Source organism: Fringilla coelebs (assembly GCF_963513975.1).
Source record: "Fringilla coelebs genome assembly, chromosome: 8".
Taxonomy (NCBI): domain Eukaryota; kingdom Metazoa; phylum Chordata; class Aves; order Passeriformes; family Fringillidae; genus Fringilla; species Fringilla coelebs.
This window is the reverse complement of record NC_140066.1, coordinates 4,673,011-4,905,677: the sequence shown is the minus strand read 5'-3', so window position 1 is coordinate 4,905,677 and position 232,667 is coordinate 4,673,011. Positions and strand designations below refer to the sequence as shown.

Below are 232,667 nucleotides of genomic sequence, written 5' to 3'. Positions count from 1 at the left end.
TCTGTGACTTCTAACACAAAAATGGTTTTTTTCCATGCCAAAGGGTCAAAATTATTTCCCACAGAGGGGTCCCTGCATGTGCTGAGCCTGGTTCCCTGCAGGGCTGTTCCCCAGCGTGGGAAGATCTGCAAGGTCTGATTAAAACTTTTCCCGTCTTTCAGGCATTTTTCCAGCCAGGAGATTGTGAGATAGCACAGCCACACATCCAGCTCCCCCTGTCCCAGGCATGGGAGGATGACAACACACATGGGAGGGACTGGATGTACCGGTGTGTTTCAGTAACACTGAGCAAGAGACATGTTTTGCTGATCTTGGCACGTAAACAAAACAAAATATTAAAAAAAAACCTCATTACTTTTCCCAATCAACAAGTGATTGCAGACATTACCCAAGCAAAATTCATAATTAAGCTTGAATAAGTAGTAATTTATGCACTGGGACAGGTGAAACACAATGGTGTCCCGGGCTTCTGTAAAGAGCTGTCAGATCCTGCACTTTCTAAAAATGGAGTTGAGCCATTCTGAGAGAAAATCCTCTGTGTAATAAAATGCAAATTTAGAGTCAGCTTGGAAGTTATTTACAGTCTGCTGTGACCTGCAGCTCCTCACAGATTTTCATCAGTGCCAGTGAAGAGTGGACAAGTTTTGTTTGACCTCAGGATGCAGGCAACAGCTTTCACCCTGTACAAACTGTTTGGTAGTTAGGAGGGGAAATGCAGATGGAAAAGAATGGCTTTGGAGAAAGGTTCTGGAAAAGTCCAGGAGAGTGGTGCTGGGGACACCAGATGCCAACAGCTTTGATTCTCTTATCCCTGAGGAGGGATTTATTTGTGAGTAGATCTAATACTGGCAGCTCTGTTCTGTTTTTTCCCAGGCTGATCAGGCTGGCTTGCATGAGGAAGAGGAAACCAGGAAGAGTTGAGGAATAGGGAAGGTGCTGCTTCACCTCCCTTGGGACGGTGGAGCCTTTGAAGGGCTTGGCAATCCCAATTCCAATTTATCTTTCCATTTGCTCCCCTTGTGTTATGCCATCAAAGCAGGGAGGGGGTTAAAGGGATTCCTGCTTTTCAGCAGGGGCTGTTTCCTTCCTGACTATGCTTCTTGCCATCCCATCTCACAATGCTCTAATAGGATTAATGTTGTTGACACTTCCCTGTACAATAAATCCCCCCCTTTCCGGGGTTGTTCCCCCAGGATGGGCGTTTTCCGGCAGATAATAGGAACCTGAAGCCTGTGCAAATTGGTTCCCTGGGAGCCTGACCTCCCCGTTGGGAATGACAAAGGGCCATCCAAGGGGTTTAGGAATGGCTGTCCTGAGCTGCTGCCTGGGCTTAATCCTGCTGAGCCACTGAAAACAGCATTTCCTGCCTGGCTACAGCCAACCCCCAAGTGTGGGGGATGTTCCACCCAAGGCCAGGTTGGATGGGGCTTGGAGCTCTGGAAGGTGTCCCTACCCATGGATCAGCTCAGCTGGGGGTTTCTTCTGCTGGAGCTTTGAAGAAATTGATTAGTCAGAATCAATGTGAATGGATCAACAGTGAAATGCTAATAGGTCACAATCATTAGGCACTGATCAGTAATCCATAAATTGATGATGTTCCAATGGAAGAGATATTTTTATTTAGAAAGGAATGTTGATTATTAGCATGCTGACACTTTATTAATGAAATAATATTAAACTAACTTAAGTAACATTTCAATTACCTTCATCTTACCTCACTCACCATGGGTCCTTCTTTGAGGGCAGCAACAACCCCATACCCATCATTTATGCCACCACTTGATGAGATAATTTCCCCATTGATGGTATTTATGACATCATTTCTGCGGGTTGCATCATTCATTTAGTGCCTTTATCCATGACACCATTTACACCAAACAGCACCATCAGCTCAGTGTCTTTGAGATGTCATTTTGGGATCATTTTGACCCCATATGATATCATTAATTCAGTGTCTTCACACCAAATCCTGATGTTTGATGGGGTTGTACTGACTGTGATGGTTTTAAAAGCCTTAGAAATAGAAACAGCCAGAGAGGTCGTTGCTCCAAATGGGCAGAGTCCCACAAGGCTTTGTCCCTGTCCCCCGATGGTAGCAAGGGCTGTTCAGAATAAGGCAGCAGAGCAAAAAATCAGAATTAAATACGTGGTGAATGGAGTCGAGCAAAGAGCACAGTGAATCCACATGCTGTGGCTTTAAGGAACTGCAGGGCAGGGCTGTTAGCTGCAGTATAAATGGCAAAAGAGACCAAAATCCCTGTGTTCCAAAGGATGCAGGAGATTCCGATTCTGCTACTTTGTTATTCAAGCAGTGATTAATGGTGAGGTGGCGTCATCCTCTCTGATCAGGGATATTAAGCAGTGATGGGTTGCAGACAAACAGCATTATAAATGCAAGATTGTTTCAGATCATTAGGAAAATACGTAAACTCATTTCTTTAATTAATCTGGCTTTAATGGCTGATTGCTTCTGATTAAAATAGCGCACGTCTGGGGGAAATGCGTCAAAATTGGAAATCAAAGGAGAAAGTCTTAACAGAGAGAGGGCAAAAACATTTCCCCAGTTCAACAGAAGAAGAGAGAAAAACAGAGTGTGGAAGATGGTAAAAGAAGGAAGACAAGACAATTCCAAGGGGAAAGCAAGCCAGCAGTTCACCAGATGGGAGAACTTGGGGACATTTGGGATGGGCTCTGCTCGGTAGGGCACAGCTGCATCATGGGAAGCCCCAGCCAGAGGCTGAAAACAATTCTTATTCTTACAAGAAAGAAAACAATTCTTATTCCTACAAATTCACTGTTAGCCCCTTGCCTCAAGAAATCTGCCTCTTCCCAGCCTCTGCTGTGATGTAAGCTCAGCCTTGAGTGCTGGCAGAGCTATTCCCTCCTTTTTTCCCGGGATTTCAGCATGTTGCTTGCAGAATGAACCTCCTGGCAAAGTGAATACAGGGAGCATGCACAAGGTTATCTCTCTTGGTGGGTTTTCCAGAGGCACAGGCTGTCATTGCCTTGCCAGAACATCCCTTGGAAGCAGAATGTCTCGGCTGGGCTGGGCACTGCTCTCCTCAGGGTCCTGGGGAACTGGATGTGTCCCTGGGCTTCAGGACTAGAAACAGGAGCACCATTACGTGCCTTCGGAGGACCCATACAGCATTTCCTTTAGTGTCATGCCAGGCATTTCCCGTGGGATAATGAAAGGGTGACAGAGAATCTCAAAAAAGGGCTCTGGGATAAAAGCTGCAGCTCCCACTGGGCTGGAGACGATGAGGAGCCGTGGGGCTGGGAGCGGGACGGAGCTGACGATTCCAGGTGTCCCGCTGCAGATATCCCCTCTCCCAGCCCCTTCAGCGAGCGAGCTTCTCCAGCATCCCGGGAAGTTATTCTGCTCACTCTTCCCCTTGCTGCTAACGGGGTTTGCTTCTCCTCTTAGGGAAAAAAAGGCAGTTTCCACAAAGTGCTGTATTTCCAGAGAATGGTGGCTCTCAGGCTGATCAAATCGCTCACCCCCTTTCCTCCCCCGTCCCTTGCTCCGGCGCTGCCTCCTCTCCCAAGGAGCGAGCGCCTGCTCCCGACCAGGCTTGTCAAAACCCGCCAGGCGTTCCCGGGCTGGCAAAGCAGCTCCCCAGCACCCGTTCGTGGAGCAGGGTGTTTATTACAACCCCCTTCTACACCAGCATGTGCTTTGCAGCCCTCTTGCCGAGGCAGCAAGGAGGGCACGGTGCCACCGTCTCCGCGTCGGAGGGTCACAGGCGGTGCGAGGTGACAGGGACAGCAGCAGCTCCACGGGGGCTTATCTCTGTGCTCCTGCTGTGGCAGGAGTTTGGATCTGATTTGCTGTGAAATTCCTACCGAAACAATTCCTCACGTGCTGCAGCCCTTTGGTTTTCCCCACGATGCCAGCGCTGGTCGTCCCAAAAGCTTTTTTTCCTCCCCCCTTAACATGAACTGTGAATAAATAAACGTTGAAGTGGATGTGGATCGTTGCTGTGCTGCATGTCTCGGCGTGCCTGTTTCCTTGGGAAAGCTGTGCTTATCCCCAAAAGGGTTTTCCAGACGCACCAGCAGGGCTCAGCTGAGCCTGGACCGGAGCCGGCACTGCTGCATCCTCCTCCCTGCAGACGGAGCCTGCGTGCTCGGGCAGGTCCGGCAGCCCAAAAGGCATTAATTATGGAGTCATTAAAACTCAGTTAGGTCTCCAGGCAGGAGCTGGGAGAAGAAAGCCTTGCTCTGGGAAATCAGCAGCGCCAAGGTGGGGTTTTAGCAGTGCTGTGGCTCTGCAGTGACTCAGGGAAGCCTGATTAGCTCCAGGCTTTCAAGAGAGATTACCTTGCGGATGCTCTCTGTATTCACTTTGCCAGGAGGTTCATTCTGCAAGCAACATGCTGAAATCCCGGGAAAACAGGAGGGAATGGCTCTGCCGGTGCTCAGGGCTGAGCTTACAGCACAGCAGAGGCTGGGGAGAGGCAGATTTCTTGAGGCAAGGGGCTAACAGTGAATTTGTAAGAATAAGAATTGTTTTCAGCCCCTGGCTGGGGCTTCCCATGATGCAGCTGTGCCATTGCATCCCCCTTTGCCTCCTTCTCCTCTCTGGCTGTGGAAACCTAGCTCCCACAGCCTCTCCTTGCTTCCCCTGGCTGCCACCCACCCCTGCCAGGGTGTCCCCAGGCTCACTTTGCTTTGGAGATGCCTTGGAGCCCCAAACTGGTCCCAGTGCCCAGCCATGGCCTCCCCAGTGCAGAACAGGAGGAAATGTCCCCCCTTAACCTGATATCAAGCTGACAAACAGGATGATGCCTCCAGATCATCTCAAAGACACCTCCTTTGGAGACCCAGGAAAACCTGGCTGTCCCCCTGGCCACTGAGCTTCAGACCGTGTCACCTCCATGGTGCTCAAGGGACAGGAGCCAAAGGGTACCTGGAGGCTCCCAGTGAAGCTCTGTGCGGTTTTCTGCTGAGCCCAGAGATGCTGCAGTCACCGGTGGCAGGTCTCTTTCCTGCTCAATCCCAGGATCCCATCCTGGAGGCTTTTTCATATCATACCCTCTATTTGTCCTTCACCTCATGTGATTTTGGGAGCTGCCATTGCCAAAAAAAGGTTTGGGGATTCTGTGCCTCTGTTGTGCTGGCACCCAGGGAGGGCTCGAGTCTCATTCCCAAGCTGGATTTTCTCGGTTTTCCCTGTAGGGGCAGCAGTTGCCTTTGAAGCCAGCCCAAAGGAAGAAAAAGATCTGTATTTTAAAAACAAACTCCTGTTCCCAGTGACTGCAGCTCTGACAACAGGACTAAGGTCAGAATGAGCCTCTGCTAAGTGGGTTCAGCAGTTATCATGTTGAACTCAGTGCCTAAAGCTGCCTAGTGATTTGTGCCATGTCCCCAAGCCAGCTCCATTCCTCAAATTAGCATAAGGTCTATAAATCAAGCTTCTTTTGATAATGATGATAACAACAATAACAATAATAATAATAAAATATCTCTTCATTGTCCTCATTGATTGCAGGCAGTAGTCTTGCCCTGGAGTGGAGATTTCCAGAGCTCCCTTCCCAAGACTGCTGCAGTCATGCCTCAGTTGAGGGAAATTAAGGATATGTTATTGGGGAAAGGTTCTTTCCCCAGAGGGTGCTGGGGCACTGACCAGGCTCCCCAGGGAATGGGTATGGCCTCAAGGCTGCCCAAGCTCCAGAAGTGTTTGGACAGCCCTCCTAGGCAGCAGTGAGACTATTTTGGGGTGTCTGTGCAGGGTTAGAAGCTAGCCTTGATCATCCCTGTGGTTCCCGTACAACTCTGGGTATTCTACGATTCTCTCCTTAAAACAGATGACATCTCTGTCTGGATCCTCTCATCCTTTCAAGGAAACATCAGATAAACACATGGATATCCTCTTACCAGCTTGATAAACATATAGACTCAAATAAACCTTGAGGGCATCAGGTTCTCCATGAGAGGACAAGCATCAAACACTTTCCCAGATTCAGGGCTTCTACAGTTTACCCTGCAACAGCCTCTGGATACAATAATCTGGTGCTGCTTAGGAAACAAAACTCACCAGTCCAGGTTCCTGGTGTCAGTTGCAGGAGACATTTGGCACTGTCAAAGCAGCCCAAGTTGGCAGTGGTGGCAGCTTGGGATGCATCCTTTTGTGTTCCCCTTGGGATGTCTTTTGCAGCTGCAGTGTGCCTGGAGCTCTGGGCTTTGTGATTTCCAGAACCCTAACCCTAGGCATAACCCTAACCCTAGGTAGAGCAGTAAAAGCAGACTTGGGCTAAGACTGGTTCAAGTGAGAAAGCTGTAGAGGAAGCCATGTTGTGGCAGTTCTGTGTTCCCCTTGGAAAGCCTTTGGCACCTGCAGAGTGCCAGGAGCTCTGGGCTTTGTGGATTTCAAAACCCTAGCCAGCAGTCACCCACTCCGGGCCACAGGCCCCTGAACAACACTTCAGGCCGTTTCCTTGGGAAACAAAACTCAGCAGCCCAGGTTCCTGGTGTCACTTTGCAGGAGGCACTTGGCACTGTCAAAGCAGCCCAGGTTGGCAGTTGTGGCAGCTTGGGTCTGGGAGTCATCCTGCGCCGTATGGAATTTCAGCAGAGGGCCAGCCACTCAGGGAAGAAAGGAAACAAGAGGAGAAGCTGGTGATAAGGTTCTTATTTTGATGGCAAATGTTGGCAATTTGAAGATTTAACACCCAAGTCCAAGTGGAGCTAGAGTACAGTACTTGAGTGGGATTGCAAAGCAGTATGAGCCATAGAAAGCTCAGAATGATACAACCTCCTCACTCCTGCTGAGCCTGGACCCCTTCAATGTGGACACACGATTTATAACTGTAAAAAAATGTCATTTCCACCTCTGCTAAAGCAAGAAAAGGCAGCTCAAAGCAACTAGGTGGCTCAGGCCATTGCTGGGGCTCAGCCCTCCCTCTTTCAGAGGAGAGGATGGCAGAGGGTGTGTGGGAAGGAGGCGGGAGGTGGAGCGGCTCCCATCGAATCCAGCGGGAGTTTTGTTCGGAGCACAATCCCATTAGCGCTGTTATTCACGGGTCACGGCCCCAGGGCTGAGGGTTGAATGTGTTTGTTCTGCAAATGGGGCTAATATTGTGAGGAGCATAAAAGAGGATGTGTAACTGTGTTTGGCCTCTGTTTGGAGATCACAGCAGAGAATGTTTCCTTGAAATTGTGTTAGCTCAGATCCAATCTTAGGGTAACTTACAGCTAGGGAAGGCTTCCATGGCATTAATAACAACCACCATCTTTTTAATGTTTAATAGATCAGAAATAAGAGGAAACAAAGGTTTGCTCTGATTTCTGCTTTTCTCCTCAGTTCTCAACTTATAAAATTATTCAATAATTGAGAGTCATGCTGAACACATAATTGCTTAGCAGTATTGCAAATTGCAAATAGATTTTACCTTAACTTTAGCTTACCTGGGCTGAAAACTTCTGTTGTTCTGCTCTTTCCCTGGAACTCATCTCATCACATACTTTTGAAGCAAGTTCAGGAGCTGTATTAAAAAAATAAATTTTGATCTAAGAATAACTGCAAAAAATACTATATTATGTGTTTATTGATGCCTTTAGAGCTTCCCCATGTTTGTCTTATTAACTTAATCTCTTCTGCTTTGGGAAACCATCAGTGGGAGCCCAGAAGGATCTAATGTGTTCTATTTGCAGGATCCACTTCTTTGGCTCTAAGTACTTCTAGATGGAAGAAAAGAATACTAATTTGTACTCAGCTGTTCCTGGAATTTTACTCTTGCATGAGAATGGTAACCATTATTGTATTATCCACTGAAATCCTATTTGCACTTTCTTCTTCTTCCAGATCATAATGTGATTTTACTTTCATGCCAAGGAATGATTGTTAACTGGTATTTTGCTGGGTTTTTTAGAGATTGGTTTTGTCTTTTATGCTTTGTCTCCCCATATTCTAATGAGAGAACCATACAAAATCAAGTTGATTTCAATTGGGTACCTGAAGTTATACAAGAGGAACAGTGGAACAGGGGCCTGAATAATGAAGCTCCAGAACAACCTAGGGGCATGAACAAGGTGTAACATTCATGTCACCAAACCCTGTTATTTGCACTAAGTAGATGTCAATATGTTCACAACATAAATTTGTCAATCTTTTGATTGATAATAATTCTAAATATTAGTTTTGCTCTTGGTTTGGAATGAGACAGCTGGAACGAAATGAAATCTGAAGCCCCTTGAGTCAGCCAAGGCTTGGGCTTTGTCCTGGAGGGTGCTGTGACACCCAGGTGACCTGGCAGCCAGCAAAGGGAGAGGCTGCCCTGAGTTTTTGGATAAAAATGCAGATTGTGGAGATGGCATCGTGAGAGGTCACCCAAAGCTCAGGTTAACCCAGCAGCCTTGTCACTGTGATATTTTCTGAAAAATTCCTTTGCCAGGATTTCCTCTCCTGGGAAGATGAGAAGCCTCACCTTCTCCATGTTTTGCTGCTCTGGAATGTGGTCTGGAGATTGTTTATCCAAACATGTGAATTGTTTTTAATTAATGACCAATCATCATCAGCTGTGTCGGACTCTGAGGAGTCAGTCATGAGCTTTCATTATTCATTCCTTTCTAACCTTCTGATGTATCCTTTCTCTTTCTTTAGTATGGTTTTAGTATATCACTTTTTTTTAATATAACATAATATCATAAAATAATAAATCAGCTTTCTGAGAACTTGGAGTCAAATTCTCATCTCTCACCTCATCCTGGGGACCTCACAACACCACACAGCCTCACCCTAAAACAAGCTGTAGGTGGCTGAAACACCTCTTGTTAGATGGGCTGTGCTGGAGTCCAGATTTGGAGCCGGGGATTGTCACAGGGCTGTATCAAATGCCACTGCCAGTGTGGTGGCTTCACTGTCAGACCTCCTGGCCATCATTCCCTTTGTTGCTCTTGCTTTTCTGGTAGCACTGCCATTGTCTGTTGCCTCTGTCCTGGCTGGAAACAATTCTTTCTGCAGCAGCAATTTGATTTCCAGGCCTAACCATCACTGCATGTGATTATCACCACTGTAGGAGCACCCTTAGTGCAAGGAGGATTTATTAGAAATTATTTAATAAGCACAAATAATTAATCTGGTGTCACCCAGTATCCCATGTCCCTCAGAAATCAGCCTTGTGCACCAAGAGTTGCAAATGTCTTTCAATGCCTGTTTAAATACACAGCAGCAATAACCCAGGGCTGATAATAATAGTCCTGAACCAAGCACTAAACCAGGAGAAAGCTGGTTCCAGCTGAGTGTGGTGCGGTATTTTTGATGCAGGAAGGGAGAATAATTCCTGTTGGGTACGTACATGAATGCAGATGTGATTTGGATGGCATGAACAGGACGTTTAGAAATGGAAAAATGGAAATCTCATTATCCTGACAGTAATTCAGGACTATTACGGGGAAGCTCAGGAGCTTTAATCAGTAACACTGTATTAGCATGACAGAGTTAATGGTGATAAAGTAAAAGATACTGATTAAAGAACATTTTTCTCCACCTAAGATCTGCCACCTATCCAAACACATCAGTGAGCCAAATCCTGCCTGTGATTTGCTGAACCCTTCTACCCCGGCCAAGGGGAGCATAAGTGGGTTTGCCTCCTGCCCTGATCTGCTTGGCAGCAGCAAAGAAAATCCCATATATATATGTAAACATATGATGTCTGTTACTTTTGTTACTTTACAAAGGTTCTTCTCTGGCCTTTTTCAAACCCCACTTTATTATCTCCATGCCATGGGGGCTGTTGTGCAGGTGTAGTCCCCATAGGAATGGGCATGGGGAGTCAAATGTGGAGGCCCATATGGAACACAGAGCTGCTGCAGCAGGACTCTCCTGGTGCCACAGGGCTTCTAGCAGCTTCTCTGGGTGTTTAACAGCCCATGGTTATCTCCAGATAAAAATAAGGCCTGGGAAGAATTAGCTGGCTTCCCTGAGCAGGGAGAAGTGCTGACTTTCTGTGTCAGTTCAAAGTTATTCCTGGGGATGAATTAGCCCTTGTTCTGAGCACATGTGCTGGAATGGGTCCCCTGACTCTGCTGCTGCCTCAGCAGCCAAATGCCAACGTGTATCAGGAGTCAGAGCCTTCAGGAGGAGATCTCTGACCCTGGCTGGTGGGATCAAGTGTGCAAACTTGCACACTTTGCAAAGTGTGTTTTCCTTGTGCAAAATACCTGGGGGCTTAAAATCATAATGGTGAGATAGTGTCAAATGCAACCAGCATTTCTCCTGGTTAAATAAACTCGGAGGAACAGCCTTGTTCATTAACAGGAAGACTTATAATGACAACAGAAGCTGCAAAAGAATATTCAGGCTGCCATCAGGAGCTTTGGTAGGACCAGAAAAGGCAGGGCAGGATCTTTAAACACACAGTCCATTAAACACACAGACCACAAGTGTTTTGTTCTGTGTCTATTTAAATCAGAGTAAAAATACACCAACAGAGGGAACAGATTGGCTTTTAAAATATTCCATGAGATAAACAACAGCTTTGGCTATGTCCAACCGAATGAATTTTACCTTATGAGAAGTTTAAGTAGTCTCAGAGGTCAGGGAAAATGTTAAGGCACAAGCTGAGCTGCTTTGTAAACTTGTTCTGCAAAAATAAGCAACATTGGTTACATAGAATCACAGAAGGGTTTGGTTGGAAGGGAACATCAAGCTCATCCCATCCCAATGCCTGCCATGGGCAGGGACACCTTCCACTGTCCCAGGATGCTCCAAGCCCCAAAGTCCAGCCTGTCCTTGGGCACTGCCAGGGATCCAGGGGCAGCCACAGCTGCTCTGGGCACCCTGTGCCAGGGCCTGCCCACCCTGCCAGGGAAGGATTTGTTCCTAATAGCTGATCTGCACCCACTCCCCATTGTCCTGTCACTCCATGGTTTGCAGTCAGAGGGTCTGCTTCAGCCCCAAAGTTCTTCTCAGGCTGAAATTATAGAGAGGCTAAACCAGAGGCTTTATGAAGGGAACAAGCTGCAACCTCTTAGTGGAAAAGGGAGTATTTTACAGTTAGTTAGAAGAGCCAAGTGTCACCTCTTTTTTATTTTAATCTTATTCCAACCCCGTGATTTCCCAAAAATAGACTCACTCACCAAGAACGTCACATTCATCTTGGTTCAGCTAATGATATTTATACTTTTTTATTGGATGGGATTAATTTTCCTATCCTGTTAATGCAGCATGTGATCATTAACTACCTTTACTGCACGCATAGACATATATTTTCTGTGTCAGAAAGGAAAGCAACTGGCATTTTAAATTACTGAGTGATAATTGTAGGTGGCTGTTTTCCATAGTGCTTAAGGAATTCCTTTCATTGTGATAAATGAGTACAAGGCTCCCTTTTTACACAGAATCAGTTCACGAGTGAATTTATTCGACAGTCATGGATTGTGGGTCTACTGAAGAGCATTTTCCACAAAGGTGCCTGTGTTCATGTGGTGAACCTGTGTAACAGCACCTTATGGAGGAGAGGCACTGAAACTTCCCAAATGATGGGTTTGGGTACTACCACCTCGTACAACTAATGCTGCAGCTCACATCCTGCCAAATTTCACTGAGGCTTATTTCACATCCACAGCTCAAGAAGTGCAGGGAGTGCCTAAGCAAAAAGAGATCTAATGACAAGCAGAGTAAATTACTATCCTGGCATTTTAAGTAAAATGTTTTACAAAATCGATTTGCAGCCATGCACCATTAACGTATCAACTGCAAAAGTGAATTCCAGCACGAGGAATCTGCCAAAAAGAAGAGATTTTATCCTGACAGGAGTGAAACAAACAGACATTCAATCAGGGTAGATGTCAGAAAAGCCAAGAGAAATAAGAACTCCATTCTACACTGTTTCCCAAGACATAAAAACAGTGATTAAAAAAGAGACCCTGCTGCTTGTGAAGATCTGAAGCTTGAATCCATGGCTCCTGAATGGAGCAGTGCCTTCCACAAAACCACCACAGCCCCTGTAACCTCCCACACAAAGCAAGAAGAAAACTACCAGGGTTTGACCATGTTATCAGGCAGCACCTCCCACGTGGAGCTTGTTTCTGAGCACAGAGGTTTGTTTCCTCAGCCACAGGAACACAGAAAACTTGAAAAAGAAAAACACTATTTTTCCTCTCAAATAGGCATTTGAGTTTACCTGTCAAACATGAATTTGAGTTACCTTCAAAGGAAGCTTTCCCATCTCTTCCATTCAGTGTTGCACTGGTCTCTCATTCATGGGCTGTTTCAGGAAGGTTCCTGAACCCTCCCCCAGGTGTCTCTCCTGGTGCTGCTGGCTTAGTGGGCATGGTGATGTGCCATCAAAGGCTGGAGACCTTGGAGGCCTTTTCCAACCACAATGGTTGTGTGACTGTGTGATTCCATGGAAGGTGTGCTAGCCCACTCCCACCCTGAACCCCCCACCTGCAGTCTGGGGTCAGGGGCCACCGGTCCCTCCCTGTTGCTACCAGGAAAGGTCTGGCTTTGACCACACTGTAACCAAAGACCTGCAAACACCAAGGATCCTGAGGAGGGGTAAAACATCCCATTCATTGTTTAATTTTGAGTTTGAGCAGATTCTCCATGCACACATAAAGAAAAGAAGATGTTTTTCATAGCTTTCTGCTTTCAGGACTCAAAGTCATTCCCAAAGCAGGACATGGCAGCACCATTCCTCCACCCCTGCTGTGTCCAGATCCATGTCCCAAGCACTGTTGCAATGGGCAGCCCTTTTCAAGCCTGTGTAAAGAAGAGTAAATGACTTTACCTTAATAAATGGTAAAGCCCAGCCCACAACTCCCTTTTCCTTTATCCACGCTCACAGTGTTACTGACACACGCTGATTCAGAGGGGCAAGCACACAAAAGTTTTTAATTTGTTACTCCAGTCCTCAATGGGGATGTTAAGGATTTTCCAGACAAAAGACTAAGACTCAGCTAGCCCCAGCTGAATGCCTCTTTCTGTTCATTTGCCTTTTGTGGTGTAACTGCTAACAGTGCTAAAAGAAAGAGCCTGATGACTGATGTGCTGCTCCATTCCCGTTATTGGAATCTGTGCTCTGAAACACAGGATCAGCTGAGCCCTGGGCAGAGCTGGGAGCACAACAACACATTTCCTCTGCAAAGCTCTGTTTGCCACCAGCCTCAGCCTGGCTTTGGGTGGGGCAAAACCTTTCCAAAACTATAAATGGATGATATGTTTTGTTTGCAACCCACACTGCCTGGCAGCATAAAAACTGCACAATATGTAAGAGCCAACACCAGAGTGTGAGTGCAGAGAACAGATTTGAGTGTGAGAGTTACCGAGGGTGCCCTCAGTAACTTCACAGACAGCACCAGGCAGGTGGGAGGGTGGCTGTGCTGGAGGGCAGGAAGCTCTGCAGAGGGGTCAGGACAGGCTGGATCCATGGGCTGAGGCTCAGCAAGGCCAAGTGCCGAGTCCTGCCCTGGGGTCAGCCCAGGCCCTGAAGCTCCAGGCTGGGCAGAGGGGCTGCAAAGGTCCCGTGGGGAAAGGCCCTGGGGGCTGTGCCAGGGCTGGACAGGAGCCCAGGGGTGCCCAGGGGGCACGAGGCCAATGGCCCCTGGGCTGTGCCAGCCATGGCGTGGCCACAGGCCCAGGGCAGGGCCTGTCCCCTGGGCTGGCCCTGCTGAGGGACCCCGAGGGCTGCGTCCAGTTCTGGGCCCTCCTGGCCAGAGAGCCCTGGAGGGCTGGAGCGTGTCCAGGGCAGGGTCGGGCTGTGCTGCCAGGGAACAGGGACAGGACAAGGGGAAAGGGGCTCCAGCTGGGCCAGGGGAGGCTCAGCTTGGATAGCAGCAGGAATTTCTGCATGGAAAGGGTGCTCAGGCCTTGGCAGGGGCTGCCCAGGGAGCTTTGCAGTGCCCATCCCTGCAGGTGTCCCAGGAAGGGCTGGAGGTGGCACTCAGTGCTCTGGGCTGGGGACAGGGTGGGCACTGGGCACATCTGGGACTCCGTGGGCTGGCAGGGATTCTCCAGCCTCAGGGATCCTGGGGTTCTGTGATTCTATGATTGTATGACAGCTGTATGGACTGCCCTTGCTTCCATAACCATGAGGTAGCTTTGGCACAGCTGCAGATATTGGGGAGGACTGAACAAGCACCTGTCTTCACTCTAACACTGAAGAGACTGGGAGTTCACTCTCAATATTTGCTTCTCATCTTGTAAGAGTGTATTGGCAAGTACAGTAATTTCCTTGGCTTCCTAATACCTAATTTTCTCTCAAGTCTAGAGGAGATGAAAGCTAAACTTCATAAAACAGGGCAGTGAAGAGCAGGCAGAGAAGCAAAGTGAGCAGCAGTGAGTTGTTACATCCTGCAGAAAAAATAGTGACAAAAGTTAACTCGTTCAGATCAGAAAAAATTTGAACTGTACTTAAATTGCCTCCAAACTTCTTGAAATAATTCCCTAGAAACCAGCCTTTTACAACAAGGCAGAAGTTAGCATGGCTTTCACTCTTCTAAGGGGAAATGAGGATGATAAGCATTTTTTAAAAGAAAATAAAAATTCTGAAGAGGAATAGAAAACACAGAAGGAATTGAAAAGCAGTATCATAAAGATAATTTACTGCCTTAGAATTAGGAGAAATGTTACCAGACAACATTTTGTTTCCTGAATCTATTAAAAACCTGCCTTGGTCATGAAGAAAATCTGTCTTAGATGACTGTGGTAATTTTAGAAAGCTGCTGACCAGCTGTGACTGTACATCTGCTGAATAACTTGGCAAGCTGCCCCTGTTTCCAGTCCTTCGTCCTGAATGATTTAATAAGATGTGGCTTTGAATGCAGCGTGATACAGTTGGACTCGTTTCATGCCAACTCCTGACACTGATTTTTTCTGAAGCTCTTTCAGAGCTTTTCCACCCCTGTTTTCATGCAGGGATGGATGGCACTGGTCAGGGGAAATCACACTGTTGTTGTTACTATAGCATCCCTTTTGTCTTGGGCAAGAGCTGGCTTGTAAAAGAGCGCTGTAGGCTGGAACCTCTGGCTGGAGGCAGAGTAGAAGAAGAGGGAACAGGATGGAAATATCCCATGTCACCAAGCACCTCCTTGATTGAGATTGTCAATCAAGCACCTCACTGAGATTGAGCACCTCACTGAGATTGCTGAATTCACCTGAGGTCAGCTGGATCATTTACTGCTGGAAGGCTGTTCCCAAAGCATCCCTTTCCAGCTGAGAGTCCTCCTGATGTCCTGTCCATGTTCACTCATGTCTGGTTTGCAGCCACCTGACTGCCCTCTCAGAAGCTGTACACCATCAGCAGTGTCTCCCTGCAGCCCTGCCCACGGGTGGCTGTGGCTGTGGCCACCCACAGTGGGGAGTGGTAATCTCTCCCTGTGTCCTGATAATGTCACTTCTGACCTGCCCCAAACTCCTGCTTGCCGTTAGGTGGCCGTGCCACACCCAGGGCTCCCAGCTGCCTGGAGATCTGCTGGTCTGTTCAAGCCTTTCTCCTCCTTTGTCCTTCTGAGCTTTGGAGTTTGCAGCAGAAATCCCTGCTTGCTGAGAGAATTTCTCACTGTTAAACTCCATCCTATCTCTGACTTGTTCTCTGTACAGGGGCAATGTCAAGCTTCATGCTGTCAGCAAACTTGCTTACCATGGTCTTCTTTGGGCCATCCAAGCCCAAACCCTGCCTGAAAGAACCATACTGAAAAGAACTGGATTAATTAATTAATTAATTAATTGCTCTTGCTGGTTCATAGAATCCCAGGATCCCTGAGGCTGGAAAATCCCTGCCAGCCCATGGAGTCCCAGCTGTGCCCAGTGCCCACCTTGTCCCCAGCCCAGAGCACTGAGTGCCACCTCCAGCCCTTCCTGGGACACCTGCAGGGATGGGCACTGCAAAGCTCCCTGGGCAGCCCCTGCCAAGGCCTGAGCACCCTTTCCATGCAGAAATTCCTGCTGCTGTCCAAGCTGAGCCTCCCCTGGCCCAGCTGGAGCCCCTTTCCCCTTGTCCTGTCCAGTTCTTACATGATTGACTATTCTGAATAGTCCCTTGCCTTTAGCATGCCTGAATCTTTGACCTTTCTGTATTTTGGTGAAAATACAACCAAGAAATTTACCTTTCCATATATAGAGCACAGGTCCACATTGTTTGTGTAGTTTCTGTCTTCCTCTTACTTATGTGGAAATAAATTTACTTTTACCCTTGGAAAACCCTGTTTGGTTGGGTTTTGAGGCTTTCTGAATTTATCTCTGGGTTTTTGAATCTCCAAGCCATTCCACAGCCTGTTTTGCTGCATGGGGTCATGCTGCTTCAGAACTGGAAGAGCCTGCCATGTTCCAGAAAGGCAACCACATAATTATGGGGTGGCCACGCTGACAATGTTTCCCACACAGGGTGAAGCCACACTGTAAGACCAGAAACTCTGCTTGTAAAGAGGTCAAACCACTTAGGATCCCCAGAGGTTTCTGTGTTTTCTGGGAGAACAGGCTGTGTCACACACATTTAAACCCTGCTGTGTCCAAGGGGAAAGCATGTGGAGCACTCTCTCTCCATCAGGACAGCATGGATGAGATCTGAATTCAGCCCTTTTTGCAGAAAGAAGTAATTATGTGTGTCATTCCTTTTCCAGCTCTCTCACTGCTAACCAAAATGTGGCATCAGCTATGGAAAAACCCATTGTTTCCCTTGTGAGAATAAACTGTCCCTACTCACACACACACAAGGCAAAGGACTGCCCAGAAGAGCAGAAAGTGCCTCTGGAGAGCCCACACCTCAAAAGGAGCAGCAGGGACCAGGCAGTGCCCCCAGATTAAAGAGGTTTGGCACCCAGGGTACAAAAGTGTGTCCCGAATCAAGCATCACTCTGCTGACATGGCTTTGCATGGTGAGCTGAGATGTGATGCCAACTGTCAGAGAATCAAGAGCCTGAGTTTCTGGATGCCTCCATCCCATCCAGCAGCAGACACAACGCAGCACTGCCCGCTCAGCACAAGCACCAGCTGCTGTATGTGAGCCAGGGAAGTTCAGGGGGAAGAGGAACACCCTCCTCGTGGGAGGCAAGGTGCACAAGGAACTCCCAGAGATAACCTGCTGCCACATCACCTCCCAGTGTGAAGGTGTGCCCCAAAAGCAGGCTGAGTTTCTCCAAACCCACACCTTCCACCTCCTCTGAGCCTCCACCACACCCCTTCACCTTCCTGCCTCTCTCTAGGCCAGACCAGACTCCCATCAGCTTATGTCTGCCTGGCCCCACTCCTCGTGCCCAGGACCAGGACAGGGACACCCTCAGGGAGATGGGCTCACCTGGGCTGCTGTGTGTGCCTTGGCTGAGCCGAGCCAGTGCCAGCCTGCCCCGTGTCTGCAGGGCTCATCCGCTTGAGAACGACAAAGTGGGGGTGTCTGGAGGATGCAGTGCCTTGAGATCTTGCTGGCTTTGCTTTCTGCCCTCACATTGGAATTCACTTGTTTAGGGAGAATAACTAAAACTGAACGAATTGATGACATTCAGCTCTGAGCCACCTAGGTGAATGCAGAGCTTGACTGGGAGGTGACACCCAGGGTGTCCCCACAGCAGCACTCCCATGTATCTGACTTCCCTTCTGCCTCAGGCTCAAAGGCTGACAAACAGCTAACTACAAGTGCTGGTGCTGTCCCTGGATCAGGGCAACTCCCAGGATCAACCAGGGGATGAGCAGCTGGAGCAGCCCTGGAGAAGGAGCTGGGGGTGAGAGCTGGCACCCAGAACCCCCTTGTGCCTGGGGCTGAGCCCCAGCCTGGGCAGCAGGGGAGGGGGGGATTCTGCCCCTGTGCTCAGGTGAGCCCTGCACAGGAGGGATCTGAAGCTGCTGGGGGAGCCCAGTGGAGGCACCAGGATGGGCAGAGGGATGGAGCAGCTCTGCTGGGAGAACTGGCACTGTTCACCTGGAGAGGAGAAGCTCTGGGCTGACCAAATTCTGGCCTTCCAGTGCCTGAAGGAGCTGACAAGAAAGATGGAGAGACACTCTGTACAAGGGATGGAGGGACAAGGGGAATGGCTTCCCACTGCCAGAGGGTAGGGAGGGATGGGATACTGGGCAGGAATTATTCCCTGGCAGGGTGGGCAGGCCCTGGCACAGGGTGCCCAGAGCAGCTGTGGCTGCCCCTGGATTCCTGGAAGTGTCCAAGGCTGGGTTGGACATTGGGGCTTGGAGCAGTCTGGGACAGTGGAAGGTGTCCCTGCCCATAGCAGGGGTTTGGAACTGGATGATCTTTAATGTCCCTTCCAATCCAAATAATTCTGTGATTATATGATCATTTTCTCTCCTAAAATCATGCCACTCGTCAGATAATAAGGAATGGCTGCCAGCCAGCAGGAAGAGATTTCTTGCTTAGAGATCTGTTCCCCGACAGTGAAGGAAAGAAGCTGCATGAGAAGGACAGCAGAACACAGAACAAGGGGCTGACCTCCCTGGACCATGTAATCTTTGTGTTTAAAAGCATTACACAGAGGGATGAAACTTGTGCAGGTGCAGGCAGTGAGTTCTGTACTATGGGAATTACCACAATGCTCAGACTGGCAATGGGAGCATTTTCTTCATTCCTGGAAAGACCAGCTAATGGCACAGTCTCAGCTGGGGACACAGGAAAATTTGGGTTCTCTCTCCTTTCACTGCTAAAGAAATACACTTCCATTACGGGCAATTACAGGCCACCAAAGCAGTGAGGAGAAGAAGGGTTTAAAAGAAATAAAAGGTGTTTTCAGAAGAGGTTGGTACATTCCTTTTCTCAGTTGCATTTTGAATAGAGCTTGGTTTGGAAATAGATGCACCTCTACAGAAAATCCATAGATGAAGCAGAAACAAGGAATTATTCAGGACAGGGCTATTTGACTGCACTGCAAGAGAACAAAAAAAAAATGCTGCTGTGGAAATGTGAGTCATGAACTAACCACCCTCAGCATCACCAGAACTGAAGATGGAAAGAAAAAAAAACAATAAAGGAAAACAGAAGAGAAAACAATCTGATCATGTTGCATTTGGAACAGGCACATCTGTAAATGGTTTTGGCCTCCAACTTAGATGTAAAGAAGATACAAAGACCAAAAAAAGAACATCACAATACTTGTGGAGGGTAAAAATGGCAATGTGGCTGTTGTGTAAGTGCTTTGTCCAGAGTTTTGGGATATGAGCTACAGGTGTTGTGACTCCTCATGGAATTATATCTTCTTGATAGGACTTTCCCTGTGCTAATAGAAAATATCCTGTGAAACCATTCAAAATACATATTTGAACAATTTCATGGGATACAATAGGCTGTGATGACTTAATATGATGTGAGAGGAGCAAGGAAGGGATCCCATGTGGGGTAACTGTCTGCCCTTGACAAGCCAGAACACAGAAATCCCTTTGTGGAATGGAAACTGGGATCACAAACCAGTTTTTATTTAATTACCTTTTAATTTCACATTTACAGTCTCTGACAGAAAACTCTTTGAGTTCTCTTTTTCTCCCTCACAGCAGCTCACAGGCACACTACAATATGCAAAATATTATATGTAATATGCAAAATCCTTTTCCTACTAAAACCAACTACAGATTCCTTGCAGTGAATAACTGTGCAGAAGATGGAATGGGTATTTTTCTCAATATTTATAAAATACCCTCCATAGGTTTCAAAGCAACACAGAATGTAGTCTCATGCTGGTTTTGTTATAAAAAATGATAGGCTAGAAGTGACTTGTGGAAGATATGTCTAATATAAACTAAATGAGCCACAGGAAAGGGGCCAAATAGCCCTGCACAGAGTCACTGGGAGACAGCTGAGTCACACTGCCCTGCTCTAACAGAGAGCCCATAACTTTGCCCAGAAGCTTTAAACCACTTACTTATTCCTATATTTTCTTTTCCCTTTCACCATTACAGGCTTTCCCTGCCCTGTTTGAGCCTTAGCACACTCTTGCATTAACACTTTCTTTTGGATGTTGAGGAGGTGGCAGACAGGTGAGGTACACACTTTCCAACAGAATTTCACTAGTGGACTAAATAGATCATGAAAATTTATTTATTCACCAAAAATTCTCAGCTGCAGAAGCAATAGCCTGAATATGCAGGCAGGGAGTAAAGTCTGACTCTGAATAAAACACAGGTCTCCTCAGGATATGCTGTGGGCCAAAAGCTCAGATGACTCTGTTTCCTTAGCTACAAGCTGGTATCTGTTCAGTACTGAGGGTTTAGCAGAAAATGGGTATAATCAGCACGGGGATGTTTTGCTTATGCTTTTGCCCAAACTGTTTTATAACCTGATGTGTCACCGCTGCACTGCTCAGGCTTTTCCACAGGATGCATCTTTCTATTCTTTGCTTTTCTAAGCCAGTCTAAGCTTTTCTGGATAGGTCATTACAATGCCATCATTCCATGCTGCCAGCAGTGCCAGCGGGATGTGACTGAGTGTCTGCAGGGAGGGGCAGAGCAGGGCCCAGGCTCTGCTCCAGGCCCGGCCATGGCCCCAGAGCCACGGGCAGGGCCCCAGCCCAGCACTTGCCCTGCACAGGAGGCACAACTTCTGCCCTGGGCAGTGCCGGCCCTGAGCAGATTGCCCACAGAGCCTGGGGGCTCTCTCTGCTCCCTGGGGCTGTGGCAGAGCTGGGTGCACACAATGCTGTGCCCTGGGCTCTGGGATGGCCCTGCTGCAGCAGGGAGGGGACACCAGGTGCCACCGAGCTCCCTCAGCCTCAGACACCCTGGGATCCTGTGTTTATAGCCAATACTGGTGGCTCTCTGGACACAGCTCCCAGCTGGAAGCATCCCTGGCTGCAGACTTCCCGCTCCCACTTGTTTTTACACAGCTGCTTATTCCTACCTGCTCTTGCTGGGAACTAAAAAAGAGAGTTAGAAGGAGTTGAACTCCTCTGAGGAGACTCAGAGGTGTCTTTATCATGCCATAATTCACCAGATGGTGCAGCCTGGCGGGGATCAGGGTCTGCTGCCAGGGAACAGGGACAGGACAAGGGGAAAGGGGCTCCAGCTGGGCCAGGGGAGGCTCAGCTTGGACAGCAGCAGGAATTTCTGCATGGAAAGGGTGCTCAGGCCTTGGCAGGGGCTGCCCAGGGAGCTTTGCAGTGCCCATCCCTGCAGGTGTCCCAGGAAGGGCTGGAGGTGGCACTCAGTGCTCTGGGCTGGGGACAAGGTGGGCACTGGGCACAGCTGGGACTCCGTGGGCTGGGAACACTTTTCTCACCTCAATGACCCTTGGATTCTGTGGTTTGGTGATCTATGTGTGTCCCTTCCGACTCAAGAGATTCTATGATTCTTTGGAAATTCCACATGCCCCACGCTGCTGACCCCTGCAGCAGCCACCTCCAATCCCTTCACAGCATCACTACCTTGAGTGCCATCCTGCTGTTTTTTAGCAGAAAAAGAGTCAAAAACACCTGTGAAAGATCCTTCTTGGCTTTGGTCGCTCATGTTGGAAGATAAAGTGAATTCTGATGGGAGCTGCAGTCCCTGGCAGTGTTCCTGGTTTGGAATTAATTTCTCCCATGAAGAAGCAATAAAGAGAACATTGTCCTAACTTTTTAAAAATCTATCTATGCCAGAGCTTCTCTAATGATGGAGATATTCACATCATAGCTGACTTTTTCAGAGAGCTCTGAGAAAGAGCTAGCTTTAAAGTTTACTTCCACATTCTCACTTGTCCCATTCCCAGCATGGCCTAGGCCCAGGGTTTTGAAGTGGTCTTAATATTTAGCTAATTTAAATGCTAATTAGACTAATTTTATGAATAAAACATAGTAGGGATTTGTTAGCAAGTTTCTGATGTTGCTTTATGTCAACAGATAGATTCTCTAAAACAGGACTCGAAGGGACAGCAGCACATTGTTACCAGCTGAACAAGGTGCATTTTGGTAATAGTAAACCTTAGAGTTGATAATAAATTGCACATCTGCAGAGAAGACAGAGGAGCAATTTTATATTTTTCAGAACCAGCACATCTTGGACACTGACCACTAAGAAGAAGGTTAGGTTGTCCTTAGCCCATCTGCTTCACGGGGCTTGCTCTGATTTTTATACACAGAGAAAGACAACATACCTTGTCTCTGTTTCCCCTACTGCAGTCGATCCAGTTGTTCTACCTGTACAGAGGAATTAAACCATTCCCCTCGTGTGTATCGACTTTTTTGTTTTTACTGAGCTCCGTGAAGTCAGTGAGGCTCCACAGAGGCAAAGTCAGACATCTCATGGCTCCCCTCAGGGCTCCCGCCTGGCTGCGAGTGTCCCGAGCTGGGGCGGACGAAGCCGAGAGGGGTCGGCCGAAGCTGGACGGAGCGGGTGATGCCGTGAGGAGCCGTAAGGAGCAGCGGGGAGGCGAGGGAAGCCGTGAGGGGGCCGGGCGAAGTTGTGAGAGGCGGGCGGAGCCGTGAGGGGACGGGCGGAGCGGGGCTGGGGGCGGTTTCTGGGGCAGCCGGAGCCGTGAAGAGGCGGCCCCGTTCCGCCTCTTCCTGCGGCTGCCACGTACTTGCAGCCATGGCGCCTCGCCGGAAAGCCGGGCTGCTGCAGCTGCTCCTCGTCCTGCCGCTGGCGAGCGCGGGGCTGAACAGCTATTTCGGCACCAAGTCCCGCTACGAGGAGGTGAACCCGTACCTGCTGAGCGATCCGCTGTCGCTGGGTCCCGCGGCGGGCGGGTCGCTGCCCGCCACCTGCACCCCGCTGCAGCTCCGCGCCGTGCTCCGGCACGGCACCCGCTACCCCACGGCCGGGCAGATCCGCCGGCTGGGCGAGCTGCACTCCCGGCTGCTCCGCCGGGCCGCGGGAGACGCCGATTGCCCCGCCGCCGCTGCCCTGGCCGAGTGGCCCATGTGGTACAACGAGAGCATGGACGGGCAGCTGGCGCCGCAGGGCCGGCGCGACATGGAGCTGCTGGCCCGGCGCATGGCCGCCCGCTTCCCCGCGCTGTTCGCCGCCCGCCGCCGCCTGGCGCTGGCCAGCAGCTCCAAGCACCGCTGCCTGCAGAGCGGGGCCGCCTTCCGCCGCGGGCTCGGGCCCACCCTCGACTTCGGCGGCGATGGTGAGTGCGCGACAGCCACCCCCCTTACCTGGGGGAGCCCTTGGCTTTTCCTGAAGGGCTGAGGGATTCGCAGCTGTCCCAAGGGGATGGGGGCTCCCGTGCCTTCCTGAGGGCCTGCTCCCTGAGGGGGTGAGGGAGACCCATGCCCTGAGTGAATGATTCCCGTGTCCTCCCTGAGGGACTGGGGCAGCCCCTGGGATTCCCGGCTCCACCAAAGGGAATGGGGGTTCCTCACAGCCTCTTTGCGGGAGCTCCATCCTTCTCCTGAGGGAGCTCTGCGCTTTCCCGGTGCGCTGGGGGAGCCATGATCTAACCCTGAGGGTCTCCTCATAGGGGGACTCCTGATGCCTTCCTGGGTGGCTGCAAGAATCCCTCCTTGAGGGAGCTCTCGGAGGCATTGGGGATGTACCCTGCCCTCCCTGTGCTTGAGGGGGACCGTGCACCCCGTCCATGGGGACACAGCTGTGGTGGGTGGCCTGTCCCTTGGAGGGTGTCATGGTGGCCACGTGCTGCTGCCTTAGGCCATGGTGGTGCTCCCCCTGACGCCCAGGTTTGCTTTCAGAGGCGGAGATTGAAGTTAACGACTCCCTGATGCGGTTCTTTGATCACTGCGCCAAGTTTGTAGTGCTGGTGGAGGAGAATGACACGGCCATGGGCCAGGTGAACGCCTTCAAAGAGGGGCCTGAGATGAAGAAGGTCCTGGAGAAGGTGGCCAGCGCCTTGTGTTTGCCAGTGGAGGAGCTAAATGCAGGTAAGGAATTCCTGTCACAGATGGCTTTGGCGCCAAAGCTGGCCAAGAGCAACTTCCAAGATGTGTACTTATGCAGAGTAGGTAATTTAGAGTGGCTGTGACTTGGAGATGCAGTCTCTAATTAAGTGCATATGACTGTAAGTCTGTGTTGGTGTTGCAGTAATGAATGGTTGTTGGATAATGGTCAGAAGAAAAAGATGCATGAAAACATCTTTCCCATAGATAAAATCAGCTTTACCTGGTTTTGGAGGGATTCAGATGTTTTTCTTTTAATTTTGCATTTGTGAAACCTGTTACAACTCCAGCACATAAATGGCCTGAGGAAAAGCAGCCCTGTGTGTTAACTCCTGTTCAGAACAGAAGTGCTGGGTTTCCCTGTGCAGTTTTGGGGTAAAAAGCCCCCCAGAATAAGTACTGCTGTTGAGATTGCAGCATCAGGGACATGCTGGAGACAAAGTTCAACCTGGTGCTGCTTGTACACAACTGATGATGTGGAGGGGGTGTTGTCCAAGAGTTCACATCTTCCCTTTGACTCTTCTGACCTGTGTGCTGACCAGCAGCTGACACCTGTTTCACATCAGCAGATGGACAGCATTTAATGTGGAATGCTCTTGTTTTTCTCTTTTAATGATTGTCATGGTTTGATGCTGGTGCAATGCCAGTGCCTGCATGAAAATATATTCTCCCTGGTGTCTGCTGTGAGATGGGACCAGAAATAGATCAAAGCAGGCTCCAACTTAGAGATAAAGAGAAAAAAACTTTATTAACATACAATATGTAAAAGAAGCAGAACTCAGAATGAAAACCTTCCAAAAACATTCCTCCTCCCCGCAATTTCCACCACCACAGGAAATAGACCCTTAGATTCTCAATCCAGTTACCACCCCTCAGATAATCAATTCTCAGTTCATCAAGAGGAGAGGAGTCCCTCTTGTACCATAGGCTTCCCCAGGAAACACAGTTGAAACCACTGGCGTTTCCATGTCACACGTGGCACTGCCTGGAGAACATTTGCCCTCGTGGCTCCTTCCTTCCATGCCCAGTGCTCTCACCACTGCACATGGACCAGAGCTGCTTCTAGGGTTCCCCTTTTAAGGGTGCTTTGCTCAGTTCCAAAAAAGGCAACAGTCTCTCTCTTTCGGGACACCTGTCCCCCCCCCGCCCCAGATTCACCCCCTGGGGCTGAGGGGTCTCAAGAACAGAGATCCTCCGCACTGAAGAGCGAGGGCACCACCACCCTCCTCACCCCTCATCTCTGTCACATAACATCACTGCACTCTCTTGGCTCCAAGCCATTGCCTCCCCCTAAATGCAGTCTCTGTGTCACAGGGGAAAAGAATGGTTCTGTCCCTGGCTATACAGGAAAAGTCCATCCAAAGGCCACTCCATCATCTCCTCCCACCTAGGATTCTTCTCAACTCTTCTGACATCTTTGACTTGCATGGACTTTGATCACACTTGCCCAGTTCCTCCTATTTCATCTCTATCTCTCTTCTCATCCTCCAGGAGGATCAGCATTTGTAAGATTTCCATCATCCAAGGAAGGATGTTCTGGGCTCTGCCTGCCCAGAACTCTCCCAAGGCTGCTGGGCACCTCCTCGCTGCACCCCTTCTCCTCCTAGGCCAGCCCTGCTGCCAGCACAAGATATCAAATTTCAAGGTGGCACAAGTGCAGGCTGGGCAGGGGAGCTCTGACCTCTTTCACAGACCAAGAGAAAATTCCTCTGGGAGTTCTCTGCTTTTAACCCACTGTGTTCTCAGAGGTGTATCCATGTCCTCAGTGGCCACACCTGGTGCCAATATTCAAATCTGAGCACTGATTGGTTTGACCACAGCATCCCAAAAAATTCACTTCCTTTTCAAACCAGGACAGTGATGCAATGCCAAGAACTTGCAGTCCAAAATTTTGCACAATAATTCTGTTAAACTGTGTATTTTTGGTGCTTGGTCTTTGTCCTGCCAAATATTTATTTGATTTCATTGTTTGTATTGCCAGACAGTAAGTACAATTTGTTTTAGAGGTAAACTGAGGAGAGGAAGTTGCTACTTGTGAAGCAGTGATTTATCTCTTGCTTGTTTGTTGGATTTATTGCAGATCTTGTTCAAGTGGCTTTTCTCACCTGCTCATATGAACTGGCCATAAAAAATGTGACCTCCCCATGGTGTTCACTCTTCAGTGAAGAAGATGCCAAGGTATGTGAGGCTTGCAGCAACCTGCTGTAGGGGAAAGTGTCCCTGCCTGTGGCAGGGGGTTTGGAATGAGGTGATCTTAAATGGCCTTCCATCCCAAACCATTCTATAACGTGTGATTTTCAAATGACAGAATCACGTGATAAAATTCGCTCCAAGGTACATCAAATGAGGTCTTCCAGGGCCTCTGAGATTCTCTGTTTGATTTTGGGGTCTGTCAGCTCTCTAAACCAAATAAAGGCCTATTGACAGAACCCAGATAAATGAGGCAAATGTTTGTTCCTCTTCTTTCAAAACTGTTTGATGTAACTTTTGATGTTCAGTAAGGCTCCCCCAGGGCTGTTAAGGAAATTTGCACCCCTGGTAAAAAAGGAAACTTTTGCATAGGTAGGTGTTTGGCTGAAGGGTGGGCAGTTAGGAATAAGTGGTCTCCTGTCTAAGAGGATCAGGGTCACCATGGGCTTCTGCTGAGGCCTGCCCTGTTCAGTCTAGTTATAAATAACTCAGCAGGGAGGTGGGAAATTACTTTGATGCCAGGAATTGTCAGGGAAGGAACAGAGAACAAGGAGAGCACTGCATGCTCTTGAATAATTCCAAGGCACAGTTCTGTCAGCTTGAGATGTGCACACATCTCTGGAATGTGGAAACAGACACAAAACAAGCTGGGCTAAAGGTGTGGGATGGATTCTGTGAGAAGAATGACAAGTCAAAGGCAAAATCAGAAGTGCTAAAAAAGCAGTGGATAGTGGTTGTCTTATGATGTGCAGTACCTCAGGTTTTGTGATTGTTACCAGATGCTGAATTTGGTAACTCTTTGGTCTGATCTGTTGTCTGGTTTTATGTTGAAGTGGTTTGAACTGGAGCCCTGATGATTTGGGTTGGTTTTGTGTGATTGCTCCAGGCTGTGAGCTTTTTGCTTTCCCTTGGTGCAGCAATAAAAACCTGTGAGCTCTAACTTTAGGTGCTGGAATACCTGAACGACCTGAAGCAATACTGGAAGAGAGGATATGGCTATGACATCAACAGTCGCTCCAGCTGCATTTTATTCCAAGATATCTTCCAGCAATTGGACAAAGCAGTGGAGGAGAGCAAAAGGTAAATCAAGAGCCTGCAGTGCTTTGGGTGTGAGCTTTCTGTGCTCAGTCCTGAGCTGGATTTCGTTGAAAGGAAATTCAGTACTTTACTTCTGAGCATAGCAACAATAGGAGAGCTGGAGCTAGGAGAATTTTAACAGTGAGAATACAATTTTTACTAGAGCAGTATTATTTTGAAGAGTGTATTTTTTTGCTTTCATTGATGCTTTTGTGCTCAGCTCAAGTATTTCCATCTTTTAACTTGCTGATCCACACAGGCCTTCAGGGAACTGCTGCTTGATAGTGGTGTTTTCTTCCTGCAGTTTGAGAGGAGACAATGAATTAAAATATAGCTTTCTTGCTAAAAATGTCCTTGTTAAAAATAATTTGTTGCTTAAATGTTTATTTACAGTCTGTGTTCATGTTCTTGTGTAAACTGAACAGTTGGAAATTCATGGTTAATAATCAGTCACATGAATTAATACCTTAGCAGATTAGTATGGAAGTTTTATAGAAATAAAGGATATCAAGGACAGGGCCATAAGATTGTATAATAGACGGAGAGTGATCAGTTTTGTTCCCTTTTAGTGTCATTTCCTCTTTGAGCAGTGAGAGCCTCTCAATCCTTACATTACACACACTAGTTGAAGCTGTGTGTCTCAACTGTATATCACACATCCCTGTAAGTTTAATAATGACAATTTTTAAAGACCCAAGACCTGTAGTTGGAAGAAGGAGGTACAGATGGAGATTTCTGATGTACTAGGAGGTGGGAAGAGCAGGTGTCTGAGGCAGAGTTCCCAAGCACAGTGCTAACTTTCTTTCAGCACTGGCTATGGAAGTTCATTTGCAACACCAGCAGCTCTCGTGTTTTGCTATCACAGAGGGAAGCAGGCAGTGAATGTAGAGGATCAGGACCCTAAATCTTGCAGAATTCCAAGCTGGGTGAGCAGTCTTCAGGCTGAGCCTCATCCTAAACAGGAATGGGAAAGCCGAGGTAGCCGAGTGCCACAGGAATGTGTTACTCCCTTCCACAACAGAAGGTGGCAGTCGTAAAGCACTGGAGACCTGGGAATAAACTGGGTTGGATAACCCTGGAGAGCATGTGGAAATCTACCAGCTTGTCTCTCTTGGAGTCTAGGGAGCAGAAGTGCAGCTAATCCTATTTCATCTACAGAGAGAGGTTTATTTCTCTCTCGTCTATGGAGAGAGACACCCTGTGGCAGTGGGAGACTACAATGAAAATGAGAAAACAGACAAATAAAAATATATATATAAGTCTGTCTTTTTATGGTGATGGTAAACTCCAAGGCAGCAGGTTAAACATTTTTGCAGCTTTTTCAGAAAATGAACTTTTGTCATGATGCAATGTCTTTCAGTGGAACATTGTTTCAATTTAACAGTGTTTAACATTGATTTATAACAGGCTGCCTGCTCTAAAAATTTAAGAAATTACTCTAAACATTTAAGAAAAAGTAATTTACTTCCAGGGCGTTATCTTCACCCCAAAATCTCTTTTCTTTTTGGAAAGCTTAGACTGGGCTATCCAGAGGTAAAAAGAGAAGCATTTCTGTTCTGGGAAGAAGCTGAGGGATCTGGATTATCTGTGCTGCTCCAGACTTGACAGTGGAGAGCAGTGTTGGCAAAGCTGTATTACTTTATGCCTTTATGTTCAATAGCTTTGTTCTGTTTTCATTCCCAGTTACAGTGAAATTAAAAAGAGAGAACCTATTTCTTCCATGAAGTCATTGTTGCCCTTGCAATCTTATCACCAACTTAATTGCCTTATCAAAACTTGCTTTTATTTCCTTGGTAGAAAACCCTTCCTTCTGGTAAGTCTATCCTTAGAAATATGATGAAGGTGGTAATAAATACCAATTGCTAATCATTCCCACTTTCAGTTTGCAGTGCAAAGGTTTCAGATGTTTTTAGGCTCTTCCATAATGTGATTCCAGTATAACTCTGGGGTTTAAACTAGCAATAGTCTCTTCTGTGCAGATCTTGCTTTTAAAAGCTGTGAAAGGGATGGGTTGGAGCCCAGGACTCTCTTTCTTCCATACAAATTTTCTTAGTTACAAAAACATAATGAGATGTATATAAAATGAAACCATTTCTGCTTAAGAAATAGACTTTGGTTAAAAGTTTCTCTTGTTCCATATCAAACCCATGTGATTTGCTCTACTGAGATGGCATAGTTGGGATGTTGTCTTATGTCTTCACACTTATAAAGAATTCTGGTTTTTACCAAGTCTGCCTGCTAGGACTAGAAAATAACCAGAGAAGCTGGTGAAGAATTACTTTTCACTGCTGGTTTTCCCAGCAGTTTAATGAACAGTATTTGCCCAAGGAAGTCTATGTATGTTGATGAGAAATTCAGGTATTTTGGTACTTAATGCAATATGAAGCTGCTCATCTGATTTTAAAAATCTCTGCAGCTGCACGCTTGGGCAGAGATGGATTTGCAAATCAGTTGTAGCACACTTTAAAACACATCAGCTATTCACTAAAGCTCTTTTAGACCTTTCCATATTTTTTTTCCTTCTAGCTTCAAATATTTAACATTAATTTTTCCTGCTAGTGAAAGGATATGAAATACCTGTTATTGCTTGTACTGTCCAAATGGGTTACCATAAAGCTCTGGAAATTGGGAGGATGCTTTGTGCAGCCATCTCAGTATTTGCAGTGTGCATTGATAATACCAGCTTAGCTGCACATATGCATTGCAAAATATTTGGTGATGGTTTCCTCTGGGAGAGTAAATGGGTCCAAGTTATTAAAAAAAAAAAAACTTATTTGAATTTGAGTATGATTCCAGATCAATTGAAGGTGATCTTTGTGAGTTATGGTAAACAGACCAATTTGGCAATTTATTGGTAGCTTTTATTGTTGCATGTAATTTGCCTTCCTTTTTGCAGGTCACTTCCCAACACAATTGGTAATCTTTCAGGAGTCGTTAACTGCTGTGCCCTAATTGTTCCTTCAAACCTATGACTCAGTAAAAAGGAGTGTAATGGATGATCTAAAACCACTTCACAGTTCAAAACTCCACAAAGGGAAGTGAGCAAAAAGCTTCTACATATCCAGTAGCAATGGAATTATTAGATTGAAAATCCCCTTTTGCTCAGGTTCCAAATGTTCAGTCAGGTTTTTATGAAAACCCCTTCACTGCTGCTGGGATGGCTTTCATTAATAAACAGTCCATGTCTCAGGCAGCAGCTCTGTATCATAGTGTGTGGTTGGCTTTGATTGCTCCATCTTTCAAAGGTGGGACTTCTGACATGACTGAAGGGATCTTCTGGGGTAGCCAGAGGTGTGACATTCACCACAGATCCTTGTGGCACATTCAGCAGCATGCCTACGTCTGCATTTCTGACTGTGTGTGTGTTTGCTGACTTCTCTCAGAGAGCTGGGCAGCCCAGGGTCTCTCCCCTGGGAGTGGGGCTGTTCATCTGTTTACCCAGAACTAGAGATTTAAAGTTTCTTGGGCCTTTCAGACTCCCCAGCATGTCCTCAATCTCACATTAATTAGTTAATAGTTGCTTGCTCAGGATTGATGTGAAAAAGTATCTGAGCAACTTTGATAGAGTCATACCCTTTTATGTAAGAATGAAAAAGCCAAACTAAACAGTTCCTAGGCAAGTCACAGACAAATGAACTGGTCTGACCAGTGTCCACCTTGGGCAGAAAGGGCTTGCCAAGTGCCAGCAGCCTCTTGGTTTGGTTTTGGCTCATGATGGATCAACATTGAGCATTATTGTGGTGCTGCTGCAGGAATGCATTTCACCTCTGAGGTTTGAAACAATGGGAGAGGTGGTATCAGCCAGGAAAGAGCCTTTGAAAGTGCAGCAGCTCCCAGTGAAACACAAGGAGGCCCAGCCTAATTAGCTCCAGCTGATAAAGTGTTGCAGGACTAGATAAGAGCCTTTTAGTCAGGGTTTTTAATGAGTTTTGTGCAGTCCAGTCAGCTTTTCAAGTTTGCTTTTCTCATGAGTGAACTTGTTCCTTGTTGCAACAGAAGAAAATTTCTTCCTGTCAGTATTAGTGGTGGCATTTTCTTCTGTTGGTGCTGATTCTGGGGATGATTGGCTGTCTTCTGTTTATGGTGGAAGTTTTGACATATGAGGACTTTACTATTTGACAGATTTTTTTTTTTAATTATTATTTTTTTATTCTTCTTCCCACTGGTGAAAACCCTCTGAGCTTTAACACTGTTAAATGTTTCTGCTGCCCTCTGCGTGCTACCACTGCCTTCCCTGATCTCTGCTGCTTCCTGCTATGTTTAGGTTTGCCCAGATTTTTTTGTTTTCCATGAAATAAATCACCAGGGGGAAGTGAGAAGGATGAAGAATTCATCCCATAGCTCAAGGCAGGTTTTGGGGTCCTTTGACCTGGCTTTTTTATAAGGGAGAAAAAGGAGAAAATGTAGTCCAAGCTTGGTTGTTAAACAGGTGGTAAATCTTACCTTCTGTGCAGTTGTTGGAGGGATTTTGACATGAGGTTTGGGGGTTGGCTGGTTGAGCTTTGCTGCAGGAAATGTTTCATCTTATCCCACTATTTCCTGGGGTTTGAGTTATTTCTAACTGAAAATCCAGTCAGTGCTTAGGAAATAAACTTTGGTTAAAAGAAAGTTTACTTTTTCCATATGGAAAATGAACGATCAGTAGTCCTGGGAAGAGTAGGAATGATGTGCTCTGGAGGAAGGGTGAGTTGATGCAGAAGATTCAGAGTTAAACCCAAATCTGAGATCCAGGAGAACTAGAATTTACCTGGATGATAAATGCCACATCTGTGCTTTTCCATGATGCTTTTTTTTTCCCCCATGGTGAGACTTAGCTCTTGGGGTTGTGCTGCTGAATTGTTCAGTACTTTCTTCATTTTCATCTGTGGTCAGATTTACTTAAAAGGTAAAAAAAACCCCATAAAACCCCAGTGTGGACAGTTCAGGAGCTGGCACATCTCTCCAGTGAAACCAGAATTGTGCTCTGCCTCCTGAGAGCCCCTTCTGCTCACTTGGAAGTGCCCCATGAAATGAATATGAAACCAGTCACTTTCAGACAAGCTCCTAATATTTTATGGCAGAGTTTTATGCACAGTCCCTTCATCTCCCTTCAAAGGTGGGAGTGAGATTTCCTCAGTGGGCTTTCCCAAGCCATGTACTAGTAAACAGAAAGGAGGGGAAAGGTGGATTGAAATGCCATTAGTAATTACCAGAGTACAATGTTGGGAACTTTGATACTTCCAGCAAGACGCTGAGTCATCGATAGATTGTGAGACAAATTGAGCATGGAAACATCTGGCCTGCCATTAATAGTTTAATAATGTGCTACTGTTTATCACTGTTTTGTTTCTTGTTCTGCCTTTATCAGAAATGCAGGGACAGTGGTAACCTTTGCCTGTGGGTATTCTCTGAAGACATAATCTGTCATTATTCTCCCCACAATTAAAAATATTGCAGTGTGACCTTGATGGCCATTTTGATTGTCATTGCTGGGTGATAGGCAACCACATCTGAGCTGGAGTCCTGACCCTGTCCCTGAACAGGGAGTGCTGGAGCAGTCTGGGAAATCACCAGTACTGCTGAGAGACCAAGCATGCTGGGTTCAGGAGGCTGTGGAGAACTCAGGGTTGTGTCGTATTGGGAAACAGTTTGCATCCTCATTGCACTAATCCAGTGGGATAGTGCTGAGTTGGAGAGGTTTGTTTTGCCTCCCAGGGCTCTTTGTGCTGTTGGCATGAGGATTTCATGAGACTAAAGCAAGTGAAGGAAAAACTCAAGCTACACTGAGAGTGAGCACCTTGTTCAGTCCTTCTCTTCCCACTTCTTCTTCCCTTGTTCTTAAAAACTTGTCTGTGCTGTGGTTTGTTTTTTGTTTCCTGCTTTGCAAACATATGCCTTGCTGGTTTTTTAGGATTTATTTTTTGCTCTGTTTTTTTGTGATTTACTTCCATTTCAACATTCCAGCTTAACATCAGCTGGAAAGTAAAGCTGAACTTTGCTTAAAGCCACCATTGATAGCCAGAATGTTAATTTTTTTTTTTCTTAGCATTTCTGAAGCCTCTTTTGAGTGGTGAGATGTGAAATCCATTCCCTGTCGAGTCAGTAACACCTATGTAAGGTTATTTTGGAGATTCTAGCGCTATATTTGCATTCCCAGCTTCCCTCTTAGTTAACAAAACAAAGACCATGCAGCTGGGAAGACATGACAATACAAATAAATAAGGGAAAAATTTAAAAAGCATCTCCTGGAGATAATCAGAATTCCAGGCCAGTCTTGTAGAAATAATGCTCCAGAGTTGTAGTGCTGAGCACCTTGATGAATCTGATACATCTGAGTAGTGTTAGGATGGCTCTTTAAAAGGAAAATATTCCTCTTGGAGCTCTTGGGAGGGATCAGCAAATATAAAGTAGGGTGATCTGGTAGTTACAGTCATGATTTCCAAACATCCTTCTGAAGAAGTTTCCTTATCTAAAGTAATGAAGCAGCTGGGGTTAAGTGGAAAGGTCCTTACAAAGGGAAAAATTTGATAAAATTACAAGAAATGAGGGTAGCGACAGCTGATTGATTTTTCCTAGCAGAGATAGAACTGGAAATATCTGACCTGCTTGGAATGTTGAGAAGAGCTGACAAGTTCAGTGGCATTGCAAATGTGGCAGTTTTATTCCTGATAAATAAGATGAAGTGTTTCTGCGAAGATTGTGAAAGGACCTGGAGAGACTGACTGGGCTGGAAAACTGCAGAGCTGTCAAGTAATCCACATGGGGAAAAATTACCTTCTTATCACCTGTTGGATAGAATCCGGGAGAGCCTGTTGCTCAGGGGCTCTTATGAGGTTGTTGTAGCTGTCTGAGAGATCTCAAACTTCAGGCACATGAGGTTTGGAGCAGCCTGGTCTATGTAGGCTGTCCCTGACGGGGACAGGGAGTTGGAATGAGATGATCTTTAGAGTCCCTTCCAATCCAAATCATTCCATGATTCCATGTTGGATATCGGGAATTAAGCAGAGAGCTCATGGGTGTAGCATCAATTTCTGTGTAACTTATGGTTCTTGAGTATTGTGCATTCTGATATTCTGATCTAAAGGGATTTGGCTCATATGGAAAATTGTGGAAGGACTGAGGTAGGATTTCTCAGCTTGGAAGAACCACTGTTACCAAGCTGTGAATAGAATGGATTAAATGGGACATGGCATCTGCAGATAGAAAAATTAAGAGCAGTGTGTGAAGCTCTGCAACTCCTTGCTACAGGACATTGTGTGTGCTAGAAATGCACGTGGATTGAAGGAGAGATTTGGAGTCATTACCTAGAAGCCACCTCTGGCCCTGGGGACTTCTGAGCTGGAAATTGCAGGAGATCAAAGGAATGGCCTTCTGTTTCCTTCCACAGACATCTGTGTCTTGCTGCTGTGACAGGAGGGATGTGAATGTGTCCTAAAGGCTAAAAATACTTCCCTGCAGGTGTGTGTGGATGGAAGGGTACATGTGAACTGGTCGAGTGGATGAGAGAGGGAAGGGAAGAGAAAGAGATTGAAGGATCCAAAAGCTTTATAATATTAAAGTGATTGAAAGAGTCATAAATAGCAAGGGGAGAACACGAGCAGGAACACTGATTTTGGAGGAGCTGGAAGAGTGTGGTGAGTGTAAAGATCTTGGTGCAGCAAAGGCATAGGTGGTAAAAAATACAGTGTCCTCCACAGAGAACCTTTGTGGTTTGAAGGCTGCTTCTTTTGAACAAAAAACAGAGGCAGGGTTTGGATGTATTTTTTAAGGGATGTTTTGTCTAAGGGGAGAGTCTGAGGAGTGGAGTCAGGAGGGCTCAGGTTCACCAGGAGCATGGTACAGGGTGTGTGTCAGACTGCACAAACAGTCCTACTGAGCTGGCAGGGCCCATCCTGGCCCAGCACTGAATTCCTGCTGGGATGATCAGAGTTCCAATCCCCAGGCAAGTCTCTCAGTAGCGATTTCTCCATTGCTTTGGGTGGGATTCTCCTTTTCAGACCAGCCAAGATGTGTCTCCTGAAAGCTAAACCTCTATTTCCCTGTGCTAGATGTACGTGGGCCACTTGGAAATGCTCCCCAAAAGCCATCATCCTTCTCTGGAGCAAGGGTCAGATTTTCCTGTTTGCTGGTGTTTCCTGGCACAGCGAGCCAGTTCTTATCTCCCCCTTGGCTGAGCAGTGTGTAACCTTTTGTTACATAAGCTGTCCTTGGTCATGGTACCAGCCAGTGCTTTGATTTGCTGATGTGTTCCTGAGGGAGCATCATCTCCTTCTGGACTGCTTGGTGCCCTCAGGAATTGGTAATAGCAGTATTCCTGCTGGTCATTTGGACTGCTAAACTGGGAAGGGACAGCTCTTGCCCTGCATCTCTGGATCTCTGTCTTCAGACTAAATTTGGTAAATGCTGCTGATGATTTGGAGGAGATTCTCTCACATCTAATGAAGGGCTTGACTGTGTGAGCTCCAGCCCCTCCAGGGCTCTCTAGCCAGGAGGGCCCAGAGCTGGACACAGCCCTTGGGGTCCCTCAGCAGGGCCAACCCAGGGGACAGGCCTTGTACTTCCTGGGCACCCCTGGGCTCCTGTCCAGCCCTGGCACAGCCCCCAGGGCCTTTCCCCACGGGCCCTTTCCAGCCCCTCTGCCCAGCCTGGAGCTGCAGGGCCTGGGCTGACCCCAGGGCAGGACTCGGCACTTGCTGAACTTCACTGCGTTGGCCTCGGATCAATACTTGGACAGAGTTTAGGAAGCTGCATTTAAAATGTCTGTAACAGACTGAAATTCCCAGAGAGGTTTTTCTCAGGAGTGACACAAGCTCAAGGTGTCCCTCAGCCGTGGTCACTGGCAGCTGTGCCGCACGTTGGTGTTTTGTTTTAAAGCACAGCCTCTAGCTCATCCCTTCTGCTTCTTTTCTTTTGTAGCTCCAAACCCATTTCTTCACCTCTGATTGTCCAAGTCGGGCACGCAGAGACCCTCCAGCCCCTGATTGCCCTGTTGGGTTACTTCAAAGACGACGAGCCTCTCCTGGCCAGCAACTTCGCGCGGCAGGCGCAGCGCAAATTCCGCAGCGGCCGCATCATGCCTTACGCGGCCAACCTGGCCTTCGTGCTCTACCACTGCGACCACGTGAATGCCTCCCAGGAGGAGTACCAGGTGCAGCTGCTGCTCAACGAGAAGCTGCTGCCCTTCCTTCACTCCAACAAGACCACTTCCACCTATGCTGACCTCAAGGACTACTACAAGGACCTCCTGGAGAGCTGCCACTTCAAAGAAGAGTGCGAATTGCCCAAGTCAATGTCACTGCTGTCAATGAGCTGTGAGGGAACGAAGTTGAAGGGGTGTTTAAATTGATCTGCGTTCAGTTTCACAGGTGTTGGGAACAAGCACTTTGGATGATTTGCTGCTACTGTGTTGACTTTCTAACCTTGCAGATCTAGGGGGTTGTCTCAGCTCAGTGCACTGGTTCTTTGTTGCATAAGCACACCTGCATAAACAACTGCTGTCACAGGGAAGTTGTAACAAATGTGTGATGCAAGACACAAATACCTGTGTGTTTATATGTGCAAATAAGCTGATTTCATTGGTCACTGCTGTTATGAATGGGCCATAGACGAATTTAAGAGCTGGGGCAGCTTCTATTTTATTGAATCTGAAGGTGGTTGGACTGATTCAGTGTTGCTTTCTGCTGCCTGTGTTTCTAGCTGCTATTTTCCTGTGCCACGCATGAAATATTTCAAACCTTTTTTTGATCCTTTTCTCAAGCTTCTAGAAGGGAGAGGGTGCATAGTTCTTCTCCACAGCTGAACAACTTCTGCCTGGACAGCACCATTTCTATTTTGGGCATTTTAAAGCAGGAGGAGTTCCTGCATGCATCACCTGCTTGAAAAGGGGCAAGGAGTTAAAAGTCTTAAGGTCATCATCGACCCATCCTGCATAGCAAGCTAGTCTTCAGGGTAAGTAAATTATCTTTAAAAAGAAGTAGGAAAAAAAGAAATAAAGGTGAGGAAGTGGAGAGTAGCCGCTCTTTCTTTTAGGTGCTCTGGGAAATGCAGCAGTTATTGTCTGAATACTCTGGAGTGTCCTTTCACTAACACCATCCATTTCTGGTGTTATTTGGGCCAGGGCATTCAGGTTAGGCTGTGCCATGGCTCTCAATCTCTTGGTCCTGGCCAGATGCTGACAGTTTTCCTACCAACTCTGGCTGGGAAGCACCTCTGATGTCTCCAGCCTCCTGCTTGAAATGGAATTGTTGGTAACTCTAAATCTGGTATTTTGAACTGTATAAAGATTGGGCTGAGGCTTAACTTCTGCTGACTTTAAGGCACCAAACAAGCTGCTACTTATGCAGGCCTTACACATTTGATGTGCCACCTTGCTTTTGAAATGCAGCTAAAGAGGTGAATGGCATAGAAGGACTGGTGATATTCTAAAGGAGGTGCACTTTAGGTAGGTTCCCTTATGCCTGAAAGCTGAGAAGTATTTTAGAGCTCTGCAGTGTGACAGTAAAATGAAAACTGAAGATAGCTGATGAGAAATGTCTGAATTAAGTCAGAAAAAGATTCCTTCATCACCTTCAAGGGAATGACTGTTTGACCAAGTTGCCCCAACGGAAATGAAGGATGGATTTATGGTGCTGGTAGCTCTTGAAGTGTGCACTCTCACCATCTAATGAGCATTCAGGGCTCACCCTGTAAAATGGGGTTTATTTTGCTGTGTTTCCTGGGCAGGAGGTGAAGTGATTACCACAGCATAGCCTGCATACCACAGTTGAGGGTATAAATGTCTATAGTGCACCTGATAAGTTCTTTTTGTAGGATCACCCCCAAACTGGGAAATTACCTGCTGCAAAAACAAAAACAGGAAAAAGCCAAACTTCAAGTTGACAAGTTACACTTAGTGTATGGGGTTTTTAAAAATTTTTTTCCTGAGGACTCAGCCTTTGGTCACTTTTTTCTTCTTTATATACCTTGTATTAAAGCACTTCAAGTTTACATACTATAACTTAAGGAGAAATTGAACACTTGGTTTTTGCTGTTGCTCTCTGTGTTAAGGGCATTTCCCTACCTGTGATTGTAGGCCCTGTTTGATTAGTGCACCACTTGCTGCAGAGATCACTGAAGATACTGATTCAAATATTTCAGCACTTGCCTGTGTAAAATCCAAAGATCTTTCTGAAGTTGGGGAAATGGTAAGGGAGGAGTTCAGTGCTGCAAGCAACCACCAGAGGAATATAGGTCAGGATAATTGTCAGCCCCTGCATATGACTACTGCTCAATCACCTTTGCATGTCTTCTTTTTCACATGATCCTACCTGGAGACTAAGTCAACTGATGGAAATGGTTGTGACAGAGCCCAGTTAAGAACTTTATTGCAACATTTGAGTCAGGCTATAAAGAAATGAGCCTTTGTTTAAAGGCAGTTAAGTTTGGAAAGAGCAGATACGAAGAGTGAGAAAATCCACCTTTGAACAAATATTTTTTTTTCTGTGAGTCAGTTATGATTCATGAACAGAAGGGATGAAAGCCTGACTATGTGAGATGAATGGAGGATTCTGTTGTCAGTTCAGCAAGACTGATTTTAAGACATCACATTTGTTAAAAGATACATCCTTCTTCCTTATGGAGGGAGGAATACCTTGCACTTGACTGCTTTTCTGATTGTGTGCCAGGTGAGGTGCAGGAACCAAAAAACTCCTGTTGTGGAGTAGCCTTTGTGCATTAGCAGGTTGATTGTATGTTTAAATTCTGTGAGTGATGCCTCAGAAGCTGTTCCCTGTTTCGCCTTGGAGCCTGGGTCCTTCATACTCCTGTAACAGATCTCTCTTCAGGGGCTGTCAGCAATTAACTGGAGAGGAAGATGTGCTGTTGGGGCTCTGATCTGTGTTTAGAGGATGCTCTGACTCACTCCTCTGGCAGAATTAGAGGCTCAGTGTGGAAATGTTACACCACTGTGGCACTATAGAAGTGTTGGGACATGTAAATACTCCAGGCACTTATTCTGGTTCTTAGCACTGGGGAGGTGACTTCACTCTGATCCTTTTGTCTGATAAACAAAGACATTTGTTTAGATAACTTTAAAAAAAAACCAAACTAAAATTGATCAAAATACTTCTTCAGAGTTGTGCACTAGCTCAGTATGCAGTGTTTGATCAGGTTGCCACATCTCCTGCAAGACAAATAATGCTTTCTCCTCCTTCCTGTGGCTCTGGAGGCCTCATCTCGGACATCTATCAAGGATTCTCTCTGCAACCTTTCTGCAACTGGAAGCTTTCACTGATGGGAAATGCCAACAGTGTTCTGGTATGCTGGTCTTTAATTTTAATTTGTGAAATGGTTAATCTTTCTGGCAAGTGAATTTTTCTGTCCAGTAAGAGCTGCTGTTGTTCTGGTTAGTGTGGAGCTGTCAAATGCTGATTAGTAATGATCTGGTACTAACTGGATGAATTTGGAGAACTTGAAATGTGGATTTTTAGTGCTATGAAATAAAACTGCACACTTTCTTCATCTGTTTTCTGAGCAGCAATAATGACATGATCTTTGGAATCATGGTTTTGTTTTTCTTCAGAATACAGTTGGGAGGTTGCTGTTACCTGTGTTGGTGTCTCTGATTATTTTAAGTCATCAGACTTCTTGGTGGTTAATAGAAAATGCCTTAATTAGGCATATAATTAGGCAAAACCCTAACCTTAATTAGGTTTTTATGCTCATATTTTGAGGAGACTAAAGATTTAGTTTTGTTTCCAGGAACGCTGGTATAAAAAGCAGAAACAATTTCCTGACAAGGTTTTTGCAGATGCAAAAAGGGTACTGTGGCTGGGATGGCATCATCTTCGATTGAGGGCTGTTCCTGCATTTTCTGTGAAGGTGTATTAGTCTGTAAGAGAGCTGGAAATGGAAAACAGCAGAGGATGTTTTGTTTAAAGCAGGGAAAAGCCCCCCCAAACTGTGCAGTCACAGAGGGAAATGTCTCTCAAATGAAGACACCACACAGAGCCCTGGGGGAAGAAACAGAATCACTACTATCCATCTTCCCTCTCCCTGGTTTTTGGGTCTTTAATACATTAAAGAGTTGTGTTTGTTGTCTAACTTTTCAAAAGGAAGGTGGTATTATCAGGTGCTGCTGAGGCAGGACTAATGGCTTATCTTCAAAGTGTTACATTGTTGCTTTCCTAGGCTTTAAATTATAGATTTTCTCCTGACTGACCTGGAGTGAAGGACTGAGGAGGTTCAGGCTATAACAGCATGTGGCATTTGTGGTGGACTCATTTATTTATTTAATTTAACAATTCCTTTGAGTTTCAAGGGATCATTGTTTCTCTTGACATTCTGCTGAAAGGTTAGAGCACGCCTGTTACTGTGTTCAGTTAGGAGAAACAAATCCCTTCTCTTCAGAGAAGGGATTACTGTGCAAGGAATAGTATGGAGGGAGCAAGGTGGATTTTCCGTTATTTCTTTAGGGGTCAGAAAAGCTCTGCAGGCTTGTCCACACTAGTGACCTGTGGCTCTCAAAGGCTTCCCTGGCTGTGATAACAGATCCTGAACCTCTTACAGAAGCAGAAGGTGCCCAGGTGGTTTGGGACCCGCTCCAGAAAGAGGATCCAGGTGGGATCAGGCTCAGTGTCCTTTGGCCTGGTGCCCTGTGGATTTTGGTGGGATGTGGTGCCTTGAGCATAGGGACAGAGCAAACATTCCCCATCCACTCCTGATTTTGGCTACAGGGTTTTTGATCTAAGGACAGTGGATTTGTGTTTAGTTTTAGATATTTCTCTAAAGGAATTTCTCTTCTATACAGCTCTCCTGGCTTTCCTAACCCAAAGTCAGGATTCTGCCCCTGTGCTCAGGTGAGACTCCACCTGCAGAGCCCCAGCACAGGAGGGACCTGGAGCTGCTGGGGAGAGCCCAGGGGAGGCACCAGAATGGGCAGAGGGATGGAGCAGCTCTGCTGGGAGGAAAGGCTGGGAGACCTGGGATTGTTCACCTGGAGAGGAGAAGCTTTGGGGTGAACAAATTGTGGCCTTCCAGGCCTGAAGGAGCTACAGGAGAAATGGAGAGAGATTTTGGACAAGGGCCTGGAGTGGCAGGATGAGGAGGAATGGGTTCCCAGTGCCAGAGGGCAGGGCTGGATGGGATATTGGGAATGAGGAATTGTTCCCTGGCAGGGTGGGCAGGCCCTGGCACAGGGTGCCCAGAGCAGCTGTGGCTGCCCCTGGATCCCTGGCAGTGCCCAAGGCCAGGCTGGACTTTGGGGCTTGGAGCAGCCTGGGATGATGGAAGATGTCCCTGCCACGGCAGGGTGGCACTGGATGGGCTTCAAGGTCCTTTCCAACCTTTCTGTGATTCCATGCCTTGCTTTGCAGTGGGATGAGGTGGATGCTGGAGCTCAGCTGGAGCTTTGGGAAGGTCCAGCTCCTCTCATGTCAGTCTCCTGCTAGACTGGAATTTCAGCCACGTTTCCAGGAGCTGTGATTTGAAAACAGTGAGAGCTTCCAGCATTCTCAGTTAGCAGAATTAGTTACCATATGCAAATGGTGAGGCTTGGCATGTGTTCTGGAGCAGCTCTGGTGATAGTGATCTTGTTTCAGTGTTGTTTTCCTCAACACCAGCAATTCATCCCATTCCTTGGAGCACTTTTATTGGGAGAGCAGTTAAACACTTGACCTCTTTGCATCACACTTGTGCTACTTGTGACTGATTTTCTTTTCCCCACATGGGAGGGGCTCATCCTGCTTCTCTATTCCTTGTGCTGAAGTTATTCTCTTCTTCTCATTGCTACTTTGATTTTTGGCTTGGTTTTACCCTGTGCCTATAAATATATTTCCTGGGCCACACTTGCACAAACTGTTCAAGGTGAGGCTGTGCTGTTGACTTGAAAAGGAGTGAAATGATAATTCTTGTGAACTTTTCTAGGTTTTTATTTCACACTTCCCCCACATAAAATAACATCCCTATGTCCTCTGTGTATGATGTATTGCTCCTTCTTGCTATTAATGCTATTTCCTGGTCTCTGTGGATTTTGGTTGCCTAAAAATACTTCTGAAAATTTGAATCACTTTCTAATATTTATGAATGTGCAATATCCTGTATTTTTAAAATTTTGGTTGTTTGAAATGAATCATTGGTTTGTTAGAATAAATATACAAAGGATGAGGTAGAGGGAATATTTTCAAACAATCAGATAGTTCTGTCCAAAGCACAGAGAGGTGGCTCTTGCTCCTCTGTGATCCCACCTTTGTGCTGGATCAGCCAGGACAGAGTTGGCTTTCTGGGCTTGCCAGGTCGTGTCCAGCCTCTCATTTACCTATCAAATTAAAAAACCCAATCCCCTAAGCTCCAGTCCCTGGTTCATGTGGCAGAAGGGAGATTTGAAGTGCTCGGGGGTTTGGTTTGCAGCCTGTAATGTTACACTCACCCTTTGTCTCCCTGGTGTGTCCTGACATGGTCATTGACTTGATCCCTCTGGAGAGGCCACTGGCATCTCATTTCAGTCTTGGCTTTGCCAGATCTGATTAGTTGGTCCCTCTCCATCTCTCCTCCTCACCTGACTTATTTCATGTGTGTGCTGGCAGAGATCTTCCTCCCTTTTTTCTCAGAAAGGTTAATCATTAGGCCAGCGAGATTTTTATATTTATTTGGTTGGTCAGGGGCTGTTTTCTGTGGCCCTATGGAGGTTTCATGCTCTGGTTCCCATTTTCTGCTACAGAACTTTCTCACCAGATGTCACAGGTCATTTCTTGCACATGGTTTTGCATAGAACAAATTTCATTTTTTGCAGTATAAAGAGTGCTGCCAACCCTACCCTGCATTTCTCTGTTTGCCTGCATGCCTGCTGCTTTTATTATCCAGGACCTGCTTCCCCAGGGCCTCGTGCTCCCAGCCCTCTCAAGCATGAAGCATATGCAAAATCCTGCTGGGTCCTGGCCTTGCAGGAAAGCCTCTGGGGTTCAGATTTCATCTCCCATAACCCAGAATTACCAGGCTGTTCTTCAGGCCTCGTGGGCCTTGGTGTGGCAAAGAGCAGCACATCTTTCCTCTGTGGGGAATGCAGCTCTGCCCTGAACCCACCAGTGAGGATGTTTGGGTTTCCAGGGGTTGATTATCCCTGGGGATAATCAGGAGGTTTCCTGTGGTTATTAATTGTTGTGGTGTTGTTGTGAGGGTCCCCAGGATGAGGTGAGAGATGAGAATTGACTCTAAGTTCTCAGAAGGCTGATTTATTATTTTATGATATTATGTTATAATAAAAGAAATTTATATACTAAACTATACTAAAGAAAGAGAGAAAGGAGACATCCGAAGGCTAGACAGGAATGAACAATAAAAACTCGTGACAGACTCAGAGAATCTGACACAGCTGGCTGGGATTGGTCATTAAGTAAAAACAATTCACATGGAACCAATCAAGGATGCACCTGTTGGTAAGCATCCTCCAAACCACATTCCCAGCAATCAGATAATTATTGTTTATATTTCTTTTCTGAGGCTTCTCAGGAGAAAAATCCTGGCAAAGGGATTTTTCAGAAAATATTGCAGTGACAGTTTCCCTTTTGCCTTTCTTCTCCTGGGTTTGAGGTCAGGTGAGATGGATCCTCCAGTGTTGCCCTGGAGCAGATCTCCCCTGTCGCCATCTGCATCCTTTCCAGGCAGAGCTGGGAACAAATGCCACTCCCAGCATGCCAAGGCCTGACTGCCCTGTGCCCCTGTGCTCCATGTCCCTGCTCAGCCAGGAAAGAGGTGGTGACTCAAGGAGGTTCTTGGCAGGTTCAGGTTCTTTTTTTTTCTTTTTCTTTTCCCCCAGGAGGTGCTGCATGTGTTGATCAGCCCAGCTTTGGGCACAGGGTTGGAGTTGGGTGTCAAAGCCAAATCTGGGGGTGTGCTATGAGCTTCCATCCAAGGATGAGGCAAGACAAGGAGCAGCAGAGGTTCATGTGACCTACTTGTTCAGCTCTCACACACAGCCTGCAGAACAGAGACCTGGGCTCTGCTGGGGAATGAGGAATTGTTTCCATCCTGCACAGAAAGGGAGAGCTTTCAGGAGCTTTGAACTCTGTCATGCCTATTGGGCCACTTTGCCCAGAGCAGCTGGGGCTGCCCCTGGATCCCTGGAGGTGTCCAAGGCCAGGTTGGATGGGGCTTGGAGCAGCCTGGGATAGTGGAAGGTGTCCCTGCCATGGCAGGGGTGGCCCTGGATGGGCTTTGAGGTGCCTCCAAATCAGTGCTTGAATAAAGCACTCAACACCTGTCGCAAACAGTAAATATCACCCTGATTTTTTTTAAAGCTTTTTACTTCTACCTAAGAGTGGCTTTTCTATGAGAGTGGTAAAAAAGCTTCTCTGGATTCTTCTAAAACTAGCAAAATTGAGTTTAGCAAACCAGAAGTTTCCCTTCACATGGTTTTCCTATGAGAAACCATGAGAAACCTAAGAGAAACCTTTTCTAAGTTGGTGGCAGCACACATCTGTCATGGTTGACAGCTTGTCTGGAAATCTGTGTGACAAACCCCACTAGGGAATGGCACAGGGGAGAAAGTGCTACAATCCAGCAGTGTATTGCAGATCCTAAATCTGCTTCTGCACAGGAGTGAAAACAGGTGGGGACCATGGGCTTTTCCCTGTGCTTGGTGCTCCTGCTCACGAGTGTCTGGAGACGGAGGGAGTGACAGGTAGGAGCTGCTGTCACAGCTTGCTGCTTTGTCAAAGGATTAGGATGAAATTAGACTTCAAAATGTGATAGGAGCTGACTTCCCACCTGTCTGGGCTTGTCCAGCTCCAACACTGCCTGGCCCTGGAGAGGCTGGATGTTAATCTGGCCCTTCCTTAACTGATTGAACTTCAATCCCCACTGTCCTGGTGGCAGTTGTAGCCAGCTTGGTATCTCTGTAGATATCTTTGGCCTTTTTTTCTGCCAGCCTGCTTTTGGAAGAAGACATATATGGCTTCTATTGTGACTTCCTGAGTTCCCAGATTGCTGTAGGGAAAGTGAGTCTGAAAAATTTTCAGGAGCTGGGATTTTTATTCTGGTATTGTAAAAGGAACAAGGTAGGGATATGGGTCAAAGTCTGTGATAGGGATAAGAAATCACATAGGGCAAAGGCAACAGACCTGCAGTAGATAATTATATTCAATAAATAAATATCTTTACTGCAATATGACATACCACAAAAGGATAAGAATCCTTGTTTTGCATCCAAGCAAAGATACTAGTAAAATCAATATTCCCTTCCTTGTAGACTGTTGTCCAGGCCCTGGTAGGGATATGTATTTTATATATTTTATATCTTGAAGCTGTGGTGTGCAATCAGAAGGAGAGCATAAGGTCTGTCTGCAAGTGGGAGCTGGGATTGCTCTGGGTTCTGTGGGACTGGCAAGGAAACCTTGAAGGCACTACAGGTTTATAGACAGGCAAAGGGAAAATAGAAATATTACTTAAAAAAAAAAAGAAAAAAAGAAAGCAAAAAATAGGTGAGTGGGAAAAATCAAGTTTACAGATCTGGTTGGCAGAAGCTGATGCCCAGCACTTGCCCTGCACAGGAGGCACAACTTCTGCCCTGGGCAGTGCCGGCCCTGAGCAGATTGCCCACAGAGCCTGGGGGCTCTCTCTGCTCCCTGGGGCTGTGGCAGAGCTGGGTGCACACAATGCTGTGCCCTGGGCTCTGGGATGGCCCTGCTGCAGCAGGGAGGGGACGCCAGGTGCCACTGAGCTCCCTCAGCCTCAGACACCCCAGGATCCTGTGCTGAGCAGTGCTTGGAGAACAGGACATGTTTGTCCCTACCCTAAAAATGAAAGTGACAGAAGCAGCTGTGAGATTGATTCATTTGCATTTTTACCATTTCCCTCATGATTAGGGGGATTTGGTCTGTGTGGGATGCCATCCCCTAGGCTGGACCAGTTGCACTGGGATCCTTTAGAACTGTCAGTGCAGCCCAGAGGCTGTGTGGGAAAGCAAGATCCTGCTGGGGAGCAGGAGTGGCTGTGTCACAGAGGCATTAAAAACCTGGCCTGGGCTGTTTAAAGTGAGCTCTGCAGCACTATGAGAAGACCCAGGTAGGTGCAGAGCTTGTTCCTGCCTTGGGCTCCTCTCTCCCGTTGTGAAATCCTGGCAAACTGGTTTGGAACTCGGTTTTTGGCTGTGGCAGTCCCCAACAGCAGTGGGTGTTGCCAGTTCTAGAGGCTTCAGTGGCTGATTTCTTGTCACTTCTGGAGCTCTTGTTCTCTCAACCAGCTTTCTGAAAGTTGGGGATGATCCTGTGTGCTTGAATTATGGAACAAGGAAAGGAAAAACATTTCCTGTTCTCATTAAAGTCCTGATTGCTGACTCCTGATTAGGAGGTAATGCCCTAAGCTGGGATCTCTGGTGCTTCCAGCAATCTGTGCTTGGCTGTCATGGCTCATTTCTGATTTGACATTTCACAAGTGAGGCTTTAGGGCTGCAGATCCACCTTGACTTATACACAGAATTCAACCCCCTTTGTGCAAAGGGTGAAAGGTGAGGTGGATAAGCTGGAAGTGCTTGTTGGGGCAGTTTGGTATCTCTGCAGGCTGATGGCAGAGGAGTTACGTGTGTTCATTTGGGGAATACTCAGATTTCAAAGGTACCTCATGCATTGAGGACAGGATGAGCAGAATTTGTCCCACTCCCAGTGACTGCAGGATGCTCCATTACCTTGGTGACAGCTTCCCCTGGCACTTTGGCAAAACAAAGCCAGAGAATCTGAGAAGAAATGGTGCTGAAGGCAACAACCATGTCTCCATTACTTGAAAAACTAAGCAAGGGACTTGTGGAAACCCAGGGCACTGGAAATGTTTCTCTGTCTGCTCTGGGGTGCCCTGAGCCCCAGGGGAGCACTGACTCTGACCCTCATTCATGGAGAAAGTTTCCTAAACTCCAGAATAGACTGGAACCCACAAAAGTGTGCAACAGATTCTAGAGAGCAGTGTGGGTGTATCACTTAGGTGAGAAATTGAGGTTTGGGGATTTTTAGTGTGTTGTGGATGGAAGCAGGATGGAAGGCACAGGGTGTCATCCTGGGCTTCTTCCTCATGCTGCTTCTTCCTTCTTCTTCATGGGTTTGGGTGGCATTTTGTAATTGGGCAGAAAAGTCCCCATTGCAGCTCTGTGAGATCATTATTGGGTTAAAAGGGAAATAATCCAGGTGTCAGTTCTTAATTGGACAGTTCAGTCTTAAAAGACCTTGTACCAAGAGGTTGTTGGCCATTTTGTGCCTTCCAATGAAAATCTGCCAAACTCACAGCAGTGAGACTGTTTTACTGATGAGAAATAATAAACACTTGAGTCCAAACATGAACTACCATCTCAAGTGCTTTCAATCCAGACCCAGAGATACCAACAACTGGGACCCCCACAGGCACTGAACCTCGATCTGCAGGTTCCCTGGTGCTAGGGAAGCAAATGAACAAGAGCAGAGGCAGCAGCAGAGGAGTCGTTTTGAGTGCAGGGAGTAGTGGAGTGCTTTTCCACCCAGCAGTGATCAAATGAGGGAATTCCTGCAAGGATTTCAGAGACAGTGACCTCCCCCTGTATCTTCCCTGTGGGAGAGCTCTGCCAGGCATGGTTCTTTCCTTCCCTGGCATTGCCCAGAGGCTGCAGCACTTCTGGGGCTGATAGCTCAGAGCAGAAGGGATGTGGACTCCTCATTTCCACCTTGTAGGTAGCAGAAGGTGTTGGTGAAGCTGTCCCACTGGTCATGGCCAGCTTGGGAATGTTGGCCTGAGTGTTGGTGCTTTGGGGCAATTCCTTGGGCAGTGCTGGGACAGGAATTTGGACTAAGAAGGTGATTTGGAATGGGGAAGATGGATGGAGCAAATGCCTCACAAGCAGCTGCTTGCTGGGCCTGTTTGGAGGAGTTATAAATAGATTCTGCTCTCTGTTAGTGTAACAGCTTGCACAATGGGCTCCTGAGAGCTCTTTCTCCAGGGATTTATTGTTTCTTTGAGATCAGGGGATCAGGGCAGTACAGGCTTTGCAGGAAAATGCTGAATCCCAGTGCACAGGGCAGGTGACAGGGGCATGACTTTCTTTTGTCTTTCCCAGTAAGGAGAGGGGTCCCAGTTTACTCCTGTAAACAGAGTGAGAATCCCCACAAATCAAAATCTTCCCTGTAATCATGAAATACCTGAATGATGTGAGTTGAAAGGGATCTTAAGGCTCATCCCATTTCACCCTGTGCCATGGCCAGGGACACCTTCCACCATCCCAGGCTGCTCCAAGCCCTGTCCAGCCTGGCCTTGGGTACTGCCAGGGATCCAGGGGCAGCCCCTGCCTGCTTTGCTGTGATGCTGCTGCTTTCCCTGGCTGTGTGAGGCTGAAGCTCCTGTTCAATAGCTCAAGAAGTTCATTGAGTAAAATTGAGTGTCACTAATTTGTGTGTTTCTTGAGGTAAGCAGCTAGATTTTTTTTTTCTTTCTTGCTTAGTTTCTGATTGTTTCTTCATTACTTGCTTGAAAAGCCCCACACAAATTAAAACTTGTGACAATATCCAAATATATTTAGTTATTATAGCTTAATGTAATGAAAGTTCATGCAATTCTTTCCATTGTGCTTGGGAAAAATAAGTGAAAAATAGGTTAAAACCCCTTAGATCTCCTATACACAAAATATTATTTGCTAGAATTCTCAGTCAGTTTAATTCCTAGAAGGGAAATAACTTTGAAGTTAGAAGTGAAGAATGATGCAACAAATGGAGATAATGTTGACTCATTTTCTGTCTCACTGATAGGTATCAAGGGGAAACATGGAGGTGTTACATGCTCTGGATGCTAATTTTTCTGTTACATTGTAACACTAGTTTTCTGTCTTTCCCCTTTCCTTTCTACAGGTCACTTTTAATGAAAAAAAAAAGTTTCCCTCAAAAATGCCCTCTCTAGAGCCAGTTGTGTGGCTCTAGTTGTGTGTTTAGAGTGGTCTGTCGTTACAGAAGCCCCTCTTTGTGCCTGTTCTTCTTCACAATCCCCTTTGTGCTGTTCCTTGTTCTTCAGTAAATGTGTTTCCCTGCTGGCCTTGGTCTGTGGGGCACCTTTTCCACCCTTCTGCTTTCCTAAAGGTTCAGAAAGGCAAGGTAATTCACAAAGATGTGAATTTAAAGTGTGCCAGAATGGACTTTTCCACTGGATATTGTATTCAACCTTCTTTCCCTGTTCTTCCAACCTTGCTGTGTTGTTTCTGTGGCAGAAATTTAATCTGCCCTTAATTGAGAAAAACAATATGAGGAAAAGCAAGGAATGAGTGATGCTCAAAAGCAACCCTGATATTATTTAGCTGAGTTAATCCTGAATGTAATGCCATGGGTTTAACTGGAATTACACTGGGGATTAATTCAGCTGATAGCTGATCACACTCTAATAGCTGCCTGGCTTTGGGAATTGGTTGGGCAGGTGCTGTTGTCTCCTTCCAGCCCCATTCCTTCACGTCCCCGTTTTCCCACAAGTGCTTATTTGGGGAACCCCATTTATCCCTTCACTGCTCCCTTGGGGTTTCCCATTTTCTGTTTTAAAAGTTCATCAGGAGAAGGGGGAGCATTACAAAATCCCAACACCTTTTTCCTTTTCCTTCAAGGGGCTCAATGATTTTAAACTCTGCTGGAATGAAGGACAGAGATGGAACAGGAATATTTTATGGCCTGCTGGTGATCATGTGCTGAAGAGTTAAAAGTAGGCCCAGCATGTTGAACCTGGAGGGAGCTTTGCTCTTGCAGGCACGAGGAGAAGTGAGGCATCTCCTCCTAGAGGAGAGGCAGCACAGTTGGCACAGCCATCCTTGTGGCTCTGGGATGGATCCATGGATGGGTAAGGAGCAGGAGGCAGTGGTCCAGGAGGACAAGTGCCGTGCTGGATGGCACCGTTCACCCTCAGGTGTAGAATTACCCACCCACCTGCCAGGATCTTCCTTTCTTTGTCCCTGGCTCACGGGCCATCCCCGGGTTGTGCTGCGGTTTCTCTCCACCAGGGCATTGCTTCTCCTTTCCTCTGTTTCAGCAGAGTTCAGGGACCTGAGCTTTTCCAGCAGTGGGAAACTGAGGATTTGGGGCAGAGCTGTCAGTCACGGCGTTTCTCTCCTCTCACCTGCTGCCCTTTGTTTGCTGGGAGGCTCCTCTGAGTTTCCTTTCAACTTTTTCTGTATTTTTGCCAAACCCTCAGGGACCTCCAGCACCGCTTGTTTTAAACATCACTTTTATCATCATCCTCCTCCTCGGGAGCTGCTTTTTCACCGAGTAGCGCTGTGTGGGCTGCCGTTCCTCCTCCCTCTCCTCTCCCCGGCCGTGGCAGCAGAGCCCCAAGCGCTTCATTTCAGGGCAGCTCTCCCCGGGCAGGCAGCGGAGCTCACCGTGCGCTCTCCGCCGCTCCTCCGGGGCTGAGGGCCGCGCCCCCCGGCCCGGAGCGCCCTGCCCGGTTCCCCCGGGGGCCGGGCCGGAGGAGGCGGGGGCGGGGGCGGGCGCAGGGCGAGAGGGGCCGGCCCAGGGCCGCACTACGTGTCCCGCAGCCCTTATAGCCCCGGCCCGCCGGGCCCGCCGCAGCAGCACCATGGCGAGCCGCGAGCACACGGTAGGGACGCGCCGGGGAGCGGGCGGCGGGCGGTCCCCGCGGGTCTCTGTCCCTGTCCTGCTCTGGGATCCCCGGGCAGCGGCAGTTCCGGCACCGCTCGGGTGTTCACCGGCCCATCCATCACTCGGGGCGGCGGGATGCATGGATGGTTGCGCTGGCCGAGCATCCTCCGCTGGCGCTCGGCCGCATCCCGCACCTGTCCCGCTGTGCCCCGCGGGTCCCCTCCAGGCACGGCCGGAGGTCCGGGCAGCGCCCCCCTCGCTGGTGGCTTTTTGGGTGTCCCCTGTCCCGGTGCCAGGCGGGGGAAGGAGCCGGCGAGGCGCTCACCGCCGCCGTCAGGCTCTCAGCAGCGCTTCAGAACACGCGCGGCAAAGCAAAGGAATCATAGGCAGGGCACGGCTCGGGTAGAAATTCGAATTGCAAATCACAGCCATTGCAGCCAGACAGCGCGTTCCGCTTGCCAGCCGCCCTCCCCTACTCCTTGGGTCTGGGATGGGAGCTCTGGGTCCCTCTGGCTGTGTGTGCGTTTTCCAGGTTTTAAATCAGAACCAGAAGATATCTTGACGTAAATCTTTGGGGCTGCTTTCTGCTGGTTTATTTGATTTTTTTTTTTTAAAGTTTGCCATAAAATTTTCCAATGGATTTGATGCATTTTGGACACAGTGGTAATCTGTCCGGGGAGGAATGCACCCAAACCCACACGGAACAAAGCGTGCCTGTGCAGCGGGGCGTTCTTGGAAACGCAAAAACCTGTGGTTTAGGGATTATTTCAGGCAGGGGAGGTGCGAGCCGTGAGCTGTGTATGGGAGTTCTGTTCTTTGCTGTGACAGGAGAGAAGTATTGCTGAACGTCCAGAATAATCCCTCTCCTTTGCCTCCACCCTGGAGGCTGGAAAAATGACCTTTATAAGCGAGTTTGTGGCTGACCTTTGTGCCGTGGCTGTCAAAACATACGCTATCAGCTTGACAGCTGTAGGCGGATTCTTGTGTGCTTATCTGCCAGGTATCCGATGGAGTGAGAAAAGCCGTGATTTCGCTAATTACAAGAGCGATTTCGCTAATTTGGGGAGCAATGATGAAACGGTGATGTCCCATTTGTGATCTTCCTGTCCCTTGCCAGGAAGATGTGGTTGCGCAGAGTGTAAAGGAAGTTCTCTCTTCAAACTGCAACCTCAGCAGTTTCTTGGTTTCAGCCATCTCCAGTTTATATCAAAGGCCCTGGATAAGGAATTTCACTTTGATCAGGGTCCTTTGACCTTTTTTTGTGCCCACAGACCATTTGTCGTGACACCTTTTGTAGCTGCAACAGCCAGAGGTGTTCCATTTTAAAATGAAGACGCAATAATTCTGTTGAGATCCCTATTGATACAGCAGTAGGATCATCCTTCTGCTGCCCCTTCTTATTTCCCCATTCTTCATTCTCCCAATAACACAAATCCTTATTACCCCTAAAAATCCTTGCTGCTACTAAAACCTCAGTTTTATCACAGTTTCTTTGTCCCACAGACCGGGTTTTGTGAGGCTGGATGTTACCAGCTTTGTTCACCAGCTGAGGGGAAGTCAGAGCTGGGTTTTGCAGGTGACGTTATCAGCTGTCAGTTTTGGAAAGGCACAGCAGTGCCAGCTGTTGTGAGCAGGACCACTGTGTTATTTGACAAATTGAATAACTAGAAGCCCAGGATTTAAATCCTAAATTCAGCCTGAATAATGCTCTCTGGAGTTTGAATCTGGTTTGAGGATGCTTTAATTGCACACCTATTTATTAATTGTTAATATGGTAAGGTGTAAAGAAGAAAACTGTTTTTGTTTTTTTTGCTTCTGCATGTGTTGTCCTTAAAAATGAACATGGCACCTTAATTCTGCCCTGTGTGAGGACCAGAGTCTTGGTGTGCAGGAATCTCTCTTTGCCTGGTTAATATGGAAACACTTTGTGCTCTCTTCATTTCTGCTCACGACACTGCAAGAGGCATGAAGTCCTCTACGTGCCAGGCAGTGCCCTCCTGTTCCCAGCCCTCACTGACAGAAAGCATTTATTCCTGGCCAGTTCCAGGACTGACTTTTCGGGCAGTTCTGTAATGATGACCTTAGAGCCTCAATGTCCCTCCTGTGTGCTGCCTCAGTGGCAAACCCTGCTCTCTCTTAGGAGCGAGCACACGGTGAAGGCAGTGCAGTGAGGGAGGTGCAGCTGTGGGGCTGCCCTTGTTCATTGTGTGGGCTCTTGCACAGCGTGGCTTTCAGGGCTCAGGGCTTCTTTGAGCTCTGTGCAAAGAGCAGCTCCTTCTGCCCACACCTGCGGTGCCGCCGGTATTTCCGCAGCTCGCTCCCCGTGCCCGCCGAGCCAGCGGCGTTTTCCTGATGGCCAGGAGGACACAGATGGTGCACTGTGCTCCAGGGAAGCTTGCCACAGAGCCCAGAGCCACAGCCCTGCCCTGGCAGGGTCGCTGCCTGCGTGGCTTCGTGTCCCCAGGGCTGCGTGGAAAGTGCAGCTCAGCGCATCGCAGGGGATGGAGGCGTTGGGAGCCCTGCCCCCGGCCAGTGAAGTTTCTCTTCGGGTGCCCTTGCAGGTGCTTGGGCAGAATCAGAGCCCAGTACTGAAACTGTCTTTTTCAGAAGTGTTCCAGCTTTGTCACCTGCCTGGTCTGGCAGCAGCATCTCCAGGAATCTGGCTGGTGTGGCATCGCTGGCTGGCAGTGGGATGTGCTTCCGCAGCCCGGCGGGTCATAGAGCTAGAACTCCTGCTAGCTCAGTTGTGTTTGTGCAGGGCTTATGTGCAAATGATGTGGGCTTATTTAAATTTATTTAAAGACAAGCAACAAACCCACAAGATCAAATCAACCCTGAGGAAAGAGGTTTCGTTTCTGTGCCTAAAAATTACTCTCATGTTGAAAAAAATGGAGCTGCAGGGCAGAGTTCAGATGGACTGAGTGCTACCCCAGGCAGAGCAGGAACATATGTACATCTCCATCGATTTAATTGCCAAGCAACATGAAAGAAAAAGCTTATTAAAACACCCCAAACTGTGCATTCATCACTCTCACACTTACTCTTAACTGTTGCCTTGAAAGTGAAGAGCAAAACAACTTGAAAGATGTTTATTTTCAAAGCAGTCCTGAGTAGCTCATTGCAGTGACACTGCCTGGGGGACAAGGCAGCAAAGCCATGATTTCATGGAATTAGCATGGCTTGCTCTGCACTGAGTCACTCCATAAAGTGAGTTTTCTCAAACTCATGTTTTATCCAGTGAGTCACAAGCTGCTTGTTCTTACAGCATGATTTATCCTGTGGAACACAGTGCCCAGCTCATTGCACCGTGACATCCAAAGGTGATTGTTTCCCAGCTGCTCATTGCATGCTTGGGATTTCTTGTTTGATTTTCTATTACTTTGTTTGCTTTATATCTCTTTTCTTCAAAGACCCTGGAAAGGTGAGGTGATTAACTTCTGTTGCTTTGTTAATTATAACTTTCTCCCCTTTTCTTCCAATTTCTTCACTATTAGAAAATTCCCTTTCCGGTCTCTTGCTCTTTCATTGACTTGGTCTGGCAGTGTGCCAGAGCAATGCTTAATAACCACACTCTGCTATGTAAGAGCAGACAGGTTCAATTTGGGGGACTTCAGGGAAGAAAAGCCAGGAAAAGTTGCAGGTTCCTAAATATGAATGCCTTCTCCTTTCCATGCTTGAGCCCTCCAGGGGTTGGGGAATTCAATACCCATCTTGGTGTGGTCTGAGCACCTCTGCTGGTGGTGGTTGGAGTGGTGCTGCCATCCCACACTACCCACACATGTGCACTGCAGCTGCAGCTTAGATTTAGGCCAGGGAGATTTTGTTTTTCTGGAGGGTTTTCAAGACAAATGCTGGCATATTTGCCTTTTTTTTTTTTTTTAATTATTATTATTTTAACTGGGCTGATGTTGATCCTGGAGGGTGCCTTTAGAAATGAAAAGCCCTTGCCTATCTGAAACCAGGTGTTTTAGATAAACCCACAGCTGTAGGTGCCCCCAGAAGATAAGGGGCATGCAGGGCCTGTGTGAATGCTTGAACTTGTACTTTGGTCACACTTTGCTTCTTAAAAATCCATTAAAAAAAAGGCTGTGTAATTCAGGTTGCCATTTATGAATTTGCTGTTATCATGAGCGGGGTGTCACAGCTGAATGCAGTGAAAAATAACTCCTTAATGGGCTCGCAGCTTAATCATTTCCAAGTGAAAATTTACACAGAGTGTATCATTAACAAGAGGAGGGATGCAAAAAAAGCCCTGCCCGTGCGTCATGCCACGGGATGCAGGGAGGTTGAGATTTGCCTGTGGGGCTGGTAGTTCCTTGCTAGTACTGCCTCCTGTCCCTCCCAGAGTGGTCTTTGCTCCTTTGCTCACGGCTTGGCTCGGTTACAGCTCCACGTGTCAAAAGTTTTGTCTGCTGGGTGGGTGCCAAAAATGTGTTTGGAGAGCTTGAGGAAGGAGTTGTTTTACACAGATTTGATTTGATTTTCTGTTAGCTGCTTCACTTTGTGGCTTGTTGAGATGAGCTTTTTCTGTGCATTGCTGGAAAACAACCGTCTGCACCTACATTTTCAAGACTTTCTGACCTGGAGGTCTTTGTGGCCTCTCTGGCAGAACAAAATGTTTTCTTCGATATCAAACTGTATTTTAGCTTCCCATTGTGGTGCAAAAAGTGTGCTTGGGTGGGAGGTCATTTTTCAGGCCTGCCCAGCCCTTCTGATGGGAAGATCATTAGGCTGTGTTGCCAGTGAGCGTGGGAAGAGGGGGGAAAAGTCATTTTTTTACAGGGCTGCTCTGGGGGTCTGAGCTGGGCACCTGCCCCTGGGCATGATGGGGCAGCTCATTGCATCCCTGGAAATGCTCACTGCATCTCTGGAAGGCTGATCTGAGAGCCTGGGGATGGATGTGTGAGGGGTGTGGAGCTCTCAGAGGTGCAGCCTGAGGTGCAGAGGAGCTGCTCTTCAAACATTTGTCATTTTTATGTCTTAAATATTGTGGGAGCTAAAGTTTATCTGCTGCTGGTTCTTATTCACCATTATCCTTCTGGGGTTGTAAAACTGGGGGTGATGCCACCCTCTGAGAGATGCTGGGAGTTTGCATGAACTTTTGAGGGACCAATTAACAATAATGTGGCAGTGTTCTTTGAGCAGTGTGGAATGCCAAGGGCTGTGCCTACACCTGCTTTAGAGAGGAGTGGGGGAAATGCTGAGCTGCCACTCATTCAGGAAGGGTCCAACATCCTTGGTGCTGATTTAGGCCAGGGTCTAGGTAACCCTGTGTACACTCACACATTAAAAACCCATCTTGCAGCTTGTAGGGCTCAGATGCACAGGGAGATGGGGTAGGAAAACTTCATCCTCCTGATGCTCAACTTGCACTTGTCTCCTGCAGCTGGTTTTGTAGAACAGCACATTCAGTAGTACAGCAGTGAAACAGCCCTGTCTTCATCCAGCAGGAATTCTGAGGGGACTGAGAAGTTGCTGAGCAAGGAGGAGATCTGGCCTTGTCTGTCATTCCTCATGGCAGCCAGGAAAGAGTTTATGGCTGGGACACCAGTGCATTGCCCCCCCTTTCTACTGATTTACAACCTGAGATATCAGAGGCTGTGCCTTTCCTCCTGATAGTCCTTGATGAACTTTCCTTCCATGAATTCATCATAATGGTTTTTTCCAGCCTAGTCAACTTTTGGCCCGTCAGGCAAAGTTCCCCCCTTTAACCTTGTCCCGTGTGGTGCTTCTGGCCAAGCTCCCCTGAGCTCCTTCCTGCTGCTGCTTTTGCACTTTGAAAGCCCTAAAAAAGGTGCTGAGGTGGACAGAGGTGTCCTGTGGCCTGCTGGTGACCATTGACCCCGCAAAGTCAGGCACATGGGGCACAAGAGAGAGGGTTCAAGGCTGGGCATCCAGCCTGAGGCAGGGAGAGGCACCGAGTGGCCACACACTGGGAGCTGGGCTGGAGTCCAGCTTTTCCCTTTCTCCAGGTCCTGCACAAGAGAAGCCTCAAAGAAGAATGAGTTCTTTTACAGAATCACAGAATTATTTAGGCTGGAGAATCCCTGCCAGCCCAGGGAGTCCCAGCTGTGCCCAGTGCCCACCTTGTCCCCAGCCCAGAGCACTGAGTGCCACCTCCAGCCCTTCCTGGGACACCTGCAGGGATGGGCACTGCAAAGCTCCCTGGGCAGCCCCTGCCAAGGCCTGAGCACCCTTTCCATGCAGAAATTCCTGCTGCTGTCCAAGCTGAGCCTCCCCTGGCCCAGCTGGAGCCCCTTTCCCCTTGTCCTGTCCCTGTTCCCTGGCAGCACAGCCCGACCCCCCCTGGCTGTCCCCTCCTGGCAGGAGCTGTGCAGAGCCACAAGGTCCCCTCTGAGCCTCCTTTGCTCCAGGCTGAGCCCCTTCCCAGCTCCCTCAGCCCCTCCTGGGGCTCCAGCCCCTTCCCCAGCTCCATTCCCTGCCCTGGAATCAGAAATAGATGCATTTTAAAACCTGATGAAGCTGCTTGAAACACAGATCCTCTGTAGCTCCTGCTACTTGTGAAACCCCTGCAGCTTCTCTAAAGACAGAGGATTTCTTTCCTGAGAGGGATATGTTGGGCATGGTAAAAGGGGATATTTTATCCCCATATCACTGAGATTTGTTCTCAGGTTTAGGGTGCCTGTCCTGCCACAGCAGGAGGTGGGACATGTACAGTGCCATATTTACCATAGAGAACCACAACCCACAAATTAAATTCCTGAATCTCCTATTCAGGGGGAAAAAAAAAAATTATTTACATGAGGATACAATTCTTACCTGGAAATCTTTTTGATACTGAAGTTAATGTGTAGTCAGAATCTGTACCTTTGCCCTCTTTTCCTCTTGTTCCTGCAATCTGAGGGACTGATACTCAGTTTCCCATTTCTGTAGCCAGATCTTTTTCTCCAGGAGAAGGCAGAGAAGCAGGGCCCTGTGTTCTGGGAGGTTTTCCTGGCAGGCATCAAACCAAGGCAAGTTCTTCTGCAATGTCAAACTCATTGTTTGCAAAAGGAGCAGGGAGGGGCCCAACTGCTCAGGTGGGTTCAGCTGGGGGAGATCACTTAGCAGAATTGCTCTGAATATTAAACTTTGGGCCACCATGGAGGGGGTTTCGTGTTTAAATTGTTCTTTTTGAGAAAATGCTTTGTTTGTTAAATATTTGTTGTCCCTGCAGCTGTCCCTTGAGATTTCAGGAATGAAAACGGGAAGATTTGTTTTTATAACATCTGTCCTGGCCTTACAAGTCTATCCCAAAAATGTAGGAGCACAGGATGAGTCACTAGCTTTTCTGCATCGAGGAAATGAGAGTAGTGACATCACTTCATTCCAAGATAAGCAAAGGCCTGAGCTGGGAGCCCTCAGAGAGGCAGATTTCAATCTTTCAATCCCCAACTGCTGATTTGGACTCACAATGTAGAAATCAGCATCTGATTTGGCAAGTTACTGGAACATGAGCCTGATTTTGTTGATTTTCTTCTCTTTTTTTGTCTGCCAGTATTGTATAAAACTTGATTGTGACAACCCAAGCCGTGTGAATTGATGCCAAGAGAAAAAATATTTGAGCTGCCATCAGCAAATAAGGTCTCACTAAGAGCTCAGAAATTCTTGTGGCTTAAGAAAACACGGCTTCAGCTTAACAGCAGCTTGAAAATCTTGTGTTAGCGAGGTTTGGCATCTGCAGCTGCCTGTCTCCAGGCTGAAAGGCTGCTTGTTTTGGGGCACTGGGATGGCTCTGCTGCTCTCCTTAAGGTTTTGTGTGCTATGTTCCTGGCAGAGCCCCGGGGGCGATGCCAAAGGAACAGGCAGAGAGTGCCAAGGAGAGCCTGAGCTGCTGGGCTTTATTCAGAGCACGGGCTGCAGAAAGGGATCCTGCCTGGAACTAGCAGGGCTGGCAGCCCCTCAACCCCAGCAGGGCTGGGGGGACACAGCAGTGCCACTGCCCAGCTCAGCCTGGAGAGAAAACACCATTCCTGTCACCTCCAGGGAAAGGAGACTCAGCCTGTGGGCAGGGAACAGGGGGACAGCAGGGACACCAGGAAGGTGGGCAGTACAAAAGATGCTTGCAAGGTCCCACTTCCCCATCTGGGCCTGCATCCCGAGGGGTTAAGCAGGCAAAATTCCCAGGGTAACTCCTCCTTTGTGGGGTTTTCCCTTGGGAAAGAATGGGGCTGGGCTTGAAGCATTTTCTGCCTTAGTGCAGTAAATGAATATCTGGGGGAAGTCCATAGGGTTTGGGTTACAAGAGCTAAGCTAGAGTGTGAGAGATGCCAAGGTTTCTCCATTGTTCTTCAATATGATTGGAATCAAATCTCTGCTTCCACAGACAAAACCCCTGTTTTCCCTCTCTTCCTCCTTTTCTTTGGAGTATCAGTTTTGCTCTTCTTCAGCAAATGACTCTTTTTTCAGAAGGTTTTCCCCTCTGGTTGCTCATGGATACAGTGTCACCCTTTTGCCACAGCAGCCCTGGTAAAAGAAAATCATTTTTTAAGGAAAATTTTGAGAAATGTAATTTTTATACATCAAATGCAACTGGTAGGAACAAATATTTTAATTTTTTTTTTCCAGTATGCTGGCAGGAGTGTTGGGAGGGTTTTTTAAATGATAGAATAGCTCACTCTCCTGAGGCTTAGGGAAGTGTTTGACTTCAAACTCAGAATCACAGAATCTCCTGGGCTGGAAGGGACCCACGAGGATCATCAAGTCCAATTCCTGACCCCACACAGGACACCCCAATAATCCCTCCCTGTGCTTGATCCCACTGCTTGCCTGTGAAAGTGAAGGCTTGCTTGATCATTCTATCATTTTAAAAGCCCATTCTACTATTTGCTAATAGGATCAGCTGCAAACATTTCAAAAGCCTCTCTTTTTATTTAGCTCTAATTTTTCCTTCCTGCAGACGTGTCCAGGCTGCAGTACCGAAATAGGGTGTGTGTGAAACGCTTGACTGGAAAAAAATGAATCATGTTCCTGGTGCTGTGAGCTTGCCCTGTAAATAAAAAAGCAGCTGGGGGAGTCCTGACCCTGCCCTGGCTGTTGGGTCAGGGTTTCCCTGGGGCTCTGAGTGCTGCCAGCTGGATGCTGGTGCTGAGTGAGCGCGGTGCTGCTCAGCCTCGCCGTGATTTCAGGAGTGAGAAATGAAATCCCTCTCCAGAGCAGGTTGCTGCTGCAGCCTGCCATGAGCTGCAGCTCCTGGGCAGCTTCCAGACCCGTGTCTGTGCCAGCTGCAGCAGGCAGGGGTGAATTGAGGGCACCATAAGGACATGGGCTTGGATCTGATGGGCCACCGTGGCTTTCTGGTGCCTCATCTCCTCCTGCAGCATCACAGAGCTCTGCCTTCTCTGGGTGGCTGGGCAAGGGTGTTGTGTGCACTCAGGGGATCTCTCAAATGTCCTGCTCAGCTCCCATCTGTCCCTCATTTCCACCCCTCAGCTGTGGAACGTGGCACTTGCAGGTGGTTGTCCCACTCGTGATGCAGCCATGGAGGTGCTGGTTGAAAAACTGGGGATGTGGAGGCAGGAGGAGGTGCTGCCCTAAGGACCAGAGTTTATACTTGAATTCCTACTGAGAGATGGCAAAAAATCCATACAATTTGTTAGGACAACCCTAAACCCAAAAGGGCAAGAGAGCTGGGGAGGAGTTCTGATGAGGAGCAGCTCAGGGAGCTGGGACAGGGGCTCAGCCTGGAGAAAAGGAGGCTCAGGAGGGACCTTCTGGCTCTGCACAGTTCCCTGCCAGGAGGGAAAAGAGCCTGCAGGGCTGTGCTGCCAGGGAACAGGGACAGGATGAGAGAAAACAGCCCCAAGTTGTGCCAGGAGAGGCTTAGATTGGATATTAGGAAACTTTTTCTTTGTGGAAAGGGGTGTAGAAGATTGGAATGGGCTGCTCAGGGAAGTGGTGAAATCACCATCCCAAAAAGCATGTGGATGTGGCCCTTGAGGACATGGCTTAGTGGTGAGCACTGTGGTGGTGCTGGGTTGATTGTTGGTCTTGATGATCTTAAAGGTCTTTCCCAGCCTCAACACCTCCATAAGTCTGTGATTTTAAATGTTTCTTGTCTGGTGCATTTTCTGTTAGAAGTGCAGTGGTTCTGCTCCCAGCAAGCATCAGTGGTGTCTGGGAGAGGCCCCACAGACCTCATGCTTTTAACTGTCAGATGAGAGGAGAAGATGCTCCCTGATAAGATCTCCTTGAGCAGTCACACATAATTCATGTGGGCAAGCACAGCTACTCCTTCCCAGGGCCAACTACCTCAGGAGGAGCTGAGGTCACTCTTTGGGATGCTATGAAGTGAGCAATGGTGGTTCCTGATTTCCAGCAAGACTCCCCTGTCTCAGAGGCCACATCTCAGGAAAAACCTCCTGCCTCTAGCTGTAGCCTGCTTTCACACAGCAGGGCAGCATCTTGGGGAAAGCTTCTTCCCTTTGGAAACTTAGCCAAGAGGCCCTTGACAGGCAGCTCAGTCAAGCCTGATCCTAAAGACGGCCAAGATCTTGGTGTCCCCCTGTTTGTTAACCTCATGGAAGGGCTCAGTAGGAGGGGAGGCCAAAAGCAGAGTTTTTGGGTTTGGTTTCTTGGTCTGCTGCAGCCTCAGCCCAAGGTTTGGAGCGTTGTGTTTGTTTTTTTCTCGTTTCCTGGATGAGGTAAGGCAGGGTGGGCTGAGCACTGAGCTCATCCAGACAGGGCCAAACAGCAGATTTCCAAGGAGTGGGGAGAGTGTGGCAGTGTCATCTTTAGCCATCTGTCTGGCAGGGGATGCACAGCCCTTCTTTGGAGATGCTGCTGGGACATTTATTGCCTTGTTTGGGGCTGAATTATGAGTCAGAAGTTCCTCTCCCAAACCTCATTTCCTTGACCCAAACTATTCCAAGACATGCTTACCAGTGTCCTAAATTGTCTCTGCTTTAGGGCCCAACATCCAGGTGTTGATGTTGTGATGATGATTGGATTATCTACTTCAATATGTTTGATTTGCAGTGACAGGGTTAAAACCCTGAGAGTCAAATCAGCAGGACAGCCCTGCATCTGATTAAACCCCATCCACTGCTTCTCTCTGCCTCCCCACCATCCTGCAGGATGTGCTCTTCCTAGGCAAAATCTCTCCAGGATTTGCTGTCAGGCCATTCAATGATCAGTTTTCCTGGTGCCTTCACTCCTTCCACCACACTTCAGCTCTGGTTTCCCAAACCATTCCTAGCTGGTGGATGATGAGGTGGGAAGTTGGTCTTTCAACTTCTGGCAAGCTCCCAGCCCAGCCATCCAGTTGCTCAGGGTTAGGAAGAGTTTCCTGGGAAGTTTATGAAGAGAGCAGGAAAACCTGAGGGATGTGGTACCATCTGGAGCTCCCAGCAGGTGGGAGAGGTGTGACAGTGCTGCTGAATTGCAGAAATGCCCTCTGTGGTGCTTTCCCAAGCTCCCAAAGGTGCCAGTGTGCAAAAAACAGCTCTGAGATGCTCGCACAGGGCAGATTTATGGCACAGCACCCTGTACTTAGAACAATCTCCTTACATCAGCCATGTAGGAATGTGCCAGATCCTGCATCTTCCCGAGGCACAGACGTTATCGTGGCTCATCTCCTGTGGGACACAGCCTGAACTCCGGGGGATGGGAGAAAATTAATCCATGGTGCTTCTGTCTCGCCTTTGAGAGCTCAAAATGGTCAAACTTTTGACAACCCCCCCCAAAAAAAGCCCACAAAAAGCAACAAAACAGAACAAACCACAGAAACCAAGTCTTGAGCTATTTATCTTTTATTCTCTGAGTCACAGGATGTGGAGCATTCACTCACCTGTTCAGGGGCAGGTCTAGAGATGTTTTGGGTTTTTTATAGAGGCACAGACTGGTTTGTGTTGGAAGGGACATTAAACCCATCCAGTGCCACCCCCTGCCATGGGCAGGGACATCTTCAACCATCCCAGGTTGCTCCAAGCCCCATCCAACCTGGCCTTGGACACTGCCAGGGATCCAGGGGCAGCCACAGCTGCTCTGGGCACCATCCCCAACCTCACAGGGAAGGATTTCTTCTGTATAACTAACCTGAATTTCCCCTCTTTCAGTCTGAATCCATTCCCCTTGTCCTGTCACTCTGATGAACAGTCCCTTTCCAGCTTCCCCATAGGCTCCCTCAGTTACTGGAAAGTTCTGTGAGGTCTCCATGCAACCTTCTCTCTCTCTGGATATGTATCCAGGATATATTTATATCCAGGTTCCCTCCTTGTTCTTTCCCTTGCGTGCCTCAATTGGGAACATCGTCCTCACCAGGTCTTGTGGATATTTCATGTGGAACTTTCCTTGTGGAGGTGCTGTTGCTGGAGCTGCAGGGCACAGCCAGGCTGTTTCACCTGCAACTCCGTGGATACTCTGGGTTCAGCAAGGTTAGGAAGCACCAAAATTCGGGCTTCTGGCTCAGCATTGTGCTTGGGAATGCACATGGACACATCAGGGGTTGTTTCTTCTGCCTCCCATCCCATCTGTGCCCAGCTCCTGACCTAGCTGCAGTTCTTGTGTTACACAGCCAGTAAATTAGTACCTGAAGTCACTCTTATTTTGCAAGCCTGCTTAAAATAATAGTTGAGGTTGTCTGTGTTTGAAACTGTCGAAAAGGCAGGGAGGGTGTCTCTGCCCAGGCTCTGTGTCCTGCCTGCCCTCAAGGGCGATCAGTCACCTGGCAGAGTCACCTTCTCCCTTCTCCCTGCTGGCACGAAGGCATCACCACCAGAAACACCCTGGGCAGAGGCAGGGAGCCTCCAAAAAACGCGTCTGTGCTGCTGAGACAGAAATCCAACTCACACCAAAGCACCAGAGTTCACCACGTGAACCACCACCCCATGCTACCTCATTAATGAATTCGCATTTCTCTCCCTTTTGTTTGTCCCAGCAGAGATTTCCTTTTGCCCTGAGAGCAGCCAAGGTAACACAAGTGCTTTGTTCTGCTCTGTTTTCTCAGGGATCCACCAACGTGGTTTACCAAGCCCACCATGTCAGCAGGAGTAAGAGAGGACAAGTCGTCGGCACCAGGGGAGGATTCCGAGGCTGCACGGTTTGGCTCACAGGTATTTCTGCCAGGCTGTGAAAGCCTGGCCTCACCTGTGAAACTTCATGAGCCTGGCTGCCAGGTGGGGATTTGGGATCTGCAGGAAACGTCAGCGCTCCCTGCGAGCCGGGAATTGCAAAACATCCCCACGTGGGAAACGCAGACACGCGGTGCTGGCGCAGCAAGATGTTCTCCCTGGCAGCTGCTGCCCAGAACTAATGTTTTTATGGATTTCCCAGCTGCTCTCAGGCTCCTTTGAACATGTCAGAGGCCCTCGGGGTAGCACTTGTTGTTCCCAAGTGTGTGGCTGAGGAAACCTTGGCTCCAATCCAGCCAGTCTTTGGCAGTGGAACGTACCCAGGGTTGTCCGAAACGCGGATGTTTTCATTCGGGAGCGGTGGGAAGTTCATTGGGACGTGTAGGTCTGCTGGGTTTGAGGCAGCACTAGGCAGTCACCTTGTCTGGAGAATAAACACTCCCAGCCACAGAGTCACGCTGGAAGCAATCCCTTGCATTTGTTTTGTTGCCCTTCTCTTCTGTCTTGAAGTACAAAGTCATTGTTTGGGGATTAGGGGCTGCCAGAAATGACAATTGCATTTCTCGTTTCTAATATTTAGACAAGTCTGTCTTTTGCCAGTTGTCCAGTTGTTCCTTTGCTTGTTAAATATTGGCATTTTCTTTGGCTGCTGGAGGATGTTGAAGGACATTCCTGGAGGGATTTGTAAAGCCGTTCTGATTTGCCTTCCTGTCACCTCAGGTCGTAGATGCTGGATTATAGCACGTTTCTGTTCTGTTCTCTTCCTCAATTTTAAAGGGACCAATCTGCTTTTGTATGGTTTCTGAAGCCAAAAGCCCAACCCCAGGAAATTTCCTTCCTTTTTTGAGTATTACTCAAAAATCTTGTGTCTGAAAGGTTTGAGCTTGCCTGGCTGATGATTATTCTTTGAAATACACACCTAGAGAAGGAGGCGATGGGGGCCCTTTGCTGCTGGAGCCTGTCCCCCTCCACGTGATTGCAGCAAGAGCCTCTCCTTGGGTTCAGAATGGGAGAGCAGCTGGCTCTTGACAGTGGGAGCAGGGGGAGGAAGAGGAAGATGCGGAGAGACCTGGAGGAAGCAGCACCCTGCTTCCTGGAACACAGTATGGCCCGGCGAGAGGCACTGCTGGGTTACACCCCTCCAGAGGTTGGGCTGTAGATGCTTTTCTCAGGACATTAATGCCACCCCTTTGATAATAAAGGTTGAAAAGGTGAAGGCCCACCTATGAAGGTTCATCCTTCATCTGTGAAGGATGAATCCAACTTCCTTTAGGAAGGAATGAGGTAGGGAACTTCAGACAGGAGTTTAGCTGCTGGTGTCACTCGTTTTCGCTCTCTTCACCTCAAACCTGACCCCTTGCTTTTTTGCCTCCCCCCAGGCCTTTCTGGAGCTGGCAAGACAACCATTGGCTTTGCTCTGGAGGAGTACCTGGTGGCTCATGGCATCCCCTGCTACTCCCTGGATGGTGACAACGTCCGGCACGGCTTGAACAAGAACCTGGGCTTCTCGGCCCAGGACCGCGAGGAGAACATCCGCCGCATCGCCGAGGTGGCGCGGCTCTTCGCCGACGCGGGGCTCGTCTGCATCACCAGCTTCATCTCCCCCTTCACCAAGGTAAGGGTAGGAAGATCCTGCTCTCTTCTCAGCTTCAGCTCAGATGATGAGGATGGTTTATGGAGAGGGTTTCCTAAATGCACAAATGCTTGGTGGTGGAACGCTGCTGACGCAACTGCGTGCGGTCATGTCGTTCTACCAAGCATTTGTCAGTGTTGGGAGTGCAGCGGCCTCGCTGGATAAATTTAGTGCTGCACATTGATGGAAAGCTAAGAGGAGTTTAAGATCTCTCTGCTATTAACTCCTCAGAGGTAGAAAAGAGTCACAGCAGCAGCAGAGAGGTAAATGCACAAATGCTTGGTAGAACGCCGCTGACAGGACCGCACGCGGTCAGTGTTTGGAGGGCAGCGGCCTCGCTGGATAAATTCAGTGCTGCACACTGATGGAAAGCTAAGAGGAGCTTAAGATATCCTGGCTATTAACTCCTCAGAAAAGATTCACAGAAGCAGCAGCCTGCCCTAGACTTCTCAGTGTTTTTTTGGAAGAAGATTTGACTGCAATTTTCACTTCCATAGCTGCTGTTATCAGGGTGATGCAAGCAGTTCCTTTTTTCGTAGAATCAAGGAATCACTGAGGTTGGAAAAGGCCTCTGAGATCATCAGGTCTGACTGTTTTCACATAGGGCAGATAATTATTCACAATCTAATGTTCTGCTGTCCTGTCTAACGAACAGATCTTGAGGTTTTGCATGGGAAAAGATAAAAACAGATCAAAGTTGTAGATTTTTACAAATTTTTTTATTAAGTATCCTTAAAGAAAACGAGGGAAGTGAGATGAAAAACTTGATTAGAGCTAGTGTACATTGAACAAATCTATAAGAAAGATTAATTTACTTGTGTCAAAATCCAGGGAGGTCTTTTTGCTGCAATTCAGATTTTTCCCATCTTTCTTCTAACAGGACCGTCTAAACGCACGGAAAATTCACGAGGCAGCTGGACTTCCTTTCTTTGAAATCTTTGTAGATGCTCCTCTAAATATTTGTGAAAGCAGAGATGTGAAGGGCCTGTACAAAAAGGCAAGAGCTGGAGAGATCAAAGGTATGGAGGAGTGAGATCTGATTTTGCCTTTTGCTTTCCAAAGCTTTGGATGCCTTGTCCTGGCAGTGCCACAGTAGGGGTGGGTGTCTAAAGGCCCTTTGTAGTGCACAAGAGGATCCTGTTCCCCTAATCTTACTGTCACGAGTGTCACTTGTACCCAGCATGGTTGAATGCTTCCTGGTTGTTTGTATAGTGTTCTTGGCTCTAAGGCACTGATTATTCTATTAAATAAATTTAATTTGGGGGTTAATTGTCCGTAGGATTCACGGGGATTGACTCAGAGTACGAGAAACCCGAAGCTCCCGAGCTGGTGCTGAAAACAAACGTTGCGTCGGTGTCGGAGTGCATCCAGCAGGTCGTGGAGCTCCTGCAGGCACAGGTGGGTCACTTTTGTGTCACCATCACTGGCAGCTTTGGAACCCTGCTTTGGCACACTGCCCTTTTGGTGTTCCCCTTAAAAACAGCGTGTTACAAGCGCTGCCCGTCTCTGTCTTTCAGAACATCGTGCCCCAAGGCTCAGTCAGGGATGTTCTGGAGCTCTTTGTGCCTGAGGATAAACTCAGCAGTGTCCGGGCTGAGGCAGAGAAGCTGCCAGCACTGGAGATCACTAAGGTATTGTCACACACAGCTTCTGACACCACTCAGCTGCTCCAAGGGTGGGAGCTTCCAGGAGGATGTTGCCAGAAGGGCCTGTGTTCTGATGGCACTGACCTTTTTGGCTGTGGTTTATGGTGAGCTGAGGTGGGATCCTGATCCTCAGTCCCCCCCATGTGCTGCAGGGTGTCAGTCTCCTCTGCTGTGTTCATACAGCCCCACAAGTTCAAGCTGCCAGAGGGCAGGGTTTGGTGGGATATTGGCAGGCCCTGGCACAGGGTGCCCAGAGCAGTTGTGGCTGCCTCTGCATCCCTGGAAGTGCCCAAGGCCAGGCTGGACAGGGTTTGGACCAACCTTGGGACAGTGGGAGGTGTCCCTGCCCATGGCAGGGGTGGGATTGGATGGGCTTTAAGGTCCCTTCCAACCCAAACCACTCTGGATTTCTAAGTTGTGCTGTGAAACTGTGTGAGTCTGGCTTTAAAAGCCACAAGTTTCAATCCCCCATGTCTTTCTCCTCCTTATGAATGTCCTGTATTTGAAGCAAAACAAAATGAAAATGCTGTTTCAGCAGAAGGGAAGGAAAAGCAACCTCTGAGCGTGACAGGGTGACAGGAGTGTGACCCCTTTGGGTTTGTTTTGCAGCTGGATCTGCAGTGGGTGCAGGTGCTGAGCGAAGGCTGGGCCACTCCTCTGACGGGATTCATGCGGGAGGCTGAGTACCTGCAAGTGCTGCACTTTGGCACCCTGCTCAACGGTATGGACCCCCTGTGCCCTCCTGTCCTGCCTTGTGGCACACTCCTGAGGGTGGCCACGCTCACCCTGCTGTGGCCACAGCCTTGGCTCACAGCTCTGACATCTCTCATGGCGCTGCTCAAACCTCCTGGGAGTTGTTGTGTGGCTCATGTCAAGCTTGGCTGTACCAGGGTGTGAATAGAGATGCAAACCCAAGGCCAAGGAAGCAGGGAGGCTGCCAGGCTCAGCTGGAGGTGGGAGGAGAAGGCAGCTGCTTCTTGGAAACAGGAGCAGAGCCTGGTTTTGCCCCCCCACCCCATTTCCCTGCTTCTTCAGCTTGTTAGCTTGAAGTAAATCTGATTTATCTATGCATTAGCAGCCTGCTAGAGGTGCTTCATCCCTGGAAGAGGCAAAGAGGGCTCAGGTGATGCCCATCCACAGCTGGGACTGGGGCACAGATGTTTCCACCCCATTTCTCGGCTGTGGATGCTGTTGCTGGGACTTCACCTGCACGTGGGATGCTCACGCTGGGCTTTGTAGACCTGGCAGTGATCTCTGCCTTCAGGGATCTGGGATGTGGGTGAGCAGGTCCCTTTGAGCCTTGCATGCCTTCTAGACAATCCTGTGGTTGGTCCCACAGGGCAGAGATTTGCTGCTGCTGCTCAGATTTGGGCGCAGAGGCGAAGCTCAGGACTGCTCACTGTGCACTGTGGGAGTGTCTGTGTGTGGGGGCCCTGCTCCCAGACACACCATAGCCTTTCACCTCCTGCCCAGTGTGCAAACAGCCTTCAGAAGCACATGTCCCTGTTATCAGAGCCTCCCCTGTGGTCTTTGAGCTGCCTGTTGTGCCTGGGGAGGTCGCAGAGTGCCCTGGGATGGCCACGTTGCTCCAGAGCTCCGTACTTTGTGCTGGAGGCTCATCCCAGAGCAGGTCTGGTTTTGGGGTGCCCCCCCAAACCTGCCAACATCCCTGAGCACATCTCCTCTGAGCTCTGTGGGCAGGTGTTTGAGGTTTGTAGAGCTCTGTGGGGAGCAGGGACAAAGGCCAGGAGGGGAGAGCAGCTTTGCAGGGGGATGAGCTCTCCAGAGCGAGCTGTGTGTAGCACAGGGCAGCAGCACCTGGAGATCCTGTCTCCACAGGGCTCTCCAAACTCAGCCTCAGTGTGGTCAGGCCCTCAGGGTGACATCTGAATGGGAGAGAGAACACCAGCTGCTCCTGGAGAAGCTTTGGGAAGTGGTGGAGGGCTCCATCTCACTGGTGTGACGCTGCCCAGGAGAGGCTTGAGCCTGCTCTTCCCAGAGCCATGGGCACAGCCCTCGTGCCCTGGGCTGGCTGATGGTCTGGGCAGCTCCTGTGGGTTTTTGGGGACACTTGTTCAAGCAGCAAATCCCTCCTGGATGCCCCAGCAGGTCGGTGATGTGCTTGGTGTAGGGCTGGACCTGCAGCACTGCACCAGCGGCCGTGACTCTGCCAGAGGGGTGACAGTGACACTGGAGGTGTTGGATCACACTCAGTGTGAGGCTGTGGTAGGACCATGGCCACGCCAGCAGGAGCTTTGAAATGCTTTGAGTCTTGAAATGGTTTCTGTAATGTGCCCCTGAGTGTTAATTATCTTAATTATGTTTGTGTTCTCCCAGGAAAGAGGCGCTTGGGAGTTGGTATGTATGGAACTGTTCTCAGGCTCTGCACAAATTACCTCGATTGAGATTCTTTTTGACTATAATTTTTTGAGATTTACCAAAAAAAAGAAAAACAACCCAAAAAAACCCCTTGAAATTACTATGAAATTATTACAGCCATGGCCCATTTATGATCCAGGCAGTTTTGACGTGGCCTGACACACCCCATGTCCCAGGGACCAGTCTGCACAAAGATCCCAGTTGTGTAATTTTGTAATTACCTGCACTGGAGTGATCTTTTGTTACCTCTCCATCCTGCATTTGGAAATGGAGCCTGAAGATCCTCGCTTTCAGCAGCATTTCTTGTTTTCATAATGCTGCTTTTTTTTTTTTCCTGTGCTGGCTTCATTGGCTGATCATTACTAATATGATTTAAATGTATGAAGTTGATCTTGATTGGATCCCATGTGAATATAATTATGATTATTCACTTAAATTGCTGCCTGGCAGATGAATGATAGCCAGTCGTGAATTTAAAGTAAATGCAAATATTTTCATAAAAATTAAAGTTAAAATCTATATCAGAGTCAAAATCCTCAAATTAAGACTCTCAAGGGTCCAACCTGATTCCAGTCAGATCAGAATAAATTGAATCAGTGATTTGTTTGTGACTGGAAACCCATTGAAGAGATCAATTCTCTTGTATTAACATTGGAATATTGTTAATATCCAACTATCCAAGGAGATGTGAGAGAACCTCAGTGGAACACTGGGAAATTGGGAGATTTGGGTTAAAACTGACATGATTTCAAGCTATTTAGGGACAACACTGAAATTAGAAACTAGGTGTGCACTTACAGACTCACAGGGAAAACAGATTAAACACGGGCAGTGCAGAGATGTAAAGGAGGAGTAGCAATATAGAGATAGCCAGGAAAAAACCCAAACAAGAAAAAAAACACAAATTAAAACTGAATGTGGTGGAAGAGGCAGCCCAGGAGGTGTGCAGGGAATAGGGTGCTCCAGGGAACAGCAGCCTGTAGCCATCCCCACAGAGGTGGTTCTCCTGGAGGGGAAGGCATTTTCCAAGCACGTTGAAATTTTTCCAGGGTTATCCAGGGTGGCATTTTGCCAGAACATTTAAATTTTTCACCTTCACAAGCAGCTAATGAAGAAGAACCAGGGGAAGGGAGACTGCAGGAACTAATGAGATGCTCCAGGTATCCTGGAGACACCTCTGGCCCTTAGATAAGGAGCTTTTATATTCTGCTAACACCAGCATTTATTAGCAGTGCAGAGGAAACTGCTGCAGTGACTGATTTTCCATGAAAACCTCTGTTTCCTGTGCTCCCAGGGCTGGTTACAATTCTTGTCCACGCAGGAGGGTGTTCAACCCCTCCCCTTCAAGGGTTGTGAGCATCCCCACGGTGCTGCTGGTGTCCTGGTTTAGAGCAAATGTGGGAGGGGGTTCCTCTAGAAAGCAAATTCAAGCAGACCCTCCCCCAGCTGGTTCAGGAAAATATTTCCTTGGAGAAAAGTGGGAAAGAGAGCTCTGTCCTGCTGTCTGTCCGTGCTGCAGACAGCACAGCTGTGGCACTCACATTCTCTTCACCCAGGATTTTTTTCCTGAGAAGCCTCAGAGAAAAGGAAAACCATTCTTATCTCATTTGCTTCTCCTGTGTTTTGCTGCTTTGGAATGTGTTTGAAGATTGTTCCATTGCATTCTGCTGTGAGTTGTTTTGACTCTTTGGCCAATCAGGGCCAAGCTGTGTCAGGACTCTGGAGAGAGTCACGAGTTTTCATTATTATCTTTTTAGCATTCAGTAAGTATCCTTTCTGTATTCTTTAGTATAGCATTGTATTCTTTAATATAATATAGCATCATGAATTAACCTTCTGAGAACATGGAGTTAGATTCATGATTGCTGCCTTTGTCGGGACATTCCCAGCAAATACAATAACACAGTCAAGGAGAAGGATGCAGGGAGCAAGCCCAGTTTGTGATAACAAACTCCACGCTCCTTCTCTCCTCCCTTTGCCGTCAGAACTAACCTTAAAGGCGCAAAACCTATTTCTGGGCTAAACAGGGCATACAACTCAGCACCATTAAGCCACCCCAGGACACACAGTGGCTGCAGGGTGCTGAACCCTCTCTCTCTGTGTCTCTGGGCAGATGGAGTGGTGAACCTGAGCGTGCCCATCGTGCTGCTGCTGTCAGTGCAGGACACACAGCGGCTGCAGGGTGCTGAACCCTCTCTCTCTGTGTCTCTGGGCAGATGGAGTGGTGAACCTGAGCGTGCCCATCGTGCTGCCCCTGTCAGCAGAGGACAAGCAGCGGCTGGAGGGCAGCGAGGCGCTGGCGCTCAGCTTCCAGGGCCGCCGGCTGGCCGTGCTGCGCCGCCCCGAGTTCTTCGCGCACAGGAAGGAGGAGCGCTGCGCCCGCGTCTGGGGCACCACCTGCCCCCGCCACCCGCACATCCAGGTGGGTCCTTGGGGCTGAAACCTGCCCAGGGCATGGAGAAGTGAGCTCTGCCAAGGTTTTGGGTGCCAGCTGTGAGGAATCGTGCCTGGCTCCAATCCAGCTAGCTGTGGACCGCAGGACAAGAGGCGCTCCACGTGGGGACTTGGGGACTAAGTCCTCTTTTATTTCCTAGACTGGAGAACACCAGGTCATCCAGGTGACTCCCCAGGTGGAAAAAAGAGGGAGTGGTCTTCTCCCTGGGGGATTTTGAGCTGAGGGGAAAGGAGGCAGAGGAAGGGGGCAATGTGATACAAGTGAGGAGGGGCAAAGCAGGAGGAGAGCACCAGCACTGAGGCTAAGGGGAAAAAGGGGAAGACCATGTGATGATATCATGTGAACAGTGCAAATTACCAAGCACCCAGTGCAAATAACTAAATAACTATTTAGTGCAATACGACACAGGTGGGTCCTGCCCCTCCTTGCCAGGGAAGTGCAGCCTCGGGGATGAAACATGGCCAGGGGATGGAGAAGTGAATTTTTCCAAGGTTTTGAGGGCAATTGGTTTCCTGTCTGAGCTTCCAGTTCAGCTCCTCACTGGGAACCAGCCAATCCTGAGCAGACAGGACTGAATTTTTTGGCTACCAGCATCCCAAGAAGGCAGCACTAATTTTTTTGGCCACCAGCCCACCCTGAGCAGGCAGGACTGAATTTTTTGGCTTTTCCCTACAGGCAGCCAGCAGGGTTGGTGTGTTTTTGCAGCTTCTCTCTTCTCACTTAGTCTGTGGCAGTACAAGGAGCATTGTCCCTCGGAAAGGGAGAGCTCTGGGTTCCACAGGGTGGCTTGAGCTTTCTGCTTAAAAGGGCTACAGCTGTGGTAGTTTTTTCCCCTCCCTTAAAATGGCTAGTTTAATTAATCAGCAGCAGGTGTGTGCCTTGCAACAGGCTCATTCCTCCTGTGAATTCCCAGGAGGAAAGCAAAGGGGGAGGTGGAGGAAGGTCTTGTGCCTTCCTGCAGACTGCTGGCTGCCTGAGGGGAGGCCAGCACCCAGCTGGGTGGGGACTGGGTGGCTGCTGCCCCACTTGGTGAGGTTTTGCTGCCCATGACATTTGTTCATGTGGCCATTGCAATGGTGTTTTCCACCTGGGAGAAGGGAAGGTCATCCTACAACGGGGTTGAGCCTCACACTTTTCAAAGGAGCCTGGGAGAGGGAGGAGTGTGCTGTCCCCTTTGCACTGAAGGTGTGTGTGATTCCCAGATGGTGATGGAGAGTGGAGATTGGCTGGTTGGTGGAGACCTGCAGGTCCTGGAGAAGATCAAATGGAATGATGGGCTGGACCAGTACCGCCTGACCCCGCTGGCTCTCAAGCAGAAGTTCAGGGAAATGAATGCTGGTGAGTGCCCTGGGTTACACCAGTGACAGGGCTCATAGAATCCCAGAATGGTTTGGGTTGGAGGGACCTTAAAGCTCATCCCATTCCACCCTCTGCCACGGGCAGGGACACCTTCCACGCTCCCAGGTTGCTCCTGCTGGTGCTCCCAGCAGGATGGCAAGGGCCAGACACCCACCCTCACTTTGAGGAAGGAGCACTGGCCCTCCTGCAGGTGCCACTGAGCTCGGGGAGGTGACAGATCAGTGCAGGTGTCCACTGCAGACATTGCAGGAGAGCTGATAGGGCTGAAATCAGCCCCAAAAGAAGGGCACACACAGGTCTCTCATGGCACACAGGGCACACACAGCTCTCTCATGGCTCTGTGGAGGCTCAGAGTGTGGCACTGACCCCGGTGACCCCCGCACCTTTCCCTTGCAGACGCCGTCTTCGCCTTCCAGCTGCGCAACCCGGTGCACAACGGGCACGCGCTGCTGATGCAGGACACGCGGCGCCAGCTCCTGCAGAGGGGCTACAAGAACCCCGTGCTCCTGCTGCACCCCCTGGGGGGCTGGACCAAGGACGACGACGTCCCTCTGGAGTGGCGCATGAAGCAGCACGCCGCCGTGCTGGAGGAGCAAGTGCTGGACCCCAAGTCCACCATCGTGGCCATCTTCCCCTCTCCCATGCTCTACGCCGGCCCCACGGAGGTAAGGCTGCTCAGCAGGACAAGGCAGGCAGCCTGTCCGTGGGGTTGTGCTCACAGCCTGCCTGGGAAAGCCCAGGAAGGGGCTGGAGCTGTGTCCTCACTCTTGGCTCCCTGCGTGGTTTGCCTCTGCTTGCTGCTGCAGCATCCCCCACTGAGCTCTGCTCCATCAGCTCCCATCCTCTCCTGGGCTGGGGAGAGGGGACACAAACAGGCTTCACCTTGTTCTGGCAGGCAGGGACGTTCATTTGAAACCCCTGGTGTCCCTGAATCAGTGGGATGAAAGGGGCAGATGCTGAACCTCCCCTTCCGTGTGCTGGGGGGCACCACCTTGGCATGCCGAAAATTCCCAGCCTATGGGAATGTGCCCCTTGTTGATGGAGTGACAGAACTGTCCTTTGTCCCCTTAAAAAGGAAATAAGCCCAGGAGTTTCTCTCCTCAGTTAGATAAAAATTTATCTATTTACCTCATAGGATCTGGGGGGCTTCACCTCAAACTTAAGGATAGCTAATTGGACAGGAGCCAAAAATTCCCACCTGAGCAATTTACTAAAAAAAGAAGAGAACAAAGAAACTAATCACTTTTGTGGGGTGTTTCACCAGGAACAAGAACCTCTTGCACCTGGCTCAATTTTTTTCTGTAAAGAGTTGTGTTATTTTGCCTTTTACTAAAACCTATTTGTTTCCAACACTACCACAGCAGCCACCCCGCTGATTTTATCATCCCTCCTAAGGTAGCTGAGCTATCTTGGGTGTGAAATAGATCTCCAAGAGCTTGTGAGACCTGGCTCGAGGAGACTCCTATTTCACCTGCCCAATTCCCTCTCCCTGCCTGTGTGTGTGAAAAATGCCAATCACTTGTTTTTAAAATTTTAAAAGTTTAATAGTAATAAAATGGTTAAAAAATTGGCAATATAATTAGAGTAATAAAAATTTGGACAATTGAGATTAGGACAATACAAGACAATAAGAACAAAGAGTTATGGATGTCCGGGTACCTTTTCTGGGCAAAATAAGCCCAAAAAGCCCCAGGTTAACAGAGGATTAACCCTTAAAAGCAGCAGCCTGTTGCACATTCATACAGCTCATCCATGATGCATCAATTCCATTCACACACAGGATTCTGGCTGGGCAGTGTCAGCTTCTTCCTCTGAATCCTGACAGCATCTTCAGGGCTGAGCAAGGCAGGAAGAAGTTCATTTCTTCTGATAATGAAGCAATAAATTCTCTTTCTCTGAAAGATTTGGGTGTCCTGTGGCTGCTATCTGGTGCAAATACCTCATTCCTTTCTTTAAAAAAACACACCCCCCTACATAGCTTCTATTTTAACATTATGCTATAACCTAAAACTATATTTCACACACTACTGGAGAAAATTAATACAGCATAACTCTCTAACACAACACATATGTGAAAATGCATATTTTATGATTGGCTTTTTGCAAATATTCAAATGAATATTATATGTGTTGTGTTAGAAAGTGATGCTGTATTAATTTTCTTAAGTAGTGTGTGAAGTATAGTTTAAGGTTATAACAAAATGTTAAAATAGAAACTATGCTATGTGGGATACTTTTTTCCTAGAGAAAGGACTCACACTGAGATAGCAGCCACAGGACACCCAAATCTTTCAGAGAAAGAGAATTTATTGCCCTCTTATCAGGAGACATGAAGTTCTTCTTGCCTCACTCTGGATTGGAGATTAGGATTAGGACTAAGAGGAAGAAATTGACGATGACCAGACAGAATCCTGTGTTTGAATGGAATTTCTGCATCATGGGTGAGGTGTATGAATGTGCAACAGGCTGTTGCTTTTAAGGGTTAATCCTCTGTTAATGTAGGGCCTTTTTTGGGTTTATTTTGCCCAGAAAAGGTACCTGGACTTTCCATATGTTTCTATTTTATGTCCTCTTTGTTTCTATTGTCTCATATTGTTATAATTCAAATTGTCCAAATCATTATTACTCTAATTGCATTCCTATTTTAATAACCATTTTATTCCTACTCAACTTTTAAAATTTTAAAAACAATGGATTGGTGTGACACGTAACACTCATTTCGATATTTGCAAGAAGCCAATCACAAAATACGTATTTTTCACCCAAAAAATGCCCAGGGGCATCCCTGTCCCCCAGCCCTCAGGTCCCCTGTGTCCCCTCCCTGCAGGTGCAGTGGCACTGCCGGGCCCGGATGGTGGCGGGGGCCAACTTCTACATCGTGGGGCGCGACCCGGCGGGAATGCCGCACCCCGACACGCGGCAGGACCTGTACGAGCCCACGCACGGGGGCAAGGTGCTGAGCATGGCCCCCGGGCTCACCTCCGTGGAGATCCTCCCCTTCCGAGTGGCTGCCTACAACAAGCCCAAGAAAGCCATGGATTTCTATGACCCCAGCAGGTAAAGGCGGCAGCGGCCACGGTTCCTTCGCCGCGTGAGGTTTGTGCGCGGGTTTTTGGGCGCAGGGAAAAGTCTCCCAAGAGGAGGAATGGGGGCAGAAGCTGGGGAAGCCACCCCTGTGTTCTGTCACATGGAGCTAAAGGTGCCACCAGGGAGGACAAGGAGCACGGGGTGGGGCTGAGAGGCTGCAGGTGGGAAGTGTTGTGGACACTGCAGCTCCTCTGGGGTGAGGAGCCCTGGGGGGTGACTCGGGCCTGTGGTGTTTGGGAGGGTCCCCAGGACAAGGGAAGAGAGGAGAATCTGACTCCCACCTTCTCAGAAGGCTGATATGATATGGTATGGTTTATATTTGGAATGGGGTCTGGACATTGTTTACCAGCAGGTGACTGTTTGATTGGTTCCATGTGAATTGTTTTTAATTATTCTATTCTATTCTATTCTATTCTATTCTATTCTATTCTATTCTATTCTATTCTATTCTATTCTATTCTATTCTATTCTATTCTATTCTACCCCTATTCTATTCTATTCTATTCTATTCTATTCTATTCTATTCTATTCTATTCTATTCTATTCTATTCTATTCTATTCTATTCTATTCTATTCTATTCTATTCTATTCTACCCCTATTCTATTCTATTCTATTCTATTCTATTCTATTCTATTCTATTCTATTCTATTCTATTCTATTCTATTCTATTCTATTCTATTCTATTCTATTCTATTCTATTCTACCCCTATTCTACCCCTATTCTACCCCTATTCTATTCTACCCCTATTCTATTGTACTCTGTTATATCATACTATATTATATTATATGAATGCCATACTAAAACTATACTAAAGAAAGAGAAAGGATACATCAGGAGGCTTCACAAGAATGATAATGAAAGCTCGTGACAGACTCAGAGAGTCCGACACAGCTGGCTGGGATTGGTCATTAATTAAAAACAATTTGCATGGAACCAATCAACGATGCACCTGTTGGTAAACAATGTCCAGGCCACGTTCCAAAGCAATCAGATAATTATTGTTTTCACTCCTCTCCGAGGCTTCTCAGGAGAAAAGTCCTGAGCAAAGAGGGTGTTTCAGAAGATCTCATGGTGTCATGGGCCAGCTGTGCTGATGTCACCTGTCTCTGTTTCACACAGGCACGATGACTTTGACTTCATCTCAGGAACACGCATGAGGAAGCTTGCTCGGGAAGGGGAAAACCCCCCAGATGGCTTCATGGCCCCCAAAGCCTGGAAAGTCCTCACCACCTACTACCAGTCACTGGAAAAACAAAATTAACTCTTCCTCCTCCTGCCTAGAAACACCTGTATTAATAGAGCAATGATCGATTGATTCCCCGTGACACAGATCACTTGGCATGACCCTGGGATTTTCCTACCTGGGTCAGTGTTTTTTACCAATCAGAAATACTTTCAGCCTGATCCTTCTCCCCCTAAAGCTGCTGGGAATGTCCCCATGGAGCTGGAAGGGATGGGGAGCAGGCCCTTTGTTCCCAGCTGGCACCAGGATGTGCCATGGTGCTGCCAGGGCCACACAGCAGCTGCCAGTGCAGAGGGGACCAGGGTAAATCCTGCCTGTGCCCTGCCTGGAGCAGAAATGAAGAAGTGCCTTCCCACCTTGTGCCTTCGACAGTTTTTGCTAATTAACAGCAGAATCTTTTTAATGCCCCTTTTATAAAAAGGACTTTTTTAAGATCAGCTGTGACCACCTCCAGTTCTTTGTGGCTGAGCCAACTCCTCAGTGCCTCTTTCCTCCCTCCTGCTTGACCTCTTTGGTCAAACAAATCCTGGGCTGAGCATTCCTGTTGCTCCAAGTTAGCTGCCTGTGAGGTTGTGCCATGGTGATCCCTGCGCTCACAGCTGGGGAGCCTCTCCTGGGAGGCACCACAAACCTTGAGATCCCTGAGAAAGAAAGCTCTGGACAGCAAGGAAGAGTCAGGGATGTGTTTTCAGGTGCTTTCAGGTGTTCTCCTCCCACCTGGCAGGATGGGATCCCCCGTCCCTCTGCCCACACTCCCCCCACCCCAAAGGCAAAACAGCAAAGTCACAGCCCCGGGTGGGTCTGGAGAACCGGCTGAGAGGAGGCTGCAGCTCCTGCCCTCATCCACACCTGTGTGGTGCAGGTGACCTGATTTATTCCGTGTCTGCGGCATGGGGACAGCCCGAGGATGGCAGGACACCCTTGGCCCCCAGCCCCGTGGGGTTCTGCTGCTGCTGCTGAGCCGGGAGCCCGGTGCTGACCCAGCCCTGGCTGTGGAAAATCACCGCGGACATTGTCCCTTCCCCACCCTCGCAGCGGCACGGACTCAGGCAATGCTGAGCCTCCGAGGTGACAAAGCAGTGACACAGCAACGACAGGACAGCCGGGCTTCCCTGCGCACTGCCGGGGCTCCTCCCGGTGCGGCGGCAGCAGAGCAGAACAACCAGCCCTCGGTCACTGCAGCCCCACTCCGGGATTTTGGCACCTGGCCGTGTTCAGCTGCTGCCCCCGGAGCCGTCGGGATGTTCCCAAGGAAGGGCAATGAGCGTTCCTCTCTCCCTGTGCTCCTGTTTGAGTTCCAGCTGGATCCACGCTCAGCAAAACCCGCTCCTGCTCTGCTGTGGTCGGGGCACACTGTCCAAGCCTTCATCTGTGACTGGAAAACTTCCTTGCCAAAGGGCTTTTTGGGTGGCTTTTGAAGTCTTTTTTTTTAAGCATTTGGAGGAAATCTGTGTTTTACCCCAAGGCAAATGCTGCAGCCTCTGTGGGAGCTGACAGTGCACCAGCACCAGCCTCATCCAGCCAGGCCCTCTGGCAGGTAGCCAAAAGTGATATTCCTATTTAGGATTTCTAAGGAGTGAAACAGCACTGTTGCTGCTCATCCCTAAATAATCCTGTCCCCCCCCCAGTAAATCCAGGTGGTCACAGCAAAACACAGATGTTGTGTTATAATTTTAAACCAGCCTAGTGTCCTGATTACCTCTGATTAAAGCACGTGGACTGGGGGGTTTATAGTCTATTTATTAAAGACATGAGACTGGAATTTGTACCTCAGCTGATGCATCTCATGATTTAATATATTCTCAACTTGATACTCTATGAAACACTCACTTTTAGTACAAATAAATATTTATACGTGTAAGTGGCTCTCACTCGGTGATTTTTGGGTGGAGCTTTGCTGGAGGCTGGCTCAGCCTGGGCAATGCTGTGCTTGAGCAGCTGTCCCAGGAGATGTGAGAGGGGAAATTGGGCTCTTCCCCCCTTCAGGGAGGCAGGATCAGGTGCTGAGGGTTGGACCAAGCCTCTGGAGCCATGGAATGAAAGCAGCCACGTTCCAAACGCTCAGCCTTTCCAGGAAGCTGCCAGAGGGTTTGTGCTTCGACAAGGACTCCCACAGCAGCAGCAAGAGTGGACAAGTGTGGGAGAGTTCCTGGAGGAGTGGGAATTGCACTCCAGCTGCAGGAACTGCCCCCAGGAGCACTCAGAAATGACTCCTTGCGCCTCTTCAGGCAGCCCCTGATGAGTTTTGGGCATCAGGGAAAGGCAGCTCTGGCCAGCTGCCCACCCTGCCAGGGAACAATTCCTGCCCAATATCCCATCCAGCCCTGCCCTCTGGCACTGGGAAGCCATTCCCTGTGTCCTGGCACTCCAAGCCTTTGTACAGAGTCCCTCTCCATTTTCCCATCAGCTCCTTCAGGCCACACTTTGGTCACCCCAGAGCTTCTCCTCTCCAGGTGAACAATCCCAGCTCTCCCAGCCTTTCCTCCCAGCAGAGCTGCTCCATCCCTCTGCCCATCCTGGTGCTTCCTCTGGACTCATTCCTGGATCCCAGGCTCACCCAGCCCCAGCACTGAAGTGACTAATGGGATTAATCTCCTAGATCCCAGACTTTTCCCATTTCCATATCCCAGCAGTTCTGCTGTGCCTGAATTCCTGCACCCCTGTGTTAGACCACTGTGCATCTCCCATTGCTTTGGATACAGGGAAGAAGTCTAAGCAATTATTCAATTATTTTTATCCTCCCCCTCCCATTTTAAGATTAAATTGGGACAAACTCAGCCCTGCTGCATCACCCAGCCAGCATTCCAGAGGGCAGGACAGCAAGGAGCAGGGTGAGCTTGAGGGACACTGTCACCAGCCCCTGACACCGTGTCATGGCAGGGCTCCAGCCCTCCTTATTTCACTTTATTTTCCTTTGCAGTGCATTTGTTTTTACATCATTCTGTGCCTCCAAAGTTTCCCTCCCCTCACAGGCAGCAGAGCTGTGACACAGCATCCCACCCCCGGGCTTTGAACATTTAATTCCCTTTACAGATTTGGGGTCAATTACTGCACAGTTCATAGCATTATATGAAAAAACCTCAAGTTCTTGACTATCTCTGACAATAACTTCACTAAAAAAAAAACCAAAACATTTTTGCCACTCACATCTGTAACCCTTGGCCTTTTTATCCCAACAGAACGTTACAAGAATTCACCAGAACTGGTACCAGCAAGGACAGCACGTTGCTAAACCACATCAATAAGCCCAAACCCATTTCCTCCTCTTTAAATTCACAGATCTGAGCATGGGACAGAGTCAAACATCACACAGTGTCCCTGCTGTGCCTCAGGGCTGTGACACTTCAGGGGATGGTGCCACGGTGGGGCTTGCAGAGACCAAGGGAGAAGCAAGTCCTTGGGACAGTGCACAGGAGCTCAGAGAGCTCAGAGGATGTGGGGCTTTAGGAAAGAGCAAGTGGGATTCTACTCTAGCTGCTCACAGCAAGGGAAAACCAAAAATAAAATCAGCCTTCATTTAAAAAGCCTTCAAAAGCAGAATTCATAAAAAAATTAAAAGTATTCAAACATTCTTACAGAGTAGTTTACTATCTTGACTAAATGGCACCAGATTTCAAGTGGTCATGTGGAAGAAAAATCAGTAGCATTTCAAATGTTGCTTTGTTCTAGGAGCGGTTTCTATCCTGGCATTTGCTGCTAAAAGGTAGAAGTGAACTGAGTATCGAGGAATCTTTCCCCTATACAGCTTCTGATTTGGTTTGCTTCAGGAAGGAAGTAGAAAAGATTTTCCATACTCAAGTTATCTACAGATTATGTCTATATATAAAAAAAAGTGTGGCTATGTACAGGTCCTGCACTCACACACCCATCTGTACACACGCAGCCCGTGCCAGGTCCTGCCCCTGGCCCTGGGACCACCCACTCCTGCTGGGAGGCTCCAAGGGATCCCTGGGGACAGCAGGCAGGCACTCGCTCTTGGTCTGGGCTGAATTGTTCCACTCATGATCTGTGCTTCCACTCCCCGTTGGAATTGCAATAACTTAAGAGGTTGTTGTTGTATAAAAACGATTCCAGGAACAGAACTCCCTTTGCCACCCCTGCTCCCACCCCCTGACACTGGTTTTGCTAACTGATTACAGAAGTCAAACTAAATCACATCAGGAACTGCAAACACACTCTTTTGTCTTAATCAAACACGATCTCCATGGCCAGGTTCTGCATGGAGACATCCTTGGATTTCCTCATCTTCTCGATGGCCCTGTGGAGATCCTGCTGCTGCACGGGCCGGATCTCATCCTCATCGTGCCTGGGGAAGAGAGACAACAGCCAGGTGAGGGGCCAGGGGCCGGGACAGCTCTGCCAACCCTCAGCAGCCATCCCTGCAAACAGCAGCTCTGCATGGATCCAGCATCACACTGGAATCCCAGGATCCCTGAGGCTGGAAAATCCCTGCCAGCCCACGGAGTCCCAGCTGTGCCCAGTGCCCACCTTGTCCCCAGCCCAGAGCACTGAGTGCCACCTCCAGCCCTTCCTGGGACACCTGCAGGGATGGGCACTGCAAAGCTCCCTGGGCAGCCCCTGCCAAGGCCTGAGCACCCTTTCCATGCAGAAATTCCTGCTGCTGTCCAAGCTGAGCCTCCCCTGGCCCAGCTGGAGCCCCTTTCCCCTTGTCCTGTCCCTGTTCCCTGGCAGCACAGCCCGACCCCCCCTGGCTGTCCCCTCCTGGCAGGAGCTGTGCAGAGCCACAAGGTCGCCCCTGAGCCTCCTTTGCTCCAGGCTGAGCTCCTTCCCAGCTCCCTCAGCCCCTCCCCCTTCCCTGGACATGCTCCAGCCCCTCAATGCACCAATGATTGCTGCAGGCATGGCAAATACCACAGGGATGTCCCAGCACCGTGGCAGCAGCACTGAAGCCTGTCACTAACCAGTGCAGCAGCAGGACCTGGTGGCTCAGGACCTGGTGAACTGCAGCCTGTCACTAACCAGTGCAGCAGCAGCAGGACCTGGTGGCTCAGGGCCACCTCCAGCTTGGGCACCTTGGAACAACCAAGGCGCTGAGCTTATTTTCAGAGTCCAAAGCAAGAACAGCAAGGAGCAGTGAGGGGGTGTGCATAGTAGCAAGTGGGTGTGAAAGCAGGACACTGCTGCAGTGTGTGACCCTGCAGGCGAGCCCAGGCACAGAGGAGCAGCAGTGAGAGTGCAGCAGCCCCACGTACACGTCCTCCTCGCAGGCGTTGTTGACGTACTCCCGCACGCAGAGCAGCGCCGCGTCCCGGCACATCTCCTTCAGGTCGCTGCCCGAGAAGCCGTCCGTCTCCCTGGCCACCTGCAGCAGGTCCACGTGGCTGTCCACCTGTGGGGAGCTCCAGGTCAGCCCTGGCACGGTCCAAAGCCACTGGCTCTGCTCTACAACTGCCTGAGATCATCTTCATTTGGCGTTTTTGGGGAGCTGAATTATTCCCTTACTCTTGGAACCTCCGAGGGGTTCACACCGTTACAGGACACTGATGTGTCAGCTCATCAAACTCTGCCACTGGCTCCAAACCCCACAGAAACCCCAACCTGTCAGGGACAAATTTTAGGAAGAAGCTTCAGCTTCTCCATGTTTTGCTGCCTTGGAATGGGATTTGGAGAACTGTTTACCCAGCATGTGAAATTGTTTCTACTTGATGACCAATGACAGCCAGCTGTGTCGAGGCTGTGAGCAGTCACAAGATTTGACTATTATTCCATTCCTTTCCTTTCTATTCCTTGCTGGCCTTCTGATGAAATCCTTTTCTTCTATTCTTTTAGCATAGTTTTAATATATAATTTTCTTTTAATATAATATACATCATAAAATAATAAATCAGACAGGAAAGACCTCAGATTTATTCCATCTTTTTATGGAATTTCTGATTCCTTTCCCACCATGTACATCAGTTTTTCCTTTTCATAAAGTTAAATCCAAGGCAGTCTAAGAAAAGGCTGAAATTCTGGGATGACTACTTTCAAGAGGGAAACTATTCCCAAAAATCATGGTCAGGCAAGGAAAAGGGAGGGCAAAATTCCCCTTGCCATGTGAAGTCTGAACTTCAGAGATCCAATTCCTCCTCCTGTGGGGTAACTGATACAGGCTGGTTTTTCATCCCCCTGAAAAACTAATTTGTGTGGTTCCCTGCTGGTGAGATGCCATTTTTAGGCCTCTTCAAAAAATTTAAGTTGGTTTTACTAATAAATTCTATTTATTAGGCTGGAGCTCAGCCTACAGACACTTTGCAACATAAACCTGAAGGCAGTTAGTGCTGCTGACTAAATGTGGGAGGAAGCTCTGAGGACAGGGATTCCCTGTCTTGCCACAGACACTTCCAGGTGTGCTCACACCTCATCCTTCCCCTCTCCTCTGAAGAAAATTTGAATTATGGATCAAAAGCAGCACTGCCAAAAAAAGCCATTCCTCCTCGCTTGAGCTGAGCCAAGAAAGAGTTAAAGAATCAGCATCTTCTTGATTTCCTTGAAATTTCCTTCCCTGATCTAAACATGATTCACCTGCACCTTCTTCAGAGAGAGAAATCTCTTCTCTGTAACAGAACAGCAAATGGAGACAGAAATGGAGTCATTCTGCTCAGAGGGGGTGATTCACACAAGCCAAGGCTCCTGCTCACAAAGGAGCCAACTGCAGGGCTTTAATGTCAGTCAGGCCACACCTAAACCCACAAGAGATTCCCAAGCTCTCACCAGAAGTGCCCTGGCAGATCATCTCAGCCTCACTGCCAGGCAGGCAATTACAAACCACACGTTCTGCAAGGCCAGGGCTGCACTGGTGGCAGCAATGCAGCCACCAACAGGAGGCTACTCACATTTTCATTCTTCAAAATCAGCTTCAAGATGGCCTCTCTCTGCTTCAGAGCCTGAAACAGGAGAGCCTGAAGTTAGCAGAGGACAAAAATGAACACTTGTGACACGCCAGGGCTTTCAGTCCCTTCAGTTCCCTCACCCAGGACATGTGTCACACACTGAGGAAACCTCTCTGATGGCAAGATGTGATGGCACAGGGAAATTCTAAACCAGATAAATCACACACTGTGTGATCCAAAACTCCACCAAAACCCACAGAAACCCCAACATCCCATGTTCCTGCCTGGCAAAAACTGGATCCCAGGAATAGTGACCCCTTTTCCCAGGAGCCCACATGAGTTTCTCAGAACTCTGCTGTCTGTACACCTGATCCTGCTTTACACAGCCCCAAACTGGGGTTTAGAGGCAACATTTTGTGTCTAACTCAGTGCTGGAGGCTACTGAAGAATCAGCTGAGGCCTGAGCAGATCCTTCCTAGGAAGGTCAAACACAGGCAACAAACACTGGGTTTTGTGCCTGCCACACCTCACTTCCATCATTAAAAAGGGGGAAAATCCCCCCACAGATAATCTGGCAGCTGAACAGTTGCTACTCTGTCCCAAAACCCACTCCTGCCATTTCCCTCTGCTTTGCAGGCAATTTTTGATGAGTAATTTGGGGCCTTCTCATGTCAAACTCAGTTATAAAATCTGCAAGGCTTTCCCCTGCTGCCCATGCCAGTTCCAACCCACAGAACATCAATTATTCCACAGGGCCAGTCTGGGCTGATCACAAAGCAAGAGAGGAGCAGTAAACTCATGGCAGGGCTGGAGTGGGGTAAGGGAAATCTGTTCTCCTGTGGTAACCCTGATCCTGGGAGAGGAAGCCAATCCCTGTAATCTCCCATGGCACATAATTCATCCTTCTAAAGATGGGGGTTGATAGAATGACACCACAAAGTTCTCAAATCCACATCCTTGCCCCCTGCTAACTGCAGGAACAGCTGGAGATGAGGAAGGTGTGTGGAACAGGTATGGAAGCACAGCAGTTCCCAGGTTATAAATGCTGTTCCCAAAGGGATCCACTCCCAAGGAGTGAAAGTCAGTTCCAACAACACAGGCGTGGGAACACAGCTCCTCTCTTGCACAATCAATAAGAATTTTACTCCTCCAGTTTGGTCTCTGGGTTTCAGCAAAAATGGATAATGATTTCTGTAGCCAGAAGGGAATTCAACCACAACTGAACTCCTGATAACACTGACACAAAAATGCCTGGTCACATCAGTAGGCATTCAGAGGTGACTGAAATAGCTGGAAAAGGATGGCAAGGGTGACCTTTGGAGCAAGGACAATTGGTAAAGAACTCAATAACTGGGGCATAAATCATAGAATCATGGGATGGTTTGAGTCCTGAAAGACCATCTCATTCCAAGCCCATCACAGGCAGAACAAAGCAGGTTTTCCACACTGTCTGCTGTGGAAAGGCCTGAGCAGAACTCAGTTACAAACCAGCCCCTCCCAGTGTGCAGCATCCAAACAGCTCCATTCCCAGAGGAGAGCAGGGGTGGGAAGCTCATGGTGTTGTTTCAGATAAAAGACCCAAGAGATCAAAACTTCACCTTAAAAATCCAAGTTATGGATGTGCTCCAAAAACCCCTAAACCCAGCTGAGCAGAAGGCAGCATTTCCTGGAGGAAAAGCCCCAGAGCTGTGGATCTGCTGGGGAAGGGCAGGCAGGACTCACAGGCTGGTTGATGTGGAAGCGGGTGGGCATCCTCCTCATGATGGCAGAGTCCAGGTCCTGGGGCCTGTTGGTGGCTCCCATCACAATCACCTGTGTGACACCAAGAGACACCACTGAAACCAGAGCTGGGAAACATCCACAGGCTGGGAATGTCAACACCAGCCAGGGACCTCCCCCACTTTATCAACAGCATCAACATTTACAGAAGTTACATAGAGGTTTCCTGGCAGTGATCTCAACAAGGGCAGCCCTGGTGCCACAAATACCACCTGGGGGGAGATTTCAATGAGTCCAACTTGAAATTTCAAACCCCAAGGAGGAACTCAAAACTTCTGCTTGTGACGTCACTTTTAGTTCCTGGTGGAGTTCAAAAGGAGATATTTTGGGAAGGTGTTAAAAATGGGGTGGTTTTGTGCTGTGCTGGAAAAAGAATCACAGAAGCTTTTGGGTTGGAGAAGACCTTCAAGGTCATCTTGTTGTAAACCCTCAATGAGCAGGGACACCTTCCAGGAGACCACCATGGCAATGGGTTCACCTGGTACCCACATGGTGTCTTTATTCTTTTAAACATTCAAAAAAAGCATTCCAGGACCTCCAGGTCAGCAGTGGGTTAAAGGTGTCCAAGGCAAGCCCAACACCAGGACAGTGTTTACCTCTCTGGAGCACTCCAGCTCTTAACTCCAGAACAAATTTACTCCCCATTCACAGCTGCCTTGTTCTCCCATTTCTTACTCTTAAGCTGTGTACACGGTAAACACCCAGCCAGGAGAGTGACAAACGGCAGGGTGATTAACCTGGGCTCCGGCAGAGTGACAAAGGCAGGGTGATTAACTCCGGGGGGTTTGGCGCCCTGCTCCTGCCTTTGGGGCAGGGCCAGCAACTCCAGGAAGGAGGGCCAGCAGGGTTGGTGGCCCGGCAGAGTCACCCTGCCACCTAGAGGCACTGGGATTGCTGGCTCGGGGATGACCCACACCTCACTGGGCGTTATTTTCAGCCAAAAGGAACATTCTTCACCTGCCACACTCCAGATCCATCTCAGCAGGTTTAGCTCACAGCTGAGTGTGGTTTCCAGGTGGAATCAGCACATCCACCTCAACACTTCCTTACAATTTCCTCCAAGCATTTGGGATTCTGGTTTTTCTTACAAAAGGCAAACGCTGCTGAGCTTGAGAGACCCCAAACTGTTTCACTGCAGGGAATCAATAACTTCACTTGCTCCAAAAAACTGTCAGTGTGTTGGGTAAAAAAGGTAATGCACTGTGCATGGAAGATGGTACCAGTTTCCAGTGAAGGGTTCATATCACTGCTTTTTACTAATGGGAAGCTTTAACCCTCCTCAGTACACATACATCACTGTTTTTTACTTATTTGGGGAAAAAATCAGCTGAAAAACATCGCTAGCACAAGCTTGGGAGAGGAGGATTTTTCCATTTATGGAAAAATACACATTAAAAAGGCTGGAAATTTTCAACTTAGAGAATAAACATCCTGTTTAAGGGCTTTAAGATTATCCCAGGTAACACCATGGCATGCTGGCTTTCTGCTACATTCAAGTTTTTGGACTCCCAGGATGGTTTGGGATGGGAGGCACCCTAAAGCCCATCCCATCTCATCTGGAAACACCACTTCTTGATAAAAACCAAACTAAGCACAAAGCCAATCTTCTCAGGAAGAACAATGACCTGTGAATAAAACTCCCCTCGCTCCCATGAAGCCCTGGGAATCACCAACAGGTAAAGAACCCTTTGGCAACCCCTGTTCCCAAGCAGCTCCAGCCCCAATATCCCAGCTGAGGGAATGCCATCCCTCCTCCCAGCACCCTGAGGACTCACCTGGCAGTTGTAGTCAGTGTCCAGCCCATCCCACAGGCTCATGAACTGGGCTTTCATCATGGCCGTGGCCTCGTGGTCGGTGCTGGATCGGTTCCGCAGGAAGGAATCTGGGCCAAAGCAGGGAAGGAGTCACTGCCAATCCAATTCCCCACAGGAATGCACTCCTGGGCTGCTCTCTGAGCTCAGAAATGCACTTTCAATCACCACTCTCAGCAAACAACAAGTGCTGCTGAGGGTGAAAGTGGATTCATCCCCACTCCTTAGCCCCCCCTTTCAAAGGCACCACACAAGCGTGCACCCATCACAGGAGACTGCCCCACATCCTGTGCTCCGAATTTTCACCTTCCTGAATTCATGGAAAGCAGCCTCCCTGTTGGTGTGTCTGGGTCTGGATTCAAGGCACTTGAGACAGCAGTTCATGTTTGGACTCAGGTGTTTATTATTTCTTATCAGTAAAACAGTCTCACAACCATGAGTTTGGCAGCAAGGCACAAAATGGTCAACAGTCCCTGGTACAAGGACTTTTAAGACTAAACTGTCCCATTAAGAACTGACACCTGGATTATTTTCTCTTTTAACCCAATAACTGATCCCACAGAGCTGCAATGGGGACTTTTCTGCCCAATTACAAAATGCCACCCAAACCCATGAAGAAGGAGGAAGAAGCAGCATGAGGAAGAAGCCCAGGATGACACCCTGTGCCTTCCATCCTGCTTCCATCCACAACACACTGAAAGTCCCAAACCCTAAACTTCTCACCAAGGGATGCACCCACACTGCTCTCTATAATCTATTTTACACTTTTGTGAGTTCCAGTCTATTCTGGAGTTTAGGAAACTTTCTCCATGGATGAGGATCAGTCAGTGCTCCCCTGGGGGTCAGGACACCCCAGAGCAGACAGAGAAATACTCCTGGTGCCCTGGGTTTCCACACCTCCCCTCCTATTCTTCAGTCCTATGAAACCCCACTACAGAGCTCTCCTAAAACCATATTTTACTTCCCAGTATATGCCCTGACAGCAGAAGCACTGAAGTGTATTTGTTACTGGGTTTCCTCGTGAACAAAATATAAGTAGGAATTTGTTTTCCTTGAGAATTCTCCCACTACCACCAGGAAAAAAACCCCGTTGTTTTTCCTAATGTGCCACCATTCCTTTATAATTCTATTTCTCTTCCTGAAACTTCACTCTTTTGAAGGAAAAGATGACAGCAGATCCATACATCACCGAGCCTATGGTTCAATGTCACTCTGATATGGCTACTAATTAAAAAAAAAAGAGATTTTTACCTATTTCATCAATAAAAATGATGGATGGCTGGAGCTTTATGGCCAGGGAGAAGACAGCAGCAGCCAGTTTTTGGGATTCTCCATACCATTTATCTGTCAGCGTGGAGGGCTGGAGGTTGATGAACCTACAGCCAGCTTCCTTGGCTGTAGCTTTGGCAATCAAGGTTTTCCCACATCCAGGGGGGCCATAGAGAAGAACTCCTGGAAAATTCACAGTGTTAATGCTTTGCTAGGACAGGCCTGGGGGTGTCCAGGCTCGAGTTTAATCCAGGTATTAAAAGGTAAGAAACCAAACCAAGGAAACACTATGCCATCAATCAGAGGTTTTAAGGTAATCCCTATTAAATTACAGCTCAGAATAGCCAAAGACAATTCCCTGTGGGGGAATTTTTCCCCTTTTTAGACAGGAAGGGTGAAGTTGAGAGGAGACATTTGAGAGATGATTTATTGTGGGGTTGCAACATCATCTTTAAGGTCCTTTCCAACCCAAACCACTCCATGATTCCATTTTATTCCATTCCCAGGACTAAAAAGGTTACAGAAAATTAACCCCTATTTATGTCCTGGCAGGCTTTGTTTACAGCTCCTTTCAGCCCTGCTAATAAAACTTAGCACAGAGGAGTGAGGAAAGGAAAAATCCATCACACAACAGACCCACAGACAGTTTAAACAAATTACCCACAATTAAACATGACATCTTGTATTATTTTTAAACTTGTCACGGTGCAAGAATTCACAGGAGTGTTTTTCTAAACACAGTTACAAAGAAAACAATTTCAAGAGCAACATTCAGTTAAAAGAACCCAAAACACAGGGAATTATTAAGGTTTTTTCTCTGTTTTTGTGAGTGATGCCCACAAACATCATGACTCTGGAGCAGTGACTTCCTATTAACACCCAGCACAAGCCACTCATAAAACTGGGGAGCAGCCTGAGCTGGAAAATCTGCTTTAAAAAGATAAATAAAAAAATCATTTTTTCCTTCAGCTTATTAGATCATGGCATTCATGTAATTTTCCAGACAGCTTCAGTTTGTGACTTACACAGAAAGCAGCCTGGAAAAACTAAACCAGCTACCCAAGTGCTGCATTTTCCATCCCTTGTGAGCACCCTTGAGGTGCTCACAGATCCAGGCAGTAATGAAGAGCTCCAGAAATCAATATTCCAGGGAACAAAGCTGTAAACTTGCATGTTTTGTCCAACATTTTGGGTTAAATTCTGCTCTTTTTTTCCCTTTTTCTTCAATAACATACAACAAATATGTCTGTAGGGATTTTAGCAGAGTCCAGCTTCTGTTTTACTGTGGAAAATGGATCTGCCACCTGCCTTAAGGCTGTGTAACCCAACTCCAGAGAGAATCAAGGGATCCCAGAAGAAAAATGGGATGTCTGTCCTGCTGAATGATGGCAATTTCTAGGAGTGTCAAAGCTGTAGAGCAGAGTTAGAGCTCAACACTGCCAAAGGACAACACAGGGTGTAAAGACAATGAAAATGACAATTGAGGCAGTTAAAAATGCAGGATAGATGGACTATAATGGCCTGGAGTGACAGGACCAGGGGAATGGCTTCATGCTGACAGAGAGTTTAGGTGGGATATGGGGCAGGAATTGTTCCCTGGCAGGGTGGGCAGGCCCTGGCACAGGGTGCCCAGAGCAGCTGGGGCTGCCCCTGGATCCCTGGCAGTGCCCAAGGCCAGGCTGGACTTTGGGGCTTGGAGCAGCCTGGGATAGTGGAAGGTGTCCCTGCCATGGCACTGGATGGGCTTTAAGGTCCTCCCAAGCCAAATCATTTCCTGATTCTGTGATGAGTGCACAAAAATGGACCATCATAACCAAAATCCAGCTACTGCTTCATTATTAAGATGAAACTTCTTAACCAAAGCAAGGGAAGAACGAAAATCTGAGGGTTTTCCCTGGCATTGGACCTAATGTTGGCACTTTGACCTACCAACCTACTTCCCCTTCCCTTTTTGAGAAACTGCACCTTTTATATTTCAAATACCCAGGTATAAATCCATCACATTCCCTCCCTACCTTTTGGGGGCTGTAAGAGCCTGGAATTCTCAAACAAGTATTTCTTCTTGATGGGCAAAATGACAGTGTCTTTCAAATCTGTGATGACATCATCTAAGCCTGCAATATCACTCCAGGTCACCTGCAAGGGAAAAACAGTGTTGGGAATGATCAGCACTGATCCTGCCAAGGAAAAGCACCCAGCAGCTTCCAAGGAGTGCCTTGAAAATAAAAGAGAGAAAGGATTAAAACCCTCTGCTGTGATGCAGTTTCAGATCACAGGAATAGTTCCTGTGTATTTCCAGAGAGGTGCAAATAACGTAAGCCAGGGACAAAGGGGAATTTTGCAGGCCTGGGGAGCAGGGAAGTTGCTCACATGCATGCTGAGTGGGTCCACCAGGTGGGCAGCAATGCTCATCTCATACTCAGTCAGCTTGACATTCTTCACTCCTATCTGCTTCATCAGCTTTTCAGCCTGGGGAGAAACCAAACACCAGGAAAATCAAGGGAAAAAAATGGAATGCTTCACTCAGAAATCAGCTTTTTTAAAGAACTGCTGGTTGTGGTTTGAAAAGCTTCTCCCTAAGAGGTGAAATCTTGTTTTAAGCAGAAGGTTCTGCTGTTTCCTAATGACTTTGTCGTCACTTGAGTGAAACCAAGTCAGATGTCTCAGTTCCCATCAAACAAATGCTTGGACCCTCACATGCCCAAACCCACAACTCTTCAGCTATGACCTAAAAAACAACCAAAATAAATCTTAAAACACAGTGTGGCCCCCAGGCCTCCACAGCACTTAGAGAGATTCATGTATTTTCACATGAATCAAGGAGAGATTAATATATTTTTAAATTCCCAGAAGCCAGTCAATTTCTAATATGTGTTCAGTGGGTTTTCCCTAATTTACAAGGAAAACTCATTGTGCCAACACACTTGCACAATTCAGTTTCTCTTCCTACTCAAACTTGCAGTAAAGTCCAACAAGGTTTTGGGACAGTGCAGCCTCTCTTAGACATCAGCTGGCACTGAACCCATGGGGAAAGCTGCTTTTCAACTAAAAAGCTCATTACAGAAGGAAAACCACCCAACACAGGTTGCTCAAAACCTGTGAAATTCTTGTCAATCAGTAACCAAACCAAAAGAAAGCTGCCACATTTCCAAAGCAAACCTTTAATTTTTGGTTCTGAAGGGCCCCTAAAGCTTTTCCAGAGCACAAATTATTCCAGTTCAAGATAAGGAACGAGGCTTTTCATTTTTTCCCTCCCCTTTCCAAGGCATTTTCACTGCTGGTGAAGGTCTCTGCCACTAAGTTGCCAGAAATGCAGAGCTTTCAAGTTCTCTTTTAAGTTAAGAATTAATTCAAGGTTTAAGAATTAATTCTTGAGAATTAATTCAAGGTTTCCAAAAGCAACCAAGAGACTGATGATTTAAGGCCACTGCTGCTCAGCAAAGTTATCAGAAGCAGAGAAGGCACGAGGCTCACAGATCAGACCAACAGTTTTGCAACCACTTCAAGCTAGAAACTGTAATTTGTCATAAAACTGCCATTTGTTCTACACTGCAATTTGTTATAAAACTTGGACAGACCAAGACTGACTAAAAAACTCCAGCTTCCCACATTCCTCAGTATCCCAAGGAAACACTGCAGAAAGCAATCCTACCTGCTTCTGAGCTTCCACCTTCTGCTTCCTGGTGGGGTCAATGGCATCCACCATCCATTTGATGGTGAAGTAGGTGACAGCCCCAAAGATGGTGAGGCGGAAGATCAGCCCCACCACCTCGTTGCGGCTCAGGGGACGCGAGAAGGCCTCGGCGTGCACCATCCTCCTTCCTGCTCTGAGGGGAAAAGGGAGACAAGGAAAGGAAAATCAGAGCTGAAAAAACACCTGCATGGTGTTGGAATGTTGTTTGATAAAAGGTGTTTTGCAGGGAGTTGGGATAATGAATGGAGAGAGAGGACACAGGGAATGGCTTCAAAATGACAGAGGGCAGGGCTGGATGGGATATTGGGAATGAGGAATTGTTCCCTGGCAGGGTGGGCAGGCCCTGGCACAGGGTGCCCAGAGCAGCTGGGGCTGCCCCTGGATCCCTGGCAGTGCCCAAGGCCAGGCTGGACTTTGGGGCTGGGAGCAGCCTGGGACAGTGGAAGGAGCCCCTGCACATAGCAGGGCTTTCAGGTCCCTTCCAATCCAAAACATCCTGGGATTCTGTGCTGACAGTGGGCACAAAGTTGACATTCCCTTTGAGACTGACATTTTGGGATTGCTGCTGACCCTGAGTGCTGAATCCTGGAGCCAGGGAACTCCAGGATTGAAGCAGAGAGGTCTTTTCCCTGAGAGGAAATTGACAGGAAAGGCACCCGGCTGCCACATTAAGGAGCAATCAGCGACTCACATTTGATTAAAAGGAGGTTAAGAGCTGGAGCCTGCACCTGGCAGGATGTATGGGGAGTTATTAATATCCCTGGAAACCTGAAAATGCTGGATGTGGCACACAGCTATCCAGGGAAAAGCCTGACTGCTGCAGGAGCCAAGCCCAGAGAGCACAGCACCCTCAATCCTGGGAACAAAGGGCACAGAGGAAAGAACTTTGCTAAAACACTGGGAAAAAGACTTGTAAAATCAGGGTCCACCCCTTCCTTAGCTGCTGGGGGGGATCTGCTTGAGAATCCCCAAATCACTCCTTGGGCACTGCCCTATTTTCCTTCTGCAAGGGCAAAACCAGCAGCAATTCCTTTGGCAGCTCCTGCCACTCCCTGGCCACTCTCCAAACCAAGCTGGCAGTCAGGGCAACCCTGCAGCACCCACAGCCAAGTTATCCCTGGATCCTGCTCCCCAGGGCACCCTGCAGCACCCACAGCCAAGTTATCCCTGGATCCCGCTCCCCAGGGCACCCTGCAGCACCCACAGCCAAATTGTCCCTGGATCCCCTTCCCAGGGCAATGCCGGAGCACCCACGGCCAAATTATCCCTGGATTCCCCTCCCAGGGCACCCTGCAGCACCCACAGCCAAATTATCCCTGGATCCCCCTCCCCAGGGCACCCTGCAGCCAAATTGTCCCTGGATCCCCCTCCCAGGGCAATGCTGGAGCACCCACAGCCAAATTATCCCTGGATCCCTGCTAAAGGATCTGAGGTAGTACTCCGGAGCTGGGGGATTCTGCGTGTCCTCGTCAGCCTAATTTATTAAAATAAAAGGGTTCTGTAGTCACTGCCCAAGGAGAAAACCTCCCCAAAAACCCCGTGCAGGAACCTCCTTCTTATGCAACCCGTGCCCTGAGCGCCAACCGAAAGGAAAAGCTTGAACACGAGAGGAACTGAAGCATAACCTCGCTGAGCGAAGCCCCAACAACACACAAACGCTCAAACCCGTAGGAACTCAGCGTTTGTTTCCCCTGAGGCGAGGACTCCTCACTCGGGGCCCGCAGCGGCTCCGCTCTCCCCGTTCAGGCGCAAAAGGGAAACCAAAAGCGGCAGCGGCGCTGGTTTCCGTTCCGCTCCGAGGGCAAACTGAGGCAATGCCGGGAAGCCCGGGGAGCCCCGCAGGGCCCGTTGCAGCGCGGGGATCCCCCCCGGTGCCGGGCAGCCCCGTCACGGCTGCCCCGGGCAGGGCCGGGCCGCGCCGCCCGTGACCTTCCCGCCGCCCGGCAGGTGCGGTGCGGCGCGGCGGGGCCGCTCCGCCGCTGTCCCGCCGGGTCACTCACCGTGCGGCGGCTCTCCGGGACACGGGGCGGGCCGAGCGGCAGGAGGAGGAGGAGGAAGGCGAGGAGGAGGAAGAGGAGGAGGAGAAGCAGAGCAAAAGCCGGCGGCAGCACCGAGGGCCCGGCAGCGGAGGCGGCGCGTCCGGCGCTTTCTCCGTCCGGGCGGCGCTCGCTACCCCGCGCAAATGTTCCGGCCGGCGGCGGCCCGCGCGAAGGTTCCGCCCACCGGATGCGGGGCAGCCCCGGCCGGGAAGGGCCGGGAGCGACCGGGAGCCGAACCGAGCGGCTCCACCGGCACCCCCCCGGGCCGCGGCCCCCGCCTCCAACGCCTAACGACAGCGGGAATTCCGCTCGAACCCCACTAACACATCCGAGTCACGTTCATAACGTGTATAACGTGTTAAGAGAAACAGAAAATCATAAATATAATACACATGAAATATGTATCATATAATTATATATATATAATGCACATATTTTATATAGATAGGCGTATAATTTATATCTACATAACCGATATAAAACGTACCTGACATATTTACAACATACACAGAGTGAAAGAAGAATGCCCAGGAAAAAGGTGGAAATGACAAGATCTCTCGAACAGCCGTAACGAACCCAGAGTTTTGGCAATTTCTCTTCGGCCCTTCTGCTCTCCAGCCAAGGTTTTCCAGCGGCAGGACAAGAGGAAGTGGCCTGAGGCTGTGCCAGGGGAGGTTCAGGTGGGACATCAGCAGGAATTTCTTCAGGCAAGAAGGAATTTCTTCCTTCCCCTTCGTGCTGCTCCTGCAGGCTTTGACGGTAAAAAAAGATTATCATCTTCTGGAGGCTTTTGTTTTTCAGTTCACGTGGACCATTGTGCTCGTTCGTTCCTGGAAAAAAAAAATATGTAGGACCCTTCTGGTTTTCTTCCCACTCCTGGAAAAAAGTGACATCTGTTTTGGTGCAATTAAGGAGAAATGCAAACACACACACACACACACAGGAGGAAAAGCAGCTCGAAACCTACATTTTGTGGTGGCAACCTCTGAAAGAAATCCCATCCAAAAACACTTTCAAAAGATGTGGGGAAGCGCAATTTTTCAGGATTGGATTGGGCTCCAACTAATCCAGATATTGAGGGGTGGTGCTCAGGGTTGTGACTGAGCTCCTTCCCAGAGTTCACGTGGGCTTTCCACTCACAGCTCCAGCAGAATGGGCTGGCTGGAAAAGGGATGTACTGGGAGCCACGGGGTTATACAGGGGGGAGAAGTGTGGTGGCAGCTCTGTCCCCAAGCCCTTGGCACGGTGGGACACTTCTCACCTAACAACAGATCCAGGAGGTGGGAAGGCAAGTTAAAACTTGGGTTGGGGTGGCTGGGAACCTCAATCCAGCTCGTTCCACCTTCCATCCATCCCACGTTGCTCCAGTCTGGCCTTGGGCACTCCCACGTTATCAGTTTGGGGTTTGCAGCTGGAGGAAAGGGGGAGTGTGGAAATCGAGGGGGCTCCCAGGGACCGCTGTGCCCACAGAGAGCTCCTCGAGGCCAGGACCAAGTGGATGCAGACCAGTCCCAAATGTATTTAGCCCGAAAAAGCAGGAGGAGGTTCTGGGAACAGCTCTGCGGCGGGAATAATGGTGGTAAAACATCTCAAGGTGCAACTTGATATGTTTCTGAAAGGAATTATATCACAGAGAATTTGCAAAGGCTGGAGGCGGCAGCAGCCTGGGAAATCCCTCCACCTGATGTTCCACTCTATTTTGAGCCCTTAAAGGTCATTTCCCTGCAAAACATTAAATTCCCAAAAAGTTACAGTTCTCAGCTCAGAGTGCAAAGAGCCTTGTACAATGGGGTTTATCCCCTAATGTTTTAAATAAAGACTGATTTAGAGATTTATAGACAGGGTTTTCTCCCTGCTAGGATCAATGTGATCAGTGTGGGAAGGAGAATGGACACAAAGCTCCATGGAAATCTCACGGGTTGCTGGGACAGCCAGCCTCACCTGGGGGGACTGGCATGTCCCTGTCCCCCAGCTAGGCTACCCCGAGGAGAGCAGCAGGAATTTCTGCATGGAAAGGGTGCTCAGGCCTTGGCAGGGGCTGCCCAGGGAGCTTTGCAGTGCCCATCCCTGCAGGCCTCCCAGGAAGGGCCGGAGGTGGCACTCAGTGACAAGGTGGGCACTGGGCACAGCTGGAACTCGATGATCCTGGAGGGCTTTTCCAACCCTAATGATTCTCCCCTTCCGAGGGCAGCAGGTGGCCCAAAGCCCCCTTCCCTCCGTACCCCGGTGGCTGCAGGGGGCGACAGGCGCTCGCTCACCGCGGCTTCTCCGCTCCACGCCAACCCCGGGGGGCGTGAGGGGAGGACGACGAACCCCCCCAAGGCGCCGTGCTGACCCCCCAGTTCCCTTTCCCTGAGGCACCGCACCGAGCCCGTTCTTCCCCTTGCCTTCCTGCCCCCGGTTGGGCTGAGGAAGGAGGAGAGGCGGGCGGGCGGCAGTGCCGGGGCTCCGAGGGGCTCGGGGGCCCCCGGCCCGCGCGGGCCCCTCACGGCCACTTCCGCCCGCGGGGGAGGCGCCGCCGCCAGCGCCCACGTGACGAGCGCAGCACCGCGCTGCCTCAGTGCGCCGCCCGTATCCCTCCGCTCGCCGCCTCCCCATCCCCCCGCTTCCTCCGTGGGGCGAAGGGAGCCGGCGGGCAGAAGGGTACGGACGGCGCGCGCACGGCGATCCGTCCCCCCGGTCTCCCCGGTGCGCAGCTTCTCCGCTTCTCCGGCGGCGGGGTGGGAGGGACTACTTTGTGTGTTGGCGGATGCGTCGCGTGGGCGTGGCGGCGCCGCCCGCCGTCCCTCTCGGAAGCCGCGGCCATGATGGGCGCCCCGCGCCGGCGAGCGCTGCGGGCTGGGGGATGAGCGCGGCCGTGCCGCCCTGAGGAGCCGCCGCCGGGAAGAGCCGAGGGAGCGACCGCCCGGCCCCCGGGGCGGGGAGCGGAGCGGGGCCGGGCCGGGGGCGCGCCCCGCGCCGCTGTCACCATTGCCGGGGCCCGGAGCGCCGCAGAGCTGCTCCCCCCGCCGCCGCCGCGCTCGCCCCAAACACGGCGGCGGCGGCGGCACCGCCCGCAGGGGCTCGGCGCGGCTCCCGACGCGCTCGGAGGAGGAGGAGGAGAAGGAGGAGGAGGAGGGAGCAGCAGCAGCAGCCGGTGCCGCCGCCGGGAGCCGGGCCTGCCCGGGGCTGAGCCGCCGGAGCATCAGCGCCCGGGGCCGCCCGGTGGTGCCTCGCGGCCGCCGCCCGGGCCCTGCGCGCTGCCCCGGAGCGGCCCCCGGCTGCCAGACATGACCGCCATCATCAAAGAGATCGTCAGCAGGAACAAAAGGCGATACCAGGAGGATGGCTTCGACCTGGACCTGACCTGTATCCTCCTCCCGCTCCTGCTCCCGCACGTCCCGCGATTGCATCAGACCCGCGCGGCGTTACCTAACGCGCTGCCCCCGGCCGCTCCGCCGCCGGGGCTCGCCCGGGCCGCCGCGCCCTCCCCCGCCGCCGCCGCCTCGGCCGCCTTTTGTCCGGGCCCGGCAGATTAACGGGAGCTCCAGGATTAACGCCAGCGCTCCTTGCCGGCCCGCGGCCCCCCCCGAACCGCCGAGGGGCCGTGCCCCCCCTCCCCCCGGGCCCGGAGCCCCTGGCCGCTCCGGAGCAGCCGCTTATCTCCGGCTCCCTTGGTTTTTGGGCTCACGCAGCAAATGCGCTCGACCCGCCGTGATTTGCGTGCACAGCGCTTTATAGATATATATTTTTTAAAATGTAGTAACTCGTCGTGTATTGCGATTATAATCGTGGCAGGCCTGTGGCTTTCCTCGGGTTGCTTCAGTGGAAGCCTGTGTCCTCTGCCCTGATTTCCAGCCCTCCGCTAAGGCAGAGCTGTACCTTAGGATGCAGCAAGGCTCTCCATGACAAGAGGTGGTAATCGCTCCTTCCAAATTAAAAAAAAAAAAACAAAACGGCCAAAACCCACAATTTTTTTTTCCCGGTGAACTGCACGAGGATGTGTCACAAACGAGAGCGCGTCGGGTCTCATCGAGGAGGATTGTGTAGAATACTTATTCTGGAATAAGTAATTAGCGTGCAATTACGGCTAATGAGGCAAAACCCGGTGTGTAGTTTTGGTGGCCTTTGGAACAGATGTGTTGGAGCCGTGTCGGGCAGATGTTTAGCTTGGAATGCCCTGCAGGGTTCGTGGTGGGTAGGGGCTCTGCTGTCAGCAGGGTCTTGCTCCGTGGTGGGGAAAGATTGGTGGTGTGGGAAAGATTTTGGGGTGAGAACTTCGCTTAGAAGTTGGGAAAATGAATATTGGCAGTAGTGCTCAGAGCCTGTGGAGGGATGTTTCTGTTCTGCAACGGGATTAGGTGGAAATTTATTGGGTTTTGGAGCAATTACATTCAGGTCTGAGCAAGTGCTCCAAATAAATCCAGTTTTTGAGCAGGATCCAAGCTGATAAAAGCTTTAGCTAGTACAGAGCTCTTGCTTTTGCATTAAGCCTTGGCCTAAAATTTTGGTGGCTTTAAAACAACCTGAAATGTTCTGGACTTGTGTTTGTGATAAAAATACATTTAGGCCTGGATTTTTAGGTGTTTGCACTTGGTGATTTTGTTGGCTTTATGGAAAGAGATAAGTGGGAGCAAAACCAAAAGGTTTTGCCTTCACAGTTGAAGAGTTTGGTGTTTCAGGCATCTTTGCCCAGATGTGCCCTTGGTAGGGAGAGCTATTTTTGACCCAAAGACATCTTTTTAACTGGTCATATGCTCCCAGCAAGAAATTTAGTGAATGCTGAACCTCGACTTTCTTGCTCAAGGTTTTCTAATGATGAGTCAAATGATGATTGCTTATTTTTAATTTTTATTCTTAGAATTTTGTGTTAAAAGAGGCTGTTAACAGTGAGCTAAGGCTGGTGTTTCTAAAATGAGCAGCTGGCTGCAGTTCTGCCATGAAATTTGTGGAAAAGATGGTATGTTTTCTTTAATGATAAAAAAAATTATGGGAAGAAGTGGTTTTTTTGGTAGCTGCACATTTTGAACAGATAATTAATGAATGAAGACTTCTGGCTGTGCAGAAGGATGATATTGCTCAGAAGTGAAAGTTGAATTTTTTTCATCACTTTGTGCAGGCTTCTTTTTGCAGCGCTCCCATGGAATTGTTGCTCACCATTCCTGGTAGATGGGAATAACCTATTTATTCCTTACACACATGGCCATGGATTTAGCTCTCCAACCATGTGATATTAAGGAAAAAAAAGAGAAAACCTGAAGCCCAAGTGAGCTGTTCAGCAAGGCATGGCAGGAGGACCAGGTGTTGGAGATGCCTCATGGTTCAGGGTGGCTGCCTCTGTCCAGCCAAAAGGGAAAGGCAGCCAGGAGTTGGGCATTTGGGAAATGGAGCTCTGGGTTCCTCCTGCAGCCCCACAACACTCGGCAGCTGCTGCTCACCTGCCTTTGGGAGCTGGAGAGTGAAAGAGCTGCAGTGAGTGCAGGTGAGCTGCCTGTGCTCTGGGCTCTGCCCTTTCCCCTGTCCCTCTCTGAGGGAGGGTCCCTGTCTCAGTGTGGTCAGAGATTTTTGGGCATGGATGTTATCCAAAGGCCTTGCAGGAACTCCTGGGTGCCAGAGGCAGGCTGGGCAAGGTGCTGGAGTGCCAAAATCCTTGGTTGGGCTGTGTCAGAGCCTTTTAAAAGTGATCTTGATGCATGTGCAGTACAGGACATTGTGCTTGGAACCCTCAGTTCCTGAGGAGCTGGTCAAGAGTCCTTGTGTGTCTGATGTGGGATTTCAGCAAAGGGAGACAGCATCTTCCCAAAATCAGTGCAGAGTGTGAAAATGGGCCTGAGTGTCTTTAAAAACCACATTGCTGCTGCTTGTCATCTAATCAGATGTTCTCTCAGCAGTCTTTATGCACATCTTGGAAAAAAATATTCTGAACTTAGAAGAAGAAAGGGTTGTAAAGGTGGAGACATTAAATTAGCTGTTTAATGCTTCAGATATTTCTTTCTGGTTTATTTGGGTTTTAATTAATTTCTGCACTACTGGATGCTTTTTCGTGCCCATGGGTGAAAAGGAAAGTTTGGATTCGTGTCTTTCTTCTCTGATGGTTGCATTTCTTGATGCTGCAAGCGCCAGAATGTTTTCTGAGGCACTCTGTGTTATTTCTGAAATTGTGCAGCTTGATGATGCCTTCCTTTACTGCAGGGAACAGCAGAGAGAAAACACTTCCATGCAGCAGTGCATGGCTTGCCTGTGTCTTAAGAGCTCTGTGTGTGAGTTTAGCAAGTGGGGAAAGGCTAGGACAGGCTTCTTGTGCCTGTCCTAGCTCGGGTTAAACTTTGTCTCGTGTCCCCAGGCCTTCTGATAGGGGTGCAAACGGGCAGCTAGGCTGAGCCTAGGGCTTGACTGAAGCATGTGGAGCTCGTGACCTACATAGTGGTACAAACTGCAGCAACATTCAGGCGAGATGAGATGTTGGGAGCAGTTTACACGTCTCACACGTCCTTTGTCTCGTGGAATGAAAGGCAGGGAATGCTGAAATTGCTGCAGGAAGCTCCTTAGAATCTCTCCTTAGAATCTCTTACTGCTTTATGCTGTTTGCAGTCCTAAAGCTCTTTGCATTTTTAATGAAATTTTAAATTATGGGACTTGACTCAAAATGGCTCAGCTTCCAGGAAAAAAAAAAGTGAATTAGTGGCATGAGGTCTATACTGTGTTTAAAAATAGAGCCCGAGCTGGAAAGGCCATTTGTTTAAAAGACTTGGTCTCATTTTAAAATTGAAGTTTGTTAGAGGTTTTGTAACGAGTTTGTACACAAGCACGGGGAGGGTTTAGAAGAAACTAGAAGAGACCAACTGGCAATGCATTTTATTGGTGGGAAAGTATTTCTTTGTTCTGAAGTAAACCATGTTCCTTAGCAGTGTTTAGAGCCTGACAGACTCATTTTGATTCTGGAGCCTGGGATGATGTTGGGTTTTGGACAAGATCAGTGCCAGTTTTGCTCTGAATTCATCTCAGAAGTCTGTTTGCATAGACAGTGCTGCTGGCTGGGGACTCAGCAGAGTTTCAGTTCCCTGCTTGGTACAGGATGTGTTTGATCCCAAGAAGATTTCTGCACTTAGCAAGGATGAAGAGTTTTGACCTGTCCAGATAGAGAGAGCAAGGTGGTGATTGCTGCAAATGTGTTCCTGCATTTTCTCTTCTGGGGTTTGATGTGGGCTAGGTCGTTCACTGCTCCTCACAACCCAGAAAACCTCAAACCCTGTGCCATAGTTGTGTGGATGGGGGTGTTGGGCAGCTGGAGCCTTCAAACCCCACACTCAGCAGGTGCTGTGGGGTGCAATCCCATCCAGAGTCACCCAGCCCCTTCCTGCCCTGCTTTTCCACTGCTGTTGTTCAGAAAGGGACTTAGAAAAAGCCCTCACAAATTACAGCTTGTCCTTTTGCACTTGTTTAAATGTAGTGCAGGATTCTTAGGGAAATGCTTCAGCTTGGATCATCAGAAATTTTCAGTGCATGTGGAGACTGTTTGCACAAGGTAAACTCCAAATTAAAAAATACCTGCCTGTGCACACTTCGAAGTGAACAGAAGCTGCTGAAGTGGTGGCTGTGTGTTCTTCTCAAGGTGGGCAGAGAAATGAGTGGACTCTGCATAGTATTTCTTTTATGGTGACCTCTTAGAAATCACCGAGCCAAGGTGATTAATGATTGGAGCCTGGTTTTAAGCTCAGTTAAGTGTGTGAAGTCTTCAGAACATGCAGAGCTTTGCTGTTAAATGTGAGGAGGGTAATGCTGAATCAAGTGCCAGCTTTGCTAGGACCAGCACTGGGTCTGAGTATTTGTTTTTAAGGAAAAATCCAAGTTTTCTCTTGCTTACACTAAGGTTGATGAGGGGCTGGTGCTCAAGGAGTTACTTTGTGGGGTTTGCTGGCTGAGGACAGTTCTGTCACTGTTGAGGGCTTGTGGAAATCCCACCCCACGTTTACTCTGTGTGGTTGGCTGGCCAGCCCCAACACTGGGTCCAGCTGGAGTCTTGGAGGGTGGTGAGTTTTGGAAATGCATCTTTCTAGGAATCTGTGCTAGTCAGGAAGGCCTTTCTGTCCACAGCATCATTCCATCTGCCTTCCCCTGACCTGGGAGAGGATGGAGCCTTCAGTGTGGAGCTTATGCAACGCTGGAGCTGCTGTGGCTGCTGCAGTAGAATACATGTACAGAGATTAGCTGGCTCTTGATAACTGCTAGGCTGGGGCTGGCAGGTTTCTTTGGGACAAAATTCCTGTTGCTGCCTACCCAGTGCTACACTTGAGGCACCAGGAAGAACTTGTTTGTCTTACCAAAGTGTTCTGGAGCACGGTGACTGCCGTAGAGACAGTGAGTGTTGAGGTCTTAAAACACTGTGTAGAGGAATATAGAGTTGTCTTAATTTTCTCCCAGAAGAGAGGTGGCTTTACTTTCCATTCTCTTCTTTGTAGGGTGATTTGGACACCTAAGTCCTCATTGTTGTGGAAGCAATTGATATAATTTATTCAGTAATAATATGGTTGAAAGGATGTTGTGTTAAAACACCCCTGTGCTAAAAAGCATAAATCCAAAACTAAACTTCAGGGAGTACAAATACAAAATTGAAATGTTATATGTAAAGCTTCTATCCACCAAGTTTTTGCAGGTTGTGAATTGCTGAATAGTTCCTTAAATGAAATTATATTTATAATGGATTAATGTTGTTGCCATATTAATGCTGCATAAGCTGACAAATTATACCCTGGTACCTTAGCCAGAGTCTTCCCCTACAACAGGTTTAAACATGAAAATAGTTGTTGTATAATGATTTAAAGGACAATTGTTGTGTTCTGACAAACTGGAAGAGAAGGGAGGGAATAGGCAGCTGAGCTGTCAAATCCCTTAATTACATTAGAGACCAAAGATACTGTCATTACTCATAACTAACTCCCAGAACCCAGCTCCTTTCTAGTTTGGAGCAACTCAGAGCTCTGTGTGATTTTTATTCCTTTACTGTGCCTGATACAGGGTGGATGTTGAAGGTTAATTTATTGCATGGCTTTTTCAGGGAGGAAAATAAGATATATAGCTTGGAGTTTTGTGTAGTAATTCCTGGATATGCCCTGAGCCTCATCTTAAATCCTAGGGGAGGTGTGGGCTCCTTTGATTTAGCACTTGGGTGAAGGTTTTTTGGGATTGAAAGCTGTGCAAGTTTGTGCTTTCCTGTGAGTTACTGGAATGGTGGTTTCTGGGCTGTAAGAAGATAATTTATTTGGAAATATGTGGCCCTGTAGGGCAGGATGTCTCCTGAAACATGGATTATTTGTGGGTGGTTGAGTCTCCTTTGGGTTCTGTTAGTTTTTGGATGTGTCTTAGGCCCAGGTTGATATTTCAGATGTAAACAAATCCTTGTTCCAGTTTCTAATTCAAGCCAGCATCCTCTTTGCTCCTGTCGTCATCTGCCTCCTTTGCTGTCTTGCCTGTGAGGCCCTGGGAAAAAAAAAAAAGGATTTTTGTAGAATGGAAGTAAATAATTGTGCAATTAGGCCCTGTATCATGCTGCATAAATCTAGGTTATCTTAATAACGATTCTTAGGCAATGGAGCTCAAGTGGTGGCTCTGTGATTCAAATGGTAATTGACTGTGCAGCTAAAAAAATTAAACTCAACTGCTCTGTGTTTGGGATGATGACTATTGCAAAAGCTGGCATTGTTCCCTTTAAAGATGAACTCCCAGCTCCGCAGCCCCAGCGTGCAGCAGTGCAGAAAAACTGCTTAATATCCAGTTTTTTGTAGTGAAGTGCTTAAGAAACGTCTTTATAAACTTAATTCTGCCTTTGTGGAGCTGTAGTATAATAGCTTTTAATTGCATGATTAATTTTCTTAGAGGCCTCTGCTTAATTCATTGCATTGCTTGGGTATATATTGGGCTACAACTGAAGAGTTGTGTATTTTCTGTTCTTTCATTTCTTGTGTGGGTGAGTTAGAGAAGTAATGTCCTTTTTTTATGCTAACATTTAGAGGAGGGAAACACCAGATCTCATTTGGATAAAACTAGCTACTTGGGGCTTATTGTTTGAGTAATGGTTTATTAGACTGGCTCTGTGTCTTGTTTTGCCACTCACCTTTATTTTCTTTTGACCCACCCCACACACATGAAGGTTTGATAAATCCATACAAACCCTATTTTTTGTAGTTTCTATTCTCTGAAGGCTTTTAGTGTGCTGTATTTGTCCTGCAGCCCCATAGCTCTTTTAAATTCCCTTGTCTCTGAAAGTTTTTGGATGTTCTTTCAGGCTTGCAAAAAGTTGAGTCTGAGCCATTTTTCACTTCCTGTCAGTAAATATCAAAGTAGTGACTCTTCTGTGCTGGCTTCTCTTTACTGAATAAAATTCCTGTGTTTTTCTGGGGGTGTTTGAGGTTAGGACATGCTTAAGTACACAGTGGTGGTTCAGGGAGATCCTGCAAAGTGGGGTGGTGTGCTGGGAACACACGATCACATCTCACAGCTCTGCTTGAAACAGCTCATTCTGAGTTGAGTTGGTGGTTAAAACAGGTCAGTTTGGCACTTAAAAACTCAAATTGAGGTGTGGTAGTGCAGCTTCTCCCAGCATTGGTTACTCTGGAGGGGATCTGCTCAGTCCCTGTCCTGCCTCAGGTGCACAGCTGGCTGTGGCACCCCATGCCCTGGTTTGTGTGACAGGGTGGGGATCAGTCACAGGGTGGAATTGATGATCCCAGAGCATTTTCCAGCCTCAGTGATCCTGGGATTCTGCACCATCACCCTTGGGCCACCATGTGTTGTTGCAGCTTGTTGGGGTGCCAGGCTGGCTGTGGAAAGATGGGATGTGGCCTTTCCAAAATGTCAGCAGAAACAAAAGAACTTTCTTTCCTGGACCTCTGTGTGTTTCCCTCTGGAAATCTGTTGGGATTGTGGGTCTGGATTTGGGGTTGAGTTAGGGAGTTGAGGCCCAGTCTCTGCCTTCCCAGCTGAAGAGTTCTGTCAAACTTTGTGTCAATAACACAGAGGCTGATGCATCATTTGTTATGTTTGCTCTTGGCTCTTTCTGAATGGGAAGGGCAGCTTTTCTGTGTCCTTTTCTGTGTCTGTGTCAGCTATTTTAGAGGGGTTTCATGAGTTGGAAGGGATTCACAAGGATCATCAAAGTGCAGCTCTTGGCCTTGCACAGGACACCCCAGCAATCTCACCCTGTGCCTGAGAGCGTTGTCCAAACATTTCTTGCAGCTCTACACAAGAGCTCGTGCTTCCTTTACTCTCTTCATGCTTTTGTATCTTTATTTATGATTCCAGACCATTTTGAAATGGAAGTTTCAGGTGCCTTTTTCTCAGCCTTTGTCAGTACAAGCTGTTCTCTAGAGCAGCCATCATCTTTCATGCCTTTGTTACCATTTTTTCTATTTCTGCTGTGAGGTCTGTGGGTTTTTTTTTCCCCAGTTTTAATGTGACCCTGTTAGCTCTTCAGCAAAACCTCCATATGACTGAGAGTTCCTGGGCACATTTCCTATACCCCATGGTGAAGGGAGAGACTCTTGCTCTGGGATGACTCCCAAATTCAATATAATGAGCAGGTCCAGAAGTGAGTTGTGGATGTAGACAACCTGGCATTTCCTCCTGAGGCATCTTCTGATTTATTTCTTTATGTTGTGGGAATTTGAGTTCCCCTCCAGACCTGTTGTCAGCCCCATGACCTCATGTGGACAGCTTTGCCTCCTGGATATGAAGGAGTTGCAGTTATTCTTTATCTGGGTTGTTGCATTTAAATTGCAGGCTGAAAGCTTAAAAAAAAATTAAAAAATGAGGGGAAAAGAGTCCTTGTTGGAATATGGAGCATCAAGGGGTTAAATGCATTTCTTCTAAATGATAAAATGTTTCAGCCACATCTGAGTTGGTCCCTTTGCTTGTTGTTTAAGGCACAGATGGTACAGTTGACAAGTGCAGCTGGATGGCTACAAGGAATCCTCCTTTGCTCTGAAGAACTTTCTTCCTGTTCATTTCCTCTATGCTTCCTGATGATCCAGGCTCCTAGAAAAATACTAAACTTATTTTGCATTTCATGCTGGCTAATGGAAATGCTGCCTGTTAAATAAAGAAGGCACTCATGGATACAGCTTAAACAGCATGCATGTCAGGAAAGTCTTCTAGATTTGTCTGGGTATATTTTCCTATGCCATTTTCTTTTTTTGTTGTTGGGATGCTGTCAAGCAAATGGCACTAATAAGAGCTTGGCCATTTGTCAGGGCTCTTAAATCTGTTTGAGGATGGAGTGTGGACACTTCTTGTAACACTCCCCCTGTAGCTCCAGGCTGTCAAGCTGTTGAACAGTTAGAGCAGTGCTGGTTTTTTTTCTCCCTTGCTGTTGCTCTGTGGACTTGTTTAAGCTGGAATTAAAGGGCTGGAGGTCACCAGGGGAACGTTTCAGCCCAGCTGTGCTGCCAGACCGCCTCACATGGCTCCTGCAGCCAGAGTTCCTGAAACCTGCAGGCTAATTCAGACAACAAAGCAACTTTGGGAGCCTTCAAAGCCACGCTGTGCCTCTGCTCCTGGGCTCTGCTGTCACATGGGACGTGGCAGTGACAGCTTGGCCACCCCACACTGGTGGCTGGGTCCCCTGGCAGGCAGGAGGGTGAGGGGTGACATGGAGCAGAGCTGGCAGCAGATGAGGAGTGGGCTGGTGGGGAGCAGATTAAAGCAAGGCCAAGCCTCCCCTGCCTGAACTGGAAGTGAAAATTAGCATTCCTGGCAGTTGTGAAGCTTTTTTCAGGCTGTAGATTCCTCAGTTTAAGGCTGTTCTTTGTTAAATGAAATTCCAGTTTTGGGGCTGGAAGCTGTGTGTTGGGAGAAATGGACTGTTGTTGTTTTATTTGGAGGTGTCAGGTTCGGGGTGTGCAGAAAGGTTTTTAGCTCCAGAGCACAACTTGACCAGCCCCATCATTCACAGCTTCAGGAATATTCAGTTTTTTGGAAATTTCCTTTCTAAAGAAAGATGAAATCTAATGTTTGCTAGGTCTTCCTGAAGCCTTTGATTCACAGAATCCCAAAATGGTTTGGGCTGGAAGGAACCTGAAAGCTCACCCAGTTCCATGGGCTGGGGCACCTTCCATGATGCCAGTCGCACCAAGCCCTGTCCATCCTGACCTTGGACATGCCAGGGATCCAGGGGCAGCCACAGCTTCTCTGGGCAGCCTCTGCCAGGGCCTGCCCACCCACCCAGGGAAGGATTTCTTCCCAACATCCAATATAAACCTTCTGTCTGTCAGTGGGAAACCATTCCCGCTTCTCCTTTTGTTCCAGGCCCTTGTAAATAATAAATATTTGTAAAATTGCAAAGGGCTATGAGTTTTAAAGTTCTTTTTCATTTTTGTTTTGATGTAAAACCTGTCTCAGTGTTGGGTTTAAAAAGCTGTGTGTCAATTCTGAAGCACTGCATGCTCTGGCCTGCCTATAAAATAGGAGATGAGGTCATTTGCTCTTTGTTTTCCTGTTATATCCACTTTAGGAGTGGAGTGAGGATCAGGGGTTAAATACTTGGAAATATAGGACTTCATAAAATCACTCAGACATTCTAATGATGTTACAGTTACTAACTGGCAATGTTAATCACTGCAGGAAAAGCTGCAGCTGTTGGTTTTTGCAGCTTCCTTGTGACTCTTTAAGAATTAAGAATTGGTAAATGTTTTGCTATGTTTTTTTGGCCACTTTCCATTATTAGGAAAAAGTCTGAATTTGTGAACAAAATCAGTTACAGGACCAACATGAGTAATTTACTTTTATATCTCTATGTATGTAAAAAATTGCAAGTGTACACTGCATATTCTTTAATTTGGACTTGGCATAATGTGAATATATAGACAGCTATTTTTGAAAGTGATTATAACAGCTGATTTGCATAATGATCCAGGATTTTTCTCATAGCAACTGGAAAGACTGTCATCTTCAGCAATGTGGGAATGATTTCAGGCTTTAAGGGAGAGTGTTTTGTTCAGTCTGTGAGCAGCATTAGAGCAAAGGCATTTCTGCAGTGGCACATGGATTATTTGCATTGGTCTGGTTTCTGTATTGACAAAGCATCATTGTGGCATTGGGTGATTTAGCAGATAATTGGGTGTTGTGATTTTAGGGTTCCTTGGGCACAGCACAGTGTTGTCTTGGCTCCTTTGGAAGTGGAGTTGTGTAGTTGGTGGTAAGGACTTGAGTGGAGGATGTTCTGCTGTTCTGCCTCGTGTGTCATGGGGCACCAGAGTACAGAGAAGGTGTAAAGCTGCCAGAGGGTGACCAAAGGAGAGACACAGGGATGGGGAAGGGTCTGGAGGGGCTGCATGAGGAGCACTGGGATTGTTCCCTGGAGGAGACTGAGGGCAGAGCTCACCAGGGGCTGCAGCTCTGTGACAGGGACAGGACCCAGGGAAGGGCTGGGGCTGGGCCAGGGGAGGTTCAGGTTGGATTTTAGGGAAAGGTTCTTCCCCCAGAGGGTGCTGGGCACTGCCCAGGCTCCCCAGGGAATGGGCACAGCCCCGAGGCTGCCAGAGCTCCAGAGAGCTTGGACCCTCCAGGGCTGCCCAGGGTGGGATTGTTGGGGGGTCTGTGCAGGGCCAGGAGAGCATCCATGATCCCTGTGAATCCCTTCCAGCTTAGGATATTTGTGATCCTGTGATCATGGGCCTGTCCATGGTAATTTTTTTTTATTATCAGCACTAAAATCCCAGCTTCCATGTTTACAAGACTGAGAAAGGAATGAGTACTTTAAAAACTGTTAGAACCATTTTTGGGAATGAGTATCTTAGGAAAGAGCTACTTTGGCAAAATGTGGTGGGATTTATTTTATGCTTTTTAAAAAGCCCATTTCAAATCCTTGTGGATCCTTGTGGGTTCCTTCCAACTCAGCATATCCTATGAAATTTTGGTAGTTACACCACTTTGGTTGATTTTGTTTTTGCATGTGTTGAACAGCCTCAGTAAATGACTGAGGCTTTTTCCATTTTTGTTTTCCTGTCTTAAAAAAAAAAAAGCTTGGAATTGATAATGAGCTTGTTGCACGTTTTAAATGATCAGTTCTCCCAGATTTCTAAAATTAGCAGTATGGTTACCAATTTCATGATGACTCAGAGTGCTTCCTTTGAATGGAAGCCCAGCTTCCCAAGCTCCTGTGTAAGAAATCTCATCTTGGTAGTGAATATCTTAATTTCAGCTTTGGAAATCGATGTTAAATGAAGCAAGGTGTGAAAAGGGATGTCTGGGAGCTGCTGTGTATGGCTGGTGAGAGCAGAGCCTGCTGAAGGTGATGCTCAGTGGATGGTTGCTCCTGAACTGGTCCTTGCAGTGATCAGGGGCTGTTCCTGTCCCTGAAGAGGAGTTTCATTCCCCAGCATGGGGATAAAAGCAGGCTGGGAGGGATGCAGGAACAACCATGCCCTCCACTTGCTGCAGATTTTGGGGTATCTTTTCACAGGATGGGTGGAAGAAATTGGTTTTATGACAGGTTTTCCATTTAAGTGATGAAACTTCAGTTTCTGCTCAGAGATTTAATTCATCTGTGCAAACAGCAGCACCACTTCCATTCTGTTCTTCCATCTTAGTGCTTCCTAGAGCAAAGGCATTCTTTAATTGTTTGAGCCACCACAAGAGCTTCATAGCAGCACATCAAGGCTGCCAGAGCACTTGGACAATACTCTCAGGGATGCACAGGATGGAATTATTGGGATGTGTGTGCAGGGCCAGGGTTGGGCAGGATGATCCCTGTGGGTCCCTTCCAGCTTGGGCTATTTGATGATTCTGCATCTCTTCACCATGCTGCCAGGAGTATTTATGTCAGCTTGTATTGAAAAGCCCCAAAATTCTCTTCCTCAGCAGTAAGAATGGGTCTGTGATTGCTGTTCCATGCTTTCCTTGGGAGCAGCTGGAGCCTGGTGCCTGGAAGGGCGTTGCTGGGGCCGTGTCCTTTGGCAGCAGCCCTGTGCAGACACCAGGGTGAGTCAGCAGTGGCTGTGAGCTGCATTCCAGTCTAATGCTTTGAGATAATCACTGAGGTGCTTCAGGACGATTATATTTAGGTGGGGGAGACATTGGCTTGCCTGTTTTAAAAAAATTACCGTGTTTTTCTAAAAACAACCCTTCCTCCCCGTGAGGCTCGCTGTTGGGTATTTCATTTTGAGCACCAGTTGAGTTGGGTTTTTGTGCTGTCAGGTTGCAAAGCCTCAGATCACACAAAACACTTTTAGTGAATCAGCATGACAGGCTCACAGAATAGTTGGGGTTGGAAGGGACCTCTGGAGATCATCCAGTCCAGCTCCCTCTCCAGGCAGGGTCTGCTGGAGCAGCTGACACAGGAGCACTTCCAGGTGGGCTTGGACTGTCTCCAGAGACAGAGAAACTCAACACCCTCCCTGGGCAGTGCTCTGTTACCCTCCAGGGAAGTTTTTGTTCCTCATGTCGAGGTGGCTTCAGTAAATAGATTCATATTTTTTCCCCCTACCCCATTTGAAGTATTTTTTCATTGTCTTTCCTTACTGAGGATATTGAGGAACACCTTTTGCAATTCTCACTTTCGGTTTACAATGTAAAACCAATTGTAATGGTCACAGAACCATGGAATGGTTTAAGGGATGGTATAAAGTGCCTTAAAGCTCACAGACCTTTAAGTGCCACCCCATGCCATGGGCAGGGCCACCTTTGAGCATCCCAGGCTGCCCCAAGCCCTGTCCAGCCTTGCCTGGGGCACTGCCAGGATCAGCTGAAGTGTTCCCGTGTCCGAGGCGGTGATCAGTCAGTCCGAGGCTGCTCTCCTGACCCCGGAGGGCTTTGCCAGCCTGCTGGCTGCTGTGGGGCAGTGGTGCAGCAGTTTGGGAGCAGGAATGGTTGGGAGCTGTGCCCTTGAGCCAGGGAGGGGAGCAGGGAGAGCCAGGAGCTGAGGAATTGAGCTTCCAGCAGCCTGGGAGGACCCCGGTTATTTTGGAACTTTTTATCTGCCTGTGCCTGCGTGCTTGGAGGCTTCGGTGTTTGGAGCAGTGTGTGAGCAGGCTGGGAACGCTGCTGTTAAGATGTTCTGTTCTCTTGGCTCAGGGGGTGTGTCTGCCTCTCTTCCATCTTGCACCAGCTGGGAATCCTGGAAAGTATCTCCTGTCTCAGCCCCTGGGAGAGGAGAAGCATCTGAATGTCAACCACGGGCTGCAGTGCCTGAACAAATGGAGGAAAGCTCAGGATTGCAAATAGAAGTGTGAGCAAGTCACTCACAATTCAGTGAAGTTTGGGCATCTATCCCATGGGTGATGCTGCAGCTGAAACTGAGTTTTGTTTTGATGTGTCAAAATGAAATTGTTTTCCCCCTGTTGCCAGCATGAGGGCTTGTCTCCCACGAGAAGTGCTGTGGAAAGCAGAGTGATATACTGGATTGTTTTGCTGTGGTAATTTATGGTTTGTTTAGCCCTGCTGCTCAGAGCAGGATGCATGAGGATGGGCTTTGGAGGAGAAATGCTGGAACTGGGAGTGGGGAGGAATCAGGCTGAAATTGGGAAGAAGGAGGGAGTGATGGGGTGTGTTAGCCAGGTAATTCAGTTAATATAGTACAGAACCAGTTTCTTCTGCTTATGGCAGGGAATAACTGATAAAACAGTAAAGACATTGCTAATTATATTGCACCTTTTGTTAATTAAAGAGGTGTGAACTGCTTGCTGAGTAAAATAGATCAGAGGGAAATTCAAAGTTTGTGATTTGAGGTTATCCCAAGCTCTTTAAGTTAAGCACTTTAGTCTTTGTTGGGTTTTTTTTCTAATATGTGTTTTTTTTAGAGTTTGGGCAAGTACAGAATAAACTGGAAACCAGACACAAACCTGTTTCAGTGTCTGTATTTAAAGCAGCCACAAATATTTATTTGGCTTACTCCAAAGCTTTTTCATATTTTTCTCTTTGTCTGTACAAATGATCTGTTGAATGGCCCAATGTCTATTAATACTTAGATTACAACACAGTAAATGCTAATTTATATTTTTTTTTTCCAAGAGTACAAAACATTATTTCCGTGTATTGAGTTCCTAATGTTTTTCTGAAGCCTTGCAGTTAATGGTGTCAATGCAGAGCTTGGTTTGTGCTGCTCTGCTCTTGAGGACTTGTGGGAATTTTGCAAGGGTGGAGTAGAGTAGTTTGTGTCCTACTTCAGGCTTTTCTTTGTGCACAAGTAACTGGAATTTTAGTATCTTGGAAGCCAGTGCAGTATCTCCCATTCTGGTGTGATTATTCTTTGGAGCTTTGGTATATTTTGACCATGAAAATAAAAACGAGTCTTAAAAGTGTGGGATAATTTAGGTTGAGAGGGCCCTCTGGAAATCACCTCCTCCAGCCCCCCTTTTCAAAGCTGGGCCAACTTCAAACATATCATGCTTTGTTCTTGCTCCTGCTAAAATTAGTTTGAGGAGGAGTATGTTAATGTGGCAGGGTATGGGTTGTTTCGAGCTGCTGCTTTCATTTCTGGTTCACTCTTCAGCTGAGCTTTTTCACTACATTATCATTTCTAATAATGCTTTAAACTTGGGAGGACTTTCTTTTCTAGAACTCTGTTAAAAAAAAAAATCCATATATCATTTCACCACGGGGAAAATAAATACCAGTAATTTTGTAGCATTTTTGAGTTCTTTACTACAACAACTCTAAATGTAAACTTAAAATTTTCTTATTTGCCCTTTTTCCTCAGCCTTGATTTGTTTGGCTAAGAGGTACTTTGCTTAAATTCTTTTATCCTGGGCTGCTTTTGGCAAGTGAATTGCAGGTAGTTCAGAATAAGAAATAAGAATATTTGTGCAGAAGTGGGTAATTGTTGGGGGGTTTTTTAATAAGCAAAGTATATAACCTTTTTCAGATCTGCAAATTCCCACCTACTGCATGCAGTCTTAGTTGTTGCACTGATTTGGGTACAGTTAAACATTTGATTAATATCCATTTAATGCTTTTGTAGACATTTCACATGCTTTATAAATATTTCCATAACTTGCATATTCAGATATTTATCCCAACATAATTGCTATGGGCTTTCCTGCAGAGAGGCTTGAAGGAGTGTACCGGAACAACATCGATGATGTAGTAAGGTAAGGCTTTCTTTTTCTTTTCCTTAGCTTAGAAAACCTTGAATAATCTTTTCTACACTCATTTATGCCCTGCTGAGGAAAGCTTGTGTGTTCTGACTTGTAGAAATGCTGAGGTTTTTTTGCATCTTCTAGATGTTGCCTTAATAGCTATCCTGAAAAAATGTTGGAAACAACAAAAAATGGCCAGGCTGCTGTTCTGGGTTGATCTCAAATGCATATAATCTGCTTTTTTAGTGGGAAAATTTGAATGCAGTAATTTGTGTTGGAGTAAAAAGAGGTTATTTACTTATAGAAAGACATCAATCCAATGGCTCTATTCAGTGTCAAGTTTCCTCAGGTAACTGATGGTATCTCAGGATAAGTTTGCCCATATCCTTTCTGCAGTTGATAAATGAAGTGCTTGATGAGTAAATTTTGATTTCACATAGTAAATGTAGTAAACATTTGTTTCAAATAGTAAATTTGAAACATAACCATAAAAGTAAATGACTTCTAATCAAGGCTTTTGCATTTGGTTGTGTTGAATAATTATGGACCAGGAGAAAGATGACCTGAAATCTGTTACTGCTGGTAAAAAAGCCCCTATAGGTTGTCATTTTTAACTTCAGATAAAGTCATTACTCTGAACTGCTGGCTACAATTGAGGAAGAGGTGGGGAGTGTTGTAGGAACACTGTTGCAGTTCGTTTAGTTAAAACCCTACCTGGAGAGGGTGAGAAGTTGCATTGAAAACCAAACACTTGGTAGAAGCTGCCAAAAATTTGTGGTTTTAGGATTCAGAGTTGTGATTTTTTTGAAAAGTGATGCTTTGAGAGATATCATTTGAAGAGAGATTATTTGAGAGGGATCTTTGAGAGAGATATTTTGAAGTCCTGAGCTCAGTAGCTCTGTGAGAGGCTCAGCCTTTGGGGTGAGGGATCATGCAGGAAGGTTTTCAGGGAAGGTGTTGGGTGTGTCTGGGCAAGGAGGTGCTTCTCCCAGCTGGGAGGTGCCATGGGGAGTGTCTCATAATTGTTCAAAGTGTTCCCACATGGCATCCTCCTTTCTGAACTGGTGAGACATGGATTTGATGGATAGGGCACTCTGTGGATACAGGACTGGCTGGATGGCTGCAGGCAAAGTGCTGTGGGCAGCAGCTCCTGGTCCCTGTGGAGACCAGGGTCAGCTGGGGTCTCTGAAGGGCTGGTGCTGCTCATCAACTCTGTGGGTGACTCTGACAGAGGGATTGAGGCAGCCTCAGCACATCCAGCTGTGACACTGAGCTGTGGGTGTCAGTCACACCCTGGAGGGAAGGGATGGATCCACAGGCACCTGGGCCAGCTGGAGGGCTGAGCCTGCACCAACCTCATGGAGTCCAGCAAAGTGAAGTGCTGGTGCTGTCCCTGGATCAGGGTAACTCCCAGGATCAATCCAGGGGATGAGCAGCTGGAGCAGCCCTGGAGAAGGAGCTGGGGGTGCTGGGGCTGAGAGCTGGCACTCAGAACCCCCCTCTGCCTGGGGCTGAGCCCCAGCCTGGGCAGCAGGAGAGGGGGGATTCTGCCCCTGTGCCCTGTGCTCAGGTGAGACCCCACCTGGAATTCTGGTGCTTCCAACATAAGAAGGATGTGGAATCTTGGAGCAAGTCCAGAGGAGGCCACTGAGTTCTGATGGGGCTGGAGCCATGGCTGGGGTGGCACTGCTTGGGCTTTCAAGTCTTTTCCCACCCATACTAATCTGGGATTCTCCAGTTGTTGGCAGGCAGAAGTAGGGCTGCAGGAATTTCCATGGGGGTTGCACCCAGGGTGGGACAGAAGTGAGCTGAGCTCCTCCATTCCCACCCTGGGAGGCCTCATCAGCCTCACCTGACAGTCAGAGCTCTGGGGGCAGTGGCTCCCTGCACAGCTGCACTCAGCTGGGCTCCAGGGGGTTGGTTTTGCATGTTCCTCTGTCATGATGAAAATCACCATCCACAAATAGCACTGAGAGTGTCAGAGCCTGGAGCTGAGCTGGCTGGGGGAGGTGCAGTGCCTGCATTCTCTGCTGCCCTGGTGAACAGGGGCATTTTTCCCATGGTAGATTAGATATTGGGAAGAAATTCTTGGCTGTGAGGGTGGGCAGGCCCTGGCACAGGGTGCCCAGAGCAGCTGTGGCTGCCCCTGGATCCCTGGAAGTGTCCAGGGCCAGGCTGGATGGGGCTTGGAGCAGCCTGGGATGGTGGAAGGTGTCTCTGCCATGGCAGGGCTGGAAGGAGATGAGCTTTAAATACCTTCCAACCTGAATCAGTCTGTGATTTATCCAAAGTCCAGCCTTTGCCCCTGTCCCACAATTTTCAAAGGTGGAGTTCATCAGGGAGTGGATATTCCATCAGCTTCATGAAAAAGTGCCTCTGACTGCTGGGAAAGAAAGCTGGCTGGAAATGTCGAGTTTGTGGCTTGGGAGAGACCTTAAATCCCATCTGGTGCCACCCCTGCCATGGCAGGGACACCTTCTACTGTCCCAGGCTGCTCCAGCCTGTCCTTGGGCACTGCCAGGGATCCAGGGGCAGCCACAGCTGCTCTGGGCACCCTGTGCCAGGGCCTGCCCACCCTGCCAGGGAGCAATTCCTGCCCAATATCTAATCTAACATGGGGATAATGTGAATAAATATTGATAGGCAGGAGTCTTGGAAGGCCCCCTTCCATTCACAGCCTTGATTTCAGTAGCTTCTGGATGCATTTTAGTGGTTGAGTAGGTAGATATGTGTAAATTAGATTTTACTACTGGAATGCCTATATAATTATTAAGCTGTCCATAAACACTGATCAAAAGGAGCAGTGATCACCTAAAAGCATCATCAACCAAATTAAGATAAGCAGAGATGTAAATTAAGTGGATGCAGGGAACTGGATGCTCAAGTATTATTACATTTTTTGCCTTCTCTTCTTAAACAAGAAGAAAATGAGATCCTGCAGCATTCTGCATGTTGCAGTCCTCATCTGCTCCTGCCATCTTTTTATTGGGGAGTTTTTTTCCAAGTGCTTTTTATGCAGAAATCCAAGGTGCTCAGGCTCCTAAGCAGTTGGTATTGAGCCAGGATCCAGCAGTGGGTTTTTTCTGAATAGCTGGTGCCCTGACAAATTCCAGGCTAATGCTGGATGAGAAGTACAACCTGCACTGCTGGCTGTCTCCTGTGACTGACACTTGGAGAGTTTTTGGATGGAATTTTGTCCTTAAAAACATCCTTGCCTGGAAGCTTATACTCCACTGTGTGGATGTTCCTGGAAAAGCAGAGCCAGCTCTCCTCACTCTCTGGTGTGTGTTAACAAACAGGAACATCTCCTGAAACAAATCCTCTTGTCCACCATCTTCTGAGGCTCTCCAAGGCTGCCAACAGGGGCACCAGTGGCACTCATGGATTTTTTTTTCCTGCTGCACTTGGAGTTTCACACTCACAAGGAGCACTCACATCTGTTCCCATTTTAGTGCAGGCCTTTAACCACAGAGCTGTTCTAGGTTCTTCTGGAATATTATGACTGATAACCAGAGCTTGTTTTTGCTTGAGCTTTCCAGGATTTTAGCAGCTAGTGTTTCTTTTCAATTTGAACAGCATGTTCTGTCATGGCTAATTAAATTCCTTCTGGCTGATGTGCAGATACACACTGTTGATGATGTTAAGTGTAAACATTTGCATGTTATTTCTTCTTGCACATTGCCAGGTGACACATCATATATAATCACAGCACTTCTGATGAATCATGCTTGCAGTTTGGCTCGCCGAGGCTTGTAGGGGAAGTTTGTGTTCCAAAGTGAGCATGGAAATGAAATGAGTGTGAAAAAGTGGAGTGGTCCTCCTTCCAAAACCCACAATATCACTGGGGACAGACTTCAGTGGCAAATAATAAAAAACCTGGGGTTGAAGTGAATGATTCTGGCTGGGACTGGAGCACAAGAGTTACTTTACCTGCTTTCCTTCCTTGTGGCAAAATATTTGGCACAGGTGATGAAATAGGAAGTGTTTCCAGATACCTGGTGTGATCAGTGCTTTCTCTACAGTGACCTGCAGGTGTTTTAGGAATCAGGAAATCAGTCCATGTACAGTAAATATTTCAGTTTCAGGTCAGACCTTGCTTCCCTTAGTTGCATTAGTGGTGTTATCCATGCTGTTGGATTATTTGGAGGAGTGAGGTTTCCAGCACTCTGCCTCCTTGATTTTTGGGGCACTGCTGGGACTGGGAATGCAGAACTGCTCATGCTGGGTGTTGCTTTAAGGCTGCTGCAAATTGAGGTCAATATTATTCAATGTATATTCATACATACTTTTTTTTTTTCTCTTGAAGGTTTTTGGATTCAAAGCATAAAAACCATTACAAGATATACAATCTGTAAGTATGCTCTTAAAGATACATTCTCCAAAATAATGACTTCTAAAAATAGGCTGAGGAGTGCAAGTGGCTTGTTGCTGTCCTGAAGCAGAGCTGGAGATGTTTTGCACATTTCTTAAAACAATTAAGGCTGATTGAGAGCACTGGTACTTCATTTAGTGGAGCTGAGTGAGGTTAAATGAAATGCTGGTGTGTATTCATGTTACTTGAACGCTTTTAAATGACTTGGCATCCAGCCCATCTGGAGCTTGGGCCATGTGATTAAAAAGTGAAAAGTAATTCACAGCAGGCTTTCTGTCCATGTATTAATGTCCAATTGCCAAATGAATATTTTCCTGGTTTTTTCTCTTTTTTTTTTTTTAAATCAAACTGCATTGGTACCGAGGCTCTATTTGCTTCCACCCTTTTCTTGTGTGTCCCTGCTTGTTACTTATAAAAAGCTGTTGGAGCAATTGGTGGTGGTTTCTGACTTCTCTGAAAATTTAGTTCTGCAGAAAGCTGGTACTGTTACAGGAGTTTTCTGGTTTTGGTTTTATTTTTTTGGGTTTTTTTTTGTTGCTGTTCCTTCATCTAATTTATTCATTAGCTTAGACTAATTTCATTTGTATAAATGATTTAGTGTTGTCGAAGAGTTGTGGTTTTCCTACCCCTCATTTTATTCCTAAAAATCCAAGTTGAAGATTGATTCTCTGAACTGTTACAGCTTTATTATGTTTTTAAATATCTAAAGTAATAGAAAAATTACTGTAGTAGTGAAATCCAGGCAATGCATGACATTGTAATCTGTCAGTCATTAAAACAAATATTTCAAAATAAGGATTTAAATCTGCCTCTAGGTTAGCTAAAGGACTGTGCATCAGTTTTCCCTGATATTGGAGAGAAGTGACAGTAGAAGCTGAGGAACCTTCCAGTGGTCATTGAAGTATTTGTGGGGCAGAAGAAGATACATAAAAAGAAGAGACATTGGTCACCTTTCATAGAGTTCAGTAGCAAAATTAGATTTTCCAGCTTAGGAGCTTTCTAGAGTGCCATCCTTTTAATAGCTGGATAAAATTTCTGGGTGGAAAGGCCAGTGCTTCCCAGAAGAGCTGATGGCTCCTTGGCATGGAGGTGCAGGTAGAGGAGGTAACTCCTGGTTCTCTGCTTTGGAGAATCTTCTGGAGCTCAGCAGATTAAAGCTCAGTCTCTCCTGGTTCATCACTTCCCCCAAGCCTCCTGTTTTGAGCAGCAGAGCAGGGGCAGCTAAAGCCTCTTTCCTGCTGCTGCCTGGGGCCAGTGCAGCTGTCACCTGCTGGGGAGGGTGGCTTTGTGTCCCTGACAGGGTCTGGGTGTGCTCAGCCCCTTGTTCCAGTGTGGCTCCTGAGGTGCCAGGTAACAACCAGAGCCTGCTGGAGGAGATTTGTCAGAAAGGAGCATTTTAGGAAGAGTGATGAGCAGCATCTTTTCAAGTAGCACCTCCCTGAGGAGCTCCTTGCTAAGTTTCCACTTTGCTGACTGCCAGCTGCTTTTTTTTTTTACTGTAAAAAAAGCACAGCTCAGTCCCCCAGCCCTGCACAGGAACAGCTTTTTAAAGTTTGTAAGTGAGAAGAGCATTGATGAGATGAATGCATTTGATATTTCTGTTGCTGCTCTCTGTGTTTTCAGCTGTAAAAAAACTTTTCCAGGTGTGCCAAAAGTTTTTGTTTTCAGTTTCCTTATATAAAAATTGATTTTCTTGTTGTTAACTGCAAAACAATCACAAATGAATCGTGCTAGAATTACTTTATTCATCTTCAGATGAAAAATTTTGGAGGATAAAACTGTCTGGAGAGATCTTAATGCTTGTGCAGGCAAATTTTATAAATATAAAATGCCATCAGGTGAATTGTGGCAATGTTTGGTCAGGAGATGGGAAGGAATTGCATCCATCAGGTGTTCCAGAGAACTCTTTCTTCAGATTAAATTGATCCTTTGTAAATAATGATCTATTGTCTGTGTTTCAAAGGAGGAGGTGGGAGTTCAGAGGAGTTACATGATTATAGTCAGAATTATTTCAAAATCTGTCATGGGATTTGAGTTCCCTTAAGGTAGCTGTTCCATGAAGTTGATAATAATGTGTGTATTGAGCAGTTTTATCTCAAAGGATTGAGAGATTTTTCTGAAACTATGTCAGTTATGCCCCATCCTCGCATCTTGGCTTTTAACTTCCCAGCACTTTGAGCAGTTTAATTTTCCTTCTTGTGTTGCTTCTGTCCTGTTTACCTTTACTGACTATTTCTTTAGTATTCTCTTTAAATCTGTTTTAAATCTCCTTTAAATCTGTTCTTCCACTTGTATCTCCTAACTTGCCATGCTGACAGATTGTCATCTGCCCTGTTGTAATCATCTCCATCTTCTCCAGTGGGTTTCCTTGAGCTGTCCTGCAGGCAGGTTGGAAGGAAGGAGCTGTGTTGAAAATGGAGATTTCTGTCCTTGCTGTGTCCCTGGGACTGGGCTCTGGCAGAGAAAGCCCCAGGTCCTGTCAGCAATGGCACCTTGAGTGATCAGGAGGGTGCCTGCCTGGCAGCACTTTGCTTCTGGGTTGCTTTAAACTCACTTTAATCCTAAGAACAGCCAAACCCCTCCTTAACCCCAAAAATGCCGCAAAATATTCGGGTTTCACCTGGAGATCTGATGCTTTTTGAGTTTAAACAGTGTTAAACCCCACCCCAAAATGCACTTGAAGCATTAAACCCCCCCAGTATCCCCAAGGAGTGTGTTGGTGGGATTTCTGCTGCAAATACCCACAAATTTAGTGCAGGTGAGCCAAATTCAGTGCAGTGTATCCAGTTGATAGCAAGGATACACAAGCAATGGAGCTCTGCATTGCTTGTGTATCCTTGGTATCAACAAAACTGTTTTTTAATCCCTCATGGTATTCCACTTGATGATGCTCTCTCAAAATTCCAAATTTGATGGTTTTTCTGCCTGTTCATGGATTTTTTTTTTAATGTTTTGAAGACTTTCATCTCTTACTCCCCATTTGAGCTGGATGTTGCTTTAGAAGGAGCAGGAAACTTTCCTGGATGAGATGTTTTGTGGTAACTGCTTTGCTTCCCAGCAGCTTCCCAAATTCCTGTGCTGCTGGCTGCTCCATCCCCCTTGCATGGACATCCTGCATCCAGCTCTCTTCTCAAAGGCTCCAGTGCAGATGATATTTTTTAGGAGTCCCCTCTTAAGTGCCAGCTTAACTTGGTCACTTCTGACCCAGAGGAAGTGTCAGCAATGTGACTGGAGCTGTGAGAGCTGCCAGGCTTTTCCTTAGCAGAGGGTAGAGCTGAGAAGGCTCTGGAATTCAGGGAAAGGGAAGCTCTGAGAGCACAGCAGACCTGCCTGTGGCTGTGTCATGGGCAGAGCTCAGGGCAGCACTGGGAGGTTCCAGTTACAGTCAAACAAGGAGCAGCCCAAAGGTTTGTGTGTCTGAAAGTGTCAGCTAAGCTCCATGTGGCTCCAGAGGCTGCAGTCATAACATACCTGGGGTGCAGAGATGAGTTCATAGCAGTCCTGAAAGTGGTGTGGGAACTGGAATCCTGGGAAGAGCACAGGCTGTAATCAGAACTGAAGATCTAGGTGTGATTTGTCTGCTGTAATGACTGCAGCAGTTGTGTTTCAGCCTGGTGTCCTGTTTCATAGAATCCCAGAATGGTTTGGGTTGGAAGGACCTTAAACCCCATTTTGTTCCACCCCCTGCTGTGGGCAGGGATGCCATTCTCCAGGTCAGGCTGCTCAGGTCCCCATCCAAGCTGGTCTTGGCAGGATTTGAGGCAGGATTGTTCTCAATTTTCCTTTCTGAACTGCACTTCCACTCACATCATCTACCCAGAAATTTAGTGCAGCTGAGCCAGGATTGTGTTCAACCATTGCTTGTGTATCCTTGGTATCAACAAAACTATTTTTTAATCCCTCATGGTATTCTAGTCAATGTGCCATTTCCCAGGTCTGAGGGGAAACGTGGCTGCATGGCCTTCAGGGGTCACTTAAATTCAGGAATCAATGCCAGGAGACAGCAGTGCCACAATCTCTGCTTGATCCAAGTGATCTCTGTGATAATATTAGGGGGTTTGTGGTGGATATCCTTGTGATTTCCATTGCTCTGAGCACCCACGCTGCTGCTGAGGCACCCTGAGCTGTGTTCTGGGTTCAGCATCCCTGCATGAAGGTCCCAGCTCCCTGCTCTCCAGGTGTTTGGCAGCACAAAGCTGCTCATGTCAGGGTTAGAAGGTGCATTCTCAACTCCTACTTGCATAAATTGAGTTACAATGACTAAAACATAGCCATGGACTACAATTACCAGAGGGTAAGTATTTACCTTTCAGTAAAATAATTCACTTTTTAGTGAGCAGTCTGCTTCAAAACATTTTTTTTTTCCTGTGTGTAACCTCTAGTTTTAAATCATAAAGGTGATGGGCATGCATGATTTTCCAGGGTGTGACAGATGCTGGGAGTGCCTCAGAGACTTGTCTTGAACTCTTGTCTGTTTTTCTTTTTCAGATGTGCTGAAAGACATTATGACACCGCCAAATTTAACTGCAGAGGTAGGTTTTACTGCCTGATGTGTGTTCTCTTTAAACCTCAGTGAATGAAGGCCTAAAGGAGGAGCTGATGAATAGTCATGGAGGAGATTTGGGCACAAGGAATGATGTCAGATTGCTTTGAGTCATTGGAAAAACTTGCTATATTCTTGATGCTTTCAAAAAAGTGTGTTCCTGACAGTTAAAGATCAAGATCTAATAAAAAGTCTACAGTTGCAAAAAAAAATTCTGCAGAATGTGTTACACAGAAGTTTCAGTTCTGTGAAGTACAAATTCCTTGTACAATTTACATTTGAGGCTCAGAGGAGTCTGGTTTTTATGAAGGATGGAAATGGAGAACATTTAAGCCATTATCACTATGTGTATAAAGCAACTTTGAGAAGATCTGGCAGAACTTTCAGATGCTAAAATAAAAATTAATTCCCATCTGATGTCTCTTGGGGATGAGTTTGGTCTTAGACACTCTGCAGAACTGCCAAAAGCAGTGGGGAATCTTTCAGGGGTGCCTTTTGACCTCGACTGATGTAGCTGTTGTGTCAGAATTACCTCTCCAGGTAATAAATAAATGCAGATTTACCTTTATTCTTTGGGCAGAGAAGCATTTCTTGCTCAGAAGTTGTGGTTCCTGTGCTTCACATGAGGGTAGATGAGGAGTCCTGGTGCCTACAGAATCGTAGGAGATGAACAAATTTTAAGCTTCTTCTGCATCACAGGCAATGGCTCAACTTCTGTTTTTCATTATTATTATTTTAAACCATCCATCTAATTATGAAAGAGGGTTTAGAACGTGACCAAAATGTAATTGGCTGCTTTAATGTCTGAATATAGAAGGGCTGAAATTGTCTTGTTGAAGTCATCAGCACTTCTGATTTGCTCTCAGGATGTTGAATGACAGTGCCCAGAAACCTCACTCCATACTCAGCAGCAAGGAAAAAGTATTTTAGGATCTGCTTGAGCAGTGCTTTGGGGAAGAAGAGAAGAGGACATGTTCTAATATGGCCACAGCATATGTTTGCTTGAGTTTCTGCTTTCTGATCCGGGGGTGCTCAGCTCCCTTTGCTGTCAATCCCAGCCCCAAATGCTGTTTGTGACAGCAGCACCTTTCACAGCTCCTCTGCACAAGACATGCTGAGTTTTTTTTCATTTTCATCCCCGAATTAGTTAACCTCAGATAACCAAATTGGTGACTCAGGACTTCCCTAAGCAGAGGAACAAAAGTTGTACTTGAAAATCTCCTGAAGTGAACTGACTGCAAAGGGAACTTCTGATTGTACTGAGCATGAAACACCAGAATAGTTCATTATTCACCCAGGATGATCTTGCATCACATTAAACCCCAGACACTGAAAGCTCCTCATCTTCTTTGGGAAGTAGCTTTGTGTCCATGGTTTTTTCCAATTTCTGAAATCCTTCCATGCTGGAATTGCCTTCTGCTTTGCCACAGATTTTCTTTTTTTAAACTCTATGTGCTATTGCTTCTTGCAATGTGTAGGGGCTGGGAGAGGGCAAGCAGGATTATTCTCCATTGTAAGGAATCAAAATCCATGGAGGAGCTGCACCTTCTCAAGGCCCTGCTCAAGACTGTGCAGCTTAATGTTTCTTTCCTCTTAATCCCTGCACACCATCCCAGGGCACCCATTTCATCTTCTCCAGCTTTGAAGAAAGTACCTCAAGTTTTGCCTTTGATTCCAAATCTTGGAGAGCATCTTTAGCATCCTGTGACTGCTTAGGAGTTTTCAGGTTATTCCTTCAGGTCTTCTTTGCTCCCCTTTCCATGGAAATCTGTAATTTTGATAGACTCAAAGCTGTACAGACCAATTTTTGCAGCTTCATTTCTTAGAAATTTCTAAATAAATTCCATCTTTAAGTTCACATGACTCTTTGGGGATCATTTGGGGAGCCTTTGGATCTTCCATGTGGTGGAAGAGTTTGTGTGTTCATCTTTGTGAACATGTGTTGCCTCTTTAGCAAAGATTGTTCACATTCTCAGCTTCCCCATTTGTTCTGGGAGATGAAGGGGGTAGTCTGAAAACCAAAAGGCTGTGGACTTGTCCTGCAGTCCTTCAGCAGTTCCATGGCTTCATCCCTCCCTTGTGCTCTTGGAGTCCTTGGGGATTCATCAAAAGGAGCCTGCATGTGTGACTAGAGAGTGGTGCTTACGAAACCCGTACAGACACTTGGCAAAAAAATGAAATGTATTCATTTTTAGCCCACAAAAGGAAATGGTGTTTCTAGCTGAGAATTTTGAAGTGTACCAGAGTTGTGTTTGTAAGATCCCAAGGCTTGCAGTGGAGGTTTGGGGTGCACTTCATCAAGTGCTGTTCTGCTGAAACCAGAACTCTGTGTGTAGTTCTGCTGGTCAGGGTGATATTGTCCCTCATCTGATCTGAGGTAGGAGAAGTTTGGGTGCTTCTCTCTGCTTGGTGCTTATTTTTAGCTCTCTTGAGTTTTCCTGCATTTCCTGCATCGCTGGAAATTCTTTTCATCCCTAGATGGAAAAGTGTGTGTGAGTACACCCTTATCAGAAAGGACAGCATTGTTCAGTGCTTTGACTCTAAGCCCCATAAGCATTGCCAGTGCCTTACCTGAGATTTCTCTCCCAATTACCATTTTTGAAATATGGAAATGGCAGGTTTTTGTTTCACAAGGCCTTGGAGCAGATTCTGAGACTTTGTTCCCAATGTAGACCCAGCCACGTTCAGTAATTTTTTAGCAAAGTTCCTGTTGTCTGCTCAGTGACTGAGGTCTGGCCTTGTTCTCTCTCAGCAGGTAGTTTAATTATTGCTGGAGTAATGGCTTTTCACAAGGTTATTCTGTGTGCCTGCACGCTCTTAAATTCTGGAAAATTCATGTTACAGAGCCTGTGCAGCTCAGCTCAATAGAGGTGTGAAATAGTTGCTCCATGGAGCAGGATGCCTGCTTACAGATGAATGGAGAAATGTCTGCTTGTGATACACTGAATAATACTGGAATTAAAAATACATATCAAGATGTGAGATGGGGAGGGGTGATTTGAATAACTTAATTTTTACATGCTTTTCACAAAGGTGACCTGAGCTTGCTTTGCCTTTTGAGGTTCTGATGAACTCCTCTTTCTTCCTGCAGTTGCACAGTACCCTTTTGAAGACCATAACCCACCACAGCTGGAGCTCATCAAACCTTTTTGTGAAGATCTTGACCAGTGGCTAAGTGAAGATGACAATCATGTGGCAGCAATCCACTGTAAAGCTGGAAAGGGACGAACTGGTGTAATGATTTGTGCATATTTGTTGCATCGAGGCAAGTTTTTAAGGGCCCAAGAAGCCCTAGATTTCTATGGGGAAGTAAGGACCAGAGACAAGAAGGTGAGCTGTTACTGTTCTTCTGTTCCTCTACCTAAAATTTGCTGCTTTTCCTCCTTGAGGTCCATTTGATGCTCAAACCCTTTGTGTTGTCTCATTTAGCTCCAGGAGGATTGGATCAGTGCAGTTGGAAATGGAAAAGCTTTAATCAATCACAACATTAAACCTGATTTTAACATGTCCTGTCCAAGAAGACCTGGCCAGTTGATTTTAAATGGCTTTTTCAGCACTGTTCTGCTGAAAAACAGAGGGGCAGTGAACTTTCTCATTCAGCCTTTTCAGCCCAAATGAGAGGATTGTTCCAGCTGATTTTTGCCTGAATGGATGAGTTGTTCATCTCCTCAAGTTCCCTTAACTGCTGTGATGGGGTTTGGAGGTGCATTGGGGAATATCCCAACTGGAACACCCTTGTCTGTAAAGGTAGTTAAGGACCTTTCTGGCAGGGTTAGGCCTCATCAATGAGAATTTAACCTCCTTATTTGAAATTTTCTCCAAAGATGATAAGATATGACTTTTAAGGTCATTTTAGCAAGTTTCCCTGCTCATCTTCCATTATTTCCTTGAGTATGTTGGTTGATCATCCCTGCAGGCCAGTTTCAACCTGCTCAAGCACAGAGCTCTCCCTGTTCCTGCAGTATTTACACAAAGTATTAATTTCAGTGTGTTGGTCTCCAGTAACAAGAGCTACGTGTCTGAAGGCTCTTGAGAGCATAAATGTCACATAAAGAATTTTAGAATTTGGCTGTTGATGCATTAGAAATGAGCAAGAAACTCCTCAGTCTGCTCTGCTGACAAGGTGGAGCTGTTATTCCATGTCCTGAGTTGGTTGTGGTGTCATGCTGGAGTGGAGATCAAGGTTTCCCATCAAAACTTTGTGGTTTTTGGTAAAAGTGCATGATAGAGACAAGGAATGAGCAGTGTGCTGAATAAACAGAGTAGATAACTCCTGCTGATAAGGGTTATCTCCAGAGCTGGATAAAGCAGCATGAAAACTACAGAACTGAGCAGATACACAGTGAAATGCTGTGCCTCAGTTTCCCTTCTGTGAAAAGAAGGTTGTATTTCTGCAAGTTGGGGGTTTTTCAGTACCCCAGGGGTACCTTGGGCATCTTGGAGGGGAGGGAGAGCTCAGAAAAGAGGAGTAGGGAGAGCCTTGTTTACCTGACTGTAAATACTGTCTGTAACCAGCAGCTTGTTTTGGTTTCAGTGTCTCTACTGCAAGAGTTGACTTTTTTCCCTTCCCAGCTCCACTTGAGCTTGGTTATCTTGATGTGGCCAGTGGGCAGCATGTGATTCACATAATCCTTCAGTAGTGTTTATAAACAGGTATTGCAGTGCAGGTTTCTGGAGCCTTTTCTTCCCTTGTGGCCCATATTTCAGTGTTATATGTCAAGTGCTGCTCTCTGATTTGATATTTCACCACACCTTTGTATAGCTGACTTCCTCAATTCAAAGTCAATGAGGCATCAAAAGAGCTGTTTGCACAAAGGGACAAGCAAATGCCTTTTTTCTTTCTTTTTGGGCCAACATAGATATGATAAAGGAAAACTGGCTTTAATAGGGACCAGATTTTCTTGGATTAAAGCAAGGACAACTTTGCACCTGTAGCTGCTGAGAACAGCCCAGCTACAATCCCTGCTGCCATTAATGCTCACAGCAGAGTGCTGCTGTGCTGGCAGGAAGTGTGAGTCTAATTGCAAGAGGAAGTATGACTAATTGGTCAAGAGCACAGCCCTGAGTACTTCTGGAGCCAGCTTTTCCCAAGTGCCTGCTGGGAGAAGCAGCTCCAGGGAGGCCTTTGCACCATCAAGTGAGAGTTGTTGGAGGTGAGGCTCAGAGTTGCTGCACGGGCTGTTCTTGTGCTGGGCAACAAGACATGGCAGAGCCCAGGCTGTCTCTGAGCAAACCCTCTCATGGGGTATTTTATTTCCTCTACAAGCTGCCTCTTTTGGCTTCTGAAACTCTTTGTAGTGGGGGGAGCTTAGTCAGAAGAAGGGAGTGGTGAAGATTAGGAAGTGTGGGCTGCATGGTTGTGTCTGTCTGGCTCCACCGCTGTAGAACACGAGTGACTTTTATTTTCCTTTTGAACCAAAGGAGACAAAGGACTTTCTGGAATGGGATAAAGACCAATATTTGTCTGTTGTCAGAGCTGGGGAAGAAGTAACCCCCCCAAAAGTCTTCTAAAGAAGCTGCTACTGCTGTATGAAGTGATTAGTTTATCCCACTTTTTTCATATGGTAGATATGCCATACTACTGTGGTGACAAAGACTGGCAGCTTACCTTCCCACAGCTGGAGAAGGTCTTTATTTATTCCTGCTTCTGCCTTGGAGGGTTTTGTGGTGAGGATTAGGCTTGGAAAGCAGCTCAGTGGATAGGGATCAGCTGTTCAAGTGCTGGAGATGCTCCACTCAGGAGCATTCTTTGAGCACCATAGAGTTTGATTTTCAAGGATGGCTCCTAAGAGTTCTCATATGGGGAAGGGCTGAGAGAATGGGAGTTCTTCAGCCTGGAGAAGAGAAGCCTTGGGGTGACCTCCAGTACCTGAAGGAGCTGACAAGAAAGATGGAGAGAGACTCTGTACAAGGGCCTGGAGGAACAGGACAAGGGGAATGGCTTCATGCTGACAGAGTAGGGTTAGATGGGATTTTGGGAAGGAATTCTACCCTGAGAAGGCTGGGAGTACCCAGAGCAGCTGTGGCTGCCCCTGGGTCTCTGAAAGTGTCCAAGGTCAGGCTGGACATTGGGGTTTGGAGCACCTGGGACAGTGGAAGGTGTCCCTGCCCATGGTGTGACACTGGATGGGCTTTAAGTCCCTTCCAGCCCAGACCATGCTGCGTTTCTGTGGTGTTGCTATAACTGAAGAGGAAGTGAAACCCAATTACTTTGTGTGAGGAAGCCTCAGAATGACCCTGTGAGCAGGGCAGAGTTCCCATGTCTGGTGTCAGAGCTCATCAGTTGTGGTGTCTGTTTGGTGGACATGCCCAGGTGCCAACCTCTGCCAAACCTGGTGCTCTGAGCCTGCAGCTTCACTCTCACAGTAGGCTATGTTCTAAAGGGAGTGGGAGAATATTGTTTCCAAAATATTCTTCATAGTCCTGCCTGTGTTACATGAAGAGCAGAACCTGGCAATGTTTGGGATGCCCTGGAAAGCTCTGGCATAGGGACCAGAGGAGTTTGTCTCACATCCATTTTAAAATTGTGGTGGGAAATACAAGCTTGAACTACTTCCCTGTCCTTATTCTTCTGAGTGCTGGTTGATTGCACCCCTTGGAATATTGTTAGGAAAGTGTTCTAATTGGATTTCAGACCTTTGGAAATGGAGAACTCTGAGTTCTGCTTCAGTGGGACTGCTTTTAGGGTCTCAGGATCTAAGGGCTGTGTCTCCAGGGAGTCAGACTGTGGCTGCAGGGCTAAAACTGCCCTGTTGGACAAAAAAAAACTGGCTTTGCTGTGGTTTTGACTGGCAGTGTGAAAGTGTTTCCTTGGTTCTGGTCCCAGCCTTGCTTGTCCTGGCCAGGTGTCCTGGGGTTTTTCCATAGGACATCCATTATGGCCTGAGGAAGCTCTGGGCAGAGAGGGGTGTGTTCTCCTCACCTCTGTGCTTTCCTCCTGCCTGGCAGCCCTGGCAAGCACTGCTGGGGCTGGGATTTGCTCAGTCCTGAAGCTCAGATCCCAGGAAGGAGAACTTTAGAGCTCCCTTAAGGAGTGGGTGTGATAAGCACTGAGGACATCTGAGCCAAAAGCAGGGCCAGTGTACAAGGCTGCATGGGAAGGTCATTGTGCAAGTGCTGCAGGGAAAGGGCTTTTGTGTAGTTTAGAAGCAGCTCAAGTGATAAGGAGACATAATAATCAACATTTAAAAAAAAAATGGCAGGAAGTGACTATTTTCATGTGTGCATAATAGAGATTTACTAAATTAAAAGCACTCTTAGCTTCTGGCTGTTGTGAGGTGAAACTAAAAGTTTATAGAAATATGAGGTCTAGGTTGTGTCACCAAATGCTCACAGACTTGTGTATGAAAAATCTTTGTTTATCCCCAGTTTATTCCAATTCCACATTCAGTTTTAATCAGAAAGATTCCTTACTGATGCTGTTGCAAGTCTGCAGTTACAGGTTGTTCTAGACCACGTTTTCTGGGAAATGAAATAATTTTTCATCTCTATCTAAATTTTACTTGAAAGTATTGGCTCTAAAAGCTTTAAAACTTTTCCCTTATTTGAAGCTTTGAGCTGATTTAAAATCAGTAATAAAAACATTCTTAGGCTTTACGCTCTCAAAGCAAATGTTTACCTCAGAGTTTCAACACTTTGGGCTGTTGGGCCTGTTTTAATGAAACTTTCCACATTTTTGGGAAAATATTCCAGGATGTTTTGTAAAGAGAAGGCAGCACCAGTTTTGAGTACAGTGATATTAGCAAACATTAGTCAAAAGATTAAAATCCTGTTAAAATGTAATTGCTGGAGTGGTAGATTTTAGAATTCCTAAATGTAGTGGTGCTTTAAAGTTAGAGTATGTTCAAGGCACCTCTTGTTAAACGTTTTTTGCTCTCCATCCCCAAAAAAGCAGCAGCATGAGACTATTTTTGACATGACCCTCAGGGTGTCTGTGGTGTTTGTTTTTAAGAAATGAGAAAAATCTGCATTCTTTGTTTCATTGCTGGACATGGGTGTTTGGAGAGCACAGAATCACAGAAGGGTTTGGGTTGGAAGGGACCTTAGAGGGTTGTTCCAGCTCTCCTGTCATGTCAGGGACACCTTCCACCATCCCAGGCTGGCCTTGGACACTTCCAGGGGCAGCCACAGCTTCTCTGGGCACCCTGTGCCAGGGCCTGCCCACCTTCCTAGGGAAGGATTTCTTCCCAATATCCCCTCTGGCAGTGGGAAGCCATTCCCCCTTGTCCTTGTCACTCCAGGTTCCCTTTCCATGTTTCCTGTAGCCCCTCCAGGCACACAATTTGGTCACCCCAAAGCTTCTCCTCTCTGGGCTGAAGGATCCCAATTCCCCCAGCCTTTCCTGGTGGCAGAGGTGCTCCGTGCCCTGAGTTCCTGGCAGAGCAGTGCCCTGCTCTGTGTGCTGCTCAGCAGTGACTGAGCTGCTCTTTGTGCTGGAGGTGATGGGCAGGAAGCCTTCAGTGATGCTGCTCCAAGGTTTCTGACCCTTGTTTTCCCTCTGTTTAGGGAGTGACAATTCCCAGTCAGAGACGCTACGTGTACTACTATAGCTACCTGTTAAAGAATCACCTGGATTACAGACCAGTGGCACTGCTGTTCCACAAGATGATGTTTGAAACAATTCCCATGTTCAGCAGCGGAACTTGCAGTAAGTACCAGCAGCCCTTCACCTCTGCTAGGGACCCTGGTGGCATTTGGGATGGGGTGATGGCACCAAGAGCTGCACATCTCGGAGGAAATCACATGGAAACAGCTCACAGGCCAGAATCTGCTGGCTTTGTGGGCTCTGTCCTCTGGGACCTCCCAGGTGTAGGCTGTGAAGCACTCAGGGCTGTTTTACTGCATGCAGGTGTGTTAATGGTTTGGAGATAAGTGATTCCAGCTGGAAAAGACCTCTAAGGGTGAGTCCAGCCTGTGCCCAGTGCCCACCTTGTCACCCAGAGTACTGAGTGCCACATCCATTCCACCATTTTATGTATATTTCGCTATTTGCTCCTTACTTTTATGGAAAGCCTCCTTTTTTTTTAACACAGCAACTCTTGGGAAACATGAATTGCTGAAAAACATTTGCCTAATGGCATGTTGGCTTCCAATGCAGCAACATCATTCTTCCCATGATGTTAAAAAAATAAATAAATAAATGAATCAGTTCAACTGGGTAAATACCTAATTAACTCTGGAATAAACTTTTCTTTATGTGGAGGTTTCTAAAGCATTAATACACCTGTAAATGATTAATCTCATCTGCTTATACACTGTGTTAGTGAGGAACAGCAGATTTTGTGAAGTTTTGAAATACAAAAACAAATTCTACTCTGTCCTGTGGGCTTTGTTACAGAGCAGTGACTGCCTTGTGTTGCGTGCTTGGTTTTTGTTGGTGGAAAAAATCTGTTGGTTTTGCTTTGGGGATTACAGCAATGTGTAATTAATTCCAGTGCCTCCTGTGGCTTTGATTAAAATTGCCCTGTTAATATTGTTGTGAGACAGTACCTGAACATGTAACACACACAAGAAACAATGGAGCAGCTTGTCAGCCTCTACAGGAGGAGGGAGGGAGGAGCCTCTGCCAAAATCCCTCTACCTTAGGGAAGAGGTGTGGAGGTTACAGATTTCTGCAATTACCACTTATTTCATGTTTTGGATGTATTTTTGAGGCTGAACTGCTCAAGTGAGTGCTGACTTGTGTGTCCATGGGAGGATGTTGGGTTGGACAACAGATTCCCCAAGCACCTGAGAAGCTAAAGTAGCTCTCAAGCTCAGCAGTTGTGTGCTGCAATATTTTAAGTTTCTGTGGAGTTCCCAGTGATTTTTCAGAATGTGAAGTCGATGGGGTTGTGTCTGTAGTTGTGCTGTCAGCTGTGCTGGCAGTAATTTTACCAACCTGGTAACTTTCAATCTGCCTTCCTTGGTATCATTCTGCTGCTCTAAAGGTGCTGAGAGGGCAGGGTCCAGCCTCTGGGGCTGAATGAGGGGGTGACAGAGTTTCACAGCTCTGAGAGTTCAAGGGACATAAGGGCAGGAAGAGGAGGTTGTGTGGGGAACCTCACAGCACCTTCCAGGGTCTGGAGGGTTTACAGGGAAGCTGGAGAGGGACCCTGCAACAGGAGCAGGTGGTGATGGGACAGGGAGGAATGAATTGACACTGCCAGAGGGGAAATTCAGGTGAGATACAGGAGGAATTGTTCCCTGGCAGGGTGGGCAGGCCCTGGCACAGGGTGCCCAGAGCAGCTGGGGCTGCCCCTGGATCCCTGGCAGTGCCCAAGGCCAGGCTGGACTTTGGGGCTTGAGCAGCCTGGGATGGTGGAAGGTGTCACTGCCATGGCAGGGGTGGCACTGGATGGGCTTTAAGGTCCCTTCCCACCCAAACCAGGGATTCTCTGAGCCTGCCAGTAATGGTGTCATCACTGGGCCCTTCAGTAGGACAATGTGGGTGTGTTTAGCAGGGACTTGCACAGCTCTGCAGGGCTGTGTCTGACCTGACCATTTCCAAAGCTCTTCCTAAACTGGACCAAAAAGCCCTTTTAATTTCAGAGTTACCCCTGCAGATTTAACTGGGGAAGTGATGCCATGGCTGGCACTTCTCTGGTGATGGTGACTGACAGGACCAGCTTTTAGGCTCTTCTGATTGGTTTTTGGTGGTCATGTTCAGTTTTGTCCTTGTTTTTGCTTGTTTGTGTAAGAGTAGAGTCAGTTTGTGCTGACATGACCAGCCACTCTGCAACTGGAAGAGGTGAGAGAGAATAAAACCTCTCACTTTGGTGAGAGGAGGGGGAAAATGCAAGGAACAGTCAAGTAATTCACATTTTGCAGTCATTATATGAAAAAGAAATAACATTTTAGGAACTCCTTAGTGGCCTGAAAGTATTGCCATGAAGGACAAAAATCTCTAAGGCTGTTTCCAGTAGCATCTGGCAAAGTTTGATCCCCTGTGGTGTTAAACCCTTAAGAGAAATTTAGCTAACTTTGAAAACATCATAGCTCACGATTTTATTTCTGCTACCAATGTTTTGCTTTTTTTTTTTTTGGCCACTCTGGTGGCTTTTCTCACTAAGTGCCACTCTGTTCTGTCTCACAGATCCTCAGTTTGTGGTGTACCAGCTAAAGGTAAAGATATTCACCTCCCCTTCAGGACCCTCCCGACGTGAAGACAAGTACATGTACTTTGAATTCCCTCAACCTTTGCCCGTGTGTGGTGATATCAAAGTGGAATTTTTCCACAAACAGAACAAGATGTTGAAAAAGGTTGGTTTCCTCGCTTTTTTTTTGAAAAATGTTGTCAAGCCAGCCCCTGATTCTTGGGGGTTGGGATGTTGGTTATTTTTCAGGCATGTGTAATCACAGAGTTTAATTCTTTGATGTCTGGTTTTCCCAAGGAGCCAATGGACCACAAAATGAAAGTTGGATGTTTGGGGAGTTGTGAGATGAAGTACAAAGGTTGGGTAAAAATGATCCTGGTCTGTATTGCAGTCTTTTGGGTAGTAATGAGTAATCTAATGGAGGAAGAAACATTCACCTTCTAAAAATAGACTTGCATACTGAGCAAGTTAACTCCAGCTGTTTTCTTCACTAAATTTTCTTGAGGTTTGAGCAGGCACAGAAGATCCTGTCTGTGCTGTTGGCTGATTTGTACCCATCTGTCAAATTTAGCTGAATTTCTGAGATAATTGAGTTCCCACGCACTTTGTAAAAGTATCTCTGCAATCTCTTCCACCACCTCTCTGTTCCCAGCAGCAGTGCCTTGACATGAGAGGTTTAGAGAATTCCCTCAGAGCTGAGGATTTTATTAGGGTCTCAGTTGTGGAAAAAAAAAATAAAATTAACCTAGGACTTCCTTTGAAACCAAAGTCAGCCAGTTCTTAAAGCTGAATTCTTGAGTTTCTTTAGTTCTGGTGCTTGTGAGTCACTTTGGATCTACCAGAGTGAAAGGTGAGGATGAGACTGTGCTGATTAAAGGCTATCTTGATATTTGCTACTTAAAACTTCCTCATCAGTAGCTACTCACTCTTGAGTGGAGGTTAGAAAACTTAAGGGCATTCAGTGAGTGAATTCATAAAAGGAAGAAATGCTCAAATGGATCAGGAGACAAAGAAGTGATGGGGTAACATCACTTAAAGCTGTGCACACAGGTTGTACCTGCCAGCTGTGTGTGAGTGAACTGTTGTGTGGGCTTGCTTGTGTGAACAAGTTTAATTCAGGTGCTGGTGTCTGCAGAAGTTCCTGGACAGTTCCTTGGTGGCCCTGTTTTCCTTCTCTGCCTGTTTGAGGAGGTGCTTTAATTGGTCAGTGCAGGTATGTGCAGTACAGAGGCTGTAAAAGCAGTTTAAAAGTAGAAATCTTGTTTCAAAGCTGAGATTATTGACATGCAAGCAGCCAGTTCTGAGAAGAGACTTCTGCAGGAGCACCCATTGAATCTTGTGGGCTGAGCATGAGGGATGCAGGGAGGAGCTGATGCAAAGCCCCAGCATGTGAGACATTTATCTGCTCTCTCCTTTGTGCACTGTGAGTTTATTGCTCTTTGCCATGACCTGATGGGAAGTGCTGTGCTGCCCTGCCCATCCCTGAAATACCAGTGTGCAGCTCAGGGTCTTGGCTTTGCAGCCCCAGGAACAAGCTGCTGTTTGGTTTTACCCCCTGGAGATTTGTTTTAAAATTTCTTTTACCCCTGGAGAGAGCACTGAGATGCAGAGACAGTGTAGTGAGAGCCCCTCATGAGCACCTACAATTTCTGCAGTATGAGTTGGGTCTTCAGGAGTGTGTAGAAGTGCAACACCACAGCAGGAGGATTACTGTGCTGGAGTTTCATTTCACAGTGTCAGATTGTGGTTTCTATTCTTAAGAATCTTTGTAGTTTCTGAGTAGCTGGTTGGTTTTTTTTGTGTTGTTTTTTTTCTTTTTTTTGTCTATTCTTATCAAATACCCAGACTGTCTGGGTTTTGTGGATTACAGGTAATGCAGAGGTGCTCAGTTTCTCAGTGTTTTTGGCCTGGTAGAGCCAAAGAAATGGTGAAGGTGGTTCTTTTCACATCTGCAAACTTTTCTGAGATGGAAACTGCTCCTTCATCACCTAGTTAAAAAAAACACCTTGATAATCTCTCTAAAATATCTGTTGAATCAAGTGTCTTATTGTCTCAGCTTTCAGTATGAATGGAGGACAGAGGAAAATAGGTGTGAGATGTTCCACAGTTGTGGTAAGGTCACCTCCCTTAGCTCTGCTGCAAACTCAGGAGCTGATCCTTCCACATGGTCCTTGCACAGGTTGTTGCATAAAGTGAATGAGGTGTGAGAACAGGGCAGAGGGGAACATTGGTGCCAGAAGAACCTACCTGGGCTCAAACTGAGCACATTTCTCTCTCCAGCTGTTCCACATCTGTCCCTCTTCCTTTTCTACATCAGCTATCTACACAATTTTTACCCAAAACTGAAGGCCCTCCACTGGGGAAGCTGGTATTTTAAAGATGCCTTTATGCAATAATCACCTAATTAATGAGGAGCAGCATAATTAGGAGTAACAGCATCTTATCTTTCAGAGATTCTGCTTTATTAACCAGGTTTGTGAAAAGTGGAATTATAAGTCTGTTGCCTGTCAGTGGTTCTTGTTCCTCACAGGTTTTCTGTTAGCAGAATACAGGTAGCTAAAGAAGTCTTAAAGACACCACATATTGACCAGTCTGAATTTTAACTTTAGCATAATAAAAAAACCTAATAATATTAATTAAAAGTGTAATTCCTGATCCATTCTGAGCCTCAGGCTGGAGAATGGCTGTCTCTCATCTCTGGAGATAAAGAAAACTTCTTTGCCCTGGCTCTGACTTGGTGTTTGATAACACTGATGCCCCAGATTCCCTCACCTGTATTTGCTTCCAAATTTCCCAATCCTTTGAAGGACAGCATTATCTGCAGAGCTCTCTGTAAGGAGGGCCCTCCTCAATTTTGGATAAAATTATTATCCAGAAACAAGACAAAACCTAAATGTCTGCAGACCCCCAACATTGCAGAGTCAGTATGAGATTTAAAGCAGCCACATGTCCTTTCTTTTAATGGCAAAAGTTAATTTAGGTAAATTCAGTGGCTTTTGGGAGCTGACCTCAGCCACAGGATCCTTGGTACAGGGCTGGCAGCACTGGAGAAGTTTCATCCCTTCCATAGTTTCTGCCACCTGGCATCAGTTAGGAAGTCCCCAGCTCTTGGTCTTTTCTTGTCTAATCAAGTTGTTTACTTTATCCTCAGACTGTTTCTTCAGTGAGCTGTAGCTACTTCCTTTCAAGAATGAAATGCATGCCCACATGAGAACAAAATGGCTTGAGGCTCAAGTGCTGTGACTGTGGATGAATTTCTGATGGGTAGAAGTTTGTAATTTGGGGGAGTTTTTTGTTTGGTTTTTGAACATGGCTTTTTCTTGTAGTTTAACTGTTCTTCCATCTCAGACTGCTCCTGTAGTTTTGCTGGTGTTTTTTTAGTAGTTTTTCCTCTAGTTTTGCTTCCATGGATCTCTGCAAAGCCTTTTTCTTCCAGTTATTGATGTTGACACGATAATCTGAAAGTATTTCAGAGTATCCTTAGATCACTCGGTTCAGTGGGAGCCTGTTTAAAAATAATACAGAAATCTCCTCATCTTCCTGCCTCCAGAGCCTGGGGCTGAAGGAGACCTTTTTTTTGGGAGTCCTCCCAGTACAAATGAGAGGGAAATGTTGATGTGGGTTTAATTTGTGAGAGTCAGTGGTGTTTTATCCCCAGACTCCAGCGTAGGAGGGCTGACAGCATTGTTTGAGCAGTTGCATTTCATCTCTCAAGCCTTGAGATAAGTTCTGCTGCAGAGTTCAACAAGACTTTGAGCAGTTGTTGTTAAGCAAACGCTGAGGAATGAACTCTGAAAATGTCAGTGTTGATCTCTAAATGGTACAGGAAGTTCCATCAGGGGAACAGGCTGAACCAGGATCCCCATTCTTGGAGAGCATCTCCAGCGCTGCAGGGTGACTGGGAGTGCCTGGGGAATCTCTCTGCAAAAGTTAAACTCTCAGGAGGGCATGGGAACTCCTGATTGATGCCTTAAGTCTTGGATTTGGATCCCAGTCTGCAGCTAGAGACCAGCTCTAGAGTGGAGAATGTTTTTTCTGTCAGTCTGAGACACTGCACGAGGTGGGGACGAGCACTGTTTGTCAGAATTGTGGGATTAAATCAGCCTCTGTCTCATCTGATGCTGCACTGGAGATTTATGGCACAGATTTGGTTATGGGAAGAAGTACATCTGTGGTTTATTTTTTTTTTTTAAGACAGATGTCTGTGATGTAACTGGAAGTGAAGCAAAACACATTGAAAAACAGTCTCTAATACTTTTTTTTTATTTTTTCAGAAGTCTATTCATTAACTTGTGTTATGTGAGCACTTGGTCTGGTATTTTGATTTGCTATATAAAGCCTGAGTTCAGTTCATGCCTTGATTTTTAAAATTCCTATCTTTGGCCCATATTACATCATCTTTCTTCCTTGTCTCCCATGAAATATCTTGGGTCCTGATGCTTCAGCTAAATCCTCACTTTGAATAATGGATTTGCTCTTCAGTGAAAACAGTGACACAGTTATCAGCCTTAAGAGCTAATTCCAAAAAACATGACCAAGTCTTTCCTCAATTTGAGTGGCCATACCATGTTCCAAGACCCATGAACTCAGTTTATTAGGCTAATTAAGTTGTGCAGTGGGAAGGAAAGGAAAATAACTTGATGTTTTAAAAAGCTGGAGGGAGATAAAAGGAGAAATGACCAGCTCAGCTGAGTTGTGGTGTTTAGTTTGAGTCCCTGAAGACCTCTGCAGATTTGTCCCAAGGAACACAGATTAAAAGCTGTCTTGGGAGAGGTTTGTTGTCTGTCAGCCCCTGTCAGTCAAGCTGAGTCCCCCCAGCCCCTAAATGCCAACTAAATCCCTCCTGGTTCTGCACTCATGGAACTGAAGGTGAGGCATGACAAAACTGTGCCTTCTGCTCCTGCTGGCATTGATTCCATCCAGGGGCCTCTTTTCCTGTGGCACTGGGATCAGCACCAGAGGGCTTTCAGCAGGAAAGTGCTGCTTGTCTGTTTGGACCTGAGCAGGAGTAAACCTCTCACCTCCTTGGAGTTCCTTCTGAGGAGGAAGCCTGAGTTGGGGTACCCTGAGCTTGTCTTCACAGGGATTTTTGTCTGCTGCCTCTTCTTCTGGGGCAGAGACATCAGCAGAGTGAAGCCAGGATGTTCATCCTCAACTTCCAGACCCAGGCAGGGCATTCCAGGGCTGCTCCTGGGGAAAGAGGAGGGTGTGAAATGTGTAACCTGCTGACTGCTGCCTCCCATGGATGGGCTCCAACAAGGCTTCTTCAGAGGTGGCATGGCTTGAAGGGACTCAGTGGCAGTGGGAAGCATCTGTTACACCCCCCAAACAACTCATTTGCTAGATTTGATTCCCAAAGTGCTGGAGAGAGGCACGTGGTGAAGTGGGGAACTCAGCTACCAGAAGTGTTCCTGGCTGGATTTTTAATTTCTCTCCTGGGGTCTCTCAGGTGCTTACAAAAATGCAGACAAGCTGGAAGTGGTTTTGTAGGCTTTACCTAAAATACTGAAAATGAGTCTGCTGACCTTTGGCAGAGAGGGACACTTGTGAATTCCCAGTATCCTGTTTAAATCCATTTTTGAGGAGGATGAGTGTGAGTTAAGTAGTCCAGCTCTTCCCTGCCTTCTTTGATTGGCTCAGGAAAATGCTGTGGTTTTTTGCTGGTGCCAAACTGCCTTCAGCAGGAGGCCTGCTCATGTCACACACACTGAAACCACTTCTGTTCCACCTCTGATTTCCCCCCTGCTTCCTTACTAGCAGAGATGAATGGGAAGATAGGGCAGGACGTGGATTTTCCAGTAAGAAATTGGAATTAGAGCTCCTTGGTAAACCAAAATATGTAAGTTAGCTCAGAAGGAGTGAGTTTGTGTTCTGGTGCTGTGTAATACCAAGGAATGTTAGGTTCTGCAATAGCTTGCTTTCCCTGCAGCTTTAGCAGCAATGCTGACCCTTGTGGGAAGAACTGGCCATTTGCAGCCTGGATCCTGAGCCTGAAAAGGCACCTCAGAGTCAAAGAGGAGATTCTGTGTGTGAAGAGCAAGTGGATGTAGCTCGGTGTCAGAGAGAGGGGGGTTTGGTGTGCCAAGGAGAGCTGACCTTGGACACAGCAGCTCTGGGCTGGCAGAAAGCTGGCTCTCCTTCAGAGAGCCCCAGGATCTCTGATACAGGCATGTCCTGCCTCTTGGTGCAGCTGGGGCTGTGGCAGGGTGGAGACTCAAACTGCTGAAGGTCACCTGTCCAGTTCTGCTTGAGCTGGACCTCCTTCAGCTCCCCCTGCCTCGGCTTCTCCCTAAAAACTTCCTGCTGGACAGCAGGCACTGGCTCTGCCTTCCTCTCAGTGCTGCTCAGCAAAGCTCTGCCTGCATGAAAGCACCTATGAATCCTTTACTGATTTGTGGTTTTGCTCAATTGCAGCTATTTCTGTATGACAGTCAGAAAAGCTTTCTGTTACAGGGGAGATTTCAGTATTACTCACCTCAGCTGGTTCACACAGGTTGTTTGTTGAGTTTAGGGATTGCTTGGCAAGGTGTGAGCAAAAAAAATCTATTTATGCCTTGTGATTGCAAGTTTAAGTTTATTGAGTTTGTTATCATCTGCTTTTGTTGCAGGTATGATAGTTTTAAGCCCAGCTCTCTATGAGTAACTTCTAAAAGCTTAATTGGTTCAAATTGAGCTTGATGAATGCAGATTTTTGTGTGCTGTCCAGGAGATGTGGTGAAAATGTCTTTGCATGCGATGTAACAAATGCCATACTGTTGTCCAACCAAGTTTTGCCTGATATTACAAATCTGTTTTTGACCAGATGCTGATAGCAGTACAATTAATGTGCCATTAGTGAATACTAAAGCAAGCTTGTTTTCTGTCTTCTTCCCCCCCCAGGACAAAATGTTTCACTTTTGGGTAAATACATTCTTCATAGGACTGGATGAAAATTCAGACAAAGTAGAAAATGGAAGTCTAGTTGCAGATCAGGAACTTGATGGTATTTTCAGTACAGAGCGCTCAGATAATGATAAGGAATATTTAATCCTTACATTAACAAAAAACGATCTAGACAAAGCAAATAAAGACAAAGCCAACAGATATTTCTCTCCAAACTTCAAGGTCAGTATATTTTATGTGTGAACAAAGCTGAAAAGCTGCATGATTTGTTTGTCTTGCCTTTGGAGGGACCATGTGAAATTGCTGTGTAGAAGCGGAGTTCATGTGTTGGTATTGCCATCACTTAGCAAAGCTTTGAGCTTTGTGCTTCTGGCTGCTTTTTGGGGAGTTCATGCATGTTGAGAGGCTGGGGTTGAAATCTTCAGGTTGTTCCAGGTGTTTGTCAAAGCCATCAGAGGCTGGGAGAGCTGGTGACCAGGTGGCCTCTTCCCTGCTCCAGCTGCATTGCCTGTGGGCTGGCCGCACTGAGCTCCTGAGCTGGTTTGCAGCTGTGCCTGTTCCATGGGAAGCAGAGGGGGCCACAAGGATGATCTGGGGTCTGCAGCATCTCTCTGATGAGGAGCTGGGCCTGGTCAGTCTGGAGAAGGGAAGGGGGATCCATCCCATCAATCCACACCGACATCTCCAGGGGCTGGCAGAGGAGCGTGCCAGGCTCTGTTCTGTCACTGTTCCAGTGACAGGATGAGAAGCAAAGGCCAAAAACTAAAACACAAATTCCACCTCAAGGAAGAACTTCTTTCCATGAGTGTGCAGAGCCCTGGAACAGCTGCCTGGGGAGAGTGTGGAGTCTCCCTCTCTGGATTCATCCCAAGCTCACCTGGAAATGCTCCTGTGCCTAGGCAGGGGCTTGGACTGGATCATCTCCAGAGGTCTTTTCAAGCCCAGCTGTCCTGTGATTCTGGGATTACCTTACCCTGGCACTTTAGCTTTGGGGAGTATGAGCCATTGCCAGCAGTGATTTAAACATGCAAAATGCATTTGTAAGAATTCCAGCATTTTCTGACTTCCTCATAAAAGATCAGCCAGAGCTCATTTGAAGGTAATGGTCACAGCTGCTTGGAGTATTGCTTGGATCAGACTCCCCACACAGGAGTCACCTGTTAGAGAGGGTTCTGCTTATTCCTGTGCACTCTTGCTGCAATCTCCTGCTGCTCTGGGAGTTGGGGAGGGCTGGAGGGTGTGCTGGGATGTCCTGCTGCTGCAGCTCAGGAGCACCTGAGCATTCAGCCAGACACAATTCCTGCAGCTGGCCTGGGAAATCCTGCTGCTGTGCTGGGGTGGTGTTGAGAGGCTGGCAAACCTCTCTGGGGAGAGGAGCATGGATGTGACTCAGGGTAGCCAGGACCTGTGCTGTTTAAAATTGCTTTGTTGCCTGTGCTCAGTTAAGTGCGGGTTCCCTTTTTAAATGTTGTTTTTTCCTTCCCCAGGTGAAGCTATTTTTCACAAAAACAGTAGAAGAGCCATCAAATCCAGAGGCTAGCAGTTCAACTTCTGTAACACCAGATGTTAGTGACAATGAACCTGATCATTATAGATACTCTGACACCACTGACTCTGATCCAGAGAATGAACCTTTTGATGAAGATCAGCATACGCAGATTACAAAAGTCTGAATATTTTTTTTATCAGAGATAAAAAAGAACCATACAAAAAAAAAAAACCATGAAGACAGACAAACTTGAATAAACTGAAAAAAAAAAGGACCTTTCTAAATGGCAAAAGGACATAGTGTCAGATTACCAGTTATAGGAACAATTCTTTCCTGACCAATCTTGTTTTGCCCTACAAATCTACAGGGTTTGACACTTGTCCAGTCGGGGGGGTTAAAGAAAGGTTACGTAGCTCTTATGTATATACCTTTTTGTGTCAAAGGACATTAAAACTTCAATTAGGAACTATAAACATGGCACTTTCCCATTTTATTCCAGTTTTATAAAAGTGGAGACAGACCTAATGTGTATGCGTAGGAATTTTTCCTTTTGTGTTCTGTCACCAAACGAAGTTTCAAAAACCGAAAAGAAAAAAAAAAAAAATTTACAGGTTCACATCCTGCCCCTTTTTTTGCACTTGTGTGGCAACAGAAAAGTCTGCAGTTGGCTAAGAGATGTTTCTAGAAGGTTTTTCCTACATTCTAATGCATGTTTTTTGGATGGGGGCTGGAAGGTGATGCTCGGAAAGGAGCGTGGCCTGTGTACCATATCCGGCTGTTCCATGCACCTTTCCTCAGCATGCTGCCCTAATTCATCCGGGACAATGGGTGAGGAGTCGCCGCTGTCACTGCTTGTTGTTTGTGCATTTTTCATTTTTTTTAAGTGTAATGGTGCTAGAAAAGGCAGCTAGAGAGAGTGATTCTGTCTAGGGGTACAGGAATGAACCTTCACGACACCCACGAGACCCGCGCTATGAAGGGAGACAAGGAATTGGGGTCACGAAAAACAAAACAAAGAAACAAAAACAAAAGGAAACACAGCAACAATGACTTAACCATACAAATGTGGAGGCTATCAACTAAAGTAAGAGCTTGAAACAAATGGTTACAAAATTTGACAATGATTTATTGGGATTTTTTTTTCTGAATTGTAATGGCTGCTCCATCTCCTGTGTAATCAAGGCCAGTGCTAGAAGTCAGATGCTCTTAGTGCAAAAACATCAGTCAACATCGTACATTTATATTAGTAGTTTTTCAATCATATTCCTGCTGTGAATACTTCATGTGCTGCCTTGCAAGCTTTATTTTTTTTTTTTCCCTCTCATGAATATAAAAAGATTTTGTAATGGTGCACAGGAAATGTCATTGGAGATTCTCCAGGTTAGTGTTTGTTTGGAAGATTTCTGATGCATTTATTCAATCAAACCTCTGTCAGCCGTTCCACCCCTTTGACCTTACACATTCTATTACAATGAGTTTTGCAGTTTTGCACACTTTTTTTTTTGTTAAAAAAAAAAAAAGTCATTAACTGTTAGGGAATTTTACTTGAATAATCATTACCTGCAACGTTTAAAAAACGGACATTACACACCAGAGACAGGAAACCAGTGTTGCAGTAAATTCTCAACGCTGTAAATGAAGATTAAAAAGCAGAACTTGTCCCAAATACATTACTATCAAAAACAACCCCTCAAACCACCCAGCAAATTGTTTTCCTAAGCCAAGTGGCAGTGTTGGGTTATTTGTTCCTAGGGTAGGGCTCCAAGTTGGCTTCTGGTGGATGATTGTCATGCCCAGCCCAGGTGGCTCAGGAGTCCAGCTGCTGGCACATCCAGATGTGAGGGGGCCATGGACAGCTGACCCCAAACTGATGCGTTTTTTAGGGTGTAGTACACACATCCCCCCGCTTAATTAACTTGTTGGTGCTGACATGGGAGTTCATGAGCTGTGTTCTCAGCCAGAATTATGAATGGGATCTGTCAGAGCCCTGTACAGCAGCATTAATGGTTGGAATTTGAACCACACAAGGCAGGACTTCCACTAATTACAGTTGGTAAACCGAGGTGTAAAGGGCTTTTAAAGAATTTTTTTTTTCCTTACCTGGTTTCTGTTGGTCATTTCTGCTCCTCAGATTCGTGATTCTAACTTGTAACAAAGCTGGTAATCCGTTCTGACTTACAGGTTTAATTAGACTTTAATGGATCAAGGTTCAGTGCTCATTGTGACGAGCAGGAGGTGGTTTTTCCCTTGGGAACAGGAATTTTAACTCTTACCCTTCCAATCGTGTTTTCACCCCGTCTGGTTTCTAACAGTTGAAAGTTGTGTTGTGCTTAATAAAGCAAAGTGCTCCTGCTTGGAGAGTGTTGGGATCTTGGCAGTGCTGCGTGTCCCACTTTGGATAATCAGGATTGGATGGTGCAGCTCCAGTCGGTGACGCCGGATCGGGAATCAGGACGCAAGGATGGGCTTTTGCACTGTTCTTTTTCCTTTGGAATGTGAAGGTTGGAATGAGGGTTTTGATCTTTTTTTTTTTTTAATTTTTTTTTTTAAATGTTTCGATGTCTTTGAGAAGCCTTGCTTACATTTTATGGTGTAGTCATTGGAAATGGAAAAATGGCATTATATATATATATATATATTATATATATAAATATATATTATACATACTCTCCTATACTTTATTTCAGTTACCACCCCCATAGAAGTTGACAAGAATTGCTATGACTGAAAGGTTTTTGAGTCCTTACTAAAACTTTATTTATGACAGTATTCATAATTAGCTTGAGCTGCATTCTGTAGGTAATCTTTCCTTGAGTTTCCAGACTGTATGCTTCAGCCTGTTGGGATGTGCAAGAGCTTACATGTCTGAAACTACTCGAAGGCATCACTTTGGTAAGAGCTTAACTGTAAGGCCCTGAAGCATCCCCTGGGCTTGGGCAGCCCCAGTGGAAATCTTTGCCACAGCTCCTCCAGGGCAGCTGTGCAAATCAGCCTCCAGATTCCTCCCCGGGGCACACATTGTAAACTGAAAGTGGAGTTTACATGCAGCATCAGAATTAGCTTTCCAAATTCAAAACAAAACAAACAAAAAAAATTCCAAATCTTGAAATAATCCAAAAAGAGGATGCTGGTGTGCAAGTTCCATGTTTAGTCCTAGCAAATGTGTGCAATATGTTAACGATGCCTGTGGTTGCCACGAAGTGCCTCGTTTACCTTCTCAATACTGTTGGAAAGTGTCGTGCATGCAGATGGATGGGGTGGGACTGTGCACTAAAAGGGGCTCCAACTGCAGCGTTTTGGCAGAGCTGCCTTTCTCTGCCACTTCAAATTTTCCAGTCTGTTTTCATATAGCATATATATATATAGATACTAAAAGAAAAAAAAAAAAATCAGTCTGTTAAGCAGCCTTACTCTGATTCAGCCTCTTCAAATACTATTGTGCTGTGCAACAGTGGCTCTGTGTGTAACTGAGAATACACAAAAACCAAGTATGACATGTACAGGATAATGCCTCATACAAATCAGATGTCCGTTTGTTATTGTGTTTAACAACCCTTTATCTCTTAGTGTTAAAACTCCACTTAAAACTGATTAAAGTCTCATTCTTGTCACTGTGTGGGTGTTTTATTGCAGTGTTCTGAGCTTGGCAAACAGCTGAGACGTTGTGCTTGTGAAGCTGTGGAATTTGGAGCGTGGTGCTCAGAGCCAAGGGTGCTCCTTGTGCACGCAGGGATTGGAAGGGAGCTGCAGCTCCAAGGGCTGCTGTGTTCCAGAGGCTTGACCAGGGCAGCAGGGCAACTCCAGATGTGTGCAGAGATATCAAACCCTCACTTTGGTGTCCTGCTGAGGGGCACAGGCACCTCCTGGAGCATCAAACCACACGGGCAGGTGCCTGTCCCCAGTGCCCGAGCAGCTGCAGGAAAGATGGACACAGTAATGACAAGGAGAAAGGGAATGGATTCCCACTGCCAGAGGGATACTGGGAAGAAATCCTTCCCTGGCACAGCTGTGGCTGCCCCTGGATCCCTGAAGTGCCCGAGGCCAGGCTGCACTTTGAACCTTGGAGCAGCCTGGGACAGTGGCAGTGTCCCTGCCCACGGCACTGGATGGGCTCTGAGGTCCCCTCCCTCCCAAACCATTCTGGGATTGTCTCCAAGAGAATTTATTTTAAAATTCACCTTGTAAAAAAGGTAATGTTGCATCTGCTGCATGATGAGACCTGAGCCCCACCTGAGAATCCTTTTCCTAAAGTGGCTTTGCACTGACAATGAGATGAGTTTTTCCCTACAGGATCATAGGGTTGTTGAGGTTGGAAAAGCCTTTTGAGATCATCAAGAACAGGTCAAGCAGGTGATTCTGGGGTGCTTCTGGTTGTTTGGCCGTTTCCAAGGCAGATTTTGAAGTGGCATTTCAATCCTAGGTGGAGTTCCCCGTTCCCAGGGTCACCCTGAGCCTGCAGGAATGTGAGAGGGGTGGGGAGGTGACTTCAGGTGGCTCTTGTCACTCCTCCTTCTTTCCCACTGCTGCTAATGCCAGCCCTGGCCCACGTTTGGCTGAGCTTCCCCAAAAATCTCCAGTTCTGCTGGGACAGGGAAGGTTTGGGTGCTCTGTGGGGTGCAGTGTTGGCCAGGTGGGGCTCAGCCCACAGGTGAGGCTTTACACCAAGCTGTCCATGCACGTTCCTTTTGCTCTGCTGAGCTTGGTTTGCATCCAAAATATGAAATTGGGGGAGGAAGAGGCAGAGGAAGGGCAGGAAGCTCAAAGGAGAGTGGTCTGAGCAGGGTTCAACATGATGAATTTCTATAAATACAGAGATCTCTCTGAAGGGATTCTGCTCTGGAGAGAAGTGCTGTGGGCAGGGGATTTTATTTATTTGACTTTTACACTCTTGTCCTGTTGACTGAAAGTCCCATGGCCCAGCCCCCAGCAGCTAAATGTGGTTTCTAGGCAAAAATGCTCATTTTTTCCACTCTGCTGACCCATGTGGTGACAGAGCTGCCCAGGGAGGTGCTGGGTGCCAGGTGGTTAATAATTAATTGTGTCTTCTTTTAAAGCTGCAGCAGAGCTAGAAATTGTGTTCTTTTAAGAAGGAAAGACATCAGTAGGAGAATTTTTAAGTGCTTTTCCTGCAGTTTTGGTTGGTTCTGCAATGAGTGATGGCACCTGCCAGTGATGATGTTTGTGTTGGTGTGACCTGGTTCCCTGGGGTGACCTGGCTGCAGTGGGAGCTGGGCTGAACTAAAACAAAGCCCAGCAATACATCCCTACAGATGGAGATTGCTGCAAAGGGAGGGAGGGAGGGAGGGCAAACAAGGAGCCAGCTCAGTGTCTTCTCAAAACCAGAACTTGAATTGCTTCTTTGGCTTCTTGTCACCCTCATTCTTTGGTGTCTTCTCAGACCCCAACTTTCCAGACTTGTCCTTGGTAATTCTACTCCCTTTTTTTAAAATTTTTTATTTTTCCTGCACAGTCCTGTGCTAGGCAGATGAGAAAATCCCTTTATTTTGAACTGATGGGCCCAGTAAAATCAAAACCATTGTTTGTTGCCTTGCCTTTTGCTCCCTGTTCTTTGTGGCTTTTCCTAGCTGGGCTTTTTTATGGCATTTCATTGCTTTTGCATTTTTCCATGTGTTTCTTCTCATTTTCCACTTGCCTTCTGTGCTTTCAAACTTCTCAGCCACTGCTCTGTGTTGCAATATAGGACAGGTAATTATTTTCTGCCTGGTTTGGTGGGTTTTTTTTTGGTTTATTTTTTTGGTTGTGCCTTTTTTTTTTTTCCTTTTTGTCTACCAACCTTTATTCTGAAGGCATTTTAGGTAGCTTTTAAAAAAAAAAAACCACAAACAAAGAAGAGTTCTGAGAAGCATCAGAGTTGTGCAGGTTCAGCAGATGTGTTTGCCTTGGTGAGCTCCTGGTGCTCTGCACAACCTGCATGTGTTTATCTGCTTTAATGGCAACAATGGGACTTGTGAGGAGCAACCTGAATTTAAAAACTTGCTAATGAACTGCTGGGCTTCACTTTCTGCCAATGTTGCTGTATGGGCTGTACTGGCTACAGAAATATTAAAAAAAAACAGGCTTAGTGTGGTTTATTTTTACTTTTTGAGGGCTCCTGTGCTTGGTAATTTACTTTGTCTCCCATGGCTAAGCCCTGAAATAGATTCATGATTTTTCTTCATGATTTCCTGTTCATGAAGGGGTTTCAGGCTGATAAAAGGTGATATTTCAGAGGCTGAGCTTTGTGCTTTAAATCACCCTTTGTGTAATTCAGGCTGCTTCGGGCCCTACTGGTGTTTTTTTGGCCTTTGACAAAATAATTGTAGCATGAAGGTTATGTGGGGTCTGAGAGCAGCTGGGAAATGCTGGATTGAGGAATTCCAGCAGCCTGCACAGAGACACCAGGGCTGCCCCATGGCAGCAGGAAAATGGGAAGGATTCCCTCATGGAAATCTGTGCAGGAATGAGCCTTTAAAAGGGAAATTAATGAGTCTGGAGGAGAAGGCAGCAAAGGCTTTAATGTAAAGCGGGGTTTGGTAATGGGAGAGTGAAACCTGGTGGGTGGAGGCATGGAACTTGTGAGGAAAGGGGTGATGGCACATGTTTATAGAGATTTGCTGGGCTTCTGCAAGGATGGGATGGAGCAGCTGATGAGAGGTGGCTGAGAGGCATCTGGAGGGAGGGAGATGCCTTGGAGAGGTTGGCTTGGGGATCCTTTGCTTTAAAAAGTGTTGGAAACTATGGAAACAAGGAGGGCTGACAGCTCCAGACTGGAGTTGGGACTGCAAGCAGCTCAGGAAAACGCTGGGATTTGCGTTGGAGGATGGTAAAGATCAGGCAGCAGTGAGAGGAGACTGATAACATCCACTCAGAAAGGAGGGCTGGTTATTCCCTTTCCCTCAATACAGCCTTGAAGCAGGAGAAGGGATGGCACCCAACGTGTCTGTGTCCTTTTCTGGGGGTGGGGGCTGTGCTGCAGCACTCCAGGGAACAATCTGCCTTCCCCTGAAGGTTGGAGCACAGAAAAAAAGATTCTGCCAGGAGAATTTGCCCCCTTCATCTGTTTGTCAGCTTTTCCCTGACAGGGTAAGATGTGGAGAATTCATTGTAGAAGGGCATGAGCAGAGCTGCCAAACTCTGACATTCACACAGGACAAAGCTCCACCTGGACAAAAAACTCAGCATCCCCTGACCAACATCTGGAAGGCAGCTGGATGCTGGAGGTGGGAGTGTGAATGACCCTAAGCCAGCCCACTGTGCATGGTGTGTCCTTTGTGTCCTTGCTGTGAGACTTTCTGGTCACACTTTCATCCTTCCCAACGCCAGGAGCTCGCTCAGCTTTGCAGGTTTCCCCTCTCCATCCATCCATCCATCCATCCATCCATCCATCCATCCATCCATCCATCCATCCATCCATCCTCATCCATCCATCCATCCATCCATCCATCCATCCATCATCCATCCATCCATCCATCCATCCATCATCCATCCATCCATCCATCCATCCATCCATCCATCCATCCATCATCCATCCATCCATCCATCCATCCATCCATCCATCCATCCTCATCCATCCATCCATCCATCCATCCATCCATCCATCCATCCATCCATCCTCATCCATCCATCCATCCATCCATCCATCCATCCATCCATCCTCATCCATCCATCCATCCATCCATCCATCCATCCTCATCCATCCATCCATCCATCATCCATCCATCCATCCATCCATCCATCCATCCATCCATCCTCATCCCTCTTCTCCCCTGTCCTCATAGCAAAATAAAAAAATAAAAAAAAAACCCAAAAAAACCCTTGGGATTGGGAAGCTTTGATCACTTTGGTTGAGAGCAGAGCAAGGGCAGCACTCCAGGCCCCACTGGGGAGCTGGGCTTTGGTTTTTAGGGATTTGACAACATGCTCACAGCAGCTGGAGGTGGATGGCTGGACACAGCTCAGGCAGTCCCTGATGTGGCTCTTGGCAGGGAGAAAATGGAGGAAAAAAAAAAGAAAAGACTCATGCATGTGTTTCACTATGTTGTAGAGGTGTGTTCTGAGATGGTAAAAAAATTATCTGAGCTGTCTGCAGCAGCAATTATCATTGCTTTTAATAATATCAAGGCTGTGCAGTCTTGATATACATGAAATACCCTACATGCATGGCCAGGGTGCTCAAGGGGTGCTTTTGACCCAGGTTAGTGGCCAGGACCTAGTGTTCTCTCCTCCCAAAGGGAAATATTTGAAAGGTGCATCTTCCTGACAAACCTGCAGTTCTGGGTCACTCTGGGGGCTTCTGCTGCTGACAGGGACCCTGAGATGTGTCACAAAGTCTCTTTTCCCAGCCTGGCTGTTGAAGAAGGAGTCAGAGCTCTTCAGTTCTCATTCTCAAGGTTTTTCATTGTTTCTTACCTTATTCTTTCCAAAGGTTTTTCATTGTTTTCATTGTTTCTTACCTTATTCTTACCAAATTCTTTCTCTGGCCTGCTGAGGTCTGTCCAGCAGGTCAGACAGAGGCACTCTGTTATCTTTTTAGACTAAAAACTACATGTGTGCATTATTTACCATAACTCCCCAATACCTATCACCTGTGTTAGACAGCGAGTTCCTACCTTAAACCAACCCAAAAGTGCCACCATCACCCAGAAGATGGAGGCCAGAAAGAAGAAGGAGAAAAGCTGGGCACACCCAAATTCCTCCATTTTGCCCCCTGAACCCCCATTCTAAAAACCCCAAAAATCTATTTTTCACCCTGGGTCAAACTAATTATTATTCTCCTTACACTTTTGTGGCTTGCAGATTTGGTGACTTTTTCCATGGGTCACAATCAAAGTCACAGGTGTCCTGGGCTCTGTCCACACAGCAACATCTGAAGGGAAACTGAGAGGAATTGAGTGGTGGCTGCTTGCTTTGGGGGGTTGGTTTTGTGGTTCAGGGATGAGCAAGGACAGGGGATGCACATCTGAGAGCAGCCCAGAACCAGAACCAGAACCAGAATCAGCTGCTGGCCAGGCACCTCCTGAACCTGGGGTGGTTTGTGTGCTCAGCACCCTCCTGGCATCCTCCACCTCTTGGGACAAGGGGTTTGGGACAAGGGGTTTCTCCTTCTCCTTCTTTCTCCTTCTCCTTCTCCTTCTCCTTCTCCTTCTCCTTCTCCTTCTCCTTCTCCTTCTCCTTCTCCTTCTCCTTCTCCTTCTCCTTCTCCTTCTCCTTCTCCTTCTCCTTCTCCTTCTCCTCCTCCTTCTCCTCCTCCTTCTCCTTCTCCTCCGTCTCAAGCTGTACCAAGGGAAATATAGGTTGGATATTAGGAATAAGTTTTTTACAGAAAGGTTGATAAAGTTCTGGAATGTTCTGCCTGGGGAATGGTGGAGTCACCATCCCTGGGTGTGTTTAAAACAGACTGGATGTGGCACTGGGTGCCAGGGTTTAGTTGAGGTGTTGGGGCTGGGTTGGACTTGATGATCTTGGAGGTCTCTTCCAACCCAACTCAGAGATTCTGTGAATTCTGTGAATTCTGTGATTCTGTGATTCTGTGATTCTGTGAATTCTGTAAATTCTGTGATTCTGTGATTCTGTGATTCTGTAATTCTGTGAGTGCTGTAGCCCTTTCCCTCCCTGCCCTGCATGTTGGATTCCCAATCACCAGATCAAAGTCAGCACTTTCCATCTCCAGCATCTCCAGCTCTTCTTTTGAAGCCCATGGAGTCGTTCAGCTGGGAGACAGGAGCCCTTGAATGAGTATTTGGAATTGAGGAGCTGCTTTGGCCGTGCTGATGCCTCACAAGGATTTTTTTACCCTCCTCCTCACCTGTTTTCTCCCTCTTTGCTGCCTTTGGGAGGTGCCCCAGGCTTCCATTCCTTTTGTGTGGCTGTGGCACTGTGCAGGTGGCTGGGGAAGGGTTAATCCCCCCTTGAGGGGTGTCCTAAGCAGGGGTGATGTTTGTGCTCTGCTCCCAGCTGCCAGCCCAGCCCCAGTGGGGATTTTTTTGTGTCCCCAGAGGAGCCCAGTGCTCTGTGCACAGCCTCTGGACACTGTGCTGCAGCTTTTCTATTTTTCTGTCCCAGCTGCTGCCAAAAGCTGACTTTTTATCTGATCTGTGGTCTTCCACCACGAGCTGATGTGGCCCTGCTCTGATTTGTGCCTCGTGCTCGGGGCAGGTTGAGCTGTGGTCTCCCAGAGCTGAAGTTTTCCTCCAGCCTTTGCAGCACCAAGAAATAAAAAGTTGAGCTCCAGCATCTTTTTAAAGGTGTTTTTTTTTTTCCTCTCTTTTCCCAAAACATGCTGATATTGGACCATTTCAGCCTGGAGGTGGCAGACACCTGGCTTCCATCCATGGCTTTGAGGTTGAATCCAGTACCTGTGGACATCAAACCTGTGCAAATCCTAAATCCACAGGAATTTCCAACAGCCTCCTGCATTCTCCTCCATTGAGAACAGGGTTTTTCCTTCTTGGTGTGGCAGCAGAGATCTCCCACCCCAGGCTGGATGCTCCTCCCCAGGGCTGGTGTATTCCCATCCTCCCCTTTGCTGTTTTCCCTGCTTTTCTGATTGAGCTGGATTCCTGCTGGCTCACCATCATTAATCATTTAATGAGTTAGACCCTAAATAAGTGGCCTGAGCTGAATTTTTTTTCCTCTGTCAATGACCCCGCTGCTTGCACAGAAAATCCCTGTTCAAATGGATGTTTTCCCATGAGAAACTCTTGCCAAATCAGTGATATTTTTTTTTGTCCCCTCCCCAATCAAAATTAAAATAAATCCTGAGCTGGAAAGATTCCTCACCTGTTCAGTTCAACAGCAGTGAGCTCCCAGGCTGTGCTGTAAGATCTCCCCACAAGTCCATTGAAGAGAAAAGGATATTTTTTTTTCTCCCCCAGTAAATGGAGATATTTTCAGGAGGTGTTTTGGAGGCATTTTCCAGCACACTTTTTATTCCAGATTCAGCTCAGATGAGGAGGGAGCAGAGTGAAGTCTCCAGGGCAGGTCCTGAGAACCCTGCTTGCCTGCAGGGGTTTTAGTGTGGCTGAGGGTGGGTGAAATTTGGGATTTGCCCTTCCTCCCCCTCTCAGAAAAGCACTGCAGATGTCTTTGAAAACGAAGCTCCCTCTTTGCCCTGGTGTAACCCAAGCTCATGTTGCTAAAGAAATTCAATTAAACTGAGAGCAACTCCTGGTGAAATTCAAATTGGGTGATTTGGGACTGACTGGAACTGAATATTTGCAGTTGGAAGGGATCTACAATGATCAAATTGAGTATTTGAAGCTCTCTGGAAATTTCCCTGAGAGTCTTTCCTCCTAGAACCATTGAACATGGTTTCATCATGATATAAATTTTATTCACTTTTATATGTAGAATCACTGTTACAGGTAACTTGCATACAGTCAGGTGAAATACTGCATGAAATATTCTAACAGGAAATCAAAAAATGGTGTTTTTACATAAAAAATGCCAGTGTTGGTGGCTGTGCTTAGTGAAGGCTTGTGCTCTAAGCAGCACCACATTTTAGCCAGGAGGCATTTTCTCTTTAAAATAAAATAAAAATAAATTAATTAATTAAGAAGTGCCTGTGGAGAGCAGCCACCCTTTCTCACGCAGCACGAGCAGGATCAGGCTCATCCCTGCTGATTTCACCCCACAGAGTGGGAGGCAGAGGGATCCCAAACACTTTCCTGCTTCTGGGATGTCACTGGTGTCTGTGAGACATCTCCTGACCAATGCTATTTGTCTGAATTCCCAGGAATGCTGCTGCTTGTTCTTCAGGGTGGAAAAAATGTTCTATTTTCGGCCGTGACAACTTATTTTTTTCTTTCTTTTTTCTTTTTTTCTTTTTTTTTTTTTTTCTGGGAATCAAATGATTCAAACAAAGCATGGCAAGGGTTTGTATAGGTCTGAGTGGTGTGGGATGGGGCTGGAGGGAGGCAGAGCTGCAGGCAGGGACAGGAGGAATCTATTACTGCTCTCCTCCCAGCTTAAGGGGATGCTGGTGGAGATCCTGGCGTGTCAGGCGTGGATATGTGGGAAAATGTCTCTTGGAGCAGGGAAAAAAAAGATCAAAACAAACTGGTAAATAAACACAGCAGCATATGGCTCAAGACTGGGGTGGGGGGGAGAAAAAAAAGAGATTGGATCAAAACTCAGCATCATTCCAGAGCCTGAGGTGTGCCAGGAATTGTGGCTGCCCCTTGGAGGTGCCCAAGGCCAGGCTGGACAGGGCTTGGAGCAGCCTGGGACAGTGGAAGGTGCAGGGGTGGAATTTTTGGGTCTTCAGGGTGCATTCCAACCCATTCCAATCCTGGGGTTGTGCAGCTTTAATTGATCCAAAATTTCTTTGGGCTTTGCAGGTCAAATGGAGTTGGGATCCCGAGGTAAAGTTACTGGGAAGAGCCAGCCTGGATCACCCTTCAGGGAAGGGTTTGGCAGATCTGGGGTTTTGCTGGTTGCCTCCCCTGTGACAGGTGATGCCCTGTGTCAGAGGGGTTTGCAGATGAAGCCGTTTTCTGCCCACTTTTTAAACAAAACCAGGAGAACCTCGGGCACGTTTGGTGGGCGAGCCCCCCAAACAACGCCCTCCTCCAGAAACTGCCCCGTGCCAATTTGAGAACTCAGGAATTCTTTGAAGCAGGGCTGAAGCAGGAAGTTCATTAGAGCTGCTTTGATATCTCCCAGAGTGTTTTAACAGCTGCTTTGGGGGCAGCTCCAGCAGCAGGAGCTGGGTTTGGTTGGTGCTCCTGAAAGTCCAGGCTGCTCCTGCTGAAATTCCCCTCTGTGCCATGGCATGGCTGCTTTTCCTCCTTCCTGAGAGCTCAAACTCACTTCCACAGGGATTTGGGAAAATGAAATGGCCAATCCATATCAATTGTGGCTTGTAAAACTCTTTTTCAAGTAGTAATAATAATAATAATAATAATAATAATTTATTTTAAAAAATAAATCCCTTGATGCTGGGGCGTTGCAGCCACAGTCTGAAATTTCCCCGTTTCTCACTTCTGTTTTCAGTTGTCTTTCTCCCAAATCCTCCAGCAGGCTAACATTTTCCATGGCTTTTTCACATCTAAATGACTTCCCAGGATATTTTAAAATGAAATCACTGCAGTGAAGAAGCTCAAGCTGTCTCTTTGTGGCGAGGAACCTCTAAAAAACCCAAAAGCAGAGGTTTTGACCCCATTGGGGGAAAATCCTCAGCTGAACTCGTGCTGTGGTGAGGAATGGTTGATTGGCAGCGTGCTGCTCTGTCATGGAAAATAAACAATTCTTCCAAAGGTTTTCCTCACTGCAGCTGGAACCTTTCTCCTCCTTTCTTGTCTTTTGGTTGATCTTCGTTCTTATGACTTGGTTTTTGTTGTGTTTTAGTGTTTTTTTTGGTTTGTTTTTTTTTTTAAGCATAAGACATGTAATCATGGAATGGTTTGGGTTGGAAGGGACCTTAAAGCTCATCCCATTCCACCCCTTGCCATGGGCAGGGACACCTTCCCCCATCCCAGATTGCTTCCCTCAGTCACAGCCCACACTGGGTTTATCCTGAGCAAGGCCAAAGTCTGGCCATGGGTTTTAAAATAAAAAATGAAATTATTTTGGTGGCTGTAGAAAGCAAAACAAATACAGCAGAGAAAAACAAAGGGGTTTCCAGCTTCCCACCTCCTTCAGTGGATTATACCTAAAATTGGGGAATGCACATCTGGGGGTCACAGAGTGGGACCTGAAACTGGGGAATGCACATCTGGGGGTCACAGAGTGGGATCTGAAATTGGGGAGTGCACATCTGGGGGTCACAGAGTGGGATCTAAAATTGGGGAGTGCACATCTGTGGGTCACAGAGTGGGATCTAAAATTGGGGAATCACATCTGTGGGTCACAGAGTGGGATCTAAAATTGGGGAATCACATCTGTGGGTCACAGAGTGGGATCTGAAATTGGGGAATCACATCTGTGGGACACAGAGTGGGATCTGAAATTGGGGAATCACATCTGGGGGTCACAGAGTGGGATCTGAAATTGGGGAATGCACATCTGTGGGTCACAGAGTGGGATCTGAAATTGGGGAATCACATCTGGGGGTCACACAATGAAAGCCATGCCCTGCCCCACCATGGAAGAGTGGGAGATATCCGGGTTTTCCCGTTCTCCTTGCTCTTCCTCTTTGGGCTTTATGGGAGCTTTGAGGAGAATGCCTGGCCCAGGCTGAGCTGCAGACACAGGGCAGGCCAGTGGAGGCTGTGGGTTTTGGGGTCTGTGCTGGAGTTTTCCCATTTAGCAGTGGCAGGAGGCCCTGGGCTCTCAGGGATTCATTCACAGCACCCAGGTGTGTCCCCATCCCTGGGGAGCACGAGCAGCCTTGGAGCCTTTCTCCTGGAAGTGCCTCCTGGGGTGAGGCTGGAGGACAAACCCCAACCCCGTGGCACCTCTGGAGCCTCTCTCTTTCCCTCTGTGGGGCTGGTGTTAATGACTCTGGGGAAATGCAGCGATCCCCAGCAACCAAAGGCATCCCCAGGCAAAGGGATGGGGGAGGAATGTGCTGTCCCTCCGTGCTGCCTGCTGAAGATGCTTCTTTTGGGGGTGAGGATCCACGCTGCTCTCCCACCAGTGTCCCTGGAAGCTGCCAGGGATGGGGTCCAGCCAAGGCACTGCAGGGTGTGGGGGGAAAGGCAGGAAGGTGAAATCCCTTGGAGCTGATCACCTGCAGCCTTCAAACTGCTCTTTATTGCCTTGAATTATGAGCTCTCTTTGTTGTGCTGCTTGTATTCTGTGTCAGAATTTGGGAAACGTTTTTCTTCCTGGAAAGAGAAAGAATTTCTTAAAGTCCAACTTTTTTTTTTTTTTTTTTTTACATGAACAATCTCTGTCACCTTCAAAAATATTTTTTTCACCCAGCGCCACAGTTCTGTGACCCCTTAAATCTCTAGAAAACCAATTGGGTTCACATGGGTTTTAAATTATTGAGGAGTTTTAGCACATCCCCCGTGAGGGGAAAGAAGGGATGGCTTTTCTGGGATTATTGGGGTCAGGTGGGATGGCTTTCCTGGGATTATTTGTGTCAGGAGGGATGGTTTTCCTGGGATTATTGGGGTCAGGAGGGATGGTTTTGCAGTGGCATTATTTGGGTCAGGAAGGATGGTTTTCCTGGGATTATTTGGGTCAGGAGGGATGGTTTTGCAGTGGCATTATTGGGGTCAGGAAGGATGGTTTTCCTGGGATTATTTGGGTCAGGAGGGACGGTTTTCCTGAGATTACTGGGGTCAGGAGGGATGGCTTCCTGGGATTATTGGGGTCAGGAGGGATGGTTTTCCTGGGATTACTGGGACCAGGTGATATGGCTTTCCTGAGATTATTTGGGTCAGGAGGGATGGTTTTCCAGTGGGATTATTGGGGTCAGGAGGTAAGGTTTTCCTGGGATTATTGGGGTCAGGAGGGATGGCTTTCCTGGGATTATTTGGGTCAGGAGGGATGGCTTTCCTGGGATGTCTCACTGCTGAATTCAAAGCCCTGCCTAGAAAGGCACTTGGCCTTCAGGATTCTGCTTCTTGCAAATTGTGTCTGTCACCAAACCACTGGAAATGTGGAGAAGGAAGGGAGAAAACCCTCTCCAATGCCTGCAGGTCAACGTCCTTCCAGGAAAATAAAATTTAAAAATAAAAGGAATAATGGAATTTGGCTCAGGCTCGAGGACAAACATGAAACCTCCCCTAAATTGCCATCTGCAGGAGAGGGACAGGGGAGAGCATGTTTACCATGGCAGGCTCCAGGGTGATGCAGGCTGTCAGAATTATAAAATATTCTTGGAATTGCTGAACGTTGCAGACAGTAATTCCACCTCGGAAAGTCTCCCAGTGCAAATGAAATCCATGAAAGGAGGGCTCAGCACCAAGTGAATCTGGGCACTGCTGCAGGAATTGGCTGCTCTTTGGTCCCAGCTCGTGGGGAACTGCTCAAGGAGGTTCCAGTGGAAGCTCCAAGGCTGTGCTGGCAGAAAAAGCTGGGCTGGTGTGGAGAGGAAGGCAAGAGGGTTTGACTGGACTTCAAAGTGGAAACCACAGCCTGCAGGAGATGGAAATGGAAACAGGGAGCACTGGGTGGCAGTGGGGTCAGACCTCAGGAGAGAAAGGAACTGCTTTGGGGTATTGGGAATCAGGAATTGTTCCCTGCTGGGGCTGGGTGAGCCTGGGATCCAGGAGAGAGCCCAGGGGAGGCTCCAGGATGGGCAGAGGGATGGAGCAGCTCTGCTGGGAGAACTGGCACTGTTCACCTGGAGAGGAGATGCTCTGGGGTGACCAAATTGTGGCCTTCCAGTGCCTGAAGGAGCTGACAAGAAAGATGGAGAGACACTCTGTACAAGGGATGGAGGGACAAGGGGAATGGCTTCCCACTGCCAGAGGGCAGGGAGGGATGGGATACTGGGAATGAGGAATTGTTCCCTGGCACAGGGTGCCCAGAGCAGCTGTGGCTGCCCCTGGATCCCTGGCAGTGCCCAAGGCTCTCAGGTTTCTGGGGCTGACTTCTGGGGTATTAAAAAGTCTTTTTTTCTCAGCCCTGCGACCCAAGAAGTCGAGATTTCATTGGTTTTGCTTTTTAAGGTTGTTTATTTTTTCTTATTTATTACATTCTTCCTCTGACCTGCTGAGATGTGTCCAGCAGGTCGGGTTCTGGCACAGCCCTTTGGGGTGGTGTTAACCTTTTATACTACAAACTACCTGTACTTTATTTACAATAATTTTCCAATCCCTATCATTTATGTTAGACAGTCTGTCTCTACTCTAAATCAATTTAAAAGTGTCACCATCCCAGCAGAAGATGGAAGACAAGGAGAAGGAGGACAGGACACACCCAGATTCCTCCACCTTGCCTCTTGAACCCCCATTCCAAAACCCCAAAATTCTACTTTTTCACCCTGTGACAAATTCACTATCATTCCACCCAAACCCTTGTGGCTTGTAAATCTTCACACAAATGTTAATACTATCAAACAATCAAACAAAACCATCAGAAAACTAAACTATCAAACTGAACTAACAAACAAAAACTATCAAAACTATTTGTTTGGATATCAACTATCAAAACAAAACCACCATCAGTTTTCTTTTACTAATACATAACTATAAAAACTTCAAAAAATTATATTGCATTAAAATTATATGTAATATATAAATTATATTACATATATTTATGTTATATATAATATATTATATAATAATGTAATCTATAATATATAATTATATAATTAGATATAAATATATAAATATACTGTAGTTATTATATAGTATATTTATATAATATATATTATATAAATAGAATGTATAAACATATAATTATATAAATATAATAATATTTCTAGAATTATCAATATATAATCACATAACATATAACACATAACATATATATTATATATTATAGTAGATATATTAGATATTAGATATTAAAGTAGATATATTAGATATTTATATATAATCTAACCATTCAGAATCCATCCACAAACAACTTCAAAAACAAAAAAAAATGTAACAATCAAATTAAAGCAGACAATCGATCCTAATTATGCAACTGATTTAAACAATAGAATTTCACACCTCAACCAAAAAAACTTTACAAAATAAATTTATGTACATTAATTATTATAATAACAATATTAATAATACCTATAAATTTCAGTATACACAACAAGCCATGAAAAAATCCACCAAAGATGTTTTTTTCCATTCAAAAGGAAAAAAGATTGGCCAGGGAGGCTCCCTTGGAGGTCCCTAACAGTGAGCTGGCATCTCCAGCAGGTGAGGATGGAGATCCCCCTCTGCTTGGGAACCCACCCAAGGGAAAAAAAGGGGTGTGGAGGTGGTGGGAGGAGGGTGATGCTGGAGGAGGTCTGGGGTCCCAGGAGGGAATCCCAGAGCCATGGAATCCCAGACTGGTTTAGAGCTCACAGACCATTTCATCCCATCTCCCCAGCAGGGATGTCATCCCCCAGGTCAGGTTGCTCCAATAATTCTCCCTGCTCATCATGGGGATCCACATCTGGATCCTGGGAACATTTCAGTGCCCCCAGTACCAGAGAGGCACCTGCCCAGGGTGGGGTCCTGTGGGAATGGGCAGGAGGGAGAGCAGCCCAGGGTTTTGTTACAAGAGTAAATGTTTGGGGGTTTCAATTTCCAGGTAGCAGTGTTCTGAAAGGGACATAAAGAAATCCTCCCTGCAACACCAATTTCTCCTCCACAAAACCCAAGGAACCTGTAAATGCCTTTTTTTCCCCTTTGCAGAGGTGCTTGCAAGGATTTGTGCACAGCTGTGGAGTGGAGATGCCTCGTGGGCTGGCTGCAGGCACGGAGCTTTGAATGACTGGTTTTATTTAGAAAGTTTCAAATCCACTTACTTTCCAACTGTGCTGGTTGTGCTCATTTATTAACTTCCTTCTCCACCTCATTTACTGCCTGTCAGATGTTCACACCCAGGAAATATGTGCTTGCATAACTGAAACTTTTGCAACCTCAATGTTCAGTTTAAGCTTCTAGTTATCATTTTTATTTTTTTTTTTCAAAAAAAGGTGTGTTTCTCAGCCTCAGCCCTGTGTGCAAACCTGTAGTAACAGCGTGCTGCTAATTCCTAGGCTGAGTAAAACAGAGCCACTCTCTTCCTCCAGCTGGCTCTGGAAAACAGCTCTGTGTGGCACAGGAACTTTCTGGTGGTTATTTCTTTTTTTTCATTTTTTGGGGGGGGCAAGGCAAACAAAGCCTTATCATCAAAACCATGAAGCAATGACAGGGTTTGTTTCTGATGCAGGTTTGTTTCTTGCACTCTCTCGTTTCGTTTGTCTAAACACCACGGGGAAGTACCTGTGGCAGGCAAGTGCTCCTTTCAAGATCACTTACTGAGAAAAAAAACCAAACCAAACCAAACAAAAGATTAGTTCAATGTTTTGAACAATTCTCAGGGGATAACCTTGCCCATCATTCCGCTGTGAAGGTTTGGAGGGTGCAAGTACAGGCTGTGCTTGGCGTTCTGTGAAAGAAACCCCAGCTTTGCCCGTGCAGACATCAGGATGTGGGGAGTTTCATCTCAGCAGGCTCAGACAAGCCTCCCTCACTGGGGAGACCCTCATTTGGAGGCATTTTTTAATGTGAATCCTGCAGGGTCAGGGGGGCTCCACTTCCACCTCTTGGTGAGCACAGAGGACAGACACACAGACACAGACCTGTGGGCACAGAGCCCAGCTCCTGCAGAGACCAAGGGGATCTTTGTCCCCCCTCCCTGCTCAGGTGGAAAATGCCCCAGCTGCTCTGGTTCTGTGCCAGGAGCAGACTCTGGTGATGGGGAGGTTTCCCAAGCCCATCCTGGAGCTCCCAGGCTGAAATTTGATGGAGGAGTTGTAGGGGAAGGTGTCGCTTTCCTGTGGGTTCAGGGAAAGAAGGGATGGGTGTTGTCCAGGCAGGATGAGCACGCTGTGGGAGCTCCAGAGAGCCACCAGGCAGGACAGCTTCAGCTCCAGGCTGAGCTTGGGGACACTCTTCTCATGCAGAACTGATGCTGCCTTGCCTTGGGCAGCACAGGGGCTGCTTGATGCTGTCACCAGCTGCTCCCAGGGTGACACTGTGGTCTTCTGCTGAATCCTCCCTAACCCAGAGAGCAGAGCAGATGCTCCACTGTGGACTTAACTCATTTTTGGGACAGTTACAGCTCTTGCAGGCTGTAAGAGCAAAATGATTTCCAGATAGAACACGAGTTAGTTAGAGCACGCAATTCTTTCTTTGTGCTTGGTTGCAATCTCAAAAGAAGAGATGGCCACAAAGATGCAGGGTAAGATTGTGATCTGGCAGGGTGCTGAAGTGTGTGCACTGATGGGAGAGTTACATGGACTGCACTGCCTTCTGTGTTTAACAGCTGGACTAAATTTGCAGTAATTTAGCACAGATGTGGAGGGTGGGCAGGCCCTGGCACAGGGTGCCCAGAGCAGCTGGGGCTGCCCCTGGATCCCTGGCAGTGCCCAAGGCCAGGCTGGACAGGGCTTGGGGCCACCTGGGACAGTGGAAGGTGTCCCTGCTCATGGCAGGGGTGGGAATGGATGAGTTTAAGCTCCCTCCCAACCCAAACCATCCTGGGATTTCCATGGTTCAGCACCAGGACTTTGCTTGGAGAGCAGTGTGGGTGCTGCCTTCTCACGTCACATGCTGGTGACCTAATCTGAAACCACAAACCAGAATTTGTGCCCTGGCCAGAAGAATGTGGAAATGAGAGCTGGTGAAACCTTCGCTCAGACGCTCAGGGCGCAGCGCTGCCGCGTTTGACGCACGACGGGCAAATGCCGCAGAGAGAAAAACCACAAAGGTGCAGGGCTGACAACAGAAACATCATTTATAACCTGGGCTGTGGGAAAAGGAATTCATTACTGGTACTACTGATGCCCTGGGCAGAGCTAAAGAATAAAGCAGGGATTTATCCAAAGGATCTCCTCCATGGATCCACCTTGGGCAGCACAAGAGCCCAGCCAGGGCTGCACCCAGGATGGACCAAAATGGTCCCAAAATGCACAACCAGTCACAGGGTCTGTCACTGGGATCAGTTCTGCTCCATTTGCACCTTGCAGTTCACTGTCCCATCCCAGCTCCAGCCCCTGCAGTCCCATCCTTGTTTTTCTCTCTCCAGCCCACGGGGTTTGTGCTCTTGGGCTGAGATTTGGATCATTTGTCCTTGGTCCCCAGCTAGAGAAGGAATTGTTTTGTCTCCCTGCTCTGTGCAGAGAGCTCACCATCCCCTAATGTGAAGCTCAGACCCACACACTAAAGCAGCACAGAATGTGAAAAATAGAAAAGCTAAAACTTAAGGCATCAGCAGGTCAAGGAAAAGTGTGCTCAAGCCATACAGGTGAGCAGTGGCAAAATAATTCCATGTAAGTGGTTTCCCAAGGAGAAGGTCCCAGCCTGGTGGGATTGATGTGGCTCTGCTAAGGGATGGTGAGGTGGGGCCACAAGCTTGGAAGTGAAACTGGAAGTAGGATCACCAGCCAAAAGGTTTTGGGAACTTTCCCTGTGGTGATCAGAGGCCTCACAATGTGAAAATCCTGCAAAAGGAAATGTTTCTACCACTGGGTCATTTCACCTTGCCAAGCCAAATAATTTAAATGCAACCACAGCCCTTAAGAGGGGGGATCTCAGTGTGGGAAGAAGAGAAGATATCCCAGATCAGGTGCTAAACTGGAGGTGGAAAATCCGGGTTCAGATCCAGGGGCTGAATAATAGGGGGAATTTAAGTGTCATCCCAGAAGGCTTCCAAGCATCAGGCTTGTTTCCATAGGCTTCTGTGAAAAGCTTCAGTTTTTATACATATAAATTTTTTGGTGTGAAAAACATCCTCAAAAATATCAGAAATCATAAATTTGTTAAGGTAAAGCATAGATTATTTCCAGAAGGGAGGGACTTCCTACTAGAATTCAGTGGGTTGTTTTGGTGTGAGAGTTTGTTAGCCTGGGGCCATTCTCAGTCCTCACAGGTCTCCTGGGCAATTATTTTGTAGTTGGGTTGGTCTGCTGTCTTCTCTGGAGATTTGTGAACTGTTCTTATCCTCCACATCAGAAATGTCCCATAAATAACCTTTGTTGATGTTGTTGTTGTTGGGATTTTTGTTGGTTTTTTTTTTTGTTTGTTTGATTGGTTGGTTGGTTTGGTTTTCTGGTGAGTAGAGAAAATGTCTGTTCCCTCCAGAGAATCACAACTCTGGCTGATGTTATCTTGCATTTCCCCAACCTTGTTGTAGCTTCTCAGACTCATTTTGTGGTCCTGTCAAGGCATCTGGAGTTTGGTAAAGCACATGCATCCCCTGCTTCTGAGCTGAGCTAACATGGAACCATGGAATCCCAGGATGATTTGGGATGCAAGGGACCTTAAAGCCCATCCAGTGCCACCCCTGCCATGGCAGGGACACCTTGCACCATCCCAGGCTGCTCCAAGCCCCAAAGTCCAGCCTGGCCTTGGGCACTGCCAGGGATCCAGGGGCAGCCCCAGCTGCTCTGGGCACCCTGTGCCAGGGCCTGCCCAATTCCTCATTCCCAATATCCCATCCAGCCCTGCTGAAGCTGGAGGGATTGGAGCACAGGTGTGATGAGGAGCAGCTGAGGGAGCTGGGAAGGGGCTCAGCCTGGAGCAAAGGAGGCTCAGGGGGGACCTTGTGGCTCTGCACAGCTCCTGCCAGGAGGGGAAGGCCAGGGGGGGTCGGGCTGTGCTGCCAGGGAACAGGGACAGGACAAGGGGAAAGGGGCTCCAGCTGGGCCAGGGGAGGCTCAGCTTGGACAGCAGCAGGAATTTCTGCATGGAAAGGGTGCTCAGGCCTTGGCAGGGGCTGCCCAGGGAGCTTTGCAGTGCCCATCCCTGCAGGTGTCCCAGGAAGGGCTGGAGGTGGCACTCAGTGCTCTGGGCTGGGGACAAGGTGGGCACTGGGCACAGCTGGGACTCCCTGGGCTGGCAGGGATTTTCCAGCCTCAGTGGTTCCATGATTTATATTTCCTTGATACACTTGATCATTTTTACCTTCCTCCCTCCCTCCTTTTCCTTTTGTTGGTGGGAGTTTGGGGCTGGCTCTTTTCTCAGGGCTCTCTGGTGTCCCTGGCAGGAGGAGCAGCCTCTGCAGCAGCAGCAGCAGCCAAGGCAGGGAGATGTGCAGCCCAGGGAACACGGTGTCCTCCCTGCAGCACAGAGCCTGCCTCTGCTGGAGCTTGCTTCAGGTGGCTGCACATGTGTAGGTGCCACCAGTGACTCACAGATGACTGCAGAGCTGAAGACTCCTTGCACGGGGTTGATCTGAGGTGAGGAGAGAGGGAGGAAGGAGAAATCTTGCGCAATTCTCTCAGCTGGTTCTTCGAGGCTGCTGGAGAAGTCACTTGCCTGGGAAATTCTCTCTCTGGCAAAGCAGCTTGCCACAGATCATTCCCAGAGGTTCTTCAGTTCTCAGCAACCACAGACAGGACCCAGGGAAGGGCTGGAGCTGTGCAAGGAGGGTTCAGGTTGGATTTTAGGGAAAGGTTCTTCCCCCAGAGGGTGCTGGGCACTGCCCAGGCTCCCCAGGGAATGGGCACAGCCCCGAGGCTGCCAAAGCTCCAGCAGAGCTTGGACATCAGGGATGCCCAGGGTGAGATCAGCATCAGGATGAATCAATGGGAATCCTGGGATCAGGAGTTGGATCAATGATCCCTGTGAATCCCTTCCAGCTCAGGATATTCTGTGCTTCTAAAGCTGGGAAAGCCAAGATGACCAACACATCCAGCAAACAGAACCTTTCCTGATGTGTGTTTGAATGCAAAGATTTTATTCAATGAGCCAAACTGCTGTGACAACCACTCCAAAACCAGAATTAAGCTCGTGCATCCAGGCCATCTTCCAGGAATTTATTTATGTCTGTGGGAGCTCTGTCTTCAAGCTTGCCTTGTTGTCTCCTGCTCACATCTATTTTGAAGGACCAGAAGGGATTTGGAACAGCTGGATGTGGTTCCTGTAGTTTTTAGAATCAAAGAATCCCTGAATGGTTTGGATGAGAAGGGACCTCAAAGCTCATCCAGCTGCTGAGAGCCATTCCATAAGTGCCAGCATATGGGGAAAATGTTGGGGTTCTGGTAAAGGGTTGGGGTGTGAACCTGTGGCGTTCAGGGTGGGGAATTCCTCTTGTGACAAAACTTCTTGGCATTTGAACACTGGGAGCAGAGGGAGGAGAGGTTGGTTGTGGTGGTTGCCATTGATTTCTTGGTCACCTCTGCTCATGAGGTCACAGAGCTGGCATGAGATGGGCCCTCATCCCTGCCAGCCACAGGGTGACCAGGGTGATCTCCAAGGATAAAACTCATCCAGCATGGGCTGATCTTTGTTTTCCAGCTTCTTGGCACGCTCAGAGCCGTGTTTTTGAGCCATCCCCAGTGGCCATGTGGATGTTTCCTTCTGACAGCAAGAATGGAGACTGGTGCAACTTCTGGTTTCCTTTAAAGGAGCTTTAAAACAAATCACCAGGAGCGGCAGAACTTGTTGTAAAGTGGAGGCTTCATGTTTTACTCGTTACTGTGGCTCCAAACGTCAAAGCAGCGAGCACTTCCAGCATCATTGTCACAGTGCTCTTCCCTGGGAGGAGAAAATGCCCTGGGTCTGCTGGGAATGACAAACAATGCTGGCACAGGGAGAGGCAACAGGGCTGAAATCAAAATGCTTGTGTTTATAATTGCTTTTACCGTGGTCCCTGGAAGGCTCAGGGTCCTGTAGGGTGAGGGGCTGTGCAGGAATAGAACAGGGCATCATCCCAGTCCCCAAAGGGTTTGAGGGCTGTCAGACTGCTCCACCAGCCAGACTGACACCACCACGCTTGGAGACCGTGTCAGAGACACGCTGATTTTAATTGGGGAAAACAAAAAAGAAATTTATAGGCTTCTTTTTCAGCTGCAAATTAGATTTCTTCTGTCTTGTCAACGGCTTTTGGATGGCCACTGCGGAAGGATCCTTCTGGTGAGACAAAAAGGCTGCAGAAATAATAGAAATGAACGTCTGCAGCTGAGGAGCCTGACTGAGACTTGAAAAGTTTGCTTTGGGTGGGAGCCAGGTCCTGCTGAGGTCTGCAGGAGTTTTGCTCTTGGCCTCGGTGGGGCCGAGCTTTCACCCTCAGAGATCGTGTCCTGAGGAAGAATTTGGTCTAAAATAATCCTCAAAACTTGTATTGTTTGACTCCCATCCAGGGGTATTTTTGGAGGCTGAGTGCCTTTGTGTTTCTGATTGACTCGGGTCGCTCCCCCTGGCATCTCCCAAGGATGAGCTCTCAACGGAGGGCCAGGAGGCACAAGGGAAGGTCAGGCCCCAGTCTGGGCTCCCAAACCAACAGATTCATTAATCTGGGGAGTGTAGGACTTGTTGGCTGTGTGCTGAAGCTGCACATCTTTGGAGGGAGCCACAGCACATGAGAGAGCCACACCAAGGTGACGGCCAGGGCGTGGTGGCATCATTGGGGCGGGGGTCCTTCCCTCCAGTCTGCTGATTTTCCATCAAGCAAGAGGAAAGAGGGCAATGGAAAGAAGCAGTTGGATTCCTACTCAAGGTGCTTGCTGTTCTTGGTGATTTTCCCCTCCTTTTTCTCAGGACATGGTGGCAGGACAAGCAACTTGTCCAATTCGCAGCCCTGAAGCTCCCGGAGATGCAAGGCTGGCTTTTCCCCTAACTGCTATGGTATCCCATTTAAATAATACATAATTATTAAGGTTTGCCTCCTGAACTTGACTAGTTCCACAGCACACCCTGAGAAATTAATTTCCTTTTTTTTTTTTTAACTGAAAGAGGGTGTGAAATCATTCTAACAGGTTCCTTTTGGAAAACCTTGAAAACTGTCTAACAAATAGATCTGTCGTGTATAGGCTTTCTTTAGTTGCACTTGAAGTTGTCCAGCGTGGAGTGCGTGACTTAGACTCAAAAAATAAATTAATCTGTGAATCAGTGACTGCAATACAGGGACTATCTATCACCAAGAGGCTCCTTGAAATCTCTGCTGAGCTGGCCTCTCTGAAAACTGTGGCCTTGCATGGGGAAGAATAACAAGAATAAAAGGAAATCTGAGAATTATTTGTCTTGTAATTATTTTTAGAAAAAATAATTTCTCTTTTTTTTGCTGGGAGAACTTTCATTTTTCCCTGCTCTCAAATAAAACAGTGAGATGGTCCTGCTGTGCCTCAGGCTGTCCTCTTAAAATAAAGGAAGGGCTAAAAAGATGGACCATCTGGAAGCCTGTGCAGAAGGAGCGTGCCAGAGCAGGCTGACGTGGAAGAGCATCCTTTGGATGTATTTTTGAACACTGGTCAATCCACTGAGGGCTTTTTTTATCGTTGTTTTTTTTTGTGATGAGTTGATGGCAACTTCTCAGAGGCTTTTACTGCATGTTGCAGTGCTGGTGGTTATTCCATGAGAAGCTGAAAGGGAATTTTGGGACATGCTGTTTCTCCCTGGAAGCAGCCTATGACTGGCACCAAAACCTCCCCAGCTGAGTTTTGGGCTGAAATTCCAGCTGGGACTGGCTATTTCTCCAGGTCAGTGATCTCCAAACTTTTTTTATTATGCTCCCCTCTGTGCAAAAACCATTTTTAAGCATGCACCTCAGTTGTGTGTGTGTTTATAAATTACATAACGTGCTACTGCCATCCAGGTATTTCCTCCTGCTGCACCTTGGATCATCTCGTGCATCCCACTTTGGAATCACTGCTCCAAGGGATGATGGCACAAGGAGAGCCAGGGGTGTGATGGCACAACCTTCACCCCATCCCCTCTTTATTGAGACCTTCCTCCTCCTCCCTTTTTTTTTTTATTTTGTCTTGAGAGGCCTGGTTCCTGTGACTCCAAGGTGTGGAGTGGGAAGTTTTCCATTCTGCTGGACTTTGCAGGACTGGTGCATTAATCAACAGGCTTTGCTTCTTTTCTGCCCCCCCAGAGATGGGCAGAAATTTGCCCACATTCCTGGGAAAAGGGATGAATCTCCAGCACAGGCAGCATCTTTGTGCATCCCTAGGGAAACAAGGCAGATTATATATTTTTTTTTTTAGGAAATGTTGGGGAAATCTGTCTTTTTGTAATGCTGCTGCTCTGGATTGATGGTTGGCCTGGATAATCATAAAGCTCCTTTCCAACCTTAATGTTTCTATAATTTTTGGTGGAAATTTTCATGCCACAAGCACAACCAGCTCCACCTCCTCAAAGGCTCTTGGTGTTCCAAGCAGCCTCCACGAGGAGGTGATTCCTGGTCCTTTGGAGGGACATTTGAAGGCTGGTAGTTTTTTACAAGGACAAGTGATGGCACTTTCCCTCCTCTCATCGTGGCCCATGTGGAAAGTGCTGAAAGACTAAAGGGCATCACAGTGTGGGGGCATTTGTGCTGTTTGTTTCTCCAGCCATATGTACAGCTCAGTCCTTTTTATAGTGCCACATATGGCACAACCAGAATTGAATTTTTCATCATAATTGATCTGACCTGTATCATCCTGCTGGCTTCAGCAGAGCTAATTCCAACAGGCTGAGATTAGGACTGAAAATATGGCCCAGTTAGTGGAGCAGCCATGACTTCCCAGCCATGAGGAGGGGCAGATTCTTTGCTCCTTTTTTCTGCCAAGGCCAGGTTTAAATGTGTGAGAGGGTATTTCTTGTTTGGACTCAGATGTTTATTAGTTCTTATCCATGTCACAATCTCACAAACTGTGAGTTCTGCAGCACCTCACTCTAACAAACTAAAAATGGAGCTCCATCTCTCTCTCTACAAGGCCTTTTAAAGATAAACTGTCCAATTAAGAAATGAAACCTAAATTATTTTCACTTTTAACCCAATAACCAACCACCCATGGCCTGCAGTGTGGACTTTTTTATCCAATTACAGAAAACCACCCAAACCCATGGAGAAGAAGGTGGAGAAGAAGGCGAAGAAGAAGGACCAGCCTCTGCCCTAAAACCTCCATCTTGTTTATATCTATTACTATATTCTAAACCCTTAAACTCTGAGTTTCCCACTATTGATATCACACTCTTCTATTCAAACTCCACACCCACAATCCCAGATTATGGCAAGAATTGAATTCTACCATTCATTCAGATGGAATTGAATTCTGTTATTCAATTTTGGAAGTCTTCTCCACGGCCCCAGGTGCTGAAGGCTCCTGTGTCACTTCAGACCTTCACACAGCCATGCCAAAAACGCTGCAACTGGTGAGCTAAGCCTGCCCTTGTGTTTAGAGGGGGAAAAAAACCCTTTGGTGGTCTCTAAATCTCCCCTCACTACAGCCAGAGCTTCTCTCTTCAGCTTGGACTCTCAAAGGAAGAAACAGCTCTGATGTGCTGCTGACAATTTGAGAAGATTAGAAACTGTCCTACAAGATTAGGAAGCTGCAAAAATGGGCTGTAGCTACTTTCTTTCCCAGTGCTCTCAGCTGCAGCTGAGAATCTAGACCAGACTTTATTTTTGGCAAGGGGGAAAAAATAAATCTCCTTTGATACTGTGCAAAAAAAAAAAAAAAAAAAAAAAAGGCAAGTAAATGTTAAGCCTTGTGCCTTGAGCAAGGATCTCTTCTGCTGTACAGCAGCAGCATTTTAGAGCTGAAATCCACTTGCTTTGATCGCTGATGGGAAAAAAAAAAAAGACATAAAGGGGATTTATTGTGAAATAATGGATTTGATCCCTGGTAATCCTTTCTTTGGGATTAGACTTGGAATATTATTTTTGTGATCTCTGGAATTAGACTATGCTGGCGTAACAAACCAGAGCATGTGAGTTGCTCTGCAGGATGAGGGTGAGCTGTGAATAGAGAATTACTTGCACAGAACAAAGCAGATGATGAATTTACAGTTCTATTTTTGATTACTCAAGGCCTACAGGCAAGTCTAAAACCCAGCATAAAACCAACCCCAACCCAAGCAGAAAAGACCCCAGACCTTCTCTTCTTTGCTCTAACTATTGGTTAGAGCTCCTTTTTTGAGGATTTTCCCATTCATGGGAATTTAGGAGCTTTTACCCACTCCTGTTGGTGTTGCTGTGGACATGAGATTTAAAATGTCACTGGAAACCTCCTTGGTGCAGGTTCTGGTTTATGGAAATTGGGCAAACCTGGCTTAACCTGCCCCAAAAGGTGAAGCACGGGTAATGTGTCGAGAAATCTCCCTGGGCAGGTCGTTTATGGGGCTCTTAAAACAAAATAGGTGCAAAATGTGCTGTGAGACCTTGATGTGGAACTTTGAACTCCCAAATCTTTCAAAGGAAGCTGTTTCAAGGAATTTATCCCAGTTTTCCTGCCAAATTTCAGCTTTCTGCACTCAGGGGTAGCTTTTAAACTGGGGGGAAATTCTTCAGTGTCGGGCTTTGAAAGAGCTGGTATTTAAAAAAAAAACATCAAAAAGAGCTGTGGGCAGAGAGGAAGCTTTGGAAAGGGAAAAATATTCACTGCCTGCCCCATTCCTGGGTGTGCTGCTGGAATTGCAAAGGTCATTTTGTCACTGAACTTTGACCAGGCTCCCAACCTCACCCTCAGCTGTGACCCCAGAGTGGCACAAAGGCATGGCTGAAGGAGGATTAAGGAAATGAGCTCTGGAGATCCCCTTGGCATCAGTGGCTGTGGTGCCCTGTGCCAGCTGCTTCTCCAGCGCCTTGGCTGTGAGCAGTTCCTCTTTTGGGAGCTGTGGAGAGCCCAGGACAAGTTATCAGCTTCCCCAGCACTGAGTTTCCTGGCAAAATGTCACCTCCTGAAAGTGCTGGGGGTAGGATTGCTGTGCTGGCTCTCTGCATTTGGAGAATTATTCATGGAGTGCTCAGATGGGGATCCCCCCCAAAAACCACTTGCAAGGACTTCTGGGCAATGTGATCCCCTAGGAAGCAGTCAGTGACTACAACCCGTTTTCCAGAGGTAAAACACTCTCCTGTTCCCTCTGGGAGATGAGAAATGTGCTAATCCTTTCCATTTTTGGCTCAGGGAGGGTGAGCTACCTTTCCCAGCGTTGGAGGAACCTGGAGCCCATCCTACTTGGCTCCTGCTCAGGAGCTTTCCTGGAGCTCTCCGTGTCTGGAGGTGGTGCTGACAGCCCTGTGCACAGCCTGCAGCTGGCAGCACTCCCCTGGATCTGGCTGTGCCACCTGGATTCCCCAGATGCAAGGGCTGGCACCACAGCATCTCCCCTTGGAATGCTCAGGGAAGGATGATTCAGGTCCATGGGATGGGGGAGTGTGGTGGTGCCTGTTTTGCCTGCTGGCACAGAGCTGGGGGCTTTGCTGGGGATGGTGCTGCTGATGGGGAGTGCCCAGCAGGACCCCCCACCCTCATTACAAACTCTGGTGGTGATGCCTCAGGTTTTAGCTTTTAAATTTTCAGATTCTGTGCTGCTTTAGTGTGTGGGTCTGAGCTTCACATGAAGGGATGGTGAGCTCTCTGCACAGAGCAGGGAGACAAAACAATTCCTGCTCTAGCTGGGCACCAAGGACAAACGACCCAAATTGTCACAGATATTTTTTATGAAAAAATCCTTTTGCTAGGATTTTTTCTCCTGAGAAGCTGAGAAGCCTCAGAGGAAAAGAAAAAACCAATAATTATCTGCTGCTGTGGAATGCAACAGGTGCATCTTTGATTGGTCCATGTTGGTTGTTTCTAATTAATGGCCAATCACAGTCAGCTGGCTCTCACTCTCTGAGAGTCACAGGTTTTTGCTATCATTCCTTTCTATTCCTTTCAAGCCTTCTGATGAAATCCTTTTTTCTATTCTTTTAGTATAGTTTTAATATATCATTTTCTTTTAATATCATATATATCATAAAATAATACATCAGCTTTCTGAAACATGGGAGTCAAGATTCTCATCTCTTCCCTCATCCTGGGACCCCTGCAAACACCACCACACAAATCTCGGGCCCAAGAGCAAAAACAACGTGGGTTGGAGAGAGAAAAACAAGGATGGGACTTCATAACTTGGAGCTATAATTTGACAATTAACTCCAAGATGCAAATGGAGCAGAATTTATAGAAGTGACAGACCCCATGACTGGTTGTTCATTTTGTGCCCATTTTGGTTCATCCTGGGTGCAGCCCTGGCTGGGCTCTTGTGCTGCCCAAGGTGGATCCATGGAGGAGATCCTTTGAATAAATCCCTGCTTTATTCTTTAGCTCTGTCTGGCCTCTGCTCTAGGTCAGCCTTCTCAAGGCATCAGTGGTTCTCCAGCTCTGCCTGTCCCCCTTCATGTCTCTCACTGCTTCCATGGGAAACCACAATTATGGTGATGTCAGCTCTAACTCAGCAAAGAATCTGAGCTCCAACTTTCATTTGCTTTCTAGATTTGGACTCCTTGATCCTAAATTCCCTAGCAGCAGAGCGGTGATGCTTGGGAATTTTCCTGGGGCTGATGGCAGAGTAGCCTGTCTGCACCAGGGATTTGTGCCAAGCCAAGTCACACCTGAAGGATCATCAGCTCATGGTTTGGGGTGTCTGGAGTAGAGACCACACACCTATTTACAAGAATGTAATAGAACAAGGGGGAGCAGCTTCACACTGAAAGATGGGAGATTTAGAGTTGAAATTAGAAAAAAAATCCTTCCCTTTGGGGGTGCTGAGGCCCTGACAAGGGTTGCCCAGAGAAGCTGTGGCTGCCCCTGGATCCCTGGCAGTGTCCAAGGCCAGGCTGGACAGTTTATTGGAAGGGGTTCCTGTTCACAGAATGAGATGATCTTTCACTGATCTTCTTTACTTTCAGGGAGGTGTGTGTTTGGGCTATTTGTGGACACAGCCTTGCAGAAAACAACCTGCCTCTTGTGCTTCGAGCTCTGGCAGATTTTTGAGAGCTGAAACCTAGAGAGATTTCTTTGGTTTCCAAAGAAACCTTCACCTCTGGCTTTTATTTCTACCTGCAGTTGTTTGGCTTTCAGAGCTCCCCCCAACATCGGTTTGAACCAAAACCACAGACTCCTGCTTGCTGAAAAGGAGGAACAGAAAAATCCAAGGAGAAATAACACTTCAGCATCACTATTAGATCTATTGTCTTCACTCTCAAGGTTCCCTTTCACTGGATCCAGGAGAAATAAAATGCTGCAAGCAGCTGCTTTGAGTTCTTCCCATTCCTTTTTTGTCCCCTCCTGCCCTTCAGGGTGAGTCAGGGTGCTGAGGTTCTCGGAGAGGCTGGGAAGAGGAGAGTGCCTGATTTCCTGATTTCCAGGGGCACACAGAGTGCCAGCACCTGGTCACAGCTACAACAAGCCAAAATTACAGGTGGTGTTTATGGTCAGGAAGAATGTCCGTTTCTTGGCCGTATGAGGCATTCAGGGATCCTGTAAGAGAAAAAAGGCCTCAGTTTAGGGGTTTTTTTAATTAAAAGTGTTTGATAGAAGAATAAATCCAGACCAACCCCCAGGAAGGACAGTTGTTTTCCAAAATCAGGCCCAGTTCCAGCCAGGGATGGAGATTTATGGCACAAACTGAGGTCGTCTTATCCTGTGATCTGAGGGTTTCCAGCCTTTGCCATCGCTCAAAATATCCATTAATTTATTTTTATAATCTTTCATTTATCAATATATTATCATTATATTTTTTATTTCATGAATTTTTAATTTAATGATGTTTTATTTATCACAGGGGTTTTTTTTATTTATCAGGATATTTTATTTAACACACTGCTTATCTGGGTTGGTGAATTGTTATTATCCCATTATAAGTCAAGGTAGGTCTGGTTTCTGCTCCTCTGGAAACACCCAAAACAAAATGCTTTTAATTAAAAATGACCTAATAGAGAATGAGTGCAGACACTCTTCCACCTGTCTGTCCTGATCCTGTGAATGCCTCAGAGCACAGGATAAAGAGGATACAGGGAAGATAAAAAAATCCTGTCAGGAAGACTCCATGGCCATAAATCCATTGATTTAGACTCAGAGTCCTTTTTAGCATCAGCTGAAGAAAACCCAGGTGAAGGACACAGGTACAGACTGCAGAGCAAACTGGTGGTCCAAAACCTAAGACCCATCTATAAATGATAAAAAACCTCCCTTGGCTGATGGTGCCAGGCTGCAAAATGGCATCAGCTTCTGCAGGGGCAGAGGAGCATCTGGGTGCAGACCCCCTCCACCCCCCAGGCTCCTGGGCAAGCTGCACCTCTCCTTGAGGGTGTGTTTCAAAAACTGATACTGAAAGTCCTCCATGACAAGCAGAAGCTGATGGGAAGAATTTCTCCATTCTCACAAACCATTACCTCCCCCAGATACATTTTATGAACTGTGGGAACCCAAAAAGCTAAAGTTTAGTTTCCATTGCTCGTTGGTTGAGTTTTGCAGAGTCATTTTTCTTGCCTAAAAGTGGAGCAGTTTTCTGCTCAAAGTTGTGCTGCAGACCTGATTCCTCTCTGTGGCCTGCTCACCTTGCAGGCAAGGGCAGAGATGATGATCTAGCAAGCCCTGATTGCTGCTGTTCCCCACCCCATCACTTGAGAGGGTTTCTCAGACACACCTGTGTCATGACCTTGATTTTGATTATCAGTCCCATGAGGGGGTTTTCACAGAGAGGAGGAGGAGAAGGAGGGGAGGTTCTTCTCCTCTCAGTCCCAACCACAGCCTGCAGAGCACCCCCAGGCCTGCTGAGGAACCCTCAGCTGGTGGAATGTCAGAATAATGGCACAATGGAAGTAAAATTACTGATTTCTGAGTGAGTCCTTTCCTTTGGGCTGCAGTGGGAGTAACACTGGCCTGCCAGGGGAAACCTTGGGGTTAAAACAGGGGATGTTTCATCAAGTCTCAAGTGCTGGTGCTGCCCATAGATCAGGACAACTCCCAGGATCAATCCAGGGCATGAGTAGCTGGAGCAGCCCTGGAGAAGGAGCTGGGGGTGCTGGGGCTGAGAGCCAGGACCCAGAACCCTGGGCTGAGCCCAGCCTGGGCAGCAGGGGAGGGGGGGATTCTGCCCCTGTGCCCTGTGCTCAGGTGAGACCCCACCTGCAGAGCTGCCCCAGCCCTGGGGCCAGCACAGGAGGGACCTGGAGCTGCTGGGGAGAGCCCAGGGGAGGCTCCCCAGCTCAGATGGGAGGTAACAGAGCTGGGAAAGCTTGGGGAAGGATGGAAGAACTGGAATGGGTTCTGTAGGAGGAGCTATTTAAGGCAGGTTGCCTATGGCAGGTCCTGCTGTAAGAAATTAGAGTGTAGTAGATGGCACCAACTTGAGCTGGAGACAGGCTCAGGCTGGGCAGGAGAAGGGTGCTGCTCTCAGGGCACACATTTCCCCTGCAGAGTCCCCTGGCTTTGGGGATGTGAGGAGTTTCTGTGAGTTTCAAAGGACGATGAATGAGTTAATGAACGAGCAGGGTGCTGGTGGATTCCAAAATGACCCACTTCATAAAACCCCTGAGCAGCAAAAGAACCTGCAAGAGCCCCCAGGTGAAATCTCAATTTTCATGTTTTCCTTGTTCCTACAGCTCTCCCCGGGTTTTTGGGCAGAGTTCAAGGCGGGGTACTGGCCTCAGGGGATTTGCAACAATACAGATATTGTCACGCTCTCCTGGCACAGGAAATCAAAGAGACCTTCCCTTGTGAGGACGGATGTGATGAGCAAGTGATTTCTGCTTTACATCCTCATTCAAGCTGAGCACCTGATGATGAAGCCCAGAGCTCAGAGACTGAAGGATGGAAAAATTCAACTCCCCCAAACCATTCTGTTCCAGGACACCTGTGCCACCAGGTTTCTGAGTAAAAGAACTACTTACAGGCTGCCTCAGGATCCAACCACAGAGCAACACTGGCAGGATGAAAGCCGAGTCAGCCAAAATGCTGAATAAGCAGAGAAACCTGTGCCACTTGCAACGTGTTCTCAGCTTCTTTTGCCAGCAGAAAAGGGTCCTGGGCTTGTGGGTGATTCACTCTGTGTCGCTTGGCTCCACCTCAGAGGTGAGGGTTTCGGAATTACTCACAGCCCCGTGCTAACGGAGCAGATCGGGTGATGCTACTCAAGTTTTGCACCCTTTGAACCCAGAGAGCTTCTGAGCAGGTGACTTCAAAATGAGACCTCCATGTTCTTTTTTTTTTTTAATTGTTGAGGCAGGTTTCATTCCAGTGAGTCTTTGTTTCACACTGGGTGGCTGGTATTGGTTGAGACTCAGCAAAACAATCTCAGTTCTCCACTGGGAAGGGACAAGTGGGTTTAGTTATGGATGGCACAGAGCTCTTAACCAGTACCCAGGCATCACAAATTCATTTCCAAAATCCCAGAGCCTGCCTTTCTAATCCAACTCACACAAGGAAGGAAGAGGCTTTGGTGCAGACTGCTTGGGGGCCTGGGCATGGTCTGGCAGAGATGGAACAAGGTGGAGTGAGAGGGCTCAAGCATCTATAAAGTACAACCCTCTTTTGACTCCAGAGATGCTTTTACCTCCCTCTCCCCCTCAATTTCTTCCCCAAGGAAACTAGAATCTGACACACAAGAACAAAAGAGGAAAACTCCAAACCTTGCTTAAGCCATATATCCAAAACTCTTGTAAATGTGAAGTTTGGAAGCCAAAGAAGATTGTTTGTTGTGCCAGATAGGGTTATTTTCAAAGTCCTCAAGTGTATTCCTCTGCCCTTCTCTCATTAAAAACCTAGAATGGACCCCGCACAGATGTGTTTTTAAAGGTGTGAAGAGCTGCCCAAGAAGCTGGAGGGATCAGGAGAAACTGTTGTGAGGACTCTGGTGCCTCAGCCTGGCTGGGATGCAGCTGTAGGGGAAAACACCCACCTTGATCAGCGTAGAGGGATTAAGAAGGTGACTGCAATGGTGAATTCTCCCTCAGCCTGTGCTTCCTGCTGAGTGGAGGCTTGGCTTATTTCCCCCCACTTCTCAACTACATGGCCACCTTTGTTTTAGCTGTGAAGCCTCCTTGGCCAAACGAATCTTTTTATTAATACTCATCAGCAAAAATATAAACAGATACTGAGTTAGAACCGCGGGCTCGGCTCTGAGTGTTTGACCTTTAGTTTCTATTGACAACAGCAAAGTAAACAACTTCTGTGGGGACTCAATGCTGATCTCCAACACAAATAAGACCATGAGATGAACACAGAAGAACTGATACCTGTGGAGCAACGAGTGTCCCTGGCAAAATGCTGCTCTTTGCTCACCTTGCAGGTTGGATTAGGATGGATCTGCCCAGTGGTGTGGCCTTGAGCTGAAATAGACTTGAGAAGCTGTCTGCCCTCCTGACCAGCACTCATTTTTCAGAGCCAGCAGCTCCCTTGAGGAGCGTGAACGGGCAGGGAAGTTCCTGTGCACAGTTCTGGCGTTCCAAGAAGGATGTGGAAGTGTTGGAGCAGGTCCAGAGAAGGCACCAAGCTGCTGAGGGAACTGGAGCACCTCCCCTGTGGAGCCAGGCTGGGAGAAGGTTGTGGGGAGACCTCACAGCTCCTTCCAGGGACACAGGGAAGCTGGAGAGGGACCCTGCAGCAGGAACTGCAGTGACAGGACACAGGGAATGGGTTCAGATTGACAGAAGGCAGGGCTGGATGGGATATTGGGAATGAGGAATTGTTCCCTGGCAGGGTGGGCAGGCCCTGGCACAGGGTGCCCAGAGCAGCTGGGGCTGCCCCTGGATCCCTGGCAGTGCCCAAGGCCAGGCTGGACTTTGGGGCTTGGAGCAGTCTGGGACAGTGGAAGGTGTCCCTGCCCATGGCAGGGGTGACACTGGATGGGCTTTAAGTTCCCTTCCAACCCAAACCATTCTCTTCATCTGCAGAGCAGGGAAGTAAAACCCCGAATCCCACTGCTTTGTAGCCAGATAGAAAACACTGAAACCTCAAACACAGACGAACCTGCAGTGGAAGTAGAAGGCAAAAAGCCCTGTTTGTAGCATGGCTGCTGCCCTCAGCAGAGAGCAGGAGGCAGGTGGAGCGCTGCTGAGGCCGTGTGGGGATGGCCGGCCCGGCAGGCAGCCCGAGGCCTGCCGGAGCCGCAGCCCCACGAGCCGCGCTGACCTTTCGGGAGCTCCCATCCCTCCCCCACAGCCCGGGACAGCTGTAAACATCCCCATCATAAAGACACAATTGTGAGATCCCATTTATTCGCCATCAGGACCCGGCCGGGCACGGCCCTGGCTTGCCCGAGGGGCTGGGCAGGCAGGGCCCGTCCCTGCCCTCCTGCCACGGCCCGGCCGGCCACCATGGCGTGCCACGGAGGCCTCTGGGCCGTCCCCGAGCCCCTCCTGGCGCCAGCGCCCCTGGGACAGCTCCTGCCAGATGAAAACAACAGCCCAATTCCCTCCTGGCCTCTCACCAGCTCTTCCCATCCCTGCTGCTCCCCCGGGTGCCGGGCCGAGGGTGGGGAGGAGGGCAGGAAGTCGCTGACGCGGGTGGTTGGATTTGGGTTTGAACACCATCCAGAAAGGAGCACCAAATGTTAGTAAACAGATCGGGAAACGTTTCCGTGTTTGGCAATAACGCCGCTTTTCCACGGCAGCCATCGTCTCCAGTGGTTTTTCCCCCAGGGGAAAAAGACCCCGCTCGGTTGCTTTGCTCACATGGGAGCAGCTCAGCTCCTGGAGCCCATCCAGGTCCTGCCCTTCAAAGCCAGGTCTTTGGGCAGGAGAGGATTCTGATTTGGGCAGGTGTTGAGTTTGTGGTAGGAAGGAATGATCAATCTGTCTCCATGTTCTCAGAAGGCTGATTTATTATTTTATGATATTAAATTATATTAAAGAATGCTATACTGAACTATACTAAAGAATACAGAAGGATACAGACAGAAGGCTAAAAAGCTAATAATGAAAACTCCTGACTCTCTTCAGAGTCCTGACACAGCTTGGCACTGACTGACCAGAGAGCCAAAACTCACATGGAACCAATGGAACAATCACCTGTGGGTAAACAATCTCCAAACACATTCCACATGTGAGCACAACACAGGAGAAGCAAATGAGATAAGAATTTGTTTTCCTTTTTCTCTGAGGCTTCTCAGCTTCCCAGGAGAAAAAACCTGGGTGAAGGGATTTTCCAGAAAATGTGAATGCCACAGGCATGGGTCTGATTCTTGCAGAGCACAGGGTGCACGCTCCTGGACATCCCAGGGGATTACAGGATCCTGCAGCCATGTCCAGCATCTCCACCGTGATCCAGGCTGAAAAGGAAAGGATCAGGATGCTTGGCCTATATTGCTTTGGAAAAGAAGATTATGAAGCAGTTTCCTGGCTGTGTGGTGAAGAGGGAATTACTGAGTTCTGTGGGCTCTTCGGGGCAGGGACAAAAGGCCTGTCAGGTCCTGCTGCTTCAAGCTGCAGTGGGTCCCGTTAGGAAAAAGACACAGGAATGAATCAAGCACTGCATGAAATCCTGGTTTTGCCATTCCTCAGCATCCTGGGATGAACCAAAGCTGCTCCTCTTGCAACATGTGAGGGAAATAAAACAGTCCCTGATTCTGGAGGACTGAACTGCCCCAAATCTGTTTCTGTGCTCTCCACCGTGACTGCCACTCAACAAGTTCAAATTTAGGGGCTTGGATAAAAAGCCTGTGGTGTAGGGCTGGTTTTGGAGAGAAGACCTTGTCTTTGAGCACAGCACCTCCCACTGCAGTTGTAGAGGGATGTTGATGTGGGATGGAGGTGCCACCAGCATGAAGAAGAGGAGTTGAGAGGATGAGGGTCAAAAGTGAGGCTTGTAAGGGGGAAAATAATTTCAGATGAGACAATCCTGACCCACAGCCAACAGCAGCCCTAAAAGCAAAGGAGGAAAAAGCAACAGATTTTGTCTTTTTTCATGTTGAACTCCATGAGATGGTGTGAGAAACCATCTGATCTAACACCTCGTGTGACCAAGTCACTGTGACTGCATGAATCATCCCACACAGACACCTGGTGATGCTAAAGGTGACACTGTGACACCCACAGCTTGCCACTTATTTTGCCACTGGTGGTTTTCACTGATACCATCAGTGCTGCCTGCAATAACTAACAAATGGCATGGCCTTTTGAGAACCAGGGTCTCCAGGGAGATGCCACCACACCTTGTGCTCTCACCATTTCAGTCTCCTTCCTACACCTTTGTCCTGCTTTTTCTGGTTTACCAAGATAAGGGGCCTGTCTTATTTCAGTCTCTGCCACGGGCAGGTACACCTTCCACTATCCCAGGCTGCTCCAAGCCCTGTCCTGGGACAATTCCAGGGATCCAGGGGCAGCCACAGCTGCTCTGTGCCAGGGCCTGCCCACTCTTGCTGCCCATCCTGGGCATCCCTCAGCTCCAGCAGCAGGGAAAACAAAGGGAACAGGAAAAGGAAAAGTGAAGCCTGCAAGACCAGCTTTGCCATAAAGTGAGGGAGCTGGGAAGGGGCTCAGCCTGGAGCAAAGGAGGCTCAGGGGGGACCTTGTGGCTCTGCACAGCTCCTGCCAGGAGGGGACAGCCAGGGGGGTCAGGCTGTGCTGCCAGGGAACAGGGACAGGACAAGGGGAAAGGGGCTCCAGCTGGGCCAGGGGAGGCTCAGCTTGGACAGCAGCAGGAATTTCTGCATGGAAAGGGTGCTCAGGCCTTGGCAGGGGCTGCCCAGGAAGCTTTGGAGGTGTCCCAGGAAGGGCTGGAGGTGGCACTCAGTGCTCTGGGCTGGGGACAAGGTGGGCATTGCGACTCCATGAGCTGGGAGGGCTTTTCCAGCCTTGGGGATTCTGGGATTCTCTAAACACCAACCAAAAGCACTCCCAGGGAATTGCTGGTGCAGCCTCCCAGCCCAGCTGGGAAGTTGATGCTGGATTTGAGGGGCTTTGCTGGCCATGGGCTGGAGCTCAGTCGCGTGCTCAGCTCCTGCAGGGCTCATCTCCAGCTCTCCTGGCCCGGGGAAAGCTCCAAACGTGCCGGGGCGTTCTGACGAGCTTTCCAAATGGTTCCTAGCTCTCTGCTCCCAGGCCAGGCCTGCGTGGAGCAAACAGAGCTGTGCCGAGGCGTGGATGGAGCCGGAATCCTTCCCGAGCCGTGGCCAAGTGGGAATAAGAGTTACTTCTTTATAGCAGATGTGTAGCTCAAAGTTCACCATAAGGGCACTCACATCGAGAGCACAGCGTGTATTGTTCTGCAAGAAGGCTCAGCTCAGCCCTTCAAAAGACTCTGGAACAACTAATTTCATTATTCAAAGAATAAAGTGAGGCAGAGGGAGCCAAAATTAACCCTCTGGCCGCTCCCTGGAAGCAGGGATTTCTTTAGCACCCTGCGCTTGCATATGCAGGCAGAAAATCTGCCTCACAGTGTCCCAGCTCTGTTTTTCTCACTAGTTTAGGAGCTGGATGTCTTATTCCTCTCAAAATGACTATCTGGACCCAGGCCAGGCTGAGCACCCCCACATGAAGCTCTCTGTGTGTACACTGCAGCAGCAAATATGGCTCAGGATTTTCATCTCCACTTTTGACCCCCAGGGAAAATCAGAAGCAAAATATATATTTCTTTTTTTTTTTTTTTAATTATCCATACAAAAAAAGATCATTCTCTTACTGGCCAAATTAAAAAATAATACTTGTAGACAAGAAGGAGAGAAGAAGACAAGTTCCACAAAAGAAAAAATCCCCTATTTTTAGGCAGATTTGAGCAAAGAAAAATACACTCCTTCAAATTATGTCCCTTTCTTGGCCAAGGATTGCTTGACCATGTGGCTGGGGCATGAACTGTTCCTGAAATTCTCCCTGCCTGAGCAAGTTCCTCTCTCTGGAGCTGAGCTCCACTGAGCTGATGCTCACTCAGCATCAATCCTACCTGTGAGTTAAGTTCTAAGGGAAAAGCCCAGGACCCCTAAAGGAAATCCACCCAGAACAGGAGGCTGATAAAGGGTCAGTCAAGGACCATGTGCAGATGGGTCCCTTCCATCTGCTGCTTCACTTCCCACCTCCAGCACACAGTGCAGAGGGTGGAATTGAGATGAGCTCTGGAGAAACAGCTGGGAGCCATCTCCAGCCACATCTGGGGCAGAAACCCGGGTTTCTCCCCAGCCCAGAGCTGCTCAAAAATCCTTTGGCGAGTCCCTTGGCGAGGGCCAGGCACCGCCTGGGGCTGTGATGTGTAACAGGGATTATTTACACTTGCTCCCGTCCTGCTGTGCCTGCAGCTTGAATTCCCAAGCTGGCCTCCAGGACTGCCTTTGAAATCAAAGGGAAGTGGGATTTGCACTACCCAGGTGCGCTGAGCGAGGCAGCAAACCCCAAATGAGCGGGATGAGGGGTGCTGATGATCTGATTTGGACCAGACTCGCTCCAGCTCTCCCTGTACAGGGCAACACCCGCGCACAGCCCGTGGCTATTGCAGCATCACATCTGGGAGCAGCTCGAGAACAAAAATCCCTTTGTCCCGGCGCGTTCCCGAGGCTCCATCCCTCCCGTGCCGGGGAATGTGTAAATGGTTTGCTGCAAACGGGAACGGCGGCCGTGCCTGGCTAAATTCGAGGTGCTGAGCTGGGATTTTCTGCCCCGGAGAAGGCGGCAAAGTGTGGGAAATGGATTTACAGAAAATTTAAAAAACTTAACAGAAGGCTCATATAGTGTGTGTTTGTATGTAAACTTTGAGATAAGAAATGCTGACTTAGAAATGCTATAGAATAAGACAGATGTTGTTAAGAGAGGAATAGAACTAGAAATAAGTTTTAAAAGGTAGTTTTCTAAATAAGACTAGCTACTTCAGAGAAATAGAATTAGGAAAGATACATTGTAGCAAGATTTACGAAGGGTAATTTTAGATGATTCGTTTTAAGGTCTTTACAGCATAGTGTAGCTAAAGCTGATAGGCTAAGAAACACTTCTAGTGGGTTGTAATTAAGAAATAGTTTCTGATTGGAATAGTGTGAATTATAATGTTATAAGACTAAAAAGAAAAGAAAAGTTTAATAGAATAGTAGAATAAAAAATAAAAGAATAAACGCCTCTCTGGGTCAGAAAAGAACATAATCCGACAGCAAAGAGAGTGGCCGATCCCTCCTCTCCCGCCAGCTCATCCCCTTTCCCTGCGCTCTGCCTCGGGAACCAGCTGCCGGGATAGAGCCTGACCTATATTCAGCTCTGACTGCCCACCATGCATTTTTTTAAAAAATAACATTTTCCCCCAAATCTGCTCTGAAAAAGGACGGTCCAACCCTTGCCCGGGGCGCTCGCATCCCTGCAGCGCCCGCAGGGAGCCCTCGGTGCGCGCCTCGCTGCGCAGCCCGCGGCACGGGGGAGATGCGAGCGGCTGATAGCGCTGAGAAAGGAAGGATGTCGGGCCCGGCACAGGTGAGGGAGGAGGTGCCGCTGGGCTGGGCTGCAGCCCTGTGCACGGCAGATAAAGTCACGCTGAGCTGTGGTTGACCGCAGCGGCCCCGTGACCGGCCCGGCGGTCGGGCGGCAGGGGCACAGCGGAACGGGCTCTTTTTCCCACAGCGTGGCTCGCCTGGGGCTGGCTGAGAGCCCTCGGCACTCAAAACCCTTCCCCAGATGTTGGGGGTGAGGGTGATAGACGCACACACCCGTGGGGTGAAAAGTGGGAAAGGACCAGAAGCCTTTCCAAGGATCTACAGGGGTTTCATCTCACAGCCTCCAAGATGATAGCAACTTGCCCTGCACCCCCTTTACCCAACATGACATTTCTCCACTAGCACTGGCTCAACCCATGGCACTAAAAACCCTTCCCCAGGTGTTCAGGGATGAGGGTGTGTCCTGGTTCAGGGCAAATTTTGGAGAGCATGAACAGAAGAAGAAGATTGGGGATAAAAGCATCATATAGTCAACCTAGGACATTGTGACAGCCACACACACCTGGCTGGGTTTTTCCGTGGGATGAAAATTGGGAAAGGATCAGAAGTCTTTCCAAGGGTCTCCAAAATGACAGCAACCTGCCCTGCACCCCCTTTACCCAACATGAAATTTTTCCACTGGAGTTGAGCCATTATGGGGAGTTTTGAATGAGTTAGAGATGGGACTCCTGAATTGGTTTTGATGATGTGGTTTATTTTTTTTATCTTTTACATAGGTAGGAAGGGTGAGTTTGGCTCACATCTTTATTGTATGATTTAGAAGGTCACAAGACCCCTAGTTACAAGATTTTTAAAGGATTTATTGACTAATAAAACAAGGATATTTATGTTTTTTACTTAATCTTTAAATATTTTGTCTTTTGGACTCTTGTTACAGTGTAAGCTTTCTTAGCCAATCATGTTATAACACACAAACCTACAGTATTGCATTCTAAACTTCTTGTTTACCTCTGTACCTACTTTTATTTTTATACCTTTAAATTTTCTTCTTTTTAACTTAATGTGTCTCTGCTTTATAAATCCACATTCTCCCTTCTAGCACCTAAGTTTGGAAGCCTTTTCTGAGGTCTCAGATCAAATCCCGTGTTTAATTCCAAGCTTGGCCTTACAGGCCCAAAGTTCTGCATTTTGGATTCCAACAAGCCACAACTCTCCCCCTGTTCCAATTTATTTACCTCCAGGGGAGAAATTTTGCTTGGATCTTCTTGAAAACGAAGCCAGTCACTCTCCCTCCTCCTCCTCCTCCTCAGCAAAGGGGCTGCTCTGTGTCCCATGGGGCTTATCCTGGAGGTGCCACCTGAGAGTGGGAATGAATCATAAATCCCAAGGAGGGTGACAGGGAGGATCTGCAGTGATCAGGGCACAGCAGCAGCGGCAGAAGGCTCTGGGATTTCAGGGCTCCAGCTCTGCCACACAAAGCGGCTTAGGGACAGCACAGCTGAGCCAGGGGATGGATTAGAGGCAAAACCGGCTCTGGCTGCGGGGAAATCTCTGCACAGAGGCTCAAGGTGCTCAGAGAGCACCCTGGTCCTCCCCTGGGAGCAGCCAGGCTCCTGGGTCCAGCACAAACTCCTAATGGCATGTCACAGCCTCCCTGTGCCTTGTCACCATCCCCTTGGAGCTGGTCACTCGGGCATTTGCAGCCCAGCAAACGCTGCCCTGGCCCAGGCAGCCACAGAGCCCTTGGTGCCAGGCTGGGGATGGTGACCCAGACACAGTCAGGGTGGCACAGGGTCAGGTTCCTCTTCCTTGCACTGTCTCAAGGAGGAAACTCCTCTGGCAGTGTCACACCCCACGCTGGTGACACTGCAGCAGCAGAAGCCTCTGCTTTGAGTCTGGGGCTGCACCAGCACAGGGCTGCCCCTCCACCAAGAGGAAATGTGGTCACAGGGGTGCTTTCAGCTGGGCAGCACCTCCCACCTGCAGCTGACTTTTAAAAATAATTTTAAAAAATAACCAACTCAACACAAAAACCCCCAAGTCTCCAAAACTAAATTAATCTCTTAAATGATTTTCATATGCTTGCGTAAAACCACAGCCCAGGTCTCTGGAGGCAGAAGAGACTTGTCTGGTTGATTTCCTGGGATTTTCCCTGCATGGATGTGACTTTTGGTGGCAGAGCCATCCACTGCAGTCCTGTTCCCATACTCCCTGATCCCAGAGTAAGAGCAGTGGCTGCACAGGGTGCCAGGGGCCAGCCCTGCCATGGGATTTTCCCCGGGTGGAAGTTACCAGAGGTGGGAGCTGGAAGGCTTTGAGAACCCATGGCCCTGGCTTTCCTTGTGATGAGGAAGACAAGAACACCGTGGTCTGGGAGCTGGGAGGCTCCAGTCCCACTTCAGGCTGTGCTCGTGGCACAGATGGGAGCAGACACAGCCATCCCCCTTGTCTGGGAACAAGGAGAGAGAGGCTGGAATGGATGGATCTGCCAGTTAATCAAAAATCAGGGAAAACCCCAGGAAATCAAGCAGACAAGTCTCTTCTGTTGCCACCCTTCTGGACACAGTGGGCTCTTTGAAACATCACCCTCTGTGGGAATTCCACATCTCCCTGCTCCCAGCATTCCTGCTGCCCTGAGGAACACATCCAACAATTTTTCCTCTCCACCTTAAAAAAAAAAAAAAAACAAGCTGGTTTTACCTAAATCATCTCAACCTGGAGGGATGCTGCAGAATTTGTAGCCTGGCATGACATTTTCAGGAGGAATTTCTGCATGGAAAGGGTTCTCAGGCCTTGGCAGGGGCTGCCCAGGGAGCTTTGCAGTGCCCATCCCTGCAGGTGTCCCAGGAAGGGCTGGAGGTGGCACTCAGTGCTCTGGGCTGGGCACAAGGTGGGCACTGGGCACAGCTGGGACTCCATGGGCTGGCAGGGATTTTCCAGCCTCAGGGATCCTGGGATCTGAGGAAGGAGCAATTTGAGACTCAAAAAGCTCCAAACTGAAAATCTCATGACTCAAAAACCATCTCTGAATCTGTGATTCGGGTACTTGGAGGCGTCAGGGTGACCAAAACTGAGAGTTTCTAGAAAGGAGGAGTCAGAGACATCTGCACTGATCTGTCACTGCTGCTGTCAGAGGCTGCTGCTGATACAAAGCCCCTGAAAGAGCATCACAGCTCTTCAGAGAACAACCATTGAGCCAAAGACGCCTCACATCCAGTTTTCTGCCTACTTTTAAAAATTAATAAGTCTTAAATTCTTAGTGTCACTTAAAATACTCCACAAGAAATGGCCAAAGGCAGCAGTAAATCACTGTGGTCAGCTGGTGTGACACAGGATGTCAGATTTGGGTGAAATGCAGGGGTAAAATAAGAAAAACAGAGGCTGAATTGTACTCCTCTAATGGTTTAAATCCTGCCTGCTACATTTTGTTATTTTCAGTGCTGTGGTAGAGGGGTACTGGACTTGTGACACGTGACTGAAGAGGAAGGGCAAGTTAAAATGCAATTCAGAATAAATAAATTATTTCTTGCTCAATTTCTGAGGAATTTCTGAACCTATGCAGTGTTACCTCCTGCCATGGGCAGGAACACCTTCCACCATCCCAGGCTGCTCCCAGCCCCAAAGTCCAGCCTGGCCTTGGGCACTGCCAGGGATCCAGGGGCAGCCCCAGCTGCTCTGGGCACCCTGTGCCAGGGCCTGCCCACCCTGCCAGGGAACAATTCCTCATTCCCAATATCCCATCCCTCCCTGCCCTCTGGCACTGGGAAGCCATTCCCTGTGTCCTGTCACTAGGACAAGGAGAAAATAAGGAACTTCCAAGGAATAAACTCTTCAGCTTCATGGATTTTTGTGCTGCTTCAAGTCAGGCTCCTCTCCTTAACATAATTTTCATGGGCTGTAAAAGTATCAGGAGACCTGGCAAGAGTGCTGGAGCTCTGTGCCTCTGCCTACAGCCAGGGAAAGCCTTATTTTAATCAAAGTAACCACACTGAGCACAGATCCTGGAAAATTCAATTTAATTCCATCCCAATAATTATTTCAGGGCACCGATGCATCTTCCTTTATTTGTTTTTTTGCAAGACGATGTTGATGTTAAACTCAAATTTGATCCATCACGGCAAAATTCATAACAAATCTAGAGGAAGTTTAGCAGCCTGAGTTTGAAATTGCTGTAAATGAGGCTTCACAGCCTCTGCAAGGCTCATGGCAGACTCTATGCAGCCATCAAAGTTGGAACGAGTGAATCCATCGCCCCCACAGATCAGGAGAGGCTGTGTGTGAAGAATCATCTGTCCTGGACAATTGGGCACAGCTCTGGTAACCTGAGAATGACAAACATAAAGGGAGTGGGATGAGAAAGTACTTTATTTACCTGAATTTCACAGCAGAAAGGTCTGAGTTTCTGAGAAGCACATCACAAAACCACAGGAGGGTTTGGGTTGAAAGGGACCTTAAAAATCATCTCTGCCATGGGCAGGGACACCTTCCACTGTCCCAGGCTGCTCCAAGCCCTGTCCAGCCTGTCCTCCCACTCCAAAAGGTAAATCCAAACATTAACTATTAAAGTACCACAGTAAAATACTTACTTCTGGGAATTGAATAATTAGAGTAAAACTTGATTGTGTGGGGAAATTTAGAAACTTTACAGCCTGTTCTGTTTTATTCTCAGCAGATGTGACGTGTCTGACCCTGGTGTGGAGACCCAAAAAGGTGTGAGGGTGATCTCACATCAGCAAAGTGGGGATTGCAAACACAGGTTCAACACAGGGAAGGGAACCTCCTGTCTCTGGATCACAAAATCCCAGGATCCCTGAGGCTGGAAAATCCCTGCCAGCCCATGGAGTCCCAGCTGTGCCCAGTGCCCACCTTGTCCCCAGCCCAGAGCACTGAGTGCCACCTCCAGCCCTTCCTGGGACACCTGCAGGGATGGGCACTGCAAAGCTCCCTGGGCAGCCCCTGCCAAGGCCTGAGCACCCTTTCCATGCAGAAATTCCTGCTGCTGTCCAAGCTGCTAAAGCATGATACTCTAACGATTTTCTTTTGATCATTCCATGGATTTCCACCCAGTGAACCATTGCTGGATCCCCTCGTGGGACTGTCAGCTTCCAGGGAATGTTGCTAAACCCAGGGGATTTTTCCACTGATTCAGATGTACCCTCAGTTGGCCACTGCTGAGACATTCCCTGCCATGCCATGTGTGGGTGAGATGCAAAGCACCCACCTTTATGTTGCTGGCTGCATTCTCTGCTACTGGGTGTTACCATCTTTTCAAAGGAGGAAACTAGCTGAAATAACCAATTATAACCCCTCACCCTTTATTCAGCTTAACAGAGGATGGCAAATCCAGACAGAGCTTCTCCCTCAGACCAGTTTTAAATCAGTTCTTAATTTATTCCTGAATTTTTCTCACAGATCAAGTTGAGTACAAACAACGCAGAAAGACTTGGTAGAAAAAGTCTTTTTGAGTGTCCTTTCTTCTTGGCTACCCAGTGTTTATTTGGTGCTGGTTGTACCAAACAGCTCCTACCCCCTCCTGGTATTTGGTCAAAGATCTTGGAGGTGTTTTCCAGCCTCAGCAATTCCATATAAAGTGACTGTGCCAAAGACACACGGTGGGTTGGGAAGCTGCTGGCTCTGAATGCTAATGGTGCCTTCACCATAATTAGAGCAAGGGGATCCAGAGCTGCAGCTGTGCTGCTAAGTAGTGTCAGTAGAATTTTGGAAGTCCTAATCCCTCATCTGCCATGGATAATTGTAATGTCTGCATTTTAATCCCAGGATTGTGTTTGCCCATGTGAAGGATGTTACAGCCGGATTTAATTAACGAGTAGGATAAATCCCAACTAAAAGAGTCAGGGGAAACAGGCACCCATCTTATCAGTTCCCTTGGCCTCTGTGGCAACAGCTTATTATAATTGAAAGTAAAGAGAGCTTTAGGAGAAAGAGGGAGCTCTGCCCCAGATATTTCATTTAGGCAGTGATTATTTTATAGGGTGGCTTTAGAGATCTCTTTATTGAGATAACGGGTCTGACCTACACGGACTTATTTGCAACCTAAGACATATTGACATTCATCCACCAAATTACAGGCTGGTGATAATTCCTCCTGTGGCACCAGCAGCTGCTGGACTCAGAGCCCTGGCTGGCAGCAGCAACAGAAGCAGGAGCTGGATGGGGTTTGGGAACCCTTTCCAGAGCTGTATCTGCAGGGACTGCCCTGGCAAAGGCAGGAATGATACATTTGATTTTATGTTTTTAGAAAGTTAATTTATTACTTTATTATACTATATTATATTAAAGAATATTATATTATACCATACTAAAGAATGCAGAAAAGATATTTACTGAATGTTAGAAAGATAATAATGAAAACTTGTCACTCTTTCCAGAGTCCCGACACAGCTTGGCTGTAATTGGCTAATGAGTTAAACCAACTCACATTAGAATTTAATTAGGTAATTACTTTTGGGTAAACAATTTTGAAATACATTCTACATGAGCAAAACACAGGAGAAGCAAATGAGATAAGAATTGTTTTCCTTTTCTTTGAGGCTTCTCAGCTTCACAGGAGAAAAATCCTGGGCAAAGGGATTTTTTCAGAGAATGTGAGTGCCAACATGATGAAGAGGATCCAGCTCTTCTCCCCCACCCACCCACAGCTCTCAGCAGGTAAGGCAGGAGAAAAGTCAGATGTCACAACCAGGGAACCTTAGCAGTGACACCTGTTTGTCCAAAAAAAAACCCCTGAACTGATAAAGGGGAATTTAGAGAACACACCACAACTTTGATAGGTTTTATGTAAGTATTAATACCCCTGCTAAGGTTGTTTTTGCAATCCACCAGTACTTTACTTGCAGGAAAATAAACTTTGTGCTAACCAGACCAGGTTCCCAAACTGGATGCAGATCAAGGGGTATGAGCAGACTCCACAACAGCCATCCACAGCAACTTCAAAAAAGGAAAAATTTTTAGGGGACTGCTTTAAAAGTAAATATTTTGCATCAACCTCCACGTTCAAATTCACCAATGTAAATTAACTTGAGAAGCTTTGGATAAACATGGAGATACACTCCCATACTTTAGGAAATCACCAACAATTTCCTTGGATTTTTAAAAGAAGACTGCAAAATATACACATTTTGCTATTATTACCCTTAGGTGGTTTACTTTAAAATACTTTTTGCATAACATTCTGTTAAATTGAGCTGGGCCAAATCAAATAACAACAATTAGTACATCTGTACTTCTGCTCTTCTGTGGCAGGGTGGGAATTTTGCTAATAATACCACATACTTTTGGATGCAGAGCGATGTATTGAGTCATGATTTTTAAATACCAGTGAAAATCCCACCAAATTACGTGGGATTTGCTTCTTTCCTGTACACCCCTGCTCCTACCCCTGCTTACCAGGAGAGCTGCATAACTCACTGCTGAGCCAGGCCCACGATGTTAAAAAATGGCTAAAAATGACCTGGCTTTGCTGGCCAGCCCTGGATGCTGCTCATGGCTGCCTGGAGGAATTTGTTATGGGTATTGAGCAACAATCCCCTCTCCCCTTTCCCTGAGGATGGAAAATGCAGCCCCAGCAGGTCCTCCCAGCTGAGTACCTGGGAGTATCTCCATCTCTGGCACTTGATGCTGCTTGGTTTAGGCAGGGAGGGCACAATCCCCTGCAGGTGGCTGAGGATGATCTGCTGCACCTCTGCAGGGTCTGAGTCCAGGTGCTCGCTGCCAAAGGTCACAGTGGTGTGCACCACGACTGAGGGCCCGATTTCAGGAGACTCTGGAAGAAAGGAAGGAAGAGGAGAGGTGCTTTTGGAGCATTGCTCATTCATACCTGCCTTCCACACATGCTGACAATTGTGCCTCTGGCCTGGGAGTCAGTACGAACAAAATTATCTGTGGTACCACTCTTGTTCTTCCAGATGGGAAAAAAGCACGAGGAATAACAACACAAGTCAGGGAGGACAGTCTCTGCAACAGCCTGGCCTTGGACTCTTCCAGGGATCCTGGGGCAGCCACAGCTTCTCTGGGCAACCTGTGCCAGGTCCTCACTGTAAAATATTGGGGGTTTTATCTCATCTAAATCAACCCTCCCTCAGTTTAAAACCATCACCATTTGTGCTATCGCAAAAATTTGTTCTCATCTTACGAAATCATAGCTCAAGGGCTGATGTTGAGCCCAGCAGACTTGGAAAGGGCCAGGCTTTGTAACATTTGGGGCTGGCTGCAGGTGAATCCTGTCCCCTTGGCACGTTGGCTTGCCACCTTACAACCTAACAACCAGCAGCCAGAGAATTTGCCTGGATTTTGGGATTTTTGGGTGCCCCAATGGGCAGGATGGAGCAAGGACATGGGTTATGGGTTATGCTGCATTTCAGCTGAGCTGGCTGTTCAATCAATTGATTCCCTCTCACTCCCTTACCCAGCAACTCCCTCCTTGGGAAGCCTCTCCCGGTTAGACCTTTGTTTGGACTAGCACATTCTCAGATTTTAGTTTCAGTAAATGAGCAAATCAGTGTTTTCTGACCCAGGAATCCACAAAGAAAGAGGTGGCTGAACACTTGCTGACCATTCTGGCTGTCAGGCACCAAGCTTGATAAACTCCTTATCTCTGCTATGCCACTGAAGAAACCTCCAGCTCCTCAAGCCAGAGATCTCCTCTGGGAAGGTGACACATTCCAGCCTTCCAAAAGGCTGTTGGAGTGCTCAGGGGTCATCCAAGGGTCACAACCTGGTCTCCAGCAGAAAACTGTCCATGGATGTGATAGGAACACATCTCCCACAGGAGTGTTCTCCTCATTTTAGGGGAACAGCATCGAGTATTTTTCTCACATTGCTGCCCAAAACCCATAACAGATCCCAGTCAAAACCACGATGTGCTTGTTTCCTGGCCCTCAGGGATTTGTAAGCTTCTTGGGAAGATGTGTTTTGCCATCTGAACCCCATTTTGGTCCTGGGCAGCAGGAGGGAAAGGGCTTTTGCCACATCAAACAAACCCTGGAAGAAGGAAATGCTGCTGGGGCAGCGGGGAGGGCAGCAGAGAAGTTGGACACCTCCGGACAGGCTGGAACTGCATCCCTGCTCCCTGGGAGGCTTCACACCGTGCCACAAGAGAAATCAATGTGCAGGCCTCATAAAACCTACCTAAAAGTTTAAAAAGAGCAGTGATCAGCTTTACCACACCTAGAAAGAAAGAGAGGTGGAGGGTCACTTTCAAAATGCCAAGCTGCTGTCTGGGAGGATGGCCTGCAAGCTTCTCCAGTTATCCTCAGAAATTCCCATGGTTCTTAAGGTCCCATACTCTCCCTGGAATAAAATCTACTCTCTGAGAAGGCACATTTGGGAGGAGTCATGGAAAGAATGGCACTAACTTTTTCATATTCAGAAACCCAGCATTTCATTAGCCTTACCAACAGTTTCTGATTATTTTTCTAAAAGGCAGGCAGGGCTGGCAGAGGATTACAACACAACTGACTGCGTAACGGGCAAAAACTTAAACAGTTCTTTAACTCTTTCATCTTCCTAAAAATTCTTATTTCAGGAAGGAATGGAATCTCTATTTCAAAATTGAAGAGGCTACTCAGGAATTATACAATGCTTAAAAACCTGCAAGGCAGATCTTCCCTTTAAATTACATAACACCACAATCCTGGAGCAAAAGAAAGGAACCACTTCCCCTTTGATGTGTCATCTATCTTTAGTCCTCCTGGAATGCAGAGAGATGCAAAGACTGCAGTATTCCAGAAATAACTGATGCTGGAGAATTCCCACTGTCCCCCCCGACCTGGTATAAATATGGATGGGGTGTTTGAGGCAGCCAATCCCACAAAGTGTTTAATATTCATGCACGCCACACGGGGAATTCAGCACACGCTTCTGGTGGGCTCTCCCTTACGTAACATCACCTCTGCAGGCAGGCATGGGATTCTGCCCACAGCAGCTGGGATCCTCAGCTGCTGGAAAAAGCCTTCCCTCCTGGAGGCTCCTGATTACACCAGGAGTTGGTGGCATCAGGGAAATTGCTTTATCTATCAAGCCCACCCTGGCGTGTGATTACACCAACAAGGCCGGTTTGGGTTTCACTGGTGCAACGCCCACGAGTTGGATGTCTGTGCTTTACTGAGTCAAGGCAGGGACTGCCACATCTCAGACAAGTGACAAGGACAGCCTGGGCTTCCAGCAGCCTCTGCTGTTGGCCTTTGAGGGCTGGACTACCTGCTTTAGGGAGATGTTACATGAGTCCCTCAACAGAAAGCTCACGGGACCATAAAATCATGAAATGGATTGGGGATCATCCAACCCCAAACCTCCTGCAGGGGACAACTACCAGCTATAGTTATTTTCTCTGGATCTCTGCTGTTCAAGGCTGTTTATGAAAAAGCTGCTATCTGAGGTGGCAGTGAGGGTGAGATAAGCCTCCATTTATTGTGGAGACACCAGCTGAAGAAACAACTGGAGGAAGCGATGGCTTTTTGGGAATGATGACTGCCCTGGAAGATCTCAGCTGCCTCACCCAGCAATTCTGCTTTCTCTGAATGTTTACTTTTTGGTTGTCACCATCCTCTTCTTCAGATGAGTCCAAATAATCAAGGTTGAAGAACGAAAGAGTGGGAAGATGATGAGTGGAGTTAAAAGGGACAGCAAGGTGCTCTTGTGCCTCCCACTGAAAACTTTTGCAGGGCAGTAGGAAGCACAGGAAGAAAAATGCAGATGCAAAATACTTGCATATGTGCTAAAACAAGCATAAAGGAAATTTTTATTCATGTGTTTTGGTTGCAGGACTTCACATGTAAATAAATTTCACACTCAACCTCCCTTGCCTGTGCTGTCTAAAGCCTGTCTCCTAGGAAGAGACACACATACAATTTGTTCTTCTTGGAAAACTTTGCTCATATAAACAGAACTCTCCACAATTCAAGGGAAATTTTCAGTGAGAAAGGTATGTGTCAACACTGATGTTCTGGTACTTTCTAAGTATTTGTTAACAATATGCCCCAAATAATGTGCTTTGTACTTGGTTCAATTGCATCTGGAGACAGCAAAGCTGTTTGATAATTCCATCACAGTTCCATATTTGCTGTTCTTGGTGCTGGGGCTTTGAGACCACATGTGCAGAGAGGTGGGGAAAGTATGGGTGAATTCCTCCTTGACACTGGTAAGGATAATATCAGTAGGTCCCATTAACTATCAGTATTTTCCATGGAACACAACAAAGGCAACAGAATCTCAGATGCAAGAAAATCTCCAGCTGAACGCTGTCAGTAACAAGGAGACAATGCCAGAGGAAAAAAAGATCACTCTCCATTTGGCTTTCCTCAGGCTCTTTTTTCACATATTCACCTAAGTCCCTGCTGGAGAAAGCACATCAGGGTGGCTACATCCTTATTTTGGCCATTCTTCTCTTTTGTCAGATCAACAGGCTGAATTCTTAGGGCAAACAACAAATTTCTGCTTGCACAGAGGGATGGAGAATCTCTCCTACAAGGAAGAAGAGCTGGGAGAGATCTTAGAGCCCCTTCCAGGGCCTAAAGGGGCTCCAGAAAAGCTGGAGAGGGACTGGGGACAGGGGATGGAGGGACAGGGCACAGGGAATGGCTTTCCAGTGCCAAAGGACAGGGCTGGATGGGACATTGGGAAGGAATTGTGCCCAGAGCAGCTGTGGCTGCCCCTGGATCCCTGGCAGCCCCCAAGGCCAGGCTGGACAGGTGGAAGGTGTCCCTGCCCATGGCAGGGGGTGGAACTTGGGGTCCTTAAGGTCCCTCCCAAGCCAAACCATGCTGGATTCTGTGACTCTGATTGGTCTGCAAGTGTTTTTTCTTGAGCTATCCTATGCCACCCCACTCCTGGCAGGTGAAACACATTCAATAAATAAAACACACGCTTCCTCAGCTGCCATCCTCCACAAAGACAGGAGAAGGGTCTGTCTTGGGGGGTATTCTCCAAGCCCTACCCAGCACATGCAGCCATTTCAGGGACTCTCCCTGGTCACAAAAGCAGCCTGGCTGACTCTGAACTGGGCTGAGCAGCTCCAATTACCCAAGTCATTCTTGCTTCCAAGCCTTGAGGAAAGAGCGGGAGCTGCAGAGTAACGGGTGACGGGAGACAAACCGGCGAGCGCACGGATCGGTGTTTAAACAAAGGAACCCCAACTCCTTCTTGGAACAGCAACATTTTGATGGCTCCAATCCCCTGACACTGGTCTCATAAAGGCAGTAACATAAACCATGTGCTGGGGGCTGATTTTCCGAGGGCCGGCCCGCTCTCATTGTGCGCTTCATTACAGACCAAACGCGACGCGAAACGCCGTCCGCCAGTTAAACGCTGGAGTTAAACACTCGCTCTGTTCAGAACAGCAACACTCAATTAAACAGCATTTCTCATGCTCTGCACCCTCCATTGTGGCCCTGTTTAAGGGGAATAATGGGAGCACTGACCTATATTGCGCTTCTTGTTATCGATGGAGATGAAGCGCACGCAGGGATTATCGGCGATGTACCGAGCGGCCCAGGGGACACCAATCCCTGTGCCAGCCTCATAAAACAGTCCCAGGGCGTAGCGGGATGAGTAGCTCACAGATTCCAGTTGCTGCTTTTGACTTTCATTAATTACTGTGAAAAGAGGAGGGAAAAAAAAAATTAAAGGGAAAAGGAAATCGGACAATCCCTCTCCGCTCAGAACATTAAATATGGGAATGCTGTGGTTAAGCTGATTATTCCTTCCTGAAAATGACCAGACTGCTAAAACTAAGAATTTAATATTAAGCCTAGTGCTTTGTAGTGTTTTGGTTTTTTTTTTTTCTGGGACGCCTCTTCATGAAGTTTTAATGGTGTATTATGTGGAGTGTGTCCTTCACACACAACCCTCCCCCAGCTGCTGGGGGTTCATCTCCCAGCTCTCCCTTCTAACTTGAAACTTGGATGATTTTGGTGACTTTTTGTTTCAAATCTTGTCTCAAAGGGTGAATAAATAGCAATAAAATGCGTGGGTCGCCTCAAGGACATCAAGTAAATGGTCGTATGGCTCGACAAGCACAAAAATGACTTCACATATCAACAAAATGAACTCAGAGCCTCTTGAACCTCTGGGGAGCACAGCCCTGTGACTTCTGTGCTGCAATTCAAATGAATGAAGAAAACCACGCTTCAGCCTACAAAAGGATCAGAGTGAAGTTCAGCTTCTTCAGCTGAAGGAATTTTAAAGCAGTTCAAAAAATTTCAGAGCAAGTATGAATCCTAATTCTTTCCTATGATTAACTCTTCTATCTTCTAATTACACCAAGATCTGCTTTTTGCTGCAATTTCCTAATCTTCATAAAAAACTGCACAAAGTAGCATTAGCCCCACGGTGAGCATTCAAATACTATTTAATTTCATGCCACAGGGAAATCCACCAGCTTGGCTAATTGTGGAGTTCAGTCCCATGTCTCTCTTCCTGTGACTGGATGGATGTCCAAGGCTTCTGTGAGCTGGAGCAGCACACACAGAGACAACAGCTCAGCTGATGTTGTATATGGAGAAAGGAGCAGCTCACCCCACAATGGGTCAGGCTGACCAAACTCATGGAGAGAACCTTCATTTTGAATTTCCATACTTTCATTGGTTTAAATGAAAACCAGACTGTTGTTTTAATGCTGCCAGCTCTCCCAGCTGAGAGGCTCCTGGTGGGTCTCTCCCATTAGCCTGACCTAATGCCCAGCACGCCAGAGGATCACAAGGCAGATTCCACCAGAAACCCACCCTGGCCTGAGTTCCTGTGAGCTTAACCTGCCAGCACCCAGGAACATCCCAGGGCTCTCCTCCAAGCAGCAGCAGCAGAGATTTCCCTGGGGCTTGTCCCAGCTCCTCCTGGCAGACCACAGGAGCCCAGCCAGGGCACAGAGCTGCTGCTGAACGCATAAACCCAGCCCAGGGGACAGATCCCACACAGAAGCCACCCCCTGTCCCCTCTCAGGACGGAGTTGTGCCCAGCTGGGCTCCCAGATGTCCATCACCACCTTCTTACAGCCACCACAAATAACCACCCTGCACTGCACATCCTTGCTGTGCTCCAAAAGAACAGGAAAGTCCTATAAACAACAAATGTAAAGTTTTAACATCCCATCTAGCTCCAGCACCCCATCCCAGGGCTGCTCCCCTGGGGCTGGCTGGGGTTTCCTGTGCCCCAGCTGCACCTCTGGTCTCTTTCTGACCACACCATAAACCAGAACTGACTAAAACCCATCATGCCCAACAGTCAGATTTACACCCCAAAATTTGAGAGTGCGTTAATTCAATTACTGATGTGTGCTTGCCAAGTAATTTCCTTCACTACTGCTTAGGTTCTTCAAAAAAAGTCTGTGGTTCACTGGGTTCTAAGCAGCTGCACATTTAGCAAATGGAGGAAGTTTTTATAGCTTGAGAAGACAGGCAAGAAAGTGACGTCAAATTTGAAATCCAGCAGCAAAAAAAAAGCTGAGCTATGTGCAAAACCAAAGCTAAGAGTTGTAGGATTGAGGTTTTTCCCCTGCTCCATCCATTATGCATTTCAGCAAGGCCAACAAGTTGATCTAAGGACATGGAGTGAACCTTCATTTTGAATTTCCATACTTTCATTGGTTTAAATGAAAACCAGACTGTTGTTTTAACGCTGGATACGAAACCACAAAATAACTATTAATTTTTCCCCTTCCAACAAAAACGGTTAAGATGATTTTAATAACATTTTGGAAAAAAAAAAAAAACCAAAACACAACAAAACAACCCCAGCTTTCAGAACACAGAACTGCCCAGCATACAGCCATGGTGATATTTTTAAAGCAGCGCATGAAGACATGAAAATCTTGTATTTTCCACTGCAAGACTCAGCTCCAGCTGCACTGTGAGCGCCACTGAAGTGAGTGTCCTCTGGAGATTTCATCACATCAAAGCACGGGCCATGTATACTTTATTTGCTGTTTCTGCAGACACTGACAGCAGAGTGGATTACTTATCTGTAACACTCAATAAATACAGCCAGGGCCCTTTTATCTGCTGTTCCAGGGCTTTAATGTCACCTCTGTGCCTCACTCGTGTTGTGGGAAGGAGAGGACCCAGAGATGCCATCGGGGCCAGCAGGACAGAGGAGAGCCAAGGCTGGAGCTGGCAGGCTGGGAGCACGGGCACCGTGCCATACAGGAGGGAGCCAGGGAGGCAAAAATAAACCCAGCTGCTCCAACAGCCAGGAACTGACTGGGGTGATCAAGGTTTCACCCTGGCCTTTTTACTCTTGCTGCCAGAAAGTGCAGGAGGAGGCTGCAACATCACGGAATCACAGGCTGGTTTGGGTTGGAAGGGACCTTAAAAATCATCCCACTGTGCCAGGCTGCTCCAAGCCCCATCCAGCCTGATGGGAATAGCGTCAGAGCCTGGCTTGAGCTTTGTGACTTTGTCACTGCCCAGCCACCCTGCAGCTTCCCCCACCTTCTTCATTTCTTCTCCCACTTGACTTCAGTGACCACCTGCCTCTCTCACAGCCATGCCCTCAATAACCCCACCACTGCCTCTATGCCTCAAAAGGTTTTGTGGCTTCCTCAGCCTGCTTTGCTTAAGATTTTACTTGCAGCAAATCCCCACACATCACCCAGACTCTGCTGGTGCCAGGGCATCTGTGAGTGCCCAGTGACCACCACTGCTCTGAAAGCTGAAAAGGAAACTGTGGTTAAACGGCTACAAAGATATTTTCAGCTCAGGTATCAAGCTGAGGTATCTCCAGAGATTCACCCAGCAGAATGGGCAGCTCAGGTGACATCTACAGGGACAGTTTGTTGTCACAGCTCCGCTCAGGAGGTGGCTTAGGCTGGCGCGTTATCACGACCTCGGCACACCAAAGCCTCCTTGGATGGGCACCTCTCCTTCCCCAGCAGGGACCTCTCCCACTGCTCTCCAGAGGCAGGAGCTGCTGCCCTGAGCTCTCCAGCTGCCTGGGGACAAAGGACAGGCCCTGCAGGTCAGCAGTGGCCATGCCACTGGCCCCGTGCCACCACGCTGTCCAACCCGTTCCCGCTGCTGCTCTGCGTGGGAGGGAGCAGAGGTTATGAGAAAGGCTCCAGTTTTAATCCAGCTTCCTTATCAAACAGCTCAGAAGTTGGTTGGGTTGTTTTGGTATTTTTTTGTTTTTAAAAAGGCAGAGTAACAGTTAAAGGCAGCCATGGCTGTGTCTGCACTGAAACGGTCACTACATGCAGTTATTGTGATATTCTTCCCTGCTCGCCTCTGTGTGTGTGTGTGTGCAACAACAAGGACCTAAATAATTACTTCAAGGACCTAAATAATTACTTCAAATCACAGCAGCCACTGGGCACAGAGCTTCATTATCTCAAGCCTGTGGCACACGAAGGAAAGGCTCATTTAGAAATGTAGATGATGAAGAGGAAAAGAGATGCCGGGGGAGAAAAAGGCAACAGAACAAAGTTTTTTATGAAGTTCCTGATTTTTGGAACCAAGCTTGGATAACTGTCCATGAGATGATTAGGAATTCACAGAATCACAGGAGAGTTGGAGTTGGAGGGACCTCTGGAGATGATCCAGTCCAACCCCCAGCCAAGACAGGGTCACCTGGGGCAGGTGACACAGCAGCACTTCCAGGTGGGCTTGGGATGAATCCAGAGAGGGACACTCCAACCCTCCCTGGGCAGCTCTGCCACCCTCATGGGAAAAAGTTCTGCCTCCTGTTGAGGTGGAACTTGCTGTGTTTAAGTTTATGGCCATTGCTCCTTGTCCTCAGTGTCTCACTCAGTATCTCACTAAACCCTTGCATTTTCACAAGAAACATTTCCAGTCATCTCCTGCACAGCCACACGGGTTCAAGTTTTGAACCAACAGGGACATGGAACTGCACCTTTCCTAGAACAGGGGGCAAAGTTGGCACAGGGGCTGAGAGCCCAGGAAGGGCAAAAAAAAATATTAAAAAAATAAAAAAGAAAAGAGGAGGGATGAGGAACCAGGGAAGAAGCTCCGTGGCATCTTTGACAAACAAACATTTCAATGCTCACCTCATACTTTTTTTTGCTCTGATCTCCAAAGCAATAATATTTTTTGTTACTTTTAACAATTCAGTTTTTAAATTTGGCAAACCACTATCCTTCATCCCCAACTCCATATTTTCACCCTGCATTACAGCTCCACACTGCTCTCTTCAGCCAGCGTGCTCCCTCTCAGGTGGGTTCAATGCACATGCTGACATCACATTCACATCTCACTGTGTTTGTATTCAGGAAAAACAAAACAATTTTTCAGCCTGGTTATTGGGAGGGCTGAGCTGGGAGGGCAGAGGCTGACTCTCAACCCATGGTTCAGATCCAAAATTAATGACAGTTGAAAATGTGAACCTCTGCTAAGCTTCCACCCTGGGAAGAACAGGATTTGACATTTATAAGCAGGCAGAACTAAAGGAGAGGACAATAACTGAGTGTTTCTCACCACCCAAACCCTTCCTGTGGTTCCAGCACAACCTGCCTGGGGAAGGGAAGCCAGCCCTGTCATGGTTCAAAATGCCCACATTTCCAGTTTTGTTAGGCTGTGCAGCCCCCAGGACAGAGGAACTCCTTCCAGCAAGGAATTAAGAAGCCCAGAATTTTCCAGGAGATTTTGGGCATGCCTGGAAATTAGATTCACTTAGAAAGAACCCTGAGAAATCAGTCAATAGTGCCCAAATAAAAAATGAAATGCATGTGTACACTCCAGTTCCTGCTTTGCAAGCACTTAGAGGGAGGTGTAGATGATACAGATGGCAGATTAGCAGGACTGCAAATCCAGCTTCCATACAAAACCACATTTTTACTTTTGTTATTCTCACAGAGCCAACTAATTCCTGTAGCTGGCACTGATGTTGACAGAAACCAAAGACATCTTTGAGAAAATCTGATTTATTCAGGGATCTCTACATAGATGTAAGATCTTACCTTTGAGGTAAGAGACTTGGAAAAGCCTGGCTATAAAAAATAAAGCTCATTGTCACATTTCCCCTGGATTAATCTGCAAATTAATTTGCAGAAGTTACTCTGTAACTTGATGTAGGAAGGAAGCTCCTCTAAGTCCTCTGTAATGACAGGGCACAGCAGGAAGATGAAACTGGATTAATTTGCAAATTAAGCTTCCTTCCTACATCAAGTTACAAAGTACTACACACAGTTCTGGTACTCTCTGGTGCCAAAACGTAAAAGCTCATTACTTACATAATCACCATCATAAAACATTTAGCAAATAACTCCTTCACCTACTGTACACACAGCATTGAGCTGAATAATAAAGCCAGGAGGATTTATTGCCTTTAAATATTCCACCAGTTGCTGAAATAGCATTAAAAGCTTTTCAGGGCAACGAAGCAAGGGGTTGGATTATTGCTCCGTGCTGTGACTCAGGCAGAAGAAACACATAAATAAGTTGAATTAGATCAGCCTGATGTTTGTGATGGGCTGCAGGGCTGGGACACAGCAACTGGGATTCTCCCAGCAGGTCCCAGTGAAGGCAGAACTCCTGGAAACCCTTCCCTGGTGCCCAGCTCACATCAAGCCCTGTAAAAAGCAATACCAGGCAGCTCCTCAATATCAGACACCAAAGCTATTTCCATTTAAATAAGAACTGGAGGAAAATGCTTTCAGGCATTAATTATTGAGGAAGGATTCAGCTGGCCTCTGGAAATTTCCACTTAAGAGGAGATATTAACATATTTTCTTCTCTTTTTTAAAGTGCATCTGGTTCATTACCAGGAGGATGCAGAAGGAAGGAGCACAGGGCAGAGCTGTGCACATAAAAAGTCAAAGAGATTGCATTCAACTTGGAAAAGAACCCCCTTGGGGTGACTCTCAGGGGATTTTTTTTCACCCCATTCAGGCCAGACTAGTAAGTTTCAGTATTACCTCTGTTTTTGGAAATGTTCTGAGTCACTCCAAGCAGCCTTTCCAGGGCAGGGAGAGAGCTCCACACTCCTAACCCAGAGCCTGCTGGGGAACTAAATGACCTTGCACATCTGCAGGGAATTTCTGGATGTCTATCCTGCTGCTCATTCTCAGCTTTGTTTTCTCAATTCATCATCAGCAGCCTCCCTTTTTTGATATTATTAATGACTGTCAGCTTCTATCTGTCACACAAATTTAGCTTAAACGCTTCCAGGCTCCTTCTCCTCCTTCCAGGGGTTTGGCCTCAAGTTGCCTCTGTATTTTACCATCCTCAGATGGGTCCTCTACCAGCTCTGATCATTTCCACCCTCTCCTGAGCAGAGCCCCAGTGCATACTGATGGGGATTTTGCAATATCTGGAATTATTGGGGCAAATCTTAGATCTTCCTCTTCAGATTCCTGTTATTTAGCCAGCTCCCTTTGGATTTAGACAAAAAAAAAATTAACAAATTAGGAGTAAGACAAGTCTTGAATGGTTTTTTTTGGTTATGCCAGAGAACAGTAGGACATTTATGGTCTCTTCAGAGAGATGCATCAGAAAGGTGTTTGATGGTTTATAACGTGCTGTGCTTGAATAAAAACCTGATTGGTAAATTTAATACCTTGAAGTAAGTTGGGCACCTCCAAGAGATGCAAGCCATGATGGTACAAACAAAACCCAGAATTTAATAATTTAGTATGGCTTTTTTTTATTAAATCTGCAAAGAATGATCCCCTTATGGAGGTGATTCCTGACAGGAAACACCTTATCAGCTACCCAATCTATCCTGCTTCCACCACAGGAAAGCACAGAGCAGCATGAAAGCAAATAAGGGGAAAAAAAAAATGAAATAGAGAACAAATCCCAAAGAGAAAAGGGGTTTGAAGGCAGTCTTAATATAAAAGGCACCACCATGCTAGAAAATTCATGACAAATCACACACAAATATTTGCAATATAAAAAAAAAAAACAAACCCTAAATTATATTTGGAGGAAGTCTGTGATTTTCTGCTGTTGGGAGAAATCTCATCACGAGCTGAAACACTGAATCCATTTAAATGTAATTTAAACTCCCAGTGAGGCTTTCAAGCTTCCAAAGGCATGCCAGTGATTTCAGAGGGTGAATCCTCATCTTGCTAGGACACAGCCGGGAGAACTGAGCTTGGTTTGTCAACACCTGTGACACCAGCAGGAGGGAGGTGCAGCAGGTTCACCAAAACTCTGCCTGTGCAAAGTTGTATCAAGAGGAAAATACAACAAAATTTGGCACTAGAAGCTTTTGGATGATCATCTTTTGCCTAATCACATCCAAAAACTCCCTGTCTCAGCCTTTAATTCACCCCAAACACTTTTACTTCAGGGGGTTATGGGGAAGGAATTAAGCCATAAAGTTTATTCTTTCAAGAGGAAAACACAACTTTTCTGGAGAGCAAAGTTGTTATAAAACCTAGCAGCTAATGAGAAAGTTTATTTTTAGGAGGTTTCTGCACTGTAATAATTAGTCCAGGAGAATCTGGGACACACAATTTCAGGAATCCTCATCCTGAGACAAAGCTACATAACACTGGAGCATCACAGGGCTGGGGATCTTTATAATCCCCTCCCAAACATCTACAGATCCAAATTTGGATGGAATTTAAAGTTTAACAATCATAATATTGTGGACAGGATGATAGTAATAATAATAATAATAATAATAATAATAATAATAATAATAATAATAATAATAATAATAATAATAATAATAATAAATTTACTTTCATCTGAGAATTACCTAAGCAGTCTTACAAAGCAAATCCTCTTGCTGGGGAAGAAGAAGCTTTTGGACAATGGAAAATGCCAGGGCTTCACAAGTGCCAGCCTGGACAGACATTTCCTGCAGGAAGAAATTCTCATCCATTACATGACTCTCTTTGTTTTATTCAGGGTGGTTTTTAATCAAATAAGTTGTGGTGATATTTCTTTCTAGGTTTTATTTTGCTGCCTTTTTTACTTTTTTTCTTTTTTTGTTCCCTGCAGCTGAATTAGTTCTAGACTTTCTGGGCCTTTCCTGCCAGAAGTTCTAATAAAGCAAAGACTGAAAAGCTGAAACAAACAGTTTTATCCTCCTGCTATTTTTAGAAGCCCATTTGAATTCTTATGTGCATATTTCAGTAACTAAAAGGGCAAGGGAGAGGGGAAAAACATAATTTCTGCTGTGTTCCAGCAGAAGAAGAATCTGAAGTGGATACAAAGGGATAGGCAGGAGGGAAAAGGGGAAAAAACTGGGACTGGATAAAGGAGCAAAAAGGAAAGAAGCAAAAGGGCAGATGAGAAAACCAAGGCAGTTTGTGCAGAAGAAAAATAACATGAAATGCAAGGCAACAAGACAGGAGGAAAAGACAACAGAAAATACAGTAGAGGCAACAGAGTTACAAACAAAAAAAGTTCAAGGAAAAGTTTCAAACTTTTAGGGAACAGTTTTCCAAAAAAAAAAAGAAAGATGAATGAAGGGAAAGCCAAATTAAAGGAGGTTTCCAGAGAGAGGCAGCCCAGGAGGAAGGCTCACATCACAGCTGAGATGAACAGACCCTTCTGTGCATTCCCATGCCAGATGTTCTGTCTCCCTGAGCTCAGAGGGAACAATGGGATGGCTCCTCTTGCTGAACTGGCAGGGAGTTTTATTTTGGGTGACTTGGTTTAAGAGTTCCAGTTGCCTTGGACAGTGCTGAATGTCTGAAAGTCTCTTTAAAGATTTCCACTGCCACTGCTGCAAAGGAGCAATCCAGAGAGCTGCTGTTCTCCTCCCAGATGTGCTCTGTGGGTTTTATTTACTCTTCTGAACCATAACAGATCTCTCCACCAAAAGCAGAATAGCTTAAAGGCCCTACAATAACTTAAAAAGTTGTTGTATTCTGTAACTGAATGCTCAGCACCACCAGCAGCCCCAAGCCAGCTCAGAGCTCATTCCACCTTTTCAGAAAAGGCTGAGACAACACACAACCCAACCTGAAAAATGATTCAGGCCCTCCAGGAGCTGAGAGATGCTAAAATACACTCAAAATACAACCAGAAATGTTCAGGGCCAGGTCAAACAGGGCTTGGAGCAAGCAAGGTGGAAGGTGTCCCTGCCCCATGGCAGGGGGTTGGGGTGGGATGATTTTTAAGGTCCCTTCCAAGCCAAACCACCCTGTGATTCCCTGACCCTGTGAAATGGGTGAGGAGCTGCCAGTGGGTATTTTCAGTGGGTTCCTGCAGAGGTGGGGAAGAGGTTTAAAAGTGCACAAACAATTAAGTAAATGGCAATGGAAAGTTGCTCATGGGGGGCACAAAGCCTGCCAGAGTGTAGGATCTGTACCTGCCATGCTGCAAGCTGGAGCAGCAAGGAGGAGGAGAGCCTAAATTGCTGAAATGACAAATTCTGACCTTAAAAAGGAGCTGGGGGAAAAAAAGATGTCTGGGAGATGGGATAGTTAAGGAGGCTCAGCACTTCTCTAGACAGAGAATTCCCACCTCTAAGAGGATCAGCCAGCCCCAGAAAAACACTTCAAGAGGCAACAACTGGAAAGGAAAGTTTTCAAAAGCAGGTGGTTGGCTGCCAGGTGTTCCATCTTGGAAGGTTTCTGCAAACCCTCCAAGAAGAAGGGAAGGTTAAAATTAGGTTTGGATATTAGGTTTAGATTAGATATAGGAAGTAGTTCTTTACCCTGCAGGCTTGGGGGGAGCAACCTCTCTCCTTCCCCAGCCTGGATGGGAGCCAGGACCCAAAAAACAACTTCCCAGTGTCTAAGGTAGCCCAGTGACACCTGGGCTACCTCCCTGTCAGCAATTCTGGTTTTCCTGCAGCACGACCAGGAAACACAGAGATCCATCCCTGATGTATATATATAATATATAATGATGCAGAAATACAATATATATAATATCATACAGACACATCACAGCCCTGATGGGAGCACTGGGAGAATTGGGAGCACTGGGAGCACTGGGAGTATTGGGAGTACTGGGAGCACTGGGATGGACTGGGAGCATTGGGATGGACTGGGAGCACTGGGAGCACTGGAAGCACTGGGATGGACTGGGAGCACCAGGAGCACCGGGAGCACTGGGAGCACTGGAAGCACTGGGGACACTGGAAGCACTGGGGACACTGGGAGCACTGGGATTATTGGGAACTTTGGGAGCACTGGGAGCACTAGGTGCACTGGGATGGACTGGGAGCATTGGGAGCACTGGGAGCACTGGGAGCATTGGGAGCACTGGGATGGACTGGGAGCACTGGGAGCATTGGGAGCACTGGGATGGACTGGGATGGACTGGGAGCACTGGGAGCACTGGGATGGACTGGGATGGACTGGGAGCACCAGGAGCACCGGGAGCACTGGAAGCACTGGGGACACTGGAAACACTGGGGACACTGGGAGCACTGGGATTATTGGGAACTTTGGGAGCACTGGGAGCACTGGGAGCACTAGGTGCACTGGGATGGACTGGGATGGACTGGGATGGACTGGGATGGACTGGGAGCATTGGGAGCACTGGGAGCACTGGGATGGACTGGGATGGACTGGGATGGACTGGGATGGACTGGGAGCACTGGGAGCACTGGGGAATGGACTGGGATGGACTGGGATGGACTGGGAGCATTGGGAGCACTGGGAGCACTGGGATGGACTGGGATGGACTGGGATGGACTGGGATGGACTGGGATGGACTGGGATGGACTGGGATGGACTGGGAGCACCGGGAGCACTGGAAGCACTGGGAACTTTGAGAGCATTGGGGAACTGGGAGCATTCAGAGCACTGGGAGCACTGGGAGCACTGGGGACACTGGAAGCACCAGGAGCACTGGAAGCACCAGGAGCACTGGGAGCACTGGGAGCATTCAGAGCACTGGGAACACTGGGAGCACTGGGGACACTGGGAGCACTGGGGACACTGGGAGCACTGGAAGCACTGGGGACACTGGAAGCACCAGGAGCACTGGGGACACTGGGAGCACTGGAAGCACTGGGAGCATTGAGCATCTTTGCCTTCTGACTTTTTCCTTCCCTTCATCTCCTCTCACTAGCACAGAAAATACAATATTTAATTTTCCAGGCATGGTCAAAGCAGCACAGAATTTAAGGTGACTCTTTAACTCTGGATTAAAAAAAAAAAACCCAAACAAAACAAACCAAAACCAAATCCCCCAGATGCTGCAGAATCAAACTGATACCACTGTAACCACATGAAAAATACTATCATGATAGCTGCAAAAACAGTATTTCCAGTTTTGAATAGTTACATGATACAATCAAAGCTCTCTGACAAAAACCTCTTGCAGCCCCAGTCTCTATAACCAGGATTGGAAACTGCTTCTTTTCAACAAATCCCTTCATTCTGTGGAACTCAGGATTGTCACAAAGGCAACAGAAACCCATTAAGTGAGTGGTCCAGGCTTCCAGGGTATTAGGTCTCTTCCCTGGATCAAGTTGTGTATGTCTAAATATAATCCAGAATAAGCAGCTAAATGTTATCACATTCACAGTAAGTAACAGCAGAGCTCTTCAACTTAAATAGCCAACCCAAAGGAGGAAACTTCTTCTGGAGGAATAAAAACACCAGGAAAACCTTGTTGTGTCTCAGAGAATTCTACAGAAATCTCTGAAGAACCAGCTCAGAAGGGAAAATCAATTACAGCTCAGTCCTTTCTGCAGGACACTGCAGGGATTTTCTCACCTGACCAACTAGAAAAAAAAACAGACAAAAAAAAACAAACAAACAAAAAAATGAACAACAAAACAAGGGAAACCTGTCCAGTCATCTGAAAAAAAATTCTTTCCAAAAATCATGCACTTCCCTCATTAAAAGATGTTATTCTGACTCTGGCTGAAAACAGAGCACAGCAGGACAAGTGCATCCTAAACACGTGGAGAAGTTGCAGTTTTGCTTGGCATTAGCACACTGTCCCTTCCTACACTTGCTGGGATTTACAGGAAGGTTATGAACAGGCAGGAATTCTCTCCTCTGCTCTTTGAAATCCATCAAGCACTAAAGCCCCAGCCCTAAGTGGGGCTTTTTACTTTTTCATCACAATAAGACACATCAGCATTCAAATTACATCCAATTACAGAATGACCATCATGGATATTTCATGGTTAAAAATACCCCAAGCAATGCAGTCAACACCAACAGTTTATAGCACTGCAAACTCTATAAATAAAGATTTCATCTATATGATCAAAGAAAGATTTCTTTGCAGTCATACTTTAAAAAAAAATAGCTTTTCAAGTTCAGAAAACACTTAAAGAATGAAGCTTTCCTAGTCCAAGTCCCAGCCTGCAGCAGATTTTACAGTTGAGTAATAAACCCCTTTAAAATATGGTTTATTATGGAAATACTGTCAGAGCCTTAATTAAAGGAGGCGCCACAACAGCAGAACTCCTTCCACAACAAATGGGCTCTGCAGAGCTCACCAGGCCTGGCCATGGGGGGGTTTTCTTCCCATCCCACCCTTCCTTTTTCCTGGGAATGGGATCCCTGGAACAGCAGCTGGTGGGAGCTCCAAGGTGCACACACCTCCTGCTGCACCACGGGATCACCGCTGGCTGAAAAGGTAAAAAGGGATTTTAAACCAGGCTGGAAGGTCTGAGGTTTAATTCAGCTTGGGCTCAAAGAGATCATGAAGAATTCAGATCCCAATATGTCAGAAATATTTCATGATTTTCATTAATATAAAATATCCTGGCCTCACCCAAGTCAGTTTTGCCCACGGCTTCAGAGCCCAAGTTTTACCCCAAGGAAATCAGAGAATCACCTGTTTATTATGGGAGGAAAAAAGGGGGGGGAAATGATGCATTATGGCAATAATTTGTTATATGCTGGTAAAATGGGTCAAGACAGAGAGTTTGGTAAATGTAAAAGCCATCTCAGTACCCCAGAAATTCAGAATCTGTGTGCAGAGCACATTGGGGGCACCTATCCCCAGCAGGAATGTTCCCAGAGCACAGAGCCTGGGTTTAATCCCACATTTCCTCACCCCCAGGCTAACAGGATTCTTTCTTTCCCAGTCATTTATGTTCATTGCAGAAGAACTTGCCTGTCCCTGGGGAAACTGTGGGAAGGGAAGATCCTGCAGGGCCAGCCAGGGATCCCAGCCACATCCTCAGTGTCACTGAGCGTGTTTGCCTCCTGATTGCTTCATGTCCTCCAACTCCTCTCACTGGCACAGAAAATATCCCATTTTTAATGGTTTTAAATTCTTTTTTTTTTTCATGTTTAACTTTCCAGACATGGTCAGAATTGAAGGTGACTCTGGATTAAAAACAAAACAAAACAAGGGCAGGGGAGGAGGGAGGAAAGCTGCCTCCAGGTTTGAGGAATGCTGTGAGAAAGAGGATGGAGGCTCTTCAAATAGATTGTGTTTTCTTTGTGTTTTTATTTCCAGGGAACATCACAGGCACAGCCTCCCCTTAATTCCCTCAAATGATCACATTCCCAATTCATTTTTGTCAGAAGAAGACCAGCTTCTTGGTTTCCCCCCCAGAAAACCATCAGGACAGTATAACACCAGAGGAAAAGCAGGCACAGCAACAACACCTTGCAGGATTTGCAATCCAGGTTTGCCCAGGAAGAGGCAGGCAGTGCAAGGAGCCCTGGGGAGGACACAGGAGGAGTTTTGGGAAGCAGTGCTGCTGCAGAGGAAAAGCTCACGGGCTGAGAGCTCTGTCCAGCCCACGCAGAGGAGGCCAAGGAACAGCTCAATCCCAGGGGGATTGCAGAAATCTGGGAAGCAAACATCCACTGGAGCACTTTTCACTGCCAGGCCTGCTGGCCACCTAAACCCAGGCTTAAAGGGAGAGATAAATCCACCAAAGGCAAGGAAGGGAAGAACTCCTGCCCTTCCCAAAAAGCTGAAAAATCCCAAACCAGAGCGATCCCCACTCTGATGTGCCGAGCATCCTCTGGCTCATCCATCACTGGAAGTGCTCGTGCCAAGACTGGAAGTTTCTTTCTAGACTGGCCCAAATTTAGGCAGCCCTGTGGCCTCCAGGGCACTGTTTTATCTGGTCAGAGTGGTCCCTCTGGGCTTTCTAATCTGTGATCTGATTTCCAAGCATGGAACAGCGCTGCAGCGTGCTCCCCCCCGGTTCCATCCTTGGAAGTGTCATGCGGTGCAGGATGTGGTAAATAAAAGCACACAGCACTTATTTTTAAAGCTGGCTGGGCTGAGATAGGGAGGAAGGACTATTTGTGGGTGGTTGAAATGAATGTACTATATTTAATTCATGGCATTCATCAGATGACACAGCAAGAGGCACAGCACAAGGATCAAACAATTAAGATTTACTGAGAAAATGCAGTAATTCCACTTCTTTGGAATGGTCAAAGCCTGGCAGTGAAATACATATTTATCCACATTAGCTTTGGTGACATCATATATTCAAGAACACACCAGATCTCCCTGTCCCACTGATGGATTCTGGTGTGTAAAATGGGAACAGAAATTAAAAAATAACCTTGTTATTTAATAACTGCTCCCAACTTCCTTCCCATCACTTTGAATTTTTGTGGAGGTGGCCAAGTGGCTCCTCTGCCTGCCCCACAATTATATACATATAAATATCAGACCACTCAAAAAGTTTGGTTAGGTTTTTATGATAAATACAAATAATAAATCTACCTGGCCCAAGAATGCAAGAATGCCTTTTTTTTTTTTTTAGTGTCCTATTCTCTCTCCAATTTTCCACACAATCAACAGACAAAAGAAGGTCTCGTGTGTTTCCTTGAGAAGAATTCTGTAATGAGAAAGAAATTTGACTGGAACTGCAGGAATGGTGAAATGACCAAAGCCACTTGCAAAAACCAGACAAAATAAAACATTTGTGTTTATCCAGCGAGGCTCCAAAAAAGAAACATTAATGAACATTTTAATAGGACATTTCACAGCCTAGATTAAGAAAATGATAATTCCAAATCTCAGGCTCCTCTAGAAGGAACAGGAAAGAACTAAATTCACATAAAGAGCAAAACTCCCAGCCAGACCAACAAAAAGCAGCACAAAACAATAAACATGGCTGGATTTAAGGCTGTGAGCTGGGCTCATGATGAATAAGAAATCCCAGAGTTTTCCAAAAAAAAACTTCCTGAAAACAGAGCAGAGCAAAGGCACCTGTTTAAGTCCCATTTTAAATAAAATCCAGTTTGGCAAGTGAGGGAAAGGAGCATGGAAATGAGAAAGTCACAGAGAATTTGGGTTATTTGCACCTGGGACTCAGCCCAGCCAGGGATCCTGCTGCCCCAAGCTTCCTGGAAGCCTGACTGGGAAGGGAAATAAATAAATAAATAAATAAATAAATAAATAAATAAATAAATAAATTTTATATCTATTTTAAAAAATATTTTTAATATATATAAAAATTTATTTCTATGTCTATATTTCTATGTTTATTTTAAATGTATTGATGTTATATTCATTTATATTTATTTTATTTATTTATATATTTGTTTTATTTACGTATTTTCTATTTATACATTTATATATAAATACAGATAGAGATTTTATCATATGTAAAATATATAATTATAAATTATGTATTTAGATATTCATATAGTTGTATAGATAGATATGGATAGATATAGATAGATATAGATAGATAGATAGATAGATATAGATAGATAGATAGATAAAGATATAGATATATAGATATATTAGATCTATTTTTAATATGTTTTCTATATAATATATATTTTTATTGATATATTTTTATGTCTTCTATATTTTAATATATATTTTATATGTACTTTTGGGGTTGGGTTCTATTTTTTGGTTTTTTGGGGGGGTTTTTTTGGATAAATTGGAGGATTTTGGGAAAGGCCCTGGAGGGGGATTCCAGGGCTCATTTTGTCCCTCTGTCCCACAGAGTTCACCACTCTTATATAATTCTATACTCCATATTATGATTATATATACTATATATAACATAGAAATATATATTATATAATTCTATATCCCATATTATATATTATAATTTATTCAATATTCAATATTCACATATATTATAATATATATATCTATTTTATTTTTATACTTATTTATTTTATATTAAATATATATTCATATTTATTATTATTATTTTATTTATTAATTTTTATTTTTTAGTTTTAACAATTCAAAGAATAATTAATTAATATAATGTTAATAATAATAATTTGAATATATTATTATGATCATTTTAAGGATAAATACTAATTTATTATTATTATAAATACCTATAATCAATTATTATAAATTCTAATCTAAAACCCTGATAATTTTCAATTATACTATTAATTAATATTATCAATAACTATTAATTATAATTACTATTACAAATATTCATAATTCATATATATTATATATTCAATATATAGTTATAAGTTATATTATACATATATGTAGTTATATATTCAATATATAATATGTAATTTATATTATAATATTATATAATACATGTTCTATGTTATTACATACTCAATATTCATATATATTATATATTTAATATATAGTTGTATGTTATATTATATATAATATATATAATATATAATATTATATATATATATATATAATATATAATATATAATATATACTATATATTATATATTGGAGTGTTATATAATATATATTGTATTATGTTATATTCAACATTAATATAATTATATTATTTTAATTTTCCACTAATTTATTAATTAAATGTGATAATGATGATAATGATAATAATTATAATAATGATAATGATAATAATTATAATACTGATAATGATATTATTATTTTTTTAATTTTAATTTTTATTTTTATTTATTTATTTGTTTATTATCAATACAAATACAACTGAAAATGAAGTTGCTTTCAAGCCAATATCAAGTTGTGCACACCTGATGGAGGGAACAGTGAGGCAGCTCAAAGTTCTCATTACTTGCCCCAGCAGGCCTTTATTTAAAGGCTGCATGAATAAATCTGATGCTCTTCAAACAAAAAAGTAATAATAGTTCCCAAATCAAAACACAGAGTTTTGAAAAATATCATTTCTAGCATGCTCCATAAATTGGGATTGGCAGAATAAAATTTAGCAAAGAGCAGACAGGATTTGCCCTTGTTATTCCCCCCTAAATTATGAAAAATAACACAATGCTGATTAAAATCAGAGGAAACTTGGCAGAAGATGCTTTGGGGTGCTTGGGCAGTAGGAGTCCTGAATAAACTGGGGAAAAAAATTTTAAAAAACCAAAAAAACAACCAAACAAAAAAAAGAAAAAAAAAACACAGAAAAAATTTTTAAAAAGAAAAAAAAAATTTTAAAAATTTAAAAAAAAAACCTAAACAAAAAAAAAATTAACCCTGCAGAAGATTTCTGATCCTCAAACAATTGGTGACTCAGACCTGCAGCCTGAGTAAAAGTGCTGACATCCACCCCAGGGCCAGGGGTGAGCTGGCATGAGAATGGTAACTGTGCACACTCACTTCCAGCCAGCCAAAATGCCTCCCAAAAATAGAACCAGAGACAGGAGCCCTCATTAGAAGTGTCTGAATCACCAGGATTCCTAATTTTTATTTTTTTTTAAAATAACTTTAGTGATGACAAGTCAGGTTTCCATTCCAGTGCAATTCATCTGGTGAAATATTCAGAGTATTTAAAGGGAAATTAAGGACTGGCCCCCACAAAAAAGACATTTCCTAGCTGGCAGTTTTGGTTTTTGTTCAGCATGAAAGATTTACAACTCATTAATTAGATTTTAGATATTATTATTAGATATTTTAGATTATTATTTTAGATTTTATTATTTTATTTTAGGAGATGCTTTAGGTGCCCTGCAATGCATGCACACCACTCACAGTGCAAACTGCCCTGAGATGTTTTGGAGCACAAAACCCAGTGAAATTCAGGGCTGCCCACCTGTACACAGAACCACACCTGTGCAGCACTGCTGGGCTTCCTGCCCTGCTGGAAAACAAAGAGAAAATGCAGAATTATGGGGGGAACACACACCCAGATTAACTCCTCCAGCAAGAACCTCACCCTGTGCCCGTGCTCTGCAGCCCTCTGCATTAAAAACACTGGATTTAAAAAAAAAAAAAAAGGCAAGGAAAGCCATTTTTAGACTGTACAAAAACACAAAGAACTGATATAACCCACAAGGAAGTGTGGCTTGTGTGCTCCACTATTAATCTCTCTTGACTGAACAATATATATAAATTTTTTTTTTTTAATTTTAATTTCACTCTTCCGCCTCCACTTTTTGTTTGCTGCTGAGGACAGATAAGTGCTCCTGGCAGTATCTTGGCACAGGCATTTCACTGAACAGCAGCTATTGTAAAAGCAAAAATAAAATAAATAAATAAATAAAACTCAGTCCCTCAGGTGGTGAGAATTTCACTTCAGGCTGAAAGTTCTCCAACTCCAGGTTCATGCTGGAAAAAAAGAGAAACCTCTCCTTTAACCCAGTCAGTGATGGGGGTTGGAATTCTGATTGAAATTCTGATTGAAATTCTGATTGAAATTCTGATTTAATCCTCCAAGGTTCTGCCACTCCTGGATGGTCTTTAAGACCCTTCCCAGCCCAAACCACCTTGTGGTTCTGTGATTTTGCCAAAATCCAAACGACCCAGGGATGAACAGCTCCCTGCACTGGGAACCACCTTGCAGTCATCAGGGCTGATTAAGAAATGGATGGGGAGTTCTTGCCTTATCAAGAAAGCCCAAAAAAAATTAAAATAAACCTGACCCATGAGGAGTTGTCACACAGAAGGGACTGGCCCATCCTAGTAAATATTCCAAATTCCGCCGCGCACATTTTGCTTTTAAAGGGATTTTTCAAGTCAGTTCACAGCTGTGTCATCTTTTGTACCAGCTTTGTCAGGCCTGCTAAATTAGCTTTGCTTTCTTTTTTTTTTTTTAATTTTATTTACTCTGAAGTGTCTTTTCAGGGAAGGTTTAGAACTGTGCCAAGAAATAAAAGTGCTAAATCTTCTCAGACGCGAAGGTATCTGAAATAACCGTGTGGCTTTGATCATTTTGGGGTAGGAGCCTGGCAGTGCTGCTGAGAGGAGTCATCCCCTCTGTCAGCTCAGCAGATCCTGCTCAGAGAAAACAGAAACACTCTGAGGCTCACCAAGCTCCCCTGCCTCCAGCAGGAACAAAGCAGAAGCTGTAATTGGCAAAGCAAGGGTTAATTGAGAGCTCTGTCACTTGATTAATCAAGCAGCAGTTGGGGGGGGGGGAAGTGAAAGGGGAAAATAAAATATATAAAAGGGAAAATGAGATGGTTAACAGTAATTATATATAATAATTACATGCATATATTATATATATAATAATTAAATAATAATATTATATATATATAATAATTACATGCATCATCTTCCTCTCTGCTAAAACCTCTTTACTACTCAGGCACCCACCACTTTTTCTTTTTCTTTCTTCTTTTTCCTTCCAGCTGGCTGAAATCCTGCCAGTGGAGGCAGAGCTGTCACACAGGTGACATTCAGGTTTTGGAGGCCACAGCCTCTGGACTTTAATTTAGCTACTTGTTTTCCTATGGGGGAAAAAAAAAACCCAAAAAAATCAACTTTTTTTTCTTGTCCCCACCTTCAGCTGGATTTATTTATCCCCTTACTATTCCCAGCAGCTCTGCAAAACTCATTTCCCTCATTCTTTTGGCTTTCTAGGATAAAGAGGCAATTGCACCCTTCAAACCTCATTATGGGGGAAGAAACAAAATCTAGTTATGATAAAAGGGGTCAGTGGAAATTTGGCAATTAACTGTGAGCAGGATGAGCTGCACAAACTGCCAGGTCCAGGGTCCCCTCTCTTTGCAGCACACTTTTAAAAGTAAATTTAATTTTTTATTATTATTAATACACTTTTCCAGGATTCTTTTACCCCCACTTCATCAGGGTTCTGAGAAGGCATTGCTGCATATCCATGAAAACATCCAGCACACACTGGCAAATCCTTCTGGCTTTTTTCAGCTGCTCAAATTTTCCATCAATTTTAATACCCAGCCTTTTATTTCTGCTGGCTGCTTCTCACTTCTTCCTTCTATTCCTGAATTCAGGGATTCCATATTTTATTTCCTCTTCTTCTTTTGATAGGGACTTTTTTGAGCAATAATTCTGATTAAACCCCACTAATTTGCAATTAAAGCATCTGGATTAAAGCATCTGAGCACAAACCTGGATTTTTTTGGGTTTGTTTCACCATGGGTTTCCCTCCCTGCTGCTCCCAGGGAAGGGAGAACACAGGACAAACCAAAAAAAAACCACCAAAAAAAGGCAGAAAAGAGCAGGGGGGAGAAGTACAAAGTGAAAAGTGGAAGTGGGAGAGCGTGTCAGCTCTGGTGGGGCTGTCTGTCCTTCTGGAGTGTGACTCAGCAGAACAAAGGGTTTTGTCCTCCTGGAGAAACAGAGTCCACACTGCACAGGAAGAGGCAAAAATTCAGTGTCTGGAATGTGGCTGCAGCTCCAGTGGCTTCCCTGGGGGATTTCCTCAGCTGCACATCACCACCCTGCTCCACATCAGCTGCACACACCAGGCTGAGACTCTGCTTTTCCTGCACTCAGTGGGGAGAAAAAAAGAAAAAAAAAAAAAATTTGCAGAAAAACCTGATGTCATAGCTGAGAAAATTCATTTTTGCATGGAATGAATCTGGATTTATAAACTGGAAGGACACAGGTACAGGACAAACTCAACCCAACACTGAAATTGTCACCATACAAAAGCCACCAGGTTTAAGATCAACATCTATATTTGAAAGACTTCCCTTTTTACACCAGTCCTGTCACATGCATGAATGTTAAAGGAGGCTGAAAGGGGAACATGAACAAACAGCTTTTAAACCATCAATTTAAAAAAAAAATGTTTTTAGCAGTACCAAGAGATGCAGCACTTGGATGTGATCAGACCCAGCATTTTGGGAAAAAAAAACAAGACAGCAATAACTTTATCCAAGGACAGATTTTTCTGTCCAATATCTGTGTTTGGACTAATTTCTGTCACTCTTCCTCTCCAAGCATTCCCGTGCCACCACCAGTGGATTTTCTGATGAGAACAGAAATCATCTGCTCAGGGGGTGTAAAATTAAAAGAAAAATTAAAAATAAAATTAAAATAAAAAATATAAGTGATTTTATTTAAATAAATAAATAAATAAATAAATAAAAGTTAATTTTCTTTGGTTGAGTGAAGCCATGCTTATCCTCACTTTGCTGGAATAAATCTCCACCTCCATCCATGCACTCTTCCTGTTTTTATTAAAATCCTGAGTGCAGTTTCCCTTGCAGAGTGGGTGAGTGGGAGTGTGGAGCACAAGCAAACCCTGTCTCTGCACGTCACGGTTGTGAAACACATCCTAAATAAAACCATATGCTCTCAGAAGGAAAATTTCATCTCTCTCTCCCCTTTTGCTGCCTGCTCAGGTCAGCCCCAGTGCAGGGCTGAGGGAATGCAAATGCAAATTTACAGAAAGGTTGGATGAGAAGCTGATAAAAAACACACTCATTTCTTTATTCATTCTGCACAGGAGACTCAATTTTAAGAAGAATTCTGTGATTTGGCTTTTCCTTTCGTGCTCTTCCCTTGAAACAGCTGGGGATTGGTGTCAAATGGTACCTGGGATGTTTTAGTGTCTGAAACTTCAGTGATTTCCAGATCATCTCATGATGATGGGGAGGAAACAAACAAACAAAAAAAAAATCACAAATCCACTGTTCTAACAAAACAAAAAAACCTTAATAACAGGTTTATTCTGGAGCTGGTTAGAAAGTTCTGTGGTTTGTCCACAGTGATGCCCAGCTGTGAAATTTAACAAGCCACCCTGATAAACCTTTGTAACATTTTGCAAAACCTGCCAAGGAAATACCTGACCCCATGTTCTTCTTCTCCACTCCTTATTTTCTGTCCAGACACAGGGAGGCTGCCCCAGGAAGGTGGGGATTCAAAGTTAAACACCCTCACTCCTCCCTCCTGCCAGGACTCCTTTTGCTGATCAAAACCACACCAAAGGGGAAGTGCCAGGATGTTTTTTAATTTGTATAATATTTAATTTCCCATTCTGGGTGATGCAATGAGCAGCTCTCCTCCCTGGCTCTGCACTGGGAATTTTGGACACATTTAAAGCCCCACTAAAAAAAAAGTGTGTTACCTTTTTTTTCCTCCCATCCTTTGGCATCTCAGCTGCTCAGGCTGCTCTGAAGAAACCCAAAAGCATCACTCTCCAATGCTGCAGTTGTGGAATAATGGGGAAAAAAAAGGAATATTGGGAAAACAAGCCAGCAAGTGTGTTGTTCAGGGGTCCTCATCAAAGCTCCATCTGTGTGATCAGCACTGAACCCCAGGCTCAGACACTGATAAAGGGAAGATAAATTTCCCCCCAAGCCCCACTCCAGAGTTCTGACAGCTAAAAGTTGTTTAAAAACTCAATTTCCAAAAAATAGGAATTTTTTGCTCGTTTTTCAAGCAGCTTCCTCGCCTGGTTTTCAGATCTACCTAAGACAAGAGATGGCAAAAACCAATAAAACCAAATCAAATTAAAGCTGTGTGCATTTGCAATGCTGTACCTGACTGCAGCCCAGCCCCTGCCCTGCCAGCATTTTGGCAGCTTTTATAAATCAGACACACAATCAAGTGCACAACTTGAAAAAACCTGGATTTCCACTCTCCTTTTTTTAGCTGGTGAGAAGGGAAGGCGCTGCTGACAAATCCTAACGCTCAAAATGTGACACACAGCGAAAGGGGGGGAGAAATAAAAATATGATTCCTTGAAAGTTATTGACAGATCAGCTGCAACCTACCAGAGGCTGAAAAAAGATACCAGATGGGATAAAAAAAATCAAAAATCCTTGCTATTAGTGCATCATACCAAATGCTGTGTTCTAAAGCCAAACTCTGCCCTCCTCCTGCTGCAAGGAACTGTTCCTTGGAAAAATTGCTTTATGGGTGGTGATTATTTAATATCTAAATGTGACAAAGGAAAATAAAAAACTAAACAAAGCAGAAATACTCTCATAAAACACTGTCCAGGCTTATCTGCCTTGCAAATCCCATTAAGATAAAAAAACCCACACAGGTACTCACTTAAAATTGAACCTTAAACCCCCAGAAATTGTTATTAACACTGAGTACCTTGATATTTGACTTTACAATAAAATATAAGAGATAACACACACATACACACAAAAAACAAAAATGGGGAGATAGGATTTATGGCTGAAGGAAACATGACAGAAAAGAAACAGAAAAGAACAAATTCTAATTTAAAATACAACAAGTGAGAATGTCTCCCATTGCCTGTGAACACACACAGGGCAGCACAGCCCCACTGCCAGAAGATTAAAAAACCCAAAGCCAAACCCCTTAAAATCAGTATTGATGTAAAGCCCAGAGCAGGCCAGCAAACCACCTGGAAATCCCACCTAGGATCCAAAACCACCACAGATTTTTGAGCACTTCCAAGACATGAAAGCCAAACTTTTTCCCAAACTAGCCTCAAATTCTACCACCTCCTGAGGGTTAAAAAAAAAAAAAAGAACTGATGTGTTACATTTATTTCCCAAACACTGCTGGTGTTTCAGGGCCTGAAGCAGCAAAGGCATCATTAACATATATTATATATTATATAAATATATAAATACCCATAATATATAATATATAATACATAATACAAATTATATAATATATATTGTATTCTATAAATATATATAATATGTTATATTAAAGTAATAATAAAATAATACTTATAACAGAAACATCATAGACAATATATTATATAATAGATCATTATATAAATATCATATTATATAATATATTATTATATGTATATTACATCATTTATAATTATATAATTATATATAAAAATAAAATATATAAATTTATTATTAATATAATATAATATAATATAATATAATATAATATAATAATTATACTAAATAATATATTCAATAAATACATGCTATATAATATATTATATAATATATAATTATATAATACTATTATGGTATTATATATCATTATATGTATATTACATAATAAATAAATATATAATTATTACATAATTATAATGTAAATTTATATATTGCCATTTATTTCCATGTAAATTATTATATAAGTTTAAAAAGCCCTGCCATAACCATGGGCTCTCCCAGGATTTTAAGCAGAATACAAATTGAGACTGAGATGCCTTGCTGGAAGCATTGGGACAGCACCACAGATATGTCATTTATTAGTTTTTTATATATATATATATATATATATATATAAATGTATTTCTATATTAAATAATAATGTAATTATATATACTCATCATATATATTATATAATATATAATATAACAAAATATATAATATATAATATATAATATCATTATATAATAAATATTATTAAATGAATATTACATCATATAGTATGCAATTATGTAATAATTATATATATTATATACATTTTTATCTATTTATATATTTCTATTTATTTCAATTTATATTATTATATTTATTATAAATTATACTTATTATGTTTATATATTATATTAAATATATTGCAATATATATTATATATATTATTGAATTAATAATATACATACCGTAGAAGGAAAAACATAATATATTATATATAACATATAAGATATAACATATTATATATTATATATCTTATATATTATATTCAATTATATTATATAATATATTATCTATTGTTTATTATGTATTATATTATATTGTATTATATTATATTGTATTGCATTGTATTATATATTATATTACATTATATTATATTACATTATATTATATTACATTATATTATATTACATTATATTACATTACATTACATTATATTATATTACATTATATTATATTACATTATATTACATTATATTACATTATATTATATTATATTATATTATATTATATTATATTATATTATATTATATTATGTTATGTTATGTTATATTATATTTATTATATTATATTATATTATATTTATTATATTTATTATATTTATTATATTTATTATATTTATTATATTTATTATATTATATTAATAATTATTCAGCCCTTCCCAGGTGTGCAGATGCTGACAGGGCCAGGCTCCTGCAGCAGCTGCCCAAGGCACACAGACTCCCACTGACATCTAAAGGTGTCATTCACAACATGATGCCTCCCAAAACATCTGCACAGCACCAGCAGCACCTTGTGAAAAGGTAACAGGGCAGAAGAAATCTCATTATTCCATTCTCACAAGGAGTACCCAAGGCCAGGCTGGATGGGGCTTGGAGACACCTGGGACAGAGGAAGGAGTCCCTGCCCATGGAATGAGATGAGCTTTCAGGTCCTTCCCAAACCATCCTGTGATCATCTGCACACAAACCCCAATTCTGAGGCAAATTTCCTTGTCTCACTAAGAATTATGTGGTGTTTTCTTCCAGCTAGAAAACCCAGCTTTGCCTAAATTCTGGAAAAAGATGCATCTTTTCCATGGAGCTGGGCACAAATCCCAAGCCCCTTGGAACCAAGTGGTCATTTCAGAGTTAACATTTTTTCCCCTGCTTTTAAGTTGGCTTTGAACACAATTCCCATCAGAAAATGTGAGTGCTGGTGCTGCAAGCAGCAGGGCTGAAATCAGAATATAGGAGAAGGTCTCTCCTCAGTGCTCCCAAACACACCTCCCACCGTGCCAGAGAGAAAGGGACATGGAAACAGACAGCAAATCTATTTCTTCTGTGCTTTTCAAACCACCTTGCTGCTCTGCAGCCACCCCACAGCCTGTGAGACACACACCTGCACACATTAAATATGATATATTTAATATAAATATATATTTAATATATATTTAATACAAATATAAACTGAATAATTTATTTTCCCGAATTCCCATGGGCATCCAGCCCGTTCTCCCTACAGTGTAAATGCAGTGGGAAGGGAGCAGCAAATCCTTCCTGAAGGAGAGGAGCACACCCATCCTCTGTGCCTGTGCAGAGCCTCACATCCTGGCAGAGCTGCATCTCTCAAGGGTGGCTTTGGAACAGAACTGGGGGCTCCTGGTCTGACTCTGGAAAGCCTGACCTGCATGTCCCTGGCTCTGTGGAATAAATCAAGGGAAGAGGGAGCTTTAATCCATGTCAGTATGCCATTGCCTAAATTACACCAGGCCTTGAACAGAGTTTGTTCCTCCTTTTTTAAAGGGTTACACAGCGCTTTGAGCATCTGTGGTGGTGTTTGAGGAGATGAGAACCTTGACTCCATGTTTCAGAAGGCTGATTTATTATTTTAATATAGATATTGAAAGGAAATGATATATTAAAACTATGCTAAAAGAACAGAAAGAAAGGATTTCATCAGCAGGCTGGGAAAGAATGAATGATAAAAGCTTGTGACAGACTCAGAGGGTCCGACACAGCTGGCTGGGATTGGTCATGAATTAAAAACAATTCACATGGAACCAATCAAGGATGCACCTGTTGGTAAGCAACCTCCAAAGCACATTCCCAGCAATCAGATAATTATTGTTTATATTTCTTTTCTGAGGCTTCTCAGCTTCTCCTAGTGAAAGGATTTTTCAGAAAATCTGTGCCAAGCATCCCTGGCCAGGTGTGTGGAGGAGGGAATTGAAACCCCAAGGAACAGCAAGGCCATCAGTGGGGAACTCAGGCTTCCAAGGCAGCCCAGGTAACTCCAAAACCATCTGTAACATCTCACCTGATGGCTCAGGAAATCACTTCTGATTTCTACACCAACATTCCTGGAAATGACAGAGCTGAGTGGGGAAAGGCTGACAGCAGGCTCCACACAGGATTTAGGTTTGACTCAACGCAGCCAAAACCTCATTAGGTTTAAAATTAGTATTTTTTCCTCTGCTTTAATCCAGATGGGGACTGCAAAAAATAACTGAAAAGTTCACAGACATGTCCGTGGGAGGTAAAGATAATCTTTGTAAAGAATGGTCTCAATTACAGCCATGGGAGTGGCCAGCAACCATTAAAAAATCCTCTAGAAATCCACAAAACCCCATCCAGTCCAGAGGCACTGCCCAAGCTATGAGAATACATTTAAAAAACATCGTCCAGTGAAGGCTTTTGTCTGCCTACTCAATTGCAGCACTAAAAAATAAATAAATCCCAAAGCAAGCAATTAAATGTAAAGGCTGCTTGCAAACCTCACACCAGACTTTTCAGGGGTTTTCAGCTCTATAAAAGCCACAGTCTGAGTGGCAGAATTCACATCAAAAAGAAGGCTGTAAAGTCCAAATCAGCCCGTGGTCACCTTTGCACATTTCTGCCTCTCAAGTGTGCCCAGAAGGTTTGGTAACAGGAAAGGAGGGAAAGCTTTCCCAAACATATTTTTCAAAAACAAAACAAAAAGTGAAAAACTTCAAACAAACAATAAAAAAAATTTAAAAAAAAGGATAACATAACATGACACACAACATTATCATCTATTCCAAAAAACCAACCATCAAAACCATTTTAGATTCAGGATCTGAAAATTCAAGGCTGGTAAAAATGCCCTGACTGGACTTGCTGAAGAATGAAATCTTATAGCCCATCCCAGCCTCCTACAGCACAGAAACCAGCAGCTCATTAAACATGTCCCACAAGACACAAATAGAGAAGTTTCAGAATTGCTCAGTTTGGTCTCATTTTTTTGGCAAGGAACTTTTTTCCCCTTCCCCCCTTGCCTTTTAGGCTCGTGGCAAAAAGCAGCTTTGGAAAGATTTCTCCATCTGAACCTAACCCCTGGAGAGAACCAAAGACTGGGAAAAAAACTGAGAGGTATCTGTGTTTATTGTTGGGATAAACAAACTTCAGAGCATTTATTTGTTCTGTTCCAAGCATGTCCTGTGCTCAAATACCATCACCTTTATTATCCAGAAAATAAAAACCCCTCTCTGTGCACAGGACTGATCCTTGTGCACCTCCAGCTGATCCCATGTGTCTGTGGTTCCCATTCTCTGCTTTGGGCACTGGAATGACTCAAGAGAGCTAAAAAAGCATCAGATAAAGTCAGTGACCAAGTGCCCTGGTGCTGATGGACCCTGCCAAGCCAGCCCAGGCTGCAGTGGCAGGAGAAGCACGTCCAGCTTTCCAGTGTGCTCCATAATCACTGTAAATATTAAAAAAACACCTAAGAGCAGACTAGGTTTCCAATCTGCTCCATAACTGCAGGATAAGCCCATTATAATCACTGTAAATATTTTACAAAACACCTAAAAGCAGACTAGGTTTCCAATCTGCTCCATAACTGCAGGATAAGCCCATTGTAATCACTGTAGATATTTTAAAAAATACCCAAAAGCAGACTAGTTTCCAATGTGCTCCACAACTGCAGGATAAGCCCAGCATAAGCACTGTAGAAATTTTAAAAAACACCTAAAAGCAGACTAGTTTCCAATGTGCTCCATAACTGCAGAATAAAACCATTATAGATTAAAAAAAAAACACCTAAAAGCAGACTAAGCCAAACACACACTGAAGAATACACACGGCCTACTTTGATTTTTATTTTTTTTATATTTTTTTTTTCCCTCCTGATGTGCAGTTCCAGCTCTGGCAGCCTTTATTTTTAGAAGTACTCCCTCAGAGAGGCTATACCCGAGCTGCAGTGAGCTCAGAGGAGCTGTGCCCTGCTTTGGAGGGTGACACAGAGCTTCTGCTGGCAGCTGCTCCTCCTCAGACACTCCCCTGATGTGCAGTGCCACCTTCTCCTCCCTGCCTCCCTCCCACCTGCCACACCATCCCAAGAGCAAATCCAAACCCTGGACCTCTCCCAAAAGACAAAAAAACAGGAATGAGATAAGCAGAGGGATGGAGCAGCTCTGGGATTGTTCAGCCTGGAGAGGAGAAGCTTCTTGCAGCATTTGGAGGAGCCAACAAAAAAAGATGGAGACTCGTTACAAGGGCCTGGAGAAGGTGGAATGGCTTCAAAGAGGGAGAAAGTTGGGTTAGGTGGGATATTGGGAAGGAATTGGGCTGTGGCTGCCCCTGGATCCCTGGCAGTGCCCAAGGCCAGGCTGGACTTTGGGGCTTGGAGCAGCCTGGGATGGTGGGAAGTGTCCCTGCCATGGCAGGATGGGATTTGAGGTCATCCCAACCCAAACCATCCAGGGATGGCACGACAGAAATGTCCATCTCCCTGCTGGAGTGGTGAGATCTCCTCTCAGGAGGGCCCCAAACGCTGCTGGGCAAGGTGTGGGGCAGCAGCAGCAGAGGGACAGAGGGATGGGCAGCCTGGCCCTGCACAGGGATGGATGGATGGAGGGATGGAGGGATGGATGGATGGATGGATGGATGGATGGATGGATAGATGGAGGGATGGATGGATGGATAGATGGAGGGATGATGGATGATGGATGGATGATGGATGGATGATGGATGGATGATGGATGGATGGATGAGGATGGGGATGGATGGATAGATGGATGGATGATGGATGGATAGATGGATGGATGATGGATGGATGATGGATGGATGATGGATGGATGATGGATGGATGATGATGGATGGATGATGGATGGATGATGGATGGATGGATGGATGGATGGATGGATGGATGGATGGATGGATGGATGGATGAGGATGGATGGATGGATGGATGAAAATGGATGGATGGATGGATATGGATGGATGGATGGATGGATATGGATGGATGGATGGATGGATATGGATGGATGGATGGATGGATGAGGACGGACGAATGGACAGACGAATGGACGGATGGATGGACGGACGAATGGAGGGATGGATGCTCCACGTCCTGCTGCAGCCCCAATACTGCCTTTGATGCCCCAAATTCACCCCTGACCCTTCCCCTGCCCCAGCCTCAGGCAGCACTGGGCGCTCTCCAGCCAGGTTTTAACAAGGAGCACAACCAAGAACTCCTCCCAACACGCTTCCAAAAAAGCCCAAATATTTCCACACTGAGGCCTCAGCTCCCTGATAAGCAACTAACAAATCAGTGTACATGTTTACAGTGGACATTTCAGATCTGTTAGGTAATGAGAGCTCCAAGCTGGATAAGCCCTGCTGGGATTGCTTGGAACTGGAAGCACAGAATTCCGAATTTATCGTCGTGCTATCCAAAAATAAACACATTCACTCGGCGAGGACTTGTGACTCGTGAAAAATTATCAGGGTTTTGTGCTTTCCTAACTCACATTTTATAAAGCCTTCCCACGCAAACACAGCCCTGTTTCACTTGTATCTTCTCATCAGCTTGTATTATTTAAAACATGTGGGACATTCACACAGATGGAAAAGGGGGGAAAAAAAAAATAGGTCAGGCTCGGAACAAAAGCCAAGCCATCCTGTTTTATTAGCAGCTTAAACATGCAGAGCTGTAATTTGAAATTCCAAGGAAAGCAACGTAATGAAAACATTCTGAACACACAAATAAAATAAAATGGAATAAAACCTACTGCAAACCGCTGCTACCCTGAATTGCCATGCTGCCAAGTGCCTTAAACCAAAAACCAGAACTGGTAAGAAGGCTTCTCCAACTGATCTGAAAATGCACAGGAGGAACTACACTGCTCAGTGATCATATGGAATCTGGGCTACAAATCCAGGATTTTTCTAACATCAGCAGTCCAGCACCTTTGAAACACTGTTGGGCAATGAGCAATTTGCAAAACCTTCCCCTTTCAGTTGCCAAGACCCTACTTATAAGTAAATTTATTCCTTTCCTTGAACTGACATGACAAACCTCAGAAACATTTATTCATTTCCCTTTTATCTGCTGCACAACCCCAAATATTTACTACCAGAACACATAAAGCCCAAAGCAGTGCAGTGAATTTAATCTGCTCATTCAAGCTGAATGTCCCAAACATCATTTGATTGCTGCCACCTATTGTTGTTCCAAACATGTTGCAAGGAGTTAACCCTTTGTCCAGCAGCTCCTGGAAGTCATGCTGGAAGTAATTCTGACTCTGCTGCTAAATATGCAACTAAATATGTAATTAGCATCTATTTGGGTGTGGTAAGTGTAGAAAGAATGAATAAAGGTTGAAAATAAAAGTGAATTACATATATATATATATATATATATATATATATATATATATATGCACATGCTGTTTATTACATTATTTATTTTATATCCATTTTTTTTAATTACACACTAACTTCTCCATTAATCTAAGACTTGGCTTTTCCCTCACAAGAGAAGTAAATCTGGAGCATCAACTTCTCACACAGCCCATATAAAATGGAAATTTTAGGTCGCCAAAGGCCACTTAATTCTGTATCCTCCTGAACACACACAGCTTCCCAAGGACATCGTGTTCAGGCTCATCCAAGAGGTTAAAGGACACAAAAACTATCCAGCCTAGTTTAGTCTGCTGAGTTTAAGCATTCAAACAGCAATGTGAAATTTGAGAGGCTGTTTCAAAATATTGATTTTTCCGACCATGGCGTAAATAAGCGAAAATTGTTTTCAAAAAAAAAACCACATGGAGGGGGCAAAAGGCCTCCTCCCTCAAACATGGTGAATTCCAGAGGGGTAAATTCCCACCTCTGGAAAGTCATTTGAACTCTCCAATTCAGGCTCAAATGTCAAAGGCTAATTCCTCACTGATGGATCAAAGCATCCCCCACCCCACCCTGCTGCTCCTCTGTCCCTTCTCCTCTCCTGCAGCCCTTACCCACACATTAATGCCAGCAATGCCCCACCACAACCATTCTAAAAACTCATCTGGAGTTCAGCTGGGAGCCCAGTTATACCCAAGGGGCTCAAGAGGGTCCTGGCAGGTCCCCAACCAAACACAAAACTGCCCCAAAAAGGGAGCAGCCTCAGATGGGGCAAGAGAAGGGAGACCAGGGGGGATGTGGGAGAGCTGGAAACCCATAAATGGCAGAGCTGAAAACCCACAAATGCCCCTGCTGGAGGAGCTGCCAAAGCAGGGATGTGACAGCAGGGCAGCAGAAGAGCCAGAACTCACTCCTTTAACACCCCTCACCCCAAACCACAACAGCCACTGGGGTTAACACTGCCCAGGCACATCTTTTATTTACCTCCAGACTCCTCCTTCTATACAACAAGGGAATATCTGGGAACATTCCCAAATCCTGTCCCCTCCCCTTTGAGAGGAATGAGGGATTTGTCTTTCTAAACAAGCTGGTAGGTAAAACCAGCACTGGGAGATAAACAGTGGGGAGGATTCCACTGATTGATGAATGGAAAAAGAGATTTGCTTGTACAAATAAACTTGAGGTTTGCTGAGAAATGAAATTAGACATTGAGAGATGAAAGAAACAACAGGGAAGAAAAATTCCATAAGAATTAAAAATTAAAAGGGAGGGTTATGCATTAGAGGGAAAACTCTGGTATCAGGTGTTTTGGGAAGTCTGAATGGGAAAAGAGAGAAGGGAAATGTGGCTGGGAAATTGGGATAAAAAGGAGGCTGCGTCCTCCAAAAATTGGAGAGAGCCCAGGGGATGCCCCATGGCCTCTGCCTTTATTGGAATAAAGTAGAATTAAAGCTGGATGGACATCTGGAAGCTGGTCTCACCCAGGGAACGGGCAGACAGGGGAAGAGAAACTGGAAGAAGGGGAGGAGAAGACAAAACTTGCTGGGTTCCCTCAGGTAAAAGTCAATCCTGCACTTACAGAGAATATGAAGAGAAGATGCTGTGGGAAGCATCTGGCAGCTCCAGCTCTCCCAAGAGCAAGTGAAATGAGCTGCTCACCTTAATTACACCTCCTGAAGGGGAGCTGCCTGCTTCCTGGACAAGAAACTATTTAATTACCCCAAGAGAAACAGTTTGCAGAGACATCAGGCCCTGAGATGCAGACTGTGCAGACAGCAGAAACTCAGGAAGGCTCTGAAAATACAGCCCCTCTACTTTTGTTCTCTTGTACTTTTTATTTCTATTTTTCTGTGCTATTTTTTATTTTATTTTTATTTCTTTCAGACCACCTCACCTGGACCAGACCCACCATTATTTTCCAGGGTAAATGGGAGGCCTCATAAAACAGCAACCAGCAGAGAAATCCTGTTCTTACAGAATATTTCCCTACTTAGGCACAAAGCCTAAAATCAGAGGTTGCAATGGAGATACTTCTCTTTACAGAAGTGCCCAAGAAAACTTGTGCAATTCAATAACTTTTTGCAAGCTGCACAAAGACCAGCCCTGCTTTAGAAGTCAGCAATAAAATGAAAGATCAGATTCAAAACTGACTCACCCATTTAGGTATTTTATCAATATTTTGTCAAAGTGTTACATGTATGGCCTTGAAATTACCCACCTCTTACCATTCTCCAGCCTGTCCTGATGGAACAATTAAGAAGCTCAGACTGCTGAGAGTTATTTTTTGCTTCACAAGATGCTCAAATGCTGTTTTAAATTCAACACCCGCCATCCTGAGGGCTGGACTTACTGTTCACAATGTCACCCTGCAGCTGCAGAATCTGTGGGACAGGCATGGTGAGAATGACCACATCAAACTGCTCCGGGGGCCCAGCTTTCCTGGAGACTTCCCACCTGCCATCCCGCAGGGAAATGTGAGTAACCTGCTGCTCATAGGACACCTCTGCACCTGGGTGGGGGGAAAAGCAGCAGCTAAATACCTCACAGCAGGGAATTCCACAGGGATAATGCACAGAGAGAGAGTTATTGCCAGGGGGACAAGGGTCATTTGCAAGATTAGGGTATAAAAAACCAGCTGATTTAAAAATAAATAAATATGAAAACAATTTGCACTGAAGGGGCGAAGCTTGACCACTCTCACGGCTCAAACTTTTCTGAGCAGGGTTAAATAAGTCACTGCACTGTACATGTGGTTGTGGCACATGACATCTAAGGTAGTAGTTAGAAAGTTTAAACTCATTTTCCAAAGGATTCTCCACCCGGCAGGCTCACATCCTTTCCCCAAAACACAGGGTGTAGCTCTGCCCCCCAGGTGTTCTATTTGTATAAAGACTTTTTATACCTGCAGGACTTGGAAATTCACAGACACGTTCATCCATTTACCCAAGCGACTCCCAGACAGACATAAACCAACCAGGAACATAAATATCCTCATCAGGGATGTAAATTCCAAAGGCCTTTCAGAGGCACCGCCAAAAACACAGCCATTAAAACCTTTCCCTGCATTACCTGACTGTTCCAAATAGAACTTGACAACAGAGGAGATGCCCTGGGGTGCCACGAAATTGCGGGAGCCTTCTCTCACCACCATTCCTTCCACGGGAGCCGTCAGTGGCTTCAGGATGCCGTGAGCGACGAGCTCCTCGTAGAAGCTAGAAAGGAAGAAATCCACGGGAAGCGCAGATGAGTGCGGGGGAGCACACACGGAAAACTCGCTCCGTTCCCCATAGTCGGAGTGAAGGGCAGCCCGAATTTAGCGGCGGCGGGGCTCTGGGTGTGGCAGGGGTTAAAGCACCTGTGCGCCAGAAGCGGGGTCCCTGCGTGTCCCCACGGGCCACCAACCCCGGCGACCCCGCGGGACGGGCGGGATGGGGCGGAACGAAGCGCTGGGGGTGGGATGGAGAGGGATGGATAGGGATGGATAGGGAGGGATGGGGAGGGATGGATAGGGAGGGATGGGGAGGGATGGATGGGGGCGGGATGGGGCGGAACGAAGCGGGATAGGGCGGGATGGAGAGGGATGGGGCGGGATGGAGCGGGATAGGGCGGGATGGATAGGGAGGGATGGGGAGGGATGGATGGGGGCGGGATGGGGCGGAACGAAGCGCTGGGGGCGGGATGGAGCGGGATAGGGCGGGATGGATGGGGGAGGGATGGGGGAGGGATGGAAGCGGGATGGAGGCGGGATGGAGGCGGGCGGGATAGGAGTGGGATGGACGGGGATGGACGGGGCGGGATTGAGCAGGATGGGGCGGGATGGAGCGGGATTGATTGGGGGCGGGATGGGGCGGGATTGAGCGGGATAGGGCGGGATGGATGGGGCGGGATGGAGCGGGATAGGGCGGGATTGATTGGGGGCGGGATGGAGCGGGATAGGGCGGGATTGATTGGGGGCGGGATTGATTGGGGGCGGGATGAAGCGGGATAGGGCGGGATTGATTGGGGGCGGGATGAAGCGGGTCTCACCTGAGCCGCGGCCCCGCCAGCTCCGGCTCGCAGGTGACGAACTGCGCGCCCAGGTCGGCGCTGCCGCGGTCGGCGCGGGTCGTGCTCATGCGGCCCCCTGCGCGACAGCGGGTCAGAGAGCGCCGCGACACTCGCGACACACATGACACCACACCACTCATGCCACCACGCCAGGCCCGGGTTTCCCACCCCCGCCGGACCCACCTGCGCCCCGCGCCTTGTCCCACACGGCCACCTGTCCCCGCGGCGCCCCGCGCAGCAGCGCCGCGCCCGCCGCGCCCGTCAGCCCCGCACCCACCACCAGCACCCGCGCCATGGCCGCCGCACGGCCCGGGCACCGGCACCGCCACCGGCACGCCCCGGACACCGACACCGACACCGACACGCCCCCGCGGTGGGCGGGGCCTCCCGCGCCGATGCGCGCCCCCGGGAGCGAGCCACGCCCGTGGGCGGGGCGGGAAAGGCCACGCCCACAGCGCGCGCGGGAACGCGCCGACTCACCTGGACTGGGAGCACACCTGGGCTGACACCTCTGGGCTGGGCACACAGCACCGTGCGGGCACATCTGTGCTGGGTGTACGCGCCTGGGCACACATCTGGACTGACACCTCTGTACGGGCACAGCTGTGCTGGGCACACACCTGTATGTGCGCACCTGTACATACACACCCCCCTGTGTCACACACCCCCCTGTGTCACACACCCCCGTGTCACACACACACCCCTGTGTCACTCACCACTGTGTCACACACACACCCCTCTGTCACACACACCCCTGTGTCTCGCACCCCTGTGTGTGACAAACCCTGCCCGCCTGGAGGTGCCACCAACAGGAACTGGGGGCTGTGACACCATCCTGG

General features: G+C 46.8%; 5 protein-coding genes across 9 annotated transcripts; 3 read left to right on the top strand and 2 right to left on the bottom strand.

Annotated features, from left to right (window-relative positions):
- The first annotated feature begins 22,435 nt into the window (after positions 1–22,435).
- Positions 22,436–39,489, top strand: MINPP1 (multiple inositol-polyphosphate phosphatase 1). The gene is given in 6 exon segments (XM_084210703.1): positions 22,436–22,979; positions 23,542–23,730; positions 25,826–25,923; positions 26,882–27,015; positions 35,908–36,275; positions 36,278–39,489. Coding segments are annotated over 6 exon segments (1,359 nt in total). The 5' UTR covers positions 22,436–22,438; the 3' UTR covers positions 36,307–39,489.
- An 11,024-nt stretch (positions 39,490–50,513) lies between these two features.
- Positions 50,514–79,193, top strand: PAPSS2 (3'-phosphoadenosine 5'-phosphosulfate synthase 2). The gene is made up of 12 exons (XM_084210697.1): positions 50,514–50,541; positions 63,490–63,595; positions 64,993–65,228; positions 66,127–66,265; positions 66,526–66,644; positions 66,764–66,877; positions 67,502–67,613; positions 71,488–71,693; positions 72,929–73,064; positions 73,482–73,750; positions 75,913–76,142; positions 77,294–79,193. The coding sequence occupies exons 1-12, from the start codon at positions 50,521–50,523 to the stop codon at positions 77,433–77,435; spliced, it is 1,830 nt and encodes a 609-aa protein (XP_084066823.1). The 5' UTR covers positions 50,514–50,520; the 3' UTR covers positions 77,436–79,193.
- A 1,785-nt stretch (positions 79,194–80,978) lies between these two features.
- ATAD1 (ATPase family AAA domain containing 1) lies at positions 80,979–95,459 on the bottom strand. 3 transcript variants are annotated; one of them, XM_084210445.1, is made up of 10 exons: positions 95,330–95,459; positions 92,762–92,936; positions 91,480–91,578; positions 91,125–91,245; positions 89,092–89,292; positions 87,805–87,911; positions 85,973–86,062; positions 84,254–84,304; positions 82,631–82,767; positions 80,979–81,723 (listed from the first exon to the last, which is right to left on the bottom strand). In XM_084210445.1, exons 2-10 carry the CDS (start codon positions 92,921–92,923, stop codon positions 81,603–81,605), a joined length of 1,089 nt encoding a protein of 362 aa, XP_084066571.1. In that variant the 5' UTR covers positions 92,924–92,936; positions 95,330–95,459; the 3' UTR covers positions 80,979–81,602. The 3 variants fall into 3 exon arrangements, with proteins under 3 accessions (XP_084066571.1, XP_084066570.1, XP_084066572.1); XM_084210444.1 differs by lacking the exon at positions 95,330–95,459 and adding an exon at positions 94,804–94,950; XM_084210446.1 differs by lacking the exon at positions 95,330–95,459 and adding an exon at positions 94,804–94,950 and having other exon boundaries at positions 82,661–82,767.
- Positions 95,460–97,701: 2,242 nt separating this feature from the next.
- Positions 97,702–145,845, top strand: PTEN (phosphatase and tensin homolog). The gene is made up of 9 exons (XM_084209973.1): positions 97,702–98,190; positions 113,816–113,900; positions 118,195–118,239; positions 122,749–122,792; positions 125,895–126,133; positions 131,309–131,450; positions 133,878–134,044; positions 140,758–140,982; positions 142,248–145,845. The coding sequence occupies exons 1-9, from the start codon at positions 98,112–98,114 to the stop codon at positions 142,431–142,433; spliced, it is 1,212 nt and encodes a 403-aa protein (XP_084066099.1). The 5' UTR covers positions 97,702–98,111; the 3' UTR covers positions 142,434–145,845.
- Positions 145,846–187,904: 42,059 nt separating this feature from the next.
- On the bottom strand, positions 187,905–232,143 carry RNLS (renalase, FAD dependent amine oxidase). Of its 3 annotated transcripts, XM_084210001.1 has the most exons (7): positions 232,012–232,143; positions 231,808–231,904; positions 230,851–230,993; positions 230,132–230,290; positions 196,311–196,484; positions 191,481–191,656; positions 187,905–188,195 (listed from the first exon to the last, which is right to left on the bottom strand). In XM_084210001.1, exons 1-7 carry the CDS (start codon positions 232,121–232,123, stop codon positions 187,998–188,000), a joined length of 1,059 nt encoding a protein of 352 aa, XP_084066127.1. In that variant the 5' UTR covers positions 232,124–232,143; the 3' UTR covers positions 187,905–187,997. The 3 variants fall into 3 exon arrangements, with proteins under 3 accessions (XP_084066127.1, XP_084066129.1, XP_084066128.1); XM_084210003.1 differs by lacking the exon at positions 196,311–196,484; XM_084210002.1 differs by lacking the exon at positions 230,132–230,290.
- Between the last annotated feature and the right edge of the window lie 524 nt (positions 232,144–232,667).

Excerpts from the sequence above, each read along its gene's own strand:
- PAPSS2 (XM_084210697.1), top strand. The coding sequence starts at position 50,521 with ATGGCGAGCCGCGAGCACACG. Across the intron at positions 66,645-66,763 it reads TGGAGCTCCTGCAGGCACAG|AACATCGTGCCCCAAGGCTC; the intron begins GTGGGTCACTTT and ends TCTGTCTTTCAG. Across the intron at positions 71,694-72,928 it reads CCCGCCACCCGCACATCCAG|ATGGTGATGGAGAGTGGAGA; the intron begins GTGGGTCCTTGG and ends TGTGATTCCCAG.
- ATAD1 (XM_084210445.1), bottom strand. The coding sequence starts at position 92,923 with ATGGTGCACGCCGAGGCCTTCTCGCGTCCCCTGAGCCGCAACGAGGTG. Across the intron at positions 89,293-91,124 it reads GCTCTTACAGCCCCCAAAAG|GAGTTCTTCTCTATGGCCCC; the intron begins GTAGGGAGGGAA and ends TGAATTTTCCAG. Across the intron at positions 87,912-89,091 it reads CATTTTTATTGATGAAATAG|ATTCCTTCCTGCGGAACCGA; the intron begins GTAAAAATCTCT and ends GCTTTGGCCCAG.
- PTEN (XM_084209973.1), top strand. The coding sequence starts at position 98,112 with ATGACCGCCATCATCAAAGAGATCGTCAGCAGGAACAAAAGGCGATAC. Across the intron at positions 98,191-113,815 it reads CTTCGACCTGGACCTGACCT|ATATTTATCCCAACATAATT; the intron begins GTATCCTCCTCC and ends TTGCATATTCAG. Across the intron at positions 113,901-118,194 it reads AACATCGATGATGTAGTAAG|GTTTTTGGATTCAAAGCATA; the intron begins GTAAGGCTTTCT and ends TTTCTCTTGAAG.
- RNLS (XM_084210001.1), bottom strand. The coding sequence starts at position 232,123 with ATGGCGCGGGTGCTGGTGGTGGGTGCGGGGCTGACGGGCGCGGCGGGC. Across the intron at positions 196,485-230,131 it reads GCAGGGTGACATTGTGAACA|TAATTAATGAAAGTCAAAAG; the intron begins GTAAGTCCAGCC and ends CTCTTTTCACAG. Across the intron at positions 188,196-191,480 it reads AGAGATGGAGATACTCCCAG|GTTACCAGAGCTGTGCCCAA; the intron begins GTACTCAGCTGG and ends TGTCATTCTCAG.